Source organism: Pezoporus occidentalis, unplaced genomic scaffold (assembly GCF_034315485.1).
Source record: "Pezoporus occidentalis ecotype Australia unplaced genomic scaffold, CSIRO_AGI_Poc_V1 ctg206, whole genome shotgun sequence".
NCBI classification, from domain to species: domain Eukaryota; kingdom Metazoa; phylum Chordata; class Aves; order Psittaciformes; family Psittacidae; genus Pezoporus; species Pezoporus occidentalis.
In genome coordinates this window covers 787,614-1,075,971 of record NW_026913921.1, presented here as the reverse complement: position 1 = coordinate 1,075,971, position 288,358 = coordinate 787,614, and the positions used below count along the sequence as shown (strand labels likewise).

Here is a 288,358-nt window from a genome sequence, read left to right as displayed (position 1 = left end):
ATGTTTGGAAGAATCAGGGGTCAAAGGAGGGCCCACCCCTACCTTCTGCAAATAAATCTAATCTCTCTCTCCCACTTTCCTCATTTTGTATTTGAGCTGCAAAGATCCAAAACACTTCCTTGTACAAAATTAAAATGCACAGTGTCACTCCTTGAGGTGATGCTTACTCTCCAGGATGTCAGCATTTCAACACTTAGACCGATCTTCTAAGATAAAAGTTACCCAACTAGATGAAGACCTCCTGTTTCTGGATTCAGGTTGGTTTATGGGAGCTGCAACTTCATGACCTCAACGTGGTCTGACGGAAGTGAGTTTGGGCAAGAAACCAGAAGTTATCCACATTAAAACAAGCAAAAGGAAATGGATTCAGTCTGTTTCAGTTTACTGAGCTTGGGGCTCAGATGCCCTGTGCTGTCAGATGCTCCTCATGGAGCATCTATGTACTGTTCAGATGGTAGGAGGTAGGGAGAGAGGATATTTATCATTCCCTTTCTGAGGTGCTCAGTGCTTTCATCACCCCATAACCCCACTAGCTGCGTGACCTCAGCTGTCCCCTGCAGACTCAGGGGTTCCTGGGGTGGCTGATCACCTCCGAGCACCGGCTTACCAGCCAGTCCAGCCTGCAGGATGCTATGCCTACCAGTTCAACCCAGACAACATAAAGTGGGCCATGAGAATGGTTAGAGTCATGGCATGCTCCGATCACAGACACTGTCTCTCAGCTGTATTTTCCTTATCTGAGTGAAAAAAGCACTGCCTGTGACTCTGCCCTGGCCTAAAGGTAACCAAATTGATCCTGTGTATCTGCAATTAGCAAGCCCTCACAGACTTTCAACTTAAGACAGAAAGAAGTGTGATAACAGAGGGATAGCTTTCCACACACACTGAGCTGGCAAGGACACAAAGGACACACACAGAAGATTCATTCTTTTTATTTTTATTTTTTTTTCTGATTTCATCTGACATTTAGCAATTGTAACTTTTCATTTGAGTAATAAATGGGTTTGTCCTTTTCAGCAAAACTGCTGTGGATGTAATACTCCCTTTATGGTATGTTTTGCTGAATTCCAGATGTTGCTGTTTATTCAAGACAAAGTTCATCCAAAGAAGGGTCAAGAGAAAAAAAAAACAATAAAAGGTTTGCTGAAAGAAAAAATAAAAAGGTTTTGACAGCAGTTATTCTGTATAGGTCTTGCTGTTATATGAAGCTTTACACTGAGCTGAATTATGGCAACAGAGTGAATCACTCTGGGGGAGTGAATATGACTGCCAGTGCTTGCTTCCCCCATTAACTGTTTTTTAATGTGAATGTGTAAAGTAATATGTGGTCTGGGAGATGAGGAATAAGTGACTACTCACCAAGATAGCCTTCACAGGAGAAATTAGCACCTTTCTTGATGTGATGGTGAAAGAAATAACCCTTGGCTCATCCAGTGTACTCCTAGGTTAAGCACTGCTCTCTACAGACAGAAATGGAGCAACCAGGGGAAATACATGATTAAAGATGCTCCTTATTTGGGTTATGCCCTACTTGTTTCTGTCTCAGATGAGATTCACAGTGTACTCGGTGCTGTACAAAGCAGAACCCAATAAACACTGGAGCATTTACAGACTAAAACTAGACACCACAGGCCTTGCTCAGAGATGAGAAGATGAAACATTCTTCAGCTGTCTTCAAGAATTACAAAAACATCACTTGAATTTTAACCAACTTTCAATCTTGGGAACAGATGCAGAAGCAAGTCAGACTGTTGGTGCTATGCAGCTTTCCTCTGCAAGGAGCAGGGAGAGGAGCAGAGGGTGTCAGTATGGCTGTACCACCCAATAAATAGGATATCACTGACCTTGATTTGAAACATCTGATCATTTATTAACTCTGTTCCCACCAGTAATGCATTCAAGATGCACCAGCAAAGAGCATGTCCCAGCTGAGGTGAGTGTTCAATGTTCACAATTTGGGATATCCCCTTCTGTGAATGCCCCTGCCAGTTGGGAAAGACATCCCCATCCCCTCTCCCTACAGGAAACCATCCCTTCTGGAACCAGTCCAGGAGTCTGTAGAGTAGCCTTGGGATAGCTCTAAACAGCAAACCTCTGACTACACTCCTGTCTTGGTTTCTGAAGTGAGAAGGTGATTTAAAGCTGAATTTAGTCCCTTGGCATAGCTAAACCAAGCCTATAAATTTGTCTCTAATTCTGGTAGATTTCCTCCCTGCTGGAAAGGAAAATAAGCAGAATAAAACCAAGAGGTCAGCTTTATTTGCAGGGAAGACATTCTTAAGAGTGATTTGCTACCTGCTATTGACAGCTGAAAGCTGCTGAGATGTTTAGCAGCCTATTTGAACTAATTGCACTCACTGCCTGTTCAGGTCCTAATTCAGTCTCTCATTCCTGTCAAGTGGTATGAAACCAATCTTCATGGGTAACCAACCCCTGTGTGAGGAGGTTTTGAAGCGTGGGTAATTCCTGCCTGTCCACCTGCTACTGGGCTACCACGATGAGGGACTGAGGTGGACAAAGAGTCTTCTCTGTGACCAAGGGGCATTATGGAGAAGTTTACTGGAGCCATTTGGAACTGGAAAACAGCTGGGAAGTCAGGTGGCTGGTATGCCCAGTACTATGGAGGTAGAAATAGAGGTGTGTGTAGCTATAGATCTGAAGTCATATTATGCAGGGCTGGAAATGAGCAGCAGTGCAAAATCAGCACACAGCATAAAACATAGGTAGCTACCTCCAGCCCAAATTTAATGTTTGACACATTCCTGAGCAACCTTTTCCTTTAATAACCTTTGGAGCACTCCAAGAGTTGGCTCCAAGAGTTGTCAGGTGGGTTGGCTCTTGAGCTTGCCCTGTGCAGACACAAGGGATAAATCACAGAGACACATGCAGTTTGGGGGGGGGGGCTCTGCTGGTGTCATCAGCCCACAGCTCTCTCACCACACTGCAGCAATCCCTGCAACCTATCATTTGATGGGTTTGGGGTGGCCTCATTGTGGATTTCTGGGTGTTGGCTGGAGACTGCCGCTCAGCCAGAAATGCTGGTGATGCTGAGCAAAGACTGAATCTGGCCTTGTGTCTTTATCTCCATATGATACATCCTGGGAGGAAGTGGAGGATGTGTCAGTGCTGGGAGTGATCTCCCTGAAGCAATGGAGCTGAGGGGCAAACTGAAGAATTAACATGAAGTGCTTGTGCTCAGCCAGATTCTTTTGAAGAGCCAGCCAGATTCTTTGTCCCTGCTCTTGAAGAGGTTTGATCTTGTTTCCCCCAGGAGCATTTTCTCCCCACTCAGGAAGAGTGGAGACCCTAATGGGTAGTTGTCCTTATAAGCTGTGCCCCCTGCCACAAAACTATCAAAACAGGGACTTGACAGCTCCCAGGGCTTCTGTTTCTCTCAGGTTTGGTACCACCTTAATTAAAAACTCCCTAAGTATCAAATAGCTTTATTTATTATGTGGTTTGGCAGCCTTCAGGAAGGGAGAAAGGAACACAACCTCTCTTCCACTTGCTAGCAGGAATATTTACGTAGGGACACAGCCTAATCTGACTTTTAAGCAAACAGATCAACATTTGCTTTTTACCATGTGGAAACTTGCTGTTAGCATCCCTGGTACAGAAATGAATAAATATTGATGTTATGGCTGGTATAAGTAGCTATATTCTGCTGTAGTTCAGCAGAGTCTGTTTACTTCATCAGAGAAGTTGTCCTCATATTTTTCACAACTGTACCAAATTTTATTTTCAAAATGAAGTTACACTGAATATAGAAAAGAAATAATGAATGGATAAATAACTGCATAAGAGCAAACAGGAATCAGCATGGGCTCCTGGAGGCATGGAGGCTAGATTCATTGTAGGAAGGGGAGTGCTTGTGTTATTGCTATCCCTTTGCCTGACTGCCTGAACCTACATATCTCAAGTTTCTCAGGTCACAGGATTATTCATATTTGCTTACATTATAGTCTCTGCTAGGAGCACTAATGCATCATTCCTTTTGTGTTTGCCTTTAGGAAATACATAGCATTAGACAGCCTACAGTCTAAGCAGACAAGGTAGGTAGAAAGCGGGAGATAACATTATCATTATACCTGTTTATGGGCTGGGAAGATTAAGGGAAGGAGATAAAGAGACATGTCTGTGGCAATCTGTGGCAGACAGAGCAGTTAAAGACTTATCTCCTAAGACCCATGATAGTGTCCTCCTTGTATGACCACCTCTTCCCTGAGAACACCCTTATCTCACTGGGAGAAATGGCATTTGAAGATGCCAACTAGCCCTATAAGAGGACCTTTCCAAAACAGAGATGTATTTTATACTTTTCCCTGGCAAGTTAGTAATGGTGACCCAACAGATCTACCACAGTTATCAGTGCTGCCTTTGGCTTGCCAGGCATATGGGAGCCAGCAGAGCTGGACCAAGCTCCATCCCCAGTGGTGTTTGAGGAGTTGAAATAGGATAAAATGCCTTTCCTGTACCACCAAGCCAGGACAGCAAACACAAACCATATTCACATCTCTGGTTTGTGTTCACCCTCCTGAACACAAACTATTTCCCCAGCTGGGGCTTGCCATGCTTCCAGAATAGGGCAGTGAAAGGTGGATAAACTTCATTACAAGTATCCGACTAAGAGCACGTATTTAGTGATTTGCAGTGGAGTGGAGCTGCTGGGCAGTTCTTAGCACTGCCGCAACCTGCCTCTGTCCCAGAGCTGTGCCTGCTGTGTGCTATGATGGAAGGACAGCAGAGTCTGCTGACACTTTCCACACATAACTTTAGCAGGTTGATCTCAACATTGGTTCATGGGCATACATGTTCTAATGACTTTCCCTCTATTTTATACAGCCTTGAACACTAGTAATTAATAACTACTGATGTCTACCTCTAATATTAGTAGCAGTGTCACTGATGATGCTTTGAAGGCACCTGCTATTGAGAATTGCCACAGCCAAGACTAGGTGATGGACTATATTTCCTCAGCCTGTAAACACCTCACTGTAATTTGATCTCCAAACTGGTGTTCTTTCATGATCAGATGTTATCTATGACATGTAAAGAGCATGTTGTCCCCTGCTTTCTTGCTTCCCTGATGTACCTCCATGCATTAATGTCACCTTGTGTTACGCTGCTGTAACTGATGGTGTCAATGGCTGTGCAGTAACCTGATTTGGACAAATAGGGGGATGGCAGTAGGTGCTCCTAGAAATAGGAGTGTAGTGTTATATACATGTCTGGTGCCAGCAGGAGGTCAGGGTTCCCAGTGCAGCTCACCTCTGAAATTCATCTTGCCACTATCCCTGAATGACCATCCTGCACCATGACTTTAGCGTATCATTAGCAGGTATTTTAATAGCGTAATGTCAGCAGCTTAACCACACAGAAGGGCTCCCTTCCCTTACTCCCCAAATTGCACTTGTGTTCCCAAAATTATCCTGTCATGCTAGTAAAAGGCAGAGACTGTGCTGTGCGTTTCCTTGGCTGAAGCAGAGATTGAAGCAAAGGGATGCTGCTCCACACCCTGCCTGAGGTGGCAGAGCTGACTGGGAGTGGTGGCATGGAAGGACATGGGTTTAATCACCAAACAGAGTGCTCAGGAGCTGGAACATGTCCACTGCACAGTGGCACAATCTGAGAAGCCATTTAAGGTCTCAGCTGGAGAACAAACAGAAAAGATAACCACGGATTACGAGGCTTTTTGAGATCTACGCACATGTACTATTTTGACAGCAGAAATTATACAGCCAATTTTTGTTGACCTGTGACCTAGGATCTGTTTGAAAGCAATTCCTGCCTCTTATCTGAGAAACTGATGGTGGAAAACATTGCTTGCATGGAAAATATTGTCTTGGACATCTCTTGCCCAATGCTGTATTTCCTAATTCTGATTAACCAAGCTAATACTCATACTTCCTTGGCACTACCTGACTGTGAGTTCCCATGGTGCTGTCTCTGTTTGGAAGGGTCTGCACTGATGAGTCAGAGCTGAACAGTCTGTGATGGACTGATAAAAGGAGGATGACACTTTAAGCAGCACAAACCATGTACCAGCCTATTCCACAATACTTTCACCAGTGGTTGAGGAAGAAAGTGGGAAAGGGAGATACAGGAAGGAAATGGGCAATATGAGGAAAAGCAGGGGCAAACAGATGGAGGCAAACAGCCAAGACACTGAAAAAAAAAAAAACACATTTCTAAAGCAGAGAAAAGTGGCTCCCACATAGAAATTTGCTCTGCTTTGTCCTGCTTACTTAATAGAAGTGCTACAGGCTTCCCACAGCTCTTTTAGTCGCTGATGACAGCATGAGAGAACAAGGCTGTTTCAGCACATTGCTCTTCCTCACAATTGGGCTCAACCTGCTGCTTGCTCTTCTCTTCTTGGGAGAGTGAGAAGGTGGATGCAGGGGATTAGGGCTCCAGGGCATCCCTCTTGGGAGGTGAGGTAAGGCCATCAAGACAGTAAGCATCTAGGAGGTGGCAGATTTTACCAAACACTTGGTGCCGTGTTACTGCCAGGGTCTGACACTGTGGGCAAAGCAGGATCTGTAAAGAGAGGAAGAAAAGCCTCAGCTGCTAGGAGCAGATCCTCCTGTTTAGGCTGGTTTCACTGTCCTCTGAGATGTGTAGGCAGTGGTCAGTGGTGCCCATGTGGTAGCAATAGCATTGCTGCACCTTTGATGGGCTGAGGATTCTGCTCAATTAATCTAAGAGATTAGACCTGTCTTTACAAACATGGTTTGAAAGGGAGAATGGCAGCTCTTTTTACACATTATCATGTTGATGTGCATTTCTCTGTGGCTGAGATCCAGCAGACCCGAGGAAACCCCTCACCAGGGATTCTGGCCTTTGCTAGACCTACGTCTGTGTCCTCCCAGTTGTTGCTCCGTTCGGTTAGCACTGAAAAACCTTCTTATGGAATGATTATTGCAGACCATTTGCTAGTCTGGATCAGTGCCTGCTTCTTGCAGATGTATTCATCCTTCTTTCTTCCCCCAGCACTGTTGTTGCCAGGGCTGTAACAGGGCTTTCATTTTTCCAGTTCTAAGAGTGATTAAAGCTGCAGAGGACAAAAGACTTAGAGCCAGGCCAGGCTGTTTCGCTCACCTTTGTCCTGAGACTGATTTTCATGTGCATACTACTGTGTTAGAAAACGGCATTCATGGAAGATATTGTTAATACGAGAGCAATTGAGACCTCTGGCTGTGTTCTGTCTACCCAGTGCTGGCCAGACACATTGCTCACTGGGCATGACAGCCTACTGGGTGGCAGTTTGAATCTGCTTCTCCAGTTTCTAAAGAACCTATTTTGACCTCTGCACTGTAGTCTGAATTAGGTCTCTTTTACCCCTGACATAACTCAGTTGTCACTAGTTCATCTCCAGGTCTTGAGTGCATGCCATCACTGATGCTCTACATGGTCAGTGGTTCACAAGTCTCACTCCTCTCTCCAGCCAGGTGTGTGTTCAAATCCATCATACAGATGGGACATTATAAGGCCACCTGCCCTTGAATGCTCATGGCTACAGTCTGATCCTGAAAACAGGGTAGACACAGAGAAACTGCCTGGTGGGAATAGTCCATGGTTCATGCCTTGTCCAGCAGCTGCTTGTGAAAGTGTTAGATGGTCTGAAGACAAAAGCTGTGCCAGCAATGAAGCCAATATCCTATCCATATGGAAGGCTCCAGGCCTGTGTCCTGGTCCTATTTAACTTCTTAAATCAGACATGACTCAAATTATCTAACTTTAGTAAGCTATGTAGGGGAAATAACAGTCTAATTTTCTCTAGAAGACAAAGCCTCACTCTGGCAGTATTGCAGATCCTATCTAAGGCTCCATAAAAAGCCCAAGGGCTCTTGGTAGTAGAGGGAAGACAGTGGGCTGCATCTGCATGCTAGGGGTGCTTGCAGTCAATGGGCAGCACTTGTGTTGCAACCTCTGTGGTCTCTTGTTCATAGATATTTTACAGACTCATCAACTCAAGACTAAGCAGTCACGTTTTTACTGGGGCATCTTGGACCTCACCAGTTCTTACAGAGCAGGATCTGGGCAGGAAACATCCGCTTCAGAAACAGCAGCAGCCCTGACTGGTCAAATGAGCTGTGGCATTGGGGAGTAAACATGGCTGGTGCATAACAAAGTGGTGTCTGGTAGCAAATTTCTCCTATTGCAAAGAAAATTGAATCTTACCCTTGTTTCCCTAAATCCTCTCTGTTTCCCAGCTAAGCCCCAACAATTTCAAGCATCCCCGGCATGCAAAAAAATACTGCTGACGTCAGGTAGCTGGAGGCCAGGGAGAGGGGATGGAGCTCAGGAAGTCTGTGCCCCTGACAATGAAACAGATACTGTGCAGACAGTATATTCTGGATCATAAAAGGGTTTCCCTGGTGCACAATCTGTCTGAGACTATTTTCTATTTAAAGTCCCCAGCTGTAGCCTGAGGAAGGGACAGCAGAGCAGTGAGTGAATCATCCATCCTGTTGAAGAGAATCTCAAGGTGAGAGATTTCCTGCATTTGTAAAGAAAACAAGACACACAGTCGCTGCTGATGCCAGAGGGGAACCCAACACCATCTAAGGGAGATCTCAATGAGGTCATCCCAGAACCCAGATGTAACGCTCATTTACCATTAATTCCTCACACTTGGTAAAACAAGGGCCACAGGTTCTCTCACTGCTGTTATGCTGGAGTAGGTCCACAAAATGGGTGCAGGTTGCCCCACCACAAAGACCAGCCACTGGGTTGTAGCAGTGGAGAAGGTGGTTCGCAGTCACTGGCACCATGCCCTCCCCGGCCACCAGAAGCAAGGGGAGCCCCCTATCCCATGAAGGCAGACTGTAGTCAAGGCAGTCAAGTCCATCCCTGCAGTGGTTCATGAGCTGCATAAATATTCTATCTGCTCACCTCATAAAAGGACTTCTACTGCAAATTATTCATCAGGGGAAAGAAGCTTAAAGTTACAAGACACTGTCATTCACTAAATCAACAGTGAATCATGTTCATGCTTAGTACATAAGGAAAATTTCAGCCACAGGGGTGCTTAAAGTGCTGTCTGCAGTGAATAAAGGTGCAAAGATGGTAAAATACAGGCCATCATTAGCTTCTTTACATCTATTTAAGCACAATTATCAACACTCAAGTTTTTCATTTGTGCTGGAGGCTAAACTCCATGTAATTTTGTATGTTTGAAATGGGATTAAGGGTGTGATTTTCAAATTTTTTTTTATTTAGTTTTCCTCTCATTGAACCATTAAGCATTTCAGTGGAAGCACCCCGGGGAGCACAGAAAAGCAGTGTGTGTCTTACCGAAAACACTGCAGTCAGACACGCAAAACGCTGAGCTGCTAAAAATTCAGTGCACTGAATCAGTCATGCTCGCATCCCTTTGATGAGTTAACCTTTTACAGGCGGGTTTCCTATGGGATCAGACAGTTTTTGTTTGTGCCACTCCAGCTCAAGTCAGATGGAAAAGATGTCATAGGTCACCTACTCTGTCAGGCAGAGACTGTCCTACCAACAGAGTTTTTGAGAACTTGGCCTGTTTCCTAGTGAGAAAAACACTTGCAAACATTTTCTGTAGCATATTATGCTAACCTCAAAAACCATGTCGATTTATTTAAGTTTGCATTATCTCTGAAATAAGCATTGTATTAACTATGAACTTTCATAACAAGTACTCTTTTTTTTTTATTCATTACGTTAGAGAAGTAAATCTCTACTTGAAACATTTGGTAAACTGATAAGGGAAAATATCTTTGTCTGCAAGTGCACTACAGATGCAGTCCTCACTAATGGTGTCTTTATGGAAGAAGTTTGTAAATGTTTGACAGGAGAGGTGGGATTTGTCTGACCAATTCCAGATGTTCACACTGTAAATGTCTGCCTATGAGCTAAGTGTCTAGACTGGTTTTATAGTCAACGGAGAAATACAGGCACTTCAGGATGCATTTTTCCTTATCCTAATGTCTACAACAGCTCTGATATTGCACTTGAATGTGCCTGTTTCTTTCTACTGGCTGATGGGGAAAGGTTCCATAGGGAACCTGAAGTGGCAAGCACTGGTGCAGATGTCCAGGCTATGTCTGCACTAGAAAACTAAAATACCAGGGATTATTCTTTGTCACTGGAGAGGCAGGGAATGGCATTAAATGCTCTTGCCCTCAAAAGTAGTGAGGTTGCCCCAAAGTGACTGCTATCAACCCAGCCTGAGCTCTCTAGGCCTATGGGGGAGAACTAGATGGCCCAATCCGAAATAATGGTGGGGATGGTAGCAGCTGGGGTGGTCTAGCACTGTGGATGGCCAAGCTACAGAAGTGAATCCTACCAAATGTTTTGAAGGTGCTCAGGTCGTCTTCTGATGCCTTCACTGCCTGTAAATGTGAATGATTTGCTTGCTGTTTGGATGCTGTTCATGTTTCTTCTGCAGGAACAATGGTTGCTGGTTAATATTTGGCTTCTCTGACCTTTCTTCTTATCTTTCCTTCATGAAAGTGTTTTTTTCCAGTGCCTTCAGCTCTTTTCACAAGCCATGCAGGAAGAGGACAGCTCATTTACCTCTGTAGAGATTTCCCTAAACTAATTTCCCTCTAGTGGATTTGTGCTGATGGAAGGATTAAGCTTTTCACTTGCTACTTAGTGATTATTAAAATTACTGGGAACAGAATTGCAAGATCAAACAATACCTTTGCTAAACCCAAAGGGTTTCCTGAGTGAACTTTTGCTGCCTCTTTGATGTCAAGACATGGCTCTTCCCATCCATACCAGAGACAATTGGCAACTGCACCCACCAAAGCAGCAGCATCCTTTCATAAACCCTCATTCTGGCTGGAACATTAGCTGTCACTGTAAAGAAAAATCCAATCCTTTTTCTCATCTAGATTTGCACAGTGGAAATACGCTATGTTTATGTGCTATGTTTACTTTTAGCATGGTAAAACCTGCTTATTTGTAATTTATTATTTTTATGCAAAATTTCTCATTTTCCATCTTTCAGTAGCCCTTTCTTATGCCTACAAGACATAAATGTCACTGTCACCAAGAGCTATTACTGTGGCTATGTACCATGTATGCTAAGCCTATCAAAGGCAGATTCTGATCAGTTTCAGTGATGCAAGTATAACATGACCACCATCACATTCTGTCTGCTAGGAGGGAAATAACACCTGAAATAATTTCATACAGTTGGGGCACCTGATTCTTCACATTTTTCAGTCAGACTTCTCCATACAACAGCATAAATGAGAGGCAAGTCTGAGTCCAGACACTGAGGAAGACAGAAATGAAAATAAAACTCAAAAGCAAGGAATGGATGTTTCAGTTCAACTGTGACACAAAATGCAATAAAAATGTGGTGTGGGAATCTGAGTGGAATTTAGAAATCCTGACATGACATTACAACTACTTCTTTCTAGCTTTGAAGTCTTGCTCTTTGATGATGCATTACTGAATATTTTTATACATATGCCTTCTCTTCCATGTTAAAATACCAGTTTTCAATTAAGGACTTTTACTTCTGTAGTGAGTGGTTAGATTTTATTCCTGAAGCTTTAAAACAAGAGAAAAAAAAAAATGATAGGGAGAATGCTAATATATATAACAGAAAAAAATCCTGAAGAGAAGTTCATGGAAACTGCTCTCCAGACCAAGTTTTGCACTAATGAGAGGTGCCATGAAAACAGATAATCCCTATTAATTAAACCTTTTGGTGTTAGAGAACAAATGGAGGCACATTTGAAAGCTGAAGGGATTTGTAATGTGACTCGGTCTTTTTGCCTCTAGGTCAATGCTTCAGAGTTGCTATGGGCAAGTAGTGACTGAAAGCCATTATTTTCTGACAGGTGTTAGTAGACCTCTGGGAAACGAGTTTTTGTTATCTTGCTACCAATGGTAGAGTGACTGATGCAGCATCAAGTAATCTATCCTCCCTACAGGCAGTAATTGATATTTTCCTGCATCGTAGCAAACAGAGACACTGAAGCTAAAACAGGCAGAAAGCTAAGTTATCATCCTGTCATTGTATCACCTGCCCGACTCGCATTCACTCCTGCCCTTCTGAAACTTTGGCTTGGTTTCTTGACTGGTAGCATCAGCATGTTCAGAACTCTCTGCTGTGCTTGTGAGCACATGACCATGTTAAGCAGAGTGAGTAAGGCAGGTTTAGACCTCCCACTGAAGTAAAATATCAACAAGTTTCGGATAAGGGAAAGCTGGCTGAATGCATTTGGACATTCACAGAAATGTAGAATCATAGGATGGTTTGGGCTGGAAGAGATCTTAAAGTTCATCTAGTTCCAACTCCCTGCCATGGGCAGGGACACCTTCCACTAGACCAGGTTGCTCCAAGCCCCATCCAGCCTGATCTTGAACACTGCCAGGGATGGTGCAGCCACAAATTCTCTGGGCAACCTGTGCCAGTGCCTCACCATCCTCACAGGGAAAAATTTCTTCCTAATATCTAGGAACTTCTCATTTTTGCAAACCTTTTGCAATATTCCCTTTTTTTTTTTTCCCCCAAAGATTTCCAAAGAATGTGTGTACAACATTTTTTGGTGTAGTACTAAGACTCTCCAAATCCAGGTTTACTGTGCCATTGTACTTCAGGTTTAGAGTCCTGACTCACATCACAGAGGAAACTATCTCATTTTACCCTGACCATTTAAGAAAATCAGTGTCTAACCTCCACAGGGGTTTCCTGTTATGTCCCTGGTGGATGACAACTGATGAAGGCATCTGCACCCAGAGGCACTTTCCTGGCAGACTTCGTTTCCCATTTTTCCCATCTGCCTTGCTGTGCTCCCCCCCCGCTGCCTTCATGACTGATGCAGCCTTCTCCAGACAGTGGTTCATTTCATTCAAAACTAAAGGTTCAAGCCAGATGCATTGCCTTCTGGAGAGGCCTGTATCCCTCCACTGACTGAAAGTTGCTTTGAATGAAATGATCAGATTCAATGTGTATCTTTTAGATGCCTAACAGAAGGAGACCTGCATCTTGGCATGTGGATTTCTAGCAAGAGTTGACAAAATTAAGCCAATATTCAGAAGAAGCAAAAAAACTCTAGTAGACTTTGGAGACCTGGAAAAATATGTTGAAAGAGTTAAAGTTATCCATTTGATTTATATAGGAAAAAGAAGATTTAGTGGCAACTCAGTTACAGACAATAAAAAGGTTAAAATGCTAAAGAGCTTTTAAAATCTAACGGAGAAAGACATAAAAAGAAGCAGTGGCTGAAAACTGAAGCCAGACAGCAGTCTCATAAACTGTAACTCCCATAAAGCACTGTGCCACTAAGGAAACATTAAGTTTAATGTTCATCCTGACTCAAAGCAGATCACTGTTGAGAGTTGACAGCTATGCCACTGACTGCAACAAACATTTAAGCACTGGGACTATCTAAATGTCGTGGTCAGACTCGAAAGGTGCTCAACCAGCCACCACATAGTCTGAGCCACAACAGTCCAAACTACGGATTCAGTTACATATTAACAAGTGCCTGGTGTCATTTGAGGAGTTCTGGGAAGTCTGAGAGATCCACACAGCACTGGCCAGACATGACACAAGAACTACAGAAAACCCTCTTGGAGCAGGAGATAGAAACTGGGGAAGATACATTAGTGAGTCTGCAAGGGTGCTAGACTGTGATGAGGAGGTGGCTGAAACTAGTCCCATTTGTCTAGAATCCTTTTACAGCTAGTGGACAGCTATAAGTAGGCTGTCCACAAATGGGGGTTTGGAATAAATCTGATGAACATTAAAACACCTATTTGTGTCCCTGTATTTCAAAGGAGAGCAGGGAAATTGCCCCAGATGTTGATACCTAACTGTAGGTATCTAAGGCTAAGTGAGATAAATCCAATACTCAGTGACTAAATGAAACACACTGCTGCATTAGCAATGTTTTTAGATGTCTTCTTGGAGACTAAATTGTGAGATTTTAATTTTTCAACCTGAGTTTTTGTCAGTAATAAATCACCAAAGGTCAGAAATTTCCTGTTTTCCCTTAGGTCAAGCTCAGCAAAACAGCTAGACTACAAAAGTTGTTTGAATGCTCTCAGTGAAAAACCCCACCTACACTCATTGAAATTAGAAATGTTAATTTCTCTCTCAGAAATGTCCCAGGCTAACTTGTGAAGTTTGGTGAATACATACTGATGTGTTAGCAGACTTCTTGCTACTCCTCAGAAATCTTGTTCCTTGAATATGACAGAGCACTGGAACAGGTTGCCCAGGGGGGTTGTGGAGTCTCCTGCATTGGAGGTATTCAAGGCCTGCCTGGACAAGTTCCTGTGTGATGTACTCTAGGTTCCCCTGCTCTTGCAGGTGGGTTGGACTAGATGATCTTTTGAGGTAGCTTCCAACCCTTGGGATTCTGTGATTCTGTAATATAGATTTCCCCAGTTAGATAACAATCCCATGTCAAAATGCATATAGTTGTGTAATGTCAAGCATAAGACTCTGAAGTAAAGCAATTGGGAAGGGAAAGAAAGAACGAAATAAACCAACCCAAGGTAAGGGAAAGGCACAAGATCATTTGCTGCAGTAGCCTTTGGTATTGTGTTTCTGCTGTAGCTAAGGCAACATAAACCTTCCCTAACTCTCTGCTTGGCCTCCCCAGATGTAATAGACCGTAGTCCCCTTTTAATGACTGTACTTTCTACCACTCCTGTGCAAGAACAACATCATAGTCTAGAGCTGAATCATGAAAGAAATTGCAGGGGAGTGGCAGTAAAGACAAATGTCATGACCAAGGCTTGTAGGGGAGTGGGACACTGAAGCCAGCCAGATGCGGGCAGGGCAGCAGTGTTTTGCCCCTGAGCACATCAGGTGTGCAGTACCGCACCCTGCAGGCACAGCCACTGGGCAAGCTAGTGCTGTGAGTGAGCAGGAGCACACAGAGGTCAATGTTATTTTTAGAGATCTAAAATTAACATCCTGCTTTCCTGAGTCACTGAGGAAATGTTTGTTTGGGGGTGGTTTCTGCTAGGAGACACAATACCTTTAAAGGTGTGTTTACCTGCTCTACGTGCTGGCCAGGTGTCAGAAGGCAGGCATACTTAAAGAAAAGCCAATAACTGAATCTGTCACAAGCAGGTCTTTTAGGACAAGCAGATTATCACATTAAATTGACGAGTGCTAGACCCACAGGCCAAGATGTTCCTATTGACCTCAAAGGAAAATAGGCCACAGTGTGGCCTATGCCATGGCTTCTCTTTTCTTGAAAAGGTGGTGAGGATGGGTTTAGCTAAGATCCCAAAGTTCATGTCAGAGGTATGGGGAAGATGCACGGAAGACTCTACTAGTAAATTGTAGTGTTAAGCCTTTGACCTGGGCACTGATACTGCACCAGCTGCACTCTGAAACTGCTAAAAGCCCTGCTTCAGGTTTGTTTGATGTTAGTTTGTTCTTTTCAAACAACTGCCAGCACCTCAGGATCACCACAAGCCTAAGACCACCCCCTCCTCTTTTGAAGGTCAGCAGGACTCAGTGGCTCTGGCTTGGCTCTGGACCCAACCAGACCATGCCAGCTGCCCTAAGGAGCAGGAAACGTACTCTGGCAGCGTTTTGTTTGCTCTTTAGATGGAACTGTGATATGTTTTTAAAGGATCAGCAAGGCCTGTAATTGTGTTAGAAGGCGTTACGTGCAACTCCGTTCTCCCTCATAGGCTTCCCCAAAGATGCTTAACTATTTAAAGCAATCTTGTCTACACTAGGATTTTAACAGTTCATTATAACTCCTGGAGTGTCCCTAGAAATTGAAGTATTGAAGCCCCCAATCAGCAAAAGATGCTCTTCTGGCCCTGACCTTATGGGGGATGGAGGGACAGGTGACAGAGTTGGCAGGAAAGGGGATGTTAAATGCACACCACATTTCAGTGATGATGATACCTCTGGTATTTCACTGATTTTACTTAAGGAGCGGAGCACACCTTGATCCTGATCCTCAACCACCAGCATTCCTTTTGTGCTCAGGGCACTCCCCTAGGGAGCTACAGTGTGGACTTAAGTTTTTGGGGCACAGAGCCTGGGTCTACAGGTGTTTCTGCATGTTCTCTCATCTGAGATAGCCTCAAGCTGAACTCTGCCAGCTCATCACAGAGAGAGTGAAATTGCACTTTCTTTTGGTTTTTGTGTGCTCAGAGTGCTTGAGAAATCTCATGGGATCCAGGTCTTAACAGAGTCAAGGGGATGGATGTGTAACTCCTGCCTCAGCCCCAGGGCCTGGGAGCCCTCTCAGGCCCTGAAGCTAAGGCAGGAGTTGCACATCCATCTACTTGACTATCAAGACCAGAGCACCTCTTGAGCCAGCTCACTTTCAGATGCTACAGAAACCCAGAAGCTGAACCGAAAGGCATGGATGGACTTCAGACACCCCAGGGTGAGGCAGGAGTTGCAGGCTGTAGTTCTGGATCTAAAAAATTCCTCACTTTTGGGAATCTTTGGTTGCATCTGCTCTTCTTGGGGCCAGAGAAATGCAAAGTGTCCCTCAGCCAATGCCACAGCACCTCATCATGCCAAAGTCCTCACCTGAGCCCTATATCTAAGGTTTCATCCTTTGCCTTGTGATGATGGGAAGGTTGCTGGCTGGATCCTGCCAAGCTATGGATAGAGATCCTGGCTGGGGCACATGTCCGAGCACTGGAAGGGGAAGCATCTCTCACTGGCACTCATCCATCCTTTCAAAGCAGCAGAGCTGAGCGAGTCATGTGAAACCTAAGCACACAGTCAGAATTTAAAGGCCTTCAGCACTTAAATGATTGGCAGTCACTCTTTAAAGTAAGAAAATTAATTTTCCCTGCTAATAGCTACCTGAGGTGCTCCACCAAAAATGTGCTTTTATCCTTTTTTTTTTGTAGGCTATGTAAGAAGGGAACAATTTTGGAAGAAAAAGTCCATGAACAGCCTAACCCAGAAGAATGAAATGGCAATTATATAGTGAGACAGCATGAAGCCTGTGCTTTTAGTGCAATTAATTCTGTCATTGCTTAATAAATTTATTACACTGGCATAGTCAAGACTGAAGTTTAACAAGCACAATGATGAGGTTTCTTTTTTGTTTAAACATCTTAACATTCATATACTTAAAGAGAAATTTTGCCTGCTCTGAAACATTGGCTGCTGAGTAACTGAAAAAAGGCAACTGCAAAAATATGCTTTTTTTTTTCAGATATATTTTCATTTCTTTTCTTTGCATATGCCTCACAAAATTTGAATGACTTTTTAAGATACACATTAAATTACCTGAATGTTTAGATCCTCTAATCCTCTGAAATAAAAAGGAAATCTGCTGCTTTACTGTGCCAGCAAATGATTCTTCCTTTTGTTTTGGAGCTAGATGGGAGTACCACAGCAGAGAGGCAGAGTGACATTCCAGGGTCCCCAAGGAACAGCCTGTTTTTCAGCTTAGTGCTGGATATGAGGGCATGGCTTGCTCTTAAGGGACATGCAAAGACTGCAGAAGTGAGCTGTTAAGAACCTTCCTTGCCCAGACAGTCTCAGTTCAATGTGACATCCACAGAAACAATAAAAACCTCCTGAAACCTGGCTTCCCATGGCTTAGTCACAATTTCAGATGTCTCAATGCTCATTTTAATATACCTGAACAGCTACCAAGCAAGGTGAGCAAGGTGTACTAGCAACAACAGCCAACTGACCCACACAACTGTATTTGATGACTGCTACTGCTGAACCCAGGACAGTGACTCACATGCTGAGGGTATTTATTAATGCCTGCAGCACCTGCAAGTGTTCAAGGCAATGAGCTCCTTCTTAATGGTGGTGACAGATTTGAGTGCTCTCGTCCCTCAGTCACCTTGTTCTCCAGGGACTGATCCCAGTGGCAGCTGGAACATTGGCATTTGTCAGGACTTGCCTGAGGCCTCATATGCAATTTGGTCACTGCACTTAAAAAAGGATGTAGAGCAGCTAGAGTGTTTTCAGAAGTCTGTAGCACAGATGTTTTAAGGTCTAGAAGAGAAGGTTTGTGGAATGAAAGGACTTGGGGAGCATCAGTCTGAGGGACAGATGACTGCCAGGGAAAGGTAAATGTTTCAAATGAGGCAAAAATGCCCTCAGAAAGGGAGGGGATAATCAGTCTTTGTGCCCAGAAAGGGGTCAAAGATTATGGACTTCAGCGGCAGCAAAAGGATTTCAGTTAGGAATTTTGAAAAACTTTTTCAACCTCAAAATACTGAAGCACTGAGTTGGATGCCCAAGGGAAGCTGCGTAGTCTTCACATCACGGTCTTTTTTTGAGGACAGATTAGAGAAGCACCTGTCAGGATTAGCTTCAATAGTGCTGATCCTGTCTTGGGGTGAGGGTTCTGTGCTCTGACCACTCAAATTTCCTTTCAGGCTGATTTTCTCTGATGCTATTATCCCATGGAAATCTGTCACAGAAAGTCAACTCTCCCCAGCAAGTGAGGTGAAGCCACACGGTATTTCTGGTTGTGCTGTAACACTCTGCAGTGCACAGCAGCACTACTGAGCTGCTCAAAGAAGTGCAGAGCCCACAGACACAGCACAGGAATGAAAAGCTGGAATTTCAAAGCCTTTCACTGATAGTGCAGATCTTGAGAGGGGTGTCCTGCAATCCTTAAAGACAGCAAATGGTCAAGACCTCGGTTTAAGTGCCTGATCTGAAAGAGGGGGGTTATTGATTTTGGCAGGGAATCAGGTTACGTGGGAGTTGTGTATTTCCCCTAAGACTCAAAGCCTTTGCAGACTCTGGAGAGACCATAAACTGTGTGCCTTGATGATACATTTCTGTACAAAGACTTGCTACCCAGTAAGCTATTGCAAACTCATCTATCTCAAATGTACCTGAGCTATCACCACCGAATGTAGTTTGCTCAGTAAGCCTTGATCCATGATGTCTGCAATAGTTTGGAACACTGAAATCAAATGCATCATCTGCCAAATGTCTTTTCTTATATGAATACCATGGAAATGCATACTCTTTATTGGGGTCCTACATTTCATTTGCCATCTGTAGAGTGATAGATCCTGTCTAGGTAATTCAAAAAGGGAATGCCAAGAGTTATCTCATTGTAAACACATTAGGAGCTGAGATAAGTCCTGGACAAACCAAGCTCACAGCAGATGAAACGTAGCAAAAACAGTGCAAAGTTTTCTAGCCCCACAGAGGCAATAGAGCTGACTTTTCTATTCAAATACATGATATACACATCTGTACAGGTATACAAAGAAAATGAGAGTTTCTCCTGGAAATCCCTTTTCCATTGCAAAGCTTTCACATGCACTGGAGCTAGGCTGACACTTCATCTCTTGCATGTGCCTCTGTAGGGATAACTGCATCCAGAAGCAGACCCAACAACAGAGGTTGCTTCTGAAGAAGGGGTGCAGACCCAGAGCACAAGGTGGGAGAGGAAGAGGCTGTGCTGCACCTTCATGCCCGCCTCTCCCATGAACACCCAGCACACCCAGCTGGACTGGGGGGAGATGCTGCCCTTGGCCAGTTCTCTTCAGCATCTCACACCATCTTTGAGGCTGTGAGGAGCACCAGCTAGGCATACTTTGGTTGTGTGGGCATTTTGGCATGAAAGCCTTCCTGACCATATACAGTGTGTTTTAGTTCAGTAGAGCTGACTCCACAGAGCAAATGTTATCTGGATTTATATGCACATTTTCCAAGGGCAGACCTATGGCTTTAAAAGCACTGATACAGCAGTCAAAGAGGGGATAGAGCATAACCCTGAATTCTCAAAATCACACCAGCTCCTTTCCCTCTGTGCTCAGTGATGCACCACCAGTCTCCCTTCATTCTTACCCTGAGAGTCACAGCTAATTCTGCACAAATAGATACTGCAGCAGGCTCCATGTTTCAATGACCCCCTGCTTTACAGTGCTGCTTTAAAGATACCTTGTGTGAACCTGAGTATTTCAGGGTACCTCTGAGAATCAAAGGCAATAAAACTTCCTTTTACATCATCTGTTGCGCTGCCTGATGTTGGCATTTGCTATGTGTGTTTGCCACAAACAGTTCCTGCAGTGTAGGGGAATTAACCAAGCCCCAGTGGCATTATCAGGAAATAGTTTTCACTAACATTTCTCTCATTCTGAGGCAATAAACAAAGAAGCAATCTGGCAAAAAAGCTCTGGGAAGACAGACCATATTTCTGTTCCATCTGAGACTGACATCATCATCTCCAGGAATTCCTCCTATGCAGGGAGCACAGAGCAGCCCCTGTATGAAAGGTTAACAGGGTTATTTAAACTTGGGTCATTGTACACAGCTGGGCAAATGACTCTGGCAAAACTGAGGTGGCAGTAACCTCTGGCAGTGAGGTTGTAAGGGATGAGAGGCCAGGATGATTGTCTGGGGCTACAAACCACTGCTAACAGCCTGCCCCTGCCTGAAAGAGCAGGTCTGATCGTGTCTTTTCCAACAAAGACATCTGCAGCCTCTGTCCTCCATCACTCTCTCTGGGGTAGGGGTATGTGAGTGACCAAGAGGCTACTCAAGCCCAGTGCCCCTTCCATTTGCCCCACACATTGGGAAATAACACTTGGAAAGCCTTAGGAGCCATTTCTGGTCTGCAGCATACCACAGGAGCTGCTCCGGCTGGAAAAGGTGACACCAGGATGTTCATCCTGAAGGAGATTTCCCAGGCAGGGAACTGGCATGGGAGGACTGTGAGCAGGGTCTGGCTGCACATTCCTCAGCCCTGAGTCACCAGGGGCTGCCTGCTGACCCCTAACCCCACTCCAGCTCCAGGCACAATTTTCCAGCCTTTCTTCTGTGGGAGAGAGGGTTTTCTGAAAGAGAAGTGATAAAAGCAACCACTTAAGTCTATAAAACACTGTTGCTCTAAGGCGACACTGTGCCAGGAGGGCTCGATGGGACATGGTTCACGAAAGAGCTTTTCTCCTCTCCCCCCCAAGTCTGGGGAAGTGCAGTGTAGCCCACAAAGCAGGACATCTCCCCAGTGATGCCAGTTATCTGTAGAGCGTGCAGTGAAAGTTTTCAATCATCTTCATAGTTTATCAAGAGGTAATGAACAGTCAGTAGATGATTAGCCAGATACTCTGCTATGCTGGTCCTGCACAGGTAGTTTGGAGGCAGCTACAAGCCTAAGAAGGCCTCATTAAAATGTTTCTAGCAAAAGCTACTATAGGTAGAAAATGAGGTGTAATGTTGAAGGTAACTCTACACCTGCTCAATTCATATGACTGGTCTGGTCAGCCAAGGATGGACTTGTTGGGTGGCAGAGAGAAGATGCACAAATGCACAGGACTTTCCAGCTTCCTCAACGAGGTGCTGGAGAAAAGGCCAAGACCCAGCTTTTGGCTGCAAAGTTAAATATTGTGGCCTCTCCTGCAAAGAGAAGCCCATTGGGAAGAGTTTGGTATAAAAAATCATGTATACTGAGCCATGTAGGGTTTACTTGACAGTCAGCAGACAGACCCATACCTCCCAGGCATGATTTAGGGGTTAGAGAACCCAGAGACTTGTCCCACCACCACACTAATCACAAATGCTACAGCACAGCAACATACAAGCTTCATTGTTTAAGAAAGTATTAAAGGAAGTAAAGAGAAACAAAAATTACCAGATTCATTGTCCCACTGCAGGTATATTAGTAATTAGTTATGTATAACAGGAGCAGATGTTGCTTTTTTTGAATTGACCCTGTCTGTGCTCAGGGTGCAAATATACTGTTTTCCAGTGATGGTGACAGGGGGGTGATACCTGTGGGGCTGTTTATGTGCATGAAAGTTAAATACCTGCTTAAATGCTCCTGCAGACTGTAATCCCAATTGATGGGTGAATTCGTTGGAGCAAAAGAGAAGCCAATTTAGATTGTGTTTTTCCAAAGAAGGAGCTTTAGTCTTCATCCTTCCCTTACCAGCCCAAAAGGATGTCATTGTCTCAGTAGACAAGCAAGCCATATTCCAGATGTCCAAAGTATTTGAAAGAGGATGTTTATTTATGACCTGGGGACTGAAGATAAACAGGCTGTGCGAAAATACCTCAGAGATACAATGGTGAAGTTAACCTTTGAGTGGCAGAAGCCTGGGTAGCCCAGCCAGCGGGCTGATAGGAGTGTGCAGGCTGCAGAGCCAGCTTCAAGCATGCGGCTCAGAGCTTCTACTTACAGGTAGTAACAAATGGCAGTGCTGCAGAGGAGAAATACAGATCTGCTGGAGAAGTGTTTTCTCCTGTTGTCTGCTTACGTGATCAATTATGATGAGAGAAAATCCTAGCCTCATCGCTCACATCAGTAGGAGCAACCAATCCATCTTTGTGTAACAAACACTGCCATGAGGACAAAGGGAGGTTTTACCAGCTCTTCCTTTGGTACAGCCATAATTTATAAACCCACAGCAATATTTTTGCTGGATCAATATCCATTGGAAAACAGCAGCCACAGTAAAAGAAATCCCCTTTCCTTAGCTTCACATCTCCCCATCTAGCATATAAAGCTTCCCGGCTCACAATCAATAATATATATACTGAGCAAGCTAAGATCCAGCTTCCCCCTTCTGCACACATGTATTCCCCCAGGGAAAGCCCAAAAGAATCAAATTCCATGTCTGAACCGTATTGCACTCCCTGAAACCCAGTGATAACCAAGGAGGAGAGATACTCGTGTCAAGGACACACTACCAAATGGCCTTCCAGTCAGCCCAGATTAAGCAGTGTCAGCCCCAGCTGATTACACATATCACAGGTCTGAGCAGGAAAAGTGCGACTCCATCCACCTGCCCTTCAGGGTGGGTTTACCCCAATGGCTCACTTGGCACCTAGTTACAAGGGAGGGAGCAGTAAATTGCCTCTCCTCAAAAAATTGATGCTGTCTCAGAAAATAATTGGTGTAAATAAATATTTTTTAAATAATTCCTGAACAAAAATAATAAAATATAGTATCAGTAATACATAATTTTTAAATAAATACATTTATGTGCATAAATAAAGTTTAAATAAACTCATTACCTTAAAGGAGTGGGTTTAAAATGCACTGATAGTCAGGTATTGTTTTTCACTGGGAGGATTCAGTTAAGTGATTGATGAGGCTCTCAGCTGACTCCCTCCGCTTTGGTGTGCCTGGCTTTAGTCAAAGTCTTTGGGCTATGTGCAAGGCACTCTGAGGTGTGCAGGCTCAGGATTAGAGACAAACCCTTTTATCATCCCTGAGAAAGCTGTTTCTAAACAAAGTACACCCTGTATCCCCCTCTTCACATCCATTGCTCCAGCCAACCTCAGTCCAATCAGCTCAGCTCTTCATTTGTTTCTATTTCCCTACAGTGGCCTCCAGACATCTCCCTTCCCTATCCACTACTCACAGTCAGCACCTGATCTTCTGAGCGATCTTCTGGATGTGTGGATCAGGGCTTGATAGATTTCTTGCTTGACCTTGCCTAAGTCACTGAATTTCTTTGTACTAGTTTGTAAGCGATAAAATTGAGTCATAATTTCTGTGTCAAACTGCCCATTATCTTAGGGTTCAGGCAGGTCCTCAAATTTGTCAGCTACATAGCTTGAAAACAGAGTTTCCAAATAACGTGAGCTGGGCTAAAGCTCTTTTCAGACTCAGTGCTTTCTTACTACATGTGAGTGTACAAACCCTTGTGAACCTTTGTCTTAGCTGAGACTTAATCTAGCCACTAATAATGGTTGTGCAAACCAGGAATCCCATGGAGGTGCATGAAAGCATCCATCACACTCACCCCCAAGTGTTTTCTCTGGCTCATTCCCTTGTTCTCCTAGTAGCAAATGGTTAACATGATGTCCTGGGTTCAGCAGTAGCAGTCATTTTTCCCCTTCTTGGTAGCTGGTGCAGTGCAGTGTTTTGACTTTCAGCTCGGGAACAGAGCTGCTAACAAGCGATGTTTTGGTTTGGCCAAGGACTTTGTGGGCCTCATGCTCTGCCAGGGAGGAGGGGAAGCCGGGAGGAAGCAGAGACAGGACACCTGACCCAAACTGACCAAAGAGGTATTCCATACCACAGCACGTCATGCCCAGGATGTAACTGGGAGTTACCCGGAAGGGCTGGGGACTGCAGGGTTGGAGGAGGTATCGGTCGGAGCTTGGTTGGGCCTGGGGGGCGAGTTATCGGTCGGCTGGTGGTGAGATGATGTATTCTCTTCCCTTGTTATTTCCTTTATCATTATTATCATTGGTGGTAGCAGTAGTGATTTGTGTTATACCTTAGTTACTAAACTGTTCTTATCTCAACCCGTGGGAGTTGCATTCTTTTTGATTCTCCTCTCTGTCCCTCCAAGAGCAGGGGGAGGGCAAGAAAAGGGGGGGGAAGTGAGCGAACGAATTACCTGACTGGGTTTAAACCACGACACATGACCTTTATATTCCAGACATACTGAGACTAAGATTTAACACCTTTCTACATAACTAAAAGCCAAACATGTAAAAATAAACTGATGGAAGTGCTTGGCACAAGGCAAAGTACAATGGAATGGCCCACTTGGGAAAACTGCATATTGACTTCCTCAAAACAATATGAAAAATACTTCCCTGACTCATCAACTATTTGTTTCATTTACGTGCTGTTTGCAGTCTTTCCAGGCTAACTGGAGTCAGCTGCAATTCAGCAGCATTTGCAAAGTTATGGCTACAGACTAACCTAATAACTCACCATTTTTACCAGTGCCTTTAAGTCATCCAGAAGAAACAACTTCACGTTTGGCTTGAGTAAGGGCTTGTTGTTTCAGAAGAGACCAGTTTATCCAGACTCCTTTAGCATCACCAGCTTAAGATCCCTTCAGCAAACATGCCATATTGTCTGCACTCTGCATGGTGTTTACCCAGCCTATTTCTAGGGCTCTCCCCAGAGGAAGCACTAGGCATTATCATCAGTTGACACTAGTTAACTCTTCTGCTTAATGCATCCCCACAAGAGGTATTCCAAGCACACACATATCAGCTGTCATTAAGCAGGAAAATAGCTCAGGCCTCCATTGCAAGCCATGTCCAACTGTATTCATGCTTTACTGCAGTTGCTACCTTGAGGTCAATAGTTGAAAAAAAAAATGTCTTCTTAGAATTGTATTTATAATGTTCTTATTGGCAATGAGCTGAGCTGGCTGGATCATTGACTTAATCCTTGTATTCACTGAGTGGAAACTCCAAAATGTTGACAAAGTGCTGGCATTTAATCTCAAGCAATGCTTTTTGTTCTAAACCAGCAGCGTCTAAGACATTACAAATTATACCAAGAGACTTTCATTTTATCACAGTATCCTGATATTTGGAAGACAGAAGATCCAAAATGGAGCTGTTTGTTTGAGAATTTTTCAGCTCCATTTTTTTAACTGTTGCATATCAGCTTTTCAAAATGGAAGGCTTTAATGAAAGTATGTCAGCTTTGGCCAAATAAAGATTTGTAGCTCTACGGTAGGCTTGGTAGTTAACCACTCCTGTATGAATTCATTGTTCACTCAGAAAACTAGACATTGGGTTCAGGTCTCTCCTTTATTCAGAGCAAAGGTTACTGTGGAAACTCTTTCACTAACTACTACTACAGGCTATTTCGACCTACCTTTCTCAAAGAAATTAAAACCTGGAAATTATTCTTTACTCTGCACATGCCCTCCATCTGGACACCAGGCAAGCCAAAGGATTCCTCTTTCCATCCAGGATGTCACTCAAGAGCAAGTTCCTACTGACCAAGAAAGTGGCTGGCAGGCTGCTCGCATAGGGCTGTCTTCTCCTCCCCACTGTCTGAGTAGCACTGAAGAGGATTGCTGAAGAGGAGCAGTCTGGAGTGAGACCACCCTGTCTATAGTAAAATAATTTGCTTGGTCCATCAGTGATTACCAACATCAGCTGCCCACTTGAGGCCACCAAGCGTGGTAGTTAACATTTCCTTGTGGTAGAACTTGGGTGAGGTACCACTTCACAGGTGGGCTGCAGCAACCACCTTCCTTTCCAGCTTCACAAACAGCGTGCTTCTGATGGGATACACCATTCTAACAATACTGTGGCAAACAGTGTCATTATTCTGGGGGATCCTGAACAAGAACTGAAGTGTCAGGAGGGAGAAGTAGTGGGACAAAGGGACCTGTGCCATCACCCAAGGAAGGACTCAAGAAGGTGGCCAGAAAGCACAAGCTCAGGGGTGAGAAAGAAGCTCCAGCTACATGCCTGCTCAGTCCCTGGCTTTTCTGAAACCAGACAGATAAAATCAAATTTGGGGATTTTATGTTTCTTATGGGCTTTTATTTTCTGTCTCATACTCAGTGCTGTGTGACACCGAGCATCATTTTGAGGAGCCTGTAAAACTGCCACTGGGAACCTTGTTGTCCTTGGAAACAGATTGCAATCTCAACGTGTTTCCAAATAGAAAAGAAATATTTGGAGATGGAGCTAAAGAATTCATGGGACAGAAAGAAAAGCCACTAACCCTGTGCTTCAAAGCTGCCAGGGAAAATTCAGTTTCATGAGGAGGTTAAGGAAAAGACTTTTCTGACGAAAAAACCAACCCAGCCAAGAGCATCTGCAACCTCCCCAGAAGAATATGAGCCACTCTGTAAGCTTTTGGATGCTTAAAGATGTGAAAAGTGAGCAGGTTGCTGGCATGACAGTAGTGATGCATTTTATTTTCCAAAATGACACTTTAAGTGTATCTTGGCTCATAAGTGATTATTTTCCCTACAGACAACTTTGAGCTGTAATATAACAACGTCCAGCAAACAGAAAAAGGGACACCTTTCCTCTTATTAGCAGATTAGCAGCAGTTAGGAGGGAAACACAATGAATTGGTTGAACAAATTTCTTTCAGTCCATGGCTGGTTTCTGAAACCTAAACAGTCCTTTAAAAGGGGAGCACAGCATAGCTGTCTGTGTTTACACTCCAGATTCAAATATACTAACATACTCCAAGCTTGTAGCTGTGTATCAGATGAAGGTCAGAGTAAACTCAAACTCCTTCTGACAGGTTATTCTGTGCTTAAATAAATTCAGATAAATTTTACAATAAGTTTATCTGTAGCTTTCAAAAGATTGACACTGTGGCATAGCAAGGCTGAAAGCTGCTGGCAGCCAGCTGGTGTTAACAGTGGTCAGCATGGCCCAGGACACAGCTATGAGAGTACAAGTGTCTGAAATTGTTATTTTTCCCAAAGAGAGGAAGATTTGTGTTAAGGAAAAATGCTGGTATATTGATGATGCTATTTGCATTTACTAATGTGTCCAGGTTATGTCCAAAGGAGCCCAAATATCACCGTATTTTCTCAAATTTTCTTGTGTCAGCAGCTGGTGGTGCCTGCAGAGGAGATGGTGCTCAGACCTTGCAGCTGGTGGTCAGACCCGTTCAGCCCCACCACTCTGTGCTTGCTCCTGATGAGCACTGAGGTGCTCTGCCTCTTCAAAGATCATACACAGAGCTCCAGCTGCACAGCTCGGTGGTTTTCATGCTTTTCATTCAAAAAATGGAAGGAGTCAATGCATCAGTGGTGAGCTCTTTCAGTAACACCAAATAGGCAGGTGTTCAGTTCAGAGGTATTTATGCTTTGACTAGCAACCACCTAGAGACACCTCTCCCCCAAATATGCACACATAAAAGGAAGCATATCAGGTTTACAAGGAATTTGCTAAATCACAGCTCTGCACTACAGGTTTTATTAACTTAGATGGCTAATGTGGCAAATTACAACATTAATTATTCATCCTTTCTTTCGCTCCCCCTGCTTTTCTCTTTCAACCTGTTTCTTCTTTTCCTCACTTGCTTCAAGATGAGCAATATGATGTGCCCCCTGTTTTGCAATCATTTACAATTACAGTTCAGTCAGTGTGACCCTATCAAAATCCTTGCACTGTGAGTAAAAGAAGTCAGCGATAGCAGTGTTGTGTATTAGTCAGAGAGAAAAACTTCATTTACTTGTGTCTTAACAAAGATTTCATCAGAAGATAGGCAGATATTAGAACTGTTACCTTTCTTCTTAAGGGAAGTGCTAATAAAGTAATATGGAGAAAAAACTTTCAGGGGTTGCACAACATTTGTCACAGTAGAAGGCAGTGAGTTACGCCAGTGATGTTCAGCTTGCTTATTTTTAATTTCTCCTCATGTATTTATCGTAATTAATTTATACTGCCATTAATCATTAATAAGCTGCTGCTCTACAATTACACGGCAGGATGACTACTTCTCCTGGGAATCAGAGGCTGCCTCTGCCTGCGCCACAGGCTTGTCCTTGGTAAGAGTACCTGGGAAGCTGGGCTGAAAGAGGGAGCACAGTGTTGAGCTGCACTGCCTCTGCACTTGGTTAGGACACAAGTCTTCCCAGGCAGAGAGGGAGACCAGAGAAGGAGACTGGGGGGGGGTGGGGGGGGTGGTATTAAATCAGCCTACACACCTCATTGAGCATTGGTTCCCCTCAGGGGCATGTCCTGCTCTGACCCAAACTCCAACACTGGCAAATAAACTGTAGCTCCTCAAATCCACCTGCTTTTCCAGGCACTGAGAGGGTTAGTTGCAAGGGATGAAGATACGCTTTGGTGTGGGTGGTTTACTGAGGATTTTCACCATCCCAGATAGCTCCCATTAGGCTAAGCTGTGCTAAGGCTGGGCTGTCTGTACTACTCAGTGCCAGGAAAGGAGCCTGGGGAAAGGAGTGCCCAGCTTGCTGGGAGAAGTGTGTCAAAATACATCCTTTTCCTCTGGTGGGCTGAAAAGGTCCTGAAGGTGGCTGTGAGGCTGAAGAGAGGTGACCAGAGAAGGAGGAACAAGCTGCTCAGGCTGGACAGTCCTGGCCTTGCATGTTAGCAGTCGGGATCGCTCAGATGCTATCTGCCTTTGGGAGGGGAAAACAGCCGTCTGTTAGAGTGCCTGACTTGGGCACTTGTCTGATAACCAAGTCCAGTCACATTTTCCACTGGGACAAAAAGAACATCTAGAATGGTTCTAACTATTAGACCATTTTTCACATGTTGACTTTTTGAATCAATAGAGACAGAAAGATAGAAGGAAACATCCTTCTGGAGGTGAAGTGTAAGACTGGCTAACCCAAACACCAGGCCCTGCCATGAGGCTTTTTTAATACATAGCACTGTCCCTTTAAGTCAAACACATTTCAATTCATACCACTCATAACAAATTGCATTTATGCTAAAAGCCATACCACTCAGTGTAATTACTCCATCATCCCTCTTGACTAAGTCCTCATCCCGCCTTTTTATGAGCCATCCATAAATACAAAATGATTCATTGAAGTACCGCCATGTCGTAAACTTGGTCACGTGGAGCTGTTGATGAGGGACATCCATAAAGTTTAATTATGCCATTGATTCTTGCTAAAATATTAACTCGAAGCTGTCTGTAGACTACTTGAAATCAAATGAAAGTATAAAATGTCCTGTACTTTAAAGAAGTGCAGCATGTGCTTTTCAAGTGGTAAGCTACAGGGAAAATCTTTCACTGTCTGCTATGAAGATAACCTCTTGTATTAGGATTCAATGTGAAGAGTTATAAAAATCAGAGCCAGAAAGGATCTATTAATTTTCCTCCTCTTTCCCTGCCAACATAAGTTTGTTCCAAAATATGTATTATTGAGTGTTACTGGTATAGCAAAGTGTCCTGGGTTCAGCAGTAGCAGTCATTTTTCCCCTTCTTGGTAGCTGGTGCAGTGCAATGTTTTGACTTTCAGCTCGGGAACAGAGCTGATAACAAGCGATGTTTTGGTTTGGCCAAGGACTTTGTGAGCCTCATGCTCTGCCAGGGAGGAGGGGAAGCCGGGAGGAAGCAGAGACAGGACACCTGACCCAAACTGACCAAAGAAGTATTCCATACCACAGCACGTCATGCCGAGGATGTAACTGGGAGTTAGCCGGAAGGGCTGGGAGACTGCAGGGCTGGAGGAGGTATCGGTCAGAGCTTGGTCGGGCTGGGGGGGGCGAGTTATCGGTCGGCTGGTGGTGAGATGATGTATTCTCTTCCCTTGTTATTTCCTTTATCATTATTATCATTGGTGGTAGCAGTAGTGATTTGTGTTATACCTTAGTTACTAAACTGTTCTTATCTCAACCCGTGGGAGTTGCATTCTTTTCGATTCTCCTCTCCGTCCCTCCGAGAGCAGGGGGAGGGCAAGAAAAAGGGGGGGAAGTGAGCGAACGAATTACCTGACTGGGTTTAAACCACAACAGTTCTTTTTGGCGCCCAACGTGGGGCACGAAGGGTTGAGATAACAACAGATCTGACCGAATTAATAGTCACTTGTCACAATGCTGATTTATTGGCTCTCAGAGTTGTTCTTGTTCATCTCACAGCTTCAGAATGTTGTAACTTACGTAGAGCCGGTATTTGCTGTGATAGTGTTTATCAAGTGTGGGGCCTGGGCTAAGGTTCTTGTCTCACTGTGCTTTATGGCAATGGCTTGTAATACGGGCGGGCTCCAGCAGCAGGGCGGGACGGACGTGGCCGTGGACTTGTACCTGGCCGTCCGGCTGCTCTTCACCATCCTGGCCCTCACCCTACTCTCCATCTTCGTGAGGCTGCGGGGAGCCGAGGGGGAGCGGCCCCGGGAGCCGGCGGCAGCCGAAGCGGCCCGGGAGAGCGGCCCCGGGGAGCAAGCGGCGGCGGGAGCGGGGCCGGAGGCCGCGAGGGGACGGCTGCCGGTGGAGGAGGTCGGGGCGGTCGAGGAGAGGAAGGAGGCGGCTGCCGAGCAGCGGGAGAAGGCGGCAGAGGAGCCGAGCCCCGTGGCCGAGCCGAGCCCCGCGGCCGAGCCGAGCCCCGCGGAGGAGCCGATCCCCGCGGAGGAGCCGAGCCCCGCGGCCGAGCCGAGCCCCGCGACGGCCGAGAGCGTTTCCCGGAAGCCGCCCGCCGAGCCCCATGAGGATGCAGGAGACCCCGCAGCATTTCCCAGCAAGGCAGAGGAGGAAGAGCTGGACTCAGGAAAAGAGAAGCTGGCGGTGGGAGGGCCGGCAAGCACAGCAGCTACACCAGCCCCAGTGACAAGTACTGCAGCATCAGTTGAGAGTTCTGAAGGTTTTGAATGGCCTTTGGGCATCCTTGGGACCTGCCTGCTGATTGTGATGGGGATCAGCATGTTGGCACACACACAGACTGTGTTCTACCCACGACCATTTTGTCTGATCTCAAAAGTTAAGCAGAGTCAGGTTTGGGTCTTGTCTGGGGTTAGACGACAATGCTGGGGGACCAAGAGGTTCTCCCCAAGGCTGGACAGCCAGGAGTGGCAGGGTGTGTGGGACACTATGGGCAAGTATCTAGTCCACTGGGCCCCTCCAGTGCTTTGGAAGCATTGGAGATGGAAGGCAGCTGTATGGAGTCCCCAGCAACAAGCTGCAGAAACTGCTTAAGGGGACAGTGAATTATTTTAAGCCTGGTGGGCCCATGGCACTTCAGGCCATCAGAGCAGAGATGCAACACAGAGATGGCCTCATGATCGAGGGGTGGACTTAGCAATGGACACTATTGCCCAGGTTATTCACGAGTGTGAACACTGCACACAGTCTCTCCTGCTCTGGAAGACTATTACAAGAGATGGAGCCTGACATCATGGACCAGATGGACTCAGCAGCTTTATAGGGACTGGTCTATGCACTAAGATAAGAGTATATTGAAAATATGGGATCTGAGCATGACGTGAATGGTATGGAATAAGGGGTGGATAATGTCCTGGGTTCAGCAGTAGCAGTCATTTTTCCCCTTCTTGGTAGCTGGTGCAGTGCAATGTTTTGACTTTCAGCTCGGGAACAGAGCTGATAACAAGCGATGTTTTGGTTTGGCCAAGGACTTTGTGAGCCTCATGCTCTGCCAGGGAGGAGGGGAAGCCGGGAGGAAGCAGAGACAGGACACCTGACCCAAACTGACCAAAGAAGTATTCCATACCACAGCACGTCATGCCGAGGATGTAACTGGGAGTTAGCCGGAAGGGCTGGGAGACTGCAGGGCTGGAGGAGGTATCGGTCAGAGCTTGGTCGGGCTGGGGGGGGCGAGTTATCGGTCGGCTGGTGGTGAGATGATGTATTCTCTTCCCTTGTTATTTCCTTTATCATTATTATCATTGGTGGTAGCAGTAGTGATTTGTGTTATACCTTAGTTACTAAACTGTTCTTATCTCAACCCGTGGGAGTTGCATTCTTTTCGATTCTCCTCTCCGTCCCTCCGAGAGCAGGGGGAGGGCAAGAAAAAGGGGGGGAAGTGAGCGAACGAATTACCTGACTGGGTTTAAACCACAACACAAAGCTTTCAAAAGGGCCTGCTAATGGGGATTCCATAACCCTCTTTGGACGATGTCACCTAGGCTAATAGACATTGGCTTCAGAAAAAGCAATTCTGACATTTAATCTGCAGCTTCTTTTTCTCAGTTTTACCTCACTGCTTCCAGCTATACCTGCTTGAATCAGCTTGAGTCTTGGCTCTCCAGCTGTGGTGTTACACAACCTCCAACCCACAGCCTTTCTGCTGTCTGGACACTTGGTTCAGTTTTTCAAAGGAGGTTCAGGGATTCAGGGATGGCTGTAATGGAGAAAAATAAGGGCAGACCAGAAGATTCAGCTATATAATTTGTCATTTATTTTTGTGGGAGTCATTTAGTTGCCATCCCAAATTAGCTTTGGAAACCTCAGTTGGTTGGTTCTTCCTATCATTCTATACAGTGGACTTGATTTCCATGAGGTTTTTTGAGTCCACTCCAATGTTTAAATATTTCCTTAACATCACTGACAATTCAATGAGTAGGCCAGCTTCCAAAGTACTTAATTTTTGACTCAATGTATTTTGTAGTGTGCATGAGCACTTGTATGCACAGGCATGTATGTATACCTGCACAAATCCATACATGTACCAGCAAAAAACCATGGGGTTTGTCTTACGTGTCTCTATAAGCATGGTAAATTTCTGTGGAATAACATTACACTGGGTATCTCTTCAACTCCAAGAAATGACCCAAACTATTCTATGAATCAATGATGAGCAGTACTCAAATGCTGACTCTGGTGCAGGGGAACAAATTTTGTCCTTCAGTACAGATGACTCAGTTACTTTGGAAAGCAGCAGAATAGTCACAAAGTGCTAACAAATCTCTAACAAATAGGATTTTAATGGCTCATGAGTTCACCTCCCTGCATCAAAACAGTAATACTTTAAATTGCAGACCAGTGTTCCTCTACCAACTTTGACAGGAGTTACTAGCTTCAAGGCAGTGAATCATGTGGAATGAAGTAACCTCCAGAGGTTACTTCAGACCAAGAAGCCTGAACTCAGAATTGCTCAACTGAATACAGAGCTAACTTATCAGGTAGTCACAAGCAAGGTCATAAGCTGTCATTTCTGATTCCTCTCTCATGGCACCATCTGAGTTTGGTCACATCTGTTCACTGAGAAACTTACCACATCACAGGCAGATGGACAGTCAGCCAGCTGTGGTTCAGACACAGTAAACACCTCTTCTCTCTGATGCATCAACATGATCAACAGAAGTAAACACCACAGTGAGCAACCAGACAAAAAATGGGAATTGGGTGCTCCTGAAGATTTATTGGGTGTGACATGTATATGAAACTCAGTTATATTAATCTTGCTATAGACTGTAATGGCATGTCCCTGCTGTTAGGAGGTTTGAACTCTGCAGTAAAATATCACAGACACAATTCTGCTCTGTTTAGAATTGTATTCCTGAGCTTTACCTCAAGGCCTTGATATCAGATCTGTAATGATTTCCTGCAGCCAGGGAAGATGCACTACAAAACTGGGCTGTCTGGGTAAGCCCTCAGCTGCTCCTGCATTAATGACTTATTCATGAAAATAAATTGGCAGATGAGAGGCCCCACCTCTGGAACAGAAAGGTAACTGCTTTAATTAAACTTCTTAATTGGCATGGCTGTCTCCTCCCACACAGAGCAGGCTCTGAATAAACGTAGGATGTCACCGCATCTTTCTTATGAACAGACATGGAACCATTTCAGAAAATCAATTACAATTAAGAGAGCTCTCATTCCTTGCTCCTACCTACATTTTACTTTCCACACAAAGTTTATCGACTAAATGTCTCCTCCCAGAAGGTTATGTGTACAAGCTTTCTCCAGACAGCACCACAAAGTTTGTTGTTAGGGTAAGGCGATACTGGTCAAATTCCTAGCAAGCATCTTCATTTACTTTTGCAGTACAAGCCCTGGTGTGTCTGGGCACTGTATTAGCCTGGCAAGAGGTATTCTGTCCTCAGAGATCTTCTGGTGTCCAAGACAGACAAAAGGTGGCTGGCCATGAAGAAGTGACATGAATTTTTCCCACATAGGGAACCGGGTGGTAGGAGAGTGCATATGTCTCTTGGTTGAGAATGGAAACCACATAGTAGGGTTTCCCTTCACAATCCTGTAAGCAGAAAACTTCCTCCTCTGAAAGTTCAGGCCAGCCACTGTATTGTTGGCATTTGGGAGGCTGTTATTGGGTATCTGAAGAGCAGACATAAGAAACAGACCAAAGAATGATGAAGGCTTGTTGGCCCAGCCTTCTCTATATACTCCAGCTGCTCCACATGGTCCTGGTGATGTTCAGATGCGTCACAGCATGATACAAAGCAGATGGAGCTCAGTGGTGAGTCTGGCTCCCGATACTCGCCTGCTAAAGAGCAGTCTTGAAAAGCTTTTCTCTTTTTTTGCTTTAAATCACTAGTTGACCCAGATTAGGAGCTTTTACTGTTGGCAACAGTGCTTTGTGCATTACTGAATTATTACTCAAACATTTTCATTTAGTGCCTTAAAAAAGTTTTATTTATAACTGCAGCTGAATCTATTTACCTGCAAGGCTCAGAAACCTGCTCAGCAAATGACAGCTTCACAGATTACCACATACCACTTGAGCCATGGTGACTCTGCTGCTGTGTCCTTCCAACAGATCTCTGGAAAGAAGTAATATGACTGATTTTAAACCACAGTAAAAGAGTTTTACACTATGTTGGACATGCAGATGTCTGCAGATGGGTGCGTTAGCTCCACTGGCATCAGCTAATGCATGGTAATTCATTGAGCTTCAGCCACTCAGCTGTGTGTCTGAGCCCCGAGGGTGTGTGTGTTTATTTGTGTGTGTGTGTGTGTGTGTGTGTATGTATGTATATATCACACCCCTGATGCATTCACTTGGCTAAGGTGCAAGGCTACCATCTGCGGGCTTATGACTGAATAGGACAGAATCCTGCCTAGACGTTTTACCCTACTGATGTGTTATTCCAACATTGGTCATTCGAGACTGACCCAGGAGATGACAGTCTTGTTTGGAATCGCAATAAGAGTGGGTAAAGCCCTTCCCAAATCTTGGTGTGTGAAGCCAAGCCATCTTCATATATCACATAGTCACAGAAGGGCTGAGGTTCAAAGGGGTCTTTGGAGATCCTCTTGCTCAAACCCCTGCTCAGCAGGTCATTATGGGCTATCTTCAGTCAGGTTTTTAATGCTTCCAAAGACTGAAGTCCAACTTCTCTGGACAGCCAACTGTGATGGCAAAGCAGCACTTGTTTTAATACAAGCTACATGGTAACCACAGTCCTCTGCTCCCATGTGGATGGCCAGGGAAATGTCTTTCCCTCCTTGCCTTCCTCCAATAAAGGGGACAACTTCTTTGTGATGTAGACACACTGCTGAAGAAATCTACTCAACATATATGCAAGCTCTCACATCCAGAGCTACCAAAGTAGGCTTTATGCTTTTAAAATCAATCATGCCTAAAAGATCTCCGTAGGTGTGGAGCCTGTTTGTAAGACTCCCATCCTCGTAGCCTGAACTTCCCATGTTCTTGAGCACATTTTCCCTCATAGTGCCCAGGATATAGGAAGAAAAGTTTAAATGATTTGTTCTCCTCTGAGACACAGCAGGCACATCAACTGGCTTCACCTGAGCCCCAGACCTGAAACACTCATTCATTTTTCTTCTCTATTCCAGTATCACTTGTAATTAACTGGCAGCTTTAAAGAAAGGGAAATTGGCACATGCACTTGGCTTCAAATTGCAAATATTAGAAATAGACTCAAGTTCTTGGGTCCAAATAACCCTGGATCTCTATGCAAACTTTGCAGCTGATGCCTAAAAAGCAGGAGGGATTTGTAAGTTGTGTCTCAGGAGACATCTCAGAGCTACTGATGCTTGTACTTCAGGATTTGAGTGCTGCTGCTGCTTTTGCCTTTTGGGTCACCATGTCATGACTAAATAACAGACAAAAACTAAACTATGCAATGTTATGACTATTGCATACGGGGGCTGAATGATGTGGCTAAAAGACAGGTGTTCAAAGCAGCACTGAAACAGAGCAGCTGCTTCACTGCTGCTTTTCGTCCTCTACCACAACAGTGGGGGTCTCTCAACTGCTCCCCAAATCCCTCAGAGCCATCTCCCACTGTGAGAGCACAGGAGATGCTGCAGGGCAAAATAATTTGGTTTTGCTGCCTTTTGATATGCAAAGAGCTTTCTCTGAGTTCTCTCACATGGCTATGGATTTCCTACTCAGCTGCAGGCTTTATGTGCTGCATGTTTTATATCACAGAAACAGAGGACCTACAGCTCTAGGGTACATTAGAGAGAGAACATGCCTGTCCACACAGGCTGGATGAGTTACAGTCTGATTTTTTTCACTGTGTAAACACCATCCTGCTCACAGTGTGGGGGACAGCTGAACAGAGACTTCCATAAAGCAAACCTAGGGCTCTTACAACAAATTGCCTTTTGTTAACTACTTTTTGCATAACTGCTTACAAGTAGACCAAATACCTTCCAGGATCTGTAGACCACAGATTGATAAACACTGGTTTAATAAACAAAATGCTACTAATAGGGGAGACAAGCAAGTGTGGAAAAAGCAAAAAGAATTAAATTGGATGTGCAGTTATTAGGCAGAGAAATTGGAACAATTTCTTGCTTCTAAACCATCTTCAGATCGCAGTTTATTACACACACAATGGAAGCCTTTTTTTTAATTCTCATTTCTTTTTTTTTTAATCTGTTTTCTAATAATATGTGTGAGGTCAAGTCTTTCAGGAAGCAATATGCTCAAGTAGCAATCCAGGGGCAAGCACAGCGTGTGGCACTTGTGCATATTTTAATGCTGGTTTCCATTAGCAGCTCTGCCTCATCTAATGTACACAACGGCTGAGGTCATTGAAAGAGCTTGGTTGGCGGAGGGAACAATTAGGCCCAGAATCACTTCTTGTGGCTATTATTGACAGGCTTTCCTATGAATTATTTAGAAGAGAAGAAGCTAGACGGGTGGCCCTTGTGTGGGTTGGTGGGACCAGCCTCTGCTGCAACAAGCCATCATGTCACATATGTTCCCAGATGTGCAGCCATCACCTCCTAAACCAGATTTCATTTCTGCCTCCACTGCAAGGTTGCAGCTGGAGCACTCTCCTTCACCTATTAGAAAACTGCTTTTGGTTTTCAGATGAAAGTTATCTGTGGCTGGCTGGTACACATTTGTACCTTCAGCTTACATGAGTAAGAAAAAATTCTTACTCTGGTATTTACCTCCTTGATGTATTGATAGACAACACAAGTGAACTGCTTCCCAGCTTTTGTTTTGCCAGACTAAACTGGCCAAATTAATTCAAGTCGTTCTCATTGGACAAGTTTGCAGCTGCCTCCAATACTTCTTTGCATGCCAGCCTGTCCAGCTGGAATGACTCTGGGCTAGGGGAGGCCATGACTACATACTTTTTTCCCAGGAAAGCTTGTGAAGGAGCAAAAATATGCCTGCAGTCTCCAGAAGGCCCTCTCCTGATGCAAGCTGTGACTGTATTTGCTGTCTTGTGCTTGTTGGATACGTACTCACAGCCCTTTTGTGATTGATCAGTGCACTCCACTTTATAGCGAAACTGTAATTTCTTAGGCCACATTTATGGCAGGCCAGTAAAGTGGCCTGACAGCATGGCATGGCTCACATCCACACAGCTCAACTCTCATGATCTCCAAGCTGGAGTGACCTCATCCAAACAGCCTGTCAGAAGCAGTCCATGGCCAAGGCTAATCACCAAACCATGCCTGACCATTGTCTAGAGGGGAGCTGGTGAGCCGTGGTCAAACAGTGCCAGGAGGCACATAAGCATTTATCCTCACCAATGGTCACAGGGCAGTTCATAAACCTGCCCTGGCTCAGTTTAATTAATTAGTGTAGAGGGAGCCTTAGTGCATGACGGGTACTTTGAACTCTTCGTTCCAGGTCTGCTGTTCCAGCTTTCAAACATAGTGTGTTTTTCCTTTATACTATTATCAATTCACAGATGCCTCCCAACTGTGTATTGTCTGCAAATATCATTAGCCCTTGCTTACTATTCCATAAGAAAACTAACTAAAACTGGCTCCAAGGAATTTCACCCATTATGTCCCCCCACTCTTATCATTTTCCTTTCAGAAGAACCTGTTGTGTTTGTTCTTGGGTATTTCCTGACAGACCTTCAGCCCGAATACCAGTCCCTGCTTCTTTCAATACAAACAGTAATTTCCCATGTGGCTCTTTTATCAGGAGTGTTGCTGAAGTCCAGACAGATAAGATCTAAAGCATTTCCCATATCTAAAAAAGCCTATAGAGAGCCTTGTTTGCCCATTTATTTTTTTGCTTTTCTTATCACCAAAAGCTATCAAGTTAGCCTGACTCAAGTGACCTTGGAAAAGCCGTGTTATATTTTTGCCATATTTTTCCCTTTACTTCCATGTTTTCAGTCTTTCCTTTAAAATGAATTCACATGTATTCCAAAATTTGTGCTGAATATATCCAGCCCTTTTTCTATGAATTCCTGTGAATTCAGTCCCCAGGCAATCTGTTTTCTTACATATTCCAGCCTCAGGAGGTCTGAAATTCTCCCTGCTGTTTGAGCACCCTCAAGAAATGGGTAGTTTTAGGAAGTCCATTGTGGGCAGAAACAAAATGCAGGCCTGTTGGAAACCCTCACCTTTTGATGTGGGCAAATAAAGTGTGGAACATCACCTCATTGAGCGCACTCAGGAAGAAAGTAATGGCTGCATGGGTATTGCAGTGCATGTACAATACGGCAAGCAGAAGATGCAAGTGTTCGCAGCTCACTATGATTCTACCCTGTCCGTGTCAGGTGTGGGAACACTCAGGTTCACTTTTACTGAACTAAAGGTCCAGTCAAGGAAGAAAGAAATCATTTATGGGATAATCCCCTTTGAATTTGGGGGATTTAGGCTCCTGCCTCATTGTTTGCCCATGGGGTTTTGCAGTCCATCCTGAGTCCTCAGCTGCTGTGCTTGCCCCCCTGACCTGCTCTGGCCATGCTCCACTGCCTGTGCAGCAGTGCCTGCAAAGACACGCACATCCCCTCATTCCAGGCACGAATCGTTTGCAAAGATGGGTGTGTGAGGACATACACAGCCAGAACTGACAGTGCTTAGCACAAGGCAGGAGAAAAGAGAGTGCCTGCTGGTGTGATGTGAGTTTTCTGGGAACCTCATCTGGAAATACACTATCTGGTCAGGATCTGTGATGCCCTTGCAGGGGATTTTGGTTGTTGTCCCTGGGAGCAGCATCAAGTGCTGCAAAGGCTCTTTCTTGATTTATTTCAAGTCCTCTTTACTTCTGGTTTCACCTCCTTCGCTGGCAAACCTAACCTTCACCACCACCATTCCTCAGCTGCCTTTGTATGTGTGTGTGTATACATATAAATATATGTACATATGCATACATACATATGTATATAAATTTATTTCAAGCAACCATCTGTTTCCAGCCCAATGCACACACAACAGCAGTGCAGAAGACCCTGCAGCTGCAAACAAGCTTCTTCCCCACAGTCTCTGTCAGGCTCCGCTCCAAAAGTCTACTGGTCTTAATCTGGGACAAAGGAGCTCTTTCCCTATTTAGCTGGAGGGTAGCTATGGCAACATGGCACAAAGACATCTCAATAGCTGGCTGAGGCCAGACCAGCCCCCCATCTAGCAGACAGGCGCTGTTTGCTGGTACTTAAACTCTGCTTCGTTTTGACAAAGGGTATGTTTATTACCTAACACTGGGCCCTTGGCTCAAAATGTCCAGTAGCTGGAAGTGAAAGTAAGCTCTGCAATCCCCTTGACAAATGGGACATTTTAGGGGATATCCATGAATAGGTCTTGTAATGGGTAATGAATGAAGCAGCTGAGAGGGAGGGGAGGAAATGAATGAGCGGAGATTGCAGCAGCTAAATGAAAGCTGGTTGCAGGAGATGGCAAAAGTGTGCTCTGAGTTATGGCTTGTCTGTCTGGGAAAGTTGAACAGATACAGCTTTCATTTTTGTCTCAAATGAGCTGCCTTGGGGCCACACACGAATTGTCTTGCATGCTTTCCGACTGCCTTTAAATGGAAGTACTGCCTTTTTTTCCTGCAAGGGCTGTTTCCCTCCTTTGTGTTGTAAACACGAAGGTGCAGCCGCAGCAAAACTGTCTTCCTGGTACCTACCAGCTTGCAAGTGTGGCTATTTCTGGCTTTGACGCTTATCAGAGGTACATTTGGAAAAGCTTTTTTTGAAAAACGGCTTATAAATGCCTCTCCTGTAGGTCTTCACCAGGGAGGTCTGCTGGGGAGCACCAGCACTGCTGCAAAAGAGCCTTTATGTGTCCCCACATAAAGCTCCGCAACATTTTCTCTTCTCTCCCATTCTAACTTCTGCAGCATTTTTGGGATGATCCTGACAAAATTAGACATTGTTTTGACCTCTGGGCAGTGGTAACCCAGAGCTCACCAGAGCCCCCTCTGCTGCTTTTGCCATAGCTCTGTCTAAAGCAAAACCAAAACACACCACTCATGAAGACCAAAGGCAAAGTGTAGTTGAAGATGCCTGCCTTCATGGCCATGCAATGCCAGATGCAGAAGCCTAAACCAGCAAACATCTCTTTCTCCCTCATGCAACTGGCAGCATTCCTCCCTCCAGAATTCTGCTGTGCCCTGGAGTACAAAGCTGCCCTAGCTTGCATATGTAGGCTTGGCTGTGCAGCATGGGGCATGTCTGTGGCCCTGGACTTATCCAGCATGTGCCTTAAGCAATCCCATGAATCCCTTAGGGAATCTCCTGCTCTGTCCTGTCCCAAAGTGTTTCACAGCAGTGGCAGAGCCAGGATATGCTGCCACTTTGACCAGCTCCATCTCCTTCATAAGCTCATTGCAGGCAGCCACCAGTGCTGGCCAATGACACTAGTGGCTGCTGGTATCACTGCTGATACACACAGGCACTCTCCTCACCAGTTTCCTCAAAAGCACCACAGAGGCTGTGGGGCCGACAGCCCCGGCACAGGGCCATCTGTCTGGTGCTACCACCCATGGTGACAAGTACCTTGAGAGGGGCAAGCCAGCTGGTGCATGGTGGTCACCACTCTGACAGCAGGGACATCCTCCGGCACTCTGCATGCTCACTGCCTCCACCTGCTCTTCCCAATCTCACATGTTAACTGGGAGCCTGAGGGGTGGGAGTTGGCTGTGCTGCTGGATGAGCCTCACCTCTCTGTGTACCTGAAGCTCCAGGCAGGGAGGCAGGGAGCACCACACCGTCCTGCTGAGGAAGGCAGCATCAGCTGTCAACCAGCCTTTGCTGTCTACGTCCATGCACACCCAGGGCATGCAAACCCCTCTCTGCTCACTTAAAGAAGAGCTGGAGGCATTCAGAAGGTGGCCATCACCTCACAAGGCCAGTACAACTCAGCCTCATGAAGGTTTGGAGGTGATGCATGGCTTGCTCCAGATTACTGGGGAACCACACATGAATGCAGGAAGCTCAGATGCTGTCAAAATATCTCATATCATATATTTGATGCTGCAGAATGCTGGTGTAGCAGCAAGCTGTTCATAAGGCAATGGCCATTCATCACTCAAATATATGCTAATATATTAGACTGGATAGTTTATATTTCATCTATGCTCCTCTGCACTTCCATATGTAACCTCATTCTATGGAGCCCAACAGGCTGTAGTCTTATCTGATGTATGAAATCAGACTCCCATTTAAAGTGGAAAGTCATCTGCTGCAAAAAGTGTGAAACTATCCAACCCCCTGTTTCGTACTGTTTGGCTACCAGCTCCAGTTTTGAGACCAGTGAAGATGCTGCTTGTATAAACCTGTGTGAGAGCTGCTGGTGCCCGGCCACCTCTCCTGTTTCTCACAGTTGCTGTGGTGGACCCCAGCCCTTTAATAACCAGCTCCCAGGCCCTGCCCTCTGCCTTATCCCAAAATCTCACCATCATCTTCTCCTGTAGACCCGTATTCCACTGTCACTGCAGTCTGCCTGAGCCATTTTAGAGTACTAATGCTGCTATTTTATTTATGTCTTTGTATTTATTAATGTTTTATTTAATGTTGCTATTTTATTTTAGAGTAATAATACAAGCTATTTATTTGGTTTTTTTTGGATGAGGCTGCTGAGAAGTCTGATGAGCACCCATACGTGGTGGTCAAGGAGCCGGGGAGGGAGCAGGACACCTGTAAAACCCTGAGACCAGCTCAGGCTGCCATGGACCAAGTGAAGTTACATGAGAGGAGCTGAGGGTAAACACTAAGATGACCTCTCCTGGTTCCTCAACTCACTGCTTTGCCTCCTGCATGTTCCTGCCTGCCATACAGGTGAAAATATTTTTTTGGGGGCATCATCAGCATACCTATTATGTTTCTTCTCTTGCTCCATGTGTGACTAGGCCCTTTTCCCAGCAGCTTTAGCCATATTTGGTGCAGAGGCACTAAAAGTGCTAACTTTCAACAAATTCCAAGAGAGCAAAGCAGCAGGGACAAAGCAGCGCACTGGAGAGAATGACCATGGGAGTTTCAGGTTGAAGGTATACCAGAAGGCAGGGTGGGGTCCAGGACACTGAAACCCACAGTGTAGGTGTGTATGTGTGTGTTTGGGGTGGCTGGCAGCCAGGGGGACCTTACAGCCATGCTGCGTGAAGCAGGGTGTGTGCCCTCACCCTAGGTGTCTGTTCCCCAGGGATGCCAATGGGGTTGCCCACAAGCGTTGTCCCAGGTGCCTGGTGGGATGGCAGAGGGATACCTACATGCTGCATTTTGAGCAACCAGCTATGTTTCCCACCCCTCCCTGGCAGACAGGAGTGCTTCCAGCAGCCTGGCGCCACTCTGCAGAGCCTCCCCAGGAGCCCAGGTGACAGTGGACACCCACAGGTTTAGCTTTATCACATCAGCACAGGTTTGCACAGGCGGGAGGGGACTTACTTCCAGCCTCCAGACCAGCACACTGGGGAAAGCTGCAGCTCACACCCCAGCTCGGGCATGTCTGGAGTGGAGACCTTTTCCTTTCTGGTGGCCGGCTTGGGGAAGGCTGCTCTTATCTAAAGGTCAGTGAGGAAATGGCTGACAAACACGACCACCTCTGGTCTGTCACTGTGCATATTACACAGATGCTGAAATAAGACTGACGAGTGTCTGAGGGTTGCTTGGAGAGGGTTGTGGAGGGGTTTTGTTTGTTCTAGAGAAAGATGTATTAGCTTGTGCTAAATGCTGAAGTTGTTACAGCTTTTTCCTCTGCTGGGTAGATGAAAGTGGGGGGGGGAAAGGAGGTCTGGAACTTGTAGCCCTGAATAACTTAATGGTCATGATCTGTACTTTGAAGCAAGATAATAAGACATCCTTTTATGCTATTTAGTTCAGGAGCCTTTACTCTTCAGTCAGGATTTTCTTGTGTGCTGGGAACAGCCTGAGGGAAAAAGTTTTAAAATTGTCAGAAATCCTGTCTGAGACTTTCACTTTGTTCTTTACCTCTGAGGTTTATGTAGCCTTATCCATCGGACAGGACAATAAACATCAAGAACCTCCAGGTCACCCAGGGACCAAGTTTCCAACCCAGAGCTCAACTCATCTCTCATAAGTTCCAGATGCTCACCAGAGTAGTTTAAACACCAGAGAGTCCTGGAAAACCAGAGAGAACTTACCTCTCAGACCCTGCTTCATTCCTGAAGTTGCCAAAACCCAGTGAGAATGACCAGAGTGAGCATCCAACAACAGGCCTTGGTGATAGAATACTCATCACTGCTACCACATGCTGTAACATCTGACATCACTGAGTTCTGGAGGAGACCTAGGAACCTTACACACACATGGGAGAGTTGAGTCCTAATTAGGATTTTGAAGCAGCCTGCATGCCCCAGAGACATTGAAATGAGGCATTGTCATGAACCATCTTTTAGGTGACAAAGACGAGCTGCATAGTGGCCATGGAGGCAAGAGTCTGCTATGGCAGCAACCCCTAGCACCTTGAGCCAGCCAGGGAGGGCAGGGGCACATCTCCTATTTGAATCATGAGTGAGCTTAGGCATAAGGTGGGCTGAGCCCAGCTAAACTCATGTATCTAGTCATTCGGTGAAGAAGTTCTGTTTTTTTCAGTAAGTCTGAGGTAAAATCCTGAGCTGTCCATGCTGTTGAGGTACCTCCACAGAGAGGCAGCAGCCAGGGAGATTCCTTCAGACCTGTAGGTCTAAGCTCAACCAAGACTAGAACTGCAAGTCCCAGTTGGATTTCTACACATTTTCCCAGGGTTTTGCCTTATTTCTTTAGTCACTTAGAGGCTAAATGCAGACCATCTCAGCTCTCTTCCAGACATATTGCTATACTATGCTGTTCAATTTTTAATGAAGCCAAGATACTGCTTTTCCAAAGAGCTTCTGAAAATCAATAGTGCTCTTCTACAACAATACATCTTTACAATGGTAGCTCAATAAGGAAGAAAAATGCAAAGCCTCTGGGGACAAGGCTACCTTCTTACCTGAAATGATGAATTTTATGTGACAAAGTTTAGTAAGATATGTGAATGTACAAATAACTTGGAGGATGTATCACCACGACCTCACTTGCACTGTGATGTTTGTTCTTTAGAGTTATTAAATTGATTGTTGGTAACAATTAATTATTTGGAGGTAAGAGGTGATTTAGTATTTTAGAATTTCAGCTCAAAAGCATTGCTGGTCTGAATTTCTTACAGTGCTTTTTATACAGTTATTTTTTATTATTCTGCTCAAAAGCCAAAACCGGGTGGTGAATAGGAACAGTCAGAGGCACCCTTTAGGTAACCTGCTGTTAAACCTGATCATCAATATTCTGACTTCTCATGTCAGAATAAGTAATCATATGAAAAAAAAAAGAAAAAGTGAAATTGTCTGGTAATTTCATATTAGTAATAAATCTCGCATTTGATTAGTTCTGAAATGCCTTATTTGATTAAAAATTCATCAACTAAATTAATCTGACTCCAATTTGGGAATTCATATAAAACTCTTACCACACATGTCTGCTTCCTTTAACTTCAGTGAGATTGAAAGAAATTCCCAGGGTTTTTCCTAAATTTAGATTCTTTTCCAAGCTGAAGTGTGCATTTGTGAGCTGTCATTCTGGCCAACCTCTCCTAGATGCAGGAAGAAAAAGCAAAGAGGAAAAGCATATTCATGCTGCCAAAGCTTAGGCACCACTGCTAGAAGGGATTTCCTGGTGTTCCCCAGGATGCAGAACGGCTAGATTTTTCTCATGGTACCAACCAACCTCCCTCCTCCAGCCCTTCCCGAAGTATTTCTGCAAACTTTGGGATTTTCTTCACTGCTGCTATTGAACATCTGTGGCAGCTGCTGGCACCTTTCACTCATTTGTGTTTATTTGATCCGTCCACGGCACACGGGGACATATGACCTTGGAAAGAAGTCTGTTGGACCTCTCCCTGTCCTGCCCCATTTCCCTTTGCACCCTGGATGCACTTAGTGCCTTGTCAATACCAAGAGGCTTGAAGCCTTGACAAGCTATTTTAGAATTTATCTTACAGACTTCCTTATTTTCCTGCTTCTCTCTCTTTAGAAACCTTATCACCAGCTGAGGTAACACCCTGTCCTTCTCTTTTAAAACCACATAAGCAACGGCTTAATAACTCTGTTATTCCATTATTTTTAGTTTATACTTTCTCCTATATCATTCCTGAAAGGCAAAATGACTTCTCTTCTCTCAATGACGTTAATCATAAGCCATCAGATCCTTTTGGTTAATTCTACGTTTCTGGGACACTTGCTCTTACTTTTGTCATTTTTCTTCTTCCATATTTTGTGATTTTATTCAAGTCTTATTCTCCTTACATCTTTCTCCAAAGCTTTTAGGAAAAACAGGTCTTGCACATTCATGGGTCACCCTTGAAACTGAAATGACATGTCATTAGAAGCTGAATTGAAGGATAACAATGGAGGTGGGTGTTTGGATTTTTAAGAGTGGGATCGATAGCGAGGAGCAAATCACTCAACAAATCCATCTTGTTTCAGTTGTCTTTGAAATGGGAAGAATTTTTGCCAATCATCTCTTATTGCAGTTTATTTTCAAACGTAACACCTTGGACAGCCCTGGGTGAAGGGCACTGGATAGCTCTGAGACAAAAATGTATCTGGGCCCAGGAAAAACATTATGCAGAGAATAGATAGATGGACAATGAGAAGGTCAATGTGACCTCTCAGGAGACGGCCTGGGGTAAATCTCTGTTAATACAGCTCACAGGCATAGGTGTGGCAGATATACCACAAGTGTTCACAGGAGAGCTAATAAGAACAAAAGTAAAGTAATTGGAATTTCGGGATGCATTAGGTTTACCCCCAGAGGAATCAGGTCTTTCCTTGATGTTATTAATATGGGATTTCCTTACTTTAACACAAACCACAGTTTCAATAGTAAACTAGTTCATAATCCAGCTAGTATCTACAACCACTTCTAACTGCAAGAAAAAACCAAACAAACCAAAACGTAAAATTTTCTCTCCAAAAATTCTTGGGTTTTATTCACTGAACTTGGGACCAGGGTCCAGGAGACAAAATGCTCCCAAAGGATGTGGAACTACACCTAGGCACAGATTAAGTATTGCAAGCCTTCCCACAGCAGTAGAGCAGGGCAGAAAGGGGAAAGATAAAAGATTCTATATCCAGGAGAAATCACATTTATATCAAAGTGACAAGCAAATGGAAGAACAATGCTCTTTATCTTATCAAACTGCAATCCTTTCTCATCTCCTTTGTAGAATACTTTTAGTGGCCAACTGGTCTGTGTCCTGGAAAACCATATTAGGGATTAATTAGTAATGAATTTTTAACAATAGTGTAGAAGATATGCACAGGAGAGAAAGATCAGGCATTTGAATTGAATTATTATACTTGCATAGGTTTTTAGATTGACTACTTTATGCTTTTGATTAAATTATTATAATTTATGTGCTTTACAAGTAGCAATCTTCTGAGAGAGATTTTCTCTTGACCCATCTCCATCTAGAATTATTTCCTTGGCAACAGTTTGATTGGTTTGAGAAAGAAACAAAATTATGAACTTCCATTGCCACTGGGTAAAAAAACCTGGTTGGATTTAAAAGCAAAAATACAGAATATTTTTGCTTTATAAAAGATAAAGAATAGCCTTTGAAGGTGTCACAGCTATATAAAGAGGAAATTCAAACCTGATATTCTTTTGTACAAAAGCATTATTTTCAAAACAGGGTTATAAGCGTACTATTATCATGAGACATAATAAATCTAATGTTTATCTCTATTTGAAAGTAATGGGACATAAAAGATCCATTACTTCTCCTGAGTCAGCAGACTGATAAATGAAGACATAATAACCATTATTTCATGTTTCCCTGTAATTTTCTCTGTGTTGAAATCTTTAGATCAGTTAAATGTTTTAAATATAAGGCATAAGTTAGAGAAATGAGATAAGATGGGTCGAACATATGACACTCACCCTGAGGGACCAGATGAAGCACTCCTTGGACCATTAGCTATTATCTTTGAGTGTGCAACGAGGGTGGAAGGGGAGATCACAGCAAACTGGAGAAGAGCAAACAACAGCAGGAAACGGAGAATGATGTGCATGAAGACAGACCAGTCAGACTCACTTTGGTACCTGGAAGGGTGTTGCATGAGTTATTCACAACTTTATAAGCACCAGCAGGATAAAATGCAAATATATCAAAAGTAGATATTTCAAAACCAAGTCACACAAGTCCAGCCTGACCCCTTCCTTTGACAAGATCCTGCAAACAGGGAGAAGCAGCTGACATGTTACATCATGACTTCAGAAATGCTGTTGTCATGGACAGGTGACGTTCTTTTATACAAGCAAAGAGAATGTGAAAGAGATTAAATCATAACCAGCTAGGTGCTAAACTGCTTGATATACAGCACCCAAAGGCCAGTTGTCAATAGTTCACCCTCTAATGAATTTTTCTTTACAAAAGATTGTGGAGATTTTAGTCAATTTCGTTTTCATTTCAAGTTCAGATAGTGGAGTAGAGGATGCATTTGCATTTGTGGAGGGATGAAGCTGCTGAAGTGAAGCTTGCAAACCTACTTGAGAGAGCAGTAGGACTCAGAGCAGAATCTGTAAGTCGGGGAAAAGCACAACCACCAAAGCCAAACGCAGCAAAATGTTGAATTTGGGAAGCATGGATAAAATGTGCAAATCCAAAGGAGGCAGCAAAACAGCCCTCCTCCCCCCAAAAGAAAAAAACAAAAAAACATCCCCAAGCATGAGTTTATATTGCCTAGAATGTATTTTGGGTTGTATCAGTAAGAACATCACAGGCTGTGATTTTGCTCTGCTCTTTGATGATGATTCGTGGGCTTTTGTGCTAAATCCAGGTTAAGAATGATTGGCTACTGTCCAGGATGGGCAGCTGTGACAGAGGTTTAAGGAATTTGAGTCAGGAGGAATGTTAGACAAGTTACTCTGGAAAGAGAGGACTGAGGGGAGAGGAATGGGCAGCAGTTTCTGAGTGTGGCAGGGAGGACAGAAAGCAGCTCTGTCTAGTAGCACAGGACAAAACACAGTTCATTGAAGCTGACACAAAGAGATAGTAGGAGAATATTTCTAACCATAAAGTGGTGAAGCAGTGGAAGGAGTGGCCTGAGGGGCTCCTGAACCTCTTTCACTGATGATCTTAAAGAGCAGGTTAGACAAGTCTTCATCAGGGACCATCCAGATATGCTTGCTCCTGCCTTGAAACTGGCCAAGAGGAATTAAGTGCTGTTACTGTCACATGTTTTGGATGGTGCATGAATGAAAGGCCACCAACATGTAGACTGTGGAGGATGCAGCTGGATGATGTTCTCCTTTCCTGTTTGAAAGTTTCCTTCATACTCAGTGGAGGCTTTCTTCTCCACTCAGACGTCAGCAGAAGACATCTGAAAGCAGAAGGTACCAGAAGAATGTTTTAACCATGCGGTTCACAGGCTTACTCTAGTGAAGTCCTCTTGATGCAGACTCCCTGGCTGCACTGTCCAAGAGCATCTGTGCTTCTCACACCTCTTCAGAGCTCAGCTCCTGCACATACAGGACACCATCTATCCTGGGCACACACAAGACTGATGCCTCAGAAAAGGAAAAAAACCCTATTCATTTTCAGAGCTATCATCACCTACCTGCTTAGCTTTGGGTATATATTTATGTAACTTATGTACTTTGATAAACAGAGTCCAGAGGGAGAAGTGTAGTGCCAGAAGCAGAGTCAGATTTGCCTGAAGGTTTCCTGAAACAGTTGCAGAATTTACCTGGAGTTTCATTAGCTAAAAAACCCTCCTTCACCTAGGCAGGCCCTAAGCCTCTAATCTGATCTCATCAATAAATTAGATTCAGCTATCAAGATCTCCGTATCATGATACTGTAATCGCTCATTATTATGCTCTTTTACAAGTGCACCGTGCCCCTTGGGCAGAGTGCCTGCTGGGGTGACCAGGCTTTCCCGCTGTAAGGCAATCAGGGTTTATGCAAGAGGATCTGCTGGGACAACACATGGTGTAATCCCTGCCCTTAAGCAACTGAAAACAGAACTTTCCTGCGGAGCCCATTTGATCCAGCCAGATGAAATTCATTTTGGATGGTTTCCGTTTCTCAAATCATAGTGGATAAAGCAACAAGCATCTTATCAGGCTGTGGAGAACATTGATCTCTTCTACAGTTTTTAGAAACAGTCATTGCCGTGTTCCCAATAGATCTTTTCTTCTCCTTCCAACATGTTTCTTCCTTTTTTATAAATTTTCAGGCTTGTCTAGGAACTCTTTTTAGATTCTAATCCTTTAATCTCTGATAAAGTTTCTCTTAAAAGCTAGCAGTGAAAGTGCTCTTAAAAGTTGCTTGAAATGCACACAACGTTTCAGAAGAAAACCAAACTCATGTTTATATCTTCTCTCTAATTTAAATTACGTTGTCTATACAAGGAGGCTACAGCCAGGATGGCTGTAAGTGGACCAAGGAAGTTTATTGTAAATACCGTTAAGCTTTCCTGTCTTGTGGCAATAACAAACTGAGGTCTAAATACTTTTGGGAAAAAAAACTGCCTCTGTGGAAGAAATATGGACCAGATTGTTTTTGATAACAAGACCTTATGTTCACACATTATTTTGAACTTTTCAAGGTGCAGTAAAACCATTTATAGTTCAGTTGCCGTCACCAGCACGATGCAGTTCTGGTCCCATTAAAGTCTGGTATTGGCTGAGTTCAAACAAAGCTTAATGGCTTTGAAAACACTTAAGTAATCTTCTACAGGGATACTGCTGTCTTGTCTGCTGCCTAGGCCAGCATAGGCTACTCCTTCCAACATAGAGGCATTAGGTGCCAGAAGCTTGGGGACAGATCACCTCCCAAGCTGGGCTGCTCAGAAATATGACTTCTTCCCTGGTTATTTTCTTGGCTAAGGAGGTTAAGTATTTAGAAAAGGGCTTCTAGAGAGCAGTGGGTATGTGTCACTGGGACACACAGGCACTGGGACGTTTGCTGATGGGGGTCCAAGCATTGCTCAGAGACCAGAGGCCAGGACCTTGCACTTCCCAGCTGGTGGAACACTTACCTTCCCAGCCTACTGCCTGAGGTTGCTCATCTCATGAGAAGCTCTTTACCCAGTAGTTTTCTCCTGCCCATTTACCTTTAGCTGTTAATAGCTATGGGCTCTCCTGTACACAGGTTTCCTTCTGGTCTGTGAGATCTATGGCATTGCAGTGAATGGCCCTGAAAGTTTTTCTGCGCCTTTCCTCACACCTCTGCTCCTGGCAAATGGCACTTTCACAGACAAGAGCCTCACAGGAACAGAAAAGAATGTTATCAAGTATCTTAAAGCCCACCTTCCTTTTCTTCCCATTTTCATTAAATAAAATGAACTTACTTCAGCCCAGGCTCATCTGTGAATCTCATCAATTACTTTACCTTCATTTGACTTACTTCTATGGCACAAAACCCTGGATCTACTCTTGATAGCCTGCTCTTCACTAGACAGGCTGAAACAGCCTCTCCTGAGCCTGCAGTTGAAGGACCAGAGTGAAAACCAGAGAGCACCTGCCTCTCCCTTCCCCTCCAGGCTATTTTTAAGAGTCAGCTGGCTGCCAAGGCATCAGCTACCACTGCAGACACGTGGGTATGTGGCACTCCCGAACATCAGCATCCAAGGTGTTACTGGGACTTGCTTCTGCCCAGTGCTGCGATGCAAAGGGAGAAGGCAGAGCCTAGTGCAGGAGAGAGCCCAGTGCTCTCCCTCTCCCAGGCACCACTCATGTCCTTGTCCCTGCAAGCATGGCCACCTTGGGGAGGCTGAAAATCCTGCTCCTCCCAGCACTGGCAGCAGGAATACCTCTGACTCTTTGCTCCAACTGTGCTTGACAGGGTTTGTCTAGTACCTACTGCTCTTTAATTTTGCTCTTTCTTACTACAAGGTTTGAGCTAAGGACCAAAAGATTTCTGGACCTTTCTCTGACTTAGTTATTTTTAGGCTTTAAAGTTCAGCAGTGATCCTTTCTTTCTCCTCATGTCTGAGTTGTGTCCTGCTGGGATAAGAGGGAGAACCTGTGCTTCCTTTAACTTTGGTCATCACTTCCTTTCTTTTGAGAACAATCTCATAAACAACATTAGATTCTTGTGTTTCAGTTTTACGGGGAAGTTTAGTTTTTGTGCTGCAGCAGCTGAAGATTGAATGTGGAAGCAGATCCCAGTCAATTCTCCTGTTTGGAAGTACCTTTACACATCTTCCCTTTGTTTGCAATACTTACTTAGGCATATTAATAACTGAATAGAAATCCAACTAGTTTCAGACAAGCTTGAGCATCAGTTCAGTAAGAACAAAGTATTTAATTAAAAAGAGCTCAGTAAGATGAAAATGCTTACTCTAAAACCAGCTTATAAGAAAAAGGGTAACAAACTATTATCTATGCCAATTGAAAACCAGAAATAACCAGATTTTTCAAAGATACTGGTTTTAACCGCTAATTGAAAGGACTATTGTTCTGCAAACCTCAAGGCAGGAACTGTTTTGGGGATCTAGTCCAGTCCCTGAAATGAGGGCTAATGCAGCAGCTCCCCAGCACCAAGCTCTGCTCCCTGCAAGTGCTCTCTGAGCAAGGGGGCATACAGGGTCCTTCTCAGCATGAGAGGTATCACACCTTTCTCCGGTGCCTCCCCGAGTGCAGAAAGTAGAATGTCTGTGCTCACTGGCTGTTTAGCATAGTGAGAGGCAACTCTGCCGGTTGTGTTCGTTAGCACTGTGGCTAGCGCACCCCACTTCAGGGTAAGTGGATTTCTGTGTGCTGGGTTTTGGGCCAATGCTTTGGGTTGAGAGGCCTTTTCCACAAATAGTCACAGGCAATTCAGCCCTTCCAGACCATTTCTGGTAAATGGAACATTGGGTTTCACATATTCTGAGTGGGCAACTGGAGCACCACATGGGAAAATGCCAGGCACCCACATGCCTTTTTGCCACTTGTGTTGGCTTCAGCGGTGTCTGCCTGGATTTAAATAGGAGCCTTTCAAAGTCAGTCTAAATGCAGCAGTTATGGCTGCTTTGTCCCAGAATAGTAAATGTTGGGAACTGTAGGTTTATTGAAGTGGTCTGGCTCAGCTGATGGGCTTTCCTTATGCCGCTCAGATTTATGTGACCTTGTGTCCTGACATCCATGGCCAAAAGTTGTGCGTCCTTTGGGACACTGAAAGGCAATACCACCACGATTGTGCATATGGACATGGCAGCTGGCTCTTTGCAGACTCTGACAGTAGGATTTTAGTCACTGATTTAGCTTCAATGCTATATGAAACCTCCTGTTGTACAATATATGAAGCTGCCTGAAACACATCTCCACACGGTAATTAATCAGTTAGGCAAGGCTGTGCCCTCTTGGGACACATTTCATTTTCACTGGAGGTAACTGGGAATACACTGCAAATTGCCTTACCAGGAGAGATTTCCCTGCTTTTGACCACCATGACCTTATCCCCATGGACCACAGAGGGACAGCACAACTCACTATGTGACATGGAAAGGCTCTTACCCCCACAGTGCTCAGGTAACCAGCTACAACTGTATACTTATTTTTAGCACCCAGTGTGTCAGGATTGCATCTCTCTGAGCATGAGTCTCAATTGCTCATCACCCTCTTGAGCCCAGAGGGTCTCATGATGATGTGCTGAGCAGAGGACGATCTCTTTAGTTCTGCTGCTGTGTGATGTTAATAGGCTTGGCATAACAGGTCACTACTGAAAGTTTAAACGAAAGTTCAAGTGGGAATGAGGCCCATTTAAAGGCAGGTAGGAATATTTTAAAAGTCGTGACAGCTTCAGAAACTTCTAGAATGTGAAGAGGAAAAGGAATGAAAATAGAGCATGAAGCATGTTAAAGCAGAGGGTTAGGCAAGGCAGAGGCAGGCAGACTGCAGGCTCCCTGCTGAAAGGAGACTCAGTCCCTCTCAGAGAAGAAGGATTAGAGAAGGGTTATTTCTGTCACTGCATTTGAAGTCGGTTGCAGTGTAAGCTCTCACTTTCAGGTAGGAATAGGATTTAGCTCTAATCCTGCAGAGAATCAGGAGGGATGGAGCAGAGGAAAGGGGGACTGCAGCTTTGCTGAGCCTCTCAGGCTACTACAAGTCGCTGGGGTGGCTGTGGAAGCATGCCTGCTGTTCTGCTGTGCATTGCCTTCAGATAGCTGATAACCCAGTGCTCCAGCAGCATTATTTCCGCACATCTACAACACAACATGAAGAGCTATCTCTGCTCCTGGGCCTGCCTCTGACCAGCTGGGGAGATCCAGCTCCCTCCCTGGCCTTGGCAACTCCCTGAGCAGGGAGTGATGCTGCAGAGGGGGGGAGGAAGGCTCCAGCACCCTCCTGCTCTGCAGGCTCTGCCAGGACTAATGCTTCAGTCAGACTGGCTGACAAGGTGGTGGCAATGATGGGGAGATCACTGAGACATCTTTGACACCCCTCCAAGCACTGCTGGTGAAATCAGCCACAGTACAGTACCATACTTGGTGGTATCAGGACCTATATTATGTTCCTATCTACCTATTTTTCTTTCAGTGGGGAGGAGGTAAAAGATTTAGGGCATTCAGGATCATCAGTCACCCAGTATCATACCTCATTGCTGTGGATCATTTTTTTTGGTCTGGGATCTCTCCAGCAGCCAGTTGAATCAAACTTTCCTCCTTCACTGCATGGTTGATGGCTTCAAGATCAAGTGGAATGGTGAAAGGAGGGAGGAGCAGAAGCAAAAATGCATGAAAACAGAAAGAACCATGCAAGAGCAAAAGCTGCAGCAGACTGCTGCTGGTACCACTCTGGGACCATGAAGAGGTGGGCGCACAGATTTTGTGTGGATAGATGATAACTAAATTGCATACATTTTCCCACTGTCCTCCTTCCTCCAGGAATGAAGCAGAAAAATGGCAGGCAAAGGGCCAGCAGCAATGATGTCAGGTGTCTTGCATGGGTAGCGTCTTCACAGTTGCTCCTCTGGCTGCGTGGTCACATCCAGAGAGTAGTGATCAATGGCTCAATGTCCAGATGAAGATCAGTGATGAATGGTATCCCTCAGGTGGGTGTACTGTGACCAGTGCTGTTTAATATCTTCATCAGTGACACAGACAGTGGAATTGATGCACCCTCAGCAAGTTTGCAAGTGACACTAGGTTGAGTGATGCACTTTGACATGCCTGAGGACCAGGATGCCATTCAGAGGGATCTAGACAAGCTCAGGAAGTTGTCCCATGTGAACCTCATGAGGTTTAATGAGGCCAAATATAAGGTCCTGCACCTGGCTCAGGGCAACCTCCAGGATCTGTGGGATGAAGGTAGGCTGGGGAAGAAGGCACTGAGAGCAGCTCTGCACAGGAGGACTTTGAAGTACTGGTGGTTAGAAAACTGGATATAAGCCAGCAGTGTGTACTCAAGCCCAGAGAGCCAACGGTATCCTGGGCTGCATCAAAAGAGTCCTCAAGAATGTGAAAGATGTGGACCTGTTAAAGCATGTCCAGAAGAGGGCCACAAAAGTGATCTAGAGACAGGTCAAGAGAGGTATGGTGGTTCAGCCGGGAGAAGAGAAGGCTCCAGGGAGACCTTATTTCAGCTTTTCAACAGTTAAAAAGGTCTTATAGGAAATATGGGTACAGACTTTTTATCAGGGCCTGTATCAATAGGACAAGGGTGAATGGCTTTAAACTAAAAATGGGTAGATTCAGACTAGATATAAGGAAGGAATCTCCAATGAGAGTGGTGGAACAGGTTGCTCAGAGAAGTGGTAGATCTTACTTCCCTGGGAACATTCTGGGTTGGGTTAAACAGGGCTCTGATCAACTTGATCTAGTTGAAGATGTCCCTGCTCATTGCAGGGAGGTTGGACCAGAGGACTTTTGAAGGTCCCTTCCAACCAAACTATTCTAGGATTCTGTGATTCTGTCCTTCCTTTCCTCTTTTTCACTATACACCTGTAACATTTGAGGGAGTCACATCAGGAAGCATGATTTGTCCTCCTAGTTTTGGATGACCAAAGTGGAAATAAGACCAGTGTATGGTGCTATAAAGAAAATCCGACAAAAGGTGGCCTATAAACACCAGCTGCCCAAGTGTGTCCTCATGGCCATTTTACTTGCCCATCCTTGACTGCATCATGTTGGTGCAAGAACTGCTAAGAAAGTGAGTGGCAGCGTGGCCTTCCCCATTCAGACAGCACCAAATGACACCTCTAGCTCACAGATGAGGCTCGTCTGGTCTCCATGTAATGTGAGAATAATATTAGGAGTCAGAGGGGGTGTATGAGTTTGTTCAAACTACAGTGTAGACTCTGCTGCTGCGAAACAGACAGCATTTACACTGTTTGCCTCAGTATTTCAGAAAAAAAAAGTCAATTTTTATGCCCCTTCTTTTTCCTAATTTAGGTGGTTGGAGCATGCTAAAGAGCAACTCATTGGTGTCCCTCCAGCTCACTAGTTGCAGCCTGCCCAGCATCCTCAGGTTTTTAGCTCCAGGCACTGGCATGAGTGCAAGATCTATCAATCACCACTGTGCTGCAGAAAACAAAGGAGATCTCAGCACAGCATGAGCCAAAGATGCCCGAAAAACAGTTTCTCCTTGTCCAAACATGCAGAATCCATGCAAGGAGTCAGGCTAGCCAAGTATGAAGACTTGAGAAAGGGAAAGGATCTGCATTAATCTTCATCTGTAAGTGAGAGAGCCCGCTTTATTACAAGCTGAAATTCAGCATTAATTAAATTGCTTACATTCCTCCAGAGAAAATAAGTACACTGATAAACAGCATGTGATTTGAGTGCAACTTGGCAGGCAAAACACAGTAGCTTAAGTGAAGAGGCCTGTGATAACAGGCAGCCTCTCCACCCAGAACGAAATTGTGGGTAATGCAAGTGATGGGAAGCCACAATGTGTAAACCCCAGCTCCTGTCCTGCCCTTGGTCCAATTTGACTTCCACAGAAATTCCCTGTGGAAGCTGGCAGGATGCTGTCAAAGCTGCTGCAAGGGGGGTGGCAGGCGAGTGAGACCCCCAGCATGCGGGAATGAGTGAAGCCAGTGAGCTGGTCTGCAGAGTCAAGGGAGGGCTGTCCCCAGGGGCTATTGGCTGGTGAAACTGTCAAAATCCTCACAGATGTCCAGGTAGACACTACCCACTCCTCTCCCCTGATCTACCAGGCCAGTCGTTTTCTCATACAAGTTTGTCAAGTTAGTCAAGCGTGACATCCCATTATGAAACCATACAGACTGGCAACTTTCTTTTTATTCATGTACCTGGAAATAGCTTATAGGGATGAAACTGCGGTTGATCAGTCTGTGGTTCCTTAGGTCTCCTTGTCCTTCTTGAATATAGGAGTGACATCTGCTTTTTTACAGGCTGTGGGTGCTTATTCCTCCTATTTTATGGGAAAACATGCCAGTCCTTAAAAGATGCGGTAAACCAGCACCATCACTGAAGACACTACATGTAAGAAGAGGGATTTTCTGGCCTGGCCTTACTGGCACAGAACAGGTTTCAATACCTGCAAACACTTCAGCGATAAAAAGTGACTCAGAAACTAGGAAGATGATTGTTTTGACTCCAGCCATGGATTCAGAAGTAACATCTGGCACACCTCTGCACAGGTGATCTTGCAGGCTATAAAGTGTTGTGAGTGTAAAGAGAGGGAAAACGAAGTTGAAGTCCCTGTGGGTGTCTTTCCCTGACAATTCACTTCTTGCATGACATGGAGCTTGCATCACACTCAGTGACTCATCTGCACTCAAGGATCGCAACTCTGCAGTGAACTGTGTCAACCACCCTCCACTTGTCAGAGGAAATGCCTTGATACTCATCCACACAGCAAACAAAGTAAGAACAACAACAAAAAGATAATGAGGGAAAGATATCCAGTAGAAATGCAAATTAATCTCCCTGTATAAAGCCCTTTTTAGATCCTGGGATTCTGTGGGCTTATTACTTCTATTAAATGTGACATATTGAAAGCTTCCCTTTGCCAAAAATGCTCTTTCACTCTTTTTCTCTGACCTCACTTAGCTAGTTCATGAATAAAAAAAGGCAGATTAAAGGAGAAATAAATACAATCTATTAAACACTAGGGACTGTTTGGAAAAAATGGCATATATAACATCTTCATGAAACACTCAATATTTTAAAATGTTTTATTTCCCTAGAGGTTTTGAACTATTAATTAAGAGTGACATTCAAAAATTCAGTGTATTTCTTTCCCTAATAACCATTCCTTTGCTTGCAAGAAGCTTCACCAAATCCCTCCACACCACCCTTGCTCCTTCTCCCATTTCCTCTTTGCATCCAAACTTGCAGCACCCACTGCCTGATCTAGGTAAGAAAAAAAAAAAAGCATTAAATATACCTTTGTTCTAGCTCAACAAAGAATAGCTGTTTCTTGAAACAGAATGAGACGCGTGCCTTATGTAGGAGGTCCCTGGCAGGCTAGCACGTAGCCTGTGCAGCTTTGTGGTCTGCAACCCCAAGCAGATTTTAGAGTCCCAGGCTGCGGCTGAGCCCGTGGGCAGCAGAGCCCATGGCCAGGCTGATTCTCACTGGCTTCCAACAGGCAGGTACAACGCTTTCCTCCTCCTGCCTGTCTGTGGCTTTGGTCCCATCTCCTAACATCCTCACTTTGCACTGCAGGGCCCCCAGGGTTTCAGCAGGGACATCTTGCTCCTCATTCACAGCAGGGCTTGGAAGAAGCTCCTGGAGGTGGAGATCTCTGAGGAGGCAGTGCCACCAAACGGTGCACCTCCAGAAGGTGCACAGCAGCCCCACATGCCACCCCACGTGCCAACTAGCTCTTTCCTGCTGTGATGGCTGGAGACCAGCCATCCCCAGCAGTCATGGGTTTACTGACAAAGATGAATGTCCATAAGACTTTGGTGAGCACTGCCCAATATAATGCTTCAGCACATTGTAAGTCTGTAGCAGGACATGTAGCTTGGCTGGAGCCAGCATTGCTGGATGTGAGTGGAGACAACATCCAAAAATAGCCAGGGGCAATAATAAGGGCACGGAGAGCATCCTAAAGAATGGAAGACTCTGCCTGGCAGAGGGTCAGATGCATTAGCTCCCATGCCCAGTGGGCGTGGTGATGACTGTCCGGACTGACATTTCAGCCTTGAGGAGATATGAGGTAATTCAGTGAGCTGTATCCTCTCTCACTGCAAGCTGAATGATGTCAAGACTAACCTCTGCTGCCAGAGGCTTAGCTCATGCTCGGGCACTTGCTGCTGCTGAGGTGCTGTATGATAACTTGCCAATCGGCAGTCATGTCTCAGAGCCTCTTAATAAGTGGAAATCAGGAGCAACTCCATAAAAGTCAATTACACCAGTGCAAAGCATCAGCAATGAGTCTTCTGCATGCTTATTTGTGAGGCTAGGCCCGTTGGTCATATGTTACTCAAAATTCTACAGAAAAAAATAAAAGCCTGGCTGGCACTCATGGAAAGTGCTTCAAGCTAAGATTTATGGGAAATGAGCTGTGTAATGGGAAACAGATCTTTCCTTCTGAGCTCATGTGCCACTAACTAGTTTTGCTATTTTCCACGTGTCCCTGCAAGTCATCTTTTGCTATAGTGAGCTCATTTTTCTTTATCAACTTCCTTTGGGAAGTCAAGGTTAACTTGGGATTTTTTTTTACCTAGAAAACATCTTCTTTGGGACTGAGTCAATGTAATGAGCTCCTGCAGCATAGTGAGAAAAAAGGCAGTTCTGAGAACTGCTGTGCTCTTGCTTCATGTTGTGATTTCCAGCAAACACCCCAGCAGAGCTGCAGTTGGGCCCTTGGGGGACAGGTACTAGAAGGACTCTGTCTATGACGCTGAGGTGGTTGGTGGTCCATGGCACATGTCTGGCCCTGGTGGTCTCCCCAGGTCTAGAAGCCAGCTCACACCATCACCACTCCTACATTAGCATGGTCTCTGTGCCAGCTGGTGTCAGGGCTGGATGTCCTGCAGGGGATCACCTACCAGTGGGGTTGTAAGGTCCTTTTTAATAAACACCTGAATACTCTTGTGCCTATCTGTTGGTCTGGAACCATATTTGCTTCATAAAGAGGTACGCTCAGAAGCTGCTCATTAACAGGTATGGGCTCCTCCTTCATATATTTATAAACTACGATCCCGTCGTTTGCCAATCCATTTCCTTGTTTCCTTTCATCCCCTTTTTCCTGAAAACAAATATTCTCCATGTCCAGTGTTTTAATGCTGGAGGTTTTCTTTCTAAAGCCCAGGTGTTTCAATGCCCAGGTGCAGACACAGGAGAGAAAGGCCCGAGCACAGCAGATGTCCTTGCCAAGATGTCTTTTGCAAAGACAAAGCCATTATCTCATCCAAAAGCTTTCTCAACAGTAGTGGCACAGTCCGTCCTTGAAAGACTCAACCTAAAGAAAGTATGTCCTTGAGAGAAGGGCACAGCCTGCTTCATATGGCAGATGCAGGACGACTGAAATTGTTCAGATTCTTAGGTGTGCTTATTCTTACACTTATTCTTAAGTTTGAGTTGTCCCGGATAGTTTCCTTAAACACTGAGCTATGCAGGGGTAGGAGAACTAGCAGAAGCTCTGCTTTGTGCCATGCCTGACCAGACTCTGGTCAGAGAAGCACAGGACCATCTCTGCTGTGTGAGCCCTGTGCTGGCTGCACATGCAGCTGCTCTGTGTTGTGTGGCTGCGGTGCTCCAGAGTAGGACAAGGCATCCCAGAGCTAAAGCATTTGTGGGCTTAGCATAAACTGGACAAATGGTTTTGGAGAGGGCAGCCATGGTTGTACATACCTGCAGTAAGAACCTCAGGGTGCACACGTCATATTGGGCAGGGCTGTTTTTTCTTGCTGAGATCTGTCCTCTGGATCTGGCTCAATGTGTGGTCCCAGGCCAGCCATGAAGCCAAGGGTTTTATTAGCTTCAGGAGAGACCACGTTCATCTCAACCTGGCATTTTTCTTTTAAGCCCTGGTGGTGGAGGAGTTGCTCAGATTAGAGACAAAATTGGCAAAAAGCAGCAAAGGTTTCTGAAAGGTTTCGGTATCCACAGAAAATTCAGCTTAATGAAGCAATTTCCTGACTCTTTTAATCTAACCTCTAAACCCAGCAGTTTTATTCTGAAGGGCAGGGAAACATTTGGAAACCTATGAGATTCTCTACCACTAGCTGTTTCTGTGGGAAAATGGGAGATGGCTATAGGAGCAAATGAACAATAGTAACACCCAGTAAATCATTCCTTGCCATTTTAATTGCATAACTCTATGAAGTATTGTGTCTGTCTGTCCATGTGGAGCACAGGGGCTGGACTCTGGCTTTCCCCCAGCCCCTGTAAAGGAGAAATATCTCAACACTGGGGAAAACCTGGTAGAGAGATACAGATCTGCTCTTTCGTTCTTAATACACTACCAAATACTTCATTTAAATTAAACTCCAACCCTTTCTACATGACATGAAGGTGATGTCAAATAATTCCTTGAGATACAAAAGCTACAGGGTAATATGTTTAAGATAAAATACCTGTGAAGATTTTCTTTAAAAGCAGTGACAGGTTTCAGGTTGTCTCAAAGCTCCTGCTCCCATTTGCTGTATTCATTTTGTTGAGGTGTCAGGCTGGTGTCAGAAAGGCAGTAGTCAAGTCTCAGTGCAGTAGCTCACCTTCATGTGTGCTGGACTGGAGAAGGCAAGAAGATGCTACTGCCCACAGCAAGGCATCACCACATGGCCACATCTTCCCCATGGACAGTGCTAGCAGCTGCTTATTGCCAGTCCCCAGCCATCAGCTGCAGCATCCTGTGGCAGTCATTGCTGGAAATCCCAGTGTGCCAAAAGCAGAGCATGGAGCACGCTTTCCTTTTTGGCTCCTGTAAGTGCTTCATTTGGCTTGTCATTATGTTCACACTCTTACAGGAGGAATTAGGTGACTGGCTATTAGAGATCTTATCAAAGGCAGTGATGTGAAAGGAAAAAGGAGCCACCCTTTTTACTCAGTTCATGGGGCTTTGCAGGAGACATCCTGAGCTGCTTTGACCATAGGCAGAACAACCTTTAAAAGGATGGCGCAATTTACATACTGAAAAGACTGAAAAAGCCCCAGAATCTGGTAAGAGACAGATCAATTTAGTGTATGCATTGTCCTTGTTTATGAAAATCTGCTGAACAATCCCAAAAGCACGTCCTCACACAGATGAAATATTGTTTCTAGGGAAATGGAGACTGCAGTTTTTTGGACAGTTTCTCTCGTATTTACCAGCCTCACACGCAATCTACATCATGCATTATAGCACCACGTCCTTAAAGATGTAAATGGGAATGAGATGGGAAAGTGTCAGCAAGGCATAAACCACCTTCCTTTTCCCCAGCATCACCTTTCTCAATTGCCAGGGCACTGTGGGCACTGTCATGCTTTCCTCATTAAAGGTAGAAGTCAGTAAGAGCTGGCTCTCCTTGTTTCTCTGTGCCCAGACATCCAGCTAAATGTCTAAAACTTTTCAGATTGCCTCAAAATCCACTGCACAGAAGAATAAAAAACAAAGAAAAATTTGAGAACCTTTTTCATAGAATCATAGAATCTTTTAGATTGAAAAAGACCTTTAAGATCATTGAGTCTAACCATTAACCCAGCACTGCCAAGTCCACCACTAAACCCTGTCTCCATGCGCCACATCTACACATCTTTTACATACTTCCAGGAATGGTGACTCAACCACTTCCCTGGGCAGCCAGTTCCAATGCTTGACAATGCTTTCAGTGAATAAATTACTCCTAATATCCAACCTAAAACTCCCCTGGCACAGCTTGAGGCCATTTCCTTTTGTCTTATCACTTGTTCATTGAGAAAAGAGACCCCCACCTCACTACATCCTCCTTTCAGGTAGCTCTAGAGATCAATAAGATCTCTCAGCCCTGAGCCTCCTTTTCTCCAGACTAAACAGCCCCAGTTCCCTTAGCCATTCCTCACAAGACTTGCTCTCCAGAACCTTTACCAGCTTTGTTGCTGTTCTCTGGCCACACTCCAGCACCTCCATGTCTATGCTGTAGTGACGGGCCCAAAACTGAACACAGTACTCGAGCTGCAGGTACAGTTCCCTTTCAATATTGATGAGATATTTATCACCCAGATTTTCCAAAATACACCACTAATCTAAGCAGTTGAAGGAGAGCAAAAGGTATTTTTCTCAAGTGTCTTCCCTTGTGAGTTTTAAAACATGCTTCACCTCAGGTTTGAAAGGAACTTGGAGTGAATCCTGGGTTTGGATTCATCCCTGGCATACCACCTTCATGATGGGCAAGTAATCCACCAACGTCATGCCCCAGCCCCAGTCTGCCTTCCAATGCTGTAAATAGTTAATGTGTTCACAGCCAGAGAATGTACTTATTTTGTACACTGGCAGGAGGTCTTGGAGCCTTCTGCTCTCCTGCTTAGGGAGTAAGCTCTTCACACGAGCTGTCAGTCTTGAGGAGACGATGCTCAGTTCCATTCCTCCAGCTGCATTGAAGTTATGTTGTAATTTTACAGATTTGGGGAAAGGTGACACTCCAAATGAAAACCTGCTTCCATTGTTTCTGTTTGGTGCTTTCTTTTACAGTTTTGGTTAGAATCATAGAATAGTCAGGGTTGGAAAGGACCTTAAGATCATCAAGTTCCAACCCCCCTGCCATGGACAGGGACACCTCACACTAAACCATGCCACCCAAGGCTCTGTCTGACCTGGCCTTGAACAGCACCAGGGATGGAGCATTCACAGCTTCCCTGGCCAACCCATTCTAGTGCCTCACCACCCTTATGCTAAAGAGCGTCTTCCTTATATCCAATCTAAACTTCCCCTGTTTAAGCTTTAACCCATAAAGAAGGTTTTGTTTGTTTGAGATTCTGCCCTTCTGTGGCTATTTGAAAGTGAGATAGTTCTGAAACCTTCAGAAGTCTCTGTGAATAGATCCCCCACATTTCCAGCTCTCACAGAATTAACATGCATAAATTGACTTTTTAAAGATCTCTGTGAAGATGCATTTTTGCCATGAGGTGAGCACATGACAGAGAGAAGCAGACCTCTGCTTACCCACAGAAGGTGGCCCAGCATGGCCTGAGAAGACACAAGTCCCACCTGGGACAAATCACTGACCCTCCATATTCTCTGCCTCTGCTGACATGGACCACCTCATGTGCCAGGACACTTCCAGCTGGCTTGTCCACTAACAAATAACCCAAAGCACATGTGCCCAAAATAATGCTCATGGCAAGGCTCCAGATGATGGGTCCCAGCCTGGACAAGCCTCCTGGCTCTGCTTACAGCTCAAGGGAGACCCAGCATGACTTTTGGAGAGAAAGTCTCCTCAGGCAGGATCCATTTCACCTAATTCTAGATGCCCACAGAGGGTATGTCATCTTACCCCAAGTTAGCTGAAGGTCAGATGAAGCAGCCTGGAATCACCAGTTGTTTTGACTAAAAAGGGGTTCTCAGCTGCCAGCTCTGAGACAGGTACCACCACCCTTAAGGTTTGGCTCCTTTCCCAAAACAATGATGTCCAATACATGCTTGGCCTGCAGCTGCTGGCCGCCCAGAGTCTTTCTTGTCGGTTCCCCTGCTCCAAGCTGATCACTTACTAGGCACCACAGCCCCTTTGGAGCTGGACATCAGCGGCTGAGATATGTGCTTGCAGGGCAAGTCTTGCTCAGCCTCCTCCTACGCTGGGCTCATGGAGCAGAGATATGTCCACTGGCTGGCTGCAGATGAGCACTGTCAGGGGAGACTACTTTCACAGGAATATTTACAGGATTGACCACAATACATTAGTACTGGCAGCATGTACATTCCTTTCTTTCCTTCTTGTTTTCCTCTTTTTATATGGATAAATTTGGGAAGGTTTAGGTTTTATTTATCTGCTTCTAATTAATAAGGCAAAAGGCACAACTCTGGCATCCAAGTGATTTCTACGCTGATTCCCAAACCCTTCTTTCAAGACATGTGACCATAAACCCTTCTCATCCACACAGTTTTAAGAAAAAAAATACATAGACTAAAATAACTTTCTACAACTTCTTCACCTGAAGATTGCTGGACTGTTTGAGCTGAAGCTTTCTTAATATCTCAGCTGGAGCTAAATAACCAAACATGTGCAATGTTACCCTGAACAACTAAATTTGGCAAAGTTTAAGGAACTAAAAGCACTGTCCTATAAGGGAAATGGCCAGACATATTTATCTGCAGCAGGAGTAACTTGCCACTTAATACTAATAATGATCATGTTCCTATTGGTTTAATCAGGTGCCAAATGGGATTACTGTTTCATTTGTGGCGTGTGATCAGTAAGGAAAGAATAATAGGAAGCCTACGATGATTAGAAAAAACTCAGATCCCAGCAAACTATACTTTTATTCATACTCTAGAATCTCAGCTCTCACTCTCCCTGGTGTCCCCTGCCCCTACACACACACACACACACACACACACACACATATCACAAAGTGCAGTGAAGGCAGAAAACCCTGTTGCCACCAGTCCACCATGCTTCAGTGACCTGAAGGCTTCTGTGTTAAATCACTGACTTTGCTTTCCCTTCTTGCAAAGCACACAGTCATGCTTCTACGTAACTGCTCATTAGTCAGCATTTCATCATGCTTTAAGTATTTTTATAACAGTGTTTCTAAGAATCAGGACTGCCATCAGCACACTGCTTCCAGGCTGCAGCAAGAGAATGCTCAGCTCAGCCTCTGCAGCAGCTGATGCTATTTCCATTTCAGGCATGGTTACACCCCTGCCTGTGCTGAAGGGGCAGCACGGTTTTTCTATTTTGCCCAGAGAGCAGCCTTTAGTTCTGGGAAGCTGGGTAAAACCCCACAAAAAGGGGCCTATCCCATAGCTGTATCCAGTACTTTTTTTTTAGGAAACTACAAAGCCTTTTTTGTCTTTGTAGTCCCAGTGCTTAATCCTAGGGAAGGCTGCACATATGCTTTCTGGGTTTTATGCCTCTGAATGTGGCATAAAATCCTCCACGGGTTTTGCTGTGACAAGCTATGATTTCAAAGCAGGTTTCCCTTTAAAAAGCTCTGTCTGATGGTGTTCCGACACAAATCCAGTAAATGCTTTATTCACACTAATTCCGAGCAGCCTGTAGTAGCTGAACAGTGACTGGTTCAGGAACTGGATGGGATGCAGAAAGGTGGCTTTTAAAGGAATTTGCAGTTTGGGTCTATTTTTGTGACATAATAAAGAAAACAGTTAAGCTTTTCCTCTTTTATTTTTAAAGGTCATTTGTTTCTCATATTTTACTGGGAAAAATAGGAGGAAACCCATATTCTCACACCCTTAGTACTGGGACAATTCATTAGCAACCCCAACAAAAATTTTTCTCACATTGTTAGACGTTTAAAAATTGAAATGTGAATTGCAACTGAAAAAGAAATTAAAACTTGTTAATACCAAAATCGCTGGTTTCCCCCGTCTTTTCAACTGTTGCAATGTGACCAGTTCACTGGCTGTCCAGCAGCCAAAGCATCTTCCTGAATTTCTAACGAAACAAGAGAAAATGCAGGCAAAAGCTTTTCAGAGGGAGAATATTTCAGGTCATCCTGATGCACACCATGAAAAAGTGGAAACAAAGCAGAAAATCCCTTAATCCACAAGATTGTTTTGTTTGTGTTTTTAGTTTAGCCCTGAGGTTTGTGGCCAAGATAGGAAACCAGAGAAATCTTCTGCAGGCTCTGCTACAGAGTCCTGTTTAACTGTGGGGAAATTAATAAGCCTTCCTGGTTTTTCCATATTCTCATATGCTATATACATACTTGTTATCAGACAGAGAGAAACACAGAGCCTATAAATGACTCCAAAGTCTTAAATCCCAGTCTTTACTGAGGTGTCTAAAATAACTGAATATTGTTTCCATGAAATGACCATTGTTAAACCAGCTACAGGGAAAGGAAAGAGAAGCAGCAGGTCTCTGACAGTCGCATACAGGTGAGTATCCCAGGCCCTGGGCAGGGACATGGCGCTGTGCTCACTTTGTCACTCTCGTACAGCACCTCTTGAAGTATCCCAGCCAAACAGCACAGTCTTCACAGCAAGGTGAGACAGCAGACAACAATGATAACTGCTGTCCTGTCTTATTGGTTTATAATTCTGCCCTGTGTAACTCCCTGTGTGGGTCTCTGGTAGAATTAAATGGGATTCATTAGTCAAACATGGCTCTAGGGAAACAGTTTCAGTTTTTCCATTAAGCTCCCATTTTTTATCTTTCTTATCATATGTCTGAGCCAAAAATACCCATGATTTTCTTTCACAAAACTGGTAAAGCTGTGAGTCAGGTGGGAAAAAGAAAGAGAAGTAGAAAAGGAAAAAGAAAAAAAGAAAAAGAAAAAAAAAAGAAAAAAGAAAAGGAAAGGAAAGGAAAGGAAAGGAAAGGAAAGGAAAGGAAAGGAAAGGAAAGGAAAGGAAAGGAAAGGAAAGGAAAGGAAAGGAAAGGAAAGGAAAGGAAAGGAAAGGAAAGGAAAGGAAAGGAAAGGAAAGGAAAGGAAAGGAAAGGAAAAAAAGAAAAAGCAACAGCAACAGAAATGGACAAAAAAGATGTGGTAAATGCAGATTTCATCCACAGTAATTACTGGATGTGCTATGGGAGGTCAGTACCTTGAAGAAGAAGGTACTCAGTCTGGTAATTACTGCATTAAAGGGAAATGGGTCAACTCATGACTACTCTACAAAAGAGTTGTCACGCACAGACTTGCAAATGTGGAAAACTGAAACTGGAGCTGGTTAAGTCCAGCAAGTGCAATGCTGTCAGAACAGCCTTGTTGCTTGTCAGCCTTAGCTGAATGGCACAGCCTGGGAGCATGGAGCAGCACCCCGCCACCTGATCCAGCCCAGTTTGTGTGGTGCCAGCTTGGAAATGGGAGGAAGCAACAGCATCCCAAAGTGACCCCCATCACTATATTTTGAGGTAGGCTTGGGACAGTCAGTTCAGCAGATGGAAATGTAGGCCTTTTGCCTTTCGCAGCCTCAGGGACTGTTGAAAATCCATCTTCCACTTCTTCAGTAAACACGAAACAAGGCCAGTGCCAAAATCATGCATTACCCTCCCTGCTGAAACTGGAAAGAAACAGGATTCCTAGAAGAAAAAGCAGGGATTTTATAGTCAGCAATAAGGACAGCTACTTGGGAGCAGGAGATGTGGGAGTTTTTCTCCCCCTGTGAATCCCACACAATGCAACATTGTTCCTTTAGTTCAGCCAGTGTTTCCTTAATGCAAAACTCGTTAACAGCCTAGAGAGCAGAGTCAGTTGAGCAGAGACTAAGCTATTATATTGAAGGTACCTGACCAAGTGTTGTTAAATCCACTTCAGCACCTGCAAACCAGGAAGCACTTGAATTTCCCTGTGATTTTGCCCTTTCTCAGTGCAATCCCTTACTGCAAAAATGGAAGGAAACAGGCTGAGGTCAGATGGGTTCAGGGCTCAGTTTACCACTGGTAGCATCAGCAAATGCAGCAGCACACCAGAAGAGGATTTACAAAATGAGACTGCTGGTAATGAGTACCCACTGCCCTCATGTGCACATCTGGGGAAAGTTATTTCTACTTCTTGCTGGGTCCTCTGGTCCCAAGTGTCTGGTTTGCTCCATGGCAGCCCTGTGGTGGGAACCGGCATATAGTGAATGGAGCTGATCAGGCGATTTGCTGTGGAAGTGCTCCTTTGAGCTAAACTAAGCCACTGATAAAGACAGCCCCAGATTTCTTTTTCATTCCTCATGAAAGTATGAATTTTCCACATCATTCCATGCAGAATTATGTTTTCTTTTAAAATAAGGCATTACAACTATAAATAGATAGGAGTTCTGGACACAAAAATTTCCTTTCTGGGACTGCACACAAGATTAAGTACGTAAGCTATTAAAGGTCAAGAGACAGGAAGGCATAAGCAGCAAGACAAATCCTAGTAGCCTGCAGATTTGATTGCATAAGCGGGGGGGAGCACTAGGCAGCTTTGATTCTCAGCATTCAAGGTAAAGAAACAGTTATTTTTGTTCACAATAAGAACTTGTTAACAAAATCAGGCACTATCAAACTGAGGTGAAATCAGTAGCCTTAAATTATTATTACCAACAAAATAATCTGAGGAGCTTGTGATCACTAGCACAAATTCCCTGGAAGAACTTAAATGCAGAGATATTAGCAAAGAAGTAAGAAAAGTGCTCAGTAAAAACTTTGTAATGTTCCTTGGTTTGTTTCTGTGTTCATTTGAAAAGCCATGGCAATCATCTCACCAAAGAACCATTAAGTGAATCGTTCATCCCAGCCCCACAGCCCCCGTCTTTCAGGGAAAGTACAAGGCTCTGGGAGTGTGTTTATATTCATTCTGTCCTGTCTCTCTCATTCTTAGTGGTGCTCTCCAAGTTGATCAGACTTGACAGTGGTGTCATCTTATTCCTTCACCTCCTCTCTCAAGCATCAGAACCACCAAGCTTTTAATGGTGTGCATGGGATTCTGACAGCTTAGATTGACTGTAGAACTGTCCCAGCAGTCACAGGAAGCAGTCCTTCAATGATATAAATGGCACAGAAACATTCCCTTTGGTAGAAAATGGCTAAATTGCAGAGCGTGTTTAATGAGTTCAAGGAGAGACTGATTTGCATTTTTTAACAAACCCCTCCAAAATGGTTTTCATACATCATCCTGGTTTGGCCTGGTGACTGAAACTCCCACATTAAGATGACATGATGACCACAATGCTTCCCCATGGCTTTCACAGCTCTAAACCTCTGAATCTGATACTACAGAATCACAGAATGGTTAGGATCGGAAAAGATATTAAGATCATCTAGTTCCAACACCTCCCACTAGACCAGCCTGCTCAAAGCTCCATCCAAGCTGGCCTTGAAGAGGGATGAAGCATTCACAATTTCCTTGGGCAACCTGTTCCAGTGCCTCACCAGTCACAGTAAAGAATTTCTTCTTTACCTAACCTAAATCCCTCCTGTTTGAAGCCATTCCCCCTTGTCCTATCACTATAGTCCAACATCCTTGTAGGCCCAGTTCAGTTACTGGAAGGCTGCTGTGAGGTCTCCACACAGCCTTCTCTTCTCTAAAGAGAAGTTACATATGACTACTATGTCAGACAGCAAAGTCAGCTATGACTCCTACGTACTTGATAATAAAACCAATGCAGCCGAGGGTAACAAACCACCATGGCTGTTAATGCAGCAGGGGCCAGTGGGCTGTTATTTCTTTCTGTGTTTGGCAATGACTTCAAGCTCTGAGGTGCCTAAGCACCTTGCTGATAAACAGCATAACATCAGATGGTCTGTTTAGAGGTTATTCCACTGAAATTTGGTGGGTGCTGTGATGATGCCAATTGCTGCCTAATTACCCCTGGTACATCTCCTATACTTGACTTCCTGGGCAAATCCTAGTGTCTACTATTCTTTTTATTAAGGGTGAGATCTGGAGGAACAATCAGGGATGGTTGAAATCTTCATCTGATATCAAAAAGACTTTTAATGCTCATTGAAAATATAACACATACACATCAAATGCGGCTTTTGAAAAAGTGTATGATGCAAGTCAAATTTTCCACTGACTTCAGGAATCTCTCCAGAGTCAAGAGGAGAAATGGCATGTTGTTATAAGGCCAGTGGACAGATCTTACAAAGGTGCCGGGAATCAGGATGATAAAGGGAAGGAATGCCATCCTTGGACTCGCTTGAGAGGTGGGCTGGTGCCAACCTCATGAAGTTTAACCATGACAAGTGCAAGGTCCTACACCTGGGTTGGAGCAATCCCAGGCACAGCTACAGGTTGGGCAAAGAAGCGATTCAGAGCAGCCCTGTGGAGAGGGACTTGGGGGTGTTGGTTGATGAGAAAATGAACATGAGCCAGCAGTGTGCATGCGCAGCCCAGAAAGCCAACCGTATCCTGGGCTGCATCAAAAGGAGCGTGATCAGCAGGTTGAAGGAGGTGATCCTGCCCCTCTACTCTGCTCTTGTGAGACCTCACCTGGAGTATTGTGTGCAGTTCTGGTGTCCTCAACATAAAAAGGACATGGAACTGTTGGAACAAGTCCAGAGGAGGGCCATGAGGATGATCAGGGGACTGGAGCACCTCCCCTATGAAGACAGGCTGAGGAAGTTGGGGCTGTTCAGCCTGGAGAAGAGAAGGCTGTGTGGAGACCTCATAGCAGCCTTCCAGTATCTGAAGGGGGCCTATAAGGATGCTGGGGAGGGGACTCTTCATTAGGGACTGTAGTGACAGGACAAGGGGTAATGGGTTAAAACTTAAACAGGGGAAGTTTAGATTGGATATAAGGAAGAAGTTCTTTACTATAAGGGTGATGAGGCACTGGAATGGGTTGCCCAAGGAAGTTGTGAGTGCTCCATCTGTGGCAGTGTTCAAGGCCAGGTTGGACAGAGCCTTGGGTAACATGGTTTAGTGTGAGGTGTCCCTGCCCACGGCAGGGGGGGTGGAACTTGATGATCTTAAGGTCCTTTCCAACTCTTAACTATTCTATGATCCTATAAAGCACTGAGGATGTTCTGTTCTTTCATTCACCAAATCCTCACTGACTCATTCAGTGTGAGTTTTGGGTTAGCCCAGTATAGCTCTTCACAACAGCCAAAAGCAGATGAGTATAGAGTAATGTGAAAGTATTTGCTTGTTGAATATTCCCCTCATTTCCAGGAACTTGTAGCTCAAGGTCTTCCCAAGCTCTAAGTGGCATCTTTAAAAATGCTTGATATATTTCTCTTCCATGAGTCTAACCAGTTTCTCCTTGACCCCATATAAATCTTCAGCATCCATAACATCCTGGCATGAATAAAACTTATTCCCTAAACATCTATGACTACTCAGTTCTTTAAGGAGCTTCACTGACTTAACTCCCACAGTGCCATTTGACTACTAATTTTATTTACAATCATCACATTTCACTGCTAGTATCTTTACTCAAAGCAGCATTCTTTACAGATGCCTCTTTAGTAACACAGGCACATGATTTCCCTTCATTTGAATTCTTCATTAAGTTCATTAAGTAGTATGCAAAAGGCTATAAAGGAAGATAAGTGATATGGTGAGAGCTGAAAAAAATGAATCAGAAGGGCTTGAAGATGAATCAGAGTAGAGATTGGTGCAATACAGAAGGCAACTGAGTGACTTTATTCAGTCCTGTTGTTGATGTTGAGATGAAGAGTAAGAATATAGACAAAACCTCATGGTAAAACCTCTCTCTCTTCTTGACTTAGAAGTCTAAACTGTTGCAAATGTGAGAACACATAGATCAGTAAGTGGTTGATACACATACACAAAGATCCAAGAATCCTTGGCGATATTAGTGACAGACACATTTATAAGTGAAATACAAGTGCTTTTTTGTACTCTGTAGTAAATCTAATGACCACAGGGATTGGTCATTTACAGCCTTCTTTCATAGCTAATGCCTTAGTGCCCCATGAGGATGATGGATTTCCATGACCTTAGATCACAGGCTGAGTTGTGTATTCAGCTGTAGCAAGCTCACCTTCTTTCCAGAAGATAACTTCTGGGCAAAGATTAGCAGAAATATCAGATTCAATTAATATGCATTTTTTAGACCAACCCAAATTGTCATTGACAGAACTAGGCCTTAAAGGATATGTGGGAATTAACTTTCTTAAAAATACAGCAACAGAACAGACCTGAGCAGTTGGCCCACATGTCATCTGTGAAATACCCAGCTCAGGGAAATCAGTATTTTAACTATGACCCAAATAAAGTATATAATGGCTTTGTTAATTAGTGCTGTACCACATAAGAAGCAAAAGGTTATTCAAAACAAGAAGCAGCTTCTAATCCAATAGAGATACCTATTATGGGTTCTAATCACTAAAGAAAACAACTTTTGTAAGGGTTTAAATATAACTCTTGCTTTTCCACTCTTCTGATGAGCCAGCTACTACTAATTTTGAAAGGTGATGCTTGTCAGCCAATAACTTAATTACAGTCCATAACTGAATTTCAAGAGTTGTCAAGAGCATGCTAATAAAATAGCTGCTACTAGAAGTGGTATATGGGAAAAAAAAGGAAGTTCTGGTCTGGCAGGATGCAAAGAATGTTGTGTGTTTTCCCTGTGCCATTTCAAATAATACATTCAATTTTTCTGGGCTACATTTTCCCACATTCTTCTCTTGTATCATAATGATTCATTATATATATAATTTATTCAAGGACTGTAACTCACCTCTAGGTGCCTATATTATGCAGCTAGGTATTTGCATTGAAAAACAAATGCATTACACTGGGTTTTATGAAGGATCCTCTTATGTTAGTGGCTTGACAGGAAAGATGATTTTTTTTTTTTCCTGAAGTAAAGCATTGACCTTAAAACAGTCTTAAAAATCGAGCACAGGAATCAATCAATAGCTCTTCCTACTCTGTGGTGTTTAGGTAATTTGACAATTTTAGGGATGTGTCCTGGGTTCAGCAGTAGCAGTCATTTTCCCCCCTTCTTGGTAGCTGGTGCAGTGCAATGTTTTGACTTTCAGCTCGGGAACAGAGCTGATAACAAGCGATGTTTTGGTTTGGCCAAGGACTTTGTGAGCCTCATGCTCTGCCAGGGAGGAGGGGAAGCCGGGAGGAAGCAGAGACAGGACACCTGACCCAAACTGACCAAAGAAGTATTCCATACCACAGCACGTCATGCCCAGGATGTAACTGGGAGTTAGCCGGAAGGGCTGGGAGACTGCAGGGTTGGAGGAGGGATCGGTTGGAGCTTGGTCGGGCTGGGGGGTGCGAGTTATCGGTCGGCTGGTGGTGAGATGATGTATTCTCTTCCCTTGTTATTTCCTTTATCATTATTATCATTGGTGGTAGCAGTAGTGATCTGTGTTATACCTTAGTTACTAAACTGTTCTTATCTCAACCTGTGGGAGTTGCATTCTTTTCGATTCTCCTCTCCGTCCCTCCGAGAGCAGGGGGAGGGCAAGAAAGGGGGGGAAGTGAGCGAACGAATTACCTGACTGGGTTTAAACCACGACAGTTTTTTTTTGGCGCCCAACGTGGGGCACGAAGGGTTGAGATAACGACAGATCTGACCAGATTAATAGTCACTCGTCACAATGCTGATTTATTGGGTCTCAGAGTTGTTTTGCTTGATCTCACAGCTTCAGAATGTTGTAACTTACGTAGAGCCGGTATTTGCTGTGTTAGTGTTTATCAAGTATGGGGCCTGGGCTAAGGTTCTTGTCTCACTGTGCTTTATGGCAATGGCTTGTAATACGGGCGGGCTCCAGCAGCAGGGCGGGACGGACGTGGCCGTGGACTTGTACCTGGCCGTCCGGCTGCTCTTCACCGTCCTGGCCCTCACCCTACTCTCCATCTTCGTGAAGCTGCGGGGAGCCGAGGGGGAGCGGCCCCGGGAGCCGGCGGCAGCCGAACCGGGCCGGGAGAGCGGCCCCGGGGACCAAGCGGCGGCGGGAGCGGGGCCGGAGGCCGCGAGGGGACGGCTGCGGGTGGAGGAGGTCGGGGCGGTCGAGGAGAGGAAGGAGGCGGCTGCCGAGCAGCGGGAGAAGGCGGCAGAGGAGCCGAGCCCCGCGGCCGAGCCGAGCCCCGCGGCCGAGCCCAGCCCCGCGGCCGAGCCCAGCCCCGCGACGGCCGAGAGCATTTCCCGGAAGCCGCCCGCCGAGCCCCAGGAGGATGCAGGAGACCACGCAGCATTTCCCAGCAAGGCAGAGGAGGAAGAGCTGGACTCAGGAAAAGAGAAGCTGGTGGTGGGAGAGCCGGCAAGCACAGCAGCTACACCAGCCCCAGTGACAAGTGCAGCAGCATCGTGTGAGAGTTCTGAAGGTCTTGAATGGCCTTTGGGTGTCCTTGGGACCTGCCTGCTGATTGTGATGGGGATCAGCATGTTGGCACACACACAGACTGTGTTCTACCCACAACCATTTTGTCTGATCTCAAAAGTTAAGCAGAGTCAGGTTTGGGTCTTGTCTGGGGTTAGACGAGGATATGGGGGGACCAAGAGGTTTTCCCCAAGGCTGGACAGCCAGGAGTGGCAGGGTGTGTGGGACAGGATGGGCAAGTATCTAGTCCACTGGGCCCCTCCAGTGCTTTGGAAGCATCGGAGATGGAAGGCAGCTGTATGGAGTCCCCAGCAACCAGCTGCAGAAACTGCTTAAGGCGACAGTGAATTATTTTGAGCCTGGTGGGCCCAATGCACTTCAGGCCATCAGAGCAGAGATGCAACACAGAGATGGCCTCATGATCGAGGGGTGGACTTAGCAATGGACACTATTGCCCAGGTTATTCACGAGTGTGAACACTGCACACAGTCTCTCCTGCTCTGGAAGACTGTTACAAGAGATGGAGCCTGACATCATGGACCAGATGAACTCAGCAGCTTTATAGGGACTGGTCCATGCACTGAGATAAGAGTGATGGTATATTGAAAATGTGGGATCTGAGCATGACGTGAATGGTATGGAATAAGGGGTGGATAATGTCCTGGGTTCAGCAGTAGCAGTCATTTTCCCCCCTTCTTGGTAGCTGGTGCAGTGCAATGTTTTGACTTTCAGCTCGGGAACAGAGCTGATAACAAGCGATGTTTTGGTTTGGCCAAGGACTTTGTGAGCCTCATGCTCTGCCAGGGAGGAGGGGAAGCCGGGAGGAAGCAGAGACAGGACACCTGACCCAAACTGACCAAAGAAGTATTCCATACCACAGCACGTCATGCCCAGGATGTAACTGGGAGTTAGCCGGAAGGGCTGGGAGACTGCAGGGTTGGAGGAGGGATCGGTTGGAGCTTGGTCGGGCTGGGGGGTGCGAGTTATCGGTCGGCTGGTGGTGAGATGATGTATTCTCTTCCCTTGTTATTTCCTTTATCATTATTATCATTGGTGGTAGCAGTAGTGATCTGTGTTATACCTTAGTTACTAAACTGTTCTTATCTCAACCTGTGGGAGTTGCATTCTTTTCGATTCTCCTCTCCGTCCCTCCGAGAGCAGGGGGAGGGCAAGAAAGGGGGGGAAGTGAGCGAACGAATTACCTGACTGGGTTTAAACCACGACAGGATGGCTGGGGGGCAAAGTATTCCTTGGCCGTTCAAAATAGGTACAGCTATATTGTTGTTACATCAGTATTACTGGGAATGTTCCCATGGTTATGATGGTAACATGTAATATCTGCCCTCCCACTGCTTTGTAAAAGCATGAGACATTTCTATGTGGAACTCTTAAAAATGGTGGAAGGCAGACAGATAATACTGCTATGAGGAACAGTGAAAGGTTGCACATTGTGTCCCTCCACCAAGAGGTGTTAGTGAAAGGGTATGGGATGATGGCATCCTTTATTGCCCCTGGAATGTTTATATAGAACAATTCTTCTAAAAACATGAGAAATCCAATGCAAAATGACAACATAAATCTAGGGCACACCAAGTCATGAGAGGCTGATACTGTAGTAATGTCCTTTCCTGTCCTGCTGCCACCCGCACGGGTCAGAGTTGTTCAGTCTAGAAAAAGAGACTGAAAGGAATAGACTTTGTTCTCGTTCTGTGGTGAGGTTGCACGAAGGAACAGCTATGTCAAACAGTAGAAAAACATTTCTAATAGGATGGCAAAACATTGTAATGGCACACCCAGGGAGGCTATGGCATCTCCAGTGCTGCTTGCCAGTCAGCCAGATGTTTAAGGTTAGAAAAATGCCTGTGAGAGATAATATCTCAGCAGGCATAATTACTGCTGCTGCAAGAGTAGTTCAGTGCCCATGCTCAGGTATCTCTCCAGCCAAACCATGTTCAGCCACCATGTCCTGCTCTGGCATCTGCCTACTCTTCCAGTTCAGCCTCACATTGATACACCTTGTCCTGGCCAGTGAGAACTGCCATCAGCAGGACACAGGCCAAATGTTCCTGCTTATGTCAGGATGGTGGACAAACTGGTCTTCCCAAGCTGCTGCCAGCTCTGTTCTATAATTTCTCTTCAAGAAATCTTAATCTCACTAAAGGTGAAGATCTGCATTCAGTTCACACAACTTTAAATCCATGGCCCTCAGTGTGGTAGTTTTAGCAGCAATGCAAGCAGTCTCCTCCAATGACGAATAAAGTGGAGATCAAGATTCCTCAACCCTCCATTAAATACACAGTTGTTGTTACTAGACCAGGTAGTGCAACAGGAAGGCTGTCCTGAATTAATTTATCTTCCCTGCTATTCTCTGCCTGCTCTCTGGAAAGTAATCTATTTTCTCCTCAGTGCTTTTGTTCCCCTTTTGCAGGATGGGATAAACAAGCTTCCTAATTGCACCAGGACACTTGAAAACAGACAGGATCAGCTACTGCCTTTGCCCATATATAGTTTTTACCTTTAGCTGCTCTCAAAGGAAATAGGAGAGCAGTTACATTCTTCGTTTCATTCTTATTTACACAGGGGTTTTTACACTTTTACACCACCTACGACTCCTCATGCTTTGGATGGAATCCATCCTTTAGCTCTGATTTGCTGCTACTGTACAACCTAGAGAGTAATAATAACACCTGCAGGTTAGCAAAAAGTTTTATTGTACTGAAACATACCATGCATAGATGAGAGCCAATGGTTATGTTTTTTCTGTCCCATCAAACTGAAATACCTTTATCATATTTTCTATTGGCTTAAAAATGAAATACTAATGGAGATAATTTCATTATTAAAAAAAATATAGCTTTTGATTTATTTTGTTCTATATTAGAAAGGCAAATTTGGAGATAGTGATATGGCTTGAATATATTAGTATTTTTCCTCTGGGGAGCTTGCCTTCACATCTGGAAACATGTGGAATGGGTTTGGAAATATCTTCCTCCATGACAGCAGGTATCAAGTCCCATTAGATGTAAATTCAGCACGTTGAACCAGAATGCCTGAGCTGGGGGAAAAAAAGGGGTAGTCTGGGATGCCTGTTCTACCAGATTTTTCTTTTCCTGCATATTAAAATTTCTCTAGCACATTTTCTTCCTATCTTTCTCCTCTGGATAATTCCAGGTTTGTTCTCCCTTGTTTTAACCATTGTTATAGTAATGAACAGACCTCTGTTTAATGAAAAACCTCATTTTAGCTTAGTGGAATTAATAATCATGGCTTCTTTAATTTATGGGTGAAGCAAAGAGGAAGGAATGAGTGATTCCAGAGAGCAAATTATAGAATGATTTGGGTTGGAAGGGACCTTAAAGATATCTGGTTCCAGACCCCTGCCGTGGACAGGGACATCTTTCACTACACCATGTTGCTTAAAGCCCTGTCCAACCTGGCCTTGTTCATCCATTAGGACACATCTGCTTTGAAACAACTCCCAGGCAAATCTCTTTCTCTCCACTAACTACAGTGGAAGCCCAGCAAGACTTGGCTGGAAAAAAAGATTAGCCCTTGTGTATCTTTAGTAGGTTCATAAGAGCCTTACTGTATCCAAACCTCCCTCACACTGCAACTTCTACATTTGTCTGAAAGCACACTCTCAGACATCTTCAGTCATTTGCTGTTCTCTCCAGGGGACAAAGATGCATAGCTCTAATGCTTACAGTCCTACAAGTTCTCCTACAAGTTGGCATTTGCACAACAACAAAGGCAGCAGATTGTCAGGCTTAGCTGGAATTTCAGTGTTTCTCTGAGTAACAGAGGAACTGTTACCTATGCTTAACAGTTCCTGGTTATAGATTACTGAAATACCCATCTGGGAGGAAAGGGCTGCTACAAAAATAACACAGGATAAAAGTAAAAAGCTTTTCAGTGAGCTGAAATACACTGTCAGATCAATGACAGGAACAGCATCCTGTCCTGCCTCAGACTGTTTGTTGGACACTTCACAGCTGCCACGTGTGTAACACGCTTACCATTTTCAGTCATTACTAAACTGGCCAAAACTGCACTATGTTGATACTAAAATAGTAGTAGACAATCTGTAGTGCTATGTCCTTGTCCACATTACCTGAAAAACCCTGGGAATCTAAGGCAACATTTTACCCTAATTGCACTGTTTTGAAAACATCATGTTGAGCCTTTGCTAGTCAAACTTGCTGCTCTCTGTATGACAGTACAGAAATGAGCTCTGTAATAGTAAATGCATCTGGTCAACAATTGCTGCTGTCACTTCAGGTCACCAGGAGTTGGGTCAAGAAGGCATTATTTTAAGTACATCTAAGTAAATTTTAAGAACATGCATGTTCAAAAGAGACTTGCATCTTGGTTGTTGATAGATTCATTTTCCTGGATATACTGGAGAATATCCATTTCATTCATTGTCTGAATCCTGTTTTCCTTTGGCTTTGCCAATAGGGATGAATTAGTGCTCCCTGGGGGAACTGCTGGCTTCTGAGGCAGTGGTGGTTTTGATGTTACCTTAGGGTTTGGTTTGGAGGTTACTTTCAAGAGTTTCTCTAAATCATCTTCAACTCTGGAATAAAAAGAAAACATCAGTAACACCTTGGGAATTTCTGAACTGCTTTTCTTTTATAAGAAAATGCAGCCTTGCAAAGTTAAAACCTTATACAGGAAAGAATCAAATTCTATTAATTTCTCTTGCAGAAAGAGCTTTCCATAAAGGTTTCCATGTTGTCAAAATAAGAACTGTCTTTTTATAATGTGGTTTTTCAGTTTGCCATACAAGTTAATTAATTTTACATCATGTTTTCAAATGTCTGAACTAAAAGCAATATGAAATTATCAAAAGAAAAAGAACTTTAGTTTGGGGAAAAAAAGTGTTTGATTTGTGACAGGATGATTTTCTTCCAAGAGATTTTCATGGGACAGTAAAATTGTTCAAATTCAGCTCTGCTTCCTCTTCATTCTCATCTCATCTGAGACTGAACATCCCCCATGCTCAATCATAAGAAACTGGAAAAACTAATGGCTTTAAAAATAACGTGTTCACATTTGTTTCCAAGAAACTTAAGAAGTTCTGCAATCTGTGACTGTATACAACTCTTTCTGGAGAACATTTCTCCCTGTTTCCTAGTGAAATAACCCCAAACACCTGAAACAGTTAAGGATGTTTTCTACTTGCATTATTTGACCTTATCAAGAGACACAAAACACTGTGCATGCCTGACTGTTCCCATAGGAGCTGTTACTGATTTTGAGAGAGCCCTTACAACAGATTGTCTTGTGACTCCAAGAGGTGTCTGACTTTGGAAAGTGAGTGTGTGGAGGAAAGGGAAAGAAGGTGATGACACATTACAGCAGAGATGGCAAAGCAAAAATTAGCATAGCTAAAGAAGTCTTTTCAGGCCACACTAATTTCTGCTTTGAATCAAAATAGACTCTTGTTTTGGTCCTCTGAACATGGTGGCCAAACAAAATACCTTAAGGAGTAAACAGTTGTTAGTTTCCCAAAGGAGTAATTGATAAATAATTGTTAAGCAGTCAAAAAACCCAACTGGCAATCCATGCAGATGATTAGCTGTGTAATGACTAGCTACAAAAGTGAAGCCCCTGATAAAATGCATACCTCATATGCTTACAAAATACACAACTTGCAGAAGGCACCACCTCTAACTGCAGCATTCAAGATCAGGAAAGGTAAAGCATAAGACACACAAGCAAAAACTTTTACATGGGGCACCAGGAGCCAAAAGTCAAGAGGAACAGTAGGTTTGTAATATGTAGGTAACTTCTTGCCAGACCCCAGCTCTAGTAGGATACACTTACTCTGTGACTCTAGCATCTTAGGCAGTGAAATGATATAACTGTTTGTTTATAAGCAGTGTTGTAAGAACTATTTTTATCTTCAAAATCAACTGAATCAGGCTGTAACAGTGCCAACAGTAAAACTCCCTCTGCCACAGCCAAAACTACAGTTAAATAATGTAGGCAGTTAAAGAAAAGCTGAGCTCTTCCATAATTTGGAAAGCAACTGATTAGGGAAACAGGCCAGGACCATGGGGAACATGATCAATGGAAGAATTGGTGTCTCTGAGACACCTTATTACTCCATCCCGACTGAACATTGTATGAATATTAAAACCTCAGGTACTTCAACAGCTCTAGCACTCTCAGCTAAGGACCCCATTATTATTAAGAAAAACTGCATGATTTCAAGGGTTTCTGTTTTTGTTTGCCCTTATTAAAAGCTGTGAAGAACTTCCGACTGTGCTGCCCAGGCTGACACAAAATACACTGACCATAAAGTGAACAAGGATAAGCCTGTATTTTCTGCTGTATAGGCAGTCAGAACACTTTAAGGTAAAACCATGCTTGAAGACGGATTTTTTTGTGACTCCCAAAGGCAATCTATTAAGGGTCAGTTTTAACCAATGCTGTTCTTGTAACAGGTATTTAAAACTCAGAAATACTTAAACAGACCAACTGATGGACAGAGCAGTGCCACTGAGAGCTCTGCACCTTTAATTCTTCCTCGTGGACTTGTGTTCCAGCAGGGAGCTCCTCAAATTTCATCCCCCAAGTAATCCTGGACATTATATTCTCTTTTATTTAGGTAAGATTTCTGATGTCTTTTAGTTTCCATGATTCCCTGTGGGCGACGCATCCCACCTAACTTACAAAACATCTCGTCAGTGTATTTCTTCCTCCCAAATTCCTCATCTACTAGAAGAAATTAGTTTAAGCCCAGACAACTTGTTTGCTGCAAACTCTGATATCCAAAGATATCACACCTGTGATCACACTGCCAAGACGTGTTCTTATTCTCTTTGCTACGCTATAAATAAAACATGTTAGGGCTGGTATTTCTGAAGCTTAGCTTTCTTTAGCTGATCTGATGCTTCCTTTCTTGGAATAAAAATATACTGAATGAATCAGTGCCCATGTCATAAAGTTTTGGTAATAAATAACAGAAACTGTAATAACCAGGTAAAAAATACATACATACATGTATAGATAATATGAAGGAAGCATGATTTTGAACTAGGTGCACTGCCCAGAAGAGGCAGCAGTAAATACAGCTCATTAACCTGATCAGATGGTACAGCACCCTGAATTCTCTACTCCTCTGTGGCTCTATATTAATTTCTGTGCTAACTACAGCAACAAAACCAGCCAGCACAGTCATAAAATACCCCCAAAAGATGCAGGCCAGTAGGTTGCAGGGGTTCTGAGTGTGAGTATGGGGAGGTATTTTGGTAGTGTGCTTTTAGTCCAAAAATTCTGCAGGAGATGATTTTTCAAAGTCTGGAAGCTGATCACGTAAATATTCTTTTCTTGTCATGGGTTTTTTCAAGACACTGGTTAGACAGAAATCTTTTACAAAGAGCACAACAGATAATATGTGGTCTTTGTCTCAAAACCTGCTTTTCAGTGCTTCAGTGCTAGGCAAACTGTTTGATCCACTGCTGTTTGATCCTGTGAGACACAACTGTCTTTGGAAAACTAAAGAGGTAAAATGCAAAACGCCTCAGGCAGACATAGAAACAAGGACTTCTGTTTCTTGAGAAGCAAATGAATTGTTACAGTGCATAACTACCACCATATTTAACTCCAGGCTAGGAGGAGGATGAAAAAAATCAATCAGCTATTCTAAAATAACAAGATTAAAAGCAGAACTTTCCCACCCCCATCTTTTTTATAGACAATCAAGCACAGAATCCATGTAATTAATCATTCTCTAATTAGTCTCCTTCTTTTTCTGTAATGGAAAAGCAGCACCACATTGTTTAAAATTCCTGCCATATACTGTTGTGCTGATTCACAGAATCTGTTGGTGGAAAATCTTCTTTGTTTCCAGATGCAGAAAGCAATCAAAACCCTTAGTGAAGAAAGGCTGTCACAAAGCCTTATGATAGCATGTGGATTTAAAAGAGAGTAAATGAGTTCTGACTTTGAGACGGAGACAGCTGCCACCAGAACTTCAGCAGCTTAGATGACCCTGCTCTGAACTCTGTCCTGTCTACTGGACAAGATCTTTGGGACAGGAATGACTATGTGCTAGTGCTTGTACAGCATCTAGCCTGATGGTGACAGCGACCTCTGTTTGCCAGGAATGCTCTAATGAGGAGGACAGTAATGAAAGCAAGAGACAAAGACTACCATTTGCTAAAATATCCAAAAGAATCGTGCTTGCAGCTAGGTTATGCAACTCTCAGCAGTTCTTGCGGAGTAGGCATTTATCTTTCCCTATCTCATTATGGTGTCTTTATTTTGTCTGGTGTTAATTCCAAGTCTGAGAGACACGTTGCTGAAGCCTTGGGGAGAGGTGTAATATCAATACATTACTTGGGGAAAGACTTGTGCCCCAAAATAAGAAGAAGGTTTTGAAGTATCTGTTGACCATCACTTCTGCTATGGTCAGCAGAGACAGTGTGATGTCTAGCAAGGGCCTGTGGAAATTATAAAGGCTGGGGTTAAGCACAGGAGTGCAAAGCACAGGAGGCTGTAGGAGGTATCTCTTCTCCAGCTTCTACTTTCCCCTGCAACCCAACTATGGTGCTGATCCCATATCCTGAGGACAGTGAGAAAGTGTTTCTCACCATGTGGTGCTGGATGTGGTGTCTCATGTAACTCCTGCTTAGTCTGAAGATGCAAGTGTTGCTTTCAGAATTTGACATCTGTGAATGGCCTGCTGAATGAAGAACATAAAACTTTTTCTGTTTCAAGGGTGGCATCAGCTCCTTGTCAAACCTGAAGCTAACAAACCTGCTCAAGAAGCTGTATGGACTGCATGGTGTTTAGATAGTTAGGATGTGGTTTCACAAACAGTTTCAGCCTCTAACAGTATAACCCTCCTGAAAGGGTCATCATTTGCATCACTGATGGCACAGATTGCAGCTGTAAAAACAGATCAACCTTTAACTACAGACAAAATTAATCTTTTCAGGACACAGGCAGATTGATACAGCTGTAGCACAAAGGTAGGAGCTGGACTGTCCCTTTCAACACCAGTTTTAGATCAGCATAATCCTGAGAAAGAATACCAGATCTGCCATCACAAGGCAGCAGAACTCGGATCCTGCTGCTGATGCTTTTCTCAGGACTGGAAAAAGACAAATGTTATGCTGGCAGCTGCTTCCTTCCAGTTCAACTCCCTATTCATTATCAAAGGTGAAATTAAATTTCTCCTAAAAAGCTGCTCAGACAACTGTGATAATTATTTCATGCTAGGATGTGTGATAATTCATGTAATTCTGTGGACCTACAGAGCTGCTGCAACATTTACAGGATCAATTCTAGCATTGGTTTTCCACAAAAACCTGATCCATCACACCAGGCAGGCACAATTTAGATTCATGAGGCAGAAGGGGTCGACTGCGGTCCTGCTGCATAAAAACTTAATTTGCACATCTGTGGCCACTGGGTGGATGCAGATGAAAATATAAGATGGGATAAGAATCCACAGTGGGAGAGTTTGCAGGATACTGATTTCTGCATCAGTTGATTTCTATCTCTAGCTCAAATGGAAATCAGACTGAAGAGGAGCTTTGAAAATGGAAGTAAATGGCTGAATGTATCCAGAAGTAACCGTTAAATGCTATGACACAACCCAGGAAAATGACTGTAGAAGAGAGAGGCCTGGTCCTAAATCATTCCCAAAGATAATGCCTTTAACATCTGTGAAAGGGTTGATCAGCTACCCTTTCATATCACTACATCACCTGGCACCTTGGAAGAGTCAAAAATAATGTGACCCTAGACTTCTCTGAAGAGCCTGGGTTCCTCCATATCCCTCTGGTGAAAAGCTAAGCCAAAAAGGCTTGGTCATTTATCGCCCCCTTTCTCAAAGCACATCCCATGAAGGAAGAGTATGATGTGCTCCTTTTTTCCTGCAGGCAACATGATGAGACTTGACCTTGATGGTTCTTGCCACAGCAGTTTATCTCTTTTCCACAAGCTCTGGAAGGACATGCAAGTACAGTGCTCCACAAGCACCTCACACATGTATTGCAGCAGACTTAATGGTAGGAAAGAGTGCTTGTATCTGCAATGCCAGTGGTTAGTGAGGTAGCTCACCTAGTTTCTTTATCACCATCACTTAGTACTTGTTAATAGGCCAAAAAAATTAGTAACCAGTAAAAGGCTGGTCAATGGACAGGAAGAGGGATGATACTTGTTTGAATGGACATGAGTATTTTGCCATAAAAAGAAATCTTTGATTACACTTCAAAGCAATTGGTTCTTCTCAAAAGCAATTGGTTCTTCTCAAAACTCAACACTTGTTAATGTAAAGCAGGTGATTCTATTTGAAACAGTAATTCTCATTTCATTTCAGCAGGCATCCACAGAGAGCTCAGTCCTCAGTTTGCAATGAGAACATTTATCATATTCTCTTCTCCCTCATGTTGTGACAAGCACAGCCCACACAAATTTTGCAGACTCATTTGTCTCTGTAACAGTCTCTTCCTCAAGAGTGGCAAGTCACTGCTGGGGATTCACTGCTGTGCTGACAGTGCTGGGGTGCTACTGCTGCTGCAACCACTCAGGTGCCATACAGATCATGAAGGCCTTGGTTGCTCCTGTGTTCTGATGTTCTAAACATCATCTTTTTCCCATCTCACCTTTGGAAGAAGGTTCTGACTTAGGCAGTGCTCTCCTATCTCTTTCCATGATTCACCGAAAGGTGCATTTCCCAGGAAGTCAGGCACTTCTCAGCTATACAACGTGAATGTGAGAAGACTGCATGAGTTAAGAGCTATCATATCTGCATTATGCAGCTAATCCATCAGTGTACAGTGAACATGTCTAGGTTTCTGCACCTATCACAGACCTGCTGGTGCATCATAGCTCAGGTTGGTCTTAGGTCTTGACAAAATGTGTCCAGGCAAGTGTTCTGTGTGGTATAAGAGAGTATGTCCAACAGACCAAGATGTTTGCCACTTTTCCTCTAGTAGCTTACCCAGCTCTAACCCACTGAAGGAATAAGTTGTCATGGCTCCTCCTTTGATCTGAGGGCCGGGGGAGAAATTTCTTAAGTCTCCTCTGGAAAGGAAGCATGACTGACAGCATCTACAGGTCAAAGGTAAGATTTATTCTTAGACCTCAAAATATGCTCAAGCTCCCATGCCAGAGAGACTCCAGGGTTCAGCTCACATTGAACATTTCCTCTCACCACAAAGGGTCGCTGCCTGGAAAGACTGGCACTGCCCTGTAAGAACATATAACACCAGTCTGCTGGTAAGGGAAGGTAGGAGATGATTCAAATGACAAGATGGCAAGAACATACATGTTTGCTCCCATTATACTACAGCACTAAATCAGGTCGTGTCCTGACCCATCAGTCTCTATAAACATCAGGTGGGCTGTCAGTACGGCATGTGAGATGGCACCCAACCCAATTTAACCTTTGCTTAAATTAAGTGAGGTATTGCCACTGAGATAGCTAGCACTTCTGCATGCACAGAAAGCAATAGCTGCAAAACCACCTGCTTCAGGAGAGGTTTGAAAGCACACACAGATTCTCTCTCCTAGGTTTAGTATCTGCTGTGAAAGTCATACATCCTAACAGGAGACGGCTGGCAAGAATGAGTACTGGAAGCAGGCTGGTCTCATCATTCAGATGCCAGCCTGAGATCCAGAAGGTAATGAATTTGGCTCTACGGGAGCACAGACTCCCTGGTGATGCTGGTCTCTCTGAGCATTGGCTCTCTCTTGATGCCTTGAGGATTATCAGTGCAGGAAAATTAGCCTTGTGAGAGAGATGTCAGGAATAAAATACATTATGTGATGATACATTCCAGTGCTACACTATCAAGGTGGGCAGGTAAGTGTAAGAGCAAGTACATTATCCCCTCTTGCAACTCTGACCTCCAGCCCTCCTTTCTAATAGACTAAAAATTAAATGCAGGGTGATGGAGATTTTAATTAAGAGTCCTTTACAGCTGTAGAGGTGTGCACAGGATTCCTCCTGGAAGTGTGCACAGATATTTGTAAGCCACCAGCAGAAAACTATTCTTCATGTGGCAAAAGCCCCTGATTTCAGCTCATTGAAGCTGAATTCTTCTTTGTTTCTGGGCTTTGTCTCTAACTTTTCATAACGAAGGTCAGTTTTCCCCTGGGGATTACTTACAGAAAGCAGAAGTGTCATGTTAGAAAACAAGGACTAGATGGCATGCCTTGGGCCTTCAAGACCTTTACTTTCAGTCACAGAGTAATACCCTGCATCCTTCCTTTCTCAAAGGATCTTCCTAATTTCCTTTTTACTGTGTTTGATTTCTAAGCTCCATGACACATATTTTTCTTATATTTTACTTGCAAGTACAAGTGATTCACAGTTAGCATTCAAAGTATTTAAGCTTTTCCCTCAAATTAATCTCTTTTGAGGTCCAAATAACTCCTCAGATCACCCTCATTCTACACAACAGTTATGAGATGTATACCTCAGCAGTTCTTCAGTGTCCTCCTCAGGACCTGTGTTCAGCACATACACCTTGTTCTTAAAGGCAGTTGGCAACAGTAGTGAGTCACCCAGTCTTACCACCCCACCAAGGTCTGGATCTTCAAATAATTTCAGATCTAGAAAGGGGAACCAGAAAATGCTGTAGTTAAATTATGCCACATAACACAATACCTGTATGAACACTAGCTAGTAAATCTGGCTACTGAGATGAAAAAAAAAATCATGTGGACAATCTTTTTTTTTTTACAAGGACTTCCAATCCACAAAGTGCAGCGATTCTCTGCACTCTTGTGACTTAGTAAATCTGCTTTCTTCTTGCACTCAAGAGTAGGTCACATTACTCTTGTCAGTGTGAGAAGAGTGACTGTGAGACATCTAGCTCCCATAGACCTATAATACCCCAGCCCAAAATGTCAACAGTGAACAGCTGTGGGAACTTCAGGTCTTAGTTATTCTTTCTGAACGATTCTAGATGATTCTGCCCCAGCTGAAGGTTTGCCTTAACATTCCCAAGTCATTATTTAGCCTTTATACTTTGCATCACTACATTTTAAAAGCTTCTGCGCATATATAAATATAGAACAGATTTACTTTCTTTCATCTTCTTCCTGGGACCAACTGATGAGAAAACTTTTTCTGGGCCAAAGAGTCCTTCATCTGGATCTACTTCCTCTTCAAAAATGGTTAATTTGGGCTTCTCTTCCTTGGTTGGAGGAGCAGATGCCTTCTTCGTTTTTTTAGTTCTAAAACATAAGAGACAAGAAAGCTCTGCAATTCTTCATATAACATGAAAGATTTATGGCTAGAAAGTCTCATAAGCTGAAAATAAGTGGAGGCTGGGAAAGGGTTAGAGAAAGGTACATTGGCATCTGTTAGTTGCTGGCAGGAACAGAATATTGAGTTGAGCTGGAGGGACTGTTGGTCTGATACATTCTACCTGTACTCATGTTTTGTATTCTTAAGAACTGTCAAGGAACTCAGTGGGAACTAGAGGAGCAGGGCTAACACTGCTGTACTGTACAAACCACCACTCAATCACATTTAAGCAGTTTTACTCTCCCACACAGAAAGCTTAGAATAAGAAAGATGACCAGTTCCAGCAATACTGTCATAGACAGACAGAAAGGAATGGCTTGAAAAACAAAGTGTGGGTTGATCCGTTGCACTAATCCCTTTGGACAGGTTTTTTTAAATCCCTTTGTCTCCACTTCCTTCCCAGTGCCTGCTGCTGTTTCTGACTGCTGCATACTTCTTTCATAAAGTTGTTAGACACTCCCCTCTTCCTCCCGAGAGGAAACGTGGTACAAAGACTACATCACATTTAAGTTTAAGCTAGCAGGGACTGGGAGATGATTGGTTGGACAGACTGCTATTTGCACAAGTTACAAATGTCGCTCAGCACTTTCTTGAACCAAGGGCAGGATTAACTTCCTCTAAATTTAGTTTTCTAAAAACTTGACAGTGGGACCAAGTTAATTTTTAGGCTTCTTCTCTACAGAGTGGAAAGAGACATGCATCTTTGTAGGACAATTAATCACATCTATTTTGAACACTGATACCTGGATGCAATAAATCTCTGAAGATTTCTCCCTCTCCCCATGACCAGAGAAGGAAGCTAAAAAGTAGTTTGGATTAAGAGGCCTCATTTGTATGTGTCTTCAACAATGAGAGCTGAATTCCCTTCCATGAACTGAGTGAAAAGCATGTGCCTTTTGCTTTCATACCCAGGAGTCACGTTCCACTAGCTGAAGCTATCAGGCAGCTTCAACAGTAGAGCAGCTTGAGTTATTCATCAAATCAGATGGCATAAAATGTACAGAAGAGGGCAAAAAGCTTTGGGTGAAAAGTCCAATTCAAACTAACCTGAAAAAGAAGTGTTCCTTAGGACAGGATGTCCTTCCTAAGAAATTGCCATATTTCTGAGATCCTTACTCTGAGCAGTCATGGTCTTGCAATTGCTAAGGTAGACCCTATGAGTGCCTCTCACAATAGAAGATCTGATCTTCTCCTTTGCAGAGAGCAGGTCAGGTTTCAGCCTAGAGCAAACCTAATTATCAACATTTAACATACCATAGTCATAAAAAATTAAGAACAAGGTCAAAAGATTACACATACATTCCAGCTACATTAAAGAACCTCGTAAAATCCTCTTCCGATTACACCAGCACAAGAAAGAGTGGAGTCCAGTTACTTCCAGTTACTTTCACAAGTTTATTATCACCAAAATAGAGCTCATGGTATTACCTTGCCACCACTTTGTCTCTTAGCAATGGGAAATGCTGGACTTTAGAGGCCTAAGATCAAGCCCCACACAGAACTTAAATATGGCCTTTTTTGGAAATACACCTTATTCAATATACTAAAGGTACCTGCAGTTGTCAGCAACTAATTTGCAGAACTATTTATGATACAAACCTTCTGTTTAGATCAGGAGAAAGCCACTGCTTTCATGATTTTCTCATTTTTGCATTTATATTCATTATGGGTATGTCTCAAGTGACTTCTGAATTTGAGCCACTTTTGAAAGGTCAGCTCCAAAGAACTGCCTCAAACTGAAGCATTTGTAAAAGACCCTTCTTCCAAAACCTAACGAAATCTAAAATTAGAATATCTACAATCCAGACAGCTTTCACCCAGGATTTCTACACAAACTCAAATTCACTGCTTTATTAACTGTGTTAAAAAATCTACCATTCAAATGACCCTAAGTATTAAAGGAAAAGGTAAAAAATGAGTGCTATTATGCTTTACAAAAACTCTCAGAACAGTAAGACTCAGTCTTTCAGAGCTGACAAATCGATTAACAATAGAATTAGTAGATACAAATAAATCCAATCTACTGGGGAAGGAACAACTTTGTGTAAATCATGCTTTGCAAAGTATCCTTTGAGAAGCAAATAACAATACAGATGAGCATTTGCCCACCTACAGAATGCCAAAAAGTCTTTGATAAGATCCCTTGTCCATTCAGGGAGTTACAACCTGAAACATAAAGGCCTGTTATGCTAGAGGTAGTTACATATGTGAGCCAATACATTTCTGAGCAACAGGTCGGCACCCCAGTGAGGCTAACAAAGACTTTGCTATTAGTTAGCTAAAGTATTTGCAGCAATGAGTACCAAAATGGTGAGAAATACTGAAGAAAGGGAAGAGAACCATAAAGCGTGTCATGAAGAACAGCACATAAAACAAAATTTAACTGGAAGGTCCTGGTAATAACCCTCTGATTAGTCTAGCCATCAAACCAGCCCTCTTCCACTGCCTTGATTTCTGTTTTGCCAAGGAACTCCACTAGCAGTTACAGAGCACTGGGCCAAACCCAGAAGGCTTGACTGCTACCAGAAGGAACATGAGGAATTTGTTTTTCTGCCTTTGAGGTCTTTTCCCTCACTACTCTTCTAAGGAAGCCACAGCTGGACTGCCAAGTAATTGCAGCATATCCATACAGGGACTCAGTTGAGGTCAGTCTCTAACTGGGAAACCGGATTCCCATGGTTCTGTATTTAGCTGTGCCAGCCCAGGCTGTGCACTGCTGAGCAGCGGTTAATGGATGAGAAAGGGTGCATAGGAAGTTTCTGTCTGAGATTCTGGTTTCACAGTGAGCTTCAGCTGTCCCAAATCTGTGTCTCCCTGTCCACTCATCCCCTCTCTATATATTCCTGCTACCTCCCCATAAGCAGTGGACCAGGAACTTACCCAGAATTGAGCTTGAAGCCACATGCTGGCTGGCATGCAGAGGAGAAGCTGCAAGGAGAGTTAATTTTAGTCTCACAAAGCATTACTGTAATCAAGCCCTCTACGTCATTAGCACCTTCATACATCACACTCACAACCTTGGCATCTGACATTCTGAAGCTACCTTCATCCAGCTGGCAGAAGATGACCATTGTCACTGCTATTTCTCTGTTGCTGAAACAAGTGAACTTTGCAATATCACTCTAGAGAATTTTAAAAATCTTAACAAAAACCAAACCAGCACTAAAGATGATGTATCCTTTGTTCAGCTGAACCTATTTACCTAGTTGAGCTCACATACGTCTACACACGGAGCACTGTGAGAATGACTCAACTAACAGTACCATCTTCTGCTTTGAGTCTAAAAGGAGCCAAACTGCCTCATAAGTGACTAGCCTCCTAATTAACATGAACTAAAAGTGGATGATCAAAAATTCGGGTATATGGATCCACCTAGTCAGGATGCTGATGCACTTGAAAATCCAGCTGAGAGTCCTGGCTCCCAAACAATTCCCAAATCGCTCAGGAAAATGTCAACAAATACGCAGAAGACGCTTTCAAACCTAACCCATTCTGTGTGCCCAATTCTCATGTTATTGTTTAGTGACACAATGTTGGTCACTTGTTTGGCAGCCTCCATGTCTCAGTGGCACATCAATAATGCAGAAAGCTTTCTGGTCAGCTGAGGAAACAACAAGGATGACTGACAGACTCCAAAGTCAGAATATTGTCACACCTGTATATGTGACAGCTGTATTCTGAAATATTCAATCTCCAGACCTAATGCTTGGTGACACACAGCTCAAATCAAAAGACATGCCTATTGTGCTCAGCACAGAGTCCCTAACCAATGCTCACTACTGGGTTAGAATAGTGAGTGTAACTATTCAGAGTTAAGTGTAACCTCAGCAAACCAGAAAATTTCAAAACTTATTATTCTGAAAATACGACTCTTTTTTATAGAGATAAGATGATGCACCAGGAAAGGAATGTTACAGTAATATTAATAAAAAAAAGACTTGTTCAGGATACACATATTTGTATTTTAGGTATTTTAAGATTTTACAAGGAAAGAGCATACTAATATAAATGGGCACCCCAACTCTCACAGATCTGTATTCCAGCTTGAAGAAAAGAACTACTGCTAGAATAGCAGCAATATTAGCACATCTTCTTGAAAACCCTTTCTGAAAAACAAAGAACCTATATACTAGTTCGTGCAGAATACAAAATGTCATCTGCTGCTTTCTTTTCATTCAACAGTGCTCATTTCCCAAAGATGCCTCATAGCAACAGACAGGACAAAAGGGGTCATTCTCATATGCTTTGGGCAAGGGATGCTGAATAGAAATTCTGAGCCCGTTGGCCCAACACAGCCTGACTGCTGAGCATTAAGCAAGCGTGACAAGTGCTGGCCACAGGGATATTTTACCTCACACAGTAATCTTTTCCTTGTGGACATCACAGTAATTTAGTGTTTTAAACGGCCCTGGCATGCCCCAAAATGAGATAATGCTGAATAGATGGAATAAATCATCCATTAGAAATCACTCAGAAGAAGAGCATTCAATCGCAGGGAAAGTTTCTCCTGGTGCAGCCTACAAACTAGGCCAGCCTTGGACTATTGTTCCAGCAGACCAACAGATGGAGAGAAAGCCTGAAGGAATAGATTTTTCAAGAGTTCAGCTGGAGACCTGCTTTTGGGGAGAGATTTTGCAGAAGGGCTCAGCACTCGGGAGTACCTGTTCTTCCTAAAAGAAGCCAAGCTGTTTTCATAATCTGTCTTTTAGCTTTCCGGTTATATCCTTTTTCAACGTAATTTGAAAACAGACAAGAACACAGATGGACAACTTTTGTTTAGTGTACAGGTCGCTAGCAATAATCATAACACAGAAACATTTCCTAAAAAGTTTTAAACTAAGTAACTATTGAAGCACATAGGCACTCATATGTCTAGCAAGTGAACAACAGCTACAGAGTACATTCCAAAGAATATTAATATAAAGTCCATTTCTTTATCATTTTCCTTTGATTTTCTAGACTAAAATTATACTGTAAGAAAAAAAATCCATTCTCTTACACTAATAAATATTTTCTACAGGTCTGTAGCTCCAAAGAACAAATTCTTGAGCAAGTACTGTGTTGCATGCCTGTAAAGTGATGTCTATATGCTGTATAACCCAGCAATAAAATGTGCAACATGACAAGAATGTAAATATGACAACTGTAATGAAATCAACCTGCCAACATTGTCCCTTTATGAGAAATGCTTCACAAAATGTCCTGAGCAGCTTCACAATCAAAGTCAACCAAGCTGAAAAAAACAGGGTGTGAAAAAAACATAGCTAGCGAGCATGTTATCTGCCACATGCTCAATGATCCAGGAGCAAACACAAAAACAGGCAGCCTCACAAATAGGGAATTGATGGTACTGAAATCTGATGTTGTGGTTAGAGTTCTTATAACTAGCAAGTAAAAGCAACAAATGAAAACAGAAACCATTTTGGAGAAGCAACACTGAAAATAGTGAAGAAAGCCCAACACACACGTGAATGTACACTGTAGTTTCTTGTTAGATGTACTTGAGTAATTGCTGAAAAAACACTGAACACATGAGTAGTTGATACCTTATTTCCAGAAGTGTTGGGCCCTCATGTCTCTAAATCACAGAACCACAGAGTCACAGAATGGATTGGGTTAGAAAGGAACTTTCAAGATCAACTAGGGACATCCCTCAGTAAAACAAGTTGCTCAAAGTCCTGTCCAACCTGGCCTTGAACACTGCCAGGGATGGGGTATCATAATTTATCTGGGCAACCTGTTCCAGTGCCCCACAACCCTTATAATAAAAAATTCTTCCTTATGTCCAATCTAAATCTACCCTCTTTCAGTTTATAACTGAAAGTTTTAATGTTGTCCTGTTACTACAGGCCTTCTTAAAGTCAAATCAGCAGGACCTGCAACTGCTTTGTGCCTCCTCCAAAGGAATGCCAGCCTGAATGTTCCATGTATCCTCATAAAAGTTTAATTTTGTATTACCTAATGTTTACCTCCTCACAAACAGAATGCCATCACATCCAGCAGCATCTCCTGCCACCTATGTGTGACAGCCTCCTAGTGCTGCTCAGGAGGAGACCATTTTGCCTGTGCTGCTGCATCATGTGAATTCCCCTCTCATCGCATCCAAAAGCAGAATGGGTATGTCGTGGTTTAAACCCAGTCAGGTAATTCGTTCGCTCACTTCCCCCCCTTTTCTTGCCCTCCCCCTGCTCTCGGAGGGACAGAGAGGAGAATCGAAAAGAATGCAACTCCCACGGGTTGAGATAAGAACAGTTTAGTAACTAAGGTATAACACAAATCACTACTGCTACCACCAATGATAATAATGATAAAGGAAATAACAAGGGAAGAGAATACATCATCTCACCACCAGCCAACCGATAACTCGCCCCCCCAGCCCGACCAAGCTCTGACCGATACCTCCTCCAACCCTGCCGTCTCCCAGCCCTTCCGGCTAACTCCCAGTTACATCCTGGGCATGACGTGCTGTGGTATGGAATACCTCTTTGGTCAGTTTGGGTCAGGTGTCCTGTCTCTTCTTCCTCCTGGCTCCCCCTCCTCCCTGGCAGAGCATGAGGCTCACAAAGTCCTTGGCCAAATCAAAACATCCTTGTTATCAGCTCTGTTCCCGAGCTGAAAGTCAAAACACTGCACTACACCAGCTACCAAGAAGGGGAAAAATGACTGCTACTGCTGAACCCAGGACAGGGTACAAGAACCCAGACTGCAGGCAGAAATCTAGTTTTCATCTGCCTGTGAACAGGAAAGCCTCAAACAGATAATGTAACAAGACGATGTTTGCATCAAAAAACCTCCTGTCTCTCTAATCCCAGAGTCTTCACATTAAACCCTGTCTGAAGGGCACTCCTTTTTTTCATCTGATACCTACACAGGCCCACCCCAATCCACAGAAAACTAGTAAATTGTGAATGATGTTCCAGTCTAAATTTCCATGACATACCTGTTAAATCACATCTACAGAGCTTATGAAAAGCCAGAGAAGGGCCAGTTACCAAAGCAGTGAGTAGATTCCAGCAGTAGCCAAACAGGACTAGCATTCAGAGGCAGACTTCTTCAAAAATGCAGGGTCTCGACTGATCCATCCATGATATGGTCTGAGGAGAGAAGATGGGGCTGAGCTTGGTTACCCCCTGCCTTCCCTCCCCCATAAATTGCTGTTCACAGAGGTCACTTTTTTTCTTGGTTGTGCCATGGGTAAAACAAACCTCTCACTGCAACACAGAAATGGCTCCACAGGAAATAGAAGGACACAGTGAGATATTGTCAGAGCTAAATGATACTGCTGTTGCAGACACGGCCCTATGCTCTGGCTGCTGCTTCTCTCTCCTGCTGATCATGAGATCAAAACCTCTTCATAAAAAGAAAACACAGCTTTCCTGCCTCAGGTTTTTAGTGTTGTTTGGGGTTTTTTAATAGAGGTAAGATAAAATTGCTCTGGGTGAAAATATTCCCCAGGCAACCAATACACCTATTACATGAAGCAATTCCTCTTCTGATGTTGGAGACACTGCCAGAGGTCAGACTGTAGGAACAGTCACATCAGGGAGTACTGGAGACACAAAATTCACTCTCCTAAGCAAGATGCTTAGGCTCTCCTGTGGCAGCTGCCAAAGGGCTTCCTTCTGCTGCAAGCAGAAAAATAGCTGATATAGTTCTGCATTTTTTTAAATTGGGTTCCTATTTATCATTAACTGGGCCAATTTCTTAGCACACAAGGTTTTGCAACAGAAGTGATTTCAGGGGCTGGCCACTGAGCTGGCTGTCATGCTGAATGGACGGGTTCAGGTGGGGAAGCGTTGTGAGCCTTTTGCAGACCACAGAAACCTGATAAACACAAGTAATGCACAGACAGGGGACTAAAAGAAGAAGAAATAAGTAGTCTTTACAAGTGTTCTGGCTCATGCATGAGATCCAGCTCAGTGCTGGTGTTATTTAACAGTGATGATAATATTCTAAAATCATAACCAAAATAAATTCCCCTTCTATTGGCAAAAAATGTCTCTGAGCTCAACTCAGCCAGACCAACACTTGCTATTCCACAGCACTCTTCAGAGATGGCAGATGGATGATCTCAGTGAGGCCTCCAACTAGTATCTCATCCCTAGAGAATTATGACTTGACACAAGCAGCGTGAGCTTACAGATACACACAACTGATTCATTGCAGACCCTGCTCCTTGCTCCTACTTAGCTACCTGATGATCTGCTACTGCCAGCCATCCCCCTTGTGGATGGTGAAGATTCATGTGCTGCAAGGGATGCAGCAGGGAAAAACAGGAACACAGACTGTGGGTAGCAATGCTTGTAAATGTCTCAGGCATCCCTGACAACGTGAGACCTCATGCTTCTATGGGAACAAAAACCAGCAAGCGTGTAGTGTCTATAAGTCCAAGGAAAGCTCTTTTCAGGATTAGCTGCTGTGAACTCATTGTATGAGACTGGGCAAGTAACTTGATCCTCTGGGCCAAATTCCTGACTCACAAATCCTACATAGACTCAAAGTATATTAAAGTTATGCCATTTTACATTGGTGCAGAAACTTCTGCAACTAAGTCACCTAGTAAATTGATGTAAGAAATGAACTGAGGTTTGGTAAGGAGGATCTTTTGATGAATACACGGGGGAAGCAGAAATTATATCACTAATCTGTATCAGCAGGAGGGACTAGTGCAAAAGTAGTGAAGTTATGCTGATGACAGCGGGGGAGTAGCAATTACAAATAACTGCACAATGTTTTAAACTTCTACTCCCTCACGTTACAGTGGCTGTAACAATGCTGGAGGAAAGAACAATGATTTCAGACAGAAAACACAGACTCAGGACATTTCAGGATCTGGATTCATAAGGAGAAATGCTACAGTAGACCTTTCACATGGCAAATGGCTAGGACAGAGAACCAACAGTACATAAAAAAATGGCCAAAATGCCCAGGTGGTGGGTGACTCATGGGGCTGCTTCCTAGGATGCCATTGGCCTTCTTGGCCACAAGGACACATTGCTGGCTCATGGTCATCCTCCTATCCACCAGGACCCCAGGTCCCTTTCACCTTCACTACTGTCCAGCAGGTCAACCCCCAACCTGTACTGGTACATGGGGTTGTTCTTCCCCAGATGCAAAACTCTACACTTGCCCTTGTGGAATTTCATCAAGTTCCTCTCCGCCCAACTCTCCAGCCTGTCCAGGTCTCGCTGAATGGCAACACAGCCCTCTGGTGTGTCAGCCACTCCTCCCAGCTTAGTATCATCAGCAAACTTGCTGAGGGTACATTCAGTTCCCTCATCCAGGTCGTTGATGAAAATATTAAACAGCACTGGTCCCAGCACCAACCCCTGGGGACTCCAGTAGTCACAGACCTCCAGCTAGATTCTGCCCCATTGACCACAACCCTCTGCGTTCTTCCTTCCAACCAGTTCTTGATCCACCTCACTACCTGATCATCAAGCCCACACTTCCTTATCTATGAGGATGCTATGGGAGACAGTATCAAATGCCTTACTGAAATCAAGAAAAACCACATCTACCGCTCTACCATCATCCATCCACCTATTACTTCCTCATAGAAGGCTATAAGGTTGGTCACATGACTTCCCCTTGGTAAAGCCATGTTGGCTGCTCTTAATCACCCCCTCATCCTTGATATGTCTAGAGATGGTGTCAAGAATAAGTTGTTCCATCACCTTTCCAGGGATGGAGGTAAGGCTGACCGGTCTATAATTACCTGTGTCCTCCTTCTTGCCCTTCTTATAGACCGGCGTGACATTTGCCATCCTCCAATCCTCAGGCACCTCTCCTGTTTCCCACGACTTACCAAAGATGATGGAGAGTGGCTCGGCAGTGACCTCCGCCAGCTCCCTCAGCACCCGCAGGTGTATTCCATCCGGACCCATCGATTTATAGATGTCCAGATTGCTTAACTGATCCCTAACCCAATTCTCATCCACCAAAGCAAACTCCTCCTTTATCCTGACTCCTTCTGGGGCTATAGGAATCTGGGTCCCCTGGGGAGAGTCTGCAGGAGTAAAGAGAGAGGCAAAGAAGGCACTCAGCACCTCTGCCTTCTTTATATCCTCTGTCTCCAGGGCACCCACCTCATTCAGCAGTGGGCCTATATTGCCTCTTGTGTTAGTTTTATCTGTTATGTATTTGAAGAAGCCCTTTCTATTGTCCTTAACCTGACTTGCAAGATTAAGTTGCAAGGAGGCCTTAGCTGTCCTAATTGCCTCCCTGCATCCTCTAACAACTGTCCTATATTCCTCCCAGGTGGCCAGCCCCTCCTTCCATAATCCATAGATTCTCTTTTCCCGTACGAGTTTGCCCAGCAGTTCCTTGTTTAACCATGCTGGTCTCCTGGTTCCCCTACTTGACTTCCTACCCATTGGGATACTCTGATCCTGAGCTTGGAAGAAGTGGTCCTTGAATACTGACCAACTATCTTGAGCCCCTTTACCACCTAGTACCCCTTCCCATGAGACTTCCCTTAGCAATTGACTGAAGAGGCCAAAGTTGGTCCTTTGGAAATCCAGAACTGTGGCCTTGCTAGGTATTCTATTCCTCCCACACAGGATCCTAAACTCCACCATCTCATGGTCACTGCAGCCAAGGCTGCCATTGACCATCACCGCTTCAACCAGACCCTCCTTGTTGGTGAGTACTAGATCCAGCAGCGCCCCTCTCCTAGTTGGTTTGTCCACCATTTGCATTAAGAAATTATCATCAATGCACTCGAGGAACCAAGTCCAGTGAGGTCAGGGGCTGCTGTAACAGCCCCTGAGGGAGGAAGTTGGGGTTAGACCTCAGGAGCCTCTTAAGAATGTATTTTCTTTTTTCGTATCACAAAACAGTTGGGGCCATGGCTCTGTCACTCACAGACAAGATGAGAAAGATGGATGACTTGGGAACAACTTTCCAGGACAATACTGTTAAACACAGCAACAGCCTATGCTGTCAGATAACCCATCATACAGATGAAAAATGAGATGTCTTTAGCAAATGAGTCTAGATAATGTTGTAAGGTGGTTTTGAGGGCATGACACTGTGTTTTGTGTTTAATGGTGCCTTCAAGAACGCATCAGATGCTATTACAGACAAAAGGCAATAAAGCAAGAAAGAAAGAAGCTTGGAAATCTTCCATCCAAGCCACTCCAACCAGTTTGTGTATCATGCCAAATAAGTAACAGTTATTACAGAAAATCATGGTTCAGAGAGCAGATCTTAGAAAATAGCCCATACTAGCAAAAACCCAAGTCAGGACCTTTCTTAGTCAACTGATGCACCATGGCTCACACCACACAGCTGAATACACTCCAAAACAGGCTGGCCACACCCATCAGCTTGCTCCTGAGCTCGCTCCTGAGCTGTGCCCACCATCACCCAAAAGAGTACTAGCTGATAGGAACCACTGCAGCCAACTACATACTCTGCAAACTGCCCCTCATGTTTTATAATCACGGAGCCAGACACAGACTCAGCAATGCCTGCACCAAGAAAAGCCTCATTACAGGGCCCCAGCAGCTCTAATCCTGACTCCTAAATATGCACCTTCTTCAGGCTGCCCTGTTGATGACAAAAAGCCAACATTTATACCAGCAAATAAAATGTGGTCAGAGCTCGGGCTGAGATAATGGTACACAGTATCTCTGTTGTGACTTTTTAGCATGCTTCCTGGCATGAATTTGCCCCAAGCTAATTACTGCTTTCCCAAATGATGCCTGGACATAGTTTTGGGATCACTACAAGCTCAGGGCCCTTCCTGTTTTGGATGTGGCCAACCTGCTTAGGGGAGCAGAAGGATTTAGCTGTTGGACGGAAGCTACTTCATCCTAGTTGGCACAGAGCAAGGCTATAATTCCTGTCTGATTTATTTACTTAGTTTAGCCACAGTCAAATCATGACAGCTGCGTACTTTACTGTGATAATACATTTTACCCTCCCTTATGACCTGGACATGACTGGACATCTCAGGCAATATGGAAAGAAAGGTTTTGACCCTATACAAAATGTGTGGAAATCACTAAAAAACATTTTTCACTTCAGTGACAACTATCATTAACAACAATCCGAATTTGTGTGCAAGGGGAAACTTCCTCAGAGAGACCCATAACATCAGTTTTATTCTTTTTATCAAAAGGATAATGGAGAGATCTAGCTTTTAAGTACTGCAACAGGACGTGAGAGATTCAAGTGCAGAATGAAGAGTTGCTGAATCCCAGATGTGCTTAAGGACACTCCTTCTTTCCCTGGCACTTCAGATGATTTTGGATCTTGCCAAATGTCGCAAGGGGCAGTTGCAAGTGATGTGATCCCTACCTGTGTGAATTAGTATCAGCCCATAGTTACAATGGCCAATTCATGCATTTCTGGCAAAGTTTTACATATTGCTTCCAAAAATGGCTTTCCAAAAGCCAGTTCTTTGATCCTTTGAAACGAAGACATAAACTTCTGCAGCATATCCATGGGGAAAAGGGAACAATGGTTTTATTAAGCCTGCTGAATTAGGAATTTGACAGCATCAGACGAAAGGAAAAGCAAGTCTCCTATTTCGATTTAAACTGAGCACACATTCACCCCATAGACAGCTTCTTCTGTGGCAAACAATTCTGTTATACTTGGTGAACAGAAAAGCAACAGGGCACTTCTGAATTCATCCCTCATTAGCAGTTTGTCTCATCCACAGGTAGTTCCCTGCGTCTGTCGATTAAAGATTTCCAGTGCCTTAGTGAAAGGAGCAGGCTAATCAATGAGGTAACGCTTTTTTATTCTAATTAAGAACTTGAGTCATCCTATTATTGTAAAGTCCATAAGACAAAACATGTTTAAATCTGCCCAATTACATCATGTTCAATCCTCTTCCAGACGTGCTGTGGTATGGAATACCTCTTTGGTCAGTTTGGGCCAGGTGTCCTGTCTCTACTTCCTCCTGGCTTCCCTTCCTCCCTGGCAGAGCATGAGGCTCACAAAGTCCTTGGCCAAACCAAAACATCGCTTGTTATCAGCTCTGTTCCCGAGCTGAAAGTCAAAACATTGCACTGCACCAGCTACCAAGAAGGGGAAAAATGACTGCTACTGCTGAACCCAGGACATTATCCACCCCTTATTCCATACCATTCACGTCATGCTCAGATCCCACATTTTCAATATACCACCACTCTTATCTCAGTGCACTCTTATCTTAGTGCATGGACCAGTAGCTATAAAGCTGCTGCGTCCATCTGGTCCATGTCAGGCTCCATCTCTTGTAACAGTCTTCCAGAGCAGGAGAGACTGTGTGCAGTGTTCACACTCGTGAATAACCTGGGCAATAGTGTCCATTGCTAGGTCCACCCCTTGATCATGAGTCCATCTCTGTGTTGCATCTCTGCTCTGATGGCCTGAAGTGCATTGGGCCCACCAGGCTTAAAATAATTCACTGTCCCCTTAAGCAGTTTCTGCAGCTTGCTGCTGGGGACTCCATACAACTGCCTTCCATCTCCGACGCTTCCAAAGCACTGGAGGGGCCCAGTGGACTAGATACTTGCCCATACTGTCACACACACCCTGCCACTCCTGGCTGTGCAGCCTTGGGGAAAACCTCTTGGTCCCCCTGTATTGTCGTCTAACCCCAGACAAGACCCAAACCCGACTCTGCTTAACTTTTGAGATCAGACAAAATGGTTGTGGGTAAAACACAGTCTGTGTGTGTGCCAACATGCTGATCCCCATCACAATCAGCAGGCAGGTCCCAAGGATACCCAAAGGCCATTCAAAACCTTCAGCACTCTCAGACGATGCTGCTGTACTTGTCACTGGGGCTGGTGTAGCTGCTGTACTTGCCGGCTCTCCCACCGCCGCTTGGTCCCCGGGGCCGCTCTCCCGGGCCGGTTCGGCTGCCGCCGGCTCCCGGGGCCGCTCCCCCTCGGCTCCCCGCAGCCTCACGAAGATGGAGAGTAGGGTGAGGGCCAGGACGGTGAAGAGCAGCCAGACGGCCAGGTACAAGTCCACGGCCACGTCCGTCCCGCCCTGCTGCTGGAGCCCGCCCGTATTACAAGCCATTGCCATAAAGCACAGTGAGACAAGAACCTTAGCCCAAGCCCCATACTTGATAAACACTATCACAGCAAATACCGGCTCTACGTAAGTTACAACATTCTGAAGCTGCGAGATCAAGCAAAACAACTCTGAGAGCCAATAAATCAGCATTGTGACGAGTGACTATTAATCCAGTCAGATCTGTCGTTATCTCAACCCCTCGATGCCCCACGTTGGGCGCCAAAAAGAACTGTCGTTATCTCAACCCTTCGTGCCCCACGTTGGGCGCCAAAAGGAACTGTCGTGGTTTAAACCCAGTCAGGTAATTCGTTCACTCACTTCCCCCCCTTTCTTGCCCTCCCCCTGCTCCCGGAGGGACGGAGGAGAATCGAAAAAAGAATGCAACTCCCACGGGTTGAGATAAGAACAGTTTAGTAACTAAGGTATAACACAAATCACTACTGCTACCACCAATGATAATAATGATAAAGGAAATAACAAGGGAAGAGAATACATCATCTCACCACCAGCCGACCGATAATTCGCCCCCCCCAGCCCGACCAAGCTCTGACCGATACCTCCTCCAACCCTGCAGTCTCCCAGCCCTTCCGGCTCACTCCCAGTTACATCCTGGGCATGACGTGCTGTGGTATGGAATACCTCTTTGGTCAGTTTGGGTCAGGTGTCCTGTCTCTGCTACCTCCTGGCTTCCCCTCCTCCCTGGCGGAGCATGAGGCTCACAAAGTCCTTGGCCAAACCTAAACATCACTATCAGCTCTGTTCCCGAGCTGAAAGTCAAAACATTGCACTGCACCAGCTACCAAGAAGGGGAAAAATGACTGCTACTGCTGAACCCAGGACAAGAAGTAAAAAAAAAAATAACAAAAGCAAAAACAAAATTTTGATTCCTTGTGGTTGTAAATTTATCCTGTACCCTTTCTAAAAGATCCCCTGCCTCCTACGAAGCTGTCTCGGTTAACACTTGCTTGGTATGACTGCAGAATGGCTCATGGCAGCTTCTGCGCGCCTTCGTTGCTGTTTAGTTCTGCACTGCTACTAATGACTGCACGTCACTGTTAAGCAGGACAGTAAAATCAAAAGCTGAGAGTTCACTTAAAGGACTATGGGAATTATTTAAAAGCTGGTGCCAGCTAGTGGCAATGCTATTTCATGCCAGTTCTCTGAAATTACTTGGCTCTACAAGTTTTCTATATACAGAAAACTGTATGGTTTTATTGCTTTAATACATTGTAAACAATGAACCAGGTCCACTAAAATCCTGTCACATCTCTCTCAAAAGCAGACATACCTACTTGTACTTCAGCAAGCTGGTCAACTTCTAACTGGGTATTTACATCACTGCAATTTCCCCTGCGTTTCCAGTTGAATTGCGTGTTCTTCACTTAGTGTCTATGCTGCAATGGAGTGTTGTGCTAAGCTAATAAGCCCCTGCTGCATTTTAGCCTAGGTGTAGTTGTGTCTGTGTTTGTCCTGGGTTCAGCAGTAGCAGTCATTTTTCTCCTTCTTGGTAGCTGGTGCAGTGCTGTGTTTTGACTTTTGGCCTGGGAACAGAGCTGATAACACTGATGTTTTGGTCTGGCCAAGGACTTTGTGAGCCTCATGCTCTGCCAGGGAGGAGGGGAGGGCAGGAGGAAGCAGAGACAGGACACCTGACCCAAGCTAGCCAAAGAGGTATTCCATAACACAACACATCCATGCCCAGGAGGTAACTGAGAGTTACCCGGAACGGCTAGGAGTCTGTGGGGTTGGAGGAGGTATCGGTTGGTGCTAGGTCTGGTGAGGTGGGGTGAGTTATTGGTCGGGTGGTGCTGAGGTGTTATATTCTCTTCCCTTGTTATTTCCTTTATCATTATTATTATTGGTGGTAGCAGTAGTGATTTGTTATACCTTAGTTACTAAACTGTTCTTATCTCAACCCATGGGAGTTGCATTCTTTTCGATTCTCCTCTCCGTCCCTCCGGGAGCAGGGGAGGGTAAGAAGGGGGGGAGAGAGTGAACGAGCTGCCTGACTGGGTTTAAACCACGACAGTGTTCTGCTTGAAAACAGTGCTGGATGGCATACACAGCTGCAATACTACAGAGACTACAGAGTTATTTGCAATCCTTTGGGTTTAGGATGATGGTATAAACAAAAATTTACTATTTATAAAATCCATTAAAGTATATTCAGTGTTCTATTTATAAAGAAAATGAAGCACATTAAAATAATTACTTAAACTCCTTCCCAAAGGATCTCATGTTCCAGCTGTGTATGTACAGGAATCACTCATGACAGCCATGACAGAAACTCACCACTGAAGTTTAACTAAGGCACTTGCTTCAACATGCAACATAAAACCTGGGAAAATAATGACTGCATAATCTTATGGGACTAAAACTACAGCACTAGACCAGGAAATATGAATGCAGATAAGGACAATGCTGGCACAGGGAAGAACTCTCACAAGTTTTCCTTAGGTCAGGGAAGTGACTATTTCTAGAATAAAAGAAAACACAGAGCAGCCAACTTTGTAAGTTATGCACCCACTCTCTTCCAGATTTCTCCACCATCTGTGTGCCCTAGCTCTGATCCCAGGGTACAGTTTGTCCTGATTGCCAGAAGTGGATATAGCAGCAGGGCTTTTGCAATCACCTGTCAAATAGGGTCTTCCGAAGGACTGCCTATGGATGTAATAAATGCCAGCTGCAAGCCCAAGGGTACCAGCAAATCTCAGTTTTCCTTGCTCACATTCAGTTATCACTACCTCAGCAATGAAAAGAGGGCTGAGTCTTTTGCACAGCCAACTCGATTCTCCTGACTGGAAAGTACAGCTAGAAAAGGTTCTCAGTTCTACCACCTGGAACCATGCAGGCCTTGGTAAAGTTCTCCCATGGAAAACATAGTCTAAGATAATGTTTTTTCCACTCATAAGACACAACATATAGATGATTCTGTGAGATTCAACAGCTAAACATGGCTTCATTTTTCAGTGTTTTCTTGCAATCACCTTCCATCTGTGCGGGAACAGAAAGATTTGCAGTAAAGAAACTTGTGGGAAGCTCCGCTCCAGTGTGGATTGGAAGCAGAAGAGAAAAGAAAGCCCATTGCACAGGAAAACAACATTCACAAAGCACCTATGAACAAAAAAAGTTCAGGACAGACAAATCGGAGGGACTGAATTCCTGCAAGGACAGCATCCCTGACATCCTGCTGGACCCTCTAAAACACCTCCAAGGTGTTAAGGTTGCCTCTAAAAAAAGCTGAGATCAGACAATTTATCAAAATTAAGTGAGGCTTATCCTCTGACTGGATGGGTAATACAAACTTTTTGCTGCCTTTTCTTCCCTTGCCTCTCTTTGGTGGGGAAGAACACTCCACCACACTATGTCCTTGGTTTTCAGAAAAATTTCAACTGTCAGAAATGTTTCAGTAGAAGACCAGTGGGGCTGTTTACTGGGATTCTGCAAGTTGCCAATCTGACAGCAGCTGGATTGGAATGGTGGCAAGAACTTGTGCCACTTGGCAAAATGCATGGTCAAGCATGTCTTGCTACCTAAGCTTGTGACTCTACAACTGGCAGAAAATGAAGATCTGCCTGTTTAAATCTCTGATGGCTTCACAGCTGTGAGCACAGGTACACACACTGCTAGGAAAACAAAGCTTGCTCTTTTCTTGTTCATTGTTCTAACTATCTGAATTTCACTAAAGAAAAAATAACCCATCTCTTCTCTCTTCTTTAATGTTTTGATGTCTTCACTCTGTCTCAAGCTGATCTCTACTGCTGTGTATGAATCCTACTGGATTTAGAGGGGATGTCATGCACATACCTGGCTAGACCAAAAGGCAGTTGTGAATTTATGAGTGGCTGAGAAGTAGGATGCCTGAGGAGCAGCATCCTGAGGAGTAGCAGTACAAACCTGCCAACCAAGGAAACACAGAAGGCACAGCAGCTGAACACACATTTTGACAAGTCTGCTCCAGACCATCTGTCCAGTAGACAAGGAGCTGTGTCACGACACCACTTGAGCCAGCAAGCACACTGCCCTCACCTATTACAGCTCTGGTCACTCCATCAATAAAACCACTCAGAAAGATGATAAATGCAGGACTCCCCTGAAACCAATTTCTGCCTCTTTGTCAGCCATTCTCAGCAGCCCAAGGTTTCTGGCTGAGTAAGCAAGATCAAAAGTTGCCATTCATTTCTCCTGCAAAGACAAAAGACTCTTAGTCCATTTTAGGAAGGGAAGGAAGCACTGGTGTGAAGAGCTCAGTAGTCAGACTCTACCCTGGCTTCCATTAGGCGGCTGGGAGACACAGAGGTACAGGGGACAACCCAGGAACAACTGCTGGCTTGTGTGCCAACCTGCCTCCTCTTGCAGCCACGCTGAATCTGTGGAGCTCTGGCAAGGCCAGGCCTGGCTGCTCCTGCCAATCTGTTGCTCAAAGCCATGGCCCATTTCATCTGCAGCCAGAAAAGGCTCCTAGTCCTTTAATAATCTCCTTACTAGCAAACCCAGCAATGGCAAACCTCTGACAGCAGGCATGGCTGAGCTTGACCCCAGCAACAACTAGCTACAAGGCTTTTAAAGACTTCTGGCAGCAGGCCCCCTAAAGGTCAGCCCTCACCAGCGCCATCCCTTCCTAACTATTGTCAGGACTTAGCTGTATCTATGTTTAAACACAACAGATACAAAGGTTCCATCTACCCACGTGATTATTCCTCTGGAAAGGCACAGAGTTGGATGAGGAGAAGTCATGAGTGGAAATCCAGTGAAACAATAAGAAAGGCGGAGAAGGGAGACAGAAAAGCTCTTGCCTGGGGAATACCCACCTCTTGGCTCTGTGCTGTTTGACAGGAGAAACCTAGGGCTGAGGGCAGATATGTTGTCACTAAAAGACTCAGGAAGGCCAAGGAAAAAGGACAGAAGCGAGGGAACTGTGTGTGTGAAGAGGCTCCTGCAAGAGCTGCGGAGAGCTGATGAAGACAGGAAAGGAAAGCACAGGATAAGGTGAGCTCTCCCCAGCTGGTGAACACATATTACCTCAGAAATTAACTGCAGCTGAAGAAATCAAAGCACTGAAAGGGCTGCTGCATGCTTTAACCCCTAAAGCAATCATGCTCTTTGTGCAAAATTGGTGCTGCCTTGTTCAGAGGAGATGGTTCTGAGCCATTTTAATCAGCTGCTGTCTCAGCTTTATTGGAGTAAACTGAATACAAGTACTAAATTCAGTTGCTTTAACTGCAAAGTGAGAGGATAGAGATGCTAAAACTCTTAGCTTTAACTTATAAACAATAAAACTGCACAATCCATCCACAGAGGGAGGACAACAAAATCCAATTCAGTTACTATGGTGTGTTTTTTAGTTGTTTTAAGATTCAGTGCTAGAAATGCCTAATTTGATTCTGCTTAAATCAAGTAAAATATCCACAAATAGTTGTCTGAATTCTTTACAGAAAGCAAAACTGTAGGGAACTCTCAAGGCAGACTGGGAGCAAACACAGCATCAAGCAGAAAGCTAACCCCCATGGGCAGAGCAGCTCAAGCCCATAATACTTTGTTTAGTAATTCCTTCACACCCTGGGCCTGAGCACAGGAGCTAAGTTCAACAATTCAGCTCTTAAGCAGCTCCTGGTACTCCCCTGGCATGGGACAACCTGGCTTTTCCTAAACTATCCAAACCACAGCCCAGGAGGTAGCACAGGCCAGAAGCCATTTCCAGTGGGCATTCTAGATACAGCAAACTTAATTTGGAGAATACAGTGATACAGCCATAGCCAGATACTGCTCAGTCAACCTCAGACAATGTGCCCCAGCACAGCTGAGGGTGAATAGCTCCTCCATCTTGTTGCTGTCTTCCACGCCTTTCCCCTCAGAGGATTAGCCTCTTTTGGATCTAGTATTCTTGCTTCTTTCATTCCTGATGGCATTCCAGTTGGAGAAACCCCTGCAGTTGTGACTAGCCACACAGTACTATTTTGCAGTTTAGAAGTAAAATTCTCTAAAAGATATTAGTATTAAAAGATGGGGGGTGGGGTGGGGGGGAGGGATGGAGAGGGAGGAGGAAATAAAGGAGAAGGGGTTTTAAAAGCTCACAATTCAGATCAGAAATATGAATTATGGTTTTTGAGATGTCCCTGATTTCAACAAGGAAAAACACAGTCTTACTGCTGTTAAGAATCCCAGCTATGGCCCTGCTAATACATAAAGAAAGTTTTGGGGCATGAGAATCATACAGCAGAAAAATACAAAGTTCCTAGACCATCGTTTATACCCACAAAAGAGGAAGAGCAGAATTGGCAAGTGAGTTGCCCACCAGACATGAAACAGCAACTCAGACACAGCCTTGAATGGGAGAATCAGTGCAACTGGGATGTCTCCTCCAGGCAAAAGGAACCAGACCATTATGAGCTTCCACTGGATGATCACCAGAAATAAAAACAGAAAAAAAGGCCCTAGTTTATCCCTTATCCCCAAGGCCAGTATATTTAACTGGATATCTGATGCTTCAGCAGCACAACAGCAGTGCTACACCAAGCCCAAGTCACAGCTTTCTAGCCCAGAAGGAAAAGTTGTTACCAAATGAAGCGTGCTGACAACATATGGAGGCCTGTGCTACTGGAGCAGTTTCATCCTCATCCAGAAAGAAAAAAACCCTGTAGGATCATGCCAAATACATGATTCAGCTCAGGTCACAGCTCTGCTGCTCAAAGCATCCTGGTCACTGATACTGCTTGGAATCAATTGGCTTGTTTCAGTGCTGATTTTACAGCTTTTCAAAGGTTTTTCACAGAGGAAAGAATAGTGGATTTTTTTTTTTAACCTGAATTTACTGGGCATTAGGGAGCAGTTTACTAAATGTACTTATATAGTCTGCATCACCTCCTTTTTTATTCATTCCTATCCAAAAGTAACTTCAAGTATATTGGAAGACCTAAAGTTGTGAGGCCTGCAAGCTCCCTCTTTACAGCATGAAAGCACCAATCATTTCAATGGGCATAGAAAACACCCGGAAACAGGCACCTAAGAAATGCCCATCTGCTGACAGCTAAGCTCCTGACTTTGGCCTCTTACCTAAACACCTATTACTAGATGGCATAAAGCTGGGATGTGGTTCTTACGTCCAATCTGATTTCCACTGGTGTGAAGTGAAAATACCTTCCATGGAAGCAGGGTGAGTTATAGGAGTATAGAGAAAACATAAAATCAGATTCAGGATTCTTGTTTTTGCTTTCATGTTCCTGCCTCAACACTGTACATGTGAGACTTACAAAAATAATGTTAAACACACATGGAAATTTATTATTTTTTATAGATAGCCAACCACTGGTTTAGAGTGAAAAACATCTGACTGCATAACGTGTCATGCTGTAGTTTGGTCCCGGTAAAGACCATACTTCTTATATAAATGAAGTTACTCTGATTCCATAAGAATTCTGTTCTCTAAAGGAATGGAAATAATAAACTAAATGAGGATTAAATATCAGATCTTGCCATCCTTCAAAGCATCAAAAGACCAAAATAATCAAGACTTTCAAATGCTCTGTCAAACTGTGCAGAGCAGAAAAGCAAACTTTTTGCTTGTTTTGGAACCACAAATTCTTGACAGCTTCTAGTTGTTGTAAGTCAGAAAATACAACATCGCATATGCTAACCCAATAGATCATTTTCTTATCCAAAAAAATGACAGCTTCTTTTGTAAACTTACCAGCTAAGGACCATTTTGTGGGAAGTACTGCTTTATCTAACTTCTCACTGTAAATATTTAAATTTTTTATACTCTTCAACAAAAGAGTAATTTTGATGCTGAGTAACTAAGCATGTACTTTGTCAAAAGAATAACATTTGAAGTTTTCTGGTGATACATAAAGGATTAAATACTTCAACTAAAAAGGATGATATCTTGACATCAACGATCACATGATTTTAATAGCAGAAGCAAAGTCCAAATGGTGCTTCCAGTATTAATCATTGTAGTTGACCCGACCTAGTGTGGGAGACTTCAGCTTAGAGGCGAGAGTGAATGATCCCTTTGGAAATGATTCAAGGCAACTGGGAAACACCAAGAGACAGCTCTAGCTTGTTACTCCTCAGTTACTCCCTATTGTTATGAAGTAGCATTTTGAAAGCACTGAGTCAAAGAGAAAGAAATTCAAAGTGGCTGGTGACTGTGGGTGGCTGAAACAATTCAGTTGAGTCAATCAGTGCTTACTGAAGATCAAGAACTGTTAAGCCTTTTCTACTTGGACATCTAAAGCTTGAGACACCCTAAAAGGAGTCATCACTACTCACGATACCAGGCACTGAGGAGCTAAATTTGCTTCCAGGCTTCAGCAGTTAGAAATGGTTTTGGGAATTAAGTGAGAAATCCCATCTTGAAGAGAAGAAAATAACTGTGTGATAATTATTGCATAGGTAAGCAAACCCAGATACTAACATCAGCAAGCCTTGATTCAATTATTGTTTCTCAAGCTTTATTGCTTATGCCTTAGCAGCGTTTAGCATGTGACACTTTCACATAAGGGAAGAAAGAATGAAAAGCCTATTCGTGAACAGAACAACTGAAATGTTGGCTCTTTTGGTCTTTATGCTGCTGTAACTTTATCTCCTTGTAGACACAAGGAAGCTCAAAAGTAGTTCCAGACACTGTAAACACCAGTGTACTCCAGATCAGCACATCCAATGGACCGTGGTGGCTTTATGTTTTACGTTGGAACCCTGCAGTGTCCAGTAAAGTACCTACTATAGATGAGACCGTTATCAAGGTATTCACAATGTCCCTCTGTCACTTGGATTTCCTGAGGAATGCACTAAGAGACACTACAAAGTCTCTTCCCTCTACCAAGGCACCTCCTTCATGAACTGCAGAGGTCTCTCCTCCTCTATGAAATTCAGCTGAAAGTGGTCAACGTTATAAAATACCAGGATGAGGGGACAGTGACATAGAACAGCCTTATTTGTTTAGAAAACTAGGCTAAAAACTAAGTAACAAGGGCACTACCAGCCATACCTGATAATACCAAGAGGGTCTAAATCTTCCTCTTCTTCCTCCTCTTCCTCTTCTTTTTTCTCCCCTTTTTTGGCATTTTCCACTGACGAAAGCTGTGGGATTAAGCCAGGTGTCTTCTCCTCTTTGAAAAAATCCCATGCCTCATTTTCTTCGTCTTCTTTCCCCTTGTCATCAGGAATGTTTTTACCCTTGAAATCTATGGCACTACTAGATTTTGTTCCTGCAAAATACAGTAAGGAATGCAAAACTGAGTACACAGGATAACAATTGTATTTTATTTAATACTTTGCACCTGTTCCTGATGGTTTTGTTTGGGGAAGTGGAGGACACAATCAGCTTCTGTGGCATCCTTTCAACATTCCTGACTGTCCTTTCTATCCACTATGTGTTGTTATGTGTCTGATCTGTTTACTGACTTAAAGTGGTTAAGTAGAGAAAGACAGAGGAAATGAACTTTATCTGAGACATAGAAGTACATGTCTAATCTGCTTATTTATGTTCCGTCTGTAGTCAATAGAAATAACAGAATTTCCACATGGTGATTCATCCCATCCAAATAAAGTTGTCTGAAAAGGAGTTTTCCTCTGAAGTGCCTATTTATCTCCACTGGCTACAGAGAGGCCATAAATACTCTGTTTTGATGTAGGCAGCTAACTTTCACATAGCTAGTTGACATAAAGTCCACTTTTTGTTACTAATTTAATCCATTTAGGCTAAATTTAAAGCATTGTACATCACAAAAAAAGTTTCCACAGCAGCTCTTCAATTGACACTCAAAAATAAAGCCTGAAGTTCTGACTCCCTTCAGTATGCAAGATCCATCCACCTGGGCAAATTCTGCAAACTGAAACATGTAAACATGTGCTTCAACCAACTGTCCTCACCATACTTATTCTCCTGAGCTTTGCATGTAACAAGAGAACTATTGCTTGCTGTGGAGTCTCTAGATACTCAGGAAAGCAATTTAAAACAATCAGATTAGCTAAAAATAGGCTAGTGAAAACCATGATGGATAAAATTCATAGTTTGATCCTTTTGACTGTTAAAGTGACACAGCATGGGAGACTCATCTCACCCAGCTTTTCATGTCTGCATCTGCCAAATCACCCAGGGCATACTTCATCAACTAAATATGGGTATCTACACTAAGCAAGTGGTCTTATGCTCCCCTTACGGGAAAGAGAGTGCAGTGAACGTTAGGATGCTGCTTACCCTATCCCCATAGTCACCTGTGTTTTATCATGTTGAGTCTCTCTAAACACCCCTGAATATATTGACTATGTAGTCAGCATCTGTAAGGAAAGTACACAACTAGCTTGAGGGACTGCAGTGTATGTACTGAATTCCACGTCACTTGGTAGGGTGAGCCTTTATTCTAAGGCTGATTTTGATCTGCAACTGATCTGTCCACAGTATGAAGACAGTTGGAATAATTATCACTAAGGAAGACCCTGCACTGTCCCTTTAGGGTCCATCTCTCCACTGACAATATATAGTTATTTAGCCTCCTAAACTTAGGTGTTCTGAATCACAGCTTATGTATATACCTAAGGGAATCAGAGACAGTGGGACAGACACCTATAAAACAATTATTGTGGTATCAACACTTCTGAATGAAGCATGTGTCCACTGAGAGGAGGGGAAGATGCATGACTATGCAGCACTATAGATGCACAAGAGGGTATTTTCAGTGACAACGTTTATTCTGGCATTCTCTATTTTTTTACTACCTGCGTCAAGAACTTAATGATTTTATCAAGCACACTCATGGGAGAGGGGACACTCACACTTTTTAGTTACCTAAAAATTCCAGTAATTCAGGACTGGTTGCCAGATCCTTATCTTTTGAGATGAATTTCATGACATCATTGAACATCGCTCTTCGTTCACAGATGTCAGATTCTCCCACGAAGAGCACTTTTCTAGGCAAGAGTGGAAGAGAAGCCTGTGGGTATCGTGCTGCCAGTCTCTGGTAGAGCTCCTCTATCTCACTGTACTTCTTGGAAACCTGCAATGAAACATGATGCCTGGGTAAGTTTCTTTACAGGGAAGACGTAAGCAGCAAAGCAGTAGTTTAAGCACTGTGAAACATTCACTCTAGAAACTGAAGTGGTAAAACATGTATTACCAAGGAGCTTTACATACAGCCTAGTAAAAGCCTGTTATCTGCACAGTGAAACCAAGCACTGCTACTGGTCTTCTAATTCTACTATTAAAATCCACTCCCTAATGAAATTGAAATTCATTGCCAGATACCCAGTGTCCATTTGTCTGACTCATCAACTAATGAAATACTGGGAAGGTCACTGCTCCACTCTTCTCTGACAGCGAAACTCCTTGTCCATTAAAAATTAGGTATACAATGCCTATTCCTGAGAGACAGAGGGAAGAGAACCCCAGCCAGGTAGGTATGTGACGGAGAAAGCAGCCTGCACCTTTTGACCACTGAGCCAGAAGACCCATTTCTCAGCCTTGGTAGGCTTCAGTGCCCTTCTTACTGTTAAGGCCTAAAAAACCTGGCATGTTTGCTGCTGTGCAGAACACCTAATACGGAAACCAACGGGCAAAGACTTCAGCTGACCCATGACTATTCAGTTTATATATGAGAAAATAAAAAACAACAACTTGTCCACAGCCTAAAGGTTCTCATGCAGGGAGAAGATGCCAACAGTAAGTGGAGCCATTCCAGGACAGGAAGCCTGAGGAGAAGGCCGAAGATATTACCAGGAAAGCAATAATGATGGGAATGGTGGTTAGAAAAGGTGTGACTTCTACATAAATGCAGATTTTTAAGTTGCTACCATAAAAAATCAACATACAAAAAGCACACATAAACAAAACACTATCTCTAAGTGATGTTACAGGTAAAATGGAGGGTTACTGTCATGCTCTGTGAATGTTTTACTATACAGACTATATAGATCATCATGGCCCTCCATGGCCCCATAATCTATGTATGTGTTTCCATGAATACAGAGTTAGATTAAAAAAACACATTAATGGAATCACAGAATGGTTTGGATTGGAAGGGACCTTAAAGATCATCTAGTTCCTATCCACAATCCAAAAAATTAGTGCTAGTGGAGTGCATATGGCACAGATCCTCTACTAGGGTCCAGTTCTTATCCTCCCCTGTAACACATGTTGGTAAACTCTAATGAATCCTAATTAATAGTGTAACATAAAACAGAGAGAGACTCAAGCACTACATCCTGGGACATAAGAAGGCAGAGTTCTTCCACCAACACAGTGATAAAAGAAAGGCAACCCAACAAAAAGCACAGAAGGCGAAGGGAAACAAGTTACAAATTAACCCAGAATCCATAAACTACACCTATACTAGCAAACTAAACAGTATCAGGCATACTCCCAGGCACTGTAACCTGAGACTGTCTGTTGAGCCTTATAGTGTCTCCTGGAATCTGACAATGTCCAGTACAGCTGTGACTCTGGGCAGCTGGCACTCCCACAGATATTTTTTCAACACAAGGTTTAGCCTGGTGCAGAGACCACACAGTATCCATTTTGGGTACCAATGCCTACTGCTGACAGTAAAAAAGTTTCCTATTACAGAGGCAGCCAGACTGTGCTAGCTGTCCCCCAGGCTAGAGAACAGGTCCTGACATTAACAGACACATCCAATTTACTAAATTAGACATAGGCATAAAGAGCAATAACCACCTTAGCTTTCATGCTTTCCTGCCTTGCACAGTAATTATCAACCAAGCTGGCTGATTTGAAAACTGTTTGCATTTTGGCTGTACAATCTTTGCTATAGGTTCAGTACCCAGTCATAAGAGGCAGGCAGCTACTTAAGAAAGACCTGAAGCCCAAAACCAAACATGAGTTAACAAAAGAGTGAAAATCAAGAATTTAGACTTGTTTCCTTAAAGTAATACAGGTAAGTGTGAGTGAGCAACATTGTGCTCTGCATGCGGGATCTGACATGCAATGCAACAGCCAAGCACTAAAGTGATGTCCCCAGAGTAAAACAATCCTCTCTTTGAAAGATACCCCCAAAATAGAGAGGAAAGCAATTCTGGAATTTCTGAACTGCTGTAAATTTCTAATTTGCTATGTCCCAGTATCACTCTGAACAAGGTATGATACCAGCACCTTTCCCAAAATACCATGTAAGCACAAATATAAAGGCAATAGGCAATTCATTGGTACTTCCCCCCTGCCCCCAAGAATAAAGAACATTACCCTCCACCCAGAAAAAAAAAAAAATCAAGTCTGATTTGTGAAAAATGTTTAACATCTAATTAATTTCAATAATAAATAACATATTAATGTCTGAAAGCAGTCAATCAACAAGCTTATGCCACAACAGCTTTAAAATACTCAAAACCTAACACTGTACTGAAACATACAAATGTATTTCTTCCTACTTAAGTTTCATTCCTCCCCTATCAAACTCTGTAAATTATTCATAAATCCCAATTTATGTTTAACTACACCACTGAAGCTAAAATAAATGCACACCCTTGCATCCTATTGCTAATTGAGCCTTTGTGAAGCTGTGTGGCTTTGAATAACCATAACACGTGACACAGCATACAAAGGATGATAGTATATCCAAAGCATACTAATCTGCTACGCCTGCACCACACCGTGCAAGCTCATATCCAGCAGTGTGGGGATGCCCTCTGCTGGGATAACCTACCACACTGGCAAGGTGTTAAACCTCCAGCCTAAACCATTCCCCATCAATGCCGATGCTGGCCCCTGCTAGCCCCTGCCAGCTGAAGGCTCTCCAACGGCTATCCATCTGCTTCTACATCTTCACTCAACATTACTGCCAGCTTTACCTTGGTTTGGGTTCTGGAAATGCAGCGGTGAGACTGGTTAAATCCAACAACCTCAGACCGATGCATTTAGAATCACAGAGTGGTTTGGGTTGGAAGGGACCTTTAAAGATCAAACCCCCCCTTCCACTAGACCAGGGTTCTCAAAGCCCCATCCAGCCTGGCTTTGAACACTGCCAGGCATGGGGCAGCCACAGCTTCTCGGGGCAACCTGTGCCAGTGTCTCATCACCCTCATCATAAGAAATTTCTTCCTTACGTCTAATCTATATGCATGCTCTTTCAGTTTAAAACTGTTGCCCCTTGTCCTGTCACTACTGGGCTGGTAAAAACTCTCCATATTTCTTATAAGCCCCTTTTATGTATCAAAAAGCCACAATAAGGTTTCCCCAGTGCCTTCTCTTCTCCAGGCTGAACAAGCCCAACTTTCTCAGCCTGTATTCACAGAAGAGATGCTCCAGCCCTTATGACCATTTTCGCATCGCTTCTCTGAACGCACTGCAACAGGTCCGTGCCTTTCTTGTACTGGGGACCAAGGAGCCAGATGCAGCAACAGTGGCAACAGAGGGGCCTTACAACGTGCTGGCCAGGTCTCACAGAATGCATTTTCTCAAGTCGAGTCCCATGCATCACACAGAGCATTCTCACACCCTTCCAGTCAGGAAGCACCACTCTGCCATGACAATTTTGGACCTTTTCCATTTGATGTCCTCTAACAATTTTCCAGGAGAAAGGCATATCAGCATGTAACAAAATTAAATCCTGCTTTTCCTAGTTACCACGCACAACCCTTTAAAAATGGCTGATGGAACCTATGGCTCAAAATGTCAGGATAAAAAAGGAAATGCTGCTCTAAACCCCATTTTATCAATCCTATAAAATTCCATTTGATTAATATTCAAATATTTTTCTTCTGCTGTCTGTAATTCCTCTAGGTCCTGACCCTGTAATAATCTTCTCCCCCTCCATGTCTCTAACTGAATTCTGTGAGTACTGTGGACCTAAACCCCCACCACCTGTAAGTCAGCCTGAGTGCACTTCAAGGAGTTCTGTCAAGTCACAATATCAAAGGCTCAACCTACTTCACTTCAGAAGAGTTAATCATGCAAATATAGCAAAGCATGTGCATATTTCCCAGGTCAAGACTCTGTTTGCCTGTAACAGTTAACATCCAACACAGAACTCAAAGAGAGACAGGGATGGGTTGAGTAGTTTTTGCACTGGGAACAAGTAAGTTGGATATGATCAAATATAGCTAGAAGGTTAAGAAAACCATGGTGAAGTTCAAAGTGAAAGCCTGAAATTTGCTGCTAATCCCTCAAATCTCATGCATGTGCTTTTCACCTTTCTTCACAAGAACCTCATGCATTAAAGTACACACACCAGAATGCCTGCAGGATACGAGCTGGGACTCTCAGTTTTGTATAACAGAATTTGATTCCACTCAGTATTAATGGAATTTAATTCCTTCTTTCCCTTTAATGCTCATTTTAATGCCCCATTTCTAACCTCCAACTTGTCTTGATATGCTTTATATCTACTGAAAGGATTTCAGTGAGGTGGAGATCTCAGAGCTAACTCAAGCCCGTTGGCCACACACTGCATGATAGTGAAGAGCACTCTTGGTTTTATAGTATCTCATGTTAAACTACTGTGACTTTCTTTTTACAAAGCCCAATTCTTCACACTGTCAGAAAATGGAGATACAGTAGCACTGCCCTTTAAAACAACCATTAGCTTTGGAGACAGGAATCAAAAGCATCCCTTCTCACAGACAGCAGAAACCAAGCTTTCACTTGGACACTCCCAATTCAAGCCATATTATAATTAATGTTGCTTGGTGACCTCATGGGTATGCATTATGATAGATTTTAATTACATGGCCACATGCTGCTCTCCCCATCTGTTTTGCCCAGCAGAAGAGCAAGCACTCTAATGTTTCTTTTTAATCAACATGAATTCTTAACAGCTCCTGAACCTATAGCTACACTAAGCAGCGATTTCCCCCACACACACATATCACAGAGGTTATAACGTGAAAAAATCTATCTTCACAACACACCTGTATGATCAGAAAATAGCAACTCCAACATGCAGATTCTGAGGCCTACAGAAAGAAGGCCAACATATGCAAACAGGCAATGACAGATGAATACACACCCACATATTTATGCTCCCTCAGTTTATGAGAGGAAGATAGTTCTATATAGTAAAATCCTCCCAAAAATGTGCTGTGCCTGTCAAGCACCAGTAGTTATTTGTTCAGCTTTGAAAAAAGAAAGAACTCAACTAATGTAAAAAAAAGAAGCAATTAAACTGGGAGCAGATAGAAAGAGAAGGCACTATAGGCTGGGTGGATTTTTAATAAGGCTTGGAAGAGAGAAGTTAAATGATAAAAGAGGTAAGCTGTGGCTTGAAGAAATGAATTCAAGAAAAACAAAACCCTTTCTTCTTCTCCCAGAAAATGGCAGATCTACAGGCAATAATTAACTATCACCTTTGCAGCAATACTTCTGATGCACTACTGAAGATAAAATCAGTTTCACTCTTTCAACAGGACAAGAGTATTCTGACCTTTGAAAGAAATGCAACTGACATTTTCTTCAGTTACCAAATAGAACCTCAAGGTTAAGCAGTTCTACAACCCATTTGCCCTGTTCTACAGATGTTTTTTTTTTTTATTAAAAAAAATCCCTCCAGTTTATAAGGATTTAGATCTGAAAGTCATCACAGAAGTGAATTCTTCTGTTACTGTTTCACAAACGTTTCAATTAGAAACGCTATGATACTGATAGCCCCATTAAGGCTGGGGAACAGGGAACTCTGGATTGTTTAGACCCACAGCAACTTCACAGGTCAGATCTGATGTTCACCTGGTTTTGGTCACAGGCCCTTAACATATCTCAATCCACATGATCTAAATCGCAGCCCAGAGATCATAGCTCGTTTAGAGGACGTGCCTGTCTTGCACACCGTCTTTTCCCAGGGAATACAGAGAAGCTATTTGAGCAATAAATGCTGCTCACAGCCTAATGCACTGAAAGCCAGGCTCGTTGCTGCCACCTAGGGAATGACAATATAGAACGCAGTCACTTCAACTGGAAAGAGGTGGAAGAACAGCTAGACCATTTAGATTGTGTTTCAGACACAAAAAGAGGGGAAGAAGAAGGAAGAAAGCCAAAGGGTCATAAAACACAGACCTGGCTCCTGAAGTAGCCAAAATCGGATTAACGTCTCCAGAGACAATGAGAATCCTACCATGCCTATCCATCTTCTCTCACCTACCTGTCATCTCAGCACTGTGACACTGGATCCTGCCAACTTCTCAAATCTGATCATTTCAAACACAGAAAAACAGGAATTAAAAAAAAAAAAAGCTCCCTCTCCCATCCCTCTCCTGTACTTGGCAAGGCAGAATCAGCAAACAGTTGTTTCTGTTTCCTTTTTCAGATGTCTCATCCCACTCCGCCTTGCGATACAGATTTGATGTGTTAGGTTTGCTGCTCAATATAACTCTGCTATAATTCTTCTCTGCTATTCCCCAGCCATCTGGTTCTCTTACAAGTCACCTTCAAACTCTCTAGGGAAATGCAGTGTTTCCTGTTTGTGCTGTTACAACATCCAGCAGAACAGAGCACTAGACAAGACACTACAGGTGCAACCCACCTCACCTGGCAGCCACAGGTCTGGGACTTGCCTCCAGGGTAAGACAACTGTATATATGGAGGAGGTGTCTCAACTCTCATGACAGCCAGATACAGTCACTACATTTTGCCAAGATGTGACTGAAACTCAACACACCTGAACATAGGCAGCTACTGGTACTTTGGATGGCATACTTACTTCACCTCACTCTGTTCCAAGGCAGTGACAATACCTTTATGTCCTCTTATCACATCTGCCAGCCCTTTGCAGGCACTTAGAGCAATTTAGGGTTTCTCAAATGGAAACAGCTGTATATGTTATGGAAAGTGGATTCCCCCACACCGTAGATGCTCAGCTACATCTTCTCAATAATACTGCACTTTCTGAGATGGGTGCTTAGAAATCCACAGCAAATAGAGACCTAATCATAAGGAACAGATTGTTCTGCCTTCAGTCAGGCATCTCGTGCCACCTGAGATGCTTTGGGGTATCCAAACGGCTTGTGTGGGGCAGGCAAATATGACACAGGACCTATGGATGGCAGACCCACAACCTTCTGAAGGCTAGGTGGAAAATCCCAGGGAACCTCCAGTGATATAAACAGTGAGTTGTGTGCAACTCAACTGAGCCTTAAGCATTTTAGGCTGGAGTTGAAGCCCCCAGGACCATCTGTCTACAATGCAGAATGCTTTCCCTTTGCAGTCAGAGAGACATTTCCAGAGGATAGTCACCTCATTCCCCATCTCCCCACTGACCATAAAAGCATGGACAAACCCAGATTAAAATACACAACTTAAGAGAGATAAATCAGGACAGGTGAATCTCTCTGTTCCTTCCAGTAACACACAGAGAAGATTCATGGGAATGAATCGATGCAAAGCATCCATCCTCCCACCTCCCAGCTCATGGCTTTAAATTACTCTCACACACCAAACTAGATGATGTATCAGACTTAGTCAGCTGAAAAAGAAATGTATCTGAGGAGCTGATGTTCCAGTCAAACTACACCACTTTTCTTCATGAAGAATGAAATATCAGGAGGGCTGACCAAAGGAGAAATCAGAAAGGTTCATTGCACTTGAGAAGAGCAACTAAGTGCTGAAAATCCTCCTAGAGAGAGCAGATATGGGAAAGAACAATCATAACATGAAGGGGGCCACAGTAGGAAGTTTGTTTCTCTTCTTTATGAACAAATTGTTTTTCTCTACTTTTTCTTAAGTGGAGCAAAATGTTAGATGACAATAGCCAAGTTTAACACCACAGGTTTAGTCAGGTTCTTTCTTGAACAGAGCTGCATGGAAGTATCGTGTAATATAAACAGGCATTGCTGCCAAAAACAAGTGATTCCACATCCCCTTCTCTTACCTGCCCATGTCTGGCCCTTCCCCTGTACTAAAACAAACCTCAGAGGGGCTCTGCAACTCACATGCTTGAGAAACAGATGTAAATTAGTAGCAAATTACAAACCCCCTGTCCTGGGTTCAGCAGTAGCAGTCATTTTTCCCCTTCTTGGTAGCTGGTGCAGTGCAGTGTTTTGACTTTCAGCTTGGGAACAGAGCTGATAGTGATGTTTAGGTTTGGCCAAGGACTTTGTGAGCCTCATGCTCTGCCAGGGAGGAGGGGAAGCCAGGAGGAAGCAGAGACAGGACACCTGACCCAAACTGACCAAAGAGGTATTCCATACCACAGCACGTCATGCCCAGGATGTAACTGGGAGTTAGCCAGAAGGGCTGGGAGACTGCGGGGTTGGAGGAGGTATCGGTCGGAGCTTGGTCGGGCTGGGGGGGGCGAGTTATCGGTCGGCTGGTGGTGAGATGATGTATTCTCTTCCCTTGTTATTTCCTTTATCATTATTATCATTGGTGGTAGCAGTAGTGATCTGTGTTATACCTTAGTTACTAAACTGTTCTTATCTCAACCCGTGGGAGTTGCATTCTTTTCGATTCTCCTCTCCGTCCCTCCGAGAGCAGGGGGAGGGCAAGAAAGGGGGGGAAGTGAGCGAACGAATTACCTGACTGGGTTTAAACCACGACACCCCCAAATATCCATTTTTAGCAAGGACCAGCTCCTCAGCTGATGTTACAGAATAGCCACATGACCCTGGCACAGAGGAAACACTGCAGGAGTGAGGACAAGCAGACAAGGAGGAAGAACAGAACAGACTATTATGCCAGGACTGCTGCTTTTACCATAATGTTACATAGAGTATAAGGAGTGCAACCCATGCATGAGATCACCTTGGCATGCACCTCCTCACAACATTGACAGATACGGATTTATTTGCAAATCAGACTGTGTAAATATCCATGTATGAGCTATCTCCTACAGAGTGTAAGTTACACTAGGGCTAATAGTCTACCAGGCAACCACACACATCACTTTGACATTACATTTATCCCCAAAACATCCAAAAAGAGCAGATGTTCACAGCATGAAACAGGGTTCACCGCCTTAAGAGTTCCTTTGTAGTCAAGGGACAGAGAAACACATTTTCTTGGGAAGGGTTCAGCAATTAAAGCAGATCAAATGAAATGTGCCCTAAATAAGCCACTGTCCATAATATTTGAAAAATCATGGCAGTCAGGTGAAGTTCCCGACAACTGGAAAAAGGGAAATATAACCCCCATTTTCAAGAAGGGGAAAATGGATGACCCAGGGAATTACAGACCAGTCAGTTTCACCTTTGTGCCTGGCAAAATCCTGGAGCAGATTCTCCTGAAAGGCATGCTAAGGCACATGAAAATCAGCAAGGTGCTTGGTGACAGCCAGCATGGCTTCACTACGGGGAAATCCTGCCTGACCAATTTGGTGGCCTTCTATGATGGGGCTACAGAACTGATGGACAGGGGTAGAGCAGTTGATATCATCTACCTGCACTTGTGTAAAGCATTCGACACTGTCTCGCATGACATCCTTGTCTCTAAATTGGAGAGACATAAGTTTTATAGATGGACCACTCAATGGATAAAGAACTGGATGGATGGCTGCACACAAACAGCTGTGGTCAATGGCTCAATGTCCAGCTGCAGACCAGTAACGAGTGGTGTCCCTTCAGGGGTCGGTGTTGGGACCGGTCTTGTTTAACATCTTTGTCACTGACATGGACAGTGGGATTGAGTGCACCCTCAGCAAGTTTGCCGATGACACCAAGCTGTGTGGTTCAGTTGATACGCTGGAGGGAAGGAATGCCATCCAGAGGGACCCTGACACGCTTGAGAGGTGGGCTGATGCCAACCTCATGAAGTTTAACCGTGCCAAGTGCAAGGTCCTACACCTGGGTCAGAGCAACCGCAGGCACAGCTACAGGTTGGGCAGAGAAGAGATTCAGAGCAGCCCTGTGGAGAAGGACTTGGGGGTGTTGGTCAATCAGAAACTTAACATGAGCCAGCAGTGTGCATGCGCAGCCCAGAAAGCCAACCGTATCCTGGGCTGCATCAAAAGGAGCGTGACCAGCAGGTCGAAAGAGGTGATCCTGCCCCTCTACTCTGCTCTTGTGAGACCTCACCTGGAGTATTGTGTGCAGTTCTGGTGTCCTCAACATAAAAAGGTCATGGAACTGTTGTAACATGTCCAAAGGAGGGCCATGAGGATGATCAGGGGACTGGAGCACCTCCCCTATGAAGACAGGCTGAGAAAGTTGGGGCTGTTCAGCCTGGAGAAGAGAAGGCTGTGTGGAGACCTCATAGTATCCTTCCAGTATCTGAAAGGGGGCCTATAGGGATGCTGGGGAGGGACTCTTCATTAGGGACTGCAGTGATAGGACAAGGGGTAACAGGTTAAAACTTAAACAGAGGAAGTTTAGATTGGATATAAGGAAGAAGTTCTTTACTGTAAGGGTGGTGAGGCACTGGAATGGGTTGCCCAAGGAAGTCGTGAATGCTCCATCCCTGGCGGTGTTCAAGGCCAGGATGGACAGAGCCTTGGGTGACATGGTTCAGTGGAAGGTGTCCCTGCCCATGGCAGGGGGGTGGAACTAGATGATCTTAAGGTCCTTTCCAACCCTAACTATTCCATAATTCTAAATGCACCTTTTTCCCATTGACTCAATATATAGTCCCAGGTAAGACAGCATAAGTGGACATGCACATGGTATAGATGACTTAAAACAGGTGAAATGAATCTCATGTGCTATGATTTCGAAACTTTGCAGGCATCGTGGAAAATACAATCCAACTCAGTAATGTTTCATACAGTCACTATCTGATAAAACTCTCTTAGTAAGGATTTTAAAAACCATGTCAAGGCTAACAGATCAAGGCTAACCTACTGTAAGGTTAATTACTCTTATTGTCCCACATGGTTCTCTCTCCACTCAAGTAAATTCTTAAGTAAATTATTATTTATTTCATGTTTATGCACCAAGTCCTATTGCTGATATATATATATCAATTAATTTTGTAGCGGGACTTATAAAATGTTAATTGGTTTCTATTTGTTGACCCATAATGCAAAATGCTTTAAAGGCAACAACAGTCATTGTTGCTTCAAGCTCCTGGAATAAAGAGTTCAATTAATATAATACTGCTATTGCAGTAATGGTACAGACTGCGTTGTCCTATCAAGGACCTTTATCTAGGGAGGCTGTGATGACAAAGTATCTGCTAAATCAGGACCAAAATAATCAAAGCTGATTAAGAAAGTGATCACTGACACAGCACTGATTAAACATTTACCATAAACTGAACTACATCTTCAGGCTTGTGCTTTGCCGATTTGAAGGCAGACAGTCGGGTAACAACGACAATGTGATACTCTACGTGGCCAGACATCATCTTCCCACGGATTTCCTGGTATTCTGGCACTGACAAATCCAGCCCCGTGTGTGTATTCTGAATTTGCCTAGGGAAGAAAATAAAAGCAGAGCTCAGGCATTGGCACAAAGACTCCCTCAGGATCTAGTTCAAAGCTCAAGAAAGTTAGTGGAAAGCCTCCCATTTCAACAAACACCTATCAGGACTGAGCAAGTTAAAGTAATACATGATCTCTTGAAGCTGCCTTCTCATTTTGACTGTCTGATGGACAGTGGTTGTTGCTAACAAGCAGAAAGGGCATGCTAGCTAAAGTACCTCAGGTTTCCCACAGAAAATCCCACTGGAAACAAAAACACCTGTCCTTTCATAAGCAGCTAAAGTAGACAAATGATCACAACGTTAACTTCTGAGAGCTGTCAACAGTCAGAATCATCAATGCTCCTCTTGGAGGAATATGCAGCAAGGGAGCTGCTGCTGCAGTTTATTCAACACACTTTCTTCTCCTGTCAGCTTCAGATCCACAGGACCGTGGCATCGTCTTCCCCCTGGATTCGCACCCAAGGAATCATTTATGACATTTTTGCAACAGGAATGCCAGGATCATATTATAGTGCTCACACATCAAGAGTAAGACTGAGCAGCTGCTATTAGGGCACAAGAGAACAGTATATTTAATGACATAAACAGCTGTTTCAATAGGCTGGAAGCCAAAACTGGTCAGTGGTCCTTTCCCCAAAGTTACTTTGATGCCAAGCACATTCACTGTTGCTGTTATCAAGCACTCCGCCATAATCAAAAAGAAGTTTATCACCCAGAGCATTGAAAACACTGTCCTGGGTTCAACAGTGGCAGTCATTTTTCTCCTTCATAGTAGCTGGTGCAGTGCTGTGTTTTTCACTTTCAGCCTGGGAACAGCACTGATAACACTGATGTTTTTAGTTGGTGCTCAGTAATGTTTAGTCTGACCAAGGACTTTCTAAGTCTCATGCTCTGCCAGGGAGGAGGGGAAGCCGGGAGGAAGCAGAGACAGGACACCTGACCCAAACTAACCAAAGAGGTATTCCATACCACAGCACGTCATGCCCACTATATAAACTGGGGGCAGTTACCCAGAAGGATTAGATCACTGCTCGGTCAGGCTGGGTATCGGTCGGCGGGTGGTGAGCGGTTGTATTCTCTTGTTATTTCCCTTATCATTATTATTATTGGTGGTAGCAGCAGTGGTTTGTGTTATACCTTAGTTACTGGACTGCTCTTATCTCAACCCGTGGGAGTTACATTCTTTCAATTCTCCACCCCATCCCTCCAGGAGTGGGGGTGGGGGAAGAAGGAGGGGAGTGAGCGAGCAAGAGGGCTGTGTGGTACTGAGCTTAAACCACGAAAAACACTGAACACATCTCCAATTGCATCCTTCCTATATGTGAGTGAACATTTTTTAAAAGCATTTTAAAAGCATGACTGTTAAAAAAAAAATAAATCTTTTCATTAAATGTTTTTTCTGCTTTTTATTTTTAACCTTAGCTGTATTGGGAATGTCAAATCCCATCTTCCCTGGACTTCGTATGGATTGCAGAGGTGTCATGTGGAATTCTTGCCTCTGCCTTTACGAAGTTTAAATTCATTAGCACAGATGCCCTTTCACCTAAAGATACATGAGGCATATGTGCTTAAAATACACTTTAAAGAGGTTTAAACAATCTGGTTTCAAAGAAAGTTTCAAAAGACTCTTCTCCTCATGTCAAAACTTGACCAGTTCTTTTGAAACTTGAGTTTTCCCAAGAAGTTAACCTCTGAATCTCCCATGCAAAACTGAATAAAAAGCTTTTTAAAGAGAGTATCTTGAGAGTTCTCTATAGATCAGAGAGCAGCAAACAAGGGCACAGACCAAATTTTGTACCCAATCCTCTTTGCAAGCCATGTTTAATACATTCGGGCTTTAACAATAGCTGTACCATCGCCAGGATTTTATACTAGGTATCTAAACACGATCCTATTTGCTCTGATTCCATTTTTTTTCTGCCAGTCAAAGACATGACTTTACAGTACCAGTCAAAATTTTGTTCTCAGGTACACACTGCTGGGCTCTAAGCACAGAGTCAATGGTGTTTATGTATAAATACAGAGGTGTCTGGCTTTCACACAGCAGTCTGTCGAACCCATAAGTAACAGTCATTATCTGGAGTGTTGTCTCCTTCAGTGGCATCCAAAATGAAGACTCGAAGGACATCTGCCAGTAAAATAGCTGGATCTGTGGTTTTTTGAATATACCTGCAACAAAAGGAATGCTCTTCAGTAGTCACTCAGAAATTGTGACAGCAGCTATGACTGCAGCAAAATGGTCTACTGGATGGTACTCAGAAGCGACTTACTTCTGCTAACACAGCCAGTGACAGATTAGGCTGCTTTTTACCTTTGATGGAAATAAAAGAAAAAAACACCAGTAAACCATCCTTCCTGAGTGGCCTTACTTAGGTTAAAATGCCAACCATGTACAGATGTTCTGAGATGACATGACTTCACTGTAAGAGCTGCTACATCAAAGAGTCTAAAAATGTCATAAAGTTAATGAGCCCCTTCTCTACACCCAGGGTTTTTCTTTTAAACTTAAAAGTCAGAGCTAAAATGACCGTAAAGGAAAGCAGTTAGAGGGAGGGGAAACAGCTATATTTTTGTTTGTTTGCTTCAGGCCTGTAATCACTCTCATTATCATCTCTTCCAGGAAACCCACCCCTATTATTTCTTCCACAACAACAGGATTGTATGGTTTTTAAACATAAAAATAATTTTTAATTAACAGAAAGCAGGGAGGCTGAGACAGATACAGTGTAATACCAAAACGCACACTAGTTCCTGTAAGGTCTTAGTTTCAAAATAAGCAGTCCCAGTGTCTTAATTCATTTGATACTGTTATTGTTATTCAAATGAAAGCACCATCTACAAATTCCAAGAAAATATTGTTTTCCTGCATTTTTCACATCAAACACAACTATTTTTACACTAGTAGCTTTACAGAAGAAGCAAAAGGAGTAAGTTGATTGTTTAAACTGGACACATAGGTTTACTGCTTCTGTTCCATATTTAAATCTAGCTTGTGTAACTCTTAGCTTTTGACTACAATACAGGCAGCTCAGGGAAGACTTGGGCATGTGATTAACTTTCCACTTCAACTGACTACAAGGAGACCATTCATACCAGTAACCCTGTGCTAGCACAATCAGATCATGCAGGATTGGCATGGAACAGAGGAAGCAGGAACTATATAAAGGTCAGATGAACAGTGTGCACATGCACAGTTCATGGAAGAGCCACAGTTTTTCATTCCTGTCTTTTGATTTGCATATAACATACAGGCTTTATACTTTAATCTGCTTTCTGTGCTGAAAGGCCAGGATGAGTGAGGGGGGAAAAGTAGCCATTGTAAGGAAGAAAGCAAAGTAAGAGATGTAAGTGCTGTGAGCAGAGAAAAACTTTATTCCAGTGTCCGTGTGGCCAGGAGAGCAGACTCTGCACTTTCTGCCTCAATAAACTTAGCCCTATCAGCAGCACCCAGCTCCAGCAACCTGTGCCCAAAGGGGAACAAACCGTGACAACCCAGGCCATAATAAAAGGAGAAAAAACTTGTACAGCCATCTTACTCATTAAGTGAATACAAAGTATCAGATACAAATTAGCTAGCAAACATTTTAATTTCTTGTATATCCTAACTGCAAGTATGCAGATTATTTAAATTTCCATAGCAACAAGGAATCCTATTCCCAGAATCAGTACCTACAAAGTGAAAAGGTCACAATTACACAGCTATCTTATCTCACAAGTTAGAAAACTCACTTGCTAAAGCCTTAATCCCACATATATCTATCCACTTTTATCACTGAAAGCATTCCAGTATCAGTGGGACAATTTGGAAGTGGTAAAGTCTATTGACTGAAAAATAAATCCTGGCATTCAGATTTCCATGTCCAAGGCTAAAATTAATATAAAGTCAGTCATACAAAACATGCATGTGAGTTAAGTCAGATACTTTTGAAGGTTCAAGGCCACTGCTCCAAAGTCAGGTCCTGATACAGCCAAATATTTAAGGATTAAAATAATGGCTTTGAAGTTAATGTGATTGAAATAGCTCCTACTTATGTCCTAGGAAGTAGGTGTGAGAGTTAGGACCTTGCTGAATCAACACTTCTGCTTCTTACATCACATCTGATAGGGAACTGCTTTCATGTGGTCAAATTTCTTGTGGGGGTAAAAAAGAAAAAGAAATAGATATCTCTATCCTATAAAGATTGCCTCAAGCATTTTCTTCTTGAGGCATTTCTCTTGCGGGTTCATTCACCACATCTAGGAAAATACGGGTTTTAAAAGTTTAATGAAACTGAAAACAGCACCTGTACAGCCACCTAGGGCATGGTTTCAAGAAGGCAAGAAAACAATAAACTTATTTCCCCTTTGATGACCTAAACTCAAGCCAGATAGGCTCCCTATGGCTTAGAGGACATAAGGATTTGGGCTCAGGGCATGGTGGTGGGAGTCAGCCAAAAGTACCAACGACATTCTAGAATCATAGAATGTTTTGGGTTGGAAGGGACCTAAAGCTCATCCAGTTCCAACCCCCCTGCTATGGGCAGAGACTTTCCACTAGACCAGGTTGCTCCAAGCCCCGATGTCTCAAAAACGCTGGTGTGCGCTTCAGGATGAATTCTAATTCCTTCCGACGCACTTCAAAACACTGGCAAGGAGATGTTTCTGGAGGGTGGGAGCACACGCTGCAGTGTTAAACAATGCGGAGGGGAACGACCCTTAAGTTACCACAGGAGGAAGGGACCAAAGGGCTGTAGTTACACACGACACGTCAGCCACCAGTGATCTCTCCCGGCTGTAAAATGCCAGGAAACTCGAGGAACCGCCTATATCCGAAGTGTCCCAGGGGCAAATCCCGCACCAGCAACCCACCGCCCACCTTGACCTCGCCTCAGCGGCCTCCGCCCCTTGACCTCCCTTAAGCGGCCGTCCGGGGGTCTGTTCCTTCTTCTTTCCTTCCCTTCCGCTCTCCGGACGGCGCTGTGGGAGCAGCTGCGCGGACCGTGCCCCATGAAGGGAAGGCCGCTGCGATCGGGCCCGCGGCGGTAGCGTCCGCAGCCGCTGAGGCGAGGTTGAGTCTGGCGGTGGGGTCGCTGCCCTCCTCCTCCGACCCGTCCTGGTACCTGGTGGTGACTAGCAGGGCGGGCGCTGGGCTGTGCTGCATGGCGCGGGGAAGAGGAGCCGTTCCGAGAGGAGAGGCCGTCTCCGGCTGTCAAGGGGTTCCGCCTCTTTTCCCTCGAGCTGGCAGCTGCCGCCCGGCCGGATGTTTGCTGGCGGGCAGCCTCGGTGTAAAACGTGAGGAAGAGCTTGTCCTGGTGAGAAAAGGACAGCTCAGATCGTAGTCGGCAGGATTCGAACCTGCGCGGGGAGACCCCAATGGATTTCTAGTCCATCGCCTTAACCACTCGGCCACGACTACCCCAACTGGTGGCTGTCTTGGCTCACAACCTGCACTAATTGACACTCCGCTTTCTGTTCAATGTGGTACCACAACATTTCCAAACCTCGTTTCTACTCTCCTTCCACAGTATCTGTCTGCTCTCCTACCTGCCGACTGCACACGCAGGCACTTGCAGCGGTTTCCTTCAGCACAAGGAGAAGCACTGACGGGCAGTATAATAGGGAAGGGCTTGGGATGTTGCCGGGTGCTCTTATCCCACAAGGAGTGTATCGCCTCCTTGTGGGATAAAAGCACCCGCACCGCTCCCTTATCAAACCTCTGCCCTGCAGGGTCACAGATCGGGGAGACTCTGCTCTGAAGCACCTTCCAACCCCTTGCTCCCAGGCACGTGTGTGGATATTACAGACCCAGACAGGCAGGCAGGGGAGGGTGACTTCATAGAATCATAGAATCATAGAATGCTTGGGTTGGAAGGGACCTTAAAGGTCACACAGTTCAACCCTCTGCCATGGGCAGGAACACCTTCCACAAGACCAGGTTGCTCAAAGCCTCGTCCAACCTGGCTCAGGGAGGGTGAGCATTAGCTGTGTTTGCCTCTGAATTAATTTCTCTGACCACTAGAGAGCACTCAAATACAAGCTATAAACCAGGGACAGATTGCTGATGCTACCTCTAATCTCCAGCTGTGTGTCACCCTCTGGAGTCAGCTACCCAGCTCCTGTCTAGCACTGCTTACTTGCACAGGCAATTCCACTGAGTCCAGTGTAAGGCTCAGTTTATGCTCAAAACCCGAATCTGGGACCAGTTACACTGGGATTTTCAACAGAGCTGAAGCTGGGCAGTGATATGACCACATTTGCAGTTAGGACTGATGTTTGTATTTACATTTTATGCAGTTTTACTCCCAATAGCTAAACTAAGAGCCTTTCACTGACACATAGCCCAGAGGAGCTCTCAGCCACCTGCCTCAGCATGAAGAGGACCAAGTGGAAGTAGGATGAAAAAAAAGGGAGAAAAAAGAAATGCTAAAGGTTAGAAATCAGTGGCCTAAAGTGGCCTACAGCAGAAGCTGTAGGCTCCCGTGACCCTCTTCTCTGTGGCCTCTCCCTACATTAGCATGTTTTTTTTTCTGCCAGATGACAGGTCATTCATTCTTCATCCATTGGGGCAGAGCAGGCAAAGTAATACAGGGATAAATGGTGGAGATACAGCAAGTATCTCCATCCCAGTACTCAGAAAGGGACACAAACATGTTTGCTCTCCTTTGCCAGATGTGACTCAAAACCTGTCCCCTTGGCCCTTCCTGTGGCAACCTAAAAAACATGTGAAAGAAGTTTGCAAGGACTTGGGTAAGCTCAGATGGTGTGGCAGCTGCATAGCTTATGATCTGACACCTGTGAAGTAACCAGGTCCTCTGCAGAGCTCATGGTCCATTGCCTGTGACATAACTGACAACCAGGCCCTGGCCTCCTTGGTTAATGACTTAGTGCTAAATTTGGGACAGTTTGGTGAGCAGGCAGTGGGAAACACTGGGGGTGAGGAGTGCATTGGAGGGCAGCTGTTGTGGAGACTCCAGGACTGAGAAATTAAGGGAACAGTTGTCCTTGTCCCTTCAGCCCTGGCTGGGACATGGAAAAAGCATGTTTGCACCAGAAAGCCTTCTGCCACATGTAGAATCATAGAATCATAGAATCGTTAGGGTTGGAAAGGACCTTAAGATCATCTAGTTCCAACCCCCCTGCCGTGGGCAGGGACACCTCACACTAAACCATATCACCCAAGGCCTCATCCAACCTGGTCTTGAACACCGCCAGGGATGGAGCATTCACAACTTCCCTGGGCAACCTATTCCAGTGCCTCACCACCCTAACAGGAAAGAATTTCCTCCTTATATCCAATCTAAACTTCCCTGTTTAGGTTTTAACCTGTTACCCCTTGTCCTGTCACTGCAGTCCCTAATGAAGAGTCCCTCCCCAGCATCCCTATAGGCCCCCTTCAGATACTGGAAGGATGCTATGAGGTCTCCATGCAGCCTTCTCCAGGCTGAACAGCCCCAACTTTCTCAGCCTATTTTCATAGGGGAGGTGCTCCAGTCCCCTGATCATCCTCATGGCCCTTCTCTGGACTTGTTTCAACAGTTCCATGTCCTTTTTATGTTGAGGACACCAGAACTGCACACAATACTCCAGGTGAGGTCTCACAAGAGCAGAGTAGAGGGGCAGGATCACCTCCTTCAACCTGCTGATCACGCTCCTTTTGATGCAGCCCAGGATACGGTTGGCTTTCTGGGCTGCGCGTGCACACTGCCGGCTCATGTTCATTTTCTCATCGACCAGCACCCCCAAGTCCTTCTCCATAGGGCTTCTCTGAATCTCTTCTCTGCCCAACCTGTAGCTGTGCCTGCGATTGCCCCGACCCAGGTGTAGGACTTGCACTTGGCACGGTTAAACTTCATGAGGTTGGCATCAGCCCACCTTACAAGTGTGTCAAGGTCCCTCTGGATGGCATTCCTTCCCTCCAGCGTATCAACCGAACCACACAGCTTGGTGTCATCGGCAAACTTGCTGAGGGCGCACTCAATCCCACTGTCCATGTCAGCGACAAAGATGTTAAACAAGACCGGTCCCAACACCGGTCCCTGAGGGACACCACTCATTACTGGTCTGCAGCTGGACATTGACCACAACTCTTTGTGTGCGACCATCCATCCAGTTCTTTATCCATTGAGTGGTCCATCCATCAAACTGATGTCTCTCCAATTTAGAGACAAGGATGTCATGTGGGACAGTGCCAAATGCTTTACACAAGTGCAGGTAGATGACATCAACTGCTCTACCCCTGTCCATCAGTTCTGTAGCCCCATCATAGAAGGCCACCAAATTGGTCAGGCAGGATTTCCCCGTAGTGAAGCCATGCTGGCTGTCACCAAGCACCTTGTTGATTTTCATGTGCCTTAGCATGCCTTTCAGGAGAATCTGCTCCAAGATTTTGCCAGGCACAGAGGTGAGACTGACTGGTCTGTAATTCCCTGGGTCGGGGAATTCCCCGGGTTGAAGGAGTGCCCACCAGCTGTCTTCTGCAGGTTCTGAGTTCCCATAAGGGGTTAAAATGAGGAAGAAAACCCTCCCAAGGCCTGTTAAAATACTGAGTGATTTGTGGCTGGGGTCTGTTCATTCAGCTTGATGCAAATGTAATGCAGCCCTACAGTTTAATCCCTTCTCTGTTCCCCATGAGGGCACAAAGGGATAGGGGTCTCCATCAGGGCCTGCGTGTGACCCCATGAACTCATCCCAGGGTCATGTCTGTCTCCTGTATGCTGAGCAGGGACCAGCTCTCGCAGTACTGCATCTCTGCCTGGGTGTGATTCTTGGCAGCCCATGGGTTTGCTTTTCATCTCCCTCAAGACAACAGGCAAACAGCAGTGAGTTTATAAGCCTGGGGGAATTGTCCACCAATTTTTGATACCCTGGCAGAGGACTTTGTCTGTAATCATGGCAGGATGAGAAGAAATCAGAGCCGTGCTTAGGGTATAGTAAATAAAATGGGGAAGGAGAGGAAAAGCAAGAGCAGAGGAACATATTTAAAACCAAAACAAATTCACTATGAAAACACAGTTGAAGAGCTGAACATGAAACTTTTTTTCAGTCTTGATTCATATTGGGAGAAATACAATATTATTGAATTACTGAAAAAAGCTGCACTAGAGTAATAGGATTCCAGTGAGGTGGCCAATCACTTACCACTCCTAACACTAGCTGTTTTCAGATGACAATTACAAAACCCAGATGTGAACCACTAGGAGATTTTGTTAGGACTGGGCTTCTCTGTGAGTTTCAAAGGTAGCCAAAATGGTAGATTTAAAGTTCAGTCTTGGTATATGATGTGGTAAGGTTGTTGATAGCTTGTCAAGGCAGTCTTTTAATCTACACACCTCCTAAATTCAAGATAGATTTATTCTGGTGAGAAGAAAGGAGACTTATATAGCTGTTCTTCATTATTCTTCATGCTTTCCCCCCTTTAAACAGTTAATCTGTAACATTATGAAACACATGTCAGGAACAGTATAGTAGAAATGACAGGTAATCCCTGCTGAAAGATAAGCTTAGCTCTTGAACTGCTGCAACTCAGGAATTGAAATTCCACCTCTCAAGTCTGGGGGTCCTAGGTAAACCATGGATAAATTTCATGGTACCCAGTAAGGAAGAAAAGATGAGATTTCTTAGTTTGCCCCAGTTGAATAAAACCAAGTTTTAAAATACAGAAAATTGTCTGTATTATTAAAAAATCACATTTACAGTAGATAGATACAGCAACCATCCCCCCCAAAAGAAATGGTGGGATTTGAGTAGTTGACTGTTTACATAGATGCAATGAAATGAGTATCTCCCCAGACCAAGGAAATATGAAGGTGAAGGGTTAGTGATTGCACAAGTTTCCAGGTAAATTCCCAAATATGTTGCCAAGTTTTTCAAGTACCTCTTCACCACACACCTGACCTAAGCTGCTGCCCAAGGACTTTACCTTGATTTCCCTCACTCACACCAAATAAACTCTGGAGGTGTTTATGTCCATGCTAGTTTATTTGGTTGGAGATAAACAAGAGCCCAAGGTCTGCTTGGCTTTGGTGCTGACTCCTGGTTGCTCATTACCTTTGTGACATGTGGAGATGACTCCCTTTATGCAGATCCTGCTTGCAGGAGTAAGAAAAGGCTGAGGTTCATGGACATGCTCCTTTGCTGAGCAACTCATCACAACGCAGTTTGAGCCAGTCAAGTTAGAACTGGATAGATTTTGTTCCTGATTTCTTTTTAAAATTAGGAAACATTTCTGGGACATTGTTGGAACAATTCCTCCATCTTATGAGTGATTCTGGACCTCACTGAAATTCTCCCAATTGGAAAAATTGCAGCTTTCTGAATTAGCAAGGAAAGAAGGGGATAGTAGGGAAGAGGGTGTTAGTATGATGTTCTTCAACATCTCTTCCTAAAAAAAGAAGGTATATGCAATTGCTCTGTCTGCCACTCCATGTGTCTGCCAGTCTAGCTGTCTACTTCCAATCTAATAACATTGTAATAACCCGATGGCCAATTTTAACCAAATACAACAAAAGACAAGCTGTCTGGACAACTTATAGCTCTTCCAACTATTGTAACATGCTGGCAGCTCAATATGTGAGAGGCCAACATTTGTGTCCCTCTAAGGGAAAGACTGAAGCAGAAACCTGTTTGATTTGGCTTGCCAGTATATCAGTTGCTTCTTGTGCACCTCCAGTGTGGGATGAAAGTATAAGGGAAGAGCAATACAGACTTTTCATTAGACTGAGTCGCATTAGTTCTGCTGATCTGTTTTCAATTCAAGATAACCGGTTTGGCAGATGCTATGACAGACAAATTGCAATAACCCAACCATTCCTTGGTGACAGTAAGCCAGAACAGAATTACCCAGTTGTCCAAGGAGATCTGTAAGTATGACTCTGTCTCACAGCACAACCAGTACAACCTATCTTGTCAACCAGTTCTTCACATATAGCCACAGCAGGAAGGTGAATATCTTTCCAGGTCAGTGCTATGTAATTCAGGAGCTGAGTTTTGCTCACAAAAACAGTGTTGTTTTACAACAAACATTTCAAGTCAGATGCTGTAACTCTTACTTAGAAAGTAGCTGGCAGTCAGACTCTGGGTTTCAACAGGTCATGGACATGGGCTTCTGAAATCTGTGGGTTTTAATGAAGGTATTAGTGATTGCAATTGTAAAGGTGTTATAAAGCAGTAGCAGTTTGCCTATCCAGTTACACACAGTAGGATTATTCTTGCTTAAAATTAGATTTTGATCTGCTCAGCATCTTCCTCTGTGATGATCTGGTAGACTGCCCTTGCAGTCAGGAGAGAAATGGGACAGATTTCTGGGAGCACTAGAGTCTGTTTCAGGTGCTCATTTGATGATGACTTATGCCCTAAAATTTCCTACTTTTCTCCAGTGGCTGCCGGGGAAATATAGCAACTAGTTTAGTTGTTCAGGTCTTAACTCATCTGTTCAGCTATGGTTTAGTGCCATTGAAGAGACCTTGGTGTATCCCAGATGGGCTCCGGCTGCTGCTCTAGAGGGCTGCAGGCTTGCATCATCAGGCAGATGTCTTGGATCTCTGGTACATTTCAGTGTACAGTGTCTATGTCTAGGCAATGGAATGAGGCCTAAATGGTTGAAATTCATGACCTTAGAAGCAAGTGTCACCACACTGATGCCCTCATGTGCATTAAATATATATACACTTACTACAGTAATTGAAAATCAAGTCACTACAGTCTCTGGAGCTTAATGAGTGGTACAGCTGATGCGTGTCTAGCAAATCTTACATTTACATTGTAGATCAAGTGAAATGAATACATCCTAAATGCTTCTTTATGACACTTCTCTGAACCAGTAACTACTAAAATGATATTGTATGAGTGTTGGAGATTTTGTAGAAATGGATGATTGTCCTTGAGGAAAACACAGCTTTAGAGATGTAGGCATTTATGGTACAATGGCATAGCACATGATTTGGACAGTTTTCTCAATTTATCAGCTTTCTGTAATGCAAGAAGTAGCATCCACCACTTGGTGAGAGAAACAGTCAGGCTGAAGAGAGTGGAAATTAATTCTCCTTGATAGATCATGTTGTTCTAGCTGGTCTACAACCAGTAGTATGTATCCATCTCATCTTCATATGATTGAAGCATCTGCTGAAATCAGTCACTCAGGCGTTCAAAGCTACAATTACAAAACCAGAATGGTAAATGCTACCCAAGCATTACAGAGTCAGGCAAGTTGGTCAGGGAGGTAGTGTGCTGAGTAAGGAAGGAGAAAGAGAGATCCAGGAATCATGGAATGAACTGTTTTCATGGAAGGTGCTCTTCCTTCCTGAGAAGCCATCAGGAATGTCCATGCTGACCCTGTGCAAAGTTGGAAGTACACCTGTAGTACCTATAGTATTTCTTTAACCCTCTGCCCAAAGTGCTTGCAAGAGCAGGGATCCATTACTACAGAGAGGGAAAAACTAAAATGTGAGAGAGAGTGGCTGTCCCAAGGTTCCAGCCAGTGATGGCACAGGTCCATCTCCAAGACAGTGCTCTTCATTGCTCTTGCTGCCAACTTCTCAGCTCCTCACCAAGTACCAAAAGTCTGGACTTCCTTTCTTCTGCTGCTGTTTTTTGCATAGCTAAGGTTCTCCCAAACCTTGCTGGAATAAGCTTTTTGAAGGTATAAAAGCAAGACTATGGATAATCTTTACAATGAGCTAGGTTTCCTACATGCAAGCCATCAGCTACCCTGCCCTGGTCTCCAGAGTCTCCAGCACTGCATTCATACAAGTAATCTAAATAATGCCAGGGAGCGGTGTCATCGTTGTCACATTGTCAGTAGTGATATCCCTGGTATGTCTTCAGCCTAGGGCTCTGTTGAAAGGTTCCTGGGGACAGTTTGGTTGTTAACACAGGCAAGGGACCATTCTCAAATGACAGCTTGTACATGGCCATTGGCCTTGGAGGCTACAGGAATTTAGCCATGTGGAATGGGCTGATTCACAGCACTTGATCTTGGTGCCAAAGGGTGGTGTTACAAACATTTAATTTACCTGCATATATGTAGCCTAAGTGGTTAGCTCTGCTCCACAATTACATCTACCTAGAGACCTCACAGGTCGAGTTTTTACATTAACAGCCTGTCTTGTAAATGCTGTATCTGCAATCCTTCACTGTAAAGAGGAAAATACTACCGAGAAGATTCAGGGCTGGGTTCACTTGCACTTTCCACATCACTAAATCAAGGTCCAGGAAAACTTTTAATTGTCCTTGTGCCTTTGGCTCTTATTAAAACTGTCAGTTCAGACTTGATCTGTGCTGCAGGGTGAAGCCCTGCAGAAAGAATAGAGACGGAACTTAACACCTCCCTGTTCCAAGTGCAAACCAGCAGCTGCCTGCCAGCCAGACACTCATTTTGTTTCATACAGAAGTCCATCATATCAAATAATTTTCAGCTGTGCTTTTCTTCTGGCCATGGAGTGAGGACCCCAAAATAGCCTATTTTGACTTACTAAGCTGGTGGGATCAGTGTGAACCGCAGAAAAAAGCAGAGCTCCCCGTAAACTGCTGAAGTGACCCACACAGTGGTAAGGTCTTCAAAAATTTTATCAGTATTGGTAAGTCCTATATTACATATTTTTTTCCTGCTAAAATCTGATGATCTTCTCATAAGGAAATGTGCTTTGTGCAGGTGCTAAAATAGGCACCTGGTGTCTCTCTGCAGGCTGCAGGGCACCCAAGAAATCCACATGGTGCTGGTAGAGGAGGTAGACAGTGTAGGAAAGCCCCATTCTTCTCTGAGGTGTGGCTTTCTCAGGTGGCACCAGATACTCACATTTAGGCATCTGAGATGGTCTCAGGTGCACAAACCTGCATGTGAGTGTTTGGGTGGACAGGAGCAGGCAAGTGGGCAAGGCAAAGCAAGCATGTTGGCCTGTATCAGATATAAAAGGCAGAAACTTATATTGCCTAAATACTGATGTCAGCACAACCCACACCAACTCGCAGTCTGTGTGAAGGGCTGTGGCCAGACAGTTGTGAACACATGCCACTGTAATGTATTAGGAATTCAAGGTCCTTGCTAATAGGGCATTTGACATCCCAATGTGTGTAAGTGGCTTCGTCCATGCAGCTCTCACTGACCAGAGAGATGTCTTAAACTTTAGTGCGAGCACTAAATAAATGCAAGGACTGCAGGATTTGAGGGATGTATCCGCATAATGTGTTCCTGTTCACAGCCAGTTTTCCAGCTCCCTTTCTTATATACAGTACCCGCTTGTACTCGGTTGCTTTTCCACGTGTTTCACAGCCTAAGGGGAGAGAAACCAGAGTGAGTTTCTTCCAAACTGCAAATGCCTTCACGTTTCATCTGTGTACCGGGAAACACCTCACAAGGAGGCTTGCTGCTGTAAATCCCTTCACCAGGAGATGGTGCTCCTGCCCTGGGAGTGATCCCTCACAGAAAGCCCGGGTACCCCTGATACTCCGCTTGCTGCTGGTGCTCAGTCCTGCTGCAGCCACCCAGCCCCTCTGCTGAGGTGGGTCAGGATGGCCCTGTGGAAGGATTTCTTCTCCTCTGAGCTTCTCATGCTACTCAACAGCTGAAGGAGAAAGAGGCCCAGGGCATGAAATGTCTACAGAAAAAAAAAAAAACAAACAAAAACACATCCCCCCAAAAAAACACAAAAACTAAAGCTGGAAAAGGCAAACTGGAAAAGGCAAAGAAATTGAACAGGACGAGCAGCCAGGACATACAGTGGTGGTAAAAGGTACTTATGAGCTTCTTAGTTTGCCCAGTGGTCTATGCTGGTTTCTGAGAGGCATTTCAAATGAGAAGCATCCCTCCTAACTGCCAGGTGCCTGTCCCAAATCACCCATGTTCATTGCGGAAGTACATGCTGCCCTGGCAAGAAGGTCAGGGAGACATAGTTTTGAAAGGAGTGATCCAGACCATGCAAACTTGCAGTCAAACAGGACTTTGGACCACATCCTTTTCCCCACCCAGCCACCCACCTTCCTCCACACCACCTCCTCCTCATAGCCCAGACAGCAGCAGGAACAGAGGAGTGAAGGGAGGAGGCTGGGACTGGAGCTGAGGGGTTGGCAGGCCTGCTCTGGCCCTCTCTGCATGCCTCATCTGGCCCCCATAGCTTGTTGGTGGTCCTAGAGTCAAGGAAACCTAAGTTGAGACCTCCAACTAGGTACCTAGCATTGTTAGCTGTACTTGGGTGGGATGCATCCACCTGTTGATTCCTGCTGAAGGTGATGTTCCCCAAAGGGAGGAAAATCAGTTCTTGGGCAAAGTTCTTTGCCAGTCCTCTGTCACCTTGAAGAACTATTGGGCTGACATTAAAGACTTCAGAGTTTAGATCCATTTGGCTGGTTTGCAGTGGAAAATAAAGCATGGGATTAAGAGCATTGAAGTAGATGAGAGAGCAAAAGTAGCTGTCTGACAAGGAAAAAACAATAGCAAAGGATGGGAAGATAACCTAAAGGGGGAGAAAAAAAACACCTTCTTTTCATGTTCATAGCAGTTCATAGCATCTGCATCCAGGAAGTTAGGAGTGAGCCAAAACTGGAGTTCTTGGTCAAACTTTGCACTGGGACAGAAAGCAAAGGGCTTGATTTTGGTATAGAGTAATTCTCTTGTCTCAGGTGGCAGAGAAGTGAGAGTGGCATGGGAGCCTTGAGTGGTGCTGGCTGGGGAGGAATGGGGAGAGGTCAAAGAAGGGTTTCCTGGGAATAGGCAGGAACTGGAAGGATCAGGGTGAAGTATTGTATGCAATGCTCCTTTTCTGATGCTCCCTTTGGGTTCCTGCTAGCAGTCCCATCCAGGTCTCCTCTTCAGGACTGGCTGAACACCCCAAACCTGAGGGGCCTTTGCAAAGGGATGGGAGCTAGAGGGTAAGAAGTTTGGGGGGAAACACAATAATCTGGGAAACAGATGAGAGAAAAAGCAGCTGAGTGAAGATTAAAGGGTAAAATACGTAAAAAATAAGTAAGTGTGGAGCAGAGCTTGAGGAGAGCTGTAGAAGAGCACTTCCCTGGTGACATCTCACATGGACAGCCAGGGACAAGGAGGCAGATGATGTCTTTCTGTACAGGCAGACCAAATCCTCTGTAACAGCTCTCTCAGCTGGGCTCTTTGGTTCATGCTGTAGGAATTACTTCCTGGAGGTATGGCTCTTCCTCCATTAGCTATTAATGGCAGGAAGGTGATCAGTTACACTGAGAAAGAATCATAGAATCATAGAATCGTTAGGGTTGGAAAGGACCTTAAGATCATCTAGTTCCAACCCCCCTGCCGTGGGCAGGGACACCTTACGCTAAACCATATCACCCAAGGCCTCATCCAACCTGGTCTTGAACACTGCCGGGGATGGAGCATTCACAACCTCCCTGGGCAACCTATTCCAATGCCTCACCACCCTAACAGGAAAGAGTTTCCTTCTTATATCCAAAAGCAAGGTGAATCTCACCCCTTATGACCAGGTGCTAACCTAAACTACCACTATAAAGACACATTCTGCACCTGTGCATTGTCAAATTACCTGCTAACTCTGCACTTTTTAAAAGGCAAATGGGCTTTTAAATCTTTGTAAATCAACTGAGCACTCAACTGCGTTTTGACTTGCTATCTTCAGGTGGCTTATGACAGACCCTCTTGACCAGATGCTGTATTAGGATGATTTTCCCCTAGGGGAATGGAAAGTCTAATCCAAGAAGCTTTTATGTTTCCAGAAGGATTGAGCTCTCAGTAAAACATTTCCATAAGTCTCCTGTCCCCTAGCTAGAGTACAGTGTTTAAACAGAAAGTGAGGTGAGACCAGCACAGCTTTAGGCATCCAGATTGTGGTGACATAAGGTCTCTGGACTAGAAGGAAAACAGCCCAGTGGGGTCTGTGAATTCATCTGATGTTTCCTGTGTTGACTTCATACCTTGATTTGTCTTATCTTCCCTGGCTATCCTTGTGCAGACAATCAGGATGAATTCAGGTTGGCTTCAATTTAAGTAAGTTTTGGAAGGAGTTGCTGGCAGATTTGGAAAGAAAATGATGCTGTTGCTTGGTTACTTGCTGAGCTGGCCTTGCCGTCACTTGTAGCCATCTCGCTAGAAGACATTTGTTAAGTGAAGCCACAAGAGGCTTCTTGTGTGGTCACTGTATGAAAATATGCTCTTCCAAATAACCACTAGCATCAATATTCTGACCACTCTGAACTTGCTCAAGACTCACTTGACTTAACTAATGGAAACAGCCATGAACACCTCCAGTTTTGAAGTATGGAGGGGGGTTGTCACTGCAGTTTATTTTTATTCCATCAAAAAGTGCTGATGACAGGAAAGATGAACATCTGTGGAGGTACAGGGTTGTGGGAACATAGCTATGACATCAGATACAAGGTTATTGCTTGAGGAATTCCATTCTGTCTCAGTTTCCTCCTTTGAGAAGTGGTCTTCCACAGCTGATGGGGGTCTGGTTAAATACCTCCTTCTTTCCTTTGCTGAAGAGTATCTGTAAGGCAGCCCTTCTCTGGCAGGCAGGAGTGTCAGGCTGGGACCTTGCCCACAGTTGCAAAAGAGGATTCAGCCATGGTAAGAGAGTCCACCTGCCCAGAACTCAACCCCATGCATAGAAATGAAATCTCCTGGGGACTGAGAGAGGGAGCAGAGGGAGAGAGACTGTGACAGAGGGGACAAACCAAGAGTCAGCCAGGCAGGAAAAGTTTCTTCATGATCCCAAAAGAATCAGCATCCTGAAAATGTTCCCAGTAAAAAAAAAAACAGGCTTGGTGAGCTGACTGCCCTCTTCTTTCCAAAAATCCACTCAAAAGGGACCACTAGTGAAGGAAGGGATAGACCATGGTGGGACATTGTGTGAGCTGTTAAGGTCCTGAGCATAGAGCCATTGGCTTCCTGTTATTGGGGACAGGTTCTTAGTGAAAAATTGAAGGCAAATGTGGCCCTTCATTTTCATCTTAGGTTCTGGCAGACTTGTGGTTCCTTTAATACTTAGTGAACAGGGTAATGGGACAGTTTCAGAACTGTGTTTTTGAGTCCATGCTGGAGGTAACCACAGGATTTCTAAGTGTAAAAGCAAAGAGAGATCGAGTGAGTGAGCAGGGCTGGAGGCACTGTCACCACACTGGTTGAAGGCCACTGTGGGCAGGAGAATATAGCGGTACCCACAGAAGTAGGAAGTGCCCTCAAAGAGGAACAAGTCTATTTCCTGGTGAAACCGAACGGACATAAAATCTCCCTTGGTTATATGTTTTCTGTATAAACTTGCTAATTGAGCTGTAAAATAAAACTGCAGTCCTTCCTCTCCAATTTCTGCTGCTGCAGCAGTGTGCTAATTTGGTTTTGGAAGGGGGCTGGTGAAAGGTGGCACTTTGCCAGTGTGAAATTATGCACAAGAAAGGTTTTCAGGGAGACCATCCTTGGAGCAGGGAAGGGCTGGGGGCAGGAGCTGCTGTGCACTGCACAGGGCTGGGGCGGTGTGGGAAGGTCCTGCAGCTGGGCTGGGCTGGGCTGGTGGAAATTCAAGAAAGCCCAAAAGGGTTTAGAAGAAGCTGCAATGGAGAACAATGGGAAACTCAGTGCTCGTGCACCTCGATAGACTCTGCACGGTTCAGAGGATGGGCTGTGGGATTTCGTGTCTTCCTTCCGGCACAGCCATGCAGGATTTGCTTCTTGAGTCTGTGTCAGTGCCAGCTGGTGTGGGCATGTGTGCCTGGTGCATGCAGACATGTATGCATGTGTTGCTTTGAGTTGTGTGGGTTATGTGCGTGCTGTTTTGGTCTGCACGCAGACGGTGAGGACAGGGATCTGGCTCTCATCACCCAAAAGCAACAGGGCTCTGCCATGAGGACAGCTGTGCACAGGGATGAGGAGGAACCTATTGCTTGGCTCTGACAGCTTGCACCAAGCGGGCATTTGCCCCTGCTGCCCACACTGGGGTCTGAGAGGAGGACTGGTCTGAGGCAGTGGAAGAAAAACCAGGGCACAGCCTGGCTCTGTTGCATCAATGTAATTTTTAATTTTTAAAAGATGTACAGAAAAAAAGCAGAGACACTTCCACTCCCTGGGAGTTTGGTGAAGCCTGGCATCCCTCACATGTGGCAGGTCTATACACCCAGCACACACGAGGATATACAGCTTTGGGTGGCTCAGGGCACAGCCCAGACTCACCATTTTTATACCTTTCACTGTTTCCCATGAAACTGCCTGCATGAAAGGATTCCAGGCAGGATGCTCCAGAAACCATTGCAAGCACAGAGTTTTATGGATAGACTCATCTGCCCATTTTCTAAAGCTTGGCAGCCCTTCTGATCTCACTGTTTTCTGCTCACCTTTTGGTCCCTTCCCTGAGCAGCACTGGGGAGGGAGCACTGCTACTCCCTGTCTCAGGGTCACTACCGGTGTGTCTGGCGTGGGTGTTGGAGGTGGGATTGAGAGGTACAGGGCAGGACAGCGTTTTCCAACCTTCTCCATGTGCGGGAAGGGCTCCCTGAGCACTCAGCTGCCTGCTCTGGTGCTGTGAGGGCACCCACCCGGGGTCTCACCAGCCTGCCCATGGGGTAGTGAGGCAGCCATGGCTCACCGATGCTTTCTTAAAGTGACCTTTAGTGTCTGAACAGCATTGGGCTGGATTTAGTAAGGGGCTGACAGAAGAAAAAAACAGTTAATGAAGCATTCCTCTATGGGCCCTTCTTCTGCCTCCTGCCCCAGAAGCTGGGTCAGGGCTTCTAGTGGTCACTGGCCTGCTGGGTGCAACTGCCAGCGGACCCATGCAAGGCCCTGTGCAAGCCACGCAGTATCGTTCAAAGACTGCAAGCCCCGTGTGAACACTTCACAAGGTGCTGAGTGAGGCGTGCAAATGACTTCGGTCCAGACCATCCCACAGAGTGTGGGACAGGGACTTCTCGGGACGTTGCCACGGAAGCTGCCCCCACTGCTCGGCACTGTTTTCGGGCGGAGCAGATCCACTGGCTGGCATTAGAGACCTGCTCACCGCACTGTGACAAAGCACCTGTAGAATTACAGCAGAGAGAAGTCCGAGAGGCTTCAGTGACAAACGCTCTTGAGAAGCGATTGTTTGGGGGGAGAGGGAAAAAAAAAGTGTTTGTTTTGGCAAAACACCTACATTCCTTCATATAAATCATCACAGCACTTGTTTTTGTATTTGCAGAGAAATCGCAACAGACATAACCAGGGACTTAAAGAGGCTTGAAATAACATCCTAGTAAATACTCCATGTTGTTATTTCAATCGAGACCCAAGGAAACATCTGAATTTTACCAAGGAAACCCTCCGTGCACGAGAAAACATCAGCCCCCCCCCTGCCGGGGCTTTGTTTTGCTGCGATGTCAGTCTCCCGAGGCGGAATTAACGGTGCTGGCGGAGGCGCGGAGCAGCGCGCATCCAGGGAACCCGGGGCCGCCCCGCAGCCGGTCGCTGAGCGCTCCCCCGGCCGCTCCCGCCTCGCTGCACCGCACCATCCTCTGCGGACCCCGGGAGGAATTGGCGGTGGGGTGTTCCGCTCCAATGCGGGGCAGGGTGTCCCGTCAAAATGTGGGGTTCCGAAGCGGAGGCGGGACTGCCCCGTCTGCACTACGGGACCGGGCTCCCGCGCCCAAGGATGGGGTGGCGGGTGACAACCCCCCCATGCGGGGCGAAGTTTCCCCCTCCAATGCGGGGTGGGGGTTCCCCTTTCAGGAACATTCTTCCCCGCAAATAGAGGTGGTGGTGCCTCCCCTCAAGCCCGGGCGGGGGCCGTCGTCCATAGGGGCCGCGTACGGAGGGGGGCGGGTGCCTCCGCAAGAGGGGCCTGGGGGGGGTCTCACCTGCCGGCGGAGGCGGGGCGGGGGCCGGGGCGCAGGCGGAGCTTCGCCGGGGCGTGGCGCGTGGCCGGCAGGGGGCGCTTCCGCGGCGGCGGGCGGCGGCGGTGGCAGCGGCGGCGGCGGCGGGCGAAGACGATGTTCAAAAGCAGGCGGGGAGCGGCGGCGGCAGCAGCACAGCGCCGAGCACCGGCACCGGCACCGGGCCGTCGCCATGCGCCTCCGCGTCGCCGCCGCCCTCTGCCTCTGCCTGCTGGGAGCCTGCCGCCTCCGCCGCGGGCTAGAGGCCGCCGCTGTGCGCGGACCGTCGGCGGCAGCTCCCCAGCGACCCCCGGCAGCCGCGCCTTCCTCCGCCTCCTCCTCCTCCTCCTCCACCGCCGCCTCCCCCTTCTCCTCCCTGCCGCGGAGGGACAGGGCTCTTCGCAACGGCACCGTGGTGCCGCACCACTACATGGTGGCCCTCTACCAGCGTCTGGCCTCCCGCCGCGTCCCCGGCCGCCGCGCCGACACGGTGACGGGCTTCGCGGAGCGGACACGCAGCGGTGAGTGCGGGACGCCCGTCCCTCCGGGCAGCGCGGAGCTCGGCGGAGCAGCTGGGACGGGGCTGGCCGCCGGGACCCCGCCGTCGGGCGTGAGGAAGGACCATGGTTGGTCTAATTATGATGGGGTTTAGTAATGGATTTAGGAATGAGGATGGGGCTTGGAGATGGGCTTGAGGATGAGGATCGGTCTTGGGAGCGGATTTAGGATGGAAAGAAAATTGTGCGTTGACTTGGGGATGGAGCTGTGGCTTGTGCACGGGTGTGGGGATGTGGCTTCTGCATGGGCTTGGTTATGCAGACCGGGTTGTGTGTTACTTTGAGTACCTATCTGAGGACGTGATTGCACACGGAGACAGATTTTACACGTTGATCTGAGGACCGGGTCGTGCCTGGGGTGGGTTGTGCACGGGTGTGCATGTGGATGGGGTTTATGCCTTGGCTGGGAGCTTGTGAGTTAGTTTGAGCACGGGGTGGTGGCATAGGACGGGGATGAGCTGGAGCTTAACGGGGTAGGGGCTGTGCATCACTTGTTAGACGGGAATGGAGCTGTTGAGTTCGAGCATGGAAATCGGGACGAGTACAGGGATGGGGATTGGGCTGTGTATAGCGTGGGATTGGGGTCACGATGGGGACAGTGTCTGGAGCTGTGAAAGAGTTCCTGGTGGAGATAAAAACTAGGGGGCTGTGCATGAGCCTGGGGATGGTGATGGGGGTGCACATGCAGTCGGGGTAGAGAATGATGCTCGAGGCTGAGGGTGCGGGCAGTTCCCGGGACCTCCACCACTTGGGCGACAGAAGCCCGAAAAGCTCCATGGGGCACCGCGAAGGGAGCGGCTCAGCCCTGGGTGCCGCTGCCCTCCGGAGCGGCTCCCGCTGACACGCCGTGAACTCGGCATCGCCATCCTCTTTTCCCTCTCCCACCTCTTGTGTCTCCTTCATACCCTCGGATCTGGTCATAATAATCAAATAAACACATTTACGGACGTAAGGATATATTTTATATATATGTAATATATATATATACATTGAGAAGGTGGCTCGGCTGGGGAAAAATAAAATCCCGATCGAATAAAATAAAAAGACGAACGGAAAAGCAGCTTCAGCCTCCCCCCGTGCCTGTCACCGGCTGCCCCGGCGTGGGAGAGCGGCGGCTGTTGGTGCGGAGCTGCCCGCAGCCCCACAAGCCCCATCCCCAAACCCAGCAGGGCCGTATCCTGCCTGCAGCCTTGGGCGGGAGGGTTTGCCTTAAAGCTGGTGATGAAACGGCGGCGAAGCAAGGCGGGACGGGGGAGAAATGCTGCGATGGGCGGGAGGACAGTGCCCGCCTTGGGAGAGCCGGGGGCAAACTGCACGCAGCTCCTGGGAAGTTTCAGGGCAAAATGAAACCAGATGAACTTCTTCAGAGGGTTCTCCTGATCTGCTTCTCACGGGAATTTTACATCTGCTTCCGAAATAGTAATAAAAATGTTAATATAATAAAGGTAGTAGTGATGATGATCATAATAACAGCAAATGATGGGGAGGAAACGCTTTCCCACCCGAAGCGCGGTGCAGACTGCAGCTCAGGGCTCTGCCGGCAGCGGGTCGGGGACTCGGGCACAGCACAGCAGCGATGTTTGCAGATCAGATTTCTAGTTAGAGAGGAAGAAAATAAAAAACAACCCTTCCAGAACTCATTCATCTCTTCCCCCAACTCCACCTCTTTTATTTTTTTTTTTTTTTTTAATTCACATTGAGCATATTTAATCAGTACCAGAAACTGCACAAGTCTGCGTCTGGGCTTCGGATCCACCAGAAACAGTGACGGATTAAAACTGAGCTCACGTTCAGCTTCTGGGAGCGCCTCTGCCAGACATGCTGGGGCACAACGTCTACGTCCCCGACGTGTGCCTGCGAAGGAAAGATGTTCACAGCACTTCACTTGGCATGGCTGGGGCTGGAAGGGGTGTGTGACACTAAGGGCAGAGAAATCGGTGATAACCTGCTGTTTGGGGGTGCAGCTGTGCCGTGCATGTTCTGCTTGGGGCTTCAGTATCAAAACAGGAGAGTGATGCAGCTAGGGGCACTGGAACACCCGGGAGGACAGAGAGAAGTCTCCTCAGCCACTTATTTGAATTGATTCCTCCCTCTCTCTCTACCTTTTTCTTCTCGTTTTTTCTTTCCATTTTTTTTTTTTTGTTTTGTTTTGGTTTTTTTTTGTTCCTTCATCCAGGGTAATGTTCCTGGATGCAGGTTGTGTCCCTGCTGGGATGCTCCGTGAGCCTTGATGCAAGGCAGTGATCTCCCCCCTGAGCTCCGTGTCCCTCGTGCCTCTGTAAAGAAAGCTTGGCTTCAGCTCGCTGGATTTTTATAGCTTTTTCCTCTTTTTTTTTTGTTTTATTTTTGGTTTATCTCATGCAGATGCCTTCCCAGCAACCCTCGAGCAGCGATACCTCTTCGACATCTCCAGCTTGCCCGACACAGAGGAGGTGACGGGTGCGGAGCTGCGGATCCTGCGCGCCCTCCCCGTAAACCGGAGCTTGGCCCTGTCTCCCGAAGGCACGTTCCATCACCTCCTCCTCTCCACCTGCCCGAGCCAAGACGGTGAGGAGCCCCGGCTGCTGGACTCCAGGGCTGCAGACGTTGTGGACCCGGGCTTCTCCAGATGGGAGGTGTTTGATGCCTGGGAAGCCCTGCGGGATTGGAGGGAGAGGAGGTCTCTCTCGGGCAAGCTGCTGTGCTTCCTGCTGAGGATCGTCTCGGATCGGTCGGGGCGGCTCCTGCCCCCCCGGCAGCTGGGGTTCAGCAAGCCCCGGCCACAGCCTCACGAGAGAGCCCTGCTCGTGGCCTTCTCCCACACCCAGAGGAAGGAGAACCTCTTCAAGGAGATCCGGGATAAGATTAAGGCCCTGGGCAGCCCGCTCTTCTTGGAGCCCCCCGATCCCGGCCAGGAGGCGTTCCCGAAGCGGAGGAAGAGACGGACCACCATCGCTGCCCGGACTGGGGGCAGAGGCCACGGGAAGAAGGCAAAGACCCGCTGCAGCAGGAAGCCCCTGCATGTGAACTTCAAGGAACTGGGCTGGGACGACTGGATAATTGCCCCCCTGGATTACGAGGCGTATCACTGCGAGGGGGTCTGCGACTTCCCTCTGCGCTCCCACCTGGAGCCCACCAACCATGCCATCATCCAGACCCTGATGAACTCCATGGATCCGGAGTCCACCCCACCCAGCTGCTGCGTGCCCTCCAAGCTCAGCCCCATCAGCATCCTCTACATAGACTCTGGGAACAATGTGGTTTACAAACAGTACGAGGACATGGTCGTGGAGACGTGTGGCTGCAGGTAGCAATTTCTGCAGCTCTCCCCTTCCCCTCCCTGCCCAGCCCGGAGCAGTCCAGCAGCCTTACTCCATTTTATATATATAAATGCAAATATATATATATATATAAAATATATATATACACACATGCACACTTTGGTGTGTGCCTTTCCGAAAGCCAAGCTCAGAGCAGGTGTCCCCTGCCTTCATGGGGCTGTCCTGTCCATGAGCCTGGAAGATATGGGAGATGCCTTCCCGCAGACAGCGAGGCTGTAGCTTGGTCTGCCCCAGGCCCTCCCAAAGACAGTGCGACTCCCACCACCCCTGCTGGGTTTCTCAGGGCTCAGCCAGAGGTGCTACGCTGTGGTGGGAGGCAGGGCTCCCGGCCTCTAGCTCCTGCCATCTCTGTGCCTTGCCTTCTCCCACCAGGAAGGGAGCAGAGCCCCTGGGAATGCCTTCTCAGCCTCCGAGCTCTGCCTGGTCCACTCCACTTGCTCAAGCTGAGCTGACACTTGATTTCCCACAGGATTTGGAAAACATCTGGCTAAAATTGTCTCAGTGTGAGGAATAACCTGGGAGGGGATGGAGTGGTGACTGCAGCAGAGGGGTCAGGCCAGCATCACCCTCTGGCTGTGGAGGTGGGGTGGAAGTGAGTTTGAAACCTTTTGTCTGTGTTAAAGGAGTTTTTCTGGCTTCCTTCACATCACGGCCCTCGGTTTGCAGGGGGAAAAACAAGGGATTCCCGGGGGAAGGGGGGGGGTGGAGAGCGAGTGGCCATGGTGGGATTGAAGTCATTTGGTCCAGACCTGTTTGCAGCTGGGAGAGATTTCTTCTTCTGCTACTGGGGACAGGAAAGGAGGTCCCTGTAACTGGAGGTAAGCAAGAGTCGGGGTTGAAGTAGAGCTCGTGCTTTCAGCAGAGATGGGAACTGCCCTGGAAGGTGTTACCTGGGGATGCCCTGGTTCTGTGTAGTCTGCAGTGCTAGTCCTGCTGCTGATGTCTTGCAGGAGGTAGCGGCTGACTGGTGCCATCCCTTTCTGGCAAAAACCCACCTTTCCAAGGCGCAGCAGGAAATCAGCACCAGCCTCAGGCCCACAAGTCGCACAGCTGTCCTCAGTGTGCTGGGAGAGAAGCAGAAGTCCGGAGTTCCCTGGGGAAGAGCCATTTTGCCTGGTTTCTTTTTCCAAATAATCTCTATAAAAGCACTAAGCTCCACCCCACCTTCTTTTGGCACCGATTTCCCAGTGAGCTCCATCCCTCCCTGGACTGCCTGCCTCTCGCTGTTCTATTGAGGGACCTGGATCCACCGGGAACAGACATTTCCCATGCAAAAAGCTGAACACCACCCTCAGAGACCACTGTGTAAAGTGGGGTGCTTTGACCCATGCTGAAAGGGCTATGGAATTTTAGTAACTCAGGAGCTGAGTATAAATTAGGCCTTTAAATCAGAGAAGCTTTGCATTCATGCCAGGTCATGTTTGGGATGCTGGGAAGTGTTTCTGCTGCACCCCAGTGGCTTTTGGTACTGAGCTTAGGCTTCATGGCTAGGTTGGCTTAGACTAGAGATGCACTTGCACAGATTTTGCTTCTGATAGTTTGTTTTTTACTGGTGGTCAAGGTGTTGGCACATAAACATCAATGATTATTAGTGACAATAATAATGTGCTTTTGGGTGACATAAATCCTGCTGGAAAACATAAGTGTTTTTTTTTCTATATAAAGCCTGTTTTCCTCCATGGCAGGGGTGTTCTGCTAGGGAGGAATAAGCCTAAACAGGGCAATGAGGGGATCACCTCAAAAAGCTCTACCAAGATCCAAATTATTCCAAAGATCAGGAAAGCCCCAGTGAGGGTCCAACACCTCTGTCTCCCCAGGAAAACAGTACATCAGCAGGGAGAACACTGTTTGCATCAATAACAGTGACACAACCCTCACAGCCTCCCTCCATCCTCACCCCAAGGAGGTCTGCTCTGCATCCACAGGCTGTGGCTGGTGGTAAGCCAGAGGAGCAAGTGTAGCACCTGTAAGTCTCGTGTGAACTTCCTTGGAGCAGCTCTGGCTGTACATCCATGTATCTGAGAGGAAAATCTGGCTCCACACCTCAGTGTGAATGTAAACCGCCTTTCCCCGGGAATCCCTTGTTTTTCCCCCTGCAAATATATATTAACCGTGATGAACCTGTACCCAGGAGGATGTTCGGAGATGGAGGTTAGTGGAGTAGAGGAAGAATCAGGTCCGTGCTGTTAGGTTTTCTCACTGTCAGCATGTTTAGGGGGTGTGAGGTGCAGCCAGTGGATGCAGAGGGGCTGGCAGGAGGGCTCATGGGTTTCCTCTGACCTTGGGCTTCAGCATAGGTAGTGGGGGGAAGGAGGCTGGCATGGGCAGCACTGGAACTGCTTGCTCTGGAAACACTCCATCATTTATAGAATTACCAAGCTCTCAAAGTACCTAACTTCTCAATTGCTGCTGTCTACTTGATGGATTTTCTCACTGCTGAGACAATTTTGTTAATGTTTTAGTTTCTTTTATCCCCTTCCCCTTCCTCTAAATAGTTGTGGTGGAGGCTGGTGAGTAGGTCAAATCCAGGCAAGATACATATAGCTCCTGGCTGATGGCTCTTGTGAGCCTTGGCCAAACAGATATCCTGAGACCTGGTTCTGTGGAACCGTGTCCAAGGGGGTGCTGACACCAGCAAACTCCAATTCTTGTGGCTCTTGTTCAGCCACAGCTGCAAGTAATGGACAGACAGACAGTTGTCACCCACCTCAGGTCTGGAGGTGCCCAACAGAGAGCAGGGAGATGGATTAGGCTTTTGATGCTTTGCCCGAACCCCAGTTCTGGGGTGCTGTGTGCTGCTTTGGCTCTGTCCTGAGCCCCATGATGGCTTTGCTGGCCCTGGGGAGAATCACTGAGTCACAGTCCAGGCTACAGAACTGGAGCTGCAATAAATGAGGAGGGTGAGGATTCAGGGTTTTGCCCGTAGAGGAGCCAGTCCAGATGCAGGCTCCTCTCCCTAAACAGGCATATTTGGTGGGAGACCAAGCTTCAGCCCACCAGGGCGAGCCCAGTGGCAGTTTGACCCTTTGTGTTCACACCCTTGGTGACACCACCATGCCAGCACTGTCTTAAGAGAGCATCTGCTCCTTTCCTGGGTGAACAATCTCTGGAGAACAACAGGAGGGAAAAGGATGGTGTTGGACCTTTCTTTCTGCTTGCCTACCAGGGCAGGGAGTGTCAGCTCCCTGCCTGGGGCTGCTCCAGGGGGATGAGCAGTGCAAGGCTGGGGGCTCTTTGTGGGTAGCTTCCCATTCTTTCTGGGCAAGTGTATTGGCCACAGCAGTTGGCAGTCACATTGCTCATTGCTCCTGAAGGAATGTTTCCAGAGGAAAAGCCACCAGTCCTCTTTTTCTGAATCCTTGTGTGCCGCTGCAAGGGCTGCCTATATATTCCCAGGTAAATTCAGAGACTGCACCAAAACTGTGGGATTAGGCTTGGAGAACAGCCAGTGAAGCCATCACAGATGGAAGTGCTGAGCCTGGTAGGGTGTGAAAACCTTTCCAGGCAGGGAGGTTCCCATGGCCGAGATGCTGCAACCCTGCCATGTTGGGGAGCAATGCAGGGATCTGTCTGCAAAGGGCATGGAGGAGTAAACCCTGCTTCCAGAGGCAGGTAAGAGAGGCATCAGCTGCAGGATGGTGGTAGCCCAGCCCTGGAGCTGGTCCTCCACAGAGCATCACTCTCTAACGCCATAGAAACAGTCCAGGAAAAATGTGTTTCTGATCACTCACCTCTTGCCTGAGTTGATATTTGGGCACACATAAACATTATAAATAGGAGAGTAGGGTTTGAAGATGGACAAATATGAATTCAGTAGACTCAGAGTGATTTTAATGGATAATTATAGGTTCTCAATCTGCAGTATTTATACAACCTTTCCAGTTTTAAAAACCCAATAGTTTCCATGCAGAGTACATTTTCCTGGAGGATTTGTTTGACCTTCAGCACCATTTTTATCTGCAGGATATAATTACAGTGAAGCTAGAAGTATTAAGCATTTGAAAAGGACTATGTATCTATGCTTAACTGGCTCCCTCCCCTCTTACATGGGAGTGTCATTGTGCAGGAATAGGGAACACAGAGAGTGATCCCATTTTGGAAGTGCTGGGCTGGGAGTAGGGAAGTATGCCTGGTTGGGACAGGATTGGTGCATGTGCCTTGTCTGGGGGCTCCTTGGGTTCTATGAAACTGCAGCCTATGTTTAAGCCACTGCCTGTGTTGTGTCCCAAAGCCCCTGTCTGGTGGAGTCCCATAGCAGGGACATTCAGAAGCAAAATAGCTTTATGGCCAGTTTAACTGCCTGATGACCATGTGCTTCTGGCCTAGAAATAATTGCCAGGAAACGCAGATTTTATTTCTTTTCATTTTCTCTTTTAAGGCATAATTGTTTGTGTTTTTTAAATTCTCTTAAACTAAGTGGATTGTCTAGCATTCCCCCCTCCCTTTCTGTTTTTACCAATCCAACAGTAAAAGGAAAAGGAGTATTCTCTGTCAGGGATAAGCATGTTCAGATGGAAAAGGGCTTGATTCAGGCTTGCAGCAGCTTCGCCCTGGCATAGCTGCATTGATCCCAGTGGCTTTACTTCTGGTCAGCAGACAAAGCCATGTCCTCTTTGGCTGTTTCCTGATGCGTGGTGTACCTGTAAGGAAAAGACTGGACAGGCATCACTTCCGATTAAAAGCAAACCCCAAATCTTGTGCCTTCTGCTCAAGTCTGAATGCCAGTGACTTCTGTGTATCATATGGGTTTTAAGTCATGTCTTGATTACACAACTCTTGCTACTGGAGAGAATTGGGTAGGTCTACAGAGATTTATTCGTCACACTCCTGTTGCAAGACAAGCAGCTCCTTTTACTGTTGGTGGTTTTAAGTCCTTATCCCACAAACCTAAGTGTGTGTTTAGGGAGAGTCACCTATGCTGGACCCCACATAACAGCAGACACATGCACTGCTGTTTGCAGTGCTGTCTCTTGCAGGATGAGACAAAAGAGGCTGGGGCATCACTTAGGATGCTCCAGGGAGGCCAATCCCATGGAACTACAGCTGGGCAAGTGGAGTGGAGCACCTTGGTGTACTGCTGGGATGCCTTTGGCTTTGCTGTCCAGACTTAACAGGAGAATTACCATGAGCTTCGGCTTGATGTTCTTGTCTGTGATAGCAGCATCTACAGTTAGTTATTCATGTCAAAAAACAAGTAACATATGTTGCTATGACTGGTATGTCATAAATATCAATCGAGCTGATACTCCAGTTGGAGAAAAACTGGTGGGAAATGTCATGGTTTCCTGCTGAGCATGTAGCAAGTCCTGAAACATGAGTGCCTTCTCTTTTGTTTGCAACAGGGCAGCACTGCTGTGTGTCAGGGAGGAAAAAAACCTTCATGGGGCAACATCAGTGAGAGTCCGGGTATTGGAAGGGGGTAGTCACACAAAATGGGGCTGTGCCGCTAGATTTGAAAGATGGCCACACCCAAGGGCTATCACATGGACCTTGGCTGGGCAGTGTGCTTGTTGTGTCTTGGATAGAACCAGAGTTACAGTGTGAATTTCTCACTATTCACGTCACCCTCTGGGGAGGTGAATGGGCAGGAAAACCCACATGGGCAAAGCCAAGCTCTGGTCTTTGAGAGCAGCATGGTTCTTCTTTTAAGTCACCATGACCAGCAGATGGAGAGACTTTGTGTGTCCCACTGGCATCAGAGCAGCATTCCCTGACATCAAGGATCCCTTCATGGCTATGTGGGGTCCAAACAGGGATGCTGAGTGGCAGGAGCAGACTGTAGCAGAGTGCTCACCGCAGAAGTGTGTCCTCTGTGAAACACTTTGGAAAGAGGAGCTGTGGAGAAACTGTTCTATGGATGAGGTGTTGCTGATGATCAGGAGCCTGTGACATTGTGTGGAGGGGGGAGAGTTTTTCTGCCTTTCCAGTCTTTTAATTAATGGCTGGTAAAAGAGTAAGATGTCCCACCAGGCTGGTGTGTGTGACATCCTGAATTCTATCATAAGCTGGTTTATGTCTTCCAGGGTAAAACCAACTGCATTCAGTGTTTTAAGGCTCTTTATTCCTGGTATAGCAAGTTGTGAGGTTGAGAGATGTCTCTGAAAATCAGTTATGTCCTATCAGCAAGAGTTCTGGACCTCCAAAAGGTGACCAAACTATGGAACCTGCTGACCAAGAATCCAACCCTACGTCTCAAAGGATGTTTTGCAGCCTTGCACTTCAAGACATATGAAGCCCATGCAGCTGCCTTTTCCTTTTACTGCCACCAGTATGTGAGCAGCCCTCTGGATTTACTGTGATGGAGAGGAGCTGATCTATGTGGTGGTGGGAAGGAGCACACCGGTGGATTGACTGATGCACTGTGTTTGACTGTGGCTGAGCAGACTAGGGCAGGAAACACTGGGCAGCAGAGCTCATGGAGACTGGCATTGAAAAATCTTAAACCAAAGCTTGGTCCATTCCCAGAAAGGGTTGAAAACAAAACCCAGCCATTTTTCAGTGTTTTTTTTTTTTTTTTTCAGCAGGTTTTGCTCTTCCTTTTTCTGTCATCTCCACTTACTAAGTCATTTGTACATTCTGTGAGCTCATTTTTCTGCTTCGATACTTGTGTTCATACTTTGGGCTTTCAGGATGGGCACTGTGCAGACTTGCTGTGGTGTTTGGTGGCCAGGGGAGAGGAGTCTGTGCACTCAGTCGGGGGACAGTGAGGGGACAGTTCTGGCAAGGTTGAAGCCAGTGGGAGGAGAGGACCTGTTCAAAGTGGGTCACACTCTCAGGTGCTTTTCTGATGGAAGTTGGGAGTGTTTGGGCCTCCCTTCCCCTCCACTTTGCTGTGGGATCAAATTATGCTGATGCCACCTAGGTCTTCACCATCAGAATCTGGATCCAAGCCCAGCCTCTCCGTCACTGTTTCATTGGTTTTGGTCCCAGGTTTTGGGGAGATGATGGTAATGTTCCTCATAGTGTTCGATTAATTTCCTCCATCCTGCCTTGGCAAATTGGTACAAGGGGATCAGTTAGAAAAAAACCTGAGGGGCACAGTTACAAAGTCTAGGGCTCCCTTTCTCCCAGGCTAGTCATTCCTGGTTGTTGGGAACTACCAAGCACTGGAGCTTAGCTGGCAGCAGCAGAGCATGGAATAACACCCACAGGCCAGGAAAAGGAGTGGTCAGATGTGGAGGAGCTGGGCTTTGGTCCCCATAATGGTGCCAAAGTTAAGTGTGTAGGCAGTGATCAGCTGGGGATGGGGCATTTTGTAGGGCAGTTAATCCCCTCCTTGGCTGGGGTGGTGGTGGTCACTCTGGTTACATTCACCCCATGTGCTGCAAGTAATGGACCTTTCAAATAGTGCGGGAAAGGAAGGGTCTGAGTTTCTGAGGTGCTGAACATCTAGTGCTCCCATGTGCTTCAGTCAAAGCCACACTTGTGCAGTACTTTTGCAAACCGATCTCTTACAACCCAAGGAGTACTTAGCGGCTTTGCCCACCTGCTGTCTCCAGCTCCATCTTGTGCTGTGGCTTTTTGCTGGAGGAGCTGGTGGAGAAGCTGCTCACAAGAGGTGGTGAGGTCAGCCCTGCTTGCTGCCAGTTTGCTGAGTCACTATGTATGCCATCACCGTGTGCTCTTCTGAAGTCAAGTCAACACTACCTGGAGCACCTCGACAAAGCAAGTCTGTCTGCTGGTCAGTCGTGGTTTTATTTATATGTTCTTTTCTTTGATCAGAAGGGAAAACAGCAACAATTGAAAAAGGACTCGTTTCCAATAGCCGTATCTCTAGTACTTATGATTCTTGAAGCAGTACTCGTATTCCTGTGTGTGCCTCTAAACTATCCATGTATTTGCTCTGCTTTTTCAGGTCTGAGTGTGTGAAATATCTCTAAAGAAGATAGCTCTGTAAGTGATGGTGTAAATGCGTTCTTTGTATGTATTCTGAAGTTTAAATAGGTTGTACATATGGGATTGTAAATGAACTGTAAACAGCAATCTATATTTTCTCGAATATATTATATAGCAGTATATATTTGTTAAATAAGTATTCTTGTATACTCTTCAATAGCCTTCTTAATATTTTGTACAGCTAAGTTTATTAAATATTTTATTGATAATTAGATCTCTGGAAGGACTTTTCTTTTGAAGACTTGTGCCTGTGTCCTGAAACCTGACAGCTCATTTCAGAGCAACCTTCATCAGTCACCTTTACTTCCTGGGCTACCCAAGATGCTAAAACCCAAAATGAAAAAGCCATTCATTTTAAACTGCCTTCTGTGGCAACCTCAGGTATTTTCCAAGAAAAAAGGTGCAGAACAGTGAGTGTTTGCAATGGATTTGTCATGGGATTGTACATACCTTTTCTTCCCCATGTTTCTAAATATAGTTCACTTGCCTTGACTATGCAGCTCCAGCAAGCCAAACAGGATTCTCTCCATTGACATGAATAGAAAGCTTTAGAGGCTCAGAACCATTGAACTGAGGGGGTAGATGTGAGAGCTGGAACACTGTCCCCAGCTCAGATCATGCTTGTGACTACCTGAAAATGCAGGTTCCTTCCTAATAAACATGAGTTGCAGTATGCCCTGTATGATGAGAGTGGATGATGTTCACACTTCAAAACGTTTATATTCTGTAAAAAGTATTTCTGTTCCTAACAGATTAGAAGAGCTGGGTCCTTATCAATTTTAAGGGTGCCTGTTTGGGAAAAGGAGTAACTGAGTTCTGATGCTGGGAAAGCCTGTTTTCCCCAATTCCAAACCATTTCCATACACAAGCATTCTCTTAATGTATGAAACAAAGTATAGTGTAGAGCTTGGGTGCTTTAACTTGAGTTTGAAGTATTTGTAAACTGGGAGAGTGGGGGGCATCCCCACTGCCTCTTTCATTGTTAATTCCTTCAAATAGGATGGAGAAAACTCTCCTTTGCATGTCTGACTGGCAAACACTGCAGTCAGATAGTCAGATGTTTCAAACAACATTCTTCAGGATGAGGAAGGGGATTCTCCCCCTCTACTCCCCCCCTTCATAAGACACCCCCCCACCCCCCGCAGTACTGCCTCCAACACAAGAGGGATGTGCATCTCTTGGAGTGCAGAGGAGGCCATGAAGATGCTCAGGGGGCTAGAGCACCTCTGCTGTGGAGACAGGCTGAGAGAGCTGGGCTTGTTCAGCCTGGAGAAGAGCTGGGGAGACATTAAAGCAGTTTCCAGTACCTAAACAGGCCCACAAGAAATCTAGAGAGGGACTTTTTACAAGGGCATGTAGTGACAGGACAAGGGGGAATGGCTTTATATTGAAAAAGGGCAGATTTAGACTAGATATTAGGAAGAAATTATTCACTATGAGATTAGTGAGGCACTGGCACGGTTGCCCAAGGAAGCTGTGGCTGCCCAATCCCTGGTAGTGTTCAAGGTCAGGTTGTAAGGGGCTTCTAGTAACCTCCTCTAGTGGAAGGTGTCCCTCCCTGGGGCAGGGGTTTGGAACTGGATGAGCTTTAAGGTCCTTTCTACCCCAAACCATTCTATGATTTTTTTTTTAGCTGCTGTAAACCACCTTCCACAACACGAATACTTTCCTGCAAGCACATTCTTACAGTGATAGAATGGTTTGGGTTGGAAGGCAATAGGTGGAATGGAAAAAACTAATCCATTTATTGTGAGCTTAATCATGTGAAAACAGTCTTTAATTAAATCTGTCCCTGCCTGTCCCATCTGAGCATGCATGTCAGGCTGTTTTGTAACTTCTGCATGATGCTGCTGAGAGCACCAATCTCTTCTAGCAGCTGGCTTGTATTGTTACTGCTCTATCTGCTGCTTGTACTCCAACCCCATCAGCTGTTACAGAAATATATGGTATTTTAATGGTTCCTGGTCACTCACAAACAACCTCTGGATTCTTATTTTGTGAACGTGCCAGGAATGAGAACATTCGCCTGCAAGTGAAGAGCCTCAGTTACTTACTGTGGTTGGGAATCTGAGTGTGACCTGTGACACAGAGTAAAGCAAGTCTCTTGGGTCTAGTAAGTTTATTCAAATTCAGTAATATCTTGAGTGACTTTATTAATGATAACATTGAACATCTTGTTTAAAGTCTTTGTTGGCAATTAGCTAGACCAAAGAAAGGGACAGGGAGTGGATGCATGTAAAAAGCCATTGTCTGTAAAATAAATACACAGATACCTCAACTGCAGAGGAGAGATTATCTGTTGTGGCTTATGTATGTGATGTCTCCCGTGAGTCAAGAAACTGGTGTTTAGCTTAGAGTCCAACCCCAAATTCTTCAACATAAACAGCAGGCAAGCACTCATCAAGCTTCCTGAAAGGACAAACCTCACTAATCCACACACTCTATAGCTCATTCAAAGCAGCAAACAGAGCTGGAGGGAGGAAGGGGAAACACTGATTGATTATCTTGGAGTGCCTCTGGATAAAAATGCTGAAGTAAATCAGGTGCCTACCACCCACTGGTTTTCTCTGCACTTCGCAGATGTCTACTTCACTTGTGAAATTTGGGGTTTGGCAAGTAATTTAGTGACTTTTGTATGCAAAAAGTAATGAAGAGAGTGAACAATTTGTAAAAATAAAGAATCGAGTTATATTTTACCATAAACCTCTTTATTTTTGTTACTGGAGTTGTGTACTTTGTCATAAAAGGTATTGATCTAGCAAAACACTTGAACGTGAGTCAAAGTCACTGAAGCTAGCAGGATTACTCATGTGGTGAGAATTAAGCACAAATGTGAATGACAGAGATTATGTGCTACTGCATACAGTCAATTCATTTGTGATACATTTCCCAAGAATTCTAAAGTAGTCTAAAATAAGCAAGACCACACTGTGTTCTCATGGGAAGTTGGCACACTTGGACGATAAGCACTTTTGACACTCTCTGCCTGGGGTCACGATGAACACCACAGGCTTCAGAGGAGCTGGTTTCTCATTGTGTGAGATCTGCTCCTCTTAGGAAATACAGCTGTGAAATCTAGACCTGTGCTTTTTGCAATGATTAGAATAGCAAATTTTCAGATCTTAGCCTTACAGAAACAGCTTCAGGAGGAAGGTAGCAATTGAATTGATAGGTTTTGATAATCTTAGAGAAAATTAATTTAAGAAAATCATAAGGCATTATCCTGCAGTAGATCTGACCATCATTGACCAGATCTAATCTCAGTTTAGGTCTTAATGCAGTCAGTAGGATTTATTAGAACAGATTAACATTTGTATAAAAGGCATACACAAGTCAAGTACAAGTATTGCAAAATTAATTCCCCATACAAAGTATGCACTGTAAACAACTGCTGCTCATAGGTCCTTCCAGGCTTTAATAGTCACTTGTCATCTTTGGTTAATGCAAGATATTTTCTGTCCCCAAGAGATTCACTACAACAGCTGAACTTTTACAAACTGAGTCCTTGCTTAATTACCCAATTCTATGTACTTTGAAGAAAAAATGTTTTGTTCAATCAATTCAATGTGTAATCCAAAATAACCAAGTGACCTGCATTTTTTATGTTGCTAACAGATAAACAGGTGTATATGTGTATATATATCTCTGTGTACATACATCTATACCCATGTTCGTGAACACCCTGCCCCTCATTCTGCCCCAGAGAGCACCTAGGCCAATAGATGCATTTAGCATCTGCCATAAGGCCATCCAACAGGAATGCATGCCAGCATCTGGGGGCTACTGAAACATGCACAGACACCTACAGTTATGGATTTCTAAAGTCAGAGCAAGAATTGTTTTGATCATAACCAAATATGACCCTGTAGAAAGAAAGAATGTCCCATGGCTCTCCCATAAACAGAATCAGTTGCACGGGCACAGTCCCTTTACTCCGAACGTGTCTCGCTCCTCTCCATGCTGCTGCAACTGTGGTCTCAACGTTTCTGCCTCAGACATCAGTATCTGCTTCATTACACAGCAGTGAAATCTGAAAATCCACTGGCTAGTCTCAAAAGCAGTTTCTGATGTGAAGACAGTCACTTAAACCCACTGTCTGACTGCAGGTTTGAGAACCAGTTCAGAATATCCAGAAACTGAATTCAAATTGCTCTAAATATTAGTGAAAGATTTGAGGTGGACTTACACAGAAGTGGAAGGTGTGGTTATAACCTAAGAAAAGATGACGGAATTAAGTCTTTCTGCATCCCAGAGAACATTCTGCAGTACCATTCTCATTAATACCATATTAGAACTCTTAATAAATCATAAGTTAAGATACCCAATGCATGATCTAAACTCTCGTGTTTGGAAGGGCAGGACTTCTCCTGACTATATTCTGTAGTGTTTCACTTATTTATAAATGTCTCTATGAACTCCACAGGGAATGTATTTCACAGGTTCATGGCTAGAAAGCTTTTCCTGATTACACTTGGCTCTGTGCCCCTTACTTACATTATTTTCATTTCTAGCTATCGCCTGCAACTTTTGTTATCACAACGGACAGGATGATTTTTCCAGTTTCTAGCTACCTGTGAAGGAGAGGGATGAACAAATGTGAGGAACAGTGTACTTGTCAACAATGTGCTACAGCAAGGATATGGTTCTCAATAGAAACATTTCATGCCATTTTAGGGGTGCAACCATGGCAGAGTAATAGCCATTTTCTCACAGTGGACTTATCTAATTTGTGGCTTGGCAGAAAATTCCATACTTCAGTCCTTCGAGCAAAGAACTGAAATTTAGGCATGCATCAAAACAGGTTTAATTCTTTAAAGTTGCTGAGCAAGCACTGTTCGCATTGACTTCATTAGGAAAGCTAAGCCACCTGTAAGTAGTTATGTGTGGATTCTGCAATCTATTTTAACCTTTAGTATTGGCACATTTGACCAGTGTCCTTTACCTTCTCTACAGTCAATTGAAAACTGAAACACTTGGCCACATTCCAGACCAAAGCTCTATATGCATTCCCTTGATGCGCAGCCACAGTTACCTTACGGTATTTTTAATACCCTGTGGAGTCCTGGCAGCACCTTAAGCTCCCTCTGAGTCTTGGAGAAACTGCACACCTCATCTTACGCAGTTCCCTTGTACTCATCCTGAACCCAGCCTGACCTCTGGTTGACCACCAACCCCATCAAACCTGGAGGAGGCAGCATTGAGTTGTCCTGGGGCTGTGAGCTGTTCTGGCTGGCATGCACCAGGGTTAGTGGTGGATTAGATGTCTGGAGGGGGGCCAGGCCTTTCACAGCATACCAGGATTCACTGCCAGGATCCATCCAGAGGGAGATTCCTATCCATACAGAGTAGCCTGGTGTTTCTTTCCAAAGCAGGCCAGCTGGGCTGCCCTGAACCCATCCCTGACAGTTCTCCAGCAGCTGAGTCAGGTGGTAGTAACTCAGGTACGCTTGTAGCCAGTGAATCAGTGCTGTCTTGAGTGTTAGCAGACAATAAATATTCCACCCTTTGCCAAGTCCTGCAGAGTCCTGAAGACACAGGATGAAGGTAGATCACTACTGAATCAATAAAACTATACTTTGGACCAGCCAGTCTCTCTTTAGCTTCCTCTGAAACATCTTAATGTAAAACAAGCCATAATATATAATGAACAGAAAAAGGACAGACCCTCTCACAAAAAATTACACATTCACAAAATAATAACACCAGTTTCTTGTTAATCACTGAATCTGTGTTTATAATTTGGTCAGGTCATCCTGTAGCCAGTCTGTAATCATGGCAGCCATCTCCTTGCTGGCATCTAGTACAAACGCGTGGCGGAGCCCTTTCTCACAAAGGCGAATGTCCCCATCTGGAAAATCCAGTTTGATCTCATCGTAGTAGTGCTGTGGACACCAGCTATCTCCAGTTCCATAGTAGAAAATCAGCTAGAAATTAAAGCATATAAAACCATTAATTTGAAACATTACTGATGAAGTCACCAATGTCCAACCAAAGAGCACCAAAGTATTTGGAAATAAGCAATGTTTCATGATCCAAGATATACTGTAAGAAATACCAAATTGGTAGTTCTCAATTGTTTCCAAGTCTGCAATTATGATGAAGCCAATTAAATGCTCTGTGACTCAGTTTCCCCCTCTGTAAAACTGTGGAACACAATACAGGCTTAACTCTGAAAACACAGATCTGCTGATGAAAGTCTGTCTGTCTTAAGAAATTTGTTATTATGGATAAAAACATCTAGCTGTCCATGGAGTCCACACCTAACCAGGCAAACTGCTGCGTTTGCCCTAGCTGTTGTCTATGTTAGTTTTCTATCTATTTAATCAAACAGCAAAATTACCAGTAAACTTGATGCTATGTCCCAGCTGAAGGAGCTAACCATTATGGACTTCTGGATAGAAGCTAAGAGAAAGCAGGAGGTTACTCTACATTTGTGAGTAGCTCAGTCTTACCAGCATCTGCTAGGTGTTGCCTCAAACCACCTGCCTGGTTGGGCCTTAGGTGGAAGAGCACCTATTGCTCTTAAACCTTAGTGTTAGATGTAAACTAGCAGTGATGCACTCAGAAATGTTAGAATAACAGCAATTAGGGTCATTCTCAGAAGCAAATCTTTTTTTTGCTTTGCTAATTTTTAATCATAGAATCATAGAATAGTTTGGGTTTGAAGTGATCTTTAAAGGTCCTCTGGTCCAACCCCCCCCCCCCCCCCCCCCCCCCGCAATGAGCAGTGACATCTTCAACTGGATCAGGTTGTTCAGAGCTGGTCCAACCTGACCTTGAATGTTTCCAGGGACAGAGCACCTACCAGTTCTCTGGGTATCAATCACCCCCCCCCCCCCTTATTGTAAAAATATTCTGTGCTATATCTAGTCTGAATCTACCCTCTTTTAATTTAAAACCATTACCCCTTGTCCTATCACAAACTGCCCTATTAAAAAGTTTCTCTCCATCTTTCTTGTAAGTCCCCTTTAAGTATTGCAAGGCTGCACTAAGATATCCCTGAAGCCTTCTCCAGGCTGAACAACCCTAGCTTTCTATCTTGTCTTTGCGAAATGCTGCCTGTGTAGAGCACAGGCATCTCCTGGAGATCAATGAGCAGTTTTCTTTTGGGTTGTAATATGGAACTCATATTATACCAAGGTCCATTTTGAGCTTGCCCTAATAACCTTTTTCAATGGCATACATGAAGCAGGTGATATGGGGCCCACTTAAACACCAAAGTCATAAATTCCAGGCAAATATTATATTTAACAAAGTGTCTTTTCCTCTGTTAGAAACACTGAATGTCACTCTTTCCTAAGTCATCAGTTTCGCACATTTTCATTTCAACCTTGCATGCTATAGCCATATTTTTTCAATTTCTATGAAGTATTTGAAGGGAGAATAGTTGTCTGGGAGATGGCAAGATTAATAACGATTACTCTTTATACTAAAATGTTTGAATGGAGGTACCAGGAGGATATTGATTGCTCAACATATCATACACAGAGCGTGGCCCAACTGCATTACTCTCATTTGTTTCATATTTCATTTCTGTACTTCAGTGATTAACTGAGCAATGCTATCATAAATTAGGGGACAAGAATTTTTCCTTTCATCACAAAAATCTTCAGTTCCATCATTTCTGTAGCCATGTGGAATATAAATAAATGCACACACTGGGGGAGAGGTGGACAAAGAGCCCAGACTGCATTTCACAAAATGTCACAAGCTTTTGTCTAACTTGCTTTTCTCTTGTTGAAGCGCACGCAAATCTTGGACATTACTCACTATTGCCTGTATTGAATATTTAGTATCTCAGTTGCATAGACACCAACGCAATATATAGAATGTATACTTGAAACACAGAACATAAGCTGTCCCACATTAACAAACATTACTGGTTTCCTTTGTCACTCACTAATTGCTGGAAACAAGGTATGTTGTTTGTTTTAGCAGAAAATGTCTTTTGATCTTGCCTTTGATTCATAAATTGTAAGATGTCACACTAACAAAAAGCCAATATAAAAAGGCCAGCTGCATTCAGACCTTCTGAAAACCAAACATCTGACCAAATTATGTTTAACCCTGGGCTCCATTACCAGCAGATACAAAAATAAAGATTATGAAACTGAGAGAAAAAAGAAATGGAGCAACCCCAGTTGAATGGAGTGGTCCTTCACCTTATTAGATATTGTGAGAGGCTAGTCATAGAGTCTCATTCATGACTATTTAGAAAAAGGCAAGAAATAATTTACACTTACGAAGGATAAAACACTTGGCTTGGTCTGCAAGACCTGTGAAATGGGCTGTTCTCCAGGTAGGGTTGTAAACTTGAGAACTCACAGATTTGGAAACGCCTAAACAACAGATTTATGTGCATTCTTAGCTTGTACCTGGTATATGTGCATTATGGTTTAATCTTTCATTGCATGATCCAAAGGATGCTTGACTCACTCAATCCACTGACAGGACGTCGTTCAGCTGATGAGCTGCTATTTGATAACTTTTTTAGTTCTAAATTCTGTGTGTGGTCTGAGGATTTATTTATTACAGATTTCATGGTTTACAGACAAAATTTATTTTCCTATGTGCATTGCTCTGGCATGCACCAGTACAGGATTTGTATGCTCACATTTATTAATTTAGTTTTGTGACACCTTAGTGACCATTTTCATCTCCATTTTGCAGATGGAGAGCACAAAAATTAATGTCAAACTACATGCATTAATTTGAAAGTATGCAGTGTAGTTTGAAACACCTAGAGCTGATTTCCCAGTGTGTGTAGCATTACACGGAATTGACTATGCTCAAAGGATAGAGCTCCTGGACTTCATTTGTGGGTGCTCTGAAACACTATCTGTCTGTAAAACAGATTTCAAGGTCTTAAATGAGATACTCAGAAAAGTGAGAATGAACTGTGACCATCTATGAAAGATGTATTACTGACTTCACCAACAGACCACCTTGGATGTGAAGTTTAGGTGCCTTTACCATGAAGCTATAGAATCATAGACTAGTTAGGGCTGGAAAGGACCTTAAGATCATCTATTTCCAACCCCCCTGCCATGGGCAGGGACACCACACACAAAACCATGTCACCCAAAGCTTCGTCCAACCTGGCCTTGAACACCGCCATTTTTACTTACTATAGTTCCCTGTTTCTTTCAACAGGCATTTTACAACTTCTGCCAGAAATGAGGTAGGAGTTTTGCATCCTTCATTACAAAGGTCTTTTGGTTAATGAAAGAGGAAAAAGGAAAAAGTAATGTTTTAATGAAAGACCACGTCTATGCATACATAAAAGGTGTCTGAATGAAGATCCCAAACTTTGAAGTGCTTGGTAATGCACTGGTTTTAGCAGAGCTTGAGTATACAGTCTGCTGGGCTTGAAGGAGACAAACTAAAACCCAGGTATTTTACATGTGCACCAGTACTGGCAACAGTGTTAGCACCTCTAGATCTGCTGCCTTAGGCTTCTTTCCCTAAAGCTAATGGTGTAACTGAAAGATGTTGCACTGTCAGATTCTCACCAGAGGAACATGGGATATCTCCCTGCTGGGTATTATGCAGGGAGTGTCCAGCATGGACAGTGATTTAGTTTGGATCTATTGTGTGTTAATGAAGCAAATGTCATGTCCACATTTACCATGCTTTGGTTCACATTGTGGAGTAGTCTCAGGGTGTATGAACTCCTTTCAACTGAAACTAAGGGAAAGATGGTCTTTCGGGTCACCCTTAGTGAGCTCCAGTCAGTAACTGACATTCAGTCCATGGGATCAAACAACTGTTGGCTAAAGTAATAACTCTCTGAGATGCCTACATTGGGAACTTCAGGTCCTCACCACTACTGTTTACCTCTATGAATTCTCTTAACATTGTGCTTCTCCTGTTTTTAATCCAAACAGAGCCAAAGGCACCTGCTGAGAAGAGGAATGATAAAGTTTTGGAAGTTTAAGTTCCACTCCAAGCAGAAAAGGGCAAAATATTTACCACCTACTGGCCTCGCTGGTCCACCATTTGTCCAGCCTTTCCAAGTATGACTTCTGTCTTGCTCCTTTCTGGTCTCAGGACTGGCTCTACTCCCCTTCGGCTCATTGTTTCAGCACTATTCTCCAACTTCCAATTTCCACTACCTCTGCTTCTTATTCTGGTCCCGCATTCTTGCTATGCCAAGTCCAAATTTTAGTCTTCTGTTTTCTCCATCCCATTCTGAGTCTCAATTCCAACCCTAGCTGCTTTCCACTCAGCAATCCTCTTTTTTATCAGTATAGAAGCTCTATTCCCAGCCCTATTCCTCAAATATCTTTCAAACCGTCAGTTGTTCGTAGCATAAGGGTTGTGTTCAGTTCAATGTAAAACCACCTAAATACAGTTAACTGTAGTGTGTTGTTTGCATGTGTACCAGGCATCCAAATTCCCAGCGCACAGCAAGGAAAGACATACTCAATAAAGCCAGCAGTGTTTAGAAAGATATTCAGCTGAAATAGTGGGTGTATACTGTAAGGTGGGTGAAGCTGCAATTAAGTCACCACTAAGAACTCGGTTGCCTAAGCTGCCATTTGAGATGCTCTAGACACCTGAGGCATCTGCATGAGACTGGCAGGTATGACAGATTTTATAGGACTTTCTGGCAAAGCAGCTGGCAGCCAGATGGGGATATTCCACAGTCCCCCAGATTAAACCAGATGTTCATGTTTAGTGGCCAAATTCCACCTTGACTTGTTCAACAGATTTCTATTGATTCTAATGGGGTAATCTACACCACTAATGCCTCCTGCACCCGTAGATTCCTGTAAGTAAACTCATAAAGCATGACTCAGGTGTCCATACATAAATATCTGGTAGTGGCAGTTTAACACTTGGACTCGATGATCTTAAGGGTCTTTTCCAACCTAAATGATTCTGTGATCTCATGCGACTTAAGACTGATATGCTAGCATATTCTGTTTGGTCTCCACTGCTGCTGCAGACAGCTTGTACGTCTCATAGGCCAGTCTTGCTTGGGTAGCTCAAATCCATCACCTCATATAGCACGAGAAGCCTACCTCTATCCAAACAAAAGGAGCCTTTGATTCTTCCTGCCGCCTCCTCCTCTCTGTTTACCTCTCACTCACTAGTTCCCTCTATGCTAGCTCAGCGCCTATCTCCTCTGCCAAGGTCCTTTCCAACCCTATGATCCTATGATTTTATGAATAGCTTCCCTTTCTAAGCCAAGAATTTTTACCATGAGGTAACAATACATTTCCCCCTGAACCTTATTTGTAGACACTGTAGAACCCTTTGGACTGAAATAAAAAAATAAAGAGTCAAGTTAGGATAGACACTTGTGTCATATATGCAATTAAAGTTTGGGTACATTATAACCAACTAAGAACAGTTTTATAACAGGAAGAATTTTATTTGATGCTGCAGTTATTCTCTCTGCTTATTTCATGTGCAGATGTTGGTGCGTGCATTCTGTGTGTCTATGTGTATATATGCTTGCAAATCTAAAACTTTAACATACATGTTTCTTAATTACAAACCACCAACAGAATTCAGAATTATTTTCAAAATGGTTCCCTATACCTGATCTAGTTGAAAATGTCCCTCCTCATTGCAAATGGGGTGGACTAGATGACCTTTGAAAGTTCCTCCCAACCCAAACTATTCTACGATTCTATGGTTATGCAATAAAACCTAAAAGCAGAATTGCAATTAAGGTGTAAATTTTCAGTGATGTAGATGATGGTACAGGTTCTGTGAAACTTGACAGATACTTGACTGTCATTTCTGGTGTTGAGGGTCCCCCTTTGAGTGACAAAATGCCTGTGCTCTTTGCCTATGCCACACACAGCCACAAAATATACAGATGCTAGGATGTTACCTATTTTCCTAATATATTAAGATAGGTTCATGTTTCCAGAGTCCAAAAGTTCTCATCTCATTTTAGCATCAGGAGTATTGCTATTGCAACACACAAGCACGTATGATCAATGAACCATGTGTAACCAGAGGCACATGGGATCTTCATTAACAGTAGAAAATACTGGCATGAACTGTATAATTTGTGTGGATCTGTAAAGTACATGTTTTCTGTGGACTGTTCACGTCTGTAAAAGACATCCTGAGTCAGCACAACCACTGTACCAGCAATGGAAAACTGCTGTCAACCTAAGCATTCAAAAATGGTGAGTCAGGCCCTCAAAATAATCAGACTAGCTTAAAAATAATCAGATTTACAAAACAATAAATAGAAGGTTCTTTCTATTTTTCTTCTGGTCTTAAACTTTTTAACGTTTGCATTTTTATAATTTTCCTGCCATGAGGGTGTGAGGATTATTTTTTTATTCTTTTGCAACACTGAATGCTGAGACTTCCAGGCATTCCTGACTCAGGAAAGAAATGGCAGTTACCACTGGAATTGACAAAGACTTTGTATGATTCCTAATGCAATACCCTTTTTGTTATAAGTGATTAGAACATGTTCTCTTTCAGGATCTTATGATGAGGGCAGAGTAAAGGGCATGCTTTGCTGGACAGTCCAATACCGCATTTGAAATAGTTAAGCAATTTCTAAGTTTCAAATAGTTTTACGATAACAGCAAAGTTCTCATAAGCTGTTCTACTATTGCACTGCTCAGAAGTATTTTCAGACTTAGCTTCTGTAAAAATAAAACACAAGTCAGAATAGTGCTCTGTCAGCCTAGTACCCTGTAATATGGTATGTGTACTCAGACACTGCACAATGATGGCAGCTGCTAAGTAAACATCAGAAGAATCTGAGATTCGTATCAACAGGATGTTTACATTTTAAAGAGTTTCTAAGAAAATAATAAAGATTTCCTGCAGTTGACTTCATTGGCACTTGTTTTAGTATGTATGACAGTTCACAGAAGTATAAATTACAGAGAGATTTCTTTTATGCCTCTGCTGTAGCTGTCAGAGGTCAACACTGAAAAAACAAATCCTAAAAAATTAAAAAATATTAATTGAGTTTCCTTTATCTCTCTGGAATTTGGTACATGTTAGAACAACTTTAGGATCTTATTACATGGGAAGGCACCACTCCAGCTGATGGCACAGAGAGAAGGACTGATCTCTGTGGATATAAACTAGCAGCACACGTGCAACAGTAAGAAAGGCTGTACCAGTGGCCTTGCTGAAATCCTTGTACCTGATACATTAACTTTTTCACAGTATTGCTCCCTTGTGCATTCACTGGTTGAGACAGCAGCTTCCCTCTGGGTGCCACCTCTCAAGAGTAATCAGTGAATAGTTTCATTTGGTCTTGGATGAAAAATAGTTTAAAAGGTATTAACCACAACTAGTTTTAGATTTAATCAAGATTTATAGAAAATGACTTAGCTTCTCTGGAATTATGAAAGCATCTCCACCTTATCCTGCCAAAAGAACACTACAAACGCCATGGGAACAGACTGGTTTGGGACACACTTTTTTTTGGACTTGCTTCAGTTATACTTTGGCTTTACTAATCAGTTTCTGGGAAGAATACAAAGAGCTGGTGTTGCCCTAGGAAGCCCTAAATGCTTTGGGATCTGGTTCTCTGAAACATCAGCTCTCTCCCCTTGTGATCCTGCTGTGGTTGAGATCAGCTGGTGTGATGGCAAGGTAGAACTTGCTTCTCAAGTTTGTTTTATCAGAATTACGATTCCTAAACTTTCCATGGGCAGTGCAAAGCCAACTTTTTCTGCTGGACCATTATGAGAAAAGGCCGTTGACAATCTGAGGTACACAATGCTATCTTTACATCCTAAACTGTAGGGGTTGTAGTAAAGGTGTAATGGGCAGCATAAGTGTTTGTGGTGATTTTATAAGAGACACCCTTGTCTCTAAATTGGAGAGACATCAATTTGATAGGTGGACCACTCTGGATAAAGAACTGGCTGGATGGCCGCACATAAACAGTTGTGGTCCAGCTGCAGACCAGTAACGAGTGGTGTCCCTCAGGGATCGGACTGGTCTTGTTTAACATCTTTGTCACTGACATGGACAGTGGGATTGAGTGCGCCCTCAGCAAGTTTGCCGATGACACCAAGCTGTGCGGTTTGGTTGATACCCTGGAGGGAAGGAATGCCATCCAGAGGGTGGCATTGTGGGATGAGAGAGAGAGGGGGGTGAGAGGATTGTGAGGCGGGCTGATGCCAACCTTATGAAGTTTAACCATGCCAAGTGCAAGGTCCTACAGCTGAGTCAGGGCAATCCCAGGCACAGCTACAGGTTGGGCAGAGAAGAGATTCAGAGCAGCCCTGTGGAGAAGGACTTGGGGGTGCTGGTTGATGAGAAAATGAACACGAGCCAGCTTCAGTGTGCTCTCGCAGCCCAGAAAGCCAACCGTATCCTGGGCTGCATCAAAAGGAGTGTGACCAGCAGGTCGAAGGAGGTGATCCTGTCCCTCTACTCTACCCTTATGAGACATCACTTGGAGTACTGTGTGCAGTTCTGGTGTCCTCAACACCATATACCAGCCTTCCAGTATCTGAAAGGGGGCTATAGGGATGCTGGGGAGGGAATCTTCATTAGGGACTCTAGTGATAGGACAAGGCGTAACGGGTTCAAACGTAAGCAGGGGAAGTTTAGATTGGATATAAGGAAGTTCTTTCCTGTAAGGGTGGTGAGGCACTGGAATGGGATGCCCAGGGAAGTTGTGAATGCTCCATTTCTGGCGCTGTTCAAGGCCAGGTTGAACAGAACCTTGGGTGACATGGTTTAGTGTGAGGTGTCCCTGCTCATGGCAGGGGGGGTTGGAACTAGATGATCTTAAGGTCCTTTCCAACCCTAACTATTCTATGATTCTATGATTCTATTTAACATAAGGAACATGGCCAGTTTTGTTAAGCCAACATAAAAAAAAAAAAAAAGAAACTAGCTTCCCTGTCTGAAAAGGGCATGAAGAAACATTTCAGTTTCAGAGAAATCAGGATGTAAACCCTGAGACATGGCCAGGCATAGTGGCTACTTTGCACATGATTCAAGATGTGTTACTCCTCTCCCCGGTGTCAGGTATGGTGTTCTACCAAATGACCAGAGTGCAGGCTCCTGTTCTCTTGCCTTTGTCAGTGTTAACTGGAAATTCGGTAAACTGAGGAAGAGGAAAGAGCCTCTAACTTTGCTGCAATTAGCAATGTTACCGACTGCTCTGCACATAGAACCAAGAGATCAAGCAAAGGCACTTGTATTTCCACTTTCTCAGAGATAACGAAGGGTCAAACTCAATGCAAAGTAAAAATGTGTTTTTATAAAAAGGATGCACAAGATTTATCAACAAACCAGGGTGATTAACTTATTTATATTATCTACGTTACTCTTGGAGACTTAAAAGCGCTTCAAGGGGGTATATTTAGATGTGTCAGGAACATGAATATTTCAGAAGTCAAGTCTGTATAAATACAAAAATAAAACCAAACAAAACCAAACAGACCTGAAACCACTATTTAAGCAATACTTTTATCAGGCCAGATTCTTCTAACCACATTTACTGCAAACAGTATTTTCCCCTGGGTATCAGGCTGACTTACACTGTCTACCTTCAGTGGGTCTTCAGCTAAGGTTAATCAGCCAGATCCCTCTTACAACAGCAGGATCTGCAGTAAATGGCAATTTTGTTCACTGCCACGCAGTGCTCTGTGGCAGAGGGAGGGAATGTAAGTGATCAAGGGGTAGTAAGGGTTGGATGGTAACTTCTTAAGTATTCTTCAGAAGGGTGGGGAAATACTGCTGTCTTTACTCACCGTGTGTAGCACACACTATATACCTCTCCCCAACCCCCTGGAAATTCATGTCATCCTTTCTTTATTAGAATAATGCACAGCATGAATGATGGCAACAAGAACTCAGTTACAGAACAAGTGAAGTATTACAGATAAGCGATATTGCAGTGCATTGATCTTCTTGAATGCTCACTCAGATCCTTCTCCACTGAGGAGAGAAACTGCTGATCCCTGCTTAGGTATTTTGGGTGCTTCAAAAAGAAGGCTGTTCTTGTGGCTAAATGACAAAGGCACCAAAATCCCCAAGCATATGTGCAAGTTCCCTGACTTCAACTCTGCACCTCCAGGGAGAGCAGGCCAAAAAGGATGTGAGACTAGCCAAAAAAAGAGGTGTTCTTGGCTCCACAGAGCACTTTGCACCTACTCAGAAAGAGTGTTTGGAAGGTTTTTCACAAATGTAGGCAAGCAACTCACTCAGGCTGCGGGTAGGCAAAGTATTTGTAGCATTCTTTTAACCACTCACCTTCAGATCATGCTCTTCTCACTGGGAATAATTATTAAACCCCTTTGGATGTCTAAAGGGACTCAAAAACACTGGGCAACATCAAACCAGCTGCTTCAGGGGTCAAATAGTTCTTGGTTGCTCCATTTTAAAAGCTTTCTCTAGCAAAGACAATTTTCCAAAAGCAAAACCTAGCACTTTTTCTGTGGAAATACTTTTTTTTTTTTGCATTTTTTAATCTCTGAGTTTCACTGTTTAGTTGATACTTTTGGAGAACAAATTTTCTGTGGTACTACTGATGTGACATAAACTTGTATTACATTACATTTTAAATACACCACTAAAGTAAGCAGGAAGTGGCAAATGTACTTCATTCATTTATTTTTGTTCAAAACTGAGTTTCTTCCTCACCTATCTCTATATGGATGGTTATGTGTCACCACTCAACCTGAGTGCAAATAAGTTCACGTCCCGTAAACTTCCAGTTTATACTTTTCCCATTTGATTAAAAATTGCAGTCAACAGAAAGTTTGTGGGTCAGGGTTAAAAGGTTAAAGGGAGAAGAGCTACGGGGGACATTATTGTGGGGATATGTTACAGACCAGCTGACCAAGGGGAATCTGTGGATGAAGCACTCTACAAGAGGGACAGGAACAGCCTCACACTTGCAGGCTCTTGCTCTCATGGGAGACTTCAACCACCCTGATATCTGTTGGAGGGATGGTACCACCCGGCACAAGCAAACCAGGAGGTTCCTTGATTGTGTGGAAGACAACTTCCTTCTGCAAGTAATAGAGGAGCTGACAAGGAGAGGTGCCATGCTTGACCTCGTGCCCACCAACAGGGAAGGGCTCATTGGAAATGTGATGCTCCAGGGCAGCCTTGGATGCAGCGATCATGAGGTGGTCGAGTTTGAGATCCTCAGGACAGTGAGAAGAGCGTGCAGCAAGCTCACTGCTCTGGACTTCAAGAGAGCAGACTTAGGCCTCCTCAGGTTCCGTGGGATATAGCCCTAAGCTAAGGGGAGCCCAAGCAGGTTCCTAAGCAGGTTCCATGGTATATAGCCCCAGAGGGCAGGGGCCCCAAAACTGTTGGATGATACTCAAGGATCACCTACTACGAGCTCAGGAATGTTATATTCCCTAGAAGGAAGAGCAGCAGGAGGGCCAGGAGACCTCCATGGATGGATAAGGAGCTGCTGAGGAAAATTCGGAGGAAAATTCGAAGGAAAAAAGAGACTTATAAAAGGTGGAAGCAAGGACAGGTGGCCTGGGAAGAATACAGGGAAGTTGTCCAGGAAGCTAGGGACCAGGTTAGGAAAGGTAAGGCCCAGTTAGAATTAAACTTGGCTAGAGTTGTTAAGGATAACAGCAAGGGATTCTATAGGTACGTAGTGAATAAAAGACAGACTAGGGACAACTCAGGCCCCCTCCAGAAGCTATCAGGAGAACTGGCTACCCTGGATTTGAAGAAGGCTGAGGTTATGAATGACTTCTTTGCCTCAGTCTTCACTGACATAGGCTCTGACCACAACACCCAAGTGTTGGAAGGCAGATGCAGTGACTGTGAGAATGAAGACCTTGCGCCCACTGTAGGAGAGGACCTGGTTCAAGACCATCTTAAGAAACTGAACAGGCACAAGTCCATGGGTCCTGATGAAATCCATCTGTGGGTCCTGAAGGAGCTCGCAAATGAAGTTGCTAAGCCACTGTCCACCATATCTGAAAAATCATGGCAGTAAGGTGAAGTTCCCGATGACTGGAAAAAGGGAAATATAACCCCCATTTTCAAGAAGGGGAAAATAGATGACCCAGAGAACTACAGACCAGTCAGTCTCAGCTCTGTGCCTGGCAAAATCTTGGAGCAGGTTCTCTTGGAAGGCATGCTAAACCACATGAAAAACAACAAGGTGCTTGGTGACAGCCAGCATGGCTTCACTAAGGGGAAATCCTGCCTGACCAATTTGGTGACCTTCTATGATGGGGCTACAGAACTGATGGACAGGGGTAGAGCAGTTGATGTCATCTACCTGGACTTGTGTAAAGCGTTCGACACTGTCCCACATGACATCCTTGTCTCTAAATTGGAGAGACATCAATTTGATGGATGGACCACTCAATGGATAAAGAACTGGCTGGACGGCCGCACACAAAGAGTTGTGGTCAATGGCTCAATGTCTGGCTGCAGACCAGTAACAAGTGGTGTCCCTCAGGGATCGGTGTTGGGACCGTTCCTGTTTAACATCTTCGTCGCTGACATGGACAGTGGGATTGAGTGCACCCTCAGCAAGTTTGCCGATGACACCAAGCTGTGCGGTTCAGTTGATACGCTGGAGGGAAGAAATGCCATCCAGAGGGACCCTGACACGCTTGAGAGGTGGGCTGATGCCAACCTCATGAGGTTTAACCATGCCAAGTGCAAGGTCCTACACCTGGGTCGGGGCAATCCCAGGCACAGCTACAGGTTGGGCAGAGAAGAGATTCAGAGCAGCCCTGAGGAGAAGGACTTGGGGGTGTTGGTTGATAAGAAAATTGAACATGAGCTGGCAGTGTGTGCTTGCAGCCCAGAAAGCCAACTGTATCCTGGGCTGCATCAAAAGGAGCGTGACCAGCAGGTCGAAGGAGGTGATCCTGCCCCTCTACTCTGCCCTCATGAGACCTCACCTGGAGTATTGGGTACACGTCTGGTGTCCTCAACATAAAAAGGACATGAAAGTGTTGGAACAAGTGCAGAGGAGGGCCACAAGGATGATCAGGGGTTGGAGCACCTCCTGTATGAAGATAGGCTGAGAAAGTTGGGGCTGGTCAGCCTGGAGAAGAGAAGGCTGTGTGGAGACCTCATAGCAGCCTTCCAGTATCTGAAGGGGGCATTTAAGGATTCTGGGGAGGGACTCTTCACTTAGGACTGTAGTGATAGGACAAGGGGTAATGGGTTAAAACTTAAACAGGGGAAGTTTAGATTGGATATAAGGAAGAAGTTCTTTACTGTAAGGGTGGTGAGGCACTGGAATGGGATGCTGTCGTGGTTTAAACCCTAGCCAGACAGCTTGTTCACTCACTCCCAGTGAGTGGTGCTGGGCTGAGAGCAATGGGCTCCCCCCCCCTCCCCGGGGCTCTCCCCTTCCCCGCTCCCGGAGGGATGGGGAGGAGGATTGAAAGAGTGCAACTCCCATGGGTTGAGACAAGAACAGTCCAGCAACCAATGTACAACACAAATCACCACCGCTACTACGAACGACAACAGTGATAAGAGAAAATAACAAGGGAAGAGAATAGAATACCACCCGGCAAGAAATGAGTCTGACCCAGAAGCCCGTGTCCTTCCGGGTAACTCCCAGTTACCCCCCGCCCCAGGCATGATGTGCTGTGGTATGGAATACCTCATTGGCTAGCCTGGGTCAGGTACCCCGTCTCTGCTTCCTCATGGCTTCCCCTCCTCCCTGGCAGAGTGTGAGCCTCACAAAGTCCTTGGTCAGGGTAAACATCACTTAGCAACAACTGAAAACATCGGTATCACCAGCACTGTTCCCAGGCTGGAAATCAAAACAGAGCACTGCACCAGCTACCACGAAGGAGAAAAATGACTGCTACTGCTGAACCCAGGGCTGCTGCTCAGGGAAGTTGTGAATCCTCCATTTCTGGCAATGTTCAAGGTCAGGTTGGAGAGAGCCTTGGGTGGCATGGTTTAGTGTGAGGTGTCCCTGCTCATGGCAGGGGGGTTGGAACTAGATGATCTTAAGGTCCTTTCCAACCCTAACTCTTCTATGATTCAATGAAAAATTATTCTTTTCAGACAACAGGTATTTTTTCATCATTGTACCCCTACTTCAGATGTTTCATGTCTTTTTCCTTACACAGTGTACCTGCTGCACAAGGCCACTGGCAAACTCAAGAGGCCTATAAACCTTTTTTTTGTTTAAAATGCTAAACAAAAGAATCATGATTTTCAGTTTCTGGAGGAGGTGATTTATGGCCTCAAGAAATTATGAACCACTACATAAAGCTTACTACCAAACTGATTCAAGAATTCCTGAAGTGTGTTGGAGCTCTTGATTTAGATATGCTTTGGAGCAGATCCTGTACTTTGAAATAAGACTACTGTGTGTTAATCATGGACTAAGAAACAAAATATATCTCAGTAAGTATAAAATCCAAGAGGTGACTTTTTTAAAAACAGAAGTTCCTCTGTAAGTACCCTTTAATGCAATATGCTCTTGATTACAATAGGTTTATAAGCTTGCTTAACAGAAAGAGTCAGTAAAGCTATGTCTTAAAATAAAGCAATGAATGTGGCATGATGCAGTCTTAAAAAGTTAGGTGCTGTAGAGAGCCTCTATATGAAAATACCATTGTCTGTAATTGGTATGCTAGTGAATGCTCAACATAACCATTTCCCTTTAAAAATTTCTATTCTATTTGTAAAAGCTCTGTAATGCTTAATGCTGGTCCATCTTTTAAGAATATGGAATTACACCCGCTTCCTTTTGTGCAGGAATGACAACAAACTTCCTGTAGCACAGTAGTACCTTTGCCTCCAGTTTCTGTTAGAAAAGCAATTGGTGTTTTCACAGTGAAAGAACATAGCTCATCTGGCTTAGACACGATCAGCTAATGATTCACCATCGAAGCTGAGCAAATCTATCAGCATCCCCTATCTTACTTGTTTGGAGCTTGTGATGTATCACAACTCCCTGTGTCATTGCAATACTAAGCTTACATTCACGTACTGCTAGATCCAGATGAATCGCTTTAGACACAATTTTTAATATAGTTCCACTGCTATTTAATGTGTACAACTTCTGTCTTTAGAAGGTTATAAGTGGAATATCTCACTTAATTATCCAAAAAATATTCCAGCTCCGATTCTTTCAGCATAAATTTCAGCAATTAGCATTGTTAGACTAAGAATCTGGGGTCTGGAGATAAAATTTCTCCTGCTCCCTAACTAGTCATAATTAAACCCGGGCATGGAAAGATTGGAATAATTTAGTGTCTCTTCTTCTTTCTTCTTCAGATCACAGAATGCAAATAAGATCCAGAAATAACTTTTCTATTCCACAGCAGCTGGCAAAGTCAGGTGTTAAGACTGGCTTTTAGCATATGATCACAGCAACTACTAAACAGTATAAATTTTTTTGTAGTGACAGTTTGCCAGTTCTATAGCAACTTGGACTATATTTCCTGTTTTTATAAACTTCCAACCTTTATAAGTTAAGCCCATTTTTATTGTCAATACACCTGAAATTTACATAATGCCAACTCAAAATTTTTCTCTAATTCTTACATTTCCAGAAATTACTAGAAGATGAAAAAAGGGACACATTTAGCTTAATTTTTAGACCTGCTTTTCCTTCAGTTTGCCAACTGCTTATAAACTCGCTTCAGCTTTTTGTTTTCTTGAGTATGTTTGCCACTTTAAAAGTATGAGGATATAGAAGAATCAATAAAAGAAAGTTAACACAGCTTTAAAAAAGCTCCTGCCTGCCAAGGCCGTGCTTAGATTGACAGAGTTAACAGAAGCACAGATGAAGCAGACTAGGACACCTGCAAACTCTTACTGTTGGCTATGAGCCTTCATTCAGTACAAAAACCAAGTAATTTTGTGATGTGAAGCATCTGAGCAGACTACCTGAAGTCACTGGAGCTGCAGCTCATTGCCACCACTATGTTCCTCATCCAATGAAGTTTTTATACTTAACTTCAAGCACCTGTGCTTGTGATTAAAATTTCCAATAGCAGCTGAAGTGCTGCTCCTGCAAGCTCTTCACTTTTATACCCTAACACAGTAACCAGCAGCCTTACCCTCAGTTTCAGAGCACTGACAGCTTTATCAGGCTTGCCTGGGACCCCAACCCACATCACCTGCCTGTGGGTCCAGGGTCTCCATCTCTGTCCTTTGCCTTTAGTCTCTGCTTCTCAAGCTAAGAGTATTGTAGGAGTGTCTGTCTCCAGCCCTGGTCCTGTCCCCTAAATTGAAATTGGACCTATGCTGTAAATAGCTTGTTGCCTGGATGGGTCCCACCATGCAGCCTGCCTTCCATCATGTCTTTGGCTATGCTCCTGGATGGACTTTGGACCCACCTTGTAGCCTTAGCCTTGTCTCTAGTCCCACCTCTGGTCCTGTCTCCTTTAGTTCCTGACTGAATTCTCTGGAGGGATGCTGTAGTTGGTTCATTGCTTTAACTTGTCTGGGACAGTTGATGGACCCTTGCCACACTCAGGTGCTGTGGGACTGGACCCTGCTTGGTGAGGGCACTGCGGGGGTCACCCTTGGCTCACAGCTCCCTTTCCCTCAGAGAACAGGCAGACCTTGCAGATCCCTGACACTCAGAGAGGTGATTCACTAAAATCAATCACTTCTCTTGAATTCATTCAGATTTGGATTAACTCATGGAAAGTTTGTTTAAGACTGAGAATATTTGCCATCTGCAAGATCAACCCTTCAGTTTCTTCATTGAGATTGCCCCCAAAGTGCAGAACAACTCTGAATACTCTGCAATTAAAATGAAATACCAGGCATGCCTAGTGCAGTGCAGCGTTCCTTGTTCACGTGTGCTATTTCAGCTTCTTAAAAAATAGAACTGAAATATCTGAACATACCTTTCAAAGTGCAGAGAATACAAATGGGATGAGTAAAAAATAAATCAATTTTCAGCCAAAAAAAAGACTTATTTATGAAGTGAACTTTGTACCATATCTATCTACAGTAATCTTACAGAGATCTAGGACCTTTGTCCTAGAAAATTCTGTTCTAGGAAAATCTCTAGCAGTTCAAAGTGCTGGAATCATTCATCCTGCAGAAAGACAGGAATGATACCAGAAAATGGAGGGAAGGAAGGGGACACAGCAGAATTATATCTTACAATGATTATCTACTCACACAGAGTCTACCTCAACAGTAGTTCATTAAATGTGGCTTATAAGCCATCTGGAATTGTCTGACCATGGTCACACTATCAAATTCTCTCAGCCTCCAGAATAGGATAACCACATCAAAAATCCAATTAGGAACAGTTCCTGGCCTTTGCCAACCTCTGAACCATGCCTGGGAATTGACTGTGACAATGCCATCGATCCAGACTAAAACTGTACTAGGATCTATTTCAACATTAAAACTGTACAGACAAGAAAGTTCAGTGCAGGAAAAAGGTCCCCCAAATGACTTAATTTACTTGTATATCAGTAGCTCCAGTCTCCAAGGAATGAGCTTTGTGTATCTTTCTCTTACACTACAGTTGAATCGCTGAAACTGTGGGGCCATAATAATTTTGCTGACTCCTTTCTATTATGTTTTGATGGCATGGAAAAATCAGGCCTGTAGAATCCCATGATACCAACTGACACACAACACAGATGGTACTTGTTCTGCTTTGACCTGTCAATCAGCCTGCTCTCATACCCTGGCTGGCCATCTGCCTGTCTGATCAGAACCCAGGTAACTACTGGCCTCACAGGGAACCACATCTCAGGCTCAGCCATAACACACTGTTTCTCCTCCAACAATGAAAACATATCAGATAGGATTCTACATCTGATAGTGGTGAATGCTACATCTACAAATGTGTCTCTACATCTACATGCGTCTCAATGACGCTGTAAGGATCAGTGACCCTTTTAATGGTTTCTCCAAAGTCAACAGAAAGATACTAACATTCAGTTCTGGTGTCCTCAACATAAAAAAGACATGGAACTGTTGGAACAAGTCCAGAGGAGGGCCACAAGGATGATCAGGGGACTGGAGCACCTCCCCTATGAAAATAGGCTGAGAAAGTTGGGGCTGTTCAGCCTGGAGAAGAGAAGGCTGCGTGGAGACCTCATAGCAGCCTTCCAGTATCTGAAGGGGGCCTATAGGGATGCTGGGGAGGGACTCTTCACTTGGGACTGTAGTGATAGGACAAGGGGTAATGGCTTAAAACTTAAACAGGGGAAGTTTAGATTGGATATAAGGAAGAAGCTCTTTACTGTAAGGGTGATGAGGCACTGGAACGGGCTGCCCAGGGAAGTTGTGAATGCTCCATTTCTGGCGGTATTCAAGGCCAGGTTGGACAGAGCCTTGGGTGGTATGGTTTAGTGTGTGTTGTCTCTGCTCATGGCAGGGGGTTTGGAACTAGATGATCTTAAGGTCCTTTCCAACCCTAACTATTCTATGATTCTATGATTCTATAAAGGCACAATCAAGCTTGCTGAAATTCTGGTTTTGCACAAATATAACTGGATGTAACATTTACTCATGCGTGTGGGCTTCCTTGGAAAGTTCTGAGGACTAGTTACCTTCTTTAAGTTTTGCTTTATGGTTGTACTGTCTCTCTCCACAACCTTCATCATTTCTTGGCTTGCCATATATAAGATGTTGGCTGCAGAAAAAGAAACATGCAGTAAGGTAAGTACACAGCAAATCTTTCGGAAAAAGCAGTATGGACCTAACCCTGCAAAAGGGTCAGGCAATTGGAGCAGTCATCACCTTGACAGTCCCACTGATAAAGATCCCACTGACAGAAAGGGCAGAATTTATCTCACCTAACCAAATCATTAAACAGGCATCTAGAATAAATTATCTGGTATTAATCAATGGAATAGGAAAACCACCTTTGGAATATAACTCTATCCATCTATCTCACAGACTTCTGAATCAGCCCATGGTGATGACTCTTACTTTCCTGACCAGAGCAGGAACACTGATGATAGCTTTCAGTACATACTTTTAGAAAGGTAAAGGTAAGCATGAACAATCACCCATGAAGTGTTTTCAAGAGTGGGCTTTTAAATACAACACATACATCAAGAGGCATTATTAATTAAGAGATACTAAATTACTGACATGTCAATATGCAATTCATTCAAATAGTCAACATAGCACATAATGAAAACTAATAGCAAATACAACTATCATTGAAAACTACAGTCTTGCATAATATTGATGGTACCTACCCAGACAGGACTGGATTGGACACCGAATGTCTATGCCTTACCTTTCTGGAACGTAAAGTATTAAATACCCCTTGGTGCAGTTTATTATGAGCTGATCTGCAACATACTGTCTCAGAGACATAAATTGAGTCTAACATTTGGACAACTCATTAGAAGCAGTCTAATTTCTTGAGGTGTTGAGTTCTGGCAGGTCCCATGTATGGTAGACAGCAGTGTGAACTCAGCACTTCTGAAAGCTGGGTCACTTTGCCTGGATACCCAAATATTCATAAAAATAATATTCTTCTCCTTTCTCACAAGTCTGCAAAACCAGTAGAAGATCCTGAATGGCTAAATTACATTAAAGCATTTAAATTTGTAGGTCCTAGAATGACTGATGATATTCTAAAATACTAAATGCTCTCCTGAAAAACGGGAGAAATGGAAACTCTCTGACAATTTTTTAAGTCTGAACCAACAAAGTTTTGTGCACAAGTAGCTACTGACAGTGTTGGATCTGATATTGCTCTTGAGATGGGAGTAATGCATTCTCACAGTGTGTGATGGGGGGGAAATGGCAGTCACATAGGTCTTTGGTGGTGACCAAAACATGGAGCTTGCTGAACTCCAGCAATGCTCTAAGAAAACAGAGTGCCACAAGAGATGAATGATGGCTCCAGAGATCAAATGTTAAAAGAAAAAGCCAGTGCTCTCAAGTGATAAAAAATGAAAATCCTAGAAAGTACTATCTACTTCTGAGCCAAAGAAGATGCAATTCAGTTATATGCCTGCAGAGCTCTGTCTTTTTCAATTAAATACTGAATGCAGCTAGTGCAAGTTCTTCCTTTCCTAGACAGAAGGGCTGCAGATGTGAAATCATATTGACAATACAGCAAATTTCTGGTCCAATCCTACTCTACTGGGCAAAGCAGCCTCCACACGGTTTTGTGTCTAGCCACCTGGTAATCTAATCCTGTGCTGCAGCTGGTAAAAGTCTGCTCATCTACAGTGTTAAGCACATACCCTGACATTGATCTTTTTCTCAATTTAGCTCCAAACACAGATGCATTATACACCTTTGATTTAGAAGAATATATACCTTAGAATGCACCTTCAAAAATCATCTAAGAAAACTTCAAATGAGAGGTATCAAAGACAATGAGGAATTCCATAGGTATTTAACTTCAGATTGATTTGTGTTTCTAATATGACAAATATGACTTTAAGGCTCAGAAGTCCTTCCTATAAATGAAGCTAGCTGTCTCACAAAGCACTGCTTTGTTTCAGAGGAAAGGCAGAACACAGAGAGCAGCCCTTGCCACCCTATCTGCTGGTCCTTCAGATGAATGGATGTGGTTTACTATAAATATACAAGATTTCACAAAGCACTAATTGCAAGAGCCTGGATTTGGCTGGGTATCTGCGGCAATAACACTTGTACCCAATCCATTAGACGAGGATTTTAGTATGTCACTTCTTCTATATTCCAGTCCAAAGTAAGATTGTTGTTAATAGGACACAGTGGATAGCCTACCTGTAGTCAGAACTTTTGCCACGACCTTGCAGCCTCAGCAGTGGATGGTAGGCAAGGATGAAAATACTGGTGGCCATCAGTACAGAACATGACACATACTGGTTTATTCAAGGTTACTGGGATTCTGATGACAACTGTTCACCTCCAGTTGAGTCATACAGCAAAAGTGGAAATAGTGTAAGTATTTCCCTGCTCCCCTCTCAGTAAGTATTCTCCTATCTCACTGGTTTGTCTGTCTTACCTTTTCTTTTTGGTGTGTACTGCTCATATTTCTGAGGGCTCTGTCTTTTTTTTTTTTTTTTGCAGTAAAACCTAAGAAGTGAAGTGGAATCCACACACTTAGTAAATTTCAGATTGATCATAAAGACCCTAAAAGTAAAACTGTATGACAGCGAAGGGAGCAATGACAGTATTTTTAAAAGGAACCATCTCTGAAGGCTTGTGTACTGTGCAAGAAAGGGAACCAGGAAGGCAGGATTAAGCTAAACCAGATGAATGGTAAGGTTCAAGAGTCTATTTCAACCAAACAGAAATCCTTTAAATTTTGGAAACATGATCCTAGGGAAACCAATAAACAGGAACTTAAAACTTCAGCAGACATTAAGTAAGAGGAAATTGCAAAGAGCAAAAGTAGGTTTCCAAGAACAAACATTAAAAGATTTAAAAATAAACAATAAAATATTCGTTAGGTGTATCAAAACCAAGAGGCCTACAACAGAATTTGTGCAGGCTAAAGGAGTAGTTAAAGAAGATAATTACACTGTTTGGAAGCTAAACGACTTTAATTTTTTATTCATCCAAGTTTCTTGTTCAATACATTCAGGAGGTTTCTGCTCTCTATATTCTTTTTCTAGCAAATACATTTTTCTCTTTGAATAGTGAGGTATCAAGAATTAGCAACAGTGGAACATCCAGAATATATCTGAGCTAGAAGATACATGTGGAACCTTAAATACAGAAAAGATTTCTGAGTTGACAATAATCCTGTTATGTAAGAATCACCCTGTCCCCTGACTTAGGGAGCAGAAAATAGGCAAACCACTAATGATTTTACAAACGAAAATAGCATTTTACTGATCTGTAGTTGCTTGAACATTTCAATAAACACAACGAGATGACAAAAATTACCGTTCTCCTAAAAGCTCTGCTACATTTCACACAATAAGCTTTGACTGAAACTATACAGCTGTAAAGCAAAAGGTTTTAATGCGTTAAGAAATAGTCTGGAAGCAAAGAAAAGAACTGGCTGGATGGCTGCATGCAGAGTTGCAGTCAATGGCTCAATGTCCAGCTGCAGACCAGTAAGGCGTGATGCCCCTCAGGGATCAGTGTTGGGTCTGGTCTTGTTCAACATCTTTGTTGGTGACATGGACAGTGGGATTGAGTGCGCCCTCAGCACGTTTGCCGATGACACCAAGCTGTGTGGTTCACTTGATACGCTGGAGGGAAGGAATGCCATCCAGAGCGACCTTGACACGCTTGTGAGGTGGGCTGATGCCAACCTTATGAAGTTTAACCATGCCAAGTGCAAGGTCCTACACCTGGGTCGGGGCAATCCCAGGCACAGCTACAGGTTGGGCAGAGAAGAGATTCAGAGCAGCCCTGCAGAGAAGGACTTGGGGGTGCTGGTCGATGAGAAACTTAACATGAGCTGGCAGTGTGCGCTCGCAGCCCAGAAAGCCAACCGTATCCTTGGCTGCATCAAAAGGAGCATGACCAGCAGGTCAAAGGAGGTGATCCTACCCCTCTATTCTGCTCTCATGAGACCTCACTTGGAGTATTGTGTGCAGTTCTGGTGTCCTCAACATAAAAAGGACATGGAACTGTTGGAACAAGTCCAGAGGAGGGCCACGAGGATGATCAGGGGACTGGAGCACCTCCCGTATGAAAACAGGCTGAGAAAGTTGGGGCTGATCAGAAGGAGAAGAGAAGGCTGCATGGAGAACTCATAGCAGCCTTCCAGTATCTGAAGGGGGCCTTTAAGGATGCTGGGGATGGACTATTCACTAGGGGCCGTAGTGACAGAACAAGGGGTAACATGTTAAAACTTAAACAGGGGAAGTTTAGATTGGATATAAGGAAGAAGTTCTTTACTGTAAGGGTGGTGAGGCATTGGAATGGGTTGCCCAGTCCCAGGGAGGCTGTGAATGCTCCGTCCCTGGTGGTGTTCAAGGCTGGGTTGGACAAAGCCTTGGGTGGCATGATTTAGTGTGTGTTGTCCCTGCTCATGGCAGGGGGTTTGGAACTAGATGATCTTAAGGTCCTTTCCAACCCTAACTATTTTATGATTCTATGATTCTAAAACATATTAGGAATTAGATCAGATTAGATGGTTTTCATCACAGTGATGAGTAAGGTCTAGTTTCAACACAAATAAAAAGACGTAATGACTAGTACTAAATTCTCTAAATAATCATGGAACGCACCTGTTCATTTGATATTTTCTGGGGTGGGTTAAATCATCTCTGAAGGTGACAGTGATAAGGCCTTTAGACCTTAACTTGAATTAGGTACCTAAAGTGAGGTGGAATGAATCACAGAATCATAGAATAGTTGGGGTTGGAAAGGACCTTAAGATCATCTAGTTCCAACCCCCCACAAATGGGCAGGGACACCTCACACTAAACCATATCACCCAAGGCCTCGTCCAACCTGGCCTAAGGTTCTAGTCCAGCTTCATATTAAAATACAGATAATTTATTTCTTATTGCAAAGAATGGAACAAGAAACCAGAGACCCCCTAAGATGACTGTTGTTCACTGTGCACATTTACTCAAAACTCCAATTGAATTATATAGTAAGTTTAAGAAATAGTAAGAGGATGATGATACAGAATTTTGAAGCACCATTATAGCAGTCACATAACATGACCACACCTGAAGGAACTGTGTATGCTGACAGTCAGACCCTTTTGTGGGACACTGTAAAACTAAGAATGGTGGTGAAATCCGTCAAAGCAGGACAATTAAAGTTGCCATCATCTTCATGATACTTCATGATACACTTACAGCATAATATACTGAAATACAAAACAATAAAAGGAAGTACTTTTTTAATATCATATGCAATTAACTATGAACCTTCCTGCCACAGGAAACTGATAAGCATAAGTCTTTGGCACATTCTCATCTGAGCATGTTGCCCCGAGCTCCTCTAATTGTAGATACAGTTAATACAATTAATCTTCAGGCAAATACCTACAAAGGCCAGATAACTTATACTTCCAAGAACTTCTCCATTTAGGTACTGTTCTCTAGGTCCACTACCATTCTTGCTTGGTTTTCTCTGGATATGTTCCATGCTCATCTTGCTCTTGTATCTTACTGACAAAGTATTTCAGCTCATGCTAGGAAGCATCATCTCTTCAACAATAGAGCTGTAGCTCTTTCAGCCCATGTACCTATTCAGATGTATGAAAATCACACGACATATTAACCCACATCAGCTTGTGACCCACGATATTCCCAGGATTTTTTCATGCAGAACTATTGCTTAACCAGTGATTTATTATCCTGGTACTTAACTTATGTATAGAAGAACTTGTCTCTTCAAGGAATGACAGCATTCTCCTCTCCCTGCCTCTCTTGACTATTTCTCTTAGCTTGTGAAAGTAATATTGTATCTGCAGCATGTTCTAGCATGGTACTATCTGTAAACTCAGTAAATACACGCTGCATTCCATCAGTCACATCCCTAACACAACTACTGAATAGTAAAGCAATGAAGATAAGACGGTTAGAGAACTCTACCAGCTACATCTTTCAAGTGTCAAAAATCCCCCTGAATCCCATTTTCTGAACAGGCATACATCTGTCTAGCAGTTGTTTCCAGTATGCCGTATTTCCCAACTTTGTTGTAAGAACATAATGGGAGATAATGTAAAAATCTCTGTTAAGGTCAAAATATCCTAAAGATACTGCCTCCCTCTAACCCAAATTACACCGTAAGTTGTCTAACGTCTAAGGAAAGCTATCCTGAAAGAGATACCATTATAGAGCAGGAACAGTAACCTTCTCTCTTGCTGCTGTGGAATGTCAAAGTAGGCTTCTTCAGAAAAGCTATTTTTCTCCAAAGGTAAGTCACAAGTTCAGGGAGAAATCTCTCTGCTATTTCCTAATGCTATATTCTGCTAACCTTGGCATTTTTGGAATATTTATTTTTTTCCTTTAAAAAAAGACCTTGTTCTGTTTCCTTATTTCATGAATACTTAGCTGCTTTTTCAAAGGAAATAACTCAGAAGAATTCACTCGCTCTCTGTGTGTAATTAGAAAGCCATCTCAAAAGGCTCCCAGGGACCACCACTATGAGCATTTCAGAAGCTCTGAAAATCAGGCTGTGAATTGGGTACAACCAGAAGACAAGATGTACAAAATGAACAGCGTCTGAAATACTTCACCAGGCTATGCAGAGGAAGGTTGTCTCGTGAGACCACCGTGTCAGTGCACACTGGTGCTACCTAGTGTTATGGTCTCTGGAAAGACTTCCAACCTGTGCTAATGCTTGCTTTAGTGGAAAATCTCAATAGATTCCCAGAATCATTACCAAGAGTCCTGGAAAAATATTCATAAGTTTTGATTGTCATGATTTCAAGTACAATATAAAATGCAACCTAGAGCCCACATGCTGAACTTCCTGAGTGATGAAGCTGTTTCACCAAAATCTGCAGAATTAGTCACTGTGCAAAATAAAGTACATCCAAGAATTTGCAGGACCCTGGCTCAAAGTGCAAAACATATGGAATTTCTACAATGGGCTGGGTGGCAGTTATGACCTTGGTGTCCATACTGAAATTTGGGTGAACATGCAGCTTCAATCTGTTTGGCATTCAACACTATATCACACTCACTGAAGAAAGAAATATCTGGGATATAGTAAAGACAAAATAAGATTGAAATTAGTATTCTGAAAAATCATGACATGTAAAAGGTAAGGCTGAATGTGGGATGAGAGGTAAGGAGGCCTGGAATTTTTCTGAGCTATCACTGAAGTCCTTTGAGACCCTGTGCAAATTACAAAATCTTTATGTCTCAGTTTCCTCATTTTAAAAACATGTTTCAGGCTGCTGACAATGAAGTGCTTTTTTTGTAGACTGTCTTAAAAATACTTGAAGTGAAAAGCATTTTGTAAAAATAACTATTAATTAGTCTTTAACAATAATGAAATTTACAGAGCCAAATTGATCACGTCCCTTTAGACTTGCTCACTGCTACCTTAAATGCTGCATTTAACAGTAAACAAATCACAAAATTTTCAAAGCTGATGAAAAATACATTAAAAAAAGAGCTAAGGGCTAGCTTGTAAGTACCCAAAGTCAGGATGTGTCTCTGTGACAAAACTTTACTTGTTGAACTTCAAATCTTTCTCTAAATTGGCTTAGTGAAGCCAACACAAAAGGTTTAGAGGACACAATACAATGTGCCCATACACTTCTGCATATGATCTGCTCTCTGCTTTTAACAGGAAAGCTTAAACTGATAATCTTAGATATCTGAAGGAGCACGAGTGTCCCGTAGTTTGACACAGGTATGTCTTCCATCAACGACTGACACTTTGTTCAACTGAAATAAGCTGATCTTTTCATAAAATGAAGGTGGAGGCAGTGTTTGCATGAGCTTCATGAAAAGTTGTTCATTTGATGTAGTTTTTTACTGAAAGCAAGCCAGTTCTACCTGCTTGCTGAAGGAAGAACTTAACCAGTGATAAATAATGAAAACATTAGTCATCTGAAGAACCATACCACAGCACAGTTAAGGTGAGATGTGTAAACAAGATGAACAACAAATACACTAGTTCCTTTGGTAACTTGGTTATTCAGACCCCAAAATGAGAAGGTAGTTTCCACGGACAGGTATGTGAGCACTTCAGAACTCTAGTCAGACCCACACAATGACTTGAGAGCACTTTACTTGGCATGGACGGTTTGCGATATCAAGGCTAGCATAGAATTCGAAATCCTGGTTTATAGAGATTTGACTCAAGAAGCCATCCCTACCCACTAAGGACACATAAGCTACAGTCCTTTCCTGAAAAGACACTGGAAAATCTGCTGTTAATTATATAATTATCATAAACAATAAGATCTCGGAGCTTAAAGGCAAAATCAAAGTTTTAACAGTCAAATACTGTGTTTATCGTGTTTTCAACACATAAACGCCTTCTTAAAATACACCAACTTTTTATATGCAGATCTTTAATATACACAAGATTACCTTGAAAATGGAAGTCCTTCATTTATTCCCAGTCAGGCTCATGAAATTAACTGCCAACTTAGTTTCTCCCCATGATCCTGCCAATGACTTTTTTTCTGCCTCGGTAGGATCATTCCCACCCCATGGATTAAATGTGATTAAGGATCAGTGTCAGTTTAGTCTTATACATGTGCTAAGCAGAGACGACATACTATGCCAAAATGTGTTTGATTTATTTGTGGGAGTTTTGTGATAGAGGAAACCCAATTGGACTCAAATCAAGGATCCAGAGAAGAAAAGAGTGCTTTATATCATTAGTAGCTCTTTAACCGAAAGTGTCACAGTGAGGACTTAATATCCTTCAGCTAAATTATCAGTTTTCATAAACAATAATGACTGAAATCAATCAAGCTTTTCAGTGCTTAGGGCTATTTAACCACCAATTCAATTAGCCAGTTATTAGATGAATACCTGTATCTATTCAGCTGAACTTCAAAACACATCGATATATCTACAATGCAGTCAAGTAAGTAACATATGAAATAAGAGTATTTCCCAAACTTCAAGAAACAGATGTCTAGCAGCATTGTTACTTTTGTGTAAACATTTTAGAGCTATAACCTAAACCAGTATGTGTCAGGTGACTCTATGGATCTGTGCTGGAACTTGGAAAGCTGTGCTAATTTCAGGGAAGAAACAACTCTAACTTAGGACAGATAAAACTTCTCACTAGGCTTGATTCTTGAAGCAGTATAGTGATCTTCTGTACTTAGTCTGAAATACACACTTTTCATCAAGACTTTAAACTTCTTGCTTGATTATTGAATATCCAAAGACCATTTGCTTGCATATTTCCAAGAAAAAGATTAGGTTATAGCCTGATTAATCATAAACTCACACTAGAAAATGAGTGGTCACATTATGTTTTCTGTGTAAATTTAAGATGAGTTGTAACTATGCCTGTAAGGAAAGAAATCTAAAAAAAAAAAAAAAAAAGACTTACACATGGTACACATATCTAAAACAGAAAAGAAGGTTAAGTAATTCTGATCTAACCCTGACAAACTCTGAGAGATATACATGCTCTTGGTTAATTTAAAAATCAACTCTGTATTGTGGTGTTATGACTAGATCTTGTTCGGGTGGTTTTGCTCGGTATCTTAATTATGCAAAACCAATATTGCACCCTTCACTGGTGCAGTGAGATGAAGGAGATGAATTTACTGTGACAGAAAGAATAGGCAGAAAAAGATGCCATACTAACGGAACAGAGACAACAAATTGAAAAAAAAAAAACCCAAACCTTTTCACTTTCATTGGCTAATAAAGTTCCGGAAATAATCAAAATAGTTCATTTTCCAACAAAAATGAGTGGTTGTGAAGATAGCCCCAATCTAGACACTTTAATGGATGCACACACACATTCTTTAATAGCTTGTTCACGACAGTAAAATAAACATAAGACTACAAAGGGTTACCCAAGCTCACTTCATTTCCCTACTGCTGTTGGCTTAGATTATGTTGACTCTATCAACAAGATTGTGGCTCTACGTGTAAATTTATTAAGTCCCACACATCAAAATATTGTTCTATTTTGTAAGTTAGTAGGAGCTAAGCTCTGGAATAGGTACAGGGAGGAACATAACACCAAATTTTTACTTTAAGGTCTGGACAGCAAAATTTCAACAGCACTAACCTTGGAAGAAGATACTATATGGTTTTACAGACCAGACAAATTCAGAGGAAAAGGAGACCGCAGCCCAACCTTCCCAAATGCAAATCTGGTGCCACTACTCTTACCATACTTTGATCAACTGACCCCCTACACAGATGAATACAGAGAGTGAAGAGACTTCTGCTGCTGTCTTACTAAGGCCACCATGGTGCTGTCTTCCCCTCCCCGGCCCCAAGAAATGAATAAACTTTCTTTAGCTAGGACCAGAGGAGTTTGTAAGCAACCAGTGGTGACCTCTTGACTGTGGTGCAGGCTGTGGGTACTCTCTCTGCTGCTATAGGGTATTCTCAGACCTGGCAGCATGGCAAGGTTTTTATCACCCCTCCTGACTTCCCTCAGCCATGTTCTACTTCTCTCTTGATTCTGTTTCCCACCTACACAGACCCTATGCTTTAGATACTTTTAAAAAATTCATATGTATTTTATTAGCTTTTTTTTTTCCAGGCTGAATGTCATTTAGTTAATTCATGTATTTTTCAGGCAAACAACACCTTCCAGCTGGTCTTTGTCCTCCCTTGTGTTTGAGGTATTTAATAAAATCTCATTATGATTAAAAAACATGAATTGGAAGTGCAACCAGGCCCAGAAGAGATCCCTGTAGTTCTTAAAAAAAATTGCAATTCATTTGTAATACAAAGGAATATTAAGAAGTAGAAATAATCAGAACCTTTAAGAGGAAAACCACATAGAACATAGGATACAGCCTGTTTGCAAGAACTTCTCAGGGCCAAGAAATTATCAAGTGACACCAAAGACACTGGAAGTCAACAAATACTTAGAACTCTCTTAACAAACTACAATCAAAATTTAGAGCTACGTACTACTACAAAAGCCTCAGGTCTTTAAGCCTTTAAGAATTATGTCTTTACTAACTGGCAGACTTTTCTATTGCAGACTTTTTGCCCCTTTCTTGGAAGCATTTTGTTCTGACTATTGTTGGAAATAAGATACTAAACAGAACAGACTTTGGATCTCATTTCCAGGTATTCGTTCCTGTGTAACTCAATGGAGTTAATATAATAACGCTTAAAATCATCCAATTCGGAAATAATTTTTCATCAGTATTTGTCACCATCTCTAAGAAAATACCCTGCTAGGTTAGTACTGTACTATCAGGGTCACAAGTACTGAAAATCAATTCTACTAGATTCAGGTAGAAAAATGAAGAATGGCTATAACTTGCTTATTTAGTCAACATTTCTTACAAAAAACTGAGCAAAGCTCTTCATTAGTTTGCTTCTCTAACATTAAAGACTTACACATTTACTCTTAAAACCAGGGCACAGTATGGTTTTTCCAGGCACGGCTTGATGGTATGGAAAATGACAATTTACTGCCTGCCTTTAATTATATCATCATCACCTACTTACTTGTTACAGAATAATCTGCTACGTTGTCCCACCACCATCACACTGCAAAGCACATGCTTCCACACTGTAAAGCATGTATTTCCACACTGGCTTGCTTTTGATAGCCTTTCCTCTTTTCACCTATTGATACCTTAAAAAAAAGCTTTTCCTAGTCTCTTAGCCCCCTTTAAATATTAAATGCACCATCTTTTGCTCTGACTTATCAATTTTTCAGCTTCTGCTTTGACAACTGTGAAGTCAAATTTCCAGTCTGCAAAAGCAGCAACAATTTCATTGTTGGAAAGCAGTCTGTTTTCTCACAGCTGCTTTCCAACAATGAAATTGTTGCTGCTTTTGCAGTTATAAATATGGTCTACATCTGCAACACTGTACTAAATGGAGACAGAAACTGCTTTGTAGCCCTGAGGCCAACTGGAATAGAATGGCCTGTTTTCACATAATCACATTTGATCTCTATCCAAACTGCTTACTGGGAAGAGTGCATGGCAGTGCTAACTCCTGAACTGTGCCTGAGGACTAGGAGGATGCTAGCTAGAGAAGACTAATACCATACCAGAAAATTTAATTAATCAAACAGTATGGATGATCATAGTCCAGTGCCACCAAAAGTGCTATACTCATTTAGCTGGTTTCTAGATGTAACCTACCTATGTTTGGCAGGTCCTATTATAACAGCCAGCATTTAACCTGCAGAATGCAGATTCATTCGTGTCCCTGCCAAGGGCAGGGGGGCTGGAACTAGATGATCCAACCCAAACCATTCTATGATTAGGACATTCATTCAGACATTTCTGAACTTTCAGATCGACTTTTAACTAATGTCTGACATTTTTTGCCCATATTTTGTTTTCCGCAAACACTCTGTTGCATTCCTCTCTTTTTCTTGGTTCTCACTATGGTAAATTGTCCCTCAGTGAAGCTCTGAAGTTCTGGATGACACTCTTGCATCTTTAATTAATGTGCATGAAATTGCAGGGCTAGAAGTGATGTCCACTGGTCTTTTTGTTTTAAGAAAAATTAATGATATTGTGTCATTTTCAGCATTATCCATCCTGCCCTTTGGCAGCACTCATGATGAAAGTTTCATTATCTTCCTTAGAAATCCAGTCTAGAATTCCATTCTTATCATTAATTAAAATCTAATCTAAATCACCTTTGTTGCAATGTTAGCTACATCACATATTACTTTGTCCACCATGGACATACGGATTAAATTATTCTCCTTTACATTAAAACTCTTACCATGTCTTTCAGTTGTCCCTTGTTTAGTCTAAACAACTCTTAATATATGAATTTTTCCTTGAAGATCATAATTTCTTGATATCTGTCATAGGATTCACCTAATTACATGCAAACAGCTAAAGCTTAATTGTTCTTCCTTCATAGTCAGTGGAAAGAACAAATCTCATCCTAAAGTAGTCACATAGATTAGATAAGTGTTACCTATACACTGACCAGCAGGTGAAGGGAGGGGATTCTGCCCCTCTACTTGGCTCTTGTGAGAAACCCCCCTCCCCCCTGGAGTACAGCTCTGAGGCCGTAAGAAGGATGTGGGCCTGCTGGAGCAAGTTGAGGAGGCCACAAAGATGCTCTGAAGGCTGTAGCACCTCTCCTGCACTGAAGACAGGCTGAGAGAACTGGGGTTGTTCAGCCTGGAAAAGAGAAGGCACCAGGGAGAACTTAGCCTTCCAATACCTAAAGGGGCCTGCAAGAAGTCTGAAGAGCTTTTGACAAGGTCATGTAGGGACACAAGGGGGAATGGCTTTAAACTGACAGAGGGGAGATTTAGATTAGATATTGGGAGGAAATTCTTCATTGTGAAGGTGGTGAGGCCCTGGCACAGGTTGCCCAGAGAGGCTGTGGCTGTCGATCCCTGGCATCGTTCAAGGTCAGGCTGAACAGGTTTTTGAGCAGTCTGTTCTGGTGGAAGGTGTCCCTTCCCGAGGCAGGGGAGCTGTAACTAGATAATCTCTAAGGTCCCTTTGCACCCAAACCATTCTATGATTCTATTTCCCCACTGACTAGGACAGGATTTTAAGCTGATTAGTGAATGAACAGAGCTCGATACTGTAGACACGTTAAGTCCTAGCACAAATGCTACCTTTTGCGAATACAGCCAATCTGCCTCTCACCTTCAAATTCTCCGTATCTCTGCCATATATTCTCTGCCAATTGCTTTCTCTGCATAATATATATATGTATAAGGCAACACATTATGAGAACTAGCTGAACAATCTGTATGTTGCTGGATTCCTTCCTCTACAGACATCAAGCACTTTAGATGGCTTGGAATTTTCTCAGAAAAAGTCTCCTGAATCCATATGTCATGGTTTGGTGGACATAATATTCAACAGGTCTCCCTATCTTTAACATTCGGATGTAAACACAAGTCCATCCATCATCCTCCCTTCTCCCTGGCTCTTCTTTCTCAAGCAAGTTATGCCCCTTCACATTGATATTCTAGTTCTGCCGGCTCTCCCACCTATGTCTGTTAAGCCAATTAACTAATAATTTTGATGATTTTTAAAGGCTTGTAACAGTACCTTGTTTTCAGTACTTCTGAAATTTACATTACTTGCACATCGCTTAGCTCATCCATTATTTTCCTGCTATTAGTCCTTTGCTCTCTTATGAATTACTTTGTCTACCATAATTTTAGATCCTTCATAAGTGCACTTTTGCTCACCATGATATAGAAGATTTTTTTATACTTCCCATTAAACTCATCATCAAGCCTTCTTTACTGAATGTGTCAGTGTTAATCTCCTTTTCATGGTTAAGGAAGCCAACGCTCCCATGACACTCGTCTGACTCAAAGTGCCCCAGCCTCTGTACACCCGTGCACACTTGCAAATATTGAGGAAGTACACTGATTTTAATAACTTCGTCTTATGCACTGTGAAAAACATGCAGCCTCATTACACTGTCATTAGTCTTTCACTCTCTATAGTTTGTCTCCGTACATCCTTCCTTCCCATGTTGACACTTCCCAGGACAGTTCTGATGTTCTGCTTTACAAAACTATCATTTACTGTCAATATTTTTACAGAACGCATCTGCTATTTCACCATTTGACATTTAATTGATATTATTGCTGTTACTTTAGCCTCTTGTTTGTGTTGGCTAAGGACTACATTAGAGACTGGGGTCACATTCTGTCAGGTACTAGCAGTGCTGCACTCAGAAAATCCTGAAATGATGCTTTTTTCTGTCACACAAGGGACTCTCAAAGAACCTCTACAAATTCTTAGTCTCCTTCTTCCAGAAGGAGTCACTGATGCTGCCCTTAGTAAATCTGTCTCACAGCAGGATAATGTCACAATAATCTAGTATTACAAAATGCTTGAGAAATACTTTAAAATATGCAAAACATTGGCAAGTTTTAATTCCCATTCCTGGCCTCTGTAAAGGTAAACTGGACAACACACAAATAAATTGGTAATTCACCGGGAAGTGTAGCACAGGAAAGAGTATTAACAGACGGCCTGATAGAATCTTTTTTGTAACTTAAGAGTTAGTTATACTGTGTAGGAGGGCTAAAGGTCCCAGTCAAGGGTTGGCTTTAGTGTGTCAGAGGCAATTCAGGATATCAGGAAAAACATTATTTCTGCTCCACAGGTTTTACACTCTATTTCTAAATCCACGGCTGTTCAACACTGAGTTGCAGATATGCATGCAGAGTTTTGCTCATCCTTCTGAGTGACTAACAAGCAGAGTGAATGAGAAGAAAATAATCTGTTTCTAATTGGACAATTACTGACAAAGACTACTATTTTCATGTGCAACAGAGCTCATCTGTACTTTGACATGTTGTAATATGACTCTTTCAAGCATCCTCTAAACAATAAAGCAAAATTGCTCAAACTGCAAAGTGATGAATCAATTCTAGGTTGGATTCCCATGCTAAATGGAAAGGCCCTGCAAAAAGTAGACTGAACTATTGAAAGTAAGTTTTCCTCAGGGAATATATTACTACTTGGTCACATTTTGTTCCTGGCAAATTGCTTGTCTTATTGTAAGGTTCCTCACAGGAGTGTATCACTAGTTTCCTTTTCAGTTGATCCTTTGCTCTTGAGGATGCAATCTTCCCTGTCATTCCTCAGAAAGTCAGAAAACAGCGGTAAGAACTAATAATACCAAACAGCAGTGTAATTTCCTATGAGGAAAACATTTTCTACCAGCAATTATTGCCAACAGCAATCTTGGAAATATCGTATAACTTATTGTTTAAAACATCAAACAGAAGGAACTGCTTAGTATCGAGGATGACTAATGCAGGAACATGTGCTTCCACACATGCACACACACATTAGATAAAATGTTGATGTTTAGAGGTTTAAAAGACATAAACATTGACTTTGGGTTCTGCTTAAGTTTACACTTGAATTTAGAATGACAACATACCAGTTAATATAGAACCATGATCAACATAAATAAGCAGAAATAGCTCTAATTGTTATGATGGCCTTCTCCAATTCAAACTATAGCTGCAGGAAGATCAGAACTACATAAGAAAATCAGTCAGCTGTGCTTGAGAAAGCACAGTAGAATCTGAAGGAAAATTAAAAAGTTATTCAACAATTATACCCAGTGCTTTATAAACAATAGATGCTTTGCTGAGGAGTGCGAAAAATACGCATTTGTACGATGAAGCATGTGCAGGTGAAGTGCGCTGTGTGATGGAAACTGAAAAGTCTGTGGACTTAATCCTGTCCTAAGTTACTTTGGAACAACTCCCATTGTCTTCAATTGACAAAACTATACCTTAGCTACAAAAATTAGGCTGCAGTTTAAGCTCTCACATATCCTGGCAGATGGCCATGATGATGGGATTTCTGCTACGGTCCCAATTTTTGGTTGAGGAAAGTGTCTGCTCTCTTACCCAGCAAGAGAAGCATAGAAGGGTCTCCTGTAGGTGGTGCAGTAATTTAGCATCTCCATGCAGTGGTTCCTGGGATTAATACGCTCTACCTGACAAGGGTTTACGCATGTGAGTAGTTATATGGAGGTCACTTTAAGTGCTCTTCTGGATTGGAACCTGATGCTGATTCTTTCTTCAGGAACCCTGATGAAATTCAGCAACTGGCCCACCCGTCCTTTGCATAAGGTGAACTTCCTCTCAGGTGGAGTGGCTTAGGTATGAAAGGTGAACTTCACACCACCTTCCATTAAACATAAACCACTGTTTTTTTTAAATACATCTTGCACTAACCAGCAAGCAATCTCTTGCACCCCTGGTTTTGCTCAGGATAAGCCAGCATTTCCTCCACAGATCTATGAAGACTCTGCAGGCATTTTCTCCTTGCCAGTATTGCCATATTAAAGAATTAGGCAAGGGAGGCAGTGAGCGCTGGTGGACATTTTCATGACAAGAAACAGCAGCAAAGCAGACTGCAATATTGTTTTAGCTGACTGTAGGAACTACATCCAGACCACTGTCCCCTTTAGGCACACGGAATGACAGGTATTGCATTAGTTCGCAGCTTTTCCAAAAAAAACCAAAATCCAAGAAACAAATGCCTACAGTTTACCCATGGGTATGGAGTTAGTGTGTCTTTAAGTGCTTTGCTGGAACTGCAAAATGAAGGAGTTCAATGAATCAAGCCAAATTCCCAACCAGTAAATATAACTTATGACAGAGCCACAAAGAGATATTCCTTGGTGAAGTTTAGACAGACACCTTTGAGACAAAAGGCATGAGCCTACTGCAGAAAGGACTTTGTTTGGGGCCTGGGGAAAATAAAGTGCCAATTTCCAGATGACTATCTGGCACTAGCTAGCACAAACCAACTGTATCTGCCAGCACTTAACTGGCATATACTTATTTTCAACATCCTTTCTGCTTTGTTGATGTTGCCTCTTCCTTTTTCATGCCATTTGCAACACATCATTAGATTTGCTGCAAACTTGTGGGAGTAAATCATGCCCCTGGGGTTGGAACCCCACCAGGGGTGAATAAACCTCCTGTTCCCCAGTCAAATCCCAGCGGTGCCTCACATTTCATGGAAATGATCAGCAGTTCCACTATCAAAACATTCACGCCTTATGTGTAATATTTATGATAGGAGTTTTTAGCGTTGGGTTTTCCCCCAAGAAGAAAAAGAGGAATAATTAACAGAAATAAACCCAATGAGAAATTTCCACATTATGAGTATTATTTTCTCAAGGCTTTCACAGGAAAGTAAAAGCTTTTGCAAGTAATAAAAGTTCTTGTTAAACATCTTTTTTTCTTTCTTTTGGAAATGGAGTAAATTATGAAGCAGATTGACTTTAAAAAATAAATAGGACTATAAATGCGTAAAAGCCTTTGCCTTCCTCCAGTAACTTAATATGAGCATCCTACTTTGAAATAAGGAAAAGTTTAGTTCATTCACAGAAAGAATAAAGCAGATGTGAAGTTTTTCCGTCAACTTAAGTGCTGCCTTAGTAAGGTGAGTTGTTCAACTACATTAAACAAACATTTTAGTCAGGCATCACACAGGAAAATAAACAGTAGCAGAGGAAACATGAAAATATTAAAGGCTGTTATTCTTTGGCCCCTTTTCCTGCAAAGCAGGTGATAAAATATTACTGTGTTTCCACAGGTAAGGAAACATACTCTTAAACACTTTGTAGAAATACATATTACAATCATCACTTAAAATGTCAGCAGTGGATAGGACTCAACTGTGACAGCACACAAGAGCCTGCTGAGAAACTCTGCAGAAGCAGAGATTTAGCACACCAGGTCAGGCTGCTGGGCTGCTGAAAGCAGGCTCTGACCCTTGGCAATGCCTGGCAGTAGCTAGTTCAGATACAGGCAAAAACCATCTTGTAAGAGAGAACTGTAGAGTTACCTGATTTCAGGAAAGACGACTTCTCCTGAATCCTAATTACTCAGATGCTAGTGAGAGGGAGGGAGATTATCTGCTGTACCATTCTGACCACTTTCTGCCCCACAGAGCATCAAAGAATGACCACAGAAAGAAGAGAGGAGGCCTGCTGAGCTCCGTTGTCTTTGCCCACCTGTGATACACAACACTACACTGTACACATTTAACATTATTTAATGTAGATGTAATTTACATACTATGTCAGTAAATTCTGTTCTCCATGAATTTTTCTCTAGCTATACATCATGTCTGAAATTCTGTATGCATTTAATCATAGAAGTAGAAAAATATCATTGAAATTATTTCTGCATTATAGCCAGAAGTTATCTAAACCTTATTTTTTACTACCAGGGCTTTGATTTCAGCCAGCTTGGAAAATCAACTTGAAGATGTACTGCTCCAGCTTCAAAGATCTGCACAGATGTCCAGTAGCTTTGGGGTGGGGGGAGGGAAAGCTTTAATCCTCCTGCCCACTATAAAAAATGTAGGCATAAGAACGCAAGGTGCTGACTGAAATCCTTTGCAGTATCAGTTTCTGTCTCTAATTTAAAGTGCACTGCATGCACATCAGCCTGTCTAGCCAATGTGGTTTGTGGAAGCTGCTCATGACTAATGTATGTATATATAAGGTTAGTTTCATTCAGTGTGCAAGGCTGCTCCATAAGACAAAAGCAGAAGAACTCTGCTTTCTGTGCTGAATTTAGAGGTGCTCATAATATCTTCTGCTACTCTTAGGAATTAAATTTTCATTTCAGTGCAAGAAAATAACAGCATTTTAATTTTAAACAAAGAAATGTACACTGAATTTTAGCTATGTGGCTATACAGCTTTTTTAAGCACTATTTAGAATCATAGAATCATAGAATAGTTAGGATTGGAAAGGACCTTAAGATCATCAAGTTCCAACCCCCCTGCCATGGGCAGCGACACCTCACACTAAACCATGTCAGATTCAGGGGGCAAAGCAGTCTTATTTCACCATACAGAATGGGATTTACCTCCTCTGCTTTCTGGTATCTAGTACAGAGAGGGTCCCTTTGCAGTCACTAACAAGAAACAGTTATCTGTTTCACCTGTGATTCACCTGTCCTGCTTTAGATGCCAACTATTCAGACAGCATGATGTCCAGAGTGGCAAGGTGAACACCACCCATAATGTCATATTTAAAGTCTTTCTGATTACGAAGAAAGAATTGGAACAGAAACAGATCTCAAGACATGACAAGTCCCGAAGTTGGGATAATTCAAACCCAGAAAGCAATTTTCCAGTTGGCTCCCTGGAAATAAAATTTTAAAATAACTTAGCCAGTGGAAAAGCTTATGGCCCATTCTCACAGCAACTGGAAGCCTATGTTTCACCAGCTTTTGATACAAATGCATCTCCCAGATGCTATTTGACAGTTCTGCAAATTTTATCCTCCAAGAAAGCTTTTTACTCCATGGCACTTCAGGGATGTACTTTTGCCATCCTGTGCAGTGAACAGACAGAAGTACTTACTGCTGGGAGACAAGCCTCAATCCCTCAGTCAGGACTCCTACTTCCTATACAGTCATAAACATGCTCCATACAGGCATAAAAGTGGAGTGCCTGAAACTGCATTAGCTCTTTTTTCTCTGTAAAATGAGGGAAATGTAAATACTCCATGTGAAATCTGAATGTCTCCATACGTATTAACAAGATAAAATTTTAATTCAAACTCTGAAGTTTAATCTTAGTTCCTTGTCTTCTTACAACACCTCTTGGACTCTTAGAACCAGAAATCTACCCTCTCCAGCCTTCACTCTTGAGTCAGTCTAAACCCACCCAAAACCCTCTTTTCAGGTTTCTGAGTCCCCTGCTTCCCAATTGCAGGGCTCCCCTGCTCCCTGTGTAGGTTAAACAAACAGGGAGATTCCTCCAGGGAAGTCATGGGTTCAAGATCACAAAGGACACACCTCATCTGGGCCAGCTGGAGGTTTTTCTTGCTATTGTGCTTATCTGTATCTTCACTGTCATCCAGACATTAACCCCTGACCTATGAGCCCTCCTCCTGAAAAAGCCTTGTGGTGTTTACCCATTATGTAATGTCTGTGCTTTTGTGGAAGCTTTACAGGAACAAATGGAGGAAGTTTGCCAGTCAAACGGCTGGACAATAAATCCTGTCCCGTGTAGATAGAATGGATTACTGTCACCCTAAGTCTGCTACTGGCATCTGTCACCAAAGAAATGTTTACAAATTTCAATGTGCTGGAGTGCCAAAGTATTCCAGCACTGCAGGACTGTACATGATTTGTACAACAACCACTACAGCACTAGATAGGGGTAGCCTTGTTTTGCTAGCCTGAATAAATAGAGTGACAATGTTTCAGATAAATCAAGGTCACTAATGTCCAATTTTTCTCACTAGGTTCCTGAATACAAGTACCCAAATGCCAGTTTGTTCACTGTAATACTTTTTCTGCCCTAAAATATCTTTTGGAAGTTAATCCTAGTAGTTTTCCTTTTGGAAGTTTAATCCTGGTAGGTAAACTACTCTCAGACCCCTCTGCTTATTTGTGATAGTCCTTTTATTATTTATATCCTGTCTTCCTATCCTTCCCTACAATCCATTTTCTTTACAGTCCCTGCTGTCTCTCCTTTTCCTATTTCCCTTTTGGGGCAAGACATTATATTATGTCCTTCTGCACCATATCATTGCAATGCTGTGTGACTGCGGTTTCTCTGTATCAGCAGCGATGAAGCTAGGACAATGGAAAGATGAGTTTGTATAAGAAGCTGGAACAAACATAATTCAAAACAGTGAGACAGGTAGTTAATATAATTCTTCCTTCACTGAGTCTTTCAACCATGGGCTTGATTCTGCTTCCACTGAATGGAGCTTTTCACTCTCAATGTCAACAGGAGTGGCACTTGGTTCCGCTATAATTAAGTTTTCAAATCTCATTTCCTTTCAGAGGAGAGAAAACATTGTTGTGACTAAGCTTTGGATGTGGTAACAAACCCCTGGCAGGTTGGTTTGTTTTAACAGACATATTAGTTTTAAGGAAATTTTTACCATCTTTTTTGCCCTTAATCATAGCTTTTATTACAATTACAGTAATGCAACAGATGTAGATGCCAAAGGCAACATGTATACTTTTAATGAGTTGACATGCAACCTTCCTGGAAAGTAGAAACAACTTCCTTTGCTGAACATTTGTGAACCTTATCTACCAGTTTATTTAGGGACAAGGAATTGATCAGAAAGACATTTCCCACAATTCAGAGGCTTCAGAAACTCACAGATGAGCAGTCCGATAGGACAGACTCGGTTGTTGTGCTGGGTTTAGTGGATTTTTGCTGAATGGTAACATTTTCTATTGTCCACAAACAATACAATAGAAGGTTAACAGGCAATATCCAGAAAGCACAAAGATTATTAATCCACACATGTGGTCCTGAGTCACTGGGCTGTAAAGCATCATCAGTTTCCAAAGATGAAACCGAAGAGGAATTCTGCTTGAGAGAGATGGTATTGCAGGCCCAAAGGAACTCGTTGCATCAATAAAGCCTATTTATGCAAGTTTTACAAGACACTGGCTCACAGGGGTTTTCACTCTGGTGTAATGAATTCAGTCAACAAATTGAACATATGCAGAAATCACATACTATGAGTAAACAGCCTTCAGCCTGGTTTCTTGTCTTCATTTAGTGTACAGCTTGGACACAGATCAGACACTGGTGCACACAGACAATTACAACAGGCTGACATGCACACATCAACCAGTCTCATACACCTTGGGACTAAAGAGCTTGGAGAGTCAGGCTCCAACAGCAGCACACAAAATCCATTCTGTTAAAATTATTCCTGCCACTGCTGTGGTCTGGGCCAAGCAGCACTCACAAACAATGGCTGGCCATACTTTTTTTGGAGGTTAATGCAGGCCAAGGACCATTTCCAATACAACCCTGGAAGTGGATAACCTGTTTTGAGAGGTAGAAGCTTATCTGTGGGGACCAGAGAAGGATTCCTGGCTTGTGGAGATGTGACCCTACAGACTTTCACATACCTTTCTCCACGACTAAATTGTCAAAGGAAGAAGACTGAAAGAAAGGTGTATGTATGACTGCATGCTTGCTTTCTCAGTCAAAAAATTACCATAAATTAATAGGAATCCAAGCAGCAAGCCACAGGGTTCCTATCAGAAATTTACATTATCAACCAGAAGCCTGATTTTGTCAGGCACAGGGTACTTTAACGGAGAGAGGTCTTGTACAACATAAATGGAGCTGTCCAGGTTTGGTAGTAAGAACCCCCACTGCTCATTCTGCTTTCTGTCTCTGTACAGTCCTACAGCAAGCCTCCAGTACAGACCAACACATCCACAGATATCCACAGAAGGTAAAGGACCTCGCTGCAATCACAGTTACTCTGGCACATCTGTTTGGACAATTAGTAGGTAAAGTTTAACTGATAGAAGACAGAGCACAACTGGAAATGTAGGAAGAATGTGTTTTTACTACTATTAACGCAATCAAAACTTCCTTCTTGCTATTATTACTGTGTTAGCATGTCAATTCTATTCTAAATTATTTTCAACTGCTAACTTACCAAAATATCTGGAGTATAGCACAATCCACATTCTGTTTTTTATTCTAAATGTAACAATTATGTCTGAAATTATTCCTTTTCTTAAAGTTGTTACTCTTGCTAGAATGTGCAAAATATGGGTACAATACGCAATGCAGGGATGTTAATCTTCTTTCTCCATATGCCCCCAAAAGTGCTGAAATTCTTCTGTGCATAAAGTAACTTCTACATGTCTTTGCAGGTTGAAGGTCCTTTTCTGAGCTTACCAGTATTCAGATGACAGAATTTATACTGCCGCTTAAATCATAGCTTAAAAAAAAAAAATTAAAAAATGCAAAGAACCCTTTCTGAAGCTGATTACTGATTTATTTTCACCATCCACTATGAATGAAAGGCAAAAAGTAAGCAGGCATCAGTAACAGAAAACTACATTGTAAAACAGTGTTTTAATCGCATATGATATTATTAGTAGTATAGGTCAGTTTTCTTAAGAAAAAGATATTCTTTGGGAAAATATTTTGTTAGTTTCCCCTTAATTTTTCTTTTTAATTGACTGATTTGAGATCTTCCTGTGCCTATGGTCTTCATCTGAAAAAAACACTAGACCCATCCTTCTTCAAAACTTATTCATAACGCTTTAGTATTCAGCTTTTGCCCACAAAACTACACCAACATTTACTAAACGAGAACAATACAAAAGTAGGTGTAACAAAAAAAAAAAAAAAAAAAAAAAGGTGCTCACCAATGCAGTCCACGCTGAAGAGATTTAAGGAGGTTATTATGGAAGATTCATCACAGGTCTTCATTCCCCGCAGAGCAAACCGCACCAGGGAGGCTTTGGCTCCCTCTGGCAGGAAGGACAGCAAGTAAACAGGCATGTATAGAATGTAGCGAAGTTTGCACAGCAAAGGGGTCATGAGCTTTCCTTGAGGGGACTGAGCCATACGCTCTATTGTTGGAAACAGCAGCACAGAGCGAAGAACCTGTCAGGCCATGAGAAAATTACCGTCAGCAGCGTCCTACAGCACCATATCCCAGAATAGGAGACTGAATTTTTAACTGCATGAAGCTGGGTTTCCAGGCACATGGCACAGCAGACATGTAGGCAGGCTGTCTGGTGGGCCCCGGTTAAAGTTTTTACGAGACAAAGCAAATAAGTACGCAGTTATGAAATAATCAGTTTTATGGGTAAGAAGAGAAGTGCTGAACAGGGAGTAAGTGCCCAGGCGTGTGAGCACAGCCAATCGCTCCAGGAAGACAGTGACCCCACCAGAAGGCACTCACAGAATCGCAGCAGGGTTTGGGTTGGAAATGACCTTAAACTCTTCTCATTCCAACCCCCACCCACAGGCAGGCACACCTTCCATTAGGCCAGGTTGCTCAAAGTCCCAATACACAGGAATTGCCCCTTCAACCCCAGCAGATTTCTTATGCCAGCAGAAGTACATGGCTCTGTTTCACCTGGTAAATTGTTTTCTCTAACTCAATCAACTACACAAATTCAAAAATGTCAGCCGCTGTGATGGTGACTTTACAGTTTGACAACACATGGGGTTTTCAATTTGCAGTTCAGTATAGCTAAACTTGGTCAGAACAAGAGTCTAAGCGCACAGCCCCCCTTCACTAAGATGTGTACAGTGGTGCACAGTATTGCTTTTTATACTTTAAAATGAAATAGACATTCTAAAGCTGGTAATTATTTTATGTTATGATAATAGAATACACTGTAGCCTTAAAATAGCATATTAATTAAAACCCCACCTACACTAACCAAAAGTGAATTAATACACCTACTTTCAATTAAATTTCAATGTTAAGATTAAATGTATCTTTTAGGAGGATACATGCCACTTTTTTCTAGAAGTAAAAACACATTGCAAGAAATCATATAGGAAAACACCTCGAAGACACACAAGCACAGTACCTAACAGAAGTATCAAGCAAGTAAAGTAAGAGAGATTCTGGATACTGCATTTGCAGATAATCAGGCATAAATTGTTGTGCTTTGTTGGATATGTCTGCTTACTGTACTTATCATCAAATGGGTTGGGTTGGAAGCAACCTTCAAAGGTCACCTAGTCCAACCTCCCTGCAATGAGCAGGAACATCCTTAACATGCCCAGAACCACATGGCCTTGAATCTTATGCATTGTGCAAATTAGATTAATATTTTTGTAAAAAATGTTTTAAAACAATTGTCTTGACTCAGATGAAACTCAACTGATGTATGCTACTTGTGTGCAGCACCACAGGACTCTGCAGCTATCCTGTGAAAGGCAGGCCATGCTACCTGATCCCTTAACTTGTCATCCCAAGGCCCTGAAGTCTCTACTGATCGCCCTTGGACTTGTCCCACCTTCATCACTGCCTGACTAAAAAATCAAAAATGAATAACAATCTGAGGGCCAAGGGTGGGAAGCTGTGTCTTCACATCTTTAACCAAGGCCCCAGGGAGGCAGAGGACATCCCCAAGATATGGGTCTGGTCTGCAGGCTGGGCCTTCTGTTCCCTTCAGTAGGCAGTCTCCCATGACAATGACCTGTCCTTTTTTCTTTATGGAGGCAGTTCTGAAGGCCAACTTAACATTGGTGACACCTTCAAGCTGGATGAACCACTGTCCTCATGACCGTTCAGTTCCACTTGCAGAGCCTCATGCCTATTGTGTGAGGGAACCTGGGGAGATGGGGATTCAGGGAGACACACCTGCTGCACCAGGCAAGAACTTGTCACCATCATCCCCTACCCCTTCAGTCACTGTGTTCAGCCAGGCAGAGAGAGGACAGAGGATGGGATACATCATCAGTAACTTGCCATACTGTACTTTCTACAGTATTTTAAAAGCAGAATTTGAAAGTGCTATTTATATTGACTACACAACTATTTTAAGAAATCCTTCTATGTCGTGGCTGATACCACTTTGGTTTTAGACAATGACAAATACATTCTCAGGGAAACCAACCCTGGGCCTCTTTTTATTAAAGGCAACCAGCAGCTGAAGCACAGGAATGCAAGACTTGCACTAAATTATATGGTAGTTTTGTAATATTTCAGCTAGGAGCTGAACTCAAACTGTTGTGATCTAAAGTAGATTTGACCTGTGTTTCCAGGCACACATTATTCCTTTGACATTACAGTTCATACAGGATTAGTTGCTTGGAGTGCTGTACTAACCACTGGGGGAATTTGCTAAACCTTGGAAGAAAAAGGACAAAGCAAGAAGGCTGTTACAATGTCCTGTGCGTTCCTGCATTTTTTAATGGCACACACATTTAAAAGATGTAAGACAGTGGATAATTTTATTAACTTTATTTAATTCCTTACTTTCTTTAATCTTCTGCAGACAATAGAGAAATTTAAAATTTCTATTTTTCAAGCACTGCTTATTTTTTAGTTTACTGCTAGATTTCTGAGACAGGATTTTGAAATGTACATTTGACTGCAGAATTGCTTAAAGATGTAGTTCAACTTCTTTGCAACACAACTGCAGATAAACCAGATTTTACCTATTTTATTATAATGACATACATGTTCATTAAAAAGTACATCATATTTGTATCTTCAAATAAATGAAGTAGAAATACACAGGTAAAATGAAGGAAATTAATGAGATTCAAATGCTCAACAACAGTTAATAATTTTTCTACTTTTCAAATGCCAGGATCTTATCGATATACAATTTCAACTAGCTGAAATCAGATAGGTGGCACAGAATTACACTGAAGTTACAATTTTCAGGAATACTATAACAGCAGTAATTCTGAAGATGGAGGACAGTGCCTATCATAAGCACCACATGAGACCTCACCTGGAGTATTGTGTGCAGTTCTGGTGTCCTCAACATAAAAAGGTCATGGAACTTTTGGAACAAGTGCAGAGGAGGGCCACAAGGATGATCAGGGGACTCGAGCACCTCCCGTATGAAGACAGGCTGAGAAAGTTGGGGCTGTTCAGCCTGGAGAAGAGAAGGCTGCGTGGAGACCTCATAGCAGCCTTCCAGTAGCTGAAGGGGGCCTATACGGATGCTGGAGAGGGACTCTTCATTAGGGACTGTAGTGGTAGGACAAGGGATGACGGGTTAAAACTTAAACAGGGGAAGTTTAGACTGGATATAAGGAAGAAGTTCTTTCCTGTTAGGGTGGCGAGGCACTGGAATGGGTTGCCCAGGGAGTTTGTTAATGCTCCATCCCTGGCAGTGTTCAAGACCAGTCAGGATGAAGCCTTGGGTGACATGGCTTAGTGGGAGGTGTCCCTGCCCATGGCAGGGGGTTTGGAATTAGATGATCTTAAGGTCCTTTCCAACCCTAACTATTCTATGATTCTATGAAAGTTCAATGATTTTTACTGGTTAAGCACATGGGAAAAAGAGCTGAGCAACTAGAGACACAAGTCACAGCAACTTGAGTAGATCCAGGGTGTACTGAAAGTTGACCAGTGACTTTCCTGAAGGCAAACATGCCCTGTGCCCAGGAGTCGCTGAGAGTTGTGGGTAGTATCACCTATCGCTGCTATGCTTTGGTCAACCCACTAAAACCAGTACATGTATTCTGACTTTATACTGGAATTACCACTGTTGATTGTTGTGACAATAAGCAGTACTTGTAAAACCATCATTCAACTTAACTGTTATTTATTTAACATGCTATTAAATTGCAAGATTTCAACACTCAGGATGACTCTTACATTAAAGTTCAATGGTTAAGGATAGATGTCCTTTGGGTTACTCACCAGACAGCTGCTTCTATTTTCATCATTAATTTTTAACTCTTTAAATTACGTAAGACTCAAGACCTGAATGGTTCAAGGGACTCTAACACAATGCAGTGTTTCAGAAGTTGTAGATCATTTTAACAATAAAGTCTAATATTATCTGCAAGCTCTTCACATGATTTGATGTGGGTGCCAGGGCAGCTCCTAGTTCCTGGTCAAGTCGCATATATGTATCATCACTGAAAAAATGAATAAGGCATGGCCTGAGCATACGTTCAGAGAACAAACCTCCCTAGAAGCCAAATACGTTCTGCTCTTTATCACTCCAACACACACCACAGCAGGAAGGTGTGGGGACTTTTGGAGTTTCACTTTTGTCACTGCTCATATACCTTGATATCTAGAGTGATCAGATCACCAACTTCGAGTATGTATGACCAGCACAGTAAATTTTACAACACAGAGAAAAGAGAAATTACTGATTTCACAGCAAAGTTAGCCCTCAAAGCAAGGAATATTAAATTCCCATTCCCCAAAAACTTGGCATTCACCAAGGAGATTTGTTCAGGCAGGATCCCTAAATGAATATGATTCACTCATGTTATCACTGCTTCACTTAAAGAACAGAAAAAAGGCTTCCTCCAAACTACCTAACACGAAAAACACATTCCTGTACATTTGGGCTTTCTATTCAGCTTTTAATCTATCTAAAATAAGATGATAACATGACAACTGAGTACCTTCAGGTCTCCCCTAGATAATGGTTATGTCAACATGTGTTTGGATTTGTAGACACAGCTGGAAGTTTTTTCAAAACGAGAACAGAGTACGAAAAGCCAAACAATTAAATATGTAATTGCATCACTGCACAATTTAATAGTCTCAACCACATCAGCAAAGGATTTTTGTAAAATGTTTAAATGTTTTCCTTATAAAAACACCAGAAGTATGTGAATCAGAAAAAGCTAAAAAAGCCCCCACAGTAGTATTTTTCATTAGTGCCTTCTACTGAAAGAGCCAAAATGTATTCATCAGCACAAATAAAAAAAAAAAAAATATAAGCCTCAGATCCTGCGCTGGTTATGCAACTCAGAGCCCATGAGAAATCGAGATCAGATCAGCAGGCAGAAGGAAGCAATCTATTACATTTTATAACCGACCCATTGCACCAACCATTGCTCTGTAAAGAAGCATCCAAGCACAGTTCTGCAACTCGCCTGTAGACGCTGTGGCCAAACACCCTGCTCCACAGCAACAGCATCATTATGTGCATGACTACAAATTCCAGGGCTGTAAAGAAAATGTGTGAGGAAGTTTTGTTTAAAATTCCTTCAAAACTCTATGAAAAACAAAAGCTGTTTCTCTGTCAAGAGTAACACTTCTTTTGATACATATTTGTTCATCCCATGTATTAGTTTGTTATTCCTCTTGTGTTGGCAGAAGAAAAGCTATTACCTGTCAGGTGAAACACAGTAAATTTTTCAAAGATAACATAATGATGCACTTAATGGTAATCTACAGTCTGCCCTCGACATGGAATGCCACATGAATCACAATTTGTTTTACTCAGTATGCAGAAACCTGCAGGCAAAACAACGAGGGTCAGGGAAAGTATTCCTTGCTTTATTACCACAGCTGTGCTAAGTACAGTTCCAAGAAAATGCACAGGAAAAACCAGGCAATGTTGGCTTCAGCTTTCCTCTCACCAGAGCAGGACTTTCTGGAATTGCCCATTCACTTTGCTCAGTCACTAATTATACATAACATAGTATAGTACAATATAAGCATGCTTATATGCACAGAGCCGAGCTATGGCCAGAAGAATATGACTGCGTTTGTTATGGTATCAATACAGAAATAACCTAAGCTTTATCATATCAAAGGCATTCATTATTGATTATCCTGCATGATTTTTTACCTCTGGATGACTTCTGTATATAGAAAGAGGTGAAACCAGTAGAAAATATTTCATCACTTGTGATTGTGGCTTCCAATTTGCATTGTAGCCTCAGTACTGGTGAACTAAATTCGGCTAGGATCTAGGCTCCAGGACTAAAACTCTTTAGTATGTTCTCTGACATGATTTTCGCCAAAGCCAGCTAGAACATTCCCAGATGATGTCTGGCCACAGGTTAGAAAATAGTGCAGACCAGGAACACCTCTTAATAGAAGATGTGTGTGAAGCAATCGTAAGTGGCACTAGGAGGATATGAGTAGGCTTTGCTACTGTACTTTGCCACTTGCTGTCAAGAGCCACAGGATGAGCCCTGTTTTGTTTTATACATAAAATTAATTTGAACACTGGAGTATCTACCTCGTTCAATCAGAAATACCTCAAACTGTTCAGAATGATTTAATAATTGATTCTGTCAGGTTGGATGGGGCTTTGAGCAACCTGGCCTAGTAAGATGTCCCTGCCTGCGGAAGGGGGGGTTGGAACTAGATGAACTTTAAGGTTCCTATCAACCTAAACCCTCTTATGATTCTACGCTTCTAAGTAAGCTTATATGTCACCCCTGGCAATCATATACAGATCCTTCCTTCTGTTCTCAAGAGATTATTAATCAGATGCTCAGCAAGTAAAGAATAACCAGTGACTAAGTCCATATGTGTACATAAATTTTCAGCTAACAGAAAATGCTGTCAAAAAAACCCCAACACAGAGATCAGTGCCGATGGAGAGTTCCTTTGTGATTTCAAATCTTTGATGAATTTATTGTGAAAATGACACACAAGTTGGCATCTCGAAGATTTTCAGTAGTATGGGGAACACTCTGTATGCTATCAACCAGTGGTCAGTCTTTACTGCTTTCAAGGAATGCAACTGATGCCATAGAAGCTACACCTCAAGATAGAGTAAAAAATATTTCTTGAACAACTATGGGAAAGTCTGCAAACACGAATTTAGGCACTGAAATGTAAGATATACGTTATACTTCCTTTTTACTTTATATTAATAATTAAATTTCATGCGTACATGTATATGAGTAATATTTGCAATATATAACTTAAATATCTGAACTTAGATAATTATAGATGGTGCAAAACCTACAGCAACCATAAAAAATGGACTCTCTTTGCTTTTCTTACAGTCCTTTGCACTAGCTATTCACATTCACTAAAAAATACATAGCTTTCCTGCTGTTACTTATTTGGATGGTTACTTCAGATTTAATATGTTCATATCCAGAAACCAGTTCCAAATTTCCAAATTTACTTAGATCGTTCTGACCCTTTATACATATTGCATTCTAATATAACGTATGTAACTGCATGATAATTCTATTTTTCCTTGTATTTACTTCTTGTAATGTTTATAGAAGACACTCCTATATACATTCACTGTTTAATGAGCTTAAATGAGCTAAGGTATCCTGAGCCTTCCTAGCCTTTCTCTCTGCTTATTTCAGTCTGAATTCTTCCTTCTTGAACACAGTTGGCTAGAAATTACCTTGTTTGATAGTACTTACACTTTTCTGTCCTACAAACCATATCATGCCAAACTAAAATGCAGGAGTTCTACCGACAGTGACATACGTCATTCATCTTCACAAAATCACTGAGGAAGACCCTTAGCCCTTTACTGTATACTTTGTTCCTACACACATGCAGTGAGAAAAGCAGTCATTTCTTAAACCTCACGTGCGAATGAGATGTGTAAGAAACACTAAGTACAGAGAATATGAAGATATCATTTTTAAGCCCCTCCTGCACACCCAGACTGTTAATTCTTACAATATACGTACAGCAGATAAGGCTGCCTCCTCAAAGTGCTCTGCTGATAACGATTTTCTTCTCAACCTTCTCACTTTTGTTCCTTGGCCAGATTTTCAAACTAAGGCACTCAAAGGTCAAACTAGAACACAGTCAGCAAAACCTGAGGCAAGGGAGAAGTGGTAGCCAAGCTCTAATCAATGTCTCCTCTAGAGATCTGCAAAGCAAAGCAACTAGAAATTCATAACATACTTTTAAGAAAACAATATTGCCTTAATATTGTGTTGCATCACATCCTAAGCTCAGGTTGGCTGTGTGACAAGGGCTATTTTTTCTTGTTCGAGTGCTGTTGCCCATTTATCTTTGCCTGATGTCAGGGATGTCTCTGCCTTTTGGCATCTCATGTATTCTCCTTTGTTCATTTTTAACTTCATGCTTTTATAGCTAAAATTATTTATAGCATAGTCTAATAGACTGGGATTCAGTTCAATAGTTCATTTCAATTCAATTCTGTGACTGCAGGTATACCCCACACAGACTCTTTCTCAACTCTACATAATTTCATGACTGTTACTGACCTTAAGGGAGCTGGTCAACATTGATATGTCTCCATTGCTTTGTATTACAAATGGAAGAACTTTGGAGACTACAATAAGCTGGATTCAGGGTAACATAAACTCGAACCACCATATATACAATGTTTTTAGCTATTTCTATCTGGACATACATACATACATACATAGTTCAGCTACACTGGTTCTCTAGGAAACAGTATACTTGCAGTATCTACTTCCATATACATTCCACAGAAGGTTTCTCTAACGACATACATACCAAACTTCCCCAAAGACCTCAGAAATGCATTATTTCCAAACATTTCACAGCATTAACTTCCTTCAAGATACAGGACACACTGATATTCACCTTGTGAAGTTATGCATAATCTTCAAAACCTCAGAGTATTCTACAGTGATATTAACTGCTGCAAAATGTAACATCATACTAAGAATGATTTTAACAGAAGATTAAGAAGCTTTATGGATAATGTTGTCCACAGTGATACGAGACGAAGTCACTGTTTGTAAATAGCACATAAATATGTGAGCTAAGAAACAGCTAATGACATTTAAGGGAAATTCCTTTTTGTGTACCCTGGCTTTTAACTTCCCAAACACAATTTTCTTGTACCTTTCTTCCTAAGTATTCAAATGTAATACAATGGATCAAAACAAACTGAATTTTTATCTTTCCCCACTCTACAGGCTCACTTACAATGCCAAACCTTTTCCTTATTTTTCATGACTTAATCAGAGAAATATATAAAAAAAAAAAACCTTCAGAAGCATGTCCTGCTTTCATAATCATTAATATACTGAAGCACCTTGCAGGCAGCCATCCTTTGCTGTGCTTCTACAGACTATCCTGGAAAAAGAAGACAGGAATAGCTTAAGACATAAGTAGATGTTAACTTTTAGCTGATGCTATTCAACGTCAGGAAAACAGAAAAACCCAGGTTCCCAGCTGATGGAAAATGTCAGGACCCCCTTGAGTAAACCAACAGAACTATGCCCAATTTTTGTCAGCAGCATAGTCTCCTTATCCCAGATCTGTATCTAGGACAGCTTTGTTTATACTGTGTGGTAAAAGGAAGACAAGAATTTAGCAGAAAAAAAGCAATTTGTAGGATGCCTTGAAAATAAAAGTTAATATACCCGCTCACACTATTTTAAAAATCAACTTTTTTCCAGTCTATTTATTACTCACAGTCCCTTACAGTTTCTTACATTCAATATATCCAATATTATCATACAAACTACACCACCTTCAACATCTGAATTTGACCCACTATGTTAAAATTGAAAACTTGGGTTTACTTTTTTACTATTTTCTTCTACCTGATGATATAAATAGCGGCAATATTCTCATCTGTTTAAAATGCTCTACAGCGATTACAAGGATTTTCCATGTCCTGGCACCTTCCTTACTTAACATACATTATCCAGTTTTATTTGAAGTACATCTTTAGTGCCCCACGCCTCCAGTGCTTCCTGGCAGTTTCACCTGGATGGAAACAAAATTCAAGGACAGAATTTTTTTAAATGCATTTCAAACTGTAGTCTCCAGTGTAACGACAAACGCAGTGCTGGGCACAATGATTACATCTTTCGGTATGTAGACCTGAGTGTCATTTGCACCAAAGTGAGGTGTGACTGAATTTATGTCTACTTTAAGGCAACTTTCCACTGACTTAGAATAAATTCAGTTTTGAGTCTTGTATGTTGGAATCCTGTGTCCTAACTGTTTGGACCGGCCATATGAAGAGTCTTTTTAAAACATAAATTGCAATCAGGCTTCTACAGTATTCACTTTGTGTAATATTATTAGGAGTATATTAAAACTTCCTCTGCAGAGTTTAACTACAGAAGAAGTAAAATTGGATGAAAATAACTCAGGATAAATCTTTCAGTAGCAAGAAAGTAAAACGCATGGAAATCTTGGCAGCATCTAGCTTCAGCTGCTAAGCTGAAACTAAGAAATCATCTTTGACAACAGCGGTCACAAGCAGAGTAACCAAAAAGAGCCCTAATGAGACAGCAGGGTGTCTGATATCCTATGGAATGCTTCTGGTTCTCTATGATTCCACCTACTGTGGAATGGGTGTGTGACCTTGCTCTTGCTGAAACTAGTGGCAAAATTTCCATCGATATAACAGGCCTTAATTCTGTCCCATGAATAAATTCTGATTAAAGGATTTTTTTTTCAATTATTGAATGACAGCCTACAGCCCACGTAGAACTCACAACCGACACAATATTCCCAGCTCTAGACATCAAGATTCTCTTATTTATTCTTGAACAGACAGATGAAGACCATAGCTGCTGTAAAACACTTATCATAGTAGTTACAGAATAGCCTCTTGGATTGAGAAGGGTGACCTTTGGCAAATAACTTTGAAATCAATAGGCTTTCAATCACACCTTTCAAATGGTTGTCAGTTATCTTCCTCAGTACCTGACTTCGATGCTGAAACCTGTTTAATGGCAATGGGAGGGGGACCATCCAGACCCCACCTTACAAGTGGGTCACAGCTCAGGAAACAACTATCTTTTGTTTCACATTACTTGAGATATTTTCCAATAAGAAGTACTCCTTGAATATTTCCAGATGAAGCCCAGAATTATGCTAAGCATACAAATGCCTAGAGCTCAGAAGTGCTCTCTACAGACACTACAAACGATTTCTCAACAGGTCAGCTCTGCATACTGAACTATTTGTGTATTATTAAAATATAAAAAATATTAAAACACACAGGCCGTTCATTACATTTACAAGTCTCACAGGGCTGAAATGCAAATTACTCTGTACTACAAATATTTGGGTAACTGAAGACTTGCCCAAAATGTCTGGATAAAGAAAGGAGAGAAGAAAGGAAGAAAGAAAGGAGCAAAAGAGGAAAGGAAGAGGGAAAGAGGGAAAGTAAGCTTTTTTATGGGTTATGATGAGAAAACTGTTCTCCCAAAAATCTGTATCTTATTGTTGGACTGAAAATAGTTTAATAGAGAAAATATTCATTGACAGAGCAGTATTTTACATAGAGTATTAAGCCCCATTAAAGGGGGCAATATCATTCCATCCACAAGGGAAGTGCCAAAGGAGACGGCCAAAATTTGCAGTGGTGTGATAATACCGCCAGGGACGGATTTGTTGCTATTATGATTAAAGCATATAAACAGAATAAGATTAGGAGAGGTGAGAGTGAAAAGAGAGGAAGAATAGTCTATTGGTTGGAAGAAGGGCAGAGAGAAGCTTATGTTGGAATGCATTGTCACAGTTACACACCATAAAGCTTTCAGTTGCTCCCATTACATTAATGTCAGAATGCAGCTGCCACTTTCCAGGAGAAATTCTTTCCATTTTCATTTTGGAAGTACAGGGTGGGATTTTTTTTTAGTGTAGCACTCCCATGAGATCATTGCATTGCATCTGCAGGTGCCCTTATGGTACACAGACTGGTAAATGTGATCCTTGTAGACATGATCTGGAACACTTACCACTTACGAGATGAAACAGTAATATGCCACTTAAGTGGAGAGATGGCTCAACAAAAGGAAGTATTAAGAATTGCCTTGAACCAACTGCTTTCACAATCATAAATGCACAGCCATACCTACCAATACATCTCAATCTGTTCAGTCTAAGGAAAAGCGGCTGAATGAGGTGAATAAGAAAACAGCCTTACAATTATAACCTCATTTTACTGATGAAAAGGGAAGGCTTGATTTTACACCAATGGCTCAAGATCCTTGGACTTCTATTTTTAAGTACTGCACTTAAGACATTTGGAAGGGGTCTATTTCACCACTCACTGGTGAGTCAGACCAAAATTGCATCTGGCCAACCCAAGCCTGTAGCCCTACTTGTCTAGAAGGGTTAGCAGACAGATAAGGAAAGCTGAGCTGACATTTTATGTAGGAAGGAGTTCAGTCCACTACCATTTTAACTATTTAAAGTGGCATATTTAATGGCACTTTATCAATGAAAAACAGAAGAATGGGTGAGGCAGGAAGTATACACTGAGAAGAAATGGAACACAAAGCCAACAGAAGGAATATCTGAGATTCAAGATAAAAATCATACCCCAGAATCTTGTCAGACTACCAGATAAAGAGGAGAGAGGAGGAAGTAAGGAATTCTCTCAGTCAGCTCCTTTATATAACCTTGCACTCACTTTCCCAGAACTGCAAGCATTTTAAATAATAAGGGAAAAATACAAAATTCCTTCCTTTGCAACACTACAGACTTCTCCTAGCCTTAATTATTATGACAAATGGAATAAACGCAGGAATCTGCTAAATGAGCAAAATTACCATATCTAATTCATCACACAAATAAAACTGGTCATCAGGTAGTAAAGGTTTCAGTGCAACTGAGAACAAGAATCTGGAGAATACCTTTCAATTGCCAAAGATAGATAAAAAGTCTGAACTCTGCCAGCTGCCATTAAAGGTCACAATTCAAATGATATTTATTGAGATCTGGGGTTCCTACCTTTCATTTCAGTAAAACAAAGTAGTTATACTGCTGTTTTAAAATACAGGAACAGAAATATAACATTTTCAAGAACAATTAGGACTCAGTGCATTCTACTCCTTATACAGAATTATGCTTTCTTACGGAATTTGAAATAGAGTAATGTTCTTAAAATTTTCCAGCGACTAAAACTGTTTTAACAAAGTTATTAAAAGCATATTTAATTGAACTTTCTTACAGGACTCCAAAGGTAATAAGTTTATTAAATACATTTGTGGTTCCTGGACTTCCAATTGAATGTATACTTAACACTGAATTCCACATGAAAGGGAAAACTCCAATGATTTTTTTTCTCGAAATGTCCCAGTTAAGTAGACTTGTATCCAAACAACAGAAATCAAGTATATCAAATATTTATACATTTAAACAAATGGAAAAGGAAGTGGCCTTCTATTACATTTAATATTCAATATAACAGCACAAAGGGCTTGATTTATTCTCTAATCACAGGTTTGCAGTCACTCAACACATCATCAGGTATCTGAAAAGACCCCCTGCAGCACTGGCAAAAACTCCCCTAAAATAATTGGTAATCAAAGAAATACAAAAAAGATAGAGGGGAGGGGGGAGGGAGTTCTCCATCATTTATCTGCACCTAATTCACTAGTGTATTAAAATGCCCTAAATGCAGTGAATGTGCAGTCTAAGCTCAGAGGTCATATAACTGATTCGTATAATGTTTGTCCCTTTTTCCAATTCACTCCTGCAGTGAACTCTTCAAACAGGACACACCACTCCCAGTGAAGAAGTTAATGCAGAGGAATGCATTCTTCCACTCAAGCCTCTAAAGTAAGCATCTCTAGGCTTCACTGTAAACCACAGGGAATGAACAAATTAAAAATAAGGTAGAGTAGGAAATAGTTTTAATTACAACACTGTCCTTTCTAAGTAACCTCTTCTAATTGAAAGATCCAAGCAAAGTTCTTCCCTCATTCCTTGTGTTACTGTACCACATACAATGAGAGGCAAGCGCTGATGAGAGGCAAGGGCTGATGAAGCAGTTGAACTTCTTTGTTGAGGGCTCAGGCTTGCCAGAGAAATTACATTTCTATATAGACCTTCTATGAACAGATACCAGCTACTAAAGTGATACCCATAGTCAAAGTTTAATTACATGTTTGCAAAGTCTATGTTCAAAAACTCCACAATGTCCCTTTACATGCTCTTTTCATGACCAATTATCCAGTGCCCTAATTGACTGCTTTCCCCTTTTCTCTACTCAATTTTAAAATAGCATAGAAACTGCTAATTTCTGGCTCTACTGTCTTCTGTAAAAGCATATTAATTGCAGTGAAAAACCAAACCAAATTCAATGTGTGTGTGACATCTTCATACTGAATTTCAGCCATTTGGTCCAGCTCTCTGAAGAGATGAGTCTCTGAGTTTCAAGTGCCATGTATATGCCCTGGGTTCAGCAGTAGCAGTCATTTTTCTCCTTCTTACTAGCTGGTGCAGTGTTGTGCTCTTGACTTTCAGCCTGGGAACAGCGCTGATAACACCGATGTTTTTAGTTGTTGCTAAGTAATGTTTACTGTGACCAAGGACTTTCTGAGTTTCATGCTCTGCCAGGGAGGAGGGGAAGCCAGAAGGAAGCAGAGACAGGACACCTTACCCAAACTAGATAAAGGGGTATTCCATACCACAGTACATCATGCCCAGTATATAAACTGAGGGCAGTTACCTAGAAGGGCTAGATCACTGCTCTGTTGGGCTGGGTATCAGTTGGTGGGTGGTGAGCAGCTGTATTCTCTTCTCTTGTTATTTCCCTTATCATTGTTATTATTGGTGGCAGTAGCAGTGGTTTGTGTTATACCTTAGTTACTGGACTGTTCTTATCTCAACCTGTGGGAGTTACATTCTTTCGATTCTCCTCCCCATCCTTCTGGGAGTGGGGGGAAGTGTGTGTGTGGGGGGGCAGTGAGCAAGTGGCTGCATGGTTCTGGGTTGCCAGCTGGGCTTAAACCACTACAGTACACACATCTGCACACACAATTTCAAAAGATCTCACCATCCAGAATAAAAAGTTCTTTGGTAAATCTGGCTTTCAGAAGGGTGTTGAGCTCTTTTGAAAACATACGCTATAAATCCTAATTGTTTTTGAAATTCACTTCTCGTTATATGGTTACGATTCCTTCATTTTTATAGAATTATTTACTTAGTTATTACAATATGAATCCAAATTTTTGGAGATTCAAAATAACAAGATTTTAGTGACCAAATCTGTAAAAATCAACAGTACTTAATAAATCCTGTTATTCTGCCATTTACCATTCTAGCCATCTTTTTATTTTTAGTCCTTCATTTCCTCTTCATTCTCATGTTTTACTTTGGATTCTTGATGAATGATCACAGATTCTACTTTTCAGTTTATTTTTCTTCCTTTTCTGTTTGTATATTTGGCTATTTCAATGCCTTTTACCTTCCTAGAAAAAACAATTTTTATAGATTTATTTGAATTCTGACTACACACATCTGAAATCAGATGTTTCATTAGCAGTGAAATAAACACAATGTTATTTAAAAAATTCAGGTGTCCCAAAATCAAAATTATTGTTCTTATGTTTTCCTACTTTTAATCATCACAGACCAAAAACTTGGTGTTCATATTGTTTCTATATTCAACTAAGCAGTAAACAAAAAATGCTAAACAAGGTGACAGAAGTTGAAGTTTTAGTGAACATTATGAACAAACACGACTTTCCACAGAAAGTCTTGAGAATTAGTTTTTCCTCATAGAATCAATTAGGTTGGAAAAGACCTTTAAGATTACCACATCCAACCTTTACCCCAGGACTTCCATGTCCACCACTAAACCATGTCACTGAGGGTCTCATGTACAGGAGTTTTGAATCATGAGTTGTTTTCAAAATATATGTAAGGCAGTATTAAAAATGAGTAATATATCTATTTCAAAGTAATATATCTATTTCAAAAGTCTCTTCTAGGAGGCAAAACAGAGCTTTAATACTTACTGTACCATAACTTTCCAGTATCTCTATTTCTATGAAAGACTTTTGGGAATCAAATGATAAGACAAGCTGACAGTGCCTTTGGTCTATATTGGGCAGATACAAAAAGAGTGGATTTAAAAATGAGTTTTCTTTAATGTATATCCCTTTTATTCCTGTGGTTAAGACTGTCATAATGCAATCTTTAAGCTTTTGTTTTCTAAACTGAGTTTTTATATTGACACTTCTTGATCAGATACTGAGCTCAGCCAGGCAAATCTATAACTCTGCTACCCCTCTTTCAGGTGGTGACCTGAAAGATGACGAACTACAGATTCCATGTGGCTGGAATGAGCTAAGCCAGGCTGTACTAACAATATACAGAAACATAGCATAAAATAACAGTAAGCAGAATAAACCAAAGCAATTCAAGTCAAGATTAACTTAAAAAGCTTTCTTTGGACCAGATAGTCAGGCATGAGCTTTGTCCAAGTACTCTGACAAGCACCATAAGCTTAATCCAAACCTTCCATTCATTCTTCTTTGGTGAACTCTAGGTTTTGGGTTAAAAGCTTAAGACCTCAACAGTGATGACAGAGAAGATCTCGAAAAGGGTATACTTAAACAGGTATTAATCCTTCCCAACAGGAATCTTTCAAAATTTTACATATTCCTAATCCTAAAGCTTTCTGTTGCCAAAAAAAAATCTAGAATTTTATAATTTTATGTTGGCAGCTTGATCCTCAACCTTCGTTATTTCTTGCTTGCTAATTCTACAGTTCTGAGCAAAACCAGGTGTGGATTGTATCATTTTGGTGGAAACTGGATCGTTAACTAGCAGGCAGTTATGTAATGCTGACCACAACAGTGGTCAACATAAGAATCAGAAGACGGCAACATGTCTAAGAGACTACATAATGTATGATTAAAAGCTAATTTCTCTGCGTAAGATAAGAAAGCAGACAGACACAAGGTGTATGTCAGGTGTCCTCACAGCATGACTGAAGACTATTCTCAAGTTGTAGATCACATGATACGTTTAGTTATTTGCTGATAATTGCTAGCTCATACCACTCTGGCTTGAAGCTAATTTTCTGTGACAAAAATTATATTCTTAACATGGAGAAAGGTCCACTCCTCTCCCTAAAGAGATTTTTTTTTTTTTTTTTTAGGCTTGTTTTTGGTGGGAAGAGGTAGAAAAGAATATGACTGCGACCATTAGGATTACAGTCTGTCATCAAGCCAGTGAAAATAATGGTCTCTTGGGTGAGCTGACACTCTGAACACCATTCCACAGTTACCAGCTTTTCACTGATGGCATTCTGAAGTTTTGCTGAGCTTTTAAATTCAGGCTGGTGGCCTTTTATGAGTCTCAGTCAAAAGTCAGTATTTCTCTAACAAATCTTTTTTTGCCATTAACTCACCCACTATTGCTCTTCACTTTGCAGCCTCCCACCCCAACAAGAAAAGGGTCTGTCTTAGGTTTTCATATGAACGTTGTTTTCTTTTTTTCCTTAAAGAAATACTAAAAAATCTCTCCACAACTCTTTGCAGAAACACCCTTGATGCTTCAAAGATACAGTGTCTTACTTATTTTGGTCGGTCAGGTTTAATAAATCATCTGCCTTCTTGCTTTTTCCATGTAAGAGACCTGCATAATGTTTCATGTGCACCAAGTTCATATTTCCTGCTTTACTGCCTATTCCACTAGATTTACTGATATTGCCTGAGGTGTCACTGAGAGAACACACTCATCAGAACTTTGTCATCTGTTGCAAGGTGGATTATGCAGACTCTACAATGTATATACTGTCAGCTAAACCAAATTTTGGTCTAACTGCTGGCTTAGACCACCTGTGCTTCCTTGTATATACTCACAAGGACTTGCTAACTATTAGAATTTGATAGAAAGAACTCCCACAAATACATATTATAGCAATAGTCCAATTCAATGACCAACTTAAAACATCCATGAAGTTAAATTAACACACATCTCAGTGAAGGCAGCTGAACTTAAAACTCATTATTAAATCCGTGCAAAACCATGTTAAGAGTCTTTTTTTTTGCTTCTGCAACACTTACAGGGGGACGAATGTGCGTGTGTATCAGCCCACTGATGTTTGCTTTGTTTTTTTTTAGTATGTAGCTCATCTATCTGGATGGATGCACTGAAGATGAAAAATACATTAGACCCAGTTTAGTTCTGTATCATGGCCTAGAAATTCACAGCTCTCTTCACAAGATACGTGTTTCTTTAAAATGTGCACCAAATCCCTTCTGAGGTCTGCTACATATAGCCATCTATTTTTTTCTTGCATAATAATTTTGCAGATGTTGTTATTTGGTCTGTGTTATTGTCTTTTACTCATTTTAAGTTTTATGGAGATTTTTTGCACTTTATCATTTAAGCCTGAAAGCAACATGAAGTTAATATAAACATAGTGTTTCTCCATTCTGTTTCTCCAGATCATGATCCCTACTGCTAGACATAACCACATATTCATATTCCACTCACTACTGCAATCCATTAAGGCACCAAGAGCAAACAGGTCTTAGCAAGGACAAATCAAAACAAGGCTGCACAACCCAAGGACATTTATTCATTCTTCCACTGTGCTGTTGTTTATGCTGTGCTTTGGACACAGGTATACAGAGTATAATCCTCTATATGAGAGAACACATCATCTCTCTTCAGAACTGTTCTGGCTATTCTGCTATTTTACGCAGCCTCACTGTACTTTTCTAAAGATCTGACATAAGCTTACTTTCTCAAGAGAGCATTCAAGGTGGTAAAAAATAAATTTGTTCACTAAACTTTTTTAAACTTCATAATCATCAGAAGTTAACTTACCTACACAATGGCTCTGTAAACTGACTTTGTTTAAACTACTGTTTAAACATCTGTCATCTAATTTAGGTAAGCAACATTTGAATTAGATGCTATTATGTTAAATAAAACTTTCAAAAATGGAATAAATGTTTATATTCCTGTTTATTTCATGTGTTTATATTTTCATTTTTCTTCTACTTCCAAAATGCAGTAAGGAAGTCAGAACCTGCTAAATTAGTGTCTTTTCAGATGTTTTCTGTAATGATGCAGTACAGTCTTGGATTACATACTCAGGTTCTAATCTCAGCAAAATAGAAACTGAACAAATGTTATTGCCTTCATGCAGTCTTTCCCTCATCCATTCATACTGCTGAAAAGACCCCGTTATTATCTCAAAGGTCAGACATGCTTAGTAGTTCCTACACTGTTGAAAAAAAATCTCCCTCTTTTAATCTCACAGTCTCATAGTCCCTGTGGATTTCCAGTAATTCTAGACTAAAGAATTTTGTTTTCTTGTAGAAATAGCCATATTTAAAAACATTGTGACTATTCTCTTTCCTAACATTACGAAAGTGCTTCCCAAATTCATAATCAAGCTTTCAATGCAACTGAAACTGAATTATTAACACGCATGGGTCACTGCACTGAATTCTGTATCACAAGAAATCACTTAGCAGAGGCATTCTGACATGTTTCTTTCTCTTATGGCCTCATTCTACTTTCAATAAAGTTATGGGGAGCTCCCAAATACTTCAACAGAAAGGAACAAGGTGTTAACCAGAGCCAAAAGAATCAACTTGATTCAAGGCAGAAAGGCAGCAGTGACAGAATCTAGTATTTGTCCAAGTGAGATTTCAAACCATTAAAAACCAGCTTACATGCTTTTTCCTCCCTCCCCATAAGTAACTATTCTTATTGCACAAAAAGATGTGAAATACAACTTGTTTAGCAGGTGGGATCTTTTTGCTATGATGGCCAATTATGTATTTGTCAACACTAGCAAAATAAAACCCACCTACTTGAAGCTTGTGTCTTTGGGAAACTGTATTTCAAAAAGAGGATTATCTCTGCCAGTAAACTTTGGAAAAGCTTTGATAACTTACAGACTGTTGTTTCCCAACAGACTTGGTAAATTAAAGCCTGAGGAAAGAATATCTAAACATGGAAATATACTCGAATAACTTCATGGGTGAATGAATACTCATGTCCAGAATGAATCTAGAATACATTCAAAAGTGTTATTTTTAATATATATTAAGTTGTATCAGAAAAAGACATTTGGTTTATTATCAGAATGTTTTACGTGACTTATTCAGGAATAGCTAATTTGTTTTAAACTTCATATTCCACCTTACTGCAAAAAAGGTATTTATGGATAGACATTGTTGAGAGATTTATTTTTTTCATGAGTAATTACTTATTGCATATTATGTTGCATACACAAGTACACTGCAATGAAAACTATCGATTGCCATTTTTCACTGTTTTAGTAAAGGTTATTTTAAAACAAACAACTTATATATATAGTTAATTCCTCACACACACCAAAAAACAGAAATTCCGCGGCCAAGAGATGGCAGAGAAGACTCTGTCTGAAATTTTATATCCCAATCAATGTCATTGTCAGAAGAGCCATGTGCAGAGATGTCTTCTCTCACTAAGATGATTTGCAAAGGGCTGCAGGTAAGCGTGACAAAGCAGACAAAGGAAAAATAAAAAAAAAAAAAGCTAACAGGCTAACAGAGTTATGACATCTGTCATCCTGTTGTGCACCTGTAGGCCATCAATGTTTCCAAGCAAGCTGTTCACAACAGATGGAACATGGCCTTTTGGTTCTGATGACTACGTATGTCACAGAGACGTGTGATTTAGGGGAGCACTGAAGGTAACAAAAGACCCCATATTACTAACAATGCAACAATAGAAACTTTGGAATGACAAACTCGAACTTCAGAAATAACAATAATGCTTTATAGCTGAAAGCTCCTTCACTTTTTTAACTAAATATTTTGAAAAATTTAAAAAAAAAAAAAAAAAAAAAAGCTACAATGTACATATAGGAGCGTCATCTAAAATAATTAAATTCAAAAAGCTCCAGCAAAATGCTTCCCATTGATGTCATTCAATCCCTGTGACCCCTAATAATACTAATAAGGGATGAGGGAAACATTTTTCTGTGGATTAGAAACTGGCTAAACAGGCAGAAAACCAACAGCAGGGATGTACAACCAATTTCAGCAATTCAAAAGGTTAACAAAAAATGCCTGGTACATCCTGTTAGGTGTGTTTAATTTATTCATAAAAGGGAATGAATACCACCAACACTTTACACATCATAAAATAATTTCGAATAGTCAGCAGTGAAAAAATGCTTAACTCAAGAAAGCTCAGTTAGGGGACAGTCACCTCCTGGGTAAAAGTCAGTACTGATTTACCAAGAATAAAACACATTGCAGAAACCTTCTAAGCTACATACATTTCCAGACCCTGAACAAGTCGTAGTTCCTCAAGTGAAAGACCTGAATGCAATTTGTGTGCAAGCAAAAGAAAAAAACATGAAAATATGGTTATGTTACTGTATAAACTTGTGCAATCATTAAATGTGAACTATGTTATTTGCTATGCTCATAAGAATCCTCAAAAGAAATTAGAGACCAAAAGATTTGTTTGAAAGAGGACACGGTGAAGGAAAGAGAAGGCAGATGTACATAAATGTGTGCACAGAAATGATGTGACAGGGTTTCCTAGGTGTGAACATTTTCACATGTAACTATTCCAATTTTTGCTTTGTTACCTATCATTTATGACATCAACCAAGTTCTAGCAATATCCAATATTCTTTTGCACCACTGTGATGCAGTAGCAATGAGTGGTTTTGAATTATATAATACAGAAGCTGGTACATAATCAGAGGTTTTAAACTCCTTCTCCTCAACAATGTTTATAGGAAGAGCAATGCATACATTATATGATAGTTTCACTCAGTAATAAATGTTAATTTATTACCACATTAATAAATGTTAATTTATTATCACAAAGGGGCTGGCATTTCAAAAGCATCACTGCAAATGAAAGAGCAATACTGTAACTGATTGAATTTCACTGAAAATAATTCATAGCAATGAATTGTGTCAATCTTTCAATTAAATTAATGATAAAACAGAGTGTTTTAGGAAGTATTCAGTAGTGTGGCCAACAAAGCACAAGGAAATCCTCCAAGTAAGGATTTGCATTTTTTAAGAGAATGCTTGAAGGATATAGCATATTTATGAATTAGGCTCAGTCTCCAACAACTGAGAAAATAATTTTGTCACTCAGCTTCATTTTTCAGTTCTGCTGCATGAATGAAAAGCAAAGAAAATTATGAGGTTAAGACCAAGCATCAAGCAAGCTGTACATTATTGCCTTTTTCCATCTCCACAGAATAAGGCTGATTAACGTTTTTCCTTCCCAGTGTCAAAATTTTTTAGCAGTCTGGCAAACTCTGGGTGCTCTACTTCCCATGAAGAGATGAATCTTGCTAAGATTCGATGCTCCACCACGATAGCTGAGAATCATTCATAGTCAGATGTATACCAGCAAACAGACTAGCGAGGAACTATTGCCTGGTCCTGTCATTGAATAGGATGGCATAGGATGGTCTGCGTCCACATGGCTGAATTTCCCCTCTGCCCCAAAACAGGACGTTTGCTAACTACTGGGAATGGTCCTGGGCCACTGCCAAGCCCAGAACTATGCCAGAGTGTTGCCTGGGAGTTGCTAGATGCCAAAAAGTCTCTTAAAAACTAGTTAAAAAACGTCACTGCATAGCTGGCCCAGTACTCAAATACATGCAGCAGCCCCAGTTAGTTACAAATAAGAATGTAACCTGTGTGGCCCTTCTCTACGAATCAGACTTAGCTAAAGACATCAACCTAAGACTAAGCTTGTGTTAAGGGGTCTCCTGAAGAAACCATTAACAGAAGCCTCCCTGATAACCAGTAGGAAAATAGACGGGGTCCAAAACTGAATTTATTCCTGGGTAAACTGGGAATTCCCAATTCATTTTTATGTTCATTAAATAAGAAAGAATTATTTCACAGGATTTAAAAAGAAAAACCCACAGTACCCTTACACCTGCAGAGCACAAGGGCCCCAAGAAATTAGCAGCATTCAAAAGCTGAAGAGCAACCAAGAAGTAGAGAGAAAGAGATATCACTTTCTCCTTTTTATGCATGCTAGCTCAAGTGCATCAGGTTCTGTCATCATCGTATAAGAAAGAGACAATCTAGTCTCTATTTGTATAGATTGTGAAAAGGGTTTAAATTAGGTAACAAAAATCAAACATACACTCCAAATATAAACGTTTACTGAATTATTTGTACAATAAATACAACACATTAACCTCTGGCTCAGAATAATAAAGTGTAAGCAATCAAAGGCACTTAAAGCAGAGAATTTAAGACCAAAACCAAAACTCATGTCATAGAAGAGTATCATGTAAGAACTATACAAAAATAAAGTCAAACAATCTAGCTACTAAAATACACACATGTGCTCAAAATCTTGTGGGAATCAAATATTCCAGTAAAAATAAAGGGAGAGATGGAAACACAAGTTTCTTATTATCACACTTCATATGTTATAAAACCTAACAGTTAACTTATTTTTGGCAAAGGGACAAAGGTTGCACAACACTCTGGCTTACACAAATATTTTCTATTGTTAGATGCATCTTAAATGTAGCTTGTTATAAGTTAACTTCATGCACACAGTGCATCATGCAGTCTGAGACTGTCTCAAAGATACCTACTTTTCAAAACACTGATAAATAGCAAGCTGCCAGCATCCAGTGAGCCAGGTGTAAAAAAAAAAAAAAATCACTCAACAATTTATAGCTGAATTGAAACCAGATAAAACCATTTGTGCAATAAAGACTGTACAGATGCTGACCAAAGAAAACTTGGTATTTTTGGACAAATTACTGTGTACACTTTCTAAAGCACTCCCTCTTGAAAAGATAAAATAGCAATAAAAGTTCTCTCAAAAAAATGCCCTTGCTTATAATCATTAAGTCAAATATGCCTGTGAAAATGAAATCGGTTAACCTCAAGTTTCACATTTTTAGTTGCTGTTTTCTTTAAAGGAAAAAAAAAAAACTTAGACATGCAACAGAAACGGTTATGAAGAAGTGGAAGGAACTACTCATGCCTATATTAAACAGAGACCTTACGATAACATTGCACTTCCTTCCACTGAAGATATTATAATGTAAAGGAAGAGTCAATGATTTAGCAAGAGTGAAAGTTTAAGAATAAAAATTCAGTATTCTTCATTCATCATCTGCTAGCAGAGTGACTTTTTACTGAGCACTAACAGTTGGCCATTTATAGAGGTGCAAGGACAGTGTCCTACATCAGCCTTCTTACTGCTTCAGAGTGACAAAGAAAAATGTTCAGATACACAAGAACATGCAGTAACACCTCTCATACTTACCAGGTTACACAAACTAAGACCGAGTTGTAGAAGCAATGATATATGAACATGTATAAAATTTTAAAAACAATGTACTTCATACCAGTACTCATCAGAATTTGTATTACTATTCTCTCCATACATTTCCCCATGTATAGCCAGCAATCTGCTTCCCTTGAGATAAGACGCTAGTATTAAAATCATAACCAGTCTTAATTTTTAGTGTAGTTACATAATGTAATTCCCAAGCGTTTAGTGATCTGTTTATAGAACCACAGAATCATGGAATAGTTAGGGATGGGAAGGACCCCAAGATCATCTAGTTCCAACCCCCCTGCCATGGGCAGGGACACCTTACACTAAACCATATCACCCAAAGCTCTCTCCAACCCAGCCTTGAACTGCCAGGGATGGAGCATTCACAACTTCCTTGGCCAACCCATTCCAGTGCCTCATCACCCTCACAGTAAAGAACTTTGTCCTTATATCCAATATAAACTTCCCCTGTTTAAGTTTTAACCCATCACCCCTTGCCCTACCACTACAATCCCTAAGGAAGAGTCCCTCCCCAGCATCCTTATAGCCCCCCTTCAGCTACTGGAAGGATGCTATGAGGTCTCCATGCAGCCTTCTCTTCTCCGGCTGAACAGCCCCAACTTTCTCAGCCTGTCTTCATACAGGAGGTGCTCCAGTCCCTTGATCATCCTCGTGGCCCTTCTCTGGACTTGTTCCAACAGTTCCATGTCCTTTTTATGTTGAGGACACCAGAACTGCACACAATACTCCAGGTGAGGTCTCACGAGAGCAGAGGAGAGGGGCAGGATCACCTCCTTCGACCTGCTGGTCACAGTCCTTTTGATGCAGCCCAGGATGCAGTTGGCTTTCTGGGTAGCCAGTGAACACTGAAGCTAGCTCATGCTAAGCTTCTCATCAACCAACACCCCCAGGTCCCTCTCCACAGGGCTGCTCTAAATCTCTTCTCTGCCCAACCTGTAGCTGTGCCTGGGATTGCTTCAACCCAGGTGTAGGACCTTGCACTTGGCATGGTTAAACTTCATGAGGCTGGCATCAGCTCACATCACAAGCATGTCAAGGTCGCTCTGGATGGCATTCCTTCCCTCCAGCGTATCAACCGAACCACACAGCTTGGTGTCCTCAGAAAACATGCTGAGGGCGCACTCAATCCCACTGTCCATGTCACTGACAAAGATGTTGAACAAGACCACACCCAACACTGATCCCTGAGGGACACCAGCCCTTACTGGTCTGCAGCTGGACGTTGAGCCACCAAGCACAACTCTTTGCATGTGGCCATCCAGCCAGTTCTTTATCCACCGAGTGGTCCACCTATCAAACTGATGTCTCTCCAATTTAGAGACAAGGATGTCCTGCAGGACACTGTCAAATGCTTTGCCCAAGTCCAGGTAGATGATATCAACTGCTCTGCCCCTGCCCATCCATTCTGTAGCCCCATCATAGAAGGTCACCAAATTGGTCAGGAAGCATTTCCCCTTAGTGAAGCCATGCTGGCTGTCACCAAGCCCCTTGTTGATTTTCATGTGCCTTAGCATGCCTTCCAGGAGAATCTGCTCCAAGATTTTGCAGGGCACAGAGGTGAGACTGTAGGTCCTGTAGGTCACCCATTTACACACCACCTACAGAGACCTGCAGGTGGTCTGTAGTTCCCTGGATCATCCTTTTTCCCCTTCTTGAAAATGGGGGTTATAATACCCTTTTTCCAGTTGTTGGGAACTTCACCTGACTGCCATGATTTTTGAAATATGATGGCCAGTGGCTTAGCAATGTCATTTGCCAGCTCCTACAGGGCCTGCAGATGGATTTCATCAGGTCCCATGTACTTCTGCACATTCAGGTTCTTGAGATTGTCTTCAACCAGATCTTCTCCTACAGTGGGCCTAAGGTCTTCTTTCTCACATTCCCTGCGTCTGCCTTCCAAGACTTAGGTGGTTTGGTCAGAGCATTTGCCAGTGAAGACTGAGGCAAAGAAGTCATTAAGAACCCTCATATTTATAAAACATGTAATGATGAGAATTCAACAAGAATTTCCTAAATACACCACATATCACCATTATTATTTATAATAAACCACCATTTCAAAAGAAAAAAAGTAGAAGAGAGTAGACTTAGGTTAGATATTTGGAAAAAATTCTTTACTTTGAGGGTGGTGAGGCACTGGCACAGGGTGCCCAGAGAAGCTGTGGCTGTCCCATCTCTGGTAGTATTCAAGGCCAAGTTGGACAGGGCTTTGAGCAACCTCGTCTAGCAGAAGTTGTCCCTGCCTGTGGCAGGGGGTTGGAACTAGATGATCATTAAGGTCTCTTCCAACTGAAACCATTCTATAATTCCGTGACTTAAAGGTTCAAATTCAGAGTCAAGACTTTATTTTACATCCAGCTACATTATTATATGCTATTTGGATTAGTAATTAATGTTTTTATTTGATTTTAACTGAAATTTTGTGTATAGCAGAATAGCTTCCACAGGGAAGACACAGCATTACCCACAGGCTAAGCACATGCACTGCTTTGCTAATAATGTAACTCCATTCTATAAGATAAATGTACCTGAAGTTCTGATGCTCGCTTCATCATCTCCAGTGTAATGTAGCAACCAATAGAATGAGCAATCAGTATCAGCTTTATATCTTTTGATACATTCTTTTTGAGGAAGTTCAGCTTATGCTCTACTTGTCCGTTAAGTCCAAAAACATCCTCTAGCTCCTTAATATCTGTGTCTGAAACATAGAAGAAAAAAAGTGTTTTGTTTTAACGACAGAAATTCAAAAATTTCAACTTTTTTTCTTCCCACTTTTTTTTTGAGAATTCTGAAATAACAAACAATTAAACACATAAACCAACCCACTGATCTTAAAAATTTCATTTTAATTACCACGGGTAAACACAGACTGATGAATCACACATACAGGATGTGAAGACTTGTGAAGATGTGCAGCTAGGGAGCCAGGGAAGGATACGGATACACGTAAAGCTTCACTGCACTTCATCTAGCATTGGATCCCCTTCATTCAGAACAAGACCAAACTCAAGGCATTGAATCAGCTTAAATCAATCCAGACTAAATTATTGTGAGATCAGAACCTACAACAGCAAAACTGCCTAGGAATAAAAGTCCCTTCATTCAAGGCAAACTGTCACATATGTTATCATGCACCAAGAACCTTCAGATATTCAAAAATCTCCTGTTTTAAAATAAAAATGCACAAAAAAGTCCAATGGAGGAAGGAATAATATGAAATTTATAAGTGTCAACATAGAACACCAGCAATTACATAAACTACTCTTATTTAGGCAGGTTTTTATTGTCAGTCCAGCCACAAAAGACCAACTTAGAGTTTCACGGTTCTAGATAATCATGCAATATGAGGAACAGCTAACAGAAGTGGTGCCCTAACCAGCCCACCTAGTATTAGGTGTTTAACTTCCCACTTGGCTTCTTTTATGTCCTCTGCATCAGTTCCCTATGCGAAAAACAGATGTGGAAGAAATTATCCATAAGGCAGACATACTGAAAAGGCACATACATTAAAAAGATGGAGATGCATTGAAAAACTACTGTAAAAGAAAGTTACATAGCACCACAGATCCATTTCAGATGCAATTGGTTTCGCACCTGCTTGGAGAAAAACATGGAGTTAACTGCCTATGACTATGAACACAGCTTATCGAATTAGGAAGGCTGATTGGTCTTTTAATCCACATGTAAGAAGTTTGATGGCAATTGGCCAATAACCTCAAAAACTAATAATTAATAATGCTGCTGCTGTGAAATTATTGGGGTTTTGGCTGTGATAATATTAAGTGGTAGCCTAAGTAGGCTGGCACTATATTGCTTTTTTGATCATTTGCATGAAATATAACCTTTTGAAGCAAAATAATTGCTCTAGAATGTGTCATGATAGCTTTTTTTATTAAGCTTAGATTATTAACACAAAGGTCATAACAAAGAAGTTCTTCAATTAAACTAGTATTTCTATTAAAGCTACTAATGGTCATACCTGAGGCACAATTCAGAGTAGTTTACTCTAAATGAAAAAGGGGTTTACTAAAACACACTCAAGGAATGTAAAATTAGATGAGAAATAATATTTTGCTTATTATGCTTTCTACAAGTAACAGAAAACAAAGAGCTTTTTCTGTTTTCTGAAGCTCTAAATAAAAGCCTAAGGCCAAAACAAGTTTTTTAAACTTAATTTCTATTTTTAGCATAAGCTGTCTTTCCTTTTCATTTAATTACACAAGAGCTCAACCTCATGTAGGAGAGGGCTGTCTACATTGCAAGTCTAATTAAGGGTAAATATAACTCAAAACACAGAATACTAGAAATACAATGGCCTGCAGGATGCAGCAACAAGTGAAAGAGGATGTTACATTGAGCATATTTACATTACTGTGTGTTGGGTTGAGCAGGTCAGTTTTCCCTTGTAAATATTTACTACCATTTCCGTATTGTTTTACTCAAGCACTGCCATCTCCAGTGATTTATCAGCACGTCTTTTAACATTTGTCATTCCATTCACAGCTTCAATTCTTGAGAATAAGTGATTTTACAATAATTTCAGCTTATTTCCAGGTTAAAGCAAAAGGAAGGAGAGAAAACAGGTCTATAAATCTTCTTCAGAACTCATGGTTTGCAAAACCCCAGAAACCAAGCGGGAAACAAAACAAACCTGTATTTGTATTGCTCAGTCTCAGGAGACTAACAACTGCTTTTCACCACATGAAATCAATTTCTGCTATATGAGGTGCTGAACTTAGCTGTAATGCAATTAAACAATACAGCAAAAACAGTCTAGACCAGTCTCAACATTTTCCAAGTTAATGTGGGTAGCTGTGTTAGATAAATACAGTTCATTAGTTGTTAATATGCTAGATATCTAATCTGATGTTTAGTTACCTAATAAATAGCAGCATAGAGATTCAGGGCAACACATTCATAGCTATTATTGGTTTTAGCAGAGTTGTGCCTGTTCACAATCAGTTTTGTTGCCAAAGCAAGAACCCCAAGGATAAAGGTGAGGATTAAGAGTAGAGTGAAAATAAGACCTACTTCCCCCTTGCATTTGGCCAGACTTTAGTTTAGGACTTGAGCACACTTAACTCAAACCTGTCACTGGTGCTTCCTTAATGGAGCAGGGGAGAGTTGAACTTGCAGAAGCAATTTTTAATTGGATGGGTTAGTTATGATTGATGATGATCACAGAGACCCATTCTACTGCACTTGGCCAAACCATCCTCAGCACAGCCTTGCTCAGCACCACTCAGAGCAAGAATGCTCAGATTCCCACATCTACTGGCCTATGTTACATCCACATAAAATCTCTCTCAGAATGAAAGCAAGACCTGACAGCCAGTGCTGACCCCAGAGAATTGTTTTAGCTGTTTAACACAACTTTTCTTCTAAAATACTGGTTTGTTGCCAAGTCAAATCAAGTTGGCATTACTCCTAGAGAAGCTGCACTGGAGAATGAGCGTGCAGCGTGGGGTCTGGCGAGACACATGCCAAATTCTCCTCATCACTGACTGACCCTGCACTCACCAGGTGAAACTTCAGCATCATGTAACCTGAAGCTGAAATACGCATCCTATCTTCCTTCTGGATAAATATAAAATTGCCCATGCCTAGTGTCAGTTCATGTTTCCTCAACACAAATGCTACACTTGTAAGAGTCCAAACTATGTGAGAGCTGGGCTGCATCACAAGTTTGGAAGATTTATTTATTTATTTTACAGAATAAAATCACCCAGGGATTATCCAAAATCAACATGAATTTCTTGGGTGGAGAAGCTTAAATGGGATCTTTGTATAAGCAAACAGACTTGCATAAACACACTGGCAGTCAGCTCTCCAATGACTCTACATCAGAGAAGGGACCAGAGTTACTTCACCTGAAGGTGTGGAATAAATGGCATGGCTGAAGGAGAGCTCATTTAAGCAGCTTTCAGATAGCAGAAATTATATGACTTGTACCTTATGCTGTAAACACCCCATTCAGGTCAAGTCATGTGATTTCAAGACTTTATTTAGTTGAAGTGTATTAAAAGAAATACTGAATTTCTTTATTTTCTTTGGCAAAGTATTAATCTTCTGATGTGCTTTCGGAAAAACAAATGGGCCATCACTTTAATGAATCTCTTTTTCTGACCTTTGCTAAACCCACAGTCAGAAAACAATGACAGATTAAAATAAAGGGCTTGCTCTAAGATTAGTAGACAAGTTAATCTTGCTAGGAAAGAGGACTTCGGTTTTCAGGGAAATAACAGAGAATTGGGTTTGTTTGTTTTTCTGCTGTGTATGCACTGGAAATTCTGAGGCAGACAAAAAAAAGTGTATCAGTTCTATGAACATGCCTTAGACTGGAGGTTCATAAAATCTAGCCTTTCATTAAAGTCTCAAAAAAAAAAAATCATACACTCCTTTTTAATGGATGATTCAAAAAGACAGTGAAGGCTAGATTTTCCAACACTGCATTCAAATTTGTGCATATAATCTCTGCATGCCATTGTACTTCCCTAATTTCACAAGGGAATGCTTGTGCATCCAAACTCCAAATTATCCCAGCCAACAGATGACTGAATATTTGAGCTCAGTACGTATGGACACTTGTTATGACATGACTTTAAAGTCTGTTCCAGGATCTGCTCATACACAAGGCCTCCAAACTACTCATGAACAATCAAGGAACTGTGTGAAAAATTGACTTGTAATTATATGCTATGAAGGAAAGGGTGGTAAAACCCACAGTCCTACCCACACTCTACCTTCTTCTTCTCTGGGTCATTTACTGCAGGAGGTAATCCCAGTATATCTAAGGACAAACTCTAATGAACCACCTGTATAAACTCTTGTGGTCAAGAATTTTCAGAACTGGACTTCTTACAGGGTAAGGACAAGTATCTTGAGACCGAGGGCACTGAAAAAAGATTCACCTCTTCCTCTGAAGACACTACTCATTTCAGCTGTGTGACATCACCATACTGCTATTAACAGCAAGAAGAAATAACAAGTTTAAACACATGAAAATACAATAATATCACACGAAAGTATCGAGAGGAAGAAAAACAGTAAGCGAAAAGATACTGAAAGGTCAGTGATGATATCAAAGCATATGAAAATGAAAGGCACAGAGAATCAAGTACGGCCAACCAAAAAGTTCAGGACAGGTTAAGCTCAGGGTCAGGTTAAGTCCACTTAGTCTCCATCAAATACCCTAAGTGTGACCATCATATAGCACCAAGTGTTTTAGACTTTATGCCCCCGCCTCCTTTTTTCATGACAAAACCATACAAACACTGGTGAGAAGAGCAGCAGCTGTGGCTGAGGAACTACTGTTTAGATGGAGCAACCCATGGAAAGTTTTATCTTGCCTTCATGTAGTGACAGACAGAAAGTAACCCTGCAACTAAAGTACCTGGGAGGATTACCTGTTAAACTGCCATGCATAGTCAGAAGTCTAATTCTGGAAATTAAATAAATCATTTGATTGGTTCTGTTCTCATAGCAAATGCCTTATAATTGAATGATGCCATTCGAAAATGTTTAAATGCAACTGCAAACTTAAAACCTGAGATTTCAGGTTTGTAGGTCTAGTATGGGCAAATGTGCTAAGAAAACACATTCCCTAAAGATACACTCCTTAAAGCCTGAATTCTTCACTCAATCTTTCATCTGATTACTGAACCCTGGATAATTTGTATGAGCAAGTGTCATGGTTTAAGCACAGTTGGCAACCCAGAAAAAAACACGCAGCCCACTCTCTCACCCTCCCCCAGCTTTCCACCCCCTGCTCCCAGAGGGATGGGGAGGAGAATCAAAGGAATGTAACTCCCACAGGTTGAGATAAGAACAGTCCAGTAACTAAGGTATAACACAAACCACTGCTACTGCCATCAATAGTAACAATGGTAAGGGAAATAACAAGGGAAGAGAATGCAGCTGCTCACCACCCACCAACTGATACCCAGCACAACAGAGCAGTGATCTAGCTCTTCTAGGTAACTGCCCTCAGTTTATATACCGGGCATGATGTGCTGTGGTATGGAATACCCCTTTATCTAGTTTGGGTAAGGTGTCCTGTCTCTGCTTCCTTCTGGCTTCCCCTCCTCCCTGGCAGAGCATGAGACTCAGAAAGTCCTTGGTCACAGTAAACATTACTTAGCAACAACTAAAAACATCGGTGTTATCAGCGCTGTTCCCAGGCTGAAAGTCAAGAGCACAGCACTGCACCAGCTAGTAAGAAGGAGAAAAATGACTGCTACTGCTGAACCCAGGACAGCAGACAACAAAATACCAAAAGAAATGTGATGGAAACTGAGAAAGAATGTTCAATAAATACTGAAGAACTCCTCCTGACACCAGAAACCACGTCTTAAAGTGTTGTGTTTTAGATTAACCCTTAGACCTTAATCTGGCCCTACTACCCTTCAGGAACTGTTCATGTAACTTTTAAGATAAACACACCACTCATTAGTGTTTATTGGAGCAATTACTTTTTGTAAAGATATCCTCCACAAATAAATTACCATTTAGTCAAGAAACTGAAGTGGTCATATGTATTATTTTCTTCATAGGAAAACTAACAAGATCTTAACCTACAAGTTGAACTATTGATTTCCTTTGCTATCTACACACCTATTGCTGTGACACTTGTTTAACACCTGATATGTTTTTGAAAGGAAGCTGTATTATACTTAAATTAGTACAAGCATAGTCTGACAGACTGAATCAATAAACATGACAAATACTAAACCCCAAATTTTTATTAAAAGAATACAAGAGCACACTGAACCTATTAAATTAAGATATCCAAGAGAAACATTTTGTTTTGCATTCTTAGTCTTGTTACCCTCTGATTAAAGAAACTATTACCAAGATACGATGTGAAAGATAACAGGAAGGGATTCTACAGGTACATTACAAATAAAAGACAGACTAGGGACAAAGTAGGCACTCTCGGGAAGCTATCAGGAGAACTGGACACCCTGGATTCAGAGAAGGCTGAGGTACTTAATGACTTCTTTTCCTCGGTCTTCACTGGCAAAGGCTCTGACAACACCACCCAAGTCTTAGAAGGTAGACGCAGGGACTGTGAGAATGAAGACCTTGGGCCCACTGTAGGAGAGGATATCTGTCAGGACCATCTTAAGAACCTGAATGTGCACAAATCCATGGGACCTGATGAAATCCATCTGCAGGTCCTGAAGGAGCTGGCAAATGATGTTGCTAAGCCACTGGCCATCATATTTGAGAAATCATGGCAGTCAGGTGAAGTTCCCAATGACTGGAAAAAGGGAAATATAACCCCCATTTTCAAAACCAGGAAAATGGATGACCCAGTGTCGTGGTTTAAACCCAGTCAGGTAATTCGTTCGCTCACTTCCCCCCCTTTTCTTGCCCACCCCCTGCTCTCGGAGGGACGGAGAGGAGAATCGAAAAGAATGCAACTCCCACGGGTTGAGATAAGAACAGTTTAGTAACTAAGGTATAACACAAATCACTACTGCTACCACCAGTGATAATAATGACAAAGGAAATAACAAGGGAAGAGAATACATCATCTCACCACCAGCCGACCGATAACTCGCCCCCCCAGCCCGACCAAGCTCTGACCGATACCTCCTCCAACCCTGCAGTCTCCCAGCCCTTCCGGCTAACACCCAGTTACCTCCTGGGCATGACGTGCTGTGGTATGGAATACCTCTTTGGTCAGTTTGGGTCAGGTGTCCTGTCTCTGCTTCCTCCTGGCCTCCCCTCCTCCCTGGCAGAGCATGAGGCTCACAAAGTCCTTGGCCAAACCAAAACATCCTTGTTATCAGCTCTGTTCCCAAGCTGAAAGTCAAAACATTGCACTGCACCAGCTACCAAGAAGGGGAAAAATGACTGCTACTGCTGAACCCAGGACACCCAGGGAACTACAGACCAGTCAGTCTCACCTCTGTGCCTGGCAAAATCTTGGAGCAGATTCTCCTGGAAGGCATGCTAAGGCACATGAAAATCAACAAGGGGCTTGGTGACAGCCAGCATGGCTTCACTAAGGGGAAATCCTGCCTGACCAATTTGGTGACCTTCTATGATGGGGCTACAGAATGGATGGGCAGGGGTAGAGCAGTTGGTATCATCTACCTGGACTTGGGCAAAGCATTTGACACTGTCCTGCAGGACATCCTTGTCTCTAAATTGGAGAGACATCAATTTGATAGGTGCACGACTCGGTGGATAAAGAACTGGCTGGATGGCCACATGCAGAGTTGTGCTTGGTGGCTCAACGTCCAGCTGCAGACCAGTAAGGGCTGGTGCCCCTCAGGGATCAGTGTTGGGTCTGGTCTTGTTCAACATCTTTGTCAGTGACATGGACAGTGGGATTGAGTGCGCCCTCAGCAAGTTTGCCGATGACACCAAGCTGTGTGGTTCAGTTGATACACTGGAGGGAAGGAATGCCATCCAGAGGGACCTTGACATGCTTGAGAGGTGGGCTGATGCCAACCTACTGAAATTCAACCATGCAAAGTGCAAGGTCCTACACCTGGGTCAGAGCAACCCGAGGCACAGCTGCAGGTTGGGCAAAGAAGAGATTCAGAGCAGCCCTGTGGAGAAGGACTTGGGGGTGCTGGTCAATGAGAAAATGAACATGAGCCAGCTTCAGTGTGCACTCGCAGCCCAGAAAGCCAACTGTATCCTGGGCTGCATCAAAAGGACTGTGACCAGCAGGTCGAAGGAGGTGATCCTGCCCCTCTCCTCTGCTCTCGTGAGACCTCACCTGGAGTATTGTGTGCAGTTCTGGTGTCCTCAACATAAAAAGGACATGGAACTGTTGGAACAAGTCCAGAGGAGGGCCATGAGGATGATCAGGGGACTGGACCACCTCCCGTATGAAGATAGGCTGAGAAAATCAGGGCTGTTCAGCCGGAGAAGAGAAGGCTGCGTGGAGACCTCATAGCAGCCTTCCAGTAGCTGAAGGGGGGCTATAAGGATGCTGGGGAGGGACTCTTCATTAGGGACTGTAGTGGTAGGGCAAGGGGTGACAGGTTAAAACTTAAACAGGGGAAGTTTAGATTGGATATAAGGACAAAGTTCTTTACTGTGAGGGTGATGAGGCACTGGAATGGGTTGGCCAAGGAAGTTGTGAATGCTCCATCCCTGGCAGTTCAAGGCTGGGTTGGAGAGAGCCTTGGGCAAGATGTTTTAGTGTAAGGTGTCCCTGCCCATGGCAGGGGGGGTTGGAACTAGACGATCTTGGGGTCCTTTCCATCCCTAACTGTTCTATGATTCTATGATGAGATAATAGTACAAACTTTGAAGGAGAAATTTGCTGGTTATCCTCTATTTGGCAAGGCCAACACCATGAAACAGTGTTTTATTATGCAGTTCTACACCAATCAGTGCCTCCAGAAAAATTTAACCTGCATTTCTGAATTACTGCATTAGTCAGTAAGCTAAATAACTACAGAACATGCAATTTATAAGAATTTTCACTATATTATTAAAAAAAAAAACAACGAAAAATCCCCACCAAAACAACAACAAAAAACTACAAAAAATCCACAAAAAACTCACAAAAAAAGAAACCAAAAACCAACAAAACCAAAACTCAAAAAACAACAGTCTTGGCAAGCTAGAGGTCAGACAGCCAATACTGTGTAGGAGCAGATCTAAATTTCCATCATAAAGTGATGTCAAGGAGCAAAAGCAGAGGTCTGAGCGTATGGGAAGCTGACTGTTCAGGTTACATTTCTTGTTTTCTGTATATTATGAAGCCAAGTGAAAGGCTCTGTGAATTCCCTTCTACACTTGCCCACAGAAACAAAACTGGAAGGGACTTCACAACCAAGGCTGACTGCTATGTAAAATGTACCTTGATACAGGAATGAGCTTGAAACTCATTGTGACTTTTTTTGTCTCTTTTTTTTCACTTCTAGGCTGCACCTTTGGTGGGTGCACACTACTTGGACTGCTTTCCAGCAGAACTAATCAATTTGAAGAATCATAGAATTATTTGGTTTGGAAGGGCCCTTAAAGATCATCTAATTCCAACCCCCCTGCCATGGGAGGAACACCTTCTACTAGAATAGGATGCTAAAAGCCCTGTCCAAGAAAAAGACTTCATGTAGCTGAGTTGGTTGTAAAACTCGAGTACAGTTATTTCAACACACCAGGTATCCCACTCAGCTTACCATTTTACGTTGCAGAATACCTTCTATGAGACAAGTAATTACAGAGCACAAGAAAACAACACTATGCCCTTTACCATAAGTTAGGCTTTTATCTATGCTTTACCATTTATTCCCAGTTTTGAAGTAATTTCATGTCAAGGTGTGCGTATCTACACTTGCAAAAATAACAAGTAATTTCAGTACTGGCAGCACTTCAAAATCTTCCAGCAATTCTCCCCTCTTCCAGTAATGCCAAAATGAATCAGCTCCACCGCAGCTTATTAAGGGAGAATCACTGAAGATAGCCTGAAATAGCTGGAAGACTACATATGAGCAAACAGGTACCAAACAAAACCAGTAAGTAACACCACCTTAGTGGGAACCTCTGAAAAAGTCACTCTTCCTGGGCTACTGAGGTCTCTGGGCATTCCAGAATAACTCTACAGTAAAGACAAGCCACCAGAGCAGCTGTCAACATAACCAGGCTCAGCCTTCCTATACCAGGTGCTGAAGTGAAGCACACCTCTCTGGCACTGCAGGAAAAAATAAGAAGAGATTATGAAGAAAGCAATGAAGTAGCCTTGCATTGGCAGAGACTTCATAAACAATAACAGGAAGCAGAGCTCATGTACTCTATGCTACCTGAAAGAAGATTGTAGTGAGGTGGGTGTTGGTCTCTTCTCACAAATAACAAGCAATAGGATGAGAGTAAACGGCCTCAAATTGTGTCAGGGGAAGTTTAGGTTGGATATTAGGAAAAAATTCTTCATTCAAAGGGTTGTCAAAGATTGGAACAGGATGCCCATGGAGGTGGTTGAATCACCATCCCTAGAGGTGTTTAAAAGACATGTAGTTGTTGCACTGAGGGAGATGGTTTAGTAGTGACTTAGTGATTCTAGGTTAATGGTTGGATTGAATGATCTTAAGGGTCTTTTCCAACCTAAACGATTCTATGATTCTGTGATTCTACTTGAAGATCTGGTGGTTGAGAAAATTAAGTCAGTAACAAGACCTTCAGAAAAAAGTGTGCACCTAAGTACGCACTTCTGCCTGAAAGAGCTCTACATTTAGTCTGAGCCTCATGATAGGATCATTGTATCAATAAAGTCTGTCCAAGCAATACAGAGAAAATCTTGCCATTTCCATTATATTGCTGATTTGTTTGGCTTACATCACAAAAACTACTAAGATGCAAAAATCAGTCCAGCCCCCACCAAACCCACTTTTACTCTCCAAAGTCTATTTTCCTGGCTTTGCCTGACTAGTAAGTGGTACTCCTGCAAACGTCTACCTTGCATGTTTCCCTTAGGAATATTCATTTCACATATGATCTAAAATAGTATCACCCAGGTTTTCAAGGACAAATGTGTTTCACTGGTATTTGAATTACCGTGCACCAATAGCCTGAGGTATGTGACATATTAGTCTAAGAATAATGTACAGAAAGCACACTGATCCTTAAGGCAATTCTTTACAGGAAAACATATTAGCATCAATACCTTTTGATGCTTGGCCAGATCTAACATCTTCCAATTTAACATGACAAAAATTTAGTCTTGAAACGGAGGCATTCTTACAGAATGAAGCAACTAAAATCAACTTTAGTAAATAGCATATTACAACAACAACTTGCATTTGTACAGTTTAACAATGGAAGAAAAACAAGAGAGTAATGTTCTGCAAATCACCAAGACTGGGTAGATACAGCATAGGAAGTAAAGAAAAGATAGTGGAAATTGTGAGTGTTGAAGGGAATAAAAATGGATGAATATCACTTCACAGTCATTGATTCAGTTGGTGTACAGTAGGTGAAGTGTTGCACCACAGTAGGCAAGTCCAATAGTCACACCTATTGAAAACAGCACTTCAAAACTTAAGTTTAAGCAGATACAAATAGAGAAAGAGGGACTGAGAGCAGACAAGGGAGAGATGAAGTTTGAAGCAAAATAAAACAGCTGGCCAAGTAAGACAGCCCATGTTATTCCACAGACAGGGAATAAAAAGAATTATTTTTAAAGTCGGAGAAAATGACAAGGAGCATGCCTCAGTGTTATGAAGAGAAAAGGGGAAAAAGCAGGCAGCTAAGAATACACCTGGGGGCACACAAATAACAATACAGATCTTGTACTTCACAGCAATCACACAGAACAATGGGTGACATTTTCTGAAGTGCTTGAGGCTTCTACTGAAAGCAAGCTGAGCTGGATCCAAACTTGATAGGATATTCCTGATTTCTCTTGAAAATCCACCTCAAAATTTTATTTAGAACTGTGATATAGGCCAAGACTGAAACATTCAACTAAGTATGACTTCAAAATAATACTGAAATAACACAATCTTTAATAGAGTAACACTAAACACATTTCTTACTTGGCTAGTTACTATAATGGCATTAGGATAGCACTCAGTATAACTTAGACCTTTTTCTTTACTCTGGTGTATATTAATCTTGGATTATACTATTTTAATAGAAGCATAAAGGGAAGTGGAGGTTTCTATCTTCATTTATCAGTGGAAATGTGAAATTAAGTAATTAGAATAACTACCTGCAGTAAACAGATCCAAATTATTTAACAATACTCTCTAGCATCCTTTTATTTTAAGGAGTAAGAATCCACTCAAGCAAAAATAATGTCTTTCTATCTTTGATGGGTATCCTTCAAAACTGATGGATTATAAGAAGTTTGCAAACTTCTTATCTTAGATTCCCTGATGATACAATCTGGTGCTGCACTGCTAAATGCAAAGAGCTATGACAGTTTATTCCAGCAGAAGACATGACCCTGTGCTGCCAGCACTGTGAGATGTAGCTCAAAACATACGCAAAATCATAGAATCACAGAATGGTTTGGGTTGGAAAGGACCTTAAGATCATTTAGTTCCAATCCCCTTGCCACAGGCAGGGACACCTTCCACTAATCCAGTGCTACCTCACAGCTCTCAACAAGTGCTTTCAATCACTACCTGCCTTGAAAAGCCGCCTAAGTCTCTGTTTGGGCTCCTTTTTGCACCAAGAGTATAAGATGACAGCAAGGGGAAGCAATGGTGTCCCAGCGAGTGCCAGCATTGATCCCCCATGCATCTCAGAAGAACAAGGAGTCTGCTGCTGGCTGACATGACATGAATCCAGCAGCCCAGAGAATCTAGCTCTGATCTGACACTCTCCACTGAGTTACATTTTCTGGCATCACTGGAAAAAGCCACAATTTTGATGGAGGAGCACTCCATGCTCTGTCTTTCACTACCTTCTCAGTCCTCAGCAAGTATGGCAACATGCCAAAGATCCTGTGATGACTTTATTTTTCTTGGAGTCTTACCTTCTAGTTGAAATAGAGACTAAAGTGCCACCATTACAAAACTGATATGTCATTACAGATGAATATAGGGAAAAAAAAAGGATTTTTTTGGTCTTCTTTTGCACAGGTCAGATGCACTCCACAGAAAGCAAACCAATTCACCTGTAACCCGCAAGCAGTGTCAGGGTCAGGGTCACAGTCAGGCAAAAGTTGATTTTCTCATTCATTTACATTAGCAGACATCAAAGCCATAGTTCATTACTAACTGAAATTAAGGCTTTACAGCTTAATCTATCTAAAACGACAGCAACTGAATTTGACTTGCACTCTACACAAACAGATCCAAATACAGCCATGTGGAATTTAATACATACTAACATGCATTCTGAAATACTGAAATTGCTCTCTTCACAATTAACTGCAGAATAAAACTTCTACCTCCAAATCATGTAAAAACTCGTATAGGAGTCAGTGGAGTCCCTGCAGTAAAGACACAGTGGTAATATCTACAAAACCACAGTTCTGTTCTGAAAAAAAAGACACTACAATGGCAATTCTAGAGAATTTCAGTAGACTGCTGTAACATTCAGCCCAATGGGATTAATTTGGCAACTAAGTAGCCACTTGACCACACAACTTGATAGCTATAGTAAATTATATATTTTCAATATATGAATGCACATAACATAAAATTCAACCTTTAGAAAGAAATGTCTAGCTTAAAGAGTAGTCCCATGCAGTATCAAAAGGAGGAAAAAACTCTTCATCCAGCAAGCAGCACTGAGATCTTCTCATTCAACCTGAGCCCACAGCACAGTAACATTTTGTCCCTTATCATTTTTCAAAGCACACAGTCCCTACTCAGATGTTGCTGAGAGGTTTAAGTAGGTACACTAAAGGTAGGAGTAATTCATTAATGAAGCTGATTATCTAAGAAAGAGGCCATCTGCAGCTACTTCTTCCTGCATAGTCTGCCTTACAGTTTCCTGCCTTTCCCTGAAACACCTACATTGCTCCTTAAAGAAAGGGAAACTCTTACAACCAAAGCAAACAGAAAGACTCCATGTTCCAAACTTGATTACATTTATAATCTGGAATTATGCTGTGCATTGCTGATGGTTCCTCAGTCTTACAACTGTAGATCACTGTAAATTAAAACTGCCTCTAAGCAGTGATCCCATCAAGATCTGCACCATTTTTTGCAAGCTTTGTGGGTATCAGAATTAAGTCAAAGGTCTGTATCATAAAGTAGAAATTCTTATTAATAAATATATTGATCAGCTTTCTTCCTACAGCTAACCTATGCAGTCAATAAACTTTTTCACTGAATAACCAAAGCAAATCCAGACCACTATCACCTTCAGACAGAAGGGGTTATTCTCTGCTATGGGGATAATTCATTTTCATTCTGTTATGCAAATATATCTTTCAAACTGTCTGGGATTAAAAGATTCTCAAGCATTTTCCCTGGGGAAAATAATCTGAATCACCTCAATATTTTGTTTAATAAAGTATTTTTACTTTTTTACTTTCCCTACAATATTATGGTAAATATTTAAATGAGTTACTCTGAAACATGTGCACAAGTCCATGGGTCCTGATGAGATCATGTGCACAAGTTACTCTGAAACATGTGTACAAGTCGCCGGTCCTGAAGGAGCTGGCAAACGAAGTTGCGAAGCCGCTGGCCATCATATTTGAGAAATCATGGCAGTCAGGTGAAGTTCCCGATGACTGCAAAAAGGGAAATATAACCCCCGTTTTCGAGAAGGGGAAAATGGATGACCCGGGGAATTACAGACCAGTCAGTCTCACCTCTGTGCCTGGCAAAATCTTGGAGCAGATTCTCCTGGAAGGCATGCTAAGGCACATGAAAATCAACAAGGGGCTTGGTGACAGCCAGCATGGCTTCACTAAGGGGAAATGCTTCCCGACCAATTTGGTGGCCCTCCATGATGGGGCTACAGAACTGATGGACAGGGGTAGAGCAGTTGATGTCATCTACCTGGACTTGTGCAAAGCATTCAACACTGTCCGACATGACATCCTTGTCTCTAAATTGGAGCAACATCAATTTGATGGATGGACCACTCGGTGGATAAAGAACTGGCTGGATGGCCGCACACAAAGAGTTGTGCTTGGTGGCTCAATGTCCAGCTGCAGACCAGTAAGGGGTGGTGTCCCTCAGGGATCAGTGTTGGGTCTGGTCTTGTTCAACATCTTTGTCAGTGACATGGACAGTGGGATTGAGGGCGCCCTCAGCAAGTTTGCCGATGACACCAAGCTGTGTGGTTCAGTTGATACACTGGAGGGAAGGAATGCCATCCAGAGGGACCTTGACATGCTTGAGAGGTGGGCTGATGCCAACCTCATGAGGTTTAACCATGCAAAGTGCAAGGTCCTACACCTGGGTCGGAGCAATCCCAGGCACAGCTACAGGCTCGGCAAAGAAGAGATTCAGAGCAGCCCTATGGAGAAGGACTTGGGGGTGCTGGTCGATGAGAAAATGAACATGAGCCGGCAGTGTGCACTGGCTGCCCAGAAAGCCAACTGTATCTTGGGCTGCATCAAAAGGAGCATGACCAGCAGGTCGAAGGAGGTGATCCTGCCCCTCTCCTCTGCTCTTGTGAGACCTCACCTGGAGTATTGTGTGCAGTTCAGGTGTCCTCAACATAAAAAGGAACTGTTGGAACAAGTCCAGAGGAGGGCCATGAGGATGATCAGGGGCCTGGAGCACCTCCCGTATGAAGACAGGCTGAGGAAGTTGGAGCTGTTCAGCCTGGAGAAGAGAAGGCTGCATGGAGACCTCATAACAGCCTTCCAGTATCTGAAGGGGGCCTATAGGGATGCTCGAGAGGGACTCGTCCTTAGGGACTGTAGTGACAAGACAAGGGGTAATGGGTTAAAACCTAAACAGGGGAAGTTTAGGTTGGATATAAGAAGGAAATTCTTTCCTGTTAGGGTGGTGAGGCACTGGAATAGGTTGCCCAGGGAGGTTGTGAATGCTCCATCCCTGGCAGTGTTCAAGGCCAGGTTGGACGATGCCTCGGGTGATATGGTTTAGTGTGAGGTGTCCCTGCCCATGGCAGGTGTTTGGAACTAGATGATCTTAAGGTCCCTTCCAACCCTAACGATTCTATGATTCTATGAACATCACAGCACTGCTCATGTCAGTGAACTGTGTCATGCCTTATGAAGTAAGGACACTGAAAGATATAAATGTTACCTTTTCATAGGGTTCACATTCTTGAACACTTTTTTCCCCTCACTGTCTTCTGCATTTAATCAGAAGTGATGGTATCAGCTGAAGAACATACCTCTGTCATGGGGTGAAAGGCGGAAAGTGATCCATAAACAATCTCAAAACCTACATTCAGAGATTTTGGAATGCAGTAAAGACATTATACTCTCCAATGGATGAAGGTCACTTTTGTTTTTCACATGTTCTGTTTTTTGGACAAGGATCCAGAAGACTATCAGATTTCAAAAGTTGTTACTTTTAAAGGTATATTTAAAAATTATATTAATTAATTATATTACCCTATTTGTAGGTAGCAATGAAAAAAAATTGTTTCTTTTAACAGGGGAAGCAGTTGAATAAAGTACTAGAAAAGAATAGTAAGCTATTCATGGACATTTTTAATAATATGCCTACAGATATTTTGCTCAGTGGAAAACCTTCAAAGAAATAGAGAATATAAAGAGCTTATTTTTCATATAGCTATAAAAACTGTAAAGACAAAGTCCTCTTCTTAGTAACATCAACAGAAATTGGTCACTACTCCATTAAAGTCAATGGAGTATACAGATACGCACTAAGGAGTACCAGAATAAGTTTATTAGTGTTTATATGATTATTAAAAATAAATACATGTTTGTTAAGGTATGATGATATAAGCAGTTAAAACTGTTATCATTTTTGTTGGCCAGAAAAGAAAACAACAACAACTGAGAAATACGTCACATATGGAAAAAATTTATTTTCTTAGTTTTGATTTTGAATGGAACAAGTTTTAAACACAAGCTTAAAATTAAGCAGAACTGATAAAGCCAATGCCAAATACCATGATTTTAGTCAAAGGAACTATTTGTATAATTATGTGACCTCTATGAATAACTACCTGAATGTGGGTAAAGGAAAGAAGCAAACAAGAGTACGGCAGCATCCCCTGGGCTGCTTACTTTTCACACATCTAGATTTAAATTATTCCAGTGGGTTCATAGCATGAAATGATCATTTGTTTCCTTAAAATAGACACCTAGCACTAAAACCATAGAGTAAAATGCAGATCTTGCCAGGCAAATACAAAAACCTCAACATTAAATGCCTCATAATAACTTTAATATATGTACACACACTTCCTCTCTTAAGCTGCCTTCTCCAAGGCAAGGAAGGAATACGGTTTCTGGACAACAGCAATTTGCTGTATCAGGAGGGGCAGGAGACTGCACTGACTGAGCTGACAGTTCCTGTCCCATACTGTTAAAACAACCAGTTCCTCTGTGCAAACCCCAATGTGGGATCCCCTGCTCCTGATGAATACCACATGAAGACCTCAATGTGATTAATCAGTGCCAAGGCCGGCTTCATAAACAGGAAGCTTCTCCTCTCGATACATTAAAAAAAGACATTTAACTATGAAACAGTTATGAAAATAGTTTAATTCTACTTGGATAGCATGCTTACAACTTGGTTCTTCTTAATGTATCTACAGTATGATACCATTGCTCTGGGAGACATCCTGAGACTCTTCATCAGGGACCGGAGCGACAGGACAAGGGGTAATGGGTTTAAACTTAAACAGGGGAAGTTTAGATCGGATATCAGGAAGAAGTTCTTTACTGTGAGGCTGGTGAGGCACTGGAATGAGTTGCCCAAGAAAGTTCTGAATTCTCCATCCCTAGCAGTGTTCAAGGCCAGGCTGGACAGAGCCTTGGGCAACATGGTCTAGTGTGAGGTGCCTCTGCCCACGGCAGGGAGGTGTAACTAGATGATCTTAACGTCCTTTCTGACACAGACTATTCTGTGATTCTATGATTCTATAACTCTGCATTAAAATTAAGCAGAATTTCATTTGTGTCCCTATGTGTTCTGGGATGCAATCATGACTACAGACTACTCCAAGTCTGTAATATTTAAACATAACTGACTAAATCTTGAAAGAACTTGAATTAAGGATAATCCATCTTTCAATGATCCTCTAATATTTTAATTTCTATGCCTAGGGAGCATAAAGTATTATTGAAGTGAAAATTAATGTGAATTACATGTGTGAGTACATAAGCTTAAAGAATGCATGTGAGATACCAGCTCAGCTGCCCTTCTACCGCTTTTCTCCCTTCACTTACACAAGACATAAATGCCTTTTAAGCATGGCTATCACTGTGTACCTCTGTGTGGCCAGATACCTTCCATTACTACTAACCAAACAGTGCTGAAACCCAGATAGGATTTGGTGGTCAAAAACCTTCTAAGCACCAGAGATGATGATTCTGAGGTGTTTCTGCACTGTCTGAACCAACAGCCAGTAGCTCTGATTCACCTGATTCAGCACTGTAGGTATCCTCCAAAATCAGCACTCATTAAAAACATCCATTCTACTTAAAAGTAAATCAGAGTCACAAGCTAACTAAAATTATCAAACACATATAGGCTCCCTGTGCCTGTGTAACTTCTCTCCTTTGGGGTTATGCACAACAAGAAGGACAAAGGCTGTTAGCTAAGGATGAGTCCCTATTTTTAGAAGCCTAGTTCTTGGAACACCTAACTCTCATAATCTCCTCCTCTCCTTTTTGCAGCAGTGCAGATCACATTCCCACTCCCTATCATCACCACACATTCTTAGTGGCACATCTCTAAGCCCAGCGCAGCAAACGCTTACACAAAAAAAAAGTGCTACTGGAAAAGTATTCTTAGCTACCATTAATTCCGCTTCGCAAGTGGAAAACGGTGAGAGAGCCAACTCCATCTGATTCGCTAGCTCTTCTTGGACCACAAGCAAGTGTCCTGGGAACTATCAGTGGCCCACAGACCACAGTTTGGGAATCACTGCCCTAAATAATCTACAAACCTCTTATTATAGAAAACCATGCTCCTTGTCTTGCTCAGGCTACTATTTTAGTTTTCTTCCTGCCAGCACAGCATACTATGATGGTAGAAACTGATGGCTCATATCTGCTAATCATGCCCATTTGGTGGACAACTATTTAGTAATCAATGACATGATTAACTTGCTGAAGTATTAATTCAGTTTTACTCAGATTAATTCAGCCTTTTTATTTTTTTAGGTAGATTTGTACCACTTTAGCTGGAGGCAGACTCTCACTCACAGTGAATCCTGCAGTTGTTAGAAGTCAGAGAGCAGACAAGCAAACTCCATTCTCCTGAATTTAGTAACAGCTAAGCAGCAATATATCAAATTCAAGCCACACACGCCTTCCAAGTTTTCCTGCAACACTAGAATTTGTCTTTTCTTTTATACAAAACTTCATTTCACTTCAAAACTTCACACTGATGGTACATTAACATTTTGGGATCACATAATCAATGTCTTTGTAGTAATTTATTAGCCCTCCACCACTTTTATGGTTTTGCCCATACTGATTCTTTAGGATAGAATTCAGTTTCAATACAGGCCGAAGGTCCTGCTCTCCCTGCATAAAGAGAAAGCAATGAAAACACTCTTTTAATGGGATATAAATCAACCCTTACCTACCTCTCTTTATCATGGAAAATGAACTAAGCATAGTTTGACAGATTTAAGGACACACTATTATCTTCTACAGTCCATGGGACATAAAAGATGAAAATAGAACTTCATCTTGCAACTTAGCTATTAAGAATGTCACTCAAACTTCTGTCATTCAGAAGCTACCCAATACTGATTCAGAAACAAAACAGAAAATTCAGTAGACAACATCTTCCAAAGCATAAACACATCTTGTTAAAACAATAAAATGTGTTTGTATTATGATTGTGTATAGCTCAAAATTCATCTGTACAGTTTAGAAAGTTCTAGAGATTTACCTTTAATGTATCAGGTGACCAAATATTGTATTGTTATGACATGACTGATGACTAGCTACTTATTAGATATATAATATTCTAATGCATCAGTTGTGTCTCTTTAATCAATTAAGATATGAATCATACTACTGCATATTTCTAAGCACCTGGCATACACAGAACATTACCAAAAGAAATAAATCATTTAATTTCAATTTAATTTTTCTTTACTCCTCTATTTTACTTTGCTACAAAGAAAACTATCCTGTAGGTCCTAAGAACAAAAAACCTAAACCTGCATTCTTCTATTCTTATTTCTGTCTGAGACACTGTATTTGTTATTTCTTATCAAACCACAGAAGATGTCCAAAGAATTAGACCATTCTAAGACACACTTAGGCTATGTATGTACATCTGCTGTCTGTACAGCCTTTATTGGCAAAAGCAAGCAGGGTGCTAAAAAGGGGACGTGAGGGATGTGTTAGAGGGACTGCGAGTCAAGGATTTCCTATACAATCTTTGATTTTTCACAGCTTTCAAAGAAATGTTGTGGGAGACTGAGTCTTTTAAATTTTTATTTTAACGTGGGATATTCATAACACAGCAATTGAATTAGCAATGTGTATAAAATTAGCAAGGAATGATTTCAGGATTTTTTTAATTTATATGTGTTAGTTTTAACTAGCAGTTTTTTTCCTAGCAAAAGAAATTGAAAGGCTGTTCCAAAACTTTCAACTAGATATTTATTGCCATCAGGGGAGCTACTCTTGAACACAGGTCTTTAGTCCTTCTGCAGTACTCAAGCATTTCTACTCAACTGGATTTTGTAATATAAAGTACACAGCTTTAGTCTCCACAATGCATCACATATCATAATGCCCACATCCAGAAACTGGGCAGCTATACTGGCATTTTGACAGAATTATTTGAGTGTGCATAAATATGGAATATTTATCTTAATTCTACTTTTCAGTTTTACCCTTGTATTTTTTCAAATAAAGAATTTTACAAAGGATTTAAGAGTAACACTGTTTAACAATTCAATTTCTTTAAAAAGAACCAAAGTACTTGTTTATTCTTTCCTTAAACTTTTTCTGCTCCTGTTAAAGGGAATTGGATGTTTAAAAGAGATCAACGCAACACAATCTATCTTCTTCTGATTTCACTACACATAAAATGAAACAGTCACTGATGGCTATATACCACAAAAACATAACCTGCTTTTAACCTGCATGTAAGTCAAAAGACCCCCCCCCATTTAACCCGCAGGAAAATGCTAACTTACAGATACCAGCATCCAGGCAGTAGCCTCTGTTTTGAGGGCACTGAGCTACAGCATACCTCTAACACATTCATATAGGAAACAGTAACTTGCACTTTAAATAAAACTTCACAACAGCTAGTAAGTTAATTGGTTAGACACAGGACAGTATCTTCTCAAAACGGAAATCTCAAAGGAAGTGTAATGCAAATTCTTCAGTGGAGTGACACATTAAAAGAAGCACTAGAACATACAAAAATAAATCAGCTGTGGGTATTCCTGCCTATTGGTTTTACTTTTAAGGAAACAAATTTCATAATTATGATCTGTTTGTATACATTCTTCCTTTCTTATGAAAATGTCTTTATTAGGTAGAAATTAACCAAACGATGTGCAAACACATGCATCTTAAAATGACTTACAATGCCATCATAATATAGCTGGCATGGTAAACAGAGTCAGTAAGTAAGCAAGGGTTTTTAGAACCTCTCCTAGAGGCATGAACATCTTAATCATGAAAAAAAACATGAGTCAAAGCATCAATATCAGATACAAAAAATAAAAGAGCAACACTTTTAGGTTTATATGAAAATTCATAAAGCATATACATAACATTTTAAAACAAAGTGAGACCTAGAACACTACTCTCCTTTTTGTAATTTTGCCTATACCTAAGGATTGATTTTGACCTGTTTTAGTCACAGCAGTGTTCAGAACAACTGCTTTCTTAAAAGCTGAGGAAGAGGAGAAAAAAGCTGAAATTGAGGCATAACCTTTTTATTACATTCACCGAGTAAAAATAAGTTTCAACTCTTTTTACACAGTGCACTGACTGCTAGAAACAGACTTACAGCAATGAAATGTTCAATTAATGTTTTGTGTCTTTGTGGAGCACAGATAGCAACAGCTTCCTGAATAGAAGGGGATCACACAGAAGTAAAAATGAAGAGTGTAGCTTTTTTCAGTTTTCAAAATGCTGTGTAATACGCCTCCAGTAAACTAGGAAGCGGTCTGTGATTGATGGCTGCTGTTGGAAAACTTGCTTTACCCTTTCAAAATCTACTTGATCTAAATATAACCAGGAATATTATTCCAACACAGTTTGCTTCATTTTAAGCCCTTTACTACTTTACAGGCAGCATCATTTAGATATTAATTGTACAACTTCAGTGATTGCACATTCTAAATCAATGGTCTCCAAAGCAGGGTGCATACACAGTGGGGTGCAGGAAGAAAATACCAGTAATGCACTAGCACATGTATATCATTTGTATTTAATATATATACATTGGGGATGCATGCTCAGTATTTTACTCATAGAAATTTTTAACTGATAGTGGTGCATCAGAAAAGTTTGTACACTACTCTTCTAAATGTATGAATTCTTCTTTCCTAGTAGCTTCCCCTCTCCCCTTTTTTTCATTTTTTATTTGCTAGATTCTAATCTGAGATACCTCAAGAATCAATGGTGTCAGATTCAAATATGTGTCAATTTATGCCCTCATCCTTCTTATCAGGATATTCTTATAAATACCGAACTCTGCCAGAGAATTTACATGAGGGTGTTTTCTAGAATACTGTCTAAATGTATACTACTGACAGGATGTGAGCTTCCTTCTCCTGTACTCTTAGTAAAATCTACATGAAAATAATCTCATAAACAACTTTTTATTATTTTTTAAACTGACTTTCTATACTTCTCTCAGCATCATGGCGCTACATTATGTGCACCAGTAGGTATAGATCCTGGCATATGATACTGAGAACACATAAAACATTTTAATAGGTCAGGCAAGAGAGCCCTGCCAAGCTCAGCTGTGGCAAGAGTAGGTGCTATTCAGTGAGAGAAACCAAGCCTGGTCACTTTCTGTATCCCTTCCCCTTGGGGTAAATTTCTCAGGCTCAAAACCCTGCACTGGGATGACACTGGGAGCAGGAGCTGGCAGAAGAGTCTGTGTCCAAAGCGGGGACAGCAGTGCATGTGCACAACAAAGAACCTGGTTCTGTCAGCAGTTGTTTATGGACCAGCGGTCCATAGTGTTTTTTAACACTAAGTCTGCTAATTTGCTCAGAGGCTAGTGCTTTGGCTGCTAGTTCCCTATTTTTTTTTTTACCTCTCTCATAATACTTTATCTGCTTTAAATCAGCTAATACCACTAACTAACCATTAGTTCCATTACTGAATTTGGTGTATTTTATTCTGTATTTACCTTATTTACTGTCATTAGAAACCTCAGTCACGATCCTGATAAGCATTTTGCTCCCCAAACTGAAGAGCCATTTAATCTCTTACATCAAGGAAGCTGCTTTCTCCCTGTTTTAGTTGCCTTTCCTCATACACTCACCAACTTCACTCCTGAAGAGTCCTCAAGATGCCCATCAGAACTACACTCTAATAATCAAGATGTAGGTTCACTATGATTATATATAGTAATAAAACAACATCTCCCGCGTGTCTGTAACATTGGTTATGTCCAACTTTTTGTTGATTTAATTTTTGCCTGCTGCTGTGCAATGGAAGACATATTAGAGCACAATCAGTGACGATGGCAGTATCTTTCCCGAGTTTTACAAAGGAATTACAAATCCAGGATTGCTCAGGCACAGTTGAAGACCTTTTTTTTGCATTAACTGCTATTATACCTATCCTGACACTCATCTACCATTGTTTTGCCCACTAATTACATTTCTGTACGATGTTTCTGCAGTTCCCTGACACCTGTTATCTTCCCAATAAGTAAATGCTATGGAGTACCATCCATAACTTGAGAAATTTCACTGTTTACTCTCATTCTGCAGGTCACAAGTAATCTATTGAATAAAACTTGACACAGCAACCAGCCTTCAAGGTACTTCACTTCTGACCTGTCCATCCATCCTAACAAGCTAGGTTTTTTCTTGAAAATCCCCTCTCTGACAGGGGCATTGTCAGTGCAAAAGGACACAGTGAAGTCAGCTAGAGGTTTGGTTTCCACTTAGATACCAGTTCCCTTTTTCCTACTGAATGTTCTCCCGCCCCCCCCCCCCCCCCCCCCCGGATTTAGGCTCTCCTTTAGCAGCAATTGTCACAGCGGAATTGGAACAGTTGTACAATATTCCGGCTGGCTCCATCTAAAAACCTCTCAACTAACTCAGCCATCTTAAGCCAAACTATCATCAAAGGCTTTTTTCACTAACTACACACTTACAGACATGATCCCAGGGCATCTTGAGACCTACACGTGTCCTCTGCAATAAATTCAGCTCCATTCAGTTGCCAGACTTATACCTGTATCCCCTGGTTAACATGGTACAACAAATTATAAACCTAGGGTAGTTTGACAATGGAACACAATGACTGGCAGGAATTTTACCAAAGAATTATAGGTTTCATGTATCAGTTTTATATTTGAGATTAAAGAAATGAATAAGAACACTTAACAGTTTTATTGCTGTATCACTGCAGCTTGCCCAGAGGGCAATCTGCGTAAGTCCAGAGGTCTGCTGACACTAAGTAACTTCCAGGATAGGCTCTGCTACTGGCTCCCCACATCTTACAATGTTGACCAGTAATAGTAACCACCTGTAGTTGGCTACCACATCTTGCCAGCAATTTGCATGTCAAAAGACTTTTAACACATATAAAAGCAACCTCTTCCCTGCAAATGTTCCATACCCCAGTCTCAGAAAGATTCACTTGCTTCTTGAAAATTCAACTAATATAGTGCAACTATTTTTTTAAATTCAGATAATTAGGTATCTCCTAAAGTACTTAATCTTTGAATTGGACATTTCATTGAAAAATGTACTTTTCTAACCTACTCAACATAAACACATTCTAGACCTTCTTTTCTATAAGTTCTCTCTAAAGACTCTGAAGTTTGCCATCAGCAAACTCTCTTATTCTCTTAACAGGACTTATCTGACTGGCATTACCTAAAAACATACTCATTTCCTCAGTAACTTCTCTTCTCCTACAACTGTTCTATGGAAATATAATGGAGACATGTAAAAAACATGTCATGCTGGTTTTAATAAGCATGAGTCCTGCTAGTGCAATCTGGGGGAGTGGGGGGTGGGGCCAAGGGTGGTGATGCACAAATATTTGTATGTACAAGTTAAAGTATTGTGTACCTTCTGTCATTTCCATGCCACTAGGAGGTTTACAATGTCCAGCATGGCTCACAACCCAAACGGGATACTGCTGATTTAGTCCACAATATAAGGCCTGTATAAAGGTCCTGTAATAACCTGCCAGTCCAGGGTTACCTGCCAAAAAACAAAACATACAAGCAGAGTCAATATTAACCTTCCAATAGCAAACAATTTGCTTTAAAGCTAACTAAACAGCATTATACAGCAATTTGTTAATTTATTTTCTGTAGTATGTTTCCAATTTTTATTTTCCCATTTTCAGGGGCTATGCTATTCAACTGGTTTAATTCCATTGATCAATGGCACCCATGAGAAGCATTTTACAGAATTACTTTGAAATTGCGGAACCTAATATCAAAGCCCAACATAGAGTAAATCTCCTTTTCCACCAGAGGTCAGTCAACTCCCTTACCTATCCTATCACTTTATAGATTTATGAAAATTGGGCAAAGAAACCCTCAGAGTTTATAAAAATATCACAAAGACTACAGCAAATATCACTTGATCCAGATGTCAGCCCTTCAAAACAGGTATGTGGTATTCTGACAATACAAAGGTCTGTACTGACCCTAAAAGTAAGGATGATTTTATTTTAAGTTCATGGGACTAGATTTTTTTCTGCTTGAAACTTCATATACTTGCTGACCTTTTCCACACAGCTTGAGAAGCTCTTTTCTTTTCAACCCCTGAGCTCTAGATCCACAGGAGAATCTGTCCTCCCTCAGCTTTAGAGAGAACTTCTCAAAAGAGGCTGGTGTCTAAATGAATCCAGCTTCCCCTAATACAGCAGATCACATTGCTCTAAATCCACTGTTTAACAGTGACATCATGTACCACTGTTGAAGTGGAAACTGTAATACTGTCCCAAAGATAAGAACATGCATAGGTAGGGATTTCAGCATTTCTGAACAAAATTCTAATCTCTACTCCTCCTTTTATACTTTCTTGTTTGGGTATCAGCAGTGACTTCAGTTGGAGAGTAAATCCATATGAACAGGAAGCAGATTGTTTTCCAGTTCCTACAGGATGCATAAAAACTCCACAAAGACATAAAAACATATAACTTCTCTCAATTTATTAATTTTCCAGAGTAGTTCCACTGATTTCTTTTATCATTTAGACACCTGGAAAACTACCTATCATGGCTAGGTTCATTCAGTAACAGGTTTTTCACTCACATACTAGGCAATTCTTCATTTGGATATCATGAACAGCAAAAGGCATGTAAAAAGGCATTCACATTCCAAAAATAACACAAATATATTGCTGAAAGGGTATGAGAGAAAAAAAAACCAAAAAGTAACATTGTGTAAACTCCTTTATATGAGTCCAACTGTAATCACAGAGGCTGAGCTGTAGTATTGATAGTGACAGAGAAGAAGAATTGGAGCTGTAATCAAATCAGTACTTGTGGAAACTGTGTGGGGAGATATAAATTAGATTTATTCCACTTCTCCTTTTCTGTAGTGGATGTTTTCATTTTGCCTTCTTTTACTTCAACCCTTTTGCTCTCCAGATAATACACGTCATGGTTTAAACCCTAGCCAGACAGCTTGTTCACTCACTCCCAGTGAGTGATGCCGGGCTGACAGCAATGGAGGCCCCCCCCCCCCGCCATGGCTCTCCCCTTCCCCGCTCCCGGAGGAAAAGGGAGGAGGATCGAAAGGGTGCAACTCCTACGGGTTGAGACAAGAACAGTCCAGCAACCAATGTACAACACAAATCACCACCGCTAACACCAACGACAACAATGATAAGAGAAAATAACAAGGGAAGAGAATACGATACCACCAGCCAAGAAAACAAGTCCCACCCAGAAGCCCGTGTCCTTCCGGGTAACTCCCAGTTACCCCCCACCCTGGGCATGACGTACTGTGGTATGGAATACCTCCTTGGCTAGCCTGGGTCAGGCACCCCATCTCTGCTTCCTCCCGGCTTCCCCTCCTCCCTGGCAGAGCATGAGCCTCACAAAGTCCTTGGTCAGGGTAAACATCACTTAGCAACAACCGAAAACATCGGTATCACCAGCACTGTTCCCAGGCTGGAAGTCAAAACACAGCACTGCACCAGCTAACACAAAGGAGAAACATGACTGCTACTGCTGAACCCAGGACAACACAGTAAGTTCATTGCTCTCCCAAGAGGTATTCCCTCAGCCCAGGGCTTCTGAACACAGCCTACACCTCACCATGGAGCAGCAGTGCACCAGGCACCCAAAGCCATTGCCAGCACTGACACGTTAGAAGGAGCTGGTGCCATGGTTCAACCAGAGATGACATACAGGCAGAAGAGGAAAGCTTTCCACTCTAGGTAACATATCATTGATGTTTCACCCTTCACATATATAGAAAAAGTATCTCTGATGGTTTTTAAATCTTAATAATATTACTGATCTTATTACTGCAATAAATAATAGTAAAATATCTTATTGTAATTAATAAAACCATAACATTATTTTTACTGGAATACACAGACTGCAGGGAGAGAGGAGGGAGAAAAACAACCAACCAACCCAACCAAAACACCAAAACCCAAACCCCAGAGTAAGTTGTTGCATATATTAACTCCAAAATGCATGACCAAATTTTTGCAAGCTGATTTCCAGAAAAACAACTTAAAATTCACAGGGGTCACACCCCCACACAACTACATCAAAAATATGCAATACAGAGGGCCCGAGAGACAATAAAATAAAATCTAAGCATCATCTGTCAAGCTCCTTGGATTGATGTTACATAAAGGAAACTTGTCTTTCAGCAGGGTTGAAGATGAAAGTAGCAGCAATCCAAAACAAAGTGTGTCTTTTGTAGTACAAATGATCATAATGTTTTGGCACTATGCTTAGTCCAGGAATATAACGCAATTAGGTGTTTTGAGATCAAGGAATCACTAACTTAATCTCAAACCCAGCCTTTTTTCTTTAGTATTTTCTCTCCTTTAATAATGAAAAACAAGGAAAGGTGGAGAAATCGCAAGAGCTGTCTTAGACATTTCAGTGCTTTGTCCCATCATCAGCCAGGTGAATCAAACATGTAAATATTCTCAGGATTCAGTCATCAGCTGAAGAGCAGTGAAGTAAGAACTGCTTATGAACAGTGAGACTTTGCATCCAACACTATACAAAGCTCAAGGCACTCGTTACTTTATTGAGGGAAAGGGGATTTTTATTCTGTAATAAATGTGATGTGCATTTTAAGCAGATAAAATTGAAATCTATGAACACAAAAGAAACCCCTTTCCCTGCTCTTCATAAGCATCTGCTCATGGTAAAAGCCATTCTGAGGGGTCAGCTGTTAGAGCTGCTACTGATACTTTAAAATGCCTTGAAGGGGTATGAATGAGAACCGCTGGCACAAATGGAAAGGAAAAATCAATTATTTTAACAGCAAAGATTTCTACAGAGATATCACCATGTGTAAAAAAGCCATACATTTATTCTTTATTGGACTTTCAGTTTCAGAGTTATTCCAGATTCTCTTTGACCTAAGTAAATGCAAATTAATAGTCCCTGCTCTTGAAAGCTTGTATCTACAATATTTATAAGTGAGAATGTTTTATCTCCTAATACAGCTCTGCAAAGTCAGACATTTTATATGTTTCTACTTTAGTTGCTCACTTCAAAATACTTTAAGGGGAACAAAAAACTTGAACAGATAAAGATTTTTTTTCATACAACAGAGTTCGCATAACTGCTAATGGAAATAACCAGGGCTTAATAAATACAGCAGTCTGCAGCCAACAGTATTTTGGGCTCATCTACTGCAGTTGAAATGCTGTTCAACTAAACTATTTTATTTTATAGAAAGAGAACTACCAGGTTCATCATGAAGGCACCCAGTAGTACTCATTTGGGCATTCTAAGGACTTCCTAGTACATCAAACCAAAACTGCCCATGTTCTTTCATTCTTTTTTGCAGTGTTAACCTCCATGATTTAAAAGTTGTTACTCCAGTTATTTGAATACCACATCAATCCTCAGATACCTCAGGGCACCTGAATCATTCAGGCATACCAGCAAATCTCAAATTGCAGTCATTTGAACCAAAGAGCCCATCTTAAGCGGTTCCTCTCAACTGTGCTTAATTTTCCACAGTGTTTACGTTGTTTCAGAACTCTTAAACAGTAGCTGTAAATGGTGACAGAACAGAAAGACACAAAACTACAACACACTGCATATTAGCTTAATTTGCAAAAGACTTCTAAGCATATCATGGGAAGAGTATGTCAAAAGGACAACTTTCACAATGACTACAAATACAGCAGTGATGCTTTATTCGGTATACTTGTAAGTTTCAGTAACCAAAGCATGCCTGCCACCTTCCCTGTAAAACATGTAACACACAACATTTCAGTTATTCTACATTAAGCTCAGAGTATTTCCATTTTAAACTTGAAGATGAAAATCCACTTCTTCCTTTTCCAATCTGTCCCACCCACAGCTAAAGCAAAATGGTACAGAAAAACTGACTGGGCAGAGGAGTAACTTTGAGCTACACTGGGAGGCAAATATTCACCCCTTCTACATACTACAGATACAGGCTTTTGAGAACTGGAACTATTACTCTTTAATCATCCATAAATGATCATAAAAATATGAAAAATTTCAAACACTTTCTTGTTAATGCTTTTTCCATCAAAACAAGATTTTAAATTCCAACTGCTTCCTTACTATGAAGGCATCTAACAATGGTGAGAAAACAATTCGTACAAACTAAATATCTGCCCAGGATATCACTACTTTTATCATGATTTCACATAATTTCCTACACAATGTATTATAAAGTCAAACTTGGCCTGTCTTAAAATTAAATACATACTAGTATTTGAGATGCTGCACTTACAAAAAAAGTTTAGGCTTGTGAAGTTTAAACTTACATACAGTGCACTTCAATTCTCTTAATTCTGAATGTAAAACAACAAACACTCATTTAAAAAGTCACAGACCATGGCTGCTCCCCAAAAGCTGTGACAACTTTTGTGGCTTTCAAATGGCCAATCATTTTGAATTCTTCTGCAACAGAAACTATTAATGTAAGATATAAACTATAATTAAGAGAACACTATCATTAGATAACACTTTGCAAAAGTAATTCCCAGACTTACTGAGGAATGTACAATGTAAACCACACCAGCAAAATGCTTCAAGTTAGGAACAAAGATATACACCAGAACATGCAAGAAAAAGCCTTCTGTCCAGAAAAGAACAAGCTGAAAACACATATAACTTACTCAAATGAAATCGAGACAAAACCAATTGAAAACAAAAATAAAACAAAACCAACTCTTAGCAGTTTTTGGGAGGGGTATTTAAATTGAAAAGGATTTATTTAGGTAGTTTATAGCGAACACCAAGAGTGGTGGGGAGTGAAGCTCAGGAGCATGAAGCTAAATCATCCCAAACAGCAATGAGGTTTCTTGCACCTTGTTTTGAAACAAGCTTTTGGGTTCTGTGCACTGTCCTGCAAAATGCTCCTCAGTAATTTCAGTTGTGTCTCCAGGAGTCTGACCATCCACGATAGTAGCTGGCATTCAGCTGTGGCGCTTCATGTACTTCTCTAGCAGTTGCTTTCTGCTCTGGGACTGCAGCAGGACAATAAATAAAGGCAGCTACATGAACAGAAGAGGAATACACAGCCAACAGTAGGTTTACAGAGAACTTTTGAGGAACTGGAGAATATGCCAGCGATTACCATGAGTTTAATTTCAGAAGTAATCCACAGTTTCAGAATTAAGCATGCATGCTGCAGTATTTACATGATAATCTCCTGCAATAAAACCAAATGCAGATTTTTATTTTTTAAAAACCCAAACAACTGAGCAGCCATAAATCAAATTTGAACTCCAAAGGCACACAGCAGGACCACACAGAAAACATTTTTGTGGCAATGATTTTCACTGCCTCTTCGCAGAGCTGCCAAAGCTTCCCACTCCAGCTCGAAAAGCCCAAATGACATGTTCCTCGCTCAAGGAAACTTAATCTGCCTTTGGCATCTGACCAGCCACCATGGAAGAAGATGCAACTCCCCTATGTTAATGAATGGAAAGCAGCCCACGCAGATGTCAAAAAGATTTAAACGGAGCATGTAAAAAACACAATGATGTTCTCACACTTGGGAAAAAACTGCAGAAAATGACACCATGGCTGATGATCAGGCCTTAAAAGGAAACACACGCAGGTTTCTCTGACACGCAGGGTTAAGGGATTTCAAATAAAACATGTCAAATAACATTTGAATTATCATCATAAACTCACAACAATTAAGCTTTCACCTGTTTGCATGTCTAGAGGACTAGCATTCTTTGTCCTGTACACCATTTATAGTCCATACACTAGAGGAGCAGCATCAGCCAAAGAACAAACAATTACAAGAACATTATGTAGAAACACATGTGAAAACTGTTTGATCCTTTCTGACTCTAGAATCATGGATTTGGCTGGAAAACACCTTCATATATTTCCTTGGGTTGTGAAAATAAGGAATCTCAAAAGGATTCAGCCAGGTGCCTGTAACATAGCTTATTAGAGAGGTTTTTCAAGAACATTTCACATTTTTTCCCCTGTACTTTCCCATATACAGTTTTTAGTTTGATACAGCAATTAAACTTTATATATAGGATTTTATAATACACATTCTTTATATGCAGTTTGCAAAGCAAATAATCTTGTCTGTTCTCTAACACTGCTCCACCTTTAGGACAAATGCGGGTTTATTTACCTCTAAAGAAATCCCATGATAGTCTAATAAACCCAAATTAATGTAATACAGCTGGTCCACATAACAACTGTGCTCTGAAGCCTGAAGTGAATAAAAATTCCCTACTACAAACTGTGACAATACATGCTTTTTTTCTCACGTGAATCATTAACAGCATCTGCCCAGGCAGGTAAGATACAAAAGTCCGAAATCCTGCTTTTACCACTGCAAACCTAGTGGACTTTGTAAGTGATAGTGCAAGAGTTATAAAGTCCACAGATATATTTCAACAGTTACCTCTAATGTCTCAACCAGGTAAAACAGGTACTTAAATAAAACAAAAAACCTTTAATTTTTTTTTTTTTTTTTTAAGATGTCTGTAAACTAATGGTTTTGGAAGGGAGTTAAGATTGAGATTTAAAACTGAAAAAAAATGAGTTCATAATAGCTTCTTTTTCACATTTTTTATAAGTTGAAACCAGGATTTCCTAGTGCTTACACATAAAAACTTTTTGCTCCATTTTCCTCAAAGCAAATGAAAAATTAACACATTTAATGAGGCGTCCTGGTACACAAATACACAGTCTCTTAAACATCGACTTAAGGAGATGAAGACAGATTTAACTACTTTTAACAGCCCAGGTGTGGTTGGTCTGTCTGATCCAATCCATTCTACAACTGATGCTGGCAAAGAGGTTGCACCAAGCTCTGAGCTGTGTCTTGAAACCCCAGCGGGAATTTGTTTTGCTGGCTTAGGGTCTAAAGCAGAGCTGGACCAGCAGAAAATAAACCTCCGTCTGAAAGAAAGGGGGAGAACAAAGGAACTGTGCAAAGGAACACGAGACTTGATGTGAAATGGGTTCATAAGAAAGCCTATGAAATGTCTGAACAACAGCACACACCTAATGAGACAACATTAGCAGGAAAAAGACAAAGACAAGACAAACAACTCAAAACCAAGATAACCACAAATTATTTGTTTTGTGCAGATAAACAGCTCTGCAGATTTGATCACTTCTGAATAACATACAAGGAGGAAGAAAACAACACAATCACAAGGTACCAGAAAGTACATTTCCAGATTCATATCCAAGATTCCCCTGTGCTGTACCACTGGTAAGAGTTATAAAAAAACATAGGTTTGGGGGATTTGGGGTTATTAGGTTTTTGGGTTTGTCTTTTCATTTTTATTTATTTATTTTTTTTTTTTTTTACAGATTTTAGAATAAAATGACATATGGGGCACAAAGAGCAAAGAAGAACACAGAATCACAGAATAGTCATAGTCAGGGTTGGAAAGAACCGCCAGGGATGGAGCATTCACAACCTCCCTGGGCAACCCATTCCAGTGCCTCACCACCCTAACAGGAAAGAACTTCTTCCCTATATCCAATCTAAACTTCCCTGTGTAAGTTTGAACCCGTTACCGCTTGTCCTGTCACTACAGTCCCTAATGAAGAGTCCATCCACAGCATCCTTAAAGGTTCCCTTCAGATACTGGAAGGCTGTTATGAGGTCTCCATGTAGCCTTCTCTTCTCCTTCTGACCAGCCCCAACTTTTTCAGCCTGCCTACATACGGGAGGCGCTCCAGTCCCCTGATCATCCTCGTGGCCCTCCTCTGGACTTGTTCCAACAGTTCCACGTCCTTTTTATGTTGAGGACACCAGAACTGCACACAATACTCCAAGTGAGGTCTCATGAGAGCAGAGGAGAGGGGCAGGATCACCTCCTTCAACCTGCTGGCCACCCTCCTTTTGATGCAACCCAGGATACGGTTGGCTTTCTGGGCTGCAAGCGCACACTGAAGCTGGCTCATGTTTAGTTTCTCATCAACCAACACCCCCAAGTCCTTCTCTGCAGGGCTACTTTGAATCTCTTCTCTTGCCCAACCTGTAGCTGTGCCTGGGATTGCTCTGACCCAGGTATAGGACCTTGCACTTGGCATGGTTAAACTTCTTAAGGCTGGCACCAGCCCACCTCTCAAGCATGTCAAGGTCCCTCTGGATGGCATTCCTTCCCTCTAGCTTATCAACTGAATCACATAGCTTGGTGTCCTCAGAAAATCTGCCAAGGGCCCGCTCAATCCCACTGTCCATGTCATCGACAAAGATGTTGAACAAGACTGGTTCCAACACTGGTCTGTAAGAAACAACACTCATTACTGGTCTCCAGCCGGATATTGAGCCATTGACCACAACTCTTTGCATGTGGCCATCCAGCCAGTTCTTTATCCACCGAGTGGTCCACCTATCAAACTGATGTCTCTCCAATTTAGAGACAAGGATGTCCTGCAGGATAGTGTTGAATGCTTTGCACAAGTCCATGTAGATGATGGCAACTGCCCTGCCCCTGTCCATCAGTTCTGTGGCCCCATCATAGAAGGCCACCAAATTGGTCGGGAAGCATTTCCCCTTAGTGAAGCCATGCTGGCTGTCACCAAGCACTCTGTTGTTTTTCATGTGCCTTAGCATGCCTTCCAGGAGAATCTGCTCCAAGATTTTGTCAGGCACAGAGGTGAGACTGACTGGTCTGTAGTTCCCTGGATCATCCATTTTCCCCTTCTTGAAAATGGGGGTTATATTTCCCTTTTTCCAGTCATTGGGAACTTAACCTGACTGTCATGATTTCTCAAATATGATGGCCAGTGGCTTAGCAACGTCATTTTTCAGCTCCTTCAGGACCTGCAGATGGATTTCATCAGGTCCCATGGACTTGTGCACATTCAGATTTTTAAGATGGTCTCGAACCAGTTTCTCTCCTACAGTGGGCCCAAGGTCTTCATTCTCACAGTCCCTGCATCTGCCTTCTAAGACTTGGGTGGTGTTGTCAGAGCATTTGTCAGTGAAGACCGAGGCAAAGAAGTCATTCAGAACCTCAGCATTCTGCAAATCCTGCATAGTTAGTGTCCCGAGAGCTTCCTGAGGGAGCCTACGGTGTCCTTCGTCTCTCTTTTATTTGCTACGTACCCGTAGAATCCCTTCCTGTTATCCTTAACATCCCTAGGCAAGTTTAATTCTAACTGGGCCTTACCTTTCCTAACCTGGTCCCTAGCTTCCCAGACAACATCCCTGTATTCTTCCAAGGCTGCCTGTCCTTGCTTCCACTTTTTAAAAGCCTCTTCTTTCCCCTTTAAGTTCCCTCCTTATCCATCCATGGAAGCCTCCTGGCCCTCCTGCTGCACTTCCTTCTAGTCAGAACACAACACTAAGCTTGTAGCATGTGATCCTTGAATATCAACCAACAGTCTTGGGCCCCCCGCCCTCTAGGGCTTTATCCACGGAATCCTACTCAGCAGGTTCCTGAAGAGGCTCTTTTGAAGTCTGCTCTCCTGAAGTCCAGGTCAGTGAGCTTGCTGCATGCTCTTCTCACTGTCCTGAAGATCTCTAATTTGACCATCTTGTGATCGATATAACCAAGGCTGCCCCAGAGCATCACATTTCCAACAAGCCCCTCCCTGTTGGTGAGCATGAAGTCAAGCCTGGCACCTCTCCTTGTCAGCTCCTCTATCACTAAGAGAAGGCTGCAAGAACAGACATATAAGACCTAAAACTTAAAGGTGTAAGGCATTATGCATGTACTACTATATATTTATTTATTCCTATGGAGGTTTTTTAAATCCACCAAGGATAACCAAGTTCTGTTTTCAAAAATGGAAACTGGGACAATGATCAAATCTTCCACTATGCCCATAAAAGGAAAACAAGAGCAAGAACTGACTTACTGAACTTGTAGCTCTAGTGTTTTCCATAATCTAGATATTGAACATAATAGGTCAAATTTATTTCCAATATAACGTCAATGATCCACAGGAGTTACTGCTGGGACAGAAATGAGGCCATGTGTTAAATAGAATTTGAAAGCAGGTATTTATTTTTTGTTATTTTCAGAGATAACTATGTCAAAATATTTAATAACAACGCAAATCTATATCAGCTCACATACTTCTGGTAGCAGCTGCCAGGAAGCGAGAAGTGTATTATACACAGGTGCTGTAGCTTTAAACATTTTAACTGCATTCTTTGTACACAATGCACATGGAAACACTGGATTTCCTTCATAGGTAGGTCCTTCAGCAAGTAATTTTTCTTTCCCCACTGAAGAGAATGTCTTCTCACATGAAGAGAAACAGATATTTTTTAAAATAGTCAAATCAAGCTAAATACCCTAGAACACAACTTTTCCACAACTCTGCCAACTCCAGCCTCTGCATGCTGCAGGAGAGGTATCACTTCCTCCCCTGATTATGCTGCATGCAGCCAGGCAGGAAGGATCCATGCTGAAAACAGCACCTCATTAGCAGGAAGAGGACACTGAGAGAAGGCTGCGGATTGAGAAAACTTCAGCAAGTCACTTCAGTAAATCACATCTGCCACACAGATTTTGTGGGGTGAAATACTGTCAAGCACAGTTGGATGTTTAACCATCCTGTCATTACTCTGCCTCCTGAAACTTAACAAGCTCGACTGTGCCAAGCCCCCATCAGAGGTACTTCTGGAGCACTGGGAAATTCAACAGAAGTGGCATATTTCAAGCCTAGCTCTCACACAGAGGCTCCTCTCTGCATGAGGAAGATTTTTAATGAAAGATATTTTTTTTCTTTTCTAAAGACAATGGAAGCTGGTGGGCTGACCCAGTAAACAAAGCACAACTGTCAGCATATTTTAAAATATTAGTCACAAGCAAGTAGTCCATAAGCAGCAAGAATAATGGAGAGCAGTGTCCTAAGAATTGACTTTTCTAATATATAATATGGGATAGAACAAGCTTACACCTCTCCTTCAGGGACATACCTGCATGTGTGTCTTCTAGTCAAACTTTTTTTTTTTTTATGCTTTTCAGTCCCCTGTCAGAAAAATCAGGGTAAAATTGATCAGTGTATTCAAAGTTTTATGGAGGTTCAGAGTAGAAATCAAATAGGTACAAATTAGTGTGATCCCCCAAGAATAATATGCTCAGGGAAACAAACAATTTTGCTCAGCAAAATAAAAGAACCTTGGTGTGAGCTGAGACAGCCCATCCTATTGACAAGTCCTCAAGCACTTGACTGAGATTTCATTATTCCCGGTTTATGACAAATAAACAGACCAAATAATCTATGCATAAAAATTAAAGTATTACTAACCACTAGGAACACCACCAATTAACAGAACCTTATACACATTACCACCTGAGAAAATATGTGGTCAGCTGAAAATAAGACTGATCTCATAATTAAGCAATAAATATTCATGCTAGAGGTAAAAAAATGGCTAGAAAAGTTGAAAGGGACAAAGTGCCTTTGAAAGTATCAGAAAGATAGGCTCAGTGGATATTTGTTGTGTTCTTTTGCTCCTGTTCAAGTATAAATTTACAAAATATAGTCTATGTATCCCATGCAAGCCTGGGAATTAAAAGTGTTCTGCTGTGTTTGTGTCTCACTGAACTAGAAAGCTATGTTCTAACTTAACCTGCTCATACCCTGTAGTCACAGGTGAAGAGTGGGGTTGATTGAAGAATAGGGTGGATTGAAGAATGGCATTGACTGGAGAATAGGGTTGTAAATAAGTAACCTCAAGAACCCTGGGCTTTGTTTGCAACTACAGAGAAAACGAAATTTACTAAGATAAGCTTTGCCAAAACCACCTGGTGGTTACTGATATGACAGATCCTAAAACAAAGTGATGAAGAAATAACCACCAGGGGTCCAAAAGCCCACTACATCTTTGTATGCATACAGGAGGCATTGTCTAAGAATGTAAATGTAATGTATGTGATCTAATGAATATGTATGTTTAAGGACAATATAAGCCACATAAACCACAGCCTGGTTGATGCCTGGGAGAGACACGCTTGGAGGAGCTATCTCCTATGTCTCCCAGTGCCGCAATAAAGAATACCTGCTTCTTGACTTAAAATTTTGTTGGCGAGTTCCTGGAGTTTTCTCCAAATCATAGGTAAAGGGGAAAATATGAAGGGGAAAACATTACCTTGCTCTGCATAGACCCTTTTACCTGGATTGCCACACTACACAAAATTCTAACTCTACAGTGTAGTCTGTTCTCACTGACTGCTTTTATACCACCTACTGGAGAGTAAGAAAGCTCCTTTCCCACTGTCTTTTTTTTTTTTGTATTGGGGGGGGGGGGGGGGGGGCAGAAGAAAACCACAAATTCTTCAGGTCAAAATCTAAGAACTCAGGGTCAAATGCAAAGAATTGGCAGCTTCATCTGGAATTTCAGTGTAAACAAAAGCAGAAAGCACCAGGGAGAGGCATTCTCAGTGAATCACTACTACCTGGTGTGAGTGGTAGGGTACCAACTCCTCCCAGAGAAGGCTCAATACTGAGCATGTGAATCCACATGTATGTGCTGCATGTTGCAGATCAACACCATAATTTAACAGCAGAAAGTTCAGCAGCAAGTCCAGCTGAAGGAACTCCCATCTCCTGCCTTGACTGTCATTCCCACCCCCAATTATACAGGCACAACTCTGTGGGGCCATTCTGCAACCCCAAACAGGGAACTGTTCCAGCTTAAAAAAGACTCCAGGAATAATGTATGCATTTATTTAATTCACAGCATGATCTCTCCAACTATTGTTCTGGCAGAACCAAAGGTGGAGTGGCACAGTGCAAAGGGAACAGGAATACCTTATGCCAGTATTGTTGACAAACATTTTGGATTGTGAAATACTGGCCTTAAGAAACTTTCTAAGTGCTCCAAGCATTGATATTTTAGATTTCTAGTGCCTGGTAGGTCTTAATATACACAGTTCAACTTTCACACTACTTTAGTCTCAGCAACATCTGCTTTATACCTTACCTGATAGTTCTAAAAGCTACCTGAATGCACGAGCTTTATGAACAGCCTGCACCAGCCACCCAGTCTCTTTACAGGTTGCCCAAATCCTAAGAGAGGTTCTACTACTTAGGTTTCACCTGCTAATTAATAAAAGCAGGGAATGGTAGAGACTTCCCAGGAAGACTCCGATTATGGGATGCTGGTAACATAAGTCTTAACACAGGCAGGTGGGACACAGGGAAAGACAATCCTGACAATTTTAGGAACACGAGCTAGCTTTCCCAGATCCAGTCTGAAAAGCAGCCCAGCAGGCAAGTAACACATTCAAAGCACCAAGTGGTTGCTTCAAGTCCTACACTGTAGTTGTGCAGAAAAACGCCCCCGGAAAAGAGCAGAGAGTTTCTCCTTCTCCCTCCATGAAAGGGATGCAGATTCACTGTCATTCTCTCATGGCTAACTCACAGTCAGGCAGGATGCTTTACTGTGAATAGTCTGCTCAACTATAACATTTTCAGGGCTAAGTTCAATTCCAAGCAGCACAAATACCACATAACAGATGACTAATGCTCCTGCTAAGCTAGTATGCAAAAGAGGAACCTTTCTTAAATAGAGTAACTGTGCAGACACAGAGAGGCCACCCTGCTCAGCTGTTTGGATATAAACATCCACCCTGGGACAGAATTCTAGATGCAAAATTGAGACTTCTTTTGTTCCTGCTGATTAGCTACATGTGACTAGATGCCATTCTGAGCTGCATAATCCTCCACCTGCCTTGTTTGGTTGGAGTCTTGGCTCCCTTGACAAGACTCTTGATTCCCTAGACCAGGTGTGTTAAATAACATCATCTTCATTTTTGAGCACCTAAATTTCCCTTCTTCTCTGCTCTGTTGGTTCAGCTGGGGATGGACAACAGCAGCACTGCTTTACATGGGAAAGTACGGTCAAAATAAGCAAAGGAATAGAACCCATGCAACTTCTGGTATCTTAACACTAGTAGAGGTAACTGAAGGTAAAGAAAGTACAGTATTAATACGATGGAAAATATACATCCACACAGGAAACAGCTTTTTCAGCTTCAATTTTAAGTCAACAAAAGTATATGATACAGGATTGAGCAAAATAATGTGCAAGTAGTTATGTAACCCAGCATCCTACGTAGCAGGAACACCAGCGCAGTTATACTCTATGACTTTCATCTAAAAATGTTCATTGCATCTACAAGCATTACTTAATTCCAAGCACCAAAATCAAAAGTTAAAGAAATTATTTCTTTAATAAAGACTTGAACTATTTAAATGTGATTATGTCCTTTGGGATATTTAGCGATGTACATCAGATAGTTATACATCCTGGCACAAGAATGTCACATAATCACTAGGATTGGAGCTGCCCACGGAGCTCCAATCCAGGAGAAGTAGTATTTGTTGTCTCAGTCTATGCACATGTGTTTTTATTGTTACTTACTTAGTGTTAGCTGACTGTAACTGAATGCTAGTTTAGAGACTTGGGTGATAGATTATTTAAGTGTTGCAAATGTGAAGGAAGAAGATTTGTTTGGTGGTTTGGTCACAAGTTGTGAGGATGACTGGCCATCTAATGAAAAAAAGCATAGTGGAAAGGTTGGGAACAGAAGCCCTAGCACTCCAACCCTTACATTCTCTGCTCTAACTGAACTTCCTTTATTTCACTCCTCCTAACACACGTAAAAGGCATTTTTATGATCCTCAACAACCAACATAACTGATAAATCACTGTCACATGAATGGTCTTACAAAATTAATTTTTTGTTTGTTTATGCATATAGTAGAGAAACAGTGAGTGCTTACCTAGCTATTCAGATGACAGCCTAAAGCCTGGTAGTACACAGCATATCTGGTTATTTTAGCAAAAAAGCTTTCAAATAAACCCACTGTATTTTTGTCTAATCTTTAAAACAGCTCCCTCTTCTGGAATATTCTTTTCATACTATGTTTAAGTACCATACTTCATTCCTTACCAGTTTTTCATTCTATTTGGTTCGTAACACTCAAACCCAATTTCACTGTTAAGGTGCTTACTATGCAGTATGGCTGTGAAAGGAAGGGGAGACAGGTACCTTAAATTACAGCTCTTGAAAGAGTGGATAATTTTAATCAAGTATTAGATTACCTAAAGTTATCCATATACTTATCTTTACTACCTTACCCATATACTTATCTTTATTACCTTTTTAAAGGCTGCAGCAGCAGCTAGAGCAGACTGCCCAGGTATTCTCACAGCCAAGTTTTGATTATCTCCAGAGCTGGAGACTTCACAACGTCTCAGACTAACTAAGCTCTCAGTAGGCAGAAATGCTCATGGCAGTGCCCAGCCCTAGCTACTGATTATATAAAGTAGCCAGGAATTTATGCTCCTTATTTTAGCATCTTAATTAGGTGTTTAATATTAGGCTGGATAAAACTGGGCCTTATAGCTCCTTTCTGAGCTAGGTGACATGGACTCATCCTGACTCTATTAAAAAAAAAAAAACAAAAACAAAACAACACAAACCCAGACCCAAAGCAAAACACAAGCAAAAAACAAAAAAAAAAAAAAAAAAAAAAAAAAAAAAAAAAAAAAAAAAAACAACAAAACAACACAAACCCAAAACAAACCACAGGAGAGCTCTGATAATTACAAAACTGCAGAGGTAAAAGATGAGGTAAGGTTGGACATTTTTTCCTACTGCTGATGCTCTGGCACTATTCAGTCAAAAAATGAAAACAAACCTCACAAACCACAAAACCAGAAGAGGAAAACAGGCAGCTTTTACTGCCTAAAGCATTCAAATAGAACAGGTTCTCAACTTTGTTTACAAAATTGTTGCTGGAGTTCATTCAGGGATTGTGAGAGCAGAGCATATAGAGCAGAATATGACCCAGAACCTACATATCCCCTTGCCCAAGAGGTAAAAAAAGTCTTCTTACCTCTTAAGCTAGCTGTCCATTGGAAGCAGCATTTGTCTTTCCTCCATCTGTACTTTAAAGGCAAACGCAGAACACTGCTGACATAAAAAGTAGTGTCTGAAAGGATGGGTGTGCCTTCCTTGAGTATCTCAAAATCAGAATTTGCTTCACGGTTTTGATCTATCTTCTTTTTATTGATCTAATTACACATTAAGTACCAAGATTCATACAGGATTCTGGATTACATTCTGACCAACGCTGTCAGAAGCTACAAACTGCAACCTAATCTGCCGATACAATGAGTCCTTACTAGATCCTTACTAGTTCTTGTGGAAGAATGGTTACAACATACAGATTACATAGTAACAAGAGCATTTCATCACATGACTTCTGTGCAAACCAAAGCACATTCTAAAACCAACTGAAGAAAATTGGAGTAAGTATGCTTTACACAGTTTATAGAATGAAGAAATAAATTCTTTTAGTACTAAATAAACCCCTTGGTCTCAGGGGTGAGAGTAGACTTCTGAAGAGCTATTCATACCCGTGACTGCTGAGCAGAGTGAATAATAAATAACTTTAAAAAAGCTATTTTATTAGGAACTAAAAAAAAATCAAATACAAATAAACTAAGCTTCAGGAACATATCATTAGTTTTAGTACAAGTAATTATTATATAGTGATCCTTAATATAACTTCTGTCATGCAAATGTTGAGGGTGACAATTGTTAGGTGTAAAAACAGCAGATGAAGACAAAGCCAGACAATATACTGAAAGCTTTTCAGAGTCCCTAGATTACAGACAAAAATAGAGCTTCAAAGACTTTAAAACTAACAGGAAGTCTCACTTTAAAGACCTGTCATAACCCAAGCAAACTGTTTATACTATCTTAACTGCTGAAAAATACTCAAGTACTCTCCAAGTGACAACAGTCTTGTTGATGTAAGTGCATGTAACTACTCCTAGGAGAAGATGGGAATCCAAGCCCCCGCTTTCTCTTGTGCGGAAAACCAGAAGCAGCTCCTGACTCAAAGAATTAGCTCAGGAGATGAAATCTTTCTACTTCAAAAAAAAGTGTCTGGTTAAGTTCTCATAGGCCTCAAATATGATCAAGTCACTGCATGAGTTGGTAAAATAAGGTGATCCAATAACCCAGCAGCAATCCAACTGCAAGCAGGCCGATCAAGAAACTTGGCAAGCACAGGGAATACTCTGCATGCATGCCGAAGAACCAAATTCTTAAGTCATTTCTGTATATTAATGAAACTTGTGTAGCAAGCTTTACCACAAAAAAAAAAAATCTTATTTACATTATATATTATCAACCATGAACTAAGCTTCCCAAGTACAAGACTGTAAATAACAAAATTTAACTATCTAGTTTACAACAACGGTAACAAAAATTACAAAGCCTGGAATGAAGGTATTGCAATGCACTCCTGCACTGAAATGCAAAAAAGCCTTGATGTACAGCAAAACTTCACGAGCCAGACAGCACAGTGGTTTTAAAATTTGTACTGTATTTATTTACAAAGTTAAATGTTTCATGAATACACAGACACAAATAGACAGATACTCTTAAAAAACAACATATTCCATTACACTTTGCGGATCCTGGTTTTCAATGAACCCAAGCAATGTTAAACATTGCTGTAGCAGATTTTATACTTCACTGCTAATTTTACACTAAACAAACATTGCAGAAGGGAAAATAGACCTTTACAACATAAGAGGAAAAAAAATAATTCCTGTCCTTTCCATAATACCTACATTTCCAGAAAACCATGGGCCTGATCCTTCAACCGTACACATTTAGTTTTACTCAAGTAAATCTCATAGATTTTAATAGAAAAGAATTCATATGAAGAAAAGGCAACAAATGCATATATTCTGGACTGAGGAAAAATTGGTCCTCTTACACACTAATTACATCAGTAAATACATTATTACTCCTATACAAAGGGTTTGCTTACACAAGATAAAAACGTTATGGATCAAAAAAGTGCACATTAAACAGTTCAACTACTATAATAAGTTTACAAAGACTGCCATTAATAAAAACACTAGGTTGTCATAGTTAAACGGGACTGAGCCCCGCTACACGTTCTGCATCCCAACTGCTTCAAGCAGTGAGCTATCAGTCCTCAGGAGGCAGAATCTTTCCTCATTCAAAGTCAATAGGAATTTTGCCACTGATATTGGAGTAGAAGAATGTTTTGCAGTCGGTTTCATTCTTCTCCCTCCATTTTTTATATTTCTTTTAAGGAAACGGAAAGCCAGACTATAGAGAGAAATCCTCCCCATTATGAAGAAATCTGACTACAAAAACACAACTGAAAAAAAAAGTATATAGAATTTATTTACAAATCTCTTGCAACTTTTGGATTCCAGCAGAAACTGAGAATTTTATCTTTCTCTTCAATACCTATTCCCATGCCTGTTTTGTTTGATTACACATAAACAAAATCATATGCATGAATTTCATTAAGACTGGAAAAATACGTACCAGAGCAGTTTAATACACAGAACAATGTATCATATACAGTAGGACTAACCATGTTCAGTCCAGATCACTGAATATTTGGCTATGCATACTCTCCTTTTTGAGCGAAAGTTGCCCTTGCCTGGATATTCCTTTCCTTGACTTGTACCAAGCTATACTTCTGTCCCTCTCTACTCCATTCCATAAAGAATCCCAACTAGGGATACATGCTTTTTAAGTGTGAAAATTGCTGGACTGCAGAAGGGCTCCACATTTCCTACTCGGGAAGTTACAAAAGCACAAGGGGAATGCTGTCTAATCCTGTTTAGGTACACGAACACGTTGCCAGATGACCCAAATATCTAGATCTGTCCTAAGGCTGTGTATTTTGTGTTGGCAGATTAGACTCCCCTTCAAGGCTATCAGTAGGGGAAAAAAACATCTAATTTATGAGAAGCAAAACTGCATTATCTTATGCCAGGTCCTAGTCAGTTCCCTACCAGACACAGCAAGGAGCCTGGGTAATTTGATTCACTACTGAATTTGGGTACCTAAAAATGAAGATAGCATTATTGTGGTTGCTGTGTTTTTAATTGCTTTCTCAGTGAAAGAACTTCCAGTTTGTTACCAACATAAATCCAAAATAAGAGCAGAATCATAAACCTGCTACATGCAGAAGTTTGCAGACTGTGACGGAAGCACTCTGAATATTTCACTGATGTCTATTTCTGGTCTCTAACCCATGCAGTTAATGTAAAACGTTATCAAGGAGTCCTCACAGAAGTGTGCTGCAGGAAATAAACTCCATACAGCCCTGCCACTACATTAGCTTGCATGAAAAGTTTCTTGTGATTGAATATAGAGCCCATTAATGGCAGAACTCTTATAGTTCATTAACATACTTCATGAATTTAGGACTTCATTAATTTTAACATATGCTAAATGAAAAATGAAAGTTTATAGCTTTCTTTGTAAGATGACCAGATTTAAATGTAACTTGAATTTGGTGAACACTGTATAAGGCTTGCAAATTCATATGCAAAAATCAAAGCAAAAAACCCACTACTATAAAAAAAAAAATTAAAAAAATTCCTGGATTCAGAATTTTTCCTTAATGTTCATCTTTCAGTTGGCACACAGCTGATATTGCACTATCACTTCAACGTGCAAGAAATAAATGGAGAAAGAACAATGGAAATAGAACAAAACAAAAAACCCAATGCAGTCAGCAAAACATCAGCAACAAGTAAATGAGACATCCTTATCTCTCAGTTTTACCTTACAGCAATGTTACAAATACAGATAACATCAATAATCAAATACAACAAAAAAGTTTCACCATTGCAATACTATTATTTTAGGGGGGCTATACGCACAAGACAAATCCTACCACCTCTCTAGAGAGATTTTTGAAATTGAACATACCCTTCCCAATAACCACACTTGCAGACTTAAACAAAAAAATTCCTTACCAGGAATAATCATGAATAAGAGCCTGGGTAGATTTTTACTTTCATCTTTTGAGAGGTCTTTCCAGGGCCCACACTTTAAGACATGGGTAGCAGCTCCGCAACAGTAGATAAATTCTTCATGCAATGGGACTGGCTCTTCTGACATGGACTTCATGTTTGCTATTAGACAGAATAAGATACTGTTAGATCAGAAAATATTTTTATAGCTGTCTCTTTACTATTATCACTTCTCATAGAGTAATTTCAGAAACCCCAGAACTACCCACCCCAAACAACTGACATCTCCAGTAAACAGAGGCCTGATTCAGTATTTGATGTTTGAATAGGTCTTAGAAGTCAATACCCACTACTACTATATGACAGAAAGGATCTTTCTGGTTTTGTCACGGAAACATAAAGGTAAAGAACTGGACAGTAAGATCTATTCTACCTTAAAGGCAAATTGTTTAAAATTTCTTATTCACACTCACCAACAAGATTTAGCTGAAACCTATTTGACCATTGAATAAATACCAAACAAACAGAACTATTGCATGAATGCCTTCGCAAGTTTACCTCAGGTATGGGAGCAACGTATCACTTAAAAACAACAAACCAAAAAAACCTCAGCAAAACCCAACTGGAATAAAACCCAGAACAAAATACTAGGGACCAAAAGGAACATGCTAACTACTAGACTACCTTCCAGCACTAGGTGGGCTCATAATTTTTAGTGGTGCATAACTTACATCTCTAGAGATTTTCTAAGGATTAAAGAAGGGGTCCATCAGTTAAACCCAATCAAGATTTGATCAATTCAGGCAAATATTTATGCTCACCTTTTTAACTTTTTTTAAAGTATTTGGTTATCTGCATGAAAACAGTATGCGGCCAAATAAACAAGGCATGTTCATTAGTTTGTGTGTCTGCCATATATGAAACTATTAAGCTATTGATTTGGAACTGGCTGATTGACCGAACTCCCATATCCTTCCTTCAGTAAAAAAAGCTACTTCATCAAGTGACTACTTACAAATTAAAATGTCATCAACGTGAATTACGACATGTACAAGCATCTGCACAAATAACCATTTACCAAGCACACATGTAGTTACCAAACACAGTCAGAAGCCCTTGCTGAGTATGATCACACATGCACATCACTCACAATGGTGCCTGGTAAGTCCACAAAGCTGTCTGTATCAACTTCAAGGGCTTTTTAAGCTCTTCAGAGTATTTCTAATCTTTTAAGAACCCCATTTTAGATTTCTGAAGCAACAGACCTAGATTAAATAGACTTGAAAAACTTGGATAAATTACTACAGGAAAGACTATGCATTCTTTATCCAATACATTGAATCACAGACCAATACATGAACATCTCTAATGGAAAAGCTATCCAAATTAAATATTTTCAATTTAATTAAATTTTAATTCAAGTTTAAATTAAAAAACAGGTAATGCAAAATAGACAGTTAATGTTTTATTTTGAATTACCAAGTATCACCTTGAAAAAAATTGAGTAAAATACAAATAGAAAAATGCTTCTGGAGGGAAGGGTGAAGTGTTGTTTAATACTTTCAACTACAACACAACTGTCTGGATGAAGCTTTTTCCCCCCCCACATCCCTAACCTCACCTCCCCCCAGAAAAGTTCATTTAATACCAAAGGAGACCTCTTTACTACTTCATTCATTATTCATCATGTAATCATCTTTAACTTACAGTGACTGGAGCATAAATAATTGAAATTAATTTTGTCAAACTATAATAAGTTATATTTTTGAATACATTATTCCTGCTTTTATTTCTTCATTATTCAAAGCTGAAATAAGGCAAGAGCAGCTCTGACAAAGAAACGCAGTTACATCAACAACCAAAGTAAACATTAAGCTTGGCATCCCTTTTCTGAGGTGTTTACAACACAAGAAGTAAAATAACAAGTCCTTACATAAGAAATGAGGTTTTATAGAAAGTTTCTCTCATGAACCAATAAAATCAGTTGTAAAGTTTAACTACTCCAACTGGAGTTTGCAACATAAGGTCATAAATTAAGCAATGAAAAAATACATAATAAGAACTTAGACATGCACTTGCACTTACAAACCAACATATACAATTAGGTTTTTTACTGCTGATCTGGACTCCACCTACTGTCATTGTTTCAGGTAAGAACAGATGGAAACACTTATCCACAAGAAGAAAATTACTTCTGCCATATCACTAAGTCTCTTCGAAGTCATCCTTGGCTCAAGTGACTCCAAAGTAAAAGAATGATAGTTCAACTAAGTTTCCTTTGCATACACTGTGCTTAGTTATGTGACTGTCCTGATAGCACATTAACTGCTCCATCCTACACTATTACTTGGACTTGTCATTTTATTAGAAAGACAACTTGGGAGTAATAAAATTGTCATCCAAAACAGTGTTTAATGAAGGAATTCTCACAAACTCGATCTAGAACTGCACAATGTAACTTGAGTCAGAGGACTGATATTTGGCCTACAGACTATGTAAGCACAAGACAGGACAAAAAAGTTGCTGTACTTTATCTGACAAATAATGTTGAAGCAGAGATGCAATGGTAATCACAAGGGCAAATGTAAGTTGCATAAAACAGAGGACATACAGGAACATACAGGAGAAAGGACTGTTGAAGCAGATTTGACGTACGAGATACCACAAAGCCGTAAGATATACATCCCAGGGTGTCCAGGGCCCTTGTTGCTTGGAACATCTAAAGGTCCTCCATTTGCCATTGCAACTTTACCACTCAGAAACATGCAGCACTGGAGTCATGGCAAGCATAAGTAAATTCAGGGAAGTTTCCCTGGTGTAGCTGAGAATCCTCTGAGGCTTCATACAATACCAGGAACTATAAATGTATCGAAAAGGAAAAAAGACATGACATTCTAAAAGTGGAATACATTTTATCAAACACATTTCAGCACATGGTGAAAGAGGGCCTACATATCATGTCCTGTCAATCTATTTAATAATACCCAGATCGTAACTTCCACTTTCAAAAAAGCATCACAAAGTATTTGTGAAGTGTTCAGAGCTACCAAAATGAAAATGACCCCAAAACACCGAGTTTGTTTTGCTTTGGTTTTTCTTCAAGTAACTTCATAAGCTTAACTAAGGCCAGGTATCCCACAGATTACAAGAAAGTGATAGCTATGCTGTTAGCAAGTCCCCAGTTTCCCAGTTAAGATGCAGACCTGATGATAAAACAAATAATGCTAATGATCTAAGAAGAAATGAGCAAGAAATTATTGCTTAAAGAAACAAATGCACTTAAGGAAGTAATGATGGTTTCCTTTGCGTGAAAATGAATAGGATGCCATAATCTGATGCAATACAGGGTATTTTCCAGAACAGAAAATGGGATTTTGTGAAAATGTTTAGTCCCAAAGGAAGAAAAAAATTGTTTATTTGCACATAGTATTGAGATATACTGGACAAATGAAGTAATTTCCACAGACAGCTTTCCCTCCAAATACTGCATTACAGTAATGGACCCAGAGTAAAATCTTGGGGAGTTTAAAACTGAAAACTCATGGAGGAATAAACAGGAAGTGGTAGACAGGAATAACAGGTGGATATAACAAATATCCTTTAAATATATGTTCTGAGATTAGACTACAATGTTAGTAAAACCTTGGTCAAATAAAGATAGAATATTTATGTGAGACAATATAAAAAGCTGCTTCTGAAGTACAATGCCTTCATGGTAAAGGAGGTTTCCATGGACAAAACTATGCCAGGTCCCTTCTGCCCAGCAAATTTCACAGAAACAGCAGACACACCTCAAGAGAATCTTGTAAATTAACTTTATCAGCTGCCTGCAGGAAAACCAGACAAAAAGCAAAATTCTACACTAGAAAATCAAAGAGGAATAAATCACAATTTGGAATGGACAGCATCAGACAATTGTCACAAATACGGTAAAATCTGTGAAGTATGTATTTTGTTTAGTTGTTTATTTGAATATAGACTATGTTGAACATCAGTATTTTGGGAGCCACTGGGCAAAACTGAAACATAACACCATGGTTACAGACTGGGTTACAATCTTGCTGAAGTTAGAGGTGGGAATGATATACCTGAAGAATGAGAGTCCATCATGCTAAGGTTTGGATGCAGAGGAAAGAAACATTAGTTGCCTTCAAACTTCAGCACATACCACTACCCGGAACAGAGCACATTAAAAACTGAACAGACATGTGAATTACATGGGAGAAGGTTTAATACAGCCTTTCACAAAGGACTGTTTCAATAAGAGAAATAGCAGAATACCTGCAAAAACAGTGAAAGAACAGATAACCAAGGACACATGCACAAGGAAGAAATTAAAAATGGTACTGAGAGAGAAAAAACATGCGCAAATAGGTTTGCTTGTCCTCTAAAAACAACAAACGCTCACTAAAGAAACATGACTCTTCTTTGCCATTTGATTCCTACTATCCATAGGGAAAATGAGAACTGTGCATCTTTTCAAAAGAGAAAAGGTCAAAGAAATATTTGACTCTGCAACTGCATGTTCTATATTCTTATTTTTTCTTCTAAGACAACAACAACAAAAAAAGCAAAGAAACAAAAAAGAACTGCAAGTCCCATATTTCTGTTGGACAAGCATTTAAGTCATATAGGTAATCTGGACAATATTCAATGAAACACAAAAATTCAAGAATTTAAAGTAATGGTAACCTATAGATGCATTTAAACCACAGTACCCAAAACTTAAGCATTTGAATAAGCTTCCATCTTGCAGCAGCAATAAGGACAGGCAAAAGCAGTAAAAAGCAACTGCTGCTTCATCTTATGTTAAATACCTCCTTTTCCACCTCCTATGAGAACAAGATTCACTACTCAGTGGAGAGCACTACTCTTTCTTTGTTCTTATTAAGTAAGGCAAAGCTCAAAGAGCATAATGAATACTAGCAAGAAGCAGATATCAAAGCAGGAAAGTATACAGCAATCCAATTAGCATCATGCTGTCCTTGATTTGGCTTCCCCCATCCTTTGCTGTGCTGTTCAGCATGAATCTCCTTATGGAACTACTCCTCATTTCTGTATGTTTCTTCTGTATCTCCATGTTTGCTGTTCTCCTTCAGCCTAACACATGCTCTGAATTCAAAACACTTTTTTCTTTTCTTCCTGCTTTATTATTTCAACTTGCATGTGTTCTTACTTCAACTGTTGATCTCTCCTTTAACTTAATGCTCTAGTGACTGATGGTTTTCTTGCTTTCCAACAAGGACGTAATTACTTTAAATACAGTAGACCAGTTTACTAGTCACAACAGCATTCTCCACTAATCTATCAACCTGTGTTTGCTGCTTACCACCTCCTTATTTTTTTCTGCAGCAGCTGTACGTTCTGCTGTTCATTTACTAACCTAAATGGACTAGGAAGGCACCGCAAGCAGAGACATGAAAACAGACTGTATGCAGCTCTGTGCAAAAGGCAAGGGAAATCAAACAGGAGAATCAATGAACAGGAGACATAAATGAGAGACTACAAACAATAATACCAGATGGCATCAGATCCCTACCTAAGTCACTACAGTCATATTAATGTGAGGCCTGGAGCCCAAGTCCTTCCCAGTAAGAAGCAATGAACATGTTCATCATTGTGCTCACCAAGTTGACAGGACAGTGAATTGAACTGTCAGGCTGGAGAAACTAGTGCAGTAGGCAAAAAGTTCCTCCCAGAACCAGTGCCGCAGGAAGGCTGGCACACGCCAGAGCTCTGACACACAGACCTACAACTCCAGTAACCATGCTGGAAACACTCCTAGCTCATTCCTCAGAACAAGAGTAACCATTGAAGTATCACTGTTTTGCTCAGGGACCCAGCTTCTCCCATCAAGATAAGGCTGCAAAACCCTGACAACACATGACCACATATAACTTACACACATGACCAAAGCCTGTGTTCATCTCGGGTACAAATAATAATCTAGCTATCGTCTGATACTCATTTCCAATAAATGATGCAATTTTTTTTGAGGGGCAAAATTTCATGGGTTGCATTTCCACAATAATTTTTTAATCAGTAAAGGTTTTGTTGTTTGTTTTTTGAGCGTTTTTTGGTTTTTGGTTGGTTGGTTTTGGGAGGGAGGGAGTTAAATTTTGGTGGCTTTGTTTTTTTATTTGAGTAAAGAATCTGTCTAGACAAAGGACAATGGGAACAGGATCTAAACAGAAGCAGGAGATGAGATAGGAAAAGAACCAAAAGAACAGCATGGCTACTGACAGCTGCAGGAGGAAGCAAAGATACTGAGGAAAGAAACAAGGATACTGACAAAAGAAAAACTGCCATACTTGGAATTGTAGCATCTCTGGTTAGACGTTGTTTTGACACATCAGGATTACCTAACACATGATAGATAACAAGGCACTTACCACACAGTGCACAGCTGCCTTAGGTGGCTGAGCAATCCTAGCTAGGTATGTAACAGTTCTCATTCATTTCACTAGTTGACTATTCTCAGGCTACTATTCTGGTGTGAAAACTTGAATTTGTTTCAAAATTAAGACACTGTTAAGCTCAGACCTTACATATTACTCATCTGTTTCCTTTTATAAATATTCTTTTTTTTTCAGAATTACTTCCTTCAGTGTAACCTGTTTACAAACCTTACTGGACATCTAAGTGTTATCATTCAAAGTGTAAGCTGGAATGAAATTTAGTCAAACATTTTGCTGAAAATTCATAGTATTACACAGTGGTTTGTCAAGAGCAGAAAAAAAACCTAGTTCTATTGCTATTAAGAGCATGTCAGATTTAAGCAAGCAAAAACTACCTGTCCTCCATAATCTGTACAAATGGATGCACAACACCATTAAGATTAAACCTTGAAATTCTGCTCTTAATACTTGGTAAATGTAACCTAGATGTTAACTGAAATGGGGACCACCCCTTTTTCCAGACAAAGTGCCCTCATTATAATAAATCACAATAATGGAAAAAAAAAAAAAGTAATTCAAAAGAAATCAAAGCTATCAATAAAAATCCCAGTAACAGCAGCGCTATTAGGAAGCTTTAGAGTAAATCTTCTCAAATTTTCTGGCAAGTTCTTTGGCTTGGCAGTCATACTGGGAATTTTGGTTTACTTTAACCCTTAAACAATTTATTGTAATTGCCTTTGTGAATCACATGAAGCAGATAAATTGGTAATAACCAATTATTGTCTCCTCTAATTTAAAAAGTAGGAAATACCAACTAGAAGTAGCAGAAAGACCATTTAAAACCAACAGAGGTGCCTCCCAAGTTAGTGGGTTATCTGACCCACAGACCTACTTGAGGCTGGATGTTGCAAACACTAGAGTTCCACATGGGTTAAATGCAAGGACGAGTTGGTGGAGAAGAAATTCACTGTGGAACATCAAGTTTTTAATACATATCTTCCAGAAAGTTCCTGAGCTGCACTTCTTTGCAGGCTGAGTGGATACTTACAGAGTGGGACTAGATTAAGAAGAATCATACACAGTTGCCTCTTTCATGGCATCTGTTCATGGTACTGTCAAAGATTCTTGAAAAATCACTGACTTCAACTGCTTTTACTCAATCCTTGTAGTACATGCCTTAATGGAAAATGTTAAAAGTTACTGCCATCACTTACCCAGCTCTGTAAATGTACAAACACTTCCCTCACTGGCGTCATAAGCAAGTACCACTAGAAATTAGGGAACTGCAATAATCCTAAGCAATAATTGAAGGTGTCTAGTCTCCAAGCCGCACAGAATATAAAGTCATACCCAGATTCTGCAACATGTCCATTCAGATGGACTCTCAGACCTTAACTGGATATCGTAGAGTCCCAGAGGGCCAGGTGTATACCGCACCATAAAAGATAAGGGCCTGCATCATTGAACTTACTCAAGTCTTCTGATGCAAATGCTTTATATCATACTTAAATCGAAAGAAAAGAAGCTGCTTCATCATTTTTGCAAAAGCAAAGTGTTACCAATAAGAAAGCCCCCAACAACTGTCATGCCTCAATGGTGCTTCACCATTATCTTAATTTCTTTAATGATACGTTTCCATGCCAGGATTTACACCACTTCCTAAACCTGCTGCTTACCTCCTGTCTGGTACAGGCATTTTCCCTCTTTTGTAGCAGCAACCTTCAAGCCTGTATTTCCTAACAGTGATGATGCTGTGGGACCAGCACAAAGGACAAACCTAACAGACAGAGTTCCTGAAGGAGGGTGTGCACACCTGCTAGACACTGCTTTTCCAAACCAATAATTCCTCTATTAAAAAACACTTCACTTATAAATCTCATATCACTTTTAATATCTAAGAATTTATATTATTTCCCTCATTTATAGGCCCTTCAGGCAACAGACATTTTCTTCCTGCGTGTTAACCTGCAGGTTAGAAAACGAGCATCAGCCAGCTCCAAGAGATGCTTCACAGGAACAAGGGCTGACATAGTGAAAAAAACATTACAAGTAGCATCACCGCAGTTATCTCCTGGAAAAGGAGACCTGGTTAGGACTAATTTCTTGAAGTCTCTTCTCCCAACCCAAAGAAAAATAAGCCAGAGTATGACCAAAGTATTGCTTACCACATGGGCTGTATTACTCCACCCTTAATCCTACGCCTAGAAATCACTAACATTACGAAGTAAACACGGTTCTGTGCACCTGAGTTCCGCAGAGCTGTTACACAAGGCCCAGGGGGACACTTCACCCCTCAGCGGGGCGCCGTACCCGCCCCAACACTGGGCTACCGGCTGCCGCAGTGCACGGCAGCGTTGGGTGTCGCCACCTGGTTCGGCGAGGCTCGTTCACAACTCAGACCCGTTACCACTCGTCGGGCAGGGGATGAGAAGGGAGGGGAGTACCCCGCGGCAGCCCTGGGGGGGACGGCCGGCCTCGCCACCGCCCGCCCTCCGCGGGACACAGCCCCTCATGCTGTCCCCGTCCCGCCCAGCGCCCCGAGGCGGCGGAGAGCGCAGAGACCGCAGCGCCGCTCAGGCACATACCTTCTCCCTTCGCAGGCTCCCCGGCACCCAGAAGAGCAGCAGCAGCGACGGAGCCGCCGGCGCCAACGACGTCTAGCCCAGACCGGGCGGAAGCAGGCGGCGAGGCCGTACGGCGCGGCGGCGGCAGGGGCGGGCACAGCCAAACCGCTCCTTCCGCCTGAGCCTCGCTGGGTGGGCTGAGGAGAGCCCCGCCTCCCGCCGCCGCCCCGCTCTGAAGGGGTAGTGGTCGCTTGTGCCCCGTGAGGAATGGGTTTTCTTTTGGGTTGTTGTGTTAGTCTGAGTTGTGGCCTTTGCCGCCGCCCCAACCCCCGGCGAGGGAACCAGTGAGACCGGCACTAGCCGCCGGCGAGGAAAGGGGGGAGCAAGAGCCGGGTTCCCCCGGGGCGCACCTCTTAGGGATTACTTTAGGTTTCTGTCATTAACGCTTGCCCAAACCTCACAGTTTCTTTGGGAATTCTGGCAAAGAAAAAAAGAAAAAAAAGTATTTTCAACGAGCAAAATAAGGTGAGATGCTTACAGAAAGCAGAGAAAGGGGCAGCAGAAGGACAGACTTGCCCTTCCACGTGTTTGATGTTGCTTCTAAATGAGGAAGCTGGACCTGGGCACCTGGAGTAACCACAGAAACACAAGCTCCGCCCCCCCCCAAAAAAAAAAAAGAAAAAAAAAATCTGATTATTAACTTCCAAAGATATGAAAAGTAGCAGTGAATCCTTTCTCAACCCACCAGGATCCTGCTATGGTGCCTGTATGTTCATTAAATAAGTGAAAGGATCCCAGGGAAGAAAAGGCTGTAACGAAAAAATCTAAGACCCATGCTTGTCAAAGAGGTCCTTAGGGAGGTTTTCATGCTGAACACTGCTTTTTAGAGAAAGGTGTTGAAGAAGCTGTTTCCAATTGAAATCATGGTAGAAGGTAAACAGAAAATAAACTGAATAATAGGAAATTGGCAACTTCAGATGGTGTTTATCCAGGAGTTATGGAGGGACTTGGGCATGAAACACTTGGACTGCTGGGTGTGCCATGTAACCACGTGCTACAGATGGCATTGGAGCACTCCCTGGAGCAACCAGGGAGTGCTGCCTGTTGCCAAAACCTGAACTGCTCCAAGAGGAGCCCCTAAGATCAATGGTATGTTGATCAAATCAGTGGGAATAATAATGAAGACAAGAGCCAGTGAACAGGAATAAGAACGATGCACCAGAGAACCATCAGCATCATTTTTCATGGCTCATCGTGGCTCAGAAGTCTGTGTGAGTCTCTGGAAGAGCCAAGTGACCATACCTGGCCACAGTAAGCTGGGTCAATTAACTTGGATTTCCAAAAGGCGTTTGGGCAAGAGCTGTTGTCAAAGGTTCTTCTAAGGAAGAGTCAGTGGTTGTGAGGTAAAGGTTAGAGCCTTCAGATGGATGGACACCTGGTGAAAAGGAAAGGTAAGAATCAATTATGATCTTTTTCGATGGATTTTTTTAACATGTAGGGTTGTAGAGGAATTTGTGTGAACATAGTCATAGTCTTTTAAATATAAATGTAAATAGTCTGGTAAAGGGAGGATAGCGTAGTAGTAAAACCTGTTGTTCATATTGAGTTGTTCAGGTTAGTAAACATAATTGTCAGGTTGAGAAGGACCTTTGAATTCCTAAGGATAACAGTAAAATGATAGACATGTGTTAACACATGAGCTAAAACTGAGTGTTTAGATGGAATAAAAAGCTCTTAACAAATGATTGCAGTTCATGAGTGAGACCTTGGAGTCACAAGAGATTCTGTGTGAAATCTCAGTGCTTAGTGCTTCTGGCTGTCAAAGCCAAGTAGGATTTAGTAACCATTTGGAAATGAATACCATAATTCTCCCTCTGTAATGGTGATGTATTCACTGCTTTGATGAGGTCTGCACCCACCTCTCAGAAAGGGCACAGTGAAGCTACAAAAGATCTGGAAAGATGTGACAAAGTTTTTCACAAGCCTGAAATTCTTCCATGGAAAGCACTAAGTAAAATGAATTCGTAAGACAAGCTGATGGGAGAAGGAGGTTGGGGAAATAATGACAAAAGCCTATACAATGGTTTTTGAAACCAAGTCAAATTCTTAATTGTAATTTCTACTGCAAAACCTTTTCAGTATAAGCTAGCTATTTGTTGTTTCTGTCTCGGTATTTGTAATGTGCTTTTCTTGGTAGGTATTCTTTGTGAATTACAGCTAAATTTATTAATTACAGACCATCTGGGTGTTGAGTGTACTGAACAAAATGAAAAATGAAAGTAGAGGTTAATCAAACCAATGTCTATGCTAAAAATCCAATAATACTGCAGAGGAATGTAAATCAATAAAGCAGGTGAAATGGATGTTTTGAAGGAGGCATGTTTTGTTTAATAGTCTATTATCTTAGCTCATCACTTGCATAGCCTCTGTGTACTCAA

The 288,358-nt window shown here is 42.6% G+C and overlaps 3 protein-coding genes, 2 long non-coding RNA genes and 1 other non-coding gene across 8 annotated transcripts; 2 read left to right on the top strand and 4 right to left on the bottom strand.

The window, feature by feature from the left end:
- Positions 1-46,652: 46,652 nt before the first annotated feature.
- On the bottom strand, positions 46,653-53,170 carry LOC134163751 (uncharacterized). Its single transcript, XR_009964832.1, has 3 exons — positions 51,115-53,170; positions 47,644-47,805; positions 46,653-46,957 (listed from the first exon to the last, which is right to left on the bottom strand). It is a non-coding gene; the product is annotated as an uncharacterized LOC134163751 (long non-coding RNA).
- Positions 53,171-77,156: 23,986 nt separating this feature from the next.
- Positions 77,157-129,328, bottom strand: HS1BP3 (HCLS1 binding protein 3). Its single transcript, XM_062618905.1, has 7 exons — positions 129,161-129,328; positions 123,885-124,050; positions 112,560-112,767; positions 110,760-110,979; positions 87,521-87,672; positions 86,910-87,045; positions 77,157-79,042 (listed from the first exon to the last, which is right to left on the bottom strand). The coding sequence occupies exons 1-7, from the start codon at positions 129,199-129,201 to the stop codon at positions 78,814-78,816; spliced, it is 1,152 nt and encodes a 383-aa protein (XP_062474889.1). The 5' UTR covers positions 129,202-129,328; the 3' UTR covers positions 77,157-78,813.
- A 46-nt stretch (positions 129,329-129,374) lies between these two features.
- TRNAS-AGA (transfer RNA serine (anticodon AGA)) lies at positions 129,375-129,456 on the bottom strand. The gene has a single exon. It is a non-coding gene; the product is annotated as a tRNA-Ser (tRNA).
- A 6,730-nt stretch (positions 129,457-136,186) lies between these two features.
- On the top strand, positions 136,187-138,628 carry LOC134163750 (uncharacterized). The gene is made up of 2 exons (XR_009964831.1): positions 136,187-137,814; positions 137,848-138,628. It is a non-coding gene; the product is annotated as an uncharacterized LOC134163750 (long non-coding RNA).
- Positions 138,629-144,966: 6,338 nt separating this feature from the next.
- Positions 144,967-150,788, top strand: GDF7 (growth differentiation factor 7). The gene is made up of 2 exons (XM_062618904.1): positions 144,967-145,378; positions 147,779-150,788. Exons 1-2 carry the CDS (start codon positions 145,051-145,053, stop codon positions 148,702-148,704), a joined length of 1,254 nt encoding a protein of 417 aa, XP_062474888.1. The 5' UTR covers positions 144,967-145,050; the 3' UTR covers positions 148,705-150,788.
- Positions 150,789-159,316: 8,528 nt separating this feature from the next.
- Positions 159,317-286,106, bottom strand: LDAH (lipid droplet associated hydrolase). 3 transcript variants are annotated; one of them, XM_062618903.1, is made up of 7 exons: positions 285,942-286,106; positions 276,962-277,120; positions 256,587-256,721; positions 231,308-231,477; positions 204,721-204,961; positions 181,095-181,177; positions 159,317-162,554 (listed from the first exon to the last, which is right to left on the bottom strand). In XM_062618903.1, the coding sequence occupies exons 2-7, from the start codon at positions 277,113-277,115 to the stop codon at positions 162,363-162,365; spliced, it is 975 nt and encodes a 324-aa protein (XP_062474887.1). In that variant the 5' UTR covers positions 277,116-277,120; positions 285,942-286,106; the 3' UTR covers positions 159,317-162,362. The 3 variants fall into 3 exon arrangements, with proteins under 3 accessions (XP_062474887.1, XP_062474885.1, XP_062474886.1); XM_062618901.1 differs by lacking the exons at positions 256,587-256,721; positions 285,942-286,106; XM_062618902.1 differs by lacking the exons at positions 181,095-181,177; positions 285,942-286,106 and having other exon boundaries at positions 162,325-162,554.
- Positions 286,107-288,358: the final 2,252 nt, after the last annotated feature.

Coding starts and splice junctions, on each gene's coding strand:
- HS1BP3 (XM_062618905.1), bottom strand. CDS start 129,201: ATGCAGCACAGCCCAGCGCCCGCCCTGCTAGTCACCACCAG. Junction 112,768..123,884: donor AAGATGTAGTTCAGTTTATG/GTAAATGTTTAA, acceptor GTTTCATTGCAG/GTTTCCAAGAAGTACAGTGA. Junction 87,673..110,759: donor GACCCTCTTGGTATTATCAG/GTATGGCTGGTA, acceptor CTTATGTTTTAG/AACTAAAAAAACGAAGAAGG.
- GDF7 (XM_062618904.1), top strand. CDS start 145,051: ATGCGCCTCCGCGTCGCCGCCGCCCTCTGCCTCTGCCTGCTGGGAGCC. Junction 145,379..147,778: donor CGCGGAGCGGACACGCAGCG/GTGAGTGCGGGA, acceptor TATCTCATGCAG/ATGCCTTCCCAGCAACCCTC.
- LDAH (XM_062618903.1), bottom strand. CDS start 277,115: ATGAAGTCCATGTCAGAAGAGCCAGTCCCATTGCATGAAGAATTTATC. Junction 256,722..276,961: donor CTTATTCATGATTATTCCTG/GTAAGGAATTTT, acceptor GTTTTTTGGCAG/GTAACCCTGGACTGGCAGGT. Junction 162,555..181,094: donor TAAAGCAAAACTTAAAGAAG/GTAACTAGTCCT, acceptor TTTAATTTCTAG/CTGATTTTCTACTATGGAAC.